The following is a 257,228-nucleotide window of genomic DNA, read 5'->3' as shown; positions in this document are numbered from 1 at the left end:
TATCTGGTTTGTACAATTATTAGTCTCATATATTAACTCTCTATCAGTTGTGTCGTGCACAACCCTTGTCAATCAGTCACATCCACACATATACATGTGGTTGGAATAAAAAAAGACAAGATGGAATTATTTTTTAAAACTTGTAAAACTGAAGACCTTCTGATATTTCTTTTATACATTGTCATAGCTTCAGTAGTAAAATGTAGAAATGAGACTGTTCTCTGTAGCAGAATTGCAAATTGATTCACAGCTTGCTGGCATTTATGACAGGTAGGACAGCTTGCTCTTTTCTAATTATCCTCAGACATCTCCCTCTTACTGTAATACCCTTTGCAGAAATGTGAGCTGACACTCATCCATCGTGCTGGTCACTCACAGGAATACTGCAGGGAATGGCAGCTGGTGCACTGGCTCCAGCTACAGTACAAAGAGAATGGCACCATTAATATCTCAACTGGAATGAGGATAATGGTGGCTCAGAAATACTGTCTCCAGCACTACAATACAACCCTGTTCCTCTGAAGGTGGTTTGTTTGGGTAAGAGGAGAGAGTCCTGCCCTGTCTGGGGGCTGAGAGGCCATCACTGCTGTAACCCTTGTAATGACACCAAAAGTTGCTCTGAAGGTGCTGTCCTGGACACTACAATCCATCTGTCCTGCACTTTGGCCCCTGCATCGCTCCAGGCTGGGCACAGAGTGGCTGGAGAGCAGCCAGGCAGGAGGGACCTGGGGGGACTGAGGGACAGGAAGCTCAACAGGAGCCACCACTGTGCCCAGGTGGCCAAGAAGGCCAATGGGATCCTGGCCTGGATCCAAATTAGCGTGGCCAGCAGGCCCAGGGCAGTGACCCTTCCCCTGGACTCTGCCTTGGGGAGGCCACACCTTGAGTGTTGTGTTCAGTTCTGGGCCCCTCAGTTCAGGCAAGAGATTGAGGGGCTGGAGCGGGGCCAGAGAAGAGCAACGAGGCTGGAGAAGGGACTGGAGCACAAGTGCTGTGGGGAGAGGCTGAGGGAGCTGGGGGTGTTCAGCCTGGAGAAGAGGAGGCTCAGAGGTGACCTCAGCACTGTCTGGAACTCCCTGAAGGGAAGTTGTGGCCAGGTGGGGGTTGGTCTCTTCTCCCAGGCACTCAGCAATAGGACAAGGGGGCACGATGGGCTCAAGCTCTGCCAGGGGAAATTGAAGTTGGAGAGCAGAAAAAACTTCTTTGCAGAGAGAGTGCTCAGGGATTGGAATGGGCTGCCCAGAGAGGGGGTGGATTCCCCATCCCTGGAGGTTTTTAAGGTGTGATTGGCCGTGGCACTGAGTGCCATGATCTGGTAAAGGGACTGGAGTTGGACCAAGGGTTGGACTCGATGATCTCGGAGGTCTTTTCCAACCCAATCGAGTCTATAGTTCTATGATTCTTTGCAGAATAGATCATGGAAACAGTATGTTCTGCCACCCCAAATACATACTACATACAGGAGCACTGAGCCAGGCATGGTGTGTGGGTGAAAGGATGTCCCTGGCAGCTGCATCCCAGGGCAGCAGGGGCTGAGCTGTCTGGCAGCACCAGTGTGCCTGGCCAGGGCAGGGCCAGCACCAGAGCACTGCACAGAGAAGCCACAGAAAGCTCAGGTGGCACTAAGAACTCGCTCTAGGATCATGGCCACAATGAGCTCCTCTGGCCAAGTGCAAACTGGGAGGGACTAGATGTTCTGACTAAAGAAACTGTCTCTGTTTAATTCCTCCTGTGCCCAAGGACATGGACCTTTGTGTGTTCTTTAGAAAAGAATGGAGCTACATCAAAGTAATACCCTACTTCATTCTCAGTTTGCCTAATGGAAAACAACTGACAAGGTTCCAACACAGACCACTTACTCAGGGAGAGCCCAAAAGCTGCAGTCCTGATGTGTAATTCCACATGAAGTGGTGTCCTGGGGATGTAAGGTGGATGTGGAGGAAATGGAAAAGAGATTAAGTTTGCAGGGAATGGGATTTGAGAGACTCAGTGAAATGGCTTTGTTAAAAACATGCACTATGTCCTGACCCTGCAAAGCCTTTAAACACCTGTTTAATGTTAACCATATGTGCAGGTCTCACAGAAGAGCCCTTCTCCTTTTTTCCTTCTCTCTGTTTGTGTTTCTGCTGCTTGTCTGCAGTCCCCACTGGACCCAGGCAAAGGCAGGGATCAGTGTCACTCCAGCCTGGTGCTGGGGATGGTACACATGCAGCCAGCAGCACGTAGGAGTTCTCAGGGGCTCAACTGTGCTCTACTTATGCACACAGAAACATCAGCAAATTCCAGCTATGAACTGTAGAAAGGCAAGATTGTGTATACGAGAGATAAGATTTTTCAGAGCATTAAAACGGCCACATTTGGGGGAATTCTTAGTAGGACAACAAAAAGCTGAGTCTGTGGCTGCAAGGCATCATCCAAGCCCTGGTGCAGGGCTTGCTGAGAAAGCTGTGAGGATCTTCTTCATGAAGGCAAACTGTTGTTTTCTTCCGTAGCCACATTCTTGGCCACAATTGAAAAAAGTTGGTTGAAACTATGGAAGAAATCTCTGGAATGTGAATTGGGCAGAGTGGCATTCAACCCGAGTGGCTTCAACTTGGCAAAGTGATAAAAGTCAAAAAATAAAGATTTACCATGGGTTGTGCTGTTGCCAGACAACGTTATTTATCAATGTGTCCATGTGTGCCTGTACACCCCTCTTCTCACACACAGACATCCTCAGTGCTACTGCACCACTGAAGATTTCATAAGCAAAAATACCCCCAAATAATTATGTGTACTGACAGTAAAATTGCAAGGAGACAGAGCTGGGCGTTTCAAGGATATTAAAATTGTAGCAAAAAACGCTCAAAGTGGCTGTGAAGTTAAATGGGTATTTGCTATTTACAAATATGATGATTACATGTGGTTACCATGGAAACTTGAGATGGAAAATAAAAAGTGAGTTTAGCTTCATCTTGAAACTGCCCTGACTGAGAGGAGAACAATAGCTGACATTCCTGCAGTAGGAGACTAATCGCCCTCTTAAAGAATGTACACTGTGTTTCTCCATATTTTTAGCTGCTATGCAAAGTTTTAAACCTGCAACCAACTAGAGGTAAGGCTCAGATAATGGATACATGTGTTGTGAAGAATCACAGCACAGTATGATTTATTCTTTTTCCTGCTATTTTCTGAAATGGTAACTACTCACCATTTTCTCTTCTAAGTCTGTTTCAAGTGATTTTGTGTCACATTTAAAGCTCTGGCCTGGTAATTCTCCTCAAGCACATCTTTTCCTTTATCTGTGTTTCTGCTTTGACAAGATAATGAGTGAAGCAGACTCTGAGGATGTGACTCATTTCCATCAAAACAAGCTTCCTGAGAACCATGAAAGAGGCTGGGAGATGACCACTGGCCTTGGAAATTTTTAGGACTATTCTAAATGTGAATTAATTGGCAGCTAATAAAATAATATATACATAATAATAAAAAATGAAGAAGTTACTCCTAAATAAAAGTGTACCCAGTGAGACTGCAGAGAGCACTAAGGCTGGAAACCAGAAGAGTGCACAGATGGTACCATCTGTCAGTCTCCTGAGAGTCACAGTGGTGCTGAGGCAGATGCTCAGAGCCATGGAAGTGTTTGCTGACAGACACACACACTCCTGCCCCTGGCAGTGCTGCCTTGGATCCCAGTGCTGGACAAGTATCTGCACCCAAACGGAGCTGGGAGATCCAACGGGCACAGCTGGAACGTCAGCCAGGGCAAGGTCTTGGTGCCAAGGGTTGGAAGCTCCACTCAAGATGGGATTCAAAGAAGGGGAGCAGGCATGTGGATGTACATTGACACTTCAGGATGAGCCTGTCAATGTCTTTGATGTCACTTTTTCTTCTTTATACACTGTGTTCCTTTGTTTGTCTACACCAGCTTACGAGTCAATAGTTCCTTTTATGTGGACACACAGAGTCCAATTTACTTCAGCTGCAATTCTGACCTATTTCATTGGGAAGGAGTGTTGTTCTTGCTAAATGGCAAATCTGCACAGCTACTAGACATGTAATTTTCTTCTTTTGGGGAACAAACTCTTTTCCAAAAGCTGTGCTATTGACAGATGAATGCCCTTCGACTTTTTCACTTTTCACAGTGTTTTTAAAGTTCTTCCAAATTATTAAAATTAGCAACAGTGAGACACTGCACTGAGACACTTTCAGGTGGGGATGATTCTACACTTTTGCTCTCATGGATACCTGTCTCACTCAAATACACATTTGAAGCACTTTAAAGCAGAAACATCCACTAAGATTAATAAACTCAGCTTGACAGTTTCAAGTCCAAGTGCTTATAATGGCAGAGATGAAAGTCTTGTAGAAAAGCAAATGACAATTACCTGCCAGACATTTCCATGATATTTTAAAGAGAAAGTGAACACTCAGTGCTCTTTGCACATCCTCTTTGGTAATGCTCACCAGTGACTTCCATTTGCCGATCAATATCTTCTGCTTGGAAGTTCAGGTAATCCAGCCAAATGCTGACACTTCTGGGACAATAACAAGGGCCTACAGAGAACTGGTTTCTTCCAAAACTAATATCAGAACTTTGTTAGAATTAAGAGAACTTGAAAGTCACTAAAAATTATTACACTGTTCTCCCCTGTGTTCCCTCTCCGTCAAGTTGTACCTAAAACATTCCTCAGTCCCCAGTGCTGCCAGCCCAGGTGGCACAATAGACAAGGCTCTGTTCTTGTAACACCCTTCCCAAGAGCAGGGATCAGATATTTAATGATTAGATATTGGCCACAGGCTGATGACTGCCATGAAGGTGCAGGTAAGCACAGGGAAACTGAGCTTAGTTATGTCTAGCTTGGATATTATTGCATTTCCCTTTTCAGTGCGAAGCCTGACCCACTAAATTGGTGGCTTCCCTCTCATTTTTAACTACCAATCTCATGCCATCAATGCACCCTTTAAACTTATTCCCCCCACAATATGTTCTGCATTGCTTTTTTTTTACTGTTGAGTAATATCAGGGACATACTAGGCATTGAAACTCCTTTCAGTAGGGACAGTTTCCTTTATTCTGATGCTGCAAATCATGAAATCCTATTGTAGCTACTCCCTCATTAAACAAGTATTTGTTCAGGTCCAAAAAACATTTTGATGATGAAGTTAGACTACATTATTTTAATGAAATAGCTCATGTTTCAAAGCCCTCCTCAACAGGAAAATACAGTTCTCAGTCCATGTCTTTGTTTACCACATGCAAGTATTTTGCATTGTGGCTGTTTAGTGAATAAGCAAAGAGTGACAATTCACTGAGACTGATCCATAAGGCTTTAATTAAATAAAAATACTGTATTGCTTATCTTGACATAAGCAGTGTTTTCAACTGCATTCTCTGATACTTGATGTTAAACTACCACATGAAACTAAGACTATTTCCTATCTTCATGGTGCCTTGGATTTTACACTTCAATTTCTGAATTTGCTACCAGATATGTTAAATATCTCAAGCAGAAATTCTTCCTACAGCTACGGAGCTAAGAAGTGACTAGAATACAATTCATTTTACCAAGTAAAATATGTCACATTTCAAGATAAGAACAGAACATTCCTGCTTTTCCAGAGGCTCCATGTGAATAAGTAATGTGTCAAGCCTGCAACTAGCAACAAGAAGGCTTGTATATCAACCAACACTTTTTATGCTTTTTTAAACCTCTGGAGGCCATAATGCTGATATCAGTCTTTGCTTTCTTTTTCTTTTCAGGCCAGGTACGTGCTGCTGGTTTCAGCAAACTTGTGCAGAAAATGTGACCCTTCACAGCTGTGTGCAAATGCTGAGTGCTCTCACAGCTTCACTCAGTGTGTCTATAGCCAGTGCTGCTTTCTGGGGGGGCCTTGAATTCCTCATCGCTTTCTGATGCTACCATCCTTTTCCGAGGTATCCACACTTTGCAAACTGGTTTTGATATGAAAGTGGTACCTGACTTCCATAAATTGAATTCTGGACTAGGTGATTCTATTTGGCTGTACTGGAATAGCTTTGCTGGTGGGTTTCATGGTAGGTTTTCAACCCTGCCTGTCTCTAATAAAATTTTACATTTCAGCATAGGTAGTTCACAGGATTTAACAGCTGCTCTCTTCCTACAAAGTCAGCTTTCTAAAATGATAAGGTTGGATGCTGAACTTCAGATGAACCTATTTCTCTTGCTTTTCCTACATTCAGTTTAAAAAGGTACCATCTCACAAAAATGTTACAAATATTAACTTCATACTACAACAGTAAGACTTAAATTCCTTATGATAGGCAGAAACATAATGCAAATAAAGACATTTCTATAGCACCACATATTGATGGAATGTGGCCCAAAATCATCATTAAACTTCTGTGAACAGTTTACTGAGAAATTGAAGAGAGTAAATCCAATGAAAATGAGTAATGTATATGAATGAACACAACAAGCTATTCACAGATCTCTGTATTGCCTTGCCCTTCAGAGTCCTGCATCTGGGCAGGGGGACAATGCTTGCTGTGGCATCTGTGTTACTTGATGTTTCTTAATGACTATAGAAAGCTCTTCTAGACTGGATTATGTCTGGTATGCTTTCTAACATCCTTCTTCCCTCGTGTAACCCAGACATTAGAGGGAACATAGGACAGGGCTGTGAAACATCTCTGAGAAACTTCAGTTCTGTTTGAGAAGAAAAACTGAACAAATTAATAACTCTGAGTATCGTGAGCTCACTGCATTTCTGCAAGTAGCCAGAAAATGCCAGAGACACCCTTTCTAAACAGCCCCTTGGAGCATGACCTTGTGGTGCAAGTCTGATCAGCTCCATGGAATTTCCCCTGCGCTTTCCTCCCAGTTCAGCTGGCTGACCTCGGCGCCACAGATTTTCCTCTCTGCCAATGCAGGAGCTTTCAGCAGCAAAGATTAAGAACAAACCAAACCCCTCAGCAGTGAAATCCTCATGACAGGCAGCGGCTACAGCCACACTGCTCCTGGTGTGTGTGTGAATTCAGCCCCTGTTCCGGAGCCACAGGACGGCACCAGCTGCGCTCCCGCGGCCCGTGCCCACATCTGCGTGCCCAGGGACCCAGCTGGCTCTCCAGGCCACGGCAGGGCACAGCGGTGCAGCCACCGAGGGGGGGAGGATGAAGAGGGAATGCAAACTACCACAGCCTGAAGCAGGTACACGTTTTAAAGTGAACCAAAATACAGACCTAAATAGTAAATTATTCCCCTAAATAATAACTTTGAAACAAATGCAAAGCAAATATGGACAAGCTACTGATAAGCACATATTGGTTACCCTGCATATCCTCTGAGGGTTGTATTTCCACAACTTTTCCATTTAGATAGGCAAGCAGACACTTTTGGAGCCTTGCTGGCTCGTAACAACCATATCTCACTAGAATAACAGCTCCCAGAGTGAGAACCTTTCTCTGCACAAGTGAGTTGTGATGGGCTTTGTTCCTCCAGATCTGGTTTTCCCATGAAACTGAGTTTTAAAGGAACCAGTAATGTCTTCACAGCTGCAATAAGCACCTTCCACACACATGCTGTTTTCAGAGCACTTATGCATGTGACGGGTGCTGGAGGATATAAATCAAATGAGTATTCTCCTCAGCTGTCCCCATCCCCCTGAAAGCTCTGTTTATCCCCTGGTAAACTGAGTGCACTCAGTGTATCAGGGAAATGAGAATAATTAGGCTACTGTCCCTGTCCCCTCAGTGTGTACCTCACTCCTTGCCAGTCCTCTCAGCTGAGGCTGGCAGAGATGGTTCCAGCAGTGATGGTTTTTTTCTTCAGCTTCACGGTATAAAGAGTGACACAGGAACCAGATACCCTCTTCTTCCCTAACTGGCAGTCTTTTATCCAAGTATAAAACGGGAGTCCTATTACAACTTGGCATCATTTTTGCTTCCATTTTGTGTGAAACCAAAGAGCTCCCAGGAGGTCAGCGAGGGTTTTGATGAGGACAAGTGCATGGGGGTAAACAGGGAAAAAATCCATTTGCAAAACCTGACATCTGTGTTGTATTTCTGTTATGGTTGCATTAGATGTGGAGATGATGTGTTTTAGTCCCACACATAATGAATGAAGTATAAAAGAAAACTGATAAGTTCCTAAGTAAATTGTTGGGGATGCCTTATACTGTCTCATAAGGAAAGGGCATTGCTGTAGATCATCTAATTACAGCTCTTCCTGTCATCAGCTGCTCTCGAATTCAAACACAAGGGCCAGGGGTGAGAGCATTAATGACACAGAGAGGTGAGAGCATTAGTGACATACAGAGGTTCAACCAAAGCAAACAGAAGGGAAAATGCAAGGCACAAAAGACAGAAGTCTCCAAGAATGATTATTACAGTGCACAAGTGCTATGGGATTAAACTCAGCAAAAGGAAAACATGTGAGACCCACAGAGAAAGAGAACTTGCTGCCATCACCTGCTTATGTGCATTTTAAGGGTAGTATAATTATTAATGCCTTCCAACATTTGTTAATGGGACAAGCACTATTTAGGCATTGGGCAGAGCTCTGTGCTATTGCAAGGCAATGCAATATTAGTAAGAGTACTATATATAGTTCTAAACACTTCTCCCTCCTACAAGGAAAGATCAAGCAGACCTTTATGCAAGCTTTGGAGAAAGGACTACTCCTCTGCAGTGCAACTGCCTCAGATGAGCAGCAGTGAGGGTTAGAGCCACTGTCCAGGTTGAAGCCAAACATATTTTTGAGTCAGAGTGACTGCATGACCCCCAGTGCTTTGTGCTTCTCAAGGAAGAAATCATCTTGGACCACATTTTCAAAACACTCCATGATACAGAGACAAACCCTAGAGCCAGGATTTTTCTGCTTAGTGGTAGGCTCCTCACACACCTAAATTAGGAGAAGGATCACTTTAGGGTTTCTGTTTATTCAGTGGAGGGATAATTGCACCCCTAAAGAGCAACTGAAGTTGAGATGGGTGGAAGCACTCCCTTGGAAAGGCCTTTCTGTCATCTAAAGATTATAGAGGGAATCTAAAACAAGTAGATCCTTGTCCCAGTGCCTACATGGACTGTCTGAAGTTTGATGGGATCAACTGGTACCATACAAGTATTTGAAAAGTGCCTCAGAAAATTAAGAAGCAAGATGATGCAACTTCCTGAATTATTTATAACATTAATTTCTAACTGCTTCTTTAGGCACCTGTAAATTGGTGAGTCTGGACTTCCAGCCACACAAATGGGGACAGCCTGAGGAAGTTTCCAGGAAATCCTATTACACATTATAACTTGGCTGGCTTCAGTTAGGCTCTGTCAGCAGAGGAATTACCACCTGCTCAGTGGCTGGCAAAGAAAAGGGCTCCATGAATGGACTCAGAAATGAAGTGTCTCCAGATTAGTGATTATTGTCATGGACTCATTTAATTTGAAACCAAAAGCACATTCAATTATTCTGACTGCACTCTGAGTACACTACATGCTCACCCATGTATGCAGCATGTGTCCCTTCACCTTTACAGCATTTCTTCCAGAAAGATGACCACTTTGAATTTAAGATTTTACAGAATGGCCAGTGGGCAGAAGCAGTTTCAGGAATTACTGTGCTACTGCATCAAACCCATCAGTTAAAATACCTTCTCTGCAATGCAAGAGTCTCAACACCAATTTAAGGGCTTTCACGTCCTGTCATGCCAAGAATTGTATTTAGAGGTAGCATATATAACTTTAAAGCTTGGTCTGGCTAGATAAAAACACCTTAGAGCTGCAGAAAACTTAGAGCAGATGTATAGATGATATGCTGATGTGTTGTAAATGCTGTGGAAGGAACGTTAAATGGATACTTGGACTTCCTACATGAAGATTCCTTGCTGGCTCCAAGTCTCTGGGGTGTTGTCAAATGCCAGTTGACAGGAGCTGGTCCTTGAGGGCTGGGGATGTTTTTGGTGCACTGGCCTAAAGCTTTGATTCAGCACTGACACTTATCAATCTGAACAGTCCCAGCAAAGTTGATGCCCAAAGCAGATACCTCATATGCTGAGTTAGGACTACTGGATCTCAAACCGCTAATTCTGAGTGAATATAAACTCTCTAAACGTGCCTTACACTTTCTAAGTGTGTGTTCTGCAATATTTTTTTCTCTTACTTTAATTATAGTAGGGCCTGGCTGAGACCAAACCCCGTTGTGCAGGGGACCACACCAAAGAGAGCAGGAAGGATTCATGTCACACAGATCTTACATTTTTCTGAAGCTTTGTAGTGACAAAGTCAAGTGACACTTGAACAAAGGAAGTTTGAAATATGACTTTAACTCTTATGTCTTTGGCTGAAATAATTTCTTTGAAGACATGGGTATTGGCTGAATTTTATTGCAGAGTTGGAAATCAGACAGTGCACCTTGAAATACAGACACAGCTGACAATAAAACCACAGAGAAACCACAATCCCTGAAATCACTCTATCTGCTTTTCTTGCTTGAATGGTTTTGGAAAACAGCTTTCTGCTTTGGAGCCAACTTATCACTCTGTTCAAAGTAAGTAAACAGCAACTTATCTGGTGAGCTGGTCCCAGAGATGGGTTGTATTAACCCTTTTGTCCAGCTCCATGAAATGATAAGTTCCTGGAGGAAGGGCTGCCTCTGTCTGTGTAAGCACAGAGCACAGAGATGCCCAAGCCTCTGGAATTACTATGATACAAACAACAGAACTTTCCATTTCTGGTTGTTGTTAGATCATGAGTCAAGTCATGTAAAGAGCTTTTAGTGTGCACTCAGAGGCCTTTTCTCTACAGATGAGGTTTTCAGCAATTGATCCACACACTGTTAACATCAGTTGCATATTGGCTCCATGCCTGGGGCTTGATTGTTCCCATCACTGTTTTCTGGTGAATGCTTTCTGCAAGGTACATAGAAATTGTCAAGTAATTGTCTCTTAAGCTTTTGGATATGCAAAGAACATATGATATGGAGAGCATTATCCTCTCTGGTTTACAAACTCCTGCAGAAATAGGCATTCTGCAGGATTTTTCACTGAGTTCTAATTAAGGGCCGTCTCTTCCGGTGCTGCCCTGACACATTAACAGAGGGGAAATACCTTCAAGTGCTTCAAATTGAAATCTTCACAGTTTTCATTTTGCTGGAATTTTACAGCAACCTCCAAACACTTCCAGACCTAACAGTCTAAGAGGAAGTTAAAGGAGAGAAAATTTCTGCTCTGATTCAAATCCAACCTTAGCAAAGTTTAGGCTGCCAGACCCTGTTTTGTCACGTAAGTGGTGAGGCAGAGAAGGAATGTTTCTCAGTTCAGTCTATGCATATACATCCATCCTGTGCAGCCTGTCTAGAAGAGGGAAACCAAGGTGCAGGCTGGAAGGGAACATGCCATGGATGCATGAATGCCTGCCAGTCAGATTCACCTCTGGAACAGTTCAGCTTGATATGCAATCTCTACTCGTGCTTGGAGTAGATTCTCCTGCCTGCTTCCTCAGGGACCCACCTCCTTCTCCTAACTGATGCAGGTGATGCAGGTGTTGAATTCTCTGTTCTTCCTCTGTTCCTCTGTTCTTCCTCTTGCAGCCCACAGGCCTAAAACATCTTTGCTTCAGTGTCTCTGTATGTGCAAGATAAATATCCAGTCCCAGAAGTGACAAAGTAGAGGTTTGAAAAGAACCAGAAAGTGAGAATGATCCTTCAGGAGACCTGAATACAAAGGGGTAGATGAAGAGAGACCCTTCAGAGACACTTCCATGCTGGCTTTTTCCTTGATCTGGCAGGAGATAATTTGCTTCTGGCTTCTGGCACTATGCTGAGTAGACACTGTTGTACTGCAACGTGGTCAGAGGACTGTGGTGGGAATAAAGAAATTGGCAGAAATTATGCTAGCAAAGAATTCACTGGGTCTGGGTATGTGGCTTTTAGAAAAGACTGTAAGTCTTACTGTCCCTGTGTTTTAGTTCCTTCAATGAAAATGGAGTGTAACTACTCTTGATCTTTTCCTCTTTACTTGACACATCTTTCTTTTGGCTGTGGCTGTGAATCCTCTGCCTTGTGCATATAGTACTGTCTTTAAATGCTAATGGAACAGTATAGAAAATGTAAAGTAAAGGTGAGAGTCAGAGCCCAGACAATTCAGAGGAAACCCTGTCACTTATGCTGGCTGGCAGGCCCAAGCACAGTTATCAGTGGAAACAGAAATGTGTCATACAAGGCTTTTTTTCCTCTTCCTCTTCAGAAAGGCTGCTATGTGACAGGAACTTCTCTGTGAGTTGCAAAGGACCTAGCTCATCCCTGATAATCCTCTGCTTTTCAAAACTGCCTACAAATAAAAGTGAGATCCAAAACTCTGTTCCTGCCAAACAGGCCACATCACCAACAGTGAAATGGCTTTCTAGTGGCATGACCTGCAGGGGTGTCTGATAAGCATGTGGTCTTTCTCCTGCCAGTTTGTTTTTAATCACATCTGAACAATGGAAGCTGACAATGAAATCCCAGAGTCTCACCCAGAAAGTTCCTCAGCTTTTGGCTGGCCTTTTTGTTTCTCTGTTGTTCTCAGTGTCCCCTGCAATGTGCTGCCTGGAGAGCTGCACTGCCTGGCACCAGGTAGCTGTGGACACATCTTACTTGAATGTATCTCTCACAGAATCATAGAATGGATTGGGTAGGAAAAGACCTCCAAGATCATCAAGTCCAACCCTTGGTCCAACTCCAGTCCCTTTACCAGATCATGGCACTCAGTGCCACGGCCAATCTCAGGTGAAAAACCTCCAGGGATGGGGAATCCACCCCCTCTCTGGGCAGCCCATTCCAATGCCTGAGCACTCTCTCTGCAAAGAATTTTTTTCTGCTCTCCAACTTCAATTTCCCCTGGCAGAGCTTGAGCCCATCGTGCCCCCTTGTCCTATTGCTGAGTGCCTGGGAGAAGAGACCAACCCCCACCTGCCTATAATACACTGTTTCCTCTGGAGGAAGTGTCTGAAGAGATCACTTCATTGCAGAGGGACACTGAGGTGAGTGGAGTGCTCTGCAAGCTGCAGGCCGGGGGGAGGCAAAGGAGAAGAAGCTGGTTTCAGTTGGAGCACACAAAGGAGCATCCTCCACCTCTGCCCCAACCTTCTCATGCACTTGGGCAAGTCTCAGTCCTGCTGTCAGTATGCTTGAGCTAATCCTCCTGAATCCTTAGCCCACAGATTTTCCTAAGAAAAGACAGCTTTCCTACGTTATCCGAGTTCTTCAATTGCTCTGAAACTGCGTCTGTTCTCTCAGCACATCTGTTGCTCACATCACCTTTAGCAAAATCCAGGTCTCCAGGCTAATGACAGCTGGGCAGACAAGTGGCACCACCCTTTCTGCGTGCCTGCAGTCCCCGTGTGCCTCCACCCTCCCCAGGAGCTTGGCTGCCAGCAGGTGCTGCAGTCAGTGCTGCTCCTGGGCTCTGGGCACCGGCTGTGTTCAGTGGAGCACAGTGTTTGTGCACCCTGCAAGCAAACTGCCCGTTCCAGATACCCTATACAGATGTGCTCTGCTTGGCAATTACGTGTTCTCTTTTCCTACATGGATACATTGTGTTTTGCAGCTTTGAGTGTCACAAAACCCAAGGCAATTTAGGAATCTGTGCCCATCTCTTCAGCTCAGTAAGACAATACTCCTGCTAGGAGACCTGTCTGTAGTTGTCTGGAGGGAAGGAAGGCTGTCCCACACTGCCTGCACACTGCATCCCATCCAGGACTCTCTACACTCTCCAGCCAGGAAGGACACTCATCTCATGTCACACTGTGGCAGACACTGATCACACAGAGTCATTTTTGCAGGTAAAATGTGCCAAGGAATCCTAGTCATGGGTGCAGGTGAATTACCCATAGGAATGGTAGGAGCTGAAAGGCAACAGTCTTTTCCACTGGAGACAAGAAAGTGTGTTAAGGCAGTCTGGATAAAGATTTTTGTCCAAGTCTATGATTTATTTACCTTTCCATTTGAGACTATGATACACATGGATAAGACAATATAACCTTCTGGAAAACTAGAAATATGTTCTTTTCCATCTCCCTCTCATCAGGGAAACTTTATAGGCTATGCAAAAAATACTGCAACCTGGGTTATTTTCCCAAACAATCAAGCTGTGTTTATTTTTGGACCTGTCTTCTGCTCTGCTATTCTCACCTAATGCCTAAATACTTTCAAGTTGCCCAGAACCTTCATATTTAAGCTTTGAAACACTAATAAATACAGAAATAACTGTATAACACATTTGGAGTCCTCGTTCTTTGAATTCCTTATTGAGGTGTTCTCCAGCAGCAGTTCTCCTGATCATTTGGTTGCAAGCAGGGTTGTTTGGACCAATTTTTCTTGGTTTTATTGTTTTTCATTTTGTTAGCTTGCAAGAAATGCTAATTCTTAATATGATTTTTTAAGCCTGGTTAAACATTGTATTAGTTGTAGTATTACTGACAGTGTTAATTACAGTACTTAGTAATGCTGGCATGTATTTTGTTTAAAATATTTTGTTTATTCTTAATGTAAATGTGTACTCTGCTTGGTTTAGAGTCTAATTATATTTTATGAACCAAAGTATGGAATTTGAAATTTAAGTTTCAGCTATGAAGACCCTCAAATGACTGTGGGAATTCAAATGCCTATGTCAAAATTTAGCATGTATTGAAGAGATGTGTTATGCCAGCTGCATTATGACAAAGATTTAGAAGTCACCATCTGGCTCAAGTATTCCAAATACATTTTTCCAACTAAAAATTTCTAAGGCATTTATAAATTGAATTTACCAACTGAATTTTAACTGGTATGTTATAACTACAACAGGTAAGTTGAACTTTCAGCATTGGTTCTTTGATTCAGGACTAGAACAGGAATTAAAAAAGGAGCTTGGTAACTGTGAAACATTCCAAACATATTTGTGAGGGAGGGATTAACCTTACACCATGCTTTGGTCGTCACCAAACTGAAGGTGCAGTTATGAATACACTGAAAATTTGAACAAAAGCCTTCACTTCCCCACTTCACCAGCAAACAACTTGAAAAGAAAGGCCCCAGTTTTAACAGTATTCATCTAAATATTCCAGTTCTTTTGCTCAGGGTACTAGGACTCAGGCCTTCAGCTCTGCAAGCACAGCTAATTAGAAACTCCCTGATCAAAGTTTCCTCAGCAAATGCAGAACCCAAGATGTTTAACTGAAAAGATCCCAGAATTTAATGCAATGATAACCCTAAGACATGTTTGTGTGGCTTTCCAGCATATGCTTGAGTTTCTGGCAGGCTGAATCTTTGGTGTTTCCTGATCTGTGCCTCTGTCCTGCACCCTCAGATGGGACCTGTATGGTCAGAACTTCCATGGCAACAGCCCCAAGGCTGGGTGCACAGCCCTAACTGAGAATCCAAGGCTGGAATAGTACAGGGCATGGCCCCAAACAGCTACTACACAAAATCACTTGCTCAAGGAGGGAATTCATTCAGGAAACACCACAGTTTCTTGGAGAATTTTAAAATAGTTTTAAACCTAATCTGAAGACATACCAAAAAGGCATCAATTCCCACTTGCTGCTCACTCAGGATGGGATCTGCTGAGATTCCCAAATCCTCAAGAGGAGTATTTTTCGCTTCAGAGGAAACTGCTCCCTCCCCCGGTGTAAAGGTTGTCTTGCCTTCCACCTCCAACCCAACATCTCCATGTTCCTGAAAACACTTTTTCAGCAATGAAAGGTGACAGTTTTAGCCTTAGAGAAAGGACTCCTCCATAAACAGAACCTGATCTACACAAATCTCATTTACTGCTGGTTTCTGAAACCTGCCGTTCTGTTCACAGAGAGATGATCTCTCTTTAGCCCTCCTGTTCTGCCTTCACTGCTTTTATGGTCCTTCAAAGATGCATCAAAGCAAAGGTTCCCCTACAGCCCTGAAATAGTGTCACAGGCTTTCTATGCAATTTCTAGGCAGAACTGCTGCTGTGCTCGAGAAGAGATAATAGATGGGTAGGAGGAAGTTGAGGAGCTTGTTGACAGATTAAGTGAAACTGTAACAATGATGAATATTGTTTCTGTATTATTATCCAGTCTTTAAACAAAGAGCTGGTTAAAGCAAACAAATTAATGATTTTTTCTTTTTACTTAGTGTCATTATAGGAACACTATTCCCTCCTGTACTACCAGGATGAGGCTGTGGAACGTTCTAATAGGAAGTTCCATCATCCAGGGGAAGTATTACATCTCCGTAAGAAGTTTGTCTCATTTTAGACAGTAATTCTTGTCATATTATATTTTGGGTTAGAAGTGGAAGCACGATTTGAATAGTGAAGGTTTGTAAGTAGTGACACAGCGCATTCCCCGCCGGTGAGGCTGAGCAGGGTGCGGGCAGCGCTGACCCAACAGGATGGATCTGTCCAGCATGGCCCGGCCGCGGTTTGGCTGCTTTATGTAAGAGGTCACCGCGGGCCCTTCCCGGCCTCCGGTACCTGCGCCACTGCCCCAACAGAGCCACTGCCGCTCTCTGTTGCGGCTCCATGGCCTGAGATCACGAGATGTCGCAGAAAACAAAGCCTGAGCGCCTTAGTGCGGCGGGGCCGACACTGTGACCTGGGCAGGAGGAGATGCGTGTGAACCGCCGGGAAACGGGGAAGGGCATTATCGGGAACTGGGTCAGTGTCCCGCGGGACCCGCGCCCTGCCCGGTGGCTCCGCGCGGGTCCGTGTCCATTCGCGCTCCCGTTCCCATTCCCGTGTCCGTTCCCGCTCCCGCTCCCGCTCCTGCCCGGGCGATGCCGCAGGCCCGGGCGCAGCCGGGTCCGAGCGGGCTGTGACGTCAGGAGGGGCTGGCGCTGCCCGGGGCGGAGCGGGGCCGGTGGCGGCGGCAGGTACGGAGGGAGGGGGCGGCGGGGCCGGGCCAGCCCGGGGGGCGCGGGGGGTGGCACTGCCCGGGCACTGCCCCAGGGCTGGGGGGGTCAGCGCGGCCCGAGCCCAGCGGAGGTCAGCGCGGTCGGGAGCGGCGCCGGGCAGCGCGGCCGGGCCCGGCTGTCGGGAGCGGGGAGGGCGAGACGCGGCTCTGGGGGCGGCCCGGGCAGGCCAGTAGGGGACGGAGCGGAGCCGCCGCTGTGCCCTGGCTGGGCAGAGCTGCGAGCAAGCGGCCGCAGCCCCGGCGGGCCCGGGGACTGTCGGTGCGGCTGTTCCCGGTGGGACCGGGCCCCGGGCGCTGTCGGTGCGGCTGTCCCGGGTAGGACCGGGCACTGTCCCCGGTGGGACCGGGCCCCGGGGGCTGTCTGTGCGGCTGTTCCCGGTGGGACCGGGCCCTGCCCCGCTGCCGCACGGGCAGGGCTCAGCGGAGCCGCAGCCCCGGCAGCGGCTCGGGAAGCACAGAGAGCTCCCGGGAAAGGCCTGCGCGCGGCGGGGGCAGAGCCAGGTTGCTCTAAAAATAGAAAACTTGCTCAGTGTAAAGGGGGAGGAAGGGGGCGGGTCACGTTTGAACGTTCCTCTCAGATTCGTGTACTCCACCTGAGGTCTTGGGAATAGAGTCACAGTGACCTGGCTGTGGGCACCGCTGGGCAGCGCGGCCCAGCTCCACAGCCGGGGCTGTGTGGCTGAATCCTTTCCATCTACACGGGTTGCAGGATCGATCCATTGCTAATTCAGTTGCATTAATCAGAACTGCTCTAGTGATTACAAGCTGCAGGAAGAAACAATTTGTTTTCAAGTTTGTTTTTCCTACCAGCCAACTGGGTTTGAGAACAAGAAGGAAACTGGAACAGACTTGGCTATTCTACATTATATTCTGTTCAGAAAACTGCTGTTCAGGGAAAACTGCTGTTCAGGGACCAGGAAGGAATAGTCCCACCCTTTTGCTGCGTTTATTCTTGAGTTCAGTTTACAGTGCTACTACTTTTAGATTTCAGTCACCAAGGCGGTTTTATTGAGGTTGGTGATAAACTGATCTATCTTTGGTTAAATCCCATTTTTCATTTTGGTGGCATTGAGCTAGTTTAGCAAGCATATACTACTCAGATGCATCTGATCTTGTCAGGGTAGCTTTCAGCTCTGCAAATACACTTTTAAACATCCTGTGGGTGGATTGTGAATACTGTATAGGACTTCAAATGAGCCTTTGTGCTTAAAAAGGACCAGAGAAGAATATCTAATTGTTTTTGCACCTCCTACTTTAAGTGCTGACAGATTGTTCTGTGTGATTCTTGCTCTCTATCCAGAGCTGAAGTTTTGGGCACTTAAATTCTATGTTGGGGAAAGGTAGTTGTTGCATCTGAGGTCACACACAGGGTGCTGTACAGCTGCTGAAGCCTCATGTGCTGTTGTAGCCCAGGATAACTCTGAGACATTCTGCAATGTGAGACTTTGGGAGCCGTTCTGTAATCACATACTGGAGTGCTGGGAGAGGGAAACTCAGATCCTTTGTACTGTTTTGTTACCTTAGGAGAGTAAATTGGCCTCTGTTTCTGAAGCTCACTCTCTGTACAGGTGACAAGAGCCTGCTTAGACCCCAGAGCAGGACTGGGTGACCACGATTAAAGCAGGACAGGAGTCTGACACTCCCTTTCAGTGGGCTGTCAGCTAATGTTTGTTTTCCCAGTGAGCTGGTACAAAAGCCAAGAGCAAGGGGTTTATCCTGGAGTTTAAACTTTGCCTACAGGTGGTTCTCACCATCACACCCAAGCCTGTGCTGGATGTGGCATTCCTTAAATATGAAATCCTGATAGCTGTAATCTTGTGTGCTGCAGTATTGCCCAGTACTCTGAAGAGGACATGTCTACAAGTAATATCCAATAGATGGCATATGTACATCTGTTGGAAAATAATCAGATGCTTATTAATTTTATATTTTATTAGAATATTACTAAACTCTCTTCTTATTCTCCTTCCTCCTTTGCTTAAACACATTCCTTGTCTGGGAGGAGCTCTCCTATCTATCAAATCTACTATGCCACCTTCCACCTCTGTCCCCCTTTACTCTGCTACAAGTAGAATGTTATCTGGTAGGTTTAGGTATCTGTCTCATGTTGGCTTACTGGCCCCACAATGATTTCTCAAGGCAGCCTTCTCAAGGGAGGCTTAAAATGCTTCTGTTCATGCTTTTCTAGTTCAGTTGCACCCAGATAGTCAAGTTTTTATTAATCCATTTTAAAACAATAATCAGAATGCCATTAGGCTATAAAATAAAAACTCATTTTCCAAGATATCCAATGCTTGATCTCTTTTTTCAGCATGTTCATAAACCAGAGTGTAGTTGCCAAGTGCTTAATGTCACATGTGGTAACTTGAATTTAATGCATAGTTCTTGCCATCCTATTTTAAGCTTCATTTGAAAGCTGAGGAGAAATGAGAATCTTACTTTATGGGCTTAACTTTTACTTATTTTAATTCTTCTTGGAGGGAGCTAGAGATGATTTGAAAGAAATGCAAGTAATACAAACAGCTTTCTCCTTCCTGTTCAAGATTAAACTGTGTCAGCTTTTGTTTTGGCTGAACTTTGAGCCAGTGAATGAAAAACACAGAAGAGGAAGTACAGAGAAAGAGAGGTGGAGTAGAAGTGAGGGTGCTTAGTAACTTGAGACTACAGGAAGTACACGTATGTGGAGAGAAGCTCTGAAAGGAACTGGTGGTGAGTCAGGAAGCAGTCACTCCAGTCTGTCTCTTCCCCATTTTCTAAGAGCAGTAGCTCTAAGTGCGTTTTGCAGTTAAAGGGGTCTCTGACTGCCCCACTGGATGGCTACACTTGCATGTTTGTTAAGTCCCAGGATACTGGCTGTGCCTCACTGCGTGTCTTCAGCTGAGATCCACCGTGTCTGTCTGCAATGTGAGCTGGGTACATGCAGTAAAATAGATGGTACTGAGATGCCTCTTTCTAATGCATTATTGTGAAATTCTGGAAACTGCATTTCTCCCCCTCACTTTCCTCTTCTGTCTGCCAGATTAAGCAACAATGGCATTTGTGAAGAGCGGATGGCTGCTCCGGCAAAGTAAGTTGTGGGTCTTTCTCCTCCTCTTCTCCCCACTGTGACTTCTTCAGAAAACATCAGAGCAACTTAGTAATTCCCAGGTTTTGCTAAAACAAGCCTCCAGTTCTGTGGGGCTTTTTTTGTTTGTGGTTTGGTTTTGTGTTTTTCCTACTTCTAGGACACGTCCCAGAATGACCTGTCATGATGGCATTCCCATGTGGCCTTTGGGTACACAAGTGGGAAACAGGATATACCATATCTGAGATGTCTGACTGGCATTCAGCTCCAGATGCTGCTCTGTAATTAGTGCTGTATAAGTGGAGACTTGGAAACTTTACCTGAGAGCCTAACTTAATGTCTTCAATTAGATATGCCCTCTGCTTGTTCCTGCAGCATCAGAACTCGAGCATCAGGTTATGCACTTAAAATAAACTCAGTTTTCCTTTAAATCCTAACAAAAAGATGGAAGCCAATTCTGTAATGTTCCCAAGTGGGGATGTTGTAGTACAGAATTTTGCTTGGCACTTTGCAATGTCTGGGGCAACTGTGAAGGATTTCTTGGTTTATTTTTGGTTAACTCTAGGACAAAAATACTTCCCAATATGTGCTCTCCAAAGTGCCTGTCTGATTTTTAAGGTACTATTTTACGGCGCTGGAAGAAGAACTGGTTTGACCTGTGGTCTGATGGCCGTTTAATATTCTACGATGACCAAAATCGCCATGATCTAGAAGATAAAATCCACATGCGAATCCACTGCATCAACCTCAGAGTGGGGAATGAATGTCGAGGTAATAACAAAACCTTCAAGATTTGTGTGTCCAGAGGATCTTTAGAGTTTGGTGCCTGCCCAGCACACCATTCACAGAACTACTGCAGAAATAAACACGTCCAAGAACTGTGGAACTTTGTTGTTCTTGAATCCCCCCACACCCCGCTAAAATCCCACAGCCCCACCAACTGATAAATTCCTTTACAGACACCCAGGGTGTGGTATCACCACCTGGTAGGTTAGGTTAGGGTTTGGTACTGCCTTCTAGAACTCAGTCAGGACAGTGTATTGTGCATGCAGGTGAGAATGGGATGTTCACACCAGACTGTGTGTCTGATTATAGAGTGTTCCTGGCGTAACCATAGTGCTGGTTGGGGTGAGAGGCAGGAGTAGAAATGGGAAGCCTCAGCAGATTTTTCTCTCAAATTCACTTTTAACATTTGTTAGTACTCCCCTTGATGCTGACACAAGGGAAGGCTACAAGGGCTGGAGAGAACTTTTTGCTAAGTATGGATGGGTTGTGCTGTAAGACACTTGCATTTCTTAGGAAATATGCTTGGAGCTGCTCTACTTTCAGGACACTCTAAAGAGCAAGAACAGGTTATTTCCTTCTGTAACTTGTTCTGATGTCATGGAAGGCAGCTACAACTGGCCCTAATTTATTTTGTTGTTGGATAAACTGACTCCCTTCTTGTAAATGTGATCGTGAAATTCTTGTTATAGATACTTCATAACTCATCTCTTTTTTCTGACTCAGATTTCCAGCCTCCAGAGGGGAAGCAGAGAGACTGTTTACTGCAGATTGTTTGCCGTGATGGGAAGACAGTCAACCTCTGTGCAGAGAGTGCAGATGACTGCTTGTAAGTCTGCCAGAGAATAATGTTTCTGCTGCCTCTCCCTCCTTTGTCTCTCTTTATCTCTCTCTCTCTAATTATTTTCCTTCCTTCAAACATGTTTTAAGTTTTCAAGCCAGTAAAAGCAGACTTTCAATGACAAAAACTCCATAGCTCTCCCATAAGGAGTTGCCTGGCTCATGCAAACTAACTGCATGTCACTGAGAACACTGAAGGATGAGGAGGAGCAGAAGAATCTGATTAATATGATTAATACAAGACTTGTTAAACAGATTTTTAAAAATTTTTACCATTCTTCAAGAAGTACATGACCCTGCATAGCTCAAGAACATCTCAATCAGTAGCAAAAGGAAGAATACTCCATTATTGTGAACTCTCAGCTGAGCTTGGCTGTGTGGAGTTAGGTAACTTTATCACCACCTTGTTTGCCAAGTTTGTGAGGTGCACTGAGTCTGCACCCAGCCCTGTGGCACAGGAGGATCTGTGTGAGTGTATGTACCTCCTGTTAGACTGCAGTAACAGCATCAAGACCCACACTCTGGTCAGCACAGATGAACTGTTCAGGCATAGAATACTTCCCTGGTGCCTCTCTTCCTATCACCTTACCCTAAGCAAGACTGCATATTTCCTACCTGTTGTGCTTGCAGTGAGGACCTTCAAAACTGCAGCTGTTGTTTCTCATGTTCCTCCTCATTCTTTTTCTCAGATCTGCAAAGAAAGTAATTATTTCTCAGTCTTGGTGTAACACTTTTAGTGTATCATTAGGCTTTAACATGTGCAGTATCTTAAAGTCTGCAGTACCTTTAGTTGATAACCTTGCTTGTTTCATAGGCCTTAAACAAAAAGGTGGCATTAATTTTTATTACTATTCAACTAACCAATGTTTTGGGGTTTTTTTTGCAGGGCATGGAAAATTGCTCTCCAGGATGCCAGAACAAACACTGTGAGTGTCCTACCTAGACTTTATAGTGATAGAGAAGCAGCACATCCATGTGTGGTCCAGCAGTTTACTTTTGAAATCATGTTCCATCTTTTTCTGCTAGAGAAAAACAGGGGCATGATGGCAAGGCTTGTGGGTGGGGAACAGAATGATCCTTTGGACCACAAGCACACCACTCTTGCAGCTAAGTCCAGGCAAATATGCTGGGTGGAAATGAGTGATTTCAGGGAATGATTTCTCTGGGTGGAAGTGAATGTGTGGGAAGCTGCTCTGTAAGCAAAGTTGGCACCAGGGCTATGGGCAACAAGTAAGTCTTCTGCAGCCAGTAAAAATGCACTTTCCACTCCTGGTGTTAGTTGCCTCCCAGGTGGGTGCAGTGCTAAGGAATGGTCAGTGCACAGTAGCTGTTTGTTAATATGGATCCACCAAACCCTGGGATGCTTCTTGGCAGAGACCAGGGGAGGAGCCAGAGATGCTTGGAGGGGAGTGCAGCTGTGCTGAGGAGGATGTATTACCCCTGCACTGGTGTGCTAGCTGTGGAGAGGATCAGAAATAGTAAAAAACTTTCTGTGAGTCTTCTAGAGAACTGTACCTTTGGGCAACCACATCCATCCACCTGTGGGTATTGCTAATTTGTTTTTTGTCTAGACTGCCTTCCAGAGGACTCTGCAGCACTGCCTTTCCTTGAATGGCTAGACTGAACCAACCCAAGGTGTTTGTGTTTCAGGGGAAACGCTTGGGTTTGTGGAAGCTTGTCTGTTTTTGATGGGTCACATTAGCATTGCCACTGTACTGGGGCATCTGTCAGATGGATGGATGTGGTTGCCCAAAGGTACAGTTCAGAGTTGTGGGTACCGAAAGCAAACACTTGTCATGGCAAAACTGCCCCAGACACAATTGCCTCTGACTGCAGCCATGCTACACTGCCTGTGGCCTTAAATGAGGGGTGAAGGATTTGTCCTCACACAGAGGGCATAACACTCATAGTCTGTCCACTCTAGTTTGAGGGTGTGTGGAACAGTGACTCCTGGCTTCAGGAGTTAGGAGCTGCTGTTTCCATGCCTCTGACACAGCTGCCAGCCCTGCTAGATGGCTGAGAATTGGTAGTTCCAAGGTAGACCTCTGCTACTAAAAGCAGGGCAGGGAGCTCGCTGCACAAGAACTATCATAAATTAGCACTTTTCAAAGCTATTAAAGGTCTCCAGCAAGGACTTGGACTAACCAGGTAACTGGGTTTGAGTCCATCTCTACGTGTCTGACACAGCTTTCAAATATTCCAAGCATCCAGCAGTGCCTCCGAACTTGACTGGAATAGCAGAGTGACCTCAGCTTTGAGAACTGTGTCATTTACAGGTGTTTGCAGTCTTGTGCATACACCTGTGCAGAGCTCCCTGGGGCAGGACTCACTGCTGAGATGTGAGCAGATTTCTCACTGACGGAAATACCACCTCATATAGTATTTTGACAGTGTGTTTCAAGCAATCCTTAAAATCTCCACCAGGAGTTTGACCTGGGATCTAACCATAGTATGCTCTCAAATGCCTTTCATTAGTCCAAGTACAAAACACAAGAGAAAATGACCGCTGAGCTATGGAAGCACTCACTTGTGAATTAAAGAAAGGAAGCTGGGTTTTGTCTTGGGAAAGGGCACTAAGAGCATCACTGTAGATTTCAGATATTAGGGGCAAGAATACAAGGGTACTGTAAGAATCCTAATTATCTTTCAGAGCTCCTAGATAGGTTCAAGTTAAATTATCACCCTTGCTTCAGGTGCCACTTTTGGCTGCTGCATTTGCTTCCTTTATCTGCTCTTGAAGAACTTGGTGATACCACTCTGGGGTGCCAGGAAGCAGCCAGCTTAGTTGTGAAGGCTTATTTATCTGAAAACAGAGGATGAACAAGGGGCAATTTCTAAATCTGAGACTGTGAAATGATGGAGGGAACCAGTGTACTTGCATGTATACATGTGCATATGTGTGTGCACACAGAGGAGAAACGTTATGGCTCTACTTCCTGTGGTTGATCAGGCATTTGTATTCTCCCAGGTCTGTTCTCCAAATACTTTCTTTTTACAGCCTTTTTAAGGAACTCACTGCTTTCTTAACATGCAGGATGGCTAAAGGTTACTTTTTCTTTGGGATCATTAAGTTTTAGTCCTTGCACTACTCCAGCTGGCTGGCTGGCTGTAGGAACAGGTGATAACTGCTGTCTTCCTGTGGTGTTTAGGGCTACGTGGGATCTGATGTGATGTATGATGAGACAGCCATTTCCTCAGCCCCTCCTCCCTACACAGCTTATGCCACACCATCCCCTGAGGTAAGAGTTGCAGTCAGGAACATTGAAATGAGTGAGGCAGCAGAAGCAGCCTCCTCCCAGCACTCAGACTGTACACACAAAGTGCTGCGTTGTAGTGTCATATCCAGCTTTAAAGCTTGTACAGCAGCAGAGAGTGAGGCACTAAATACCTATTGTCACTCTTATTTGAGATGGATTTCCTTTGAAAGGGGCAAGGCAGATTTGTTTGGGAGGTGTATGAAGGGATAGCTGCTCAGTGAACTTGGAAAATAAACCTTCCTGGAGACAGGGTAGAATTTATTTGGCTCATCTTGAAAGATATTGGCCATGCAGCTTCTGACATAAGGAGGTGTGACTACTACACTTCCACTTTATGTAAGCACTGGAAGGATATTAGCTCAGGAGATTTAAAAATAGGATGTAATGACTGGAGCTGGCACTTGTAACACATAAGAATTCTGTTGTATCGAAGATGCCATAGCAACAAAGTAACTCCAGTCCCTGAATACACAGTTCTTTTGCAGTGAAGGAGCAGCCCTGGGGCCAAATCAATATACGTTGGAGTTTTCTGGATGTTCTGACTGATGTGCAGTAATGTGTGAAGGGATTGTCTGGAGTGTTGCTTGTTGCACTGTAGGTGCTTTGCTCCAGCCCCTTGCTGTTAGTTGTTAAGAACTAGATGTGCTGGAAGCCTCTTCTGTGGGTCTCCCCTTTTAGAGAACAAAATTGCTTTCAAAACATATGGCTACAGAGTATTTGTCCTAAACCTGGCATTTACTTGTATTGTGCTAGAGCAAGGTTGATTGGAGTTTCTTGGGATCAGCTGCTGCCTTCCTGGCTCTTCCAAGCAGCTCTCTGGAGCCCTTGTTGGGCAGAGAGGGGAAGCTGTTAAGGCTGCTGTGGCTCTGCCTGATGATCCAGGCCCTGCTTCTGCCATTCCCTATCCAGGAAGAGTGAATGCTGATTAGAAGCACTTGTTTTTTTCAAGCAGCTGTTCTGAATCTTTTTCAGGAAGTAGACAGGCTATATCATACAAACTGGATATTTTAGTGAAACTCTTACCTACGTTAGAAAGGAAGATGAATTGAGCAATGTGCTTAATTGGCCACACAGCAAAGAACACTTGTGTAATGGACATGTTTAATCCCACCAGGTTTATGGCTATGGCTACGACCACTACAATGGTGCATATCCCCCCGCGGGGCCTCAGATCTTCTATGCCTCCAATGGACAAGCCTATGCTGTTCCCTATCAGTATCCATACCAAGGTAATGGCTGTCAGCCACATCCTTCACCTTCCCTTGGAAGCTGTTTGAATCAGTCTTTTTGGCTTTATTAATCACCATCCCTTACCAGCCACCATTCCTGCACAGCAGAGGGATACAGAGGACACATGAACTTGTAACTGGAACCAAGCTCCCTCAACCCCTTTCACAACATAGAGACTGCAGTGAAATTGGTATTAAGGAATTTAACCTTCCCTGTGTGATTGCAACACAGTTAAATTACTTCATAAACTCTTTTTGAAGCCCATAGAACTTTCTAACTGCAGTATGTTTTCTAAGGAAAGGTACAAGAGCTAGAGTGATTCAGTATTCCATACTGAGCATTGATGGAGCTTTTCATTCATTTGTTGCTCTTACACCTAACTTCATTATTTAAATGCAAATTTCAAAGGTAAATCCATTCCCAAAGCAAGGTTGTAGCTGGTTCCTTCCCCACGTGCTGGAATTGCTATAAGGCAGCATTTCAGCCATGTGAAATCTTCTGCTCCTCCATTCAGGTTTGTTGTGTAGCTTTCAATGCCAGTAACAGAGGGAGGAAAGAGAGTAAAATTGTAAGGTGTGCTTTTAATCGTAGTCACCTTAATTTGGGGTTAGTTTTGCATGGAGAGCCCCAGTTCTATAGAATGTGGACTCTAAATAGCATGGGTAATGTAAATGAGCAGATTTAACTTACTATGATTATGATCTGGCTCTGCAAACAAGAATATCTATTGAGACTTTTTTCAGTTTTGAGGCAGATTTTGTTTTCCATTTGATATTTGTCAGGTTATTTCACTTGTGTTTTCCACTTTTTATTATGAGGGAGGTGCTTCAGCATAAAGCTTTTAAAGTTTTCTTATTCTCAGTTAAGTCCTAAGACACAGATCATATATAGGCAAACACAGAGGAAGGTGGGTTCTCTTGGTTCTCTGCAGCTGGAAAGCAGCAGCTTATTGAAAGCCCCAGGAACTGTTTTTAATAACTTCCAGCTGGCCTTGTAAATCAAACCTCAGAAACCTGTATGATAACAATGCAGCATCAAACAGGGCCTCTCCTGAACAGTTTGCAAGTCCACAGTGTTAAAGATACTAGTTATAGTTGGGCATAGTAATTAAGGCTCCATGTTTTCCTTCACTAGGGTCAGTGCAACTCAGTCTTAGGGTTCTGGTTCACCCCAGCAACCAACTTAACCCCTGTACTTTGGGTTCCATTGCTCATTCTCTGAAGTGACAAACTCCTTCTCATGAGGTTCCCAGTCATGCATCATTGAGAGTCTAAAAATCTTTTCCAGTTGTACTACTTGGATTCTTTCACAATTTGTTAAAAAGAAACACTGTGAGATCTTAATGAATATTTAATCTTCCTGAAATGTCTGGAAGGGAAAGCAGAACTGTTACATTTGTTTTGTAGGTAGGAGCTAAGTCAGAAAACATGACAGGTGGAGCTTGTACAAGTCTGTTGCAGATCAAGGGTCAATTGGTGGTTTGTTGAGTCTTAGGTTAATTCCTTACTATCAGGTCAGTCTTCATCTGAAAAGAAATGTAGCAGCTGTCACCACACCACAGATCAGTACAGGATGTGAAGGCTGAATTGAAGCAGTAGGCAGTAAGTAAATAACAGATACACAGTTTCTGACAAACTCCTGGCTGAAGAGCTGTCAAAGATTTCTTTTTCTGGGGCCAGGGAACTACACTATCTGCCTTAACTTCCGGGCTAAATCAATTTTTAGACACATTTCTTCCATTAAATCCACTAAGTGTTTGATAGGATGATACAAGTAATTCATAAGTTCTTTGCAGAACAGTGTTCAGTTTTACATTTGTGTTGCATTTTCCTCACAGATACTAAGCTCTTACAAGGCTAGAAGTGTTGCTGGGCCTCTGGATTTATTTAATTGATGTGAAGGCTGAATCCAAAGCAGAAATGGATTCTACCCTTCTAGTGTCATCTCTTTAGTCTTCAGTCAAAGAAGAGGGTGAAAGAAAGGGCCTGTTTTGAAATTGCAGTGCAAGGTATTTAATGGACACATTTCTTTTGCTCTCCTCCTAACAATCCCTTATTTCCTAGGACCTTATGGCCAACCCCCTGCAAACCACGTCATCATTCGAGAGCGTTACCGTGACAGTGATGGAGATCTTGCTCTGGGAATGCTTGCTGGAGCAGCAACTGGAATGGCTCTGGGATCATTGTTCTGGGTCTTCTAGATTACCCGTTCCTTATCTCTGTAGTTCCAAAAACCTTTATTGTGTGCAATAACATATTGGCAATGTTGTTTACTGTTAAACTTTAAGAAATGCAATAGTTATTTTTCAGTAGTGACATCCTAATAACTGATTCTTAACTGTCTTAATGAGAGTTTAAAGGCACCGTTTAGTTAAGTGGGTGGAGATGGCACGTACTGCTCTTGAATTCTGATCTTTGAAGTTACAAGGATCGATATGAGCACCAATGTCACAAGGTAGCAGTCACCTGCTTTATGAACAGACTGTTACACCATAGAAAAAAGGTTTTTTGGGGGGATCTAAGATCTGGTCCAAATAAGAGTTTTACAGGAGCCCTGCATTAGTATATATGTATTACTGGCTTCTTCGAAACATTCCCTGGACAAACATACAGCTCAGCAGAAACTCCTTGGCATTAGATAGGCTGCTATTCTTGAGAATGTTTTTGTATTCAGACTTGCCTGCAGATGTTAGTGTGTTTTCTTAGGTGGAGTCCTGTACCCGCCTCTCGACCAGCCAGGTGAGGTTGTCTTTGAGAACACATAAGCAAACTGCTAGGAAGTGGCAGCTCTCCTCAGTTCTTTTATTCTCCCAGAAATGTGAATGGCCAGTGGCAAGGAAGACCAGTGCTTGTTGCCTGAATCACTCTTCTCTGGTCAGATGGAAGTAACAGATCTTTACTTTGCAAGTGGTCTTCCTTGGCTGTAGAGCAGTCGCCTCAGCACCAGCAGCATTGCTGAGGAAAAGGCCATTGTCCAGTGTCTCTGCTCGTTACTGCCATCACTCTGCAGAGTCTGCAGGAGGAGAACTAACATGAGCAACCCTTGCCCTGTTGTGGCTGCCAGCCCCTCTGCAGGCAGGAACAGTCAGGAGGGGAGAGACAAGCAGCACAAGTGTACCTTGTACACAGGCACTTTGATATCAGCTGCCTTGCCAGGCCTGGCATGGGGGAGGGTCTGCCTTTGTAGCTGCCAAGGTTTCCTGAACCAGGTTTCTTATTTGCAACTAGTTTTGAGCATAGGTGAGCCCGGGTTTGTTCTATGTACACTGACCCCTCACATTCAGCAGGTCTCCTCTCCCCTTCATGACTTGTTGAGGAAAACACTCCAAGGAGCCTGGCTGGCTTTGTTAGTATGCCTGGTTCCTTCACACAGTGTGCCCCTGCTGTGCTATGGACTTCACCTGGAGTGCAGCTGGTTGTGTGTTGTGTGGCCTGTTACCTGTCCTGTTATAATCCATGCTGAGCTGTGCTTGGCAGGGGAAAGAAAGTGCTGAAGGAATGCACAGGCTTTCTTATTCAGGTGAAAGAGGCAGGGTGCCTAAGTTGAGTTCTTACAGTAAGAGGACTTATTTTTATACTTCCGCTTTCAGCTTTCTGTATTCATGTTGTTTTAATGTTAAGTCTTTCTTATGCTTTGAGTCAGAAGTAGGTTAATTTCCTTATGGTTCACAAGGTTTTAGGTATGTCAGGAAAGATGAAAACAGATGAGAACTTGCACCTTTATAAATTTGGATCAAGTCCCAGCCTTTTCCATTTCATCCTAAAGCTCTCTGGGCCCTGTCCTACCTATGTAAGCAACAGAGGTCTTGGACAGGGGTTTGGGTAGCAGCAAGGGCAAGCACTAAGCTTTCATGACTCTTAGGACCAACTCAACCAACTGGAATCGCTGGAAGTAAACACACAGATGTAATCTTGGCTGCACTACTACGTGAGCCAAATCCAGGGAATGTAAACTGCTTTCAAGAGACTTTGGCTCAACACCAATGTGCATGCATGTCCTTTCACAGGTTAATACAAGCTGCACTTGTTCTTCTGAAAGGACTTGCTGGAGATGCAAAAGAGGACTAAAGTACAAGTTTCCTTTTGCTGGTCTAAACCCAAAGAAATTGGGGTACAATTACTGAAGGTCTCTTAGAGGCCTGGTACCCTTGAGGTCAGAAAGGGATGGTGCCTGTCTGGAATGTCTGTGAACAAATGTCTACCCTTTTTAAGCCTTGAGGTAATGCTGAAGTTGATTATAAGCCTACAGTGCTGTTTGGTTTGCACTTTGCAATATAATGAGCTCTGCAAAATCCCTCTCCATCTCCTTTTCTCCCTGTGTGGTTCTTAGCTTATAAGGAGTAGAGGAGAATAAAACAATTGAACATCATGGGATTTTTTTTTTAATTTCATGATGATTGGGAAGGGGTAACACAAACTTAATAATTTTGGGGGTTTTGGTGTTTTCTCAAGAGCTGATGATCACAGCATGTCTCTTGTGCTTTCAGGAGAATAACTGTCTGTCCCCAGTTTCTTCAAGGGAAGTATATAAAATAAAGACTGTTGATTGCAAAACATTCCTGGTTTGAATTCAAAGCAAAAAATGATCTTTTTGAAAGTTCAAATTGAAGTAATTCTCTACTAAAAAAATCTTACCCCTTCTTAATGGAAAAACACATTACAAATTGAAGCCAAAGAATCTAGTTCCACCTTGGAAAAAAAAGGCTGCTTTTATACAAAAATCGTGAGCTACTTTTCCATCTTGGCATCTTAGGCCTTTAGAAGCTGGAAAGCAAATGTACAAAACTGCACTAGAGCATAAATTTGAGATCACAGTTACCTAAATGCAGGTGCTTGTAGCCTTTCTGATCTCACTGCAGAAACAGAAGTGACAATGTCCTGGTGCACAAAGGAGCAGCACAGGGACTCAGACTCGCTTCCTGAAGACATGGCCATGTCTGCTGTTGCTCAGGAGCAGCGTGGAGGTTTGGTCAGATCTGGAATAATGTCTGGCTGGATACACAGTCGTGACTCCATAGCCTTTCTTAGCCCAGTGTTTTATGTGTCTGCAGTTGGTGTGGATGGTGGTGTGAGCTGAAGGAGCAGGGGCAGAGGGGATTCGGGGCTCGGGGGGACTGCCATACCAGGTTCTGCAGACAGGTGGTACCACAGTAATGGGAAGAGGCAGCAGGGACGGCAAGATTATTTTCAAAGAATATTGAAATGATATTGGTTGTTTCTGAATGGTGCTATTCATGACTTTGTAATTCCAGTTATACCTGCATAGTACCCAAGCACAAGCTTTCCTACCTGGGGCCCAGTACTTGACCCCCCTAAAGCTATGGGAGGTCCACAGCTACTACAGTACCACTGTTCTTGTGCAGTGTACACTGTCTGGTAAGGATAAATCTGTTGTACAGCAGTGACAGCCCATTCAGGGTTCAGTGCCAGTGCTTAACAAAGGTCACAAGTCCACACGTTCATCTGTGACTTGTTAGTTTTGGGCTTTCAGTAATGGCCAGCTGGACAAAGCCAGGCTTCCCAATAGGGGTGTGGGAATGCTCAGCCTTAAAAGTCTGACCACACTAAAGAGGTGAACCAGGCCCCCCTCCCAAATTCTTATTACATGCGGAAACATAGCTATTGGCTTCTGTTGCATGAACTTGGGGGGCTGGAGAGCCAGCCTCTTCCAGTGAGTGGGTAAAGGCTTATGGGAGGGGGGAGTGGGGAGCATTTCTGTAGAGAGCAACTGCACTGACTTCTAGCAAAGACATCTTTCCCAGTGCTGAAGTGCATTCCAAGCTGTGTCTAGGTGAAGTGACCCTGAATGTCATCCAGCACTGGCTTTGTTTTGTTTGTTTTTCAGTGAAGATTCAGTAGGTGATGAAACCAGCTAAAAGCAAGTTGAATAGAGGAGAAAATTCATACCCATGTTCCTGAGATGTGTTTGTGGCTTTTCCTCCTTGACATAAGACTAAGATACTTCTTAGTCATGGAGGGCAGCATGCAACAAATGTTTCCCCCAGATCCTTCATGTTCTTCTGCACTCTATCTTTACTGCTGCTTTTACTGTATGTCCTCATTCTCATTATTAATTTATAGCAAAATAGAAATAAAATTCATATCTAAGTGTAATTGTTTTGTCTTCATGTTTACTAGACTTTATCCAACATTTCTCATTTGGTTAGACTAGACAGGTATGTTTTTCAAACATGCAGTCAGCTTTCAGGAGCTTTTCTTGTCAAGGAAGCAGTGCCATGATGAATTCTTGCCCCTCCAGTCTTTCCTAAGCAATTACAAGGGTGACTTAACTTGGTAGAAAATGAACTAAGACAACGTGGCTGTTGGAATTAGAGCTTGGGCTGATGTACCTCGGTCATCTCAGTTACCATTTAATAAACACGATGTAAAGTCTGTGAAATCAGCAAAGTAACTCTGCACTAGCACCACTATACCAAGATTAGAATTAAGGCCTATTTCTTTTTTAATGGAGTTGAAGGCTTTGACTCAGAAATGCTTAATCTTGGATATATGCAACACTGATCCAGATTTACCATTTGACATTGTGTTATCAGCAGATTTGTATTACTCTAAGCTGCTTGGAGCACAGATGTTGCTCTGGGCAAAATGCTGCTGGTTGCTGTATTAGTATTTCCTGTTAATGAATTGCTTCAGAGCAGTTGGGTACAATCAATAAGTTTGCTTTGACAAACACAATAGATGACCACAACTAGCTCCACCTCCTAAAGGCAGAAAATCTTGCATGTTTGCAGAGAACTATTAGTCAGAAGGACCACAGTACATTTTCTAAACCATTATTCCTGCTTTATGCACATTTTGTTTTTGCTGTTATGGGGTGGTGATTTTTTTAGCCACTAATCTGGGTGAGGAAAGAAAAACTGTTATTTCAACCCATCAACTAATGTAGGAGTATGCACTGCTTTTCTCCCCAGCATGTTGTGTTGACTGTCTGTTTTGTCAGTCCTCAGGTCCATATGATGGATTTAGATTTACTGAGCTAAGCAGCACAGCATGTACACTTAACCCTGCCCACCAGAGCCCACCCATACTGAAACTCTGCACCAGAACAAGTTAGGGAACTAGATCTGCTGTGCAAGGCTTAGGAGCTCCACACTTTCCTGAACTGTCAACAGCTTGAAGAATGGGCTTTGCCTCTGGTTCTGCTTTCCCTTCTCTTGCTGGATTCCCTGTCCTCTTTGTGGTCACTGAATGCAACCACAGTAATTAACTTGGGTTGCATTCCTAGGAGTACCTTTATTTGTCCCTCTTTTCTGTTGCAGTTCTACTACAGTGCATTGCAGTGAGTGTGGAGCACTTGCTGTTCCCTCCATCTCAGCACAGTCCCCCCCACCCCTGTGCTGTGAATCACTAAACACAAACCAGAGCTGGTCACAGCCAGCTGACACCAGTGCACTGGTTTGGAGCCTCTTGAGCCACAGGGCATCTCAGAATCACAGAAACAATTAGGTTGGAAAAGACCTCTGAGATCACTGAATCCAGCCCATGACTGAACAATACCATGGGGTTTGAGACTACAAGACATCTCTAAAAAGCTCCAGGACTCAGAGCAAATAACTCCACTGTATCTGCATTAATAATTTCAAGTTTAAGAGCCACTTGATGATAATTTTTGAGATGCAGGCTGGGAAAGTTTCAGACTGACAATGCTGCACTTAACCTGACTGACAATGGGATGCAGTGATACCACCCAATCTTCCACATACTTGGTACTGAAGTTAGTTATGCATTTTGCAAAGTACGATGGGTGAAGTCAAAAAGAGTGACCTCAGTGACCCCAAATAAGCCCAGACAGCTTTCCAGGGCCAGGTGCAGAGGGGACTGAGCTGAGCTTACCTCGAGCAGCAGCTGCCCTGTGCCCCAGCAGCACATCTCCTGTATTCACCAACCGCGCCTCCGGCTGCTCCCAGCCCAGCACGGCACAGACACCTCCAGCATGATTTCCTGTAACTAATCCAATCTGCCCCTAGTAAAACGATGGATGAGAAGGCCAATGGCACCTGGCCTGCATCAGCAACAGTGTGGGAGCAGGGCCAGGGCCGTGACTGTCCCCCTGTACTGGGCACTGGTGAGGCCACCCCAGAGTGCTGTGTCCAGTTCTGGGCCCCTCAGCTCAGGAAGGACATTGAGGTGCTGGAGCAAGTCCAGAGAGGGGAATGAAGCTGAGGAAGGGCCTGGGGCACAGGTACTATGAGGAGCAGCTGAGGGAGCCGGGGGTGTTCGGTCTGAAGAAGAGAAGGCTCGGGGGGACCTCAGTGCTCTCGACAACTCCCTGATAGGAGGGTGTAGTGAGGGTGGGTCGGGCTCTTCTCCCAGGAGACAGGACGAGAGGACACAGTCTCAAGCTGTGCATGGGGAGGTTAAGGATGGGTCTTAGGCAGAAATTCCTCACAGAAAGGGTGATTAGACTGTGGAATGGGCTGCCCAGGGAGGTGGTGGAGTCACTGTCCCTGGAGGTGTTTAAGGAAAGGGTGGACGTGGCACTCAGTTCCATGGTGTAATTGACACGGTGGTGTTCGGTCACAGGCTGGACTCGATCTCGCAGGTCTTTTCCCACCTGGCTGGTTCGGTGTTTGTGTAAACCCTGTGCCCGAGCCCGGATCCCCTCACGCCCGGCCCAGCGCCACTGCCGCCCGTAGATGGCGCCCCGGCCCCAGCGATGGCGGCGTGAGGCGAGCGCGGCCCTGGCACGGCTCCCGCTGCTGGCCCCGCTTCACTCCCGGCCCGGCTGCTGCTCCGGCTGCCGCTGCTGGTCCCGCTCCGCTCCCGGCCCCGCTCCGCTCTCATCCCCGCTGCTGCTCCTGCTCCCGCTCCCGGCCCCGCTCCGCTCCCAGCCCCACTGCTGCTCCCGGCCCCGGCCCCGCGTCGTGCCCGCCCCAGCGCTTCGGACCGGGGCAATGTCAATGTCAATGGCAAGGGCCGCGTCCCCGGGTTCGCTGCAGCCTCCCTAAGGCCGCGCTTTCCCAGCCTGCTGCTGGTCAAAAGCACTTTTTCATGGGAATGCTCAGAGACATGAGTGTAATGAAAGGCCATTTCCATGCCAAATTTCCATGCTCAAATCCCTAACTGCTTCAGCTGAAGAGCTGTTTATGATAAAGCCACTGGATTTTTCTATTGCTGGAAGCAGAGGGCTATTTTGTTTCTCCTGCCTGTTCCTTCAGGCCAGCAGATGAACCGGCTCTGCAGTGCCCATGGCCGAGCCCTGGGGCAGCCTCCCCGCTGTGACCCACAGCGCAGCCCCCGGGCAGGATCCTTGGGCAGCCTAACCGCTGTGACCCACAGCGCAGCCCCCGGGCAGGATTCTTGGGCATCCTCCCCGCCTGAGCCCGGCGCAGCCCCCGGGCAGGATCCTTGGGCATCTCCCCGCCCTGACCCACAGCGCAGCCTCCGGGCGGGATCCTTGGGCATCCCCCCCGCCTGAGCCCAGCGCAGCTCCCGGGCGGGATCCTTGGGCATCCTCCCCGCCCTGACCCACAGCACAGCCCCCGGGGCAGGAGCCTTGGGCAGCTCTGGGGCAGGATCCCTGGGCATCCTCCCCGCCTGAGCCCAGCGCAGCCCCCAGGCAGGAGCTCCCGCAGCGCAGGACGGGACCGGCGGGACTTGCTCAGTCTGGCGGGGATGAACCAGAGCTGCTGATACTCGGCAGGGCTCTGGGATCTGCCTTTTCCCAACCTGCGCTTGAACACAGAAGGATGGGCTGGGAGCCCTGGTCTGAGATGAGGATATTCTGGGTCAGTTTTCCCAGCTCTGTCACAGGCAGTTTGCATGATGTCGGGAAGAGCCACTTTACATTGTCACATCTCACTTCTCCCATTCCCAAAGGGATGGTGATGTGAAAGGAACAGACAAGTTCATGAAAAGCTGTGAGCTGTTCCACTCTCTGTGTGCACTGAGGACACGAGGATATCAGTCTGGCTTGACATTTCAGAGACCTTCAGTGTGATCATAAACAACAACAATTAACAGTTTTTAAATGAGAAACAGCCCAGAATACAGAGGGCAAGGGCTGGCAATTCAAGAACAGCATCTGTTTCTTTACACACAGAATACAGGACATGAGGGCTGGAAGAGATTTTAACCCTTCCTTATCCAAAGCAGACTCAGCTCCACCACCTTGTAACTCATACAGCAAACCCAGAAGCCCGAGCTCCAGGAGGGCCAATGGTACACAACCTCCACCTGATGCAGGCAGACAGGGCCAACAAAGACTGAGCATTATTCCAAGGCTGGGGGGAAGGAAAAGGAAAGAAACACAATTCTCTTTGGACAGGGACTTTAAAAAGGAAATGTTAAATTTCAATTTCCCTGTTTCAAGCTCATTTGAGCTATACAGACAGGAAGGATTAATTTAGAAACTGCCTACCTTCAATTCAAAGCCACATAAGCATCATCAACATTTCATTTATGTTGTCATCTTTCAAACTGCTGCCTGGCTCAGCAGATGGAGATGGAACTGCATCGTGCACATCAGACCATGCATGATAACAGACGGATTCCCACTACATGAATTGAATGTCTGGAATGTGAGTCTTTACAGACCTTACAGTCTTACAGTACTAAATTTATTTCCTTATGCAATGGCTGGCTGACAAAGAAGGGGAAAAGGGAGGCAATTGTTCTTTAACTTCCCTGAAGAATACTAAAGTCACCATTTCACTGCCTGAAATCTCTCCCGATGTGCAGGTTCACTGTAATGTCATGGGATGGCAGGTGGCATCATCCTGAACCTGCACACACAGGTGGATAAGAAAATGCTCCCAGGAAAAATCCTTACCTGCCAGCATGGGACTGTTTGTCTAGATGTAGAACAAATCCTAGTACTGATTTCTTAATCAGCTGCTCAGCACCACAAACTACATTCAGTTTCTGTGTTCCTCAGTGTGCAAATGTGACTTAGCTATCTCCCAGTCCCAGGAAAGTTTCTATTCCCAGAAGAGCAACGTGCATATGGACTTTGCAGAGAGACTTAACAATGGCCCTTTTTACATCTTCCTCATTGCGTCTCATTCAATTTCAGATTTTGATGGCTGAGAAAAATATCAGGAAAAAAACCCCTGTCTTCCTATACTCCTCCATAATTATTTCAGAAATATATTCAATCACTCTTGCTGCATTCTTTTTTCCTTAAAACTTTCTTTAAAGAATATTCTCAAAGTTCATACCACAGCATCCTGCTGAGTTAAGAAAGCAAAATTGTACACGTACAGGCCATAGTAATCCCCTTCAGTCAATCAATAGCTATATTTCTGACTGTTTTAAAACCAATTGTTTCAGATGTCACTATTCCAAAACAGCTTTTGTCCTGATCAATATCTCTGGCAGCTGTTCAGATAACTTACCAGTGGAACTAATTGCTATTAAAGCTACACACCTAGACTCAGTCAGGCTAGGATGTGCTTTCCTTGTGTAATTGCAATAGAAAACCTTGCATGAATTCAACCCATGCATAGCACAACTACTTTAGGGATGAGTATATGTCAATTCAGCAGGTTTTTGGTGCTTTCTTTGTCCTCACTTTAAAAGAGAAATCCAGAAATATTTCCATTATTCCAGCTCTGTCAGTGTGCTAAACTGCAGGCATGGAAATAACTTCATTGACTTGAATGGTGCATGTTGTGCATCTTCAGGTGCTCATGTGGTTGGATGGGCCAACAGTTTGGTAAAAAACCAAAGCTCCCAAGAATCCATTAGTCACATGAAGGGGAACCCTCCACAATGCTGGATTTGTCAATACATGGTGCAAGAGAGGCCAAACTCTGCACCAGTGTAAATGAGCAGAGCACTAATTAATCCACATGCCAGCCTGCACCCTGGATTTACGGCTAACGAAGGCTCCCAAAGATCCATTTTAAGTAAAGGAAATGCCTGTGCTGTAAACAAACCAGTCTGCGTCTCCCTTCAACAGCAGTATTTCCAAATGCTTCAGAAGTGACCCCAATTTAGTGTTTTGCAGAGGCATCAATACACTCCTTCATGCACAGGATCATCCACAGATGTTGGAGCACGCTGCACTGTGTTTTAGTGGCCATGGGGAAAATGAATAGCTCAAAGCTGTGATGGATCATTTCTGTTCAAGACAGGAAGGCACCATGGGTAGAGAGGGGAGATGACAGTTTTGTTCAAATCCCAGTAAGCCTGAGTTTATGAGACATGGTGAAACAATTCCAGGGAAGGGAAGTGTCCTGTCCCTGCACTGAACCAACTGTGAGGTCCTAAATACCACTGGTATAAACAGCTGTGAGAGCATTTTAGTTGGGATCTCACTGCAGATGAAAGTATACTTTGTTTACCAAAATTCACTGACTTAATATTCAGACCAGAGCTAATCCCTGTTCTTTTCTGTGGAAAGCTTTCAAAGGACAGTTCTCATGAGGACCTTACCTGCATTTCAAAGCAGGAACTTTCACTCTTCTGCTGAGCATTTACAACGAATACAGCAATTTCTTTGCTCTTCCCACACTCCAAAAATGGAAACACCACTCTCCAGCATGAAACAGGCAAAGATGAGACTTTGATAAGTATTTCTTTCTGGAAAATTACTATTTTTCTGACTGGCTCTTCTAAAAGCATTACTAAGACACACAGTTGTTCCAGAGATGATCCTCATTCCCCAGCTAAGCTTACATTCCCACTGTGCAGCACACTTCTGCCTCACAGATTAAGGGGATATCTCTAACACCAAGTGGCAAATCCCCAGCCATCAGTTCTCTCTTCCACTGTCCTGTTTGGTGCCTCCACCACACCTTTAACTCTGCTCCTCTCTATGCAGTAGGAGGCCAGGTGAAAGGCAGGCACATGAAAAAAAAACTAAGTTACACTGGAGTTTGATCAATTCCTAAGGCAAGATTGAATGAAAACTTTAATTTCCATCCTACATTTCCTTTTGTATCACATTCCTCTAATTAAGCAGTGCCCTCAGTGCACCAGTGCAAGCCTGAACACAGCTGCAGAGCCAGTTTATGCTCATCTCATCTACACTGACAATCACCAAGTGAGTGACTGACCGAGGCTGACTCCATGTGATCTGGTGGGCACCTGTGTGAAACTGCAGGGCACTGCAACCTGCCAGGGACTACAGCCAGTGCCTCAGCAGAGGGAGCAGTTTTAATCCTCTAGCACGGTCAGTATTAGTCAGATTGCTCTTTGGGTAAAGCAGTTCCTTTTCCATCTTGTATAAACCAGAGACAGGAACAGCCCCAACGCTTGGGGCAGCACATATCCGAGTCAATTATCACATAGGGGAACATATTCATTGAAACCAGATACTGCCCACAAGCTCTACAACTGCAGCTCAAGTGCTGGCTCAAGCACCTGACATGTGCACCTTACAGCAACTGGGAATTTATCAAACATTATTAAATAGTTTGAAACGTTTCTGCATCCCACTCTCTGCAGAAGTTCTCTTTAGAGCAGAATTTTCTACCTATCCCATATGAAAATTCAGTTGGGTTAATACTGCAGCAATTTCTGCATCTGAAATAAAAACTAGTTCAAGTAGAAAAATATTATTATTAATATATATGTATTTTTAAGCACTATGACTTTCTTTCTCTAGGACTGTCTTAGCATTTGTTCCCTTCATGATACTAAAGCAGTCATTTGCAGCCACAGTTTGGTCCCATTTCTGTGCTATCAGTGTTACACAAACAGCACCAAGTGCTTCACTTTGCACAGAAGTGACTGCATTGATATGCTACCACAATTTGCAAAACTGCAATTACATCAGCCATTAAAACCGAGAAGGGAAATGGAGAACAACGCTTTACATTAAGTGATACCAATTACAGAGTAAGTACCTGATGCTAAGAAAAGTGACTGTTATATTTATGTGCTTACATAACTAACAGATTGAGCGAGCTCTTGCCCTCTGCTTATCTGTTGGGCTCTTATCATTTCAGCAAATGAGAGTCTACCTCTATGGGTGATTTCATAAGCCAGGAAATGCAGATTTCAAAGTTGGATTGCTGATAGGCCTCTTGGAATAAGAGCAGAGTGTTGAGTTCTGGTGTTATGTCAAAGACAGTGCTCCAACTACTGTGCCTGCACTGAGCCCCTTTCCAGGGATCACTGAAGGGCTGAGGCTGGAAGGCACTTCTAGGTATCACCTGATCCAATGCCCTGCTCAAAGCAGGGTCAAATAGAGCAGGTTCCTCAGGACTGTGGCCAGTCAGGTTTTGACTGCCTGAGGATGGATACTCTACAACCTCTCTGGACAACCTGTTCCAGGATTTGATGATCCTCACAGTAAGAGAGCTCTGTCTGTGTTTAGAGAGCTCCTAAAAGTTGGCAAAACCAGCAACTATGCTGCACCACCATGCTGGAGAAGCTCCCTGAGCTGCTGTGTTACACCAGCAACAATGGCACTTGTAAGGGACAATGGCATTTACCAGTGCAGCAGAATTACAGCCCCAGCACAGACTGAGCTGTTTTGTAACCCTGGGCCTATTTTACTTTGTGCAGTGAATGAAAACAAATGGTTTCCAGAGATAAGCAATGCATTCTGGCAGTATTTCAGGCCAGTGGTAATCCAGCATAGCTAGAAAGGCCTCCAGACTATACAGAGTTCTCAGATTTTAAGTATTGGTGGTCTGCTGTCAAACCTCCAGAGCTTCAACCCATCCTTCTTTCCAAAAGATCCTGCAGGGGCTGGATTACTTCCTCACAGCAGGAATTGAAGTAATTGATATTGTAAAAGCTGATTAGGTATAGCCAGAGGGTAGGGACTTTAAAATGCCACTCTGCTTAACCTGTATCAGCTCAGGGCCACTTTCCCAGGTCCTACTGTCATTCCAGGAATATGACAACCAATAGCACCCACTCCCTTCCCTCAGCCATGGTATGAGACAAATCTCATTTGTTCTGCAGTTCTTCATGACCACAGGGTATATGACTTTGATATGGAGGGTTTGAATCCTTTTTTTCTGAAGATTATTTGAAGCAGAAAGGTGGTTCAAAGAAAGAAAGAAACAGAAGCTTATGTGCTGTGTTGGTTGCCTGCCCAGAGTTGGGATATTCCTGTGCCATCGTGTTATAGATGGCAAGCTTTCTGCAAACTGCTGTGCAACTACTCAGAGTTGCAAGGCATCTGTCACACAAGGACCAGCCTGGTGTTGGGGTCTGCAGTCGTGGTTAGGCCAGTTCTTGTAAGATGGAGCAGGTTTCAGAACCAACAGCAGTCCTGCCCTGCAGCCCCTGTCTCAAATGCAGCAGGCAGGGCACATGCAGTACATCTGCAGTCCTGGTGGGGGCTCGGACCAGCCCTTAGGAAGGGACACTGTTTTCATTGTTGCTTTGACTTCTATGGGCAGAGCTTTTCCTTCACTGCACAACAAACATAAGAGTCGTGTCAGGTTGTACAGTGATTTGTGTTGGGATTTCAGTTGCCTGGACTATGACATGCATCAAAGTCATGACCAGGCATCCTGGGGCCATCAGTCAGAGCTCTGAACCACAGACAGTTTAAGATGAGACAAAAGGAGATGGGAAACATCCCTGAAGGACAGTAAAGCCAAAACCAAAGCCCAATAATAAAGAGCCCAGAACACAGAAGAGCAAGAACAAAAGGAGACCAGAAAATGGGACAGAAATCATCAGTGTTCTCGGAAACAAAGGCACCAGGGACAAAGGCAACCACCCTGGTGTTGGTCTGTCAGGAAAAGTGGTCAAGGAAATGATTCAGCCTCACAGCTCTGCATTTCACACAGCTGGGAAAAACTTTCTTTGGCCCTTGTGTGACCTCACCCAGCTTCTTCATGCTGGAAACAATCTAAAGATCTCCCTCTGCTGTGGGTTTGTTTTGGGTTTTTGAGTTTTTTTTGGCTTTCCACACACGTAACTCATTAAAAATAAGGAAATACTAGGGTTGACTGTTGTGGGTGAGGGGAACAGCTGGAGCACATGTGAAATAGCAAGGCTTTTCTGATCCAGAATGCTTCACCACAGGAGAGCAACATAATGGAAGCTACTAATACAGTACTTTAATGAAGAGAACCCCCATGCACCATCTGACTGTGTGACTATCTGTGATTTATATGCTTTGGCAATTCTTGCTTATAATCCCACCTACAGCTGACACTGAGCTGATACTTTGGTTATAGACTGGAAAAAACACAAACATCATTTGAAATTAAAGGAAAAAAAGAACATTTGTTTGCATAACAAAGTCATTCTACACTGGAGGGGAATCTGCTCTACTCTTGGGTCAAAAATGACAGAAAAACTGCTAAACCAGATAGCACTGTGGTAGGTGCTTAAAGGTAAAGTTCCTACCTACTGTCCTACAGTTACCAGATACCCAACTGCTGAGGATCTCAAACCAGCCAGAATGCTCTGTCACTAGAAGTCAAGTCATTAATGCCAGCTGTAAATGTGCTCCCTAGCAAAAGAACACAATCAAGAGATTTTCACAAGACAAATCTATTTATCCTATTAAGCAGAGCTCTCAGAATATGACAGTATCACAGAATAAAGTAACCAATATACTTTTAAACTCACTCCACAAGCCTAGAGGCCCACTTGCAACTGCTCAATGTGGACAGTGCAAGTGCAGTGAGGCAGCAGTGTCCAATGTTCAGGGTGGCAGAATAAAATGGATTTCAGTGCCATATCAAACAGTAAAGACAGAGCAGTGATAAATGCCCTTTTCCCCAGTACTAGCCCATTCCTCATCCTAACAGGATACCAGGAACACCAGTGCTCACACTGTAGTAACTCTATCCAACATGATGTGTGTTAAAGCACTGACATTAAATAGAGCTTACAATAGAAGGCAGTGTTTACTTGTTTCCTTATGCAACATACTCACTTATCCGGAGTCTGGCTGGTGGACTTGGGCACTGTTAGCCTGACAAATTCCATGCTGGCTCTCAGGAGTGCAGATCCTGCACAGGTTAGCTGCAAACAAATTTCTACTTGGGCTACTGTAGAAAATGCAGAACAGCTTTGTACTAGAATCCAGTGGTGTGGGGGAAACAGGGTTCCTCTCAGTGTGTGCAGTGGGAAAGGCCTGATCCAGTGCTTGACTGTGCCATTGCTTTCCTGAGCAGCAGACACTGCCATATGTTTTCCTGAAGTACTGGCCCAGAAAACTGTGCTTCCTGGTGCCTCACTCAAAACACAGATTGGTTGATGCTGACACCCCTGCTGGGACCCAGTGGCTGCCTCTGTAGGACTGATGAGAGAGCAAAGCTGTTTGGCTTACTGCCCTTGGAAGGGATTTTGTTGAACGAATTAACAGCAGGAATTTCAGTAATGACCCCTGTGTAAGTACATACACACATACATACATATGACTTACTTTACCATGAGCTATAGGATGAGCCAGATTATCTAGTTTTTATAGTTTGGGTGAGAAGCAAGATGAAGATTTACACCCTCCATTACATTTTCCACATGAAGTTGAAATCAGCACCCAGGACTGCACGCAGACAAACACTCAGTGAAAATTCAGGCATGTCCAAAACAGCCCTGTATATTTAGCCCAAGCTCAGACACTGCAAGCTCTCCTATGGAATAAGTGAAGTAGAAAATTATTCACAGGATCAGTTCTGCAAAACCGCACAGCAAGAATTCCCTTTTTAGAGCAGCTCTCACTGTGAGGCCAAGATCAGCCTCACATTCCCTGAGAGAAAGGGAAGTTTGAGTTGGTCCAGCCTGGGGTTGGCAAGCTGCAGAGCTGTGCTCCTCAGCAGCTTTCCAACAGTTCACACCATGCTGTTCACAGCCTGACAGAGTCCCACAGTCACTCCCAGGGAAGGGAAGTTAATAAAAGAACACCTTCTTTATGATCACAGTTTTAAAGGGTTTCAGGAAAGATCCCAGTGTCCATTATTCACCTGGATTAGAAGCTGTACTGCTATTGCACACCTGTCAGCAACAGAAAATGCTCCAAAACTGTTTTTAGCAGTTCCAGCATCAGTAACAGTCCAAGGAAGAGTCGGTTCCGGGTTCCTAGCTGTAATTTGCAATACACTGGCTTTTATCAGTGAGTCCTGTCCTCTTAGAGCCCCACACCTGTGCCATCACCTCCATAACACAGTCTGAACTGGCTCCATACCATCTGGTAGAAATTTGTTTGCTACTTCTTGCCAGGAATTTTGGCGAGAGAAGTCATGTCACAATAAAAACTTTTGCATATATAGAGAGTAAACCACTACGAGCCATTTCTTCCTTGATAATTCAATTCTTGCAAGCTCTCTATTAATCAGGTTTTCAGAGCATTTGATGCTGCCATAAAACATTTTGTTGTGAACATTTTCCAAGAGAAAAGAAAAAAACAACCCAACTGTACAATAAAACAACTAATACTTCAGATCACCTTCTCCAGGTTGAGTGTTAGGCCCTGGCATAGCACAGGCTGTAACTAAGCTAACAAAGCTCTTAGGCAATTGCTTAAATGAAGTAAACTCTTCAGTGTCCAGCTTAACCAAGGCTCACGCTCTGTAATTGCTCTCCCAAACACAAGAGTCACCTTCTCAGCACCTATTCCAGCACATACAGTGACTTTCCTAAGAGATCACATGTTCAAGCATACACAGACATTGATTATTCCCCCGCCTCCTCTTCCTCCCTTGAGCTGTGAGGTAAGGACTTAGAGGAGGCTTTATGGACAGGGAAGAAGCAGCTTTGAGGGGGGGTGGGGGGGAAGGAAGGAGAAAAATGGATTTGTGATTAAGTCTCATTGGTTTGAAAGTTTCCCTGTGCACATTCTCTTCAAAACGAAGCATTTCTGAATAGGCCTTGTGTATTCTGGGGGTGAGAGAGAGAAACCAGGTGGAAGAGAAAAATGTTTGAGCTGACAATGACTGAGAGGGAGAGAATTGCACAGTAACGTGCCATCCATCTACTGGGCAAGATTCATTATTCACGGCTCAGTCATCTGGTTCTAAATTTTAAATGTCATCTAAAGTGCTTTTTGAATTCATCAGTTTAAAAGATATTTACTAAGAAGCAAAACATTATTACTCAGAGGCACTGAGGGCTGTGGGACAGCAGGCAATGTGTGGGTGGCAGAGCAAGGAGCGAGCTAACCTGGAAATCTTATTGCCATTCAGAGGCAGCTGGTGCTTGCTGGCCCTTGAAGCTGCCCATGGCTCTACAAGGTGCTCATCCTCTCTGAAAAGCATCTCACAGGTTTCAGTCAGGCACAAGGGAAGAAGGACCACACTTTGTTTGCTGCCTTGCAACAAGCTTTGTACCAGTCACTGCCAGGCCCACCAGTGCAGCACCCCAAGCACCCAGGACAGCCACACACATGCCCTGCCATGCAGGTATAAAATGATGATCAGATCTTTACATGACCCCCTGACACTCTCTTAAGCAACAATACAATCTCAGTCACAGACTGTGATTAGCAATTGGAAATCAGGCCTGAAAGAGGGCACAGTGCTGTTGATATCCCCTACAAATGGCGAGGCTGAGTCTCAGGGTGCTGAGGTTTCCCTGGGACCTCCCTCCCCTTCACACAGCCTGGCACTGTGCCTTTAGCATAATCACTCCTGTACTAATGTCTTCTACTCACACAGTCATTTCTCCACTGGCAAACCCACGCATATCCTCAAGGTATTTAAGCTACACGCTGTGGGATGGTAATAGCTTTGTAATGGTGTTCATCTATCATCCGTTTTAAATATCCTTTCCAGGCCCACTAACCCATCTCCAATCACTCCACTGCTCATCAGAAACAAACACTGCTGAAAAGTTTCAGAGAGGCACATTTGGAATAAAAAAGAGTGCAGGGTAAGAACCAAAATGAAACCTTCCTAACCAGACCTTCATACTGTGGGCCATATGACTGAGGTGAAATGCGACCTGACTCAGACCTGAGATGTGATGCCTCGCTCAGAGAACGGCATCAGTAACTTTGTGGAAGTTACTTATTGCTTTCCTGTGTCCATGGAGATTGTTAAATACAAAAAATTGCAAGAAGCTTTAAAGAGACCTGGGTATAGTGAACACCATAGAGAACTGGAAGTAGTGTCCTGGGGATTCTTTATCCATTTTGGCTGGTTTACCTGTCCCTGCTGCTCCCACTCAAAGCCCACTGGCATACAGAAGGACTCACAGACTTCCTATGACTCAGAAACCCCAAAGTTTTCTGTGGTTGAGCTTAATTTCTTCCACTACCTAGAGATACAAAATTTCAGTTCTGCTTTGGCTCTGGGTCAGCATGAAAGATGCTTCCAATTTTATTTGAATCACTTCATTCATGGAATAATAGAATTATAAGGATTATACAGAGCAATAATCCTCAGCATTCAGTGGGATCAAAGCAGTATTTAAATATTAAGCAACACTCAGACAAGATAGCTCAAGTATTATTGTCCTCATTTTCCAGAGCAAGGATGGGAAGAAATTACTTCAGAGCATGGAACATCTTCCCAGGAGGATTTGTGTTGGGAATCACATGCCCCAGGCCAGCTGCATTCCTTCCTTCCTGGTGCCCTGGACAGGACACTGTGGTTAGAGCCCAGCCCCATGCCTGGCTTGATGCTCCCTGCTCACCTCCACAGCACTGCTCCTTAAAGCTCTTCCCATTGGGCATTTACCAGCCCAACTGCCTTTTAAAATAATGAACAAAATATTAACTATCAACAGCACAAAGCCCGTGGAACCTCCCTCATCCAGTCCCCCCAGCATGAACTTCACAGCCCTGCTGAGCTGAGCATCCCAGTGGCTGATGAGGAGATTTGACCCTGAGATGAGCTCGCCTGGTTAAAACTTGGTTCTAATAATGCCAAGGTCATGGGTTCAATCCCCTGTGTGGGCCATTGACTTAAGAATTGGACTCGATGATCCTTGTGGGTCCCTTCCAACTCAGAATAGTCTGTGATTCTGTGTGTTGTCGCAGGGCCTGCAGCTCCCAATGCAAGTGGGCAAAGGGCGAGAAACCTCCTTTGCCACTGAGGGCACACACCAACCACCAACATGCCCAAGCTCAGGAATTCAGCTGCCACCAGGCCCCACGATTGACCTGTAAGACCAAGCCATGTGTCACTGGTGCCATGACTGGACACTCAGGCATACTTAGGGCTTCCTCTTCAGCACATCCTGTGTGTTTGAGGCACCGCCAGGCACTGCCTGGGGAAGGTGCACGTGGAGCTGCTCAGGAGCTGCAGGTACGGCTGGGGAAGCAAACAAGTGATGATCACAAGGAGGAGGCAGAAAATAGAAGCTGGCCATGGTGCTGCACTGTGTTTACTTAAACAGCACTCTTCAATAAACAAGTTCCAGGAACCAGAAGGCAGGGACTCCAATTTTCCGCACTGAAGTGCACAAGATCATAGACATTAAGGAAGATAAAGAAATATAGCTGAAAGCCAAATACAGGTTACAGTGGCTGGAGATCATCTTCAGGAGATGAAGTATTCCTTAAATGATGAAGACAATAATTCACAAGAATGAGACTCTCCAGTGAATTATGGGAGTCCTCTTCCAGTAAGTTAGAAGAAATACGATTCTAAGATGCAAACGCACTCATCCATCACTGATTGTGCTTAAATAGATTTATGGATATATACATATTTTACCATTTTTTATATTTTTATAAGCCTGACATTTTAGTTCACCTATAGGTGATACTGGGACATGAAATGTACCAAAAGCTTCCCTCTGCCCTTCATGTTTTACAGAAACAGAGAACATTTTTAAGCCTAAGGACCAATAGAGCTGACAAAGACATAAGAAAAGGTGCAAAGGGAATTTGAAGTTATTATGATACTCTGGGGATGGGTGAAGAGAAAGATACCAGTAGATTAACCTTGGAGCCCAATAAAAACTTTCTATGGCCAAATACAAGCAACAGTCATTAAGAGAAGTTGATAAAAAAGGCTCCAATTGAGCAAGGTACCTAAAATCAAGTACCTAATTTTAAAATCAGTATCATTCACTTCAGTGGTGAATATTCATGTATGTAAAGTTACAGGATCTTAGTAAAGTACATTACAGACTAATGCACTTTTGCCTTACAATGGATAAACCCCTAGCCTTTTAACAGTTTGATATAAATACACATCAGGTGACCAAATATTCAGCCTTTTGTCCTAAAGACACTTTTTTGTTCTCTCTAGTATTTTCTCTGATCTGCTTCTTTATCTTACTCAGTGATTATGTGTGACATCTGATTTGCAAGTAAAAGGAAGGAAGGAAATGCACCAACCCTGGATCAAGAGCCTGGCTCCCATCCCAGGGCAGAGCCCGCAGGGTTGGCACCTGCACCGGCACAACCCACTGTGCACCAGCGGCCAAAGATGGTATTTCACAGGTGAGTGAAAGTCTCTGTGCACTGATGTTTCTGTAATCTGAGGCTGTGGAGCTGGCTGGGGCAGAGAGCCCATGTTACTGGAGAAGAGGCTGCCCCGTGACTTCACACTCCATTAGCACAGGAGCACAGGAGTGATATTGCCTTTTAAGACTGGAGTTCATTGCATCCAGCTTAGTTGCGGGTCCTTGCTGACAAAGGTACTCCTGTTCTCCCTTTTGTCCAGCTCTTGCCACGTGCTTTGGCAACCTCCCTTGCCTCAGGTTGTGCTACTGTGCACATGGATCCAGCTCACTGAGCTCACAGAAAAGTAACAGACCAAAATGAAAATGACATTTTCTCCCAGATCAGCAAAAGCTGATCCGTTGTGTGTGGTCCCACAACTGCTGGGCGTGGCAGACACAGAGCCTGGAGTGGCTCAGACCTCTCTCCCCCCTCACCTGCTGCAGCTTCTTCACTTATACTTGGTTCAACATAACAAATGCCCAAAAGCAAGGAGACCTTTGTTCAGAATTCACACTGAGACACACAAAAGTCAAACCTATAGGTCAGTGACAAAGCACTGAGCACATTTCCTAATTTTTGAGTGCTTAAATTCACAACCTTCACATGTACATACATGGTATTTGTAAAATTCTCTGGATTTCATTTCCAATGAAGGTAGTTTACATATGGACTGAAATATATAATGAGCCAACTGTGGATTTTGGGTATATGCTCATACACACTTTTTCACACACACCCCCATTATAAAAAGCTAAGTATGTGACTTTTGATGTAGGCCAGAAATCTCCCTGCCATCTCCATGTATGTCCTTCCTCACCAAAGATCTATCCCTAAACTATGCAAATATACATGCAAGCTCTATCACTGTACAAAAAAACCCTATATCCATCACTGCCTTCCACTGACAACTTTACTGCTGGATGTATCCCCAGCCAGAGCTCACAATCATGAGATGATTTGCTTATCTTTATCAGTATTGATATTTATGAAGTTCGAGGCACATTCTAAACCAGACCAAATGTATGATTTTATTCTTTATTGAATAGTTACTGGTAATGCAAGTTGTCAGGAGAATACATTGCAAAAAAAAAAAAGCTCTCTTAATGTTAAATCAATGATTCATTTACTCTCTTCATGATTAATAGCAAAGTATTTGGAACTCTGATGACTTTTGTGGATGCAATATCGTTTAATCAAAAGGAAAATAGATCCGATCTGCATGGCAATACTGATTTTTCTCCTGTGTCAGTAAAACAAGGAACTATTTACTTCCACTGCTCCAGGTGCTAGGGAAAGCTGTAGGAATCAATGTGGAAGCCTGGATAGCTCAGTATGGGCAATTCAAAGGTGTTCTGCCTTCAGAAAGCTCTGTCTGTCCCTTTGCTGCTGTAACACGTGACCAAAACAAAGGCCTTACTAACACCTATGTGCTGGCCAGGGCTGGCCTCCATCTGAATCACTCCCGGTTCAAAGGGAACTCCAGATGTTCAGCTGGTTAAAAACCAGACCACAGCCCAGCAGGTGCCCACAGTAGTTTGCAGACTGGCATTGAGCTTGGGCACCTTTCCAGCTTAGCCTAAGCAGAGCTGCTGCTGTCCTTCTTGGATCCTCCTTTTGAAGGGCTGGATCAACACTAATCCCAGGCAAAGCACCACCTTGACCAGATGAGGACTTCCAGTGCCAGGGGCCTTCCAGATGCAGAGAAAATTCAGAAGAAAATGCCAGGCCATGGTACACCCTCAGCTATCCATGGGGGCACACTGATCCCTGCTACTGCTCACCCATGTCCGTGTCTGTACAGCTTTGCTTTGCTTCAACCTGTGAAGCCTGAGAAGTGCCCACAGCTGCCCTCCAGGAGCCCCATGGCACTGCCACCCACAGAGTGTGTGATGTGAGACAACATCCCCACTCCAAGATGCACTTGGGATACACTGGGTTGCAGAGGAGCACACCTGACTCCCACAGTGGTATCTCAGTGGTCAGACAGAAAAGTTTCCTTTACAGGATCCTCACAGCTCTGGCTGAACTGGTGAGAGTTGCAAAGGCAGGTCAGGGCAGTGTGCCCGTGTCCTGGCCTGGTCACTGTGGGCAGTGTGCCCAAGCCAGGTGCTGGCAGCTGTGGGCAGTGTGCCCGTGTCCTGGCCTGGCTGCTGTGGGCAGTGTGCCCATGTCCTGGCCTGGCTACTGTGGGCAGTGTGCCCATGTCCTGGCCTGGCTGCTGTGGGCAGTGTGCCCGTGTCCTGGCCTGGCTGCTGTGGGCAGTGTGCCCATGCCAGGCCCTGGCAGCTGCAGGATCCAGCAGCAGCACACGCTCCATCCCTCCTGCTTGGCCCTGTGCCATCAGCAGGGCTGGCAGCTGCACACAGGCTCCTGGCCCCACAGGGGGCAAAGCCCTGGCTAGCCTTCAAGGAGAAAAGGGGAAAGCAGGAACCTTATGGGATGCTTAAAGGGCATTTGAACTGGCTTTTCATGCCAATTTAACCCTTAACATGTAAAGGACTGAAAAGCTAATCCATTAACATACTCTCCTGCCCTTCTGCAGTGTGATCACCCTGCAGTGAATTCAGAGTGGCTTTGCTGGCAGAGGGCTTTAGAAAGGAGGGCACACACAAAAAGCAACCATGATGCTGCTCATCATCTACAATGGTTTTACGTCGTGACGGATCCTCAGGTTCTGCTTGGAGGTGAGCTGGTGGTCAGAGCTGGTGCCCAGGGGCCAGGCCTCTCACAGTGCTCACCAGCAGTGCATGTGGCCAGTGACAAGTGGCTTTACTGCAGGGAGTGCAGTGCTGGAGAGGTCCTTGGAGACTGGGACCCCTGCCCTGCTCTGGCAGCTGAAACGTCTCTGCCCAACCACAAACATTTTTATGTGTCAGAAGGCAGGCAGCAGGTGTGCAAGGACATCTTTGCTAATGTGACATAACATGGAAAAAAACTGCTGGAAAACAAAAGTACTACAGACCAAGAAAGGCTGCTGGAATCAGAAGCAAGGAACCTGACTGGCTCAGTCCTGTGTTGATGGAAAGTGGAGTGAGCGGGAGAGGACCCAAAGCACCTGGTAAACTGGGAAAACCTTGAGAGTGGGACAAGACCTGGAGCCTTGGATAACACTTCTCTCACATTCAGTACTTGGCTTCTGTCCTTGGCTTTCCTCCTTCTGGGGTTTCCCTGCTGTGTTTCCAAAATGTAAAGCTCTGTTGTGACCCTGCCCAGGGAGCCAAGCAGGGAGGAGGCAGCAGATCCAGACTGCAGAGGGTACAGGGAGAGGCTGAGTGGTCTCTGCTGGGCAGAGCACGTACAGCCCACCCTTCCCCTCAGCACTAGTTAGCCCCAAATGAGAAAGAGAAGCTCCAAGTGAGGAACAGAGATCAGACCCATCTCTTGCATGCTGAGCATCTCGCACATGTCAGCCCCATGCCTGCAGGGTGCATTTGTCCACTTCCCTTCAGGCAGGGCTTGCTGGGACCGTTCATTGCCTGCCCAGCCATGGCTCCCACCCTGTGTGCTGCAGCACACCTGGGGAGGCTGCAGAGCCCCCACTGAGGTATCAGACCTTCTGCCTGGGGTGTTTGAGTGCAGGAGACCAGATTCCTTCTCAGCCTTGCAGCCTCCTGATGCTCTGGGGCTCTCCAGGATGTGACTCAGAATGGCTGCCTGCTGTGTTTAAAAAGGAGAATAGTCCCAGCACAGATTGCAGATTGCTCCAGAGAAGAAGGCATGAAGTGAGCAATGTTCTGTTTTGAAATAGCTCTGTCCCATGTTTGCCCACTGCCAGCCCATGCTGGCAGGTGAGAGGAGGAGCAAGTGAGGACTTCAGCTACTGCTGGAGCCTTGAGCTGGAGGAGCTTGGCACTGCAGCCTGTGGCAACGTGGTGCCTGCCACTTGCAAAAAGCAGCTGAAAAAATGCCAGACATCTGTGCCCTCACTATGTGAACCAAAATGGAAAAGAACCAGCTATTTTTCTTCCCACTGAGATTTATAAAAAGGCCTCGTGTGATCTAAACTGACATACAAAATGACAGTCTCCTATTGATTATTTTTAACCTAATTTAGCTGACACTAATTGTACTGGACCTTTGTAATTGTGCACAGCACTTGGATAGAATTATCATCAGCTTCACGGGGCTAATGTTATGCCAATATCATATTTGATCCATGTTTTCAACATAGTCAAACCTTTACCAAATATCAGAATATTGACATGTACCTTTCTGAGAGCTTAATTTTTCTGTTCCTTTCACATTTCCTCCTTCTTTAGATACACCACACACAACTGAAAGTACTGCATGTTCTCTCTGCCCACCTTACAGCTCCTCCCCAGACTGGTGTCCCCAGCAGCTTTGGGCAGCTGTCCCCTAAGCTGAGGTTCTCCTCCAGGCAGCCTTGACCAAGCTCACCCCATCATTTCTTTAGATATTTGCAAAAAAGGAAAAGTATTTCTTATGCTGGGAGGGTCAAGACTCTCAGGTGTTGGTTCGAGAGGAGAATCTCGTACTCCTCATAGCAGACTGACCACAAAGGTCTCAGTAACTTCTGGAACATGGCACTGAGGTCTCATGATGGAGGCACGATGGTACCACAAGGCAGGAAAGTCAAACATGGCCCAACCATTTAGGGCTTAATGGAGCAGATCTAAACTCCATCTGGCAACCAGTGGGAGAGAAGAGACCAGCAAGGCCAAGTGTAAAATCACCTCTTAATAAATGGACAGATACACGTTACAGATGGTGGTCCTAAGTTAGACTTCTTGGTAGGAGCCATGTAATTGTCTAATTACTCTAAAAGCATCAAATATACAGATACTGTGCTGCCCTTCAACATTTTTATACATTTTTAATTAACAAGAGATTAAAGAACTGCCTTAGCTGTACCTGCCATTTCCACAAATTTTAGTCTACTACGTCTCTATACTGTGAAGTGGAATAATAAGCACTAAGTGTGTTGCTCCTACCAACAGACAGATGTAAACTCCCCTGCTGCTACCAGAGGGTTCTCCCAGTTTACTGCTCTCTCTCCTCTCCAGGTCCACTTCAAAGAGAATCTTCTCCTTCCCCCATCAGCCCAGCTTTTCCAATTAAAGCTGAGCTCAACGAGCTGAACTGCAAGGTAGGATTGTATGCTGTGTTTCACAAAACACCCAAACCCTAATTTTTAATCCAATTCCTTGCCCTCAGAGTAGAAGGCTGTGGGGAATGATCTAAAATCTCTCAGTCTTTGCCAGGGCCGCAATGCCTGCAGGGTGAGGCCTCTGGTGCACTGGGGAGGGGCTTCATACCATGTGCTCCCACAAATAGCTTGCTAATGCACAGTTAATTGCTTGCTACATTTAGTGAATTTAAGATTCTGGATTAGAGGAAAAGAACTTATGCAAAAAGCATTAGCATTCAGAAATCTTCAGTTAACAACACATCCATCCACATACCTACTTATCTCACCACTTCTGGACTACCTTAGTACAGTCTGGTAGGAGCTGTGTGTCACCTATTCATCGAATTATGACTGTGAAGGATCATTACAGAAAAATGTGAACCACAGCACTTCTCACTGAACAATGCACATACACGAAAGTGCTGCAGGAAACCTTGTCAGTCCCACTGAAATCCTTTATCACAGGGAAATAGGAAAAGCCCCGACTATGAGAGCCTGTCCAGCTCTGTTTTCCGGAAAGAAAAAAATTACTTATTTTAAATTAATATTTTCTTTTAATTTGATATTAAGGGGTAGATTACAATAGAATTTCCATCCTCTGCAAAGCTGTGAAGAACCATTTCACTGGATATGAAAACCAGACTATGAATGTAAAAGTATTTAATCAAAGTATGACAATCCTTTTGTTAAGGCAACCTCAGCTGATACTCCTGCATTCTGGTTGGTGGGTGCAATACTTGCATTTGACTGCAAGAGTGATATAAAGGAATTTTTAAGAGAGTGAATAAATTAAATGATATTTATGTTAGTATTTACTTAAGTCCTGAAGATGACTTACTCAGAATGTATTCACATAAATTTTTTGAGAAGGTGTAGCAAAGATTAATTGAAATATTAAATCAATTTTATGACTATAGGGGAGAATGCAGTTCATCCCCATTTGTCACTGTATTCAATAAAGCACTACAGCTTAAGACTTTGATTTACAAATAGTGGAGCAAAGAACCTGAACACCAGAGTACTGCTGGGTGTCTCTAAATTAAAGGATCTGTGTAAAAAAGGAAATAATTCTTATCTACTGCTATTAGGCTGGCACTATGTGATATATGTAAAAGATGTAAATAATGAAAAGGACACACATAGTGAGATTTTCGGGAACTTTCAGCCATGACCTGACTCTGTTCCTACTGGACTTCCAACACAAGCAGAGCTACGTCATGCTCAGTGCATTTCTAAAACTCACTCTTTTATTTTAGAGGTGCAGCTCTCATTTTTCATCCCTCTCATCTGTTTTATCCCTCTGAAATAACCTGCAAGGCTGGAGACTGTGGCTGCAGGGGCTTGTCCTCCACCACATTCAGTTTTATCCTCTTCGGTGAGGTGAGGAATAATCTCCGGGATAGCAAGAGAAGACTCACACTGAACTCAGTCTGCACACGGATGGCAAACATGGTTTAACAAACATACATTGAGGGCCCAGTTGTGTTTTACTGCACTGTGATCTCCTGCATGTTGGTGCTGTCTCACCAGACTGTGTCAGTGCCATCCTGCAAAGCAGTGTCTGGATATAAGAGTTTTGCATTTCTCCACAAGCTTGTCTGAAACCATTTGAAAAACTTCTACTAACCTTCAGCGACTTTGAGGTCAACCCCTGTGGCTCCAGTTAAAATGTACTTCCCCTTGACCTTTCCCTCACCTTTACTCACGTTTCTAAACAATGGAACTTGTGCAATCAGCTACTGCACCAGAGCCTTGGTGCAATCCGTGAGTTTTCCTGACACGTAACAGATGGGGTTCTATGTATCCTATCACCAAAATTAGGTATTCAGCACCAATGGCAAAAGCACATCAATTAAGGTCAGAGATAACATCTATCTGATATTAAAAATGACTGTTAACTTTTATTAATTTGGATTATAAAACACAGCTGTTCAGTGTGTCACTCACTGCTGTCACATCCACAGCAGTGTTTAAAATACATTGGACAAATTGAAAGACAGTCAGAGAAAACAGGGATGAAATTTGTGATAAACCAACAGAATTACCCAAGTCCAGCATTGCATGAATGCCTTGGCAGAGAACACTGAGCCAGAATCCAGGTATTTTGCAGGTTTTCAGTTAAAACAGAAGTGCCCTGACACAGAAATGGATCTCAGGTATCAAACACATGCTACCCTGCTCTTGCCACATTTTCCTAATAAATGTTTCTAATTCTGGCCCTGGTGGGTAATGTTTCTGTTGAAAGATCAGGGTTCAGAGCAGAGAAATGGGGGCAGTTTTTCACACTCCTCTGCTTAGTTTGAAGCTCCCTGGTTTACCCTGAGCCTTGCACCAGTGGGACAGTCTGTGCCTGGAGAGTATCGATACAGCTCTATTGATTCCAGACAGATTCCACTCCAGTTTGTGTCAGGCATGGCCCCAGTCCCTGATTCTATCCATGAGTCAGGCAGTAAGTGCCTGGGTGAGCTTTCCTGACAGCACCAAGAGAGTCCGGGGCAAAATCTTTGATGAAGGAAGATTGCTTTACATCAGTGAAAACCACTAGACCTGGAAATATAGCTGAAACAAATTATTCCTGTCTCTGTATTTTATCTCCCATGTCATGGTGTTATCTTGGTGCATGTGTGAACTAAGCTGGTAGAGCTGTGTGCCCTCAGGAGAAGGTGCTATTATGGACTGAGCAACCACTGTGGCAGTGGGCTCAGAGCTCCCAGTCCTATCTGTTAGGCAGGCTCTGCAGGTGTTACAGATCAGAAACCCTGTGCTATGTCAGGAGATATCTAGATGGCCATGCCCCAGTGAATTTTGCTGAAATATGGGCTAGAGGGAGGGCTGCCCACCTGAGCAGGCAGTGTGTGGGTTTGTGCCTTCTTGCCAAGCCAGAAATAGCTTTGGCCACATGTTGATGACCAGCTCAGCCTACAAGTCACTATCAGAAAGAACAGGTTCCCAAGGTTCTTACTTGGTAATTTCAATATCTGAATAGTTGCAGAGCTGATAATATAGGAGAATATATTTATTTTTGAAGAACAGATGTAATCTTCAGCCTCATATCTTACAAATGTCTTTCCTTCAGTCAGACACAGATCAGCTTTGAATGGGGGGATGACATCAGGCCAACAATCCTGTGCCCCTGAAAAATATCTCCTACTTAATTTCTAATGACCTGACTGCAAAATGCCTCTGACTGTCTTTAACTTGTCACCAGAACTTTGTCAGCAAACAGGTTTTCTCTCTGCTGTTTTCTCATATCCCAGTATATGAGTAGCTCTGAGGGGACAGAGAGGTCCCAGCACTTGTTTTGATCTTAGCTGGCTAAGCAGATTCTCAGTCATGTTTCTACACAAATATACAGAATTGCAACATTTCATATTCAATATTCTTCAGTATTACCCAAAGATATTCTTTGAGTGATTACAAAGCTAGTGCAAAAATAGTGTAAACAAAGCTATTGTAAACCTTTGCTTATTTGCACAGCTCATGTGCTTATCTATTAATGGTGATAATGCAGCTCGAACACACATATTACTTTCATAAGCTGTTCTACAAATAAAAGGCAATCAGCTTCAGTTTCTGAATGAGCTCTTTGTATATGCCACTGCATTAAGTTCTTATCACCACTCATAGTATATATTTATTTCAAGAAGATTGTCTCTTGCATGAGATGCTAATTACAGAGTACTGAATTACTTTCTGGTCAAGCAACTGCTGTTGCATTGCCTTGAAGTTCTCAGAGAAAGACAAGAGCTTTTATTGCAGGGGATTATTCAGAAAGTCTGAACTCATCAATGGGCTTGTTAAAAGCTTAAATTTTGATATGGCTGAATGATTAACTCATGAGATAAAAGTGTTTTCTAGGTATTTTATGGAGAAAAAAAGTTGCTCAGGGCACCTAAAACTCCCTTAACTGCTTTTAGAAACAGAGCCCCACTAGTTCCTGTTTTATGGAATCCAGGTTTCCCTCCTCTCTCCCAGACACTGCTGAGTGATCAGAGTGCACTGTCAGCAGGCTCAGAAGCAACAGCCACAGGGGAACAGGCACTTCACTGAGACATTCAGCGGGTCCACAGGAGGAAAAAGGAAAAAGTCAACTCCAAATCTCTGCAATAAATACAAACAGTTGGCACTTTTCCTCCTAGTGCTCTGAGAAGACTCCCATGTCTGACTCCAGGGAAGGATGAGAGCCCAGCCCAGACCTCTTGGCAGCTGAAAGCATGTCTGGAGTGCCCAGGGCTCCCCAGCTCAGCAAAGCCAGACAGAGCAGGGCTGAACTGCCCAGGGAGCCCACCCACAGACAGCAGCTGTAGCTCCCTGGGGCACTGCCAGGCAGCCCAAGATGCAGATGGGGTGGGCAAGACAAATGAGATGCTGTGTGGAGTTCGGTGGCCAATGCTCAGGGATTGTTCTGGATTGCAGTGCTGATGCTTAACCATTACAGACATCCTGCTTTAAGTGGCTTCTTTGCTCCTGTGCCTTGGATTCAGTGTATTCAACCCCTGTGCACGTCTAATCTACATCTAAAATATTTCATATTCTTACTGATTTTTCCCTCTTGAAATTGGGCAACACTGAAGTACATTTCAAAGTGCCCATGCACACACAGGCTTTGGTATTAGCCCAGCAATAATCCCACTGTAGCATCCCTGTAAAGCACATGAGCACTGGGGACTGGCCCTGCTCCTTCTCCTGCACAAATCACTGCTCCCCCAGTCCCCCACCCCTGGGCACTCCAGCACCAGCACACAGTCCCTGGCATTCCTCCACCCTGGGAGGTGGGGTGCTGGAAAAAGCCTGAATAACCTGAGCTGCTGCTTTATTTATGACACAGAGGAGAAATCTGACTGTCTGGGGCTTGCCCTGGCTTCTAAAAAATCATTTTCCCATCCAGGAAGAGCCAGCCTTGTGTTTAAATCATTTTCCAATCCAGGAGGAGCCAGCCTTGTGTTTAACAGAGCAGGAAAATGAGGAGATGGAAAGGAGGAACTAGCCTGCAGCACTAGTGCTTCCTTCCTCAGTTTGAGACCTAATTCCTGAACCGAGCCAGTCCAAAGGTGAACAAATGGCATCATAAAAAGCCCTGCCAGTGATATGTCCCTGGTGCCATTTCCTCTGCAGAGCTTGCTCTGGTGTGAGCCTCTATCCCCTTGCTCCTGTGCAGCCATCCCACCAGCCAGTGCCAACTCCCCACCTCTGCCAGCCAGTGCCATGGCTACTGGAAATTGCTGGGAAAGTACTCTGATGGGGAAAATCCATATTTAAATGTCACAAAACTCTAGGACAAGTTTATAAGTATAAAATATTATGTGAAATAATCTGAGCCCTTTTCTGCTGGAGTATGTTGAATTTTTAGTGTGTCCATTGATTTTTGGCCTCGGTATCACCTGCACTGGCACCAGCCTGTCCTGAGCTGTGTGACAGCTTTGGCTGACTGTGGAACTCTCAGATTAATGCTCTTCCTCTGCTCTTCATCACAATGCTGGACAGTCACAAAGTCTAAAACACTCCTTCTCTATCCCAAATGGAATTTCCACTCACAGCAGCTGAGAATTCTGTTCAGGATGGTACAAATGTTTAGGACAGTAAGAGAGCCCTGTGGGGACAGAGCCCACCTGTAAACATACAGAAGCTTTTGGTCTTCACACATTTACTGAAAGCACTACTCTATGTTAACAATATTTCAGTTAAAAATGGAGTTGAAATTTTCATGGTCCAGCATAGCTAGAAAGAAAAATTAAAATCTCTGCTCTGTCTTCAGCTTAAAGCAGCTCCAACTACATTTTAAAAGAATAGGTTGAGATGTACTGCATAGAGTGTGAGAAATGTTCCACAGTGAGGTGATCTATCAGAGGGAAACCTTGAAGCCTAAAAAGGTGGGAAAACAATAAATCCCCAGAATAAATATTGAAAGGAGAGAAAGAAGGAGAGAAATTTCATTTTATTCCATCATTTGATGTCATGAGCATGAATAGGGGAAGAGATTTATTTATTTATGTTTCCCAAAGGGGCTGGTTCTGTAAACAGATGGAAGAAGGGCTGGAAAATCCAAACTCCAAACAGAAAAGGTCAAGGCACAATGGAGCAGTATTTCAGATGCAGTGATATAGTGGCCATAGCTGACACTGGCCTCGATTCCTTATGAGATTTGCAGTGGTTTATGGATGGGTTATGCAAATTCCCAATCTGCTGGAAATATGCATGGCATAACCTCAGGTTTGCTGCAAAGCACTCCCCTGGCACAGTGGCATGGCTGTAAATACACTGCAGGTCTGGCACCTGCCTTGGAAAACCCTGAGCTCAGTCACCTACAGGTTTCTCCAGAGAGCAACTCCCCTGCTTGCTCTCAGACCACAACCTGGACATTCAGATTTAAAGAAAATATACCTTTAATCTAATTGTTATATGATATACCTGTTTCCTTACAAATTGGGTGCTAAAATGGATCTATCCATGTTTTTTTAACTGCATTATGATAGCTCTTCAAACACTTCAGCAAACTGAGGTGTTGAAATTCAGACTTTACAAGGAATGCTCAATTAAAAGACGAGGCTCCTTCCCAGGACATGGAGCTTTTACTGCTTCTGTATTCCTTGCAGCAGCACCTGGAGATGCCACCAAATTCCAGTGCCCTGGGCAAAGGAATTATCTCTGCAATAGGACTCACACAGCAGAGATGCCACCAAACCCCAGTGCCCTGGGCAAAGGAATTATCTCTGCAATAGGACTCACACAGCAGAGATGCCACCAAACCCCAGTGCCCTGGGCAAAGGAATTACCTCTGCAATAGGACTCACAGAGCAGAGATGCCACCAAACCCCAGTGCCCTGGGCAAAGGAGTTGTCTCTGCAACACCACTCACACAGCAGAGGATTTCCCATTCTCCCAGTTTCACTTTGTTTCTTGTTCCTACTTCTAACCCTGGTTACCCATATCTTCTGCATTTAAATAATGAATTACTTTCAGGAATCTCTCAGTCAAGTAAAACGCTGATGGACCAGGGCTGTGGTCTCAGCCAGCAGGTAGCCACGATGAGTGAGCATTCCCACTGCTGTTGTATAGGCTGAATTCATGGAAAACTGCATCATCTCATCAGTTTTGAGGGAAGGATGCAGAGCAGATACAGTTACACACATATTTTGCATGTTGTATGATCAGAGTATAAGTCTATGTGTTCATTAGTTCAGTCTGTTTTGCTCTGGACACATCTTAAGTTTCACAATTCAAACCAAAGAGGACCAACCCAGAGTGAAAATGTTTATTAGCAATTTATTATTATTTTATGTGATCCTCTATAGTGCTATTGTAAAAAGATTTCATTAAGAAATTACTAATATAGGTAATAAATAACATATACCATTATATAAGAATATAGAAATGAGCCTATAAATAACACTTCCATTAATATTTTGTTCAACTTTTAGTCATCACGGTGTCTCTCACCAGAGGATATATCAGGTCTCTTGGTGAGTTATTACTGAAGCTCATCAGGCAGAATATGCTGGAGTTTTTAACAACCTCTGCTCACAGAGCTGCCTAACTGTTATGGTTCTGCTATTATTTTTGTACAGAATGATATGTTGGGGTCCCTCATTTTAATTAAATAGCTAATAAAAGCCAGCAGTTTGCCTTGGGTTAGCCCAGTGGTAAACTAATGCTATGGAAAAACTCCAAGACAATCCATCACACTCTGCCGTGCCCAGTAAGGAGCTAAATGGGCTGTAAATGACTTGGGGAGAAGGAAAGAGCTGAGCAGCTGTGGAGAGAGAAAAGAGCAAAGAACCTGGGAGTGGAAACTCAGGTGGCTCCCAGTGCCCATCTCCCTGCTCCCTGCCTGCTCTCACCTGTGCACAGGTGTTGTCAATCTGAGGCTGAACTGCTGGGGGTTCAGGAGTTTCAAACCCTGCAGACTTGGAGGGCTGTCATTTATCAGTAGAAAAGCATCCAAGAGCTTGATCCAAAGCCTCCTGTATTCAATAGAAGGCTCTGAATGGGGCTTTGAGCAACTGTGGGCTATCTATACTAAAAGTGAATAATAATAAAAAAGGAAATGGCTTTTTCTATTACTATACCAGTCACATAGAAGCAGATCATCTCTCACGGTGCTGTCAGGTGAAGTCAAACTGCTTCTCTGGGAGATTAGGGATTGATTAAAGTCCTTGCACTCAGGGATATATATCTGTATTAATCTTGGAATTATTTGTCAAACATCCAAGATCTCTGCTCTGATTTGTGGGATATATTCTGAAAGTCAACACTTCAAATGAGTCAAGATTTTTAAAATTACTTTTATGTTTTTAAAGTAAATGCACAAGCTGCTTCCTTGCCCCCAAACCAAGCACTGCTATTTTTAACACAGCACTATTTTTGCTTTGAAATGTGCTTAATGTGCTGCTGATTGTGGAGAATGCAGCTGGGAAACTAGAAAAGGGAGTTAATACACTGTCAGACAAGTCCATAAAGCACAGTCACTGCTTCAAACCACGAGCCAAGGCCAGGTTAGCACTGACAGCTCCTGCTGTCCAGTCAAGGAAGGCAGGGGGTGCCAGGGAAACCAGCTCTAAAGCCACTTCTGAACATTTTCCAGCTGACCCTGTGGAGAGACACTTTTAAAAGGCAACCTGGGGTTGTATCAGAAGCAGCAAAATCTGACTTGCCACACCTGGAGTCTGGTGTTCAGAAGATGCTCCACACACCATTCCCCAGCATCCTGTAAGTGTGCCCTGGGCTCTGGAGCTGGGACTGTCTGTGCCTCTGGCACCACCCGAGGCTGGAAAGGGCACACAGGAACAGCTGGGCATCTCTGTGCCAATCGCTGCTGCCACTCGGTGTAACAACTACCTCGTTGTGCTGTGGCAATTAAGCAGAACTGGAAAGGTGTGGAATCACAGGGGGCAGGATGGTACAGGCTGCTCTGGGCTCTCGTTAGTAATGAAGGTCAGATTTAATTTGGCCTTAACTTCTATCGGAGATGAGATAAAGAAACACGCTGTGATTATTTTTCCCAGCTTGCCAGGCCTGAAGGCAGTGGTTCTCACTCACATATAACAGAAAAACGTTCTGGATAAGCTGGCTGCAGTTCAGTAAATAAGTTGTGATACACACTTTTCATTTGAGGGATCAAAATTTTCTGGTTTAGCAACCCCTGGCAGAATAATCAATAACTTACACTCTGAGAGTGATGGCGAGAGGGAAACAATGAAGATAACAGACTGTAGCAGGGCATCAGGACCTGCAGGAGGTTGGCTAACTTGCTGGGATAAGGATGTTCTGGTCTTTTGCTGTCAGAAAATGAGGGCTTATTGGCAAGGCAGGAAACATTTGGGGAGAGTTTGCTGAGGCAGAGAAAATCACCAGTGCACAGCTCAGCACAGCTTTCAGTCCAGTCAGAAAAACCCAGATCTGAAGCATTAAGTGGTGATTAGGATTCACCCAGGCTCAAATCCAGTCCTGTGCAGGAGTGAAGACAGTGTGAATGCTTTGTAAAGGACAAATTACATCCCAGATGAGAACCACAGCCTGGGAAGCCCCAGCACAGGGGAAGCCAGCTGGGAAAAAAGGGCGAATTCACACAGCCCTGTCACCAGCCACAACTGTCCCAATTTCACAGGGGTTCCACCTTGCTGGATAAATTAGCACATCCCTGTTTAATAAGCAAGTGGAGAAAGCTGCCATACCCCAATTCCTGCCTGCTGGATGTTCATGTGTCTGCTGAGGACTGAGGCTGGGAGGATGCAGGCTCAGGCTGGGTTTGGAGGCAATACTGAACACTGTTAATGAGGACAGCAGGGGAAAGTTGGGCTGGTTTGTTTTCCATTTTGTCTCCTACACCATAATTCAGAGTAAGTTGGAAAGCAATTACTTTTCATATCTTGTCTACTATTCCAGACTGACTAATAGCCTGTATAACCTCCCAGCCAGATTCTGTGAGCTGCTGAGACCCTGCAACTCAGGCAGAAGTGATTTGGGGGCACAGACAGAGAAGAATTGGTATTTATGATCTTGCCTTAAGGTTCACAGCAGGGCTGAACCTGGTCTGCTAACTAGGACTGTCCAACTGTAAACTAAATGAGAGCCTGAGGAACAATGTGGAAAAAGCCAATTCGTTGATAGAGTAGATAATGGATTCCCTAGGAATATCTGTTGGAAACAATTTTCCTTAAAAGAGAAAAGGAAAACACCCCTAATTTCATCAGGTGCTCAGTTCAAATAATACATATGCAGGGTCTGTAAGACATGAATGTGATCAGCAGCCCTGATGCAAACAGAGAAGGGTGAAGCTGTGCAGTTGTGAGGAGCTGTGAGCCCAGCTGGGGTTTGAGAGAAGCCAATGCAGCCCCAGCCTCTGCCTGTCCCTGGTCCATCAGTGCCTGCCCCCAGGAGCTCTGAGCCTGGAGACCTTTCTGTCTTGCTGAGAGAAATCAAAGTCATTACAGCACTTTGCTCTTGTGCATGAGCCACATTTAACCAGGCTGATTTCCCCAAAATTACAGAACCCTGCCAGAGTACACTGTTTCACTTTACTGAATTCTTATTCTTTACTCAGTTTAGATACCCAGTTTGGTTATGCATCTCGTGCTTTCTAGAAGGACTGATGGCTGCTACAGAAAACAAGGAATTTTCACAAGATAATCAATAAATTAACAAAACACCAGCAAGTACACTTGCCCTCAGGTTTAGAAGGCTTGAAAAATATTTCCTTCTTGATCAGTTTAAACTGCAGCAGTTGTTTTTAATGAAGTGGTACAACCAGAAGGCCAGGGTTTTACTGAGGTGAAGGGGAAGCATTCCAGCCCCTCTGTGCCTGGTGAAAAGCTGCTCTCTCAAGATAAAGGCTTCTTGGCATAAAACCTTGGTGCCAGCAATTGAGGAACATCAAAGATTCTGCAGTGAGGTGCCACAGTGGCCCGAACATGAAGCCCTGAGTATGAACCTGAGCCCTGCTCCAAGGGCACAGCGACCAATGTGAGTGGCACTCGGGTTGTGTCCCAGCACTGAGGGTGCTCAGACCACAGAGGCTGAACCAGCAGCTGCTTACAGAGCACCTGGGGACACAGCATCATCCACTTCCTGCCCAAGGCATTACCTGCAGCTTCTCCTTTCCTCTGTGCAGAGGGAATTCAACTCCTCTCCAACATTTATCTGAACAGCACAGAAAAACAGACTCAAACGCTCCTTCTCTACCCACCTCACAGTGCAAATTTGAAACAGAAAACTGCCATTAATTCTGCTATTTTCCTACAATTTTCAATAGCATCTTAAAACAGCTGGTGTCTTGAAAATGGGCTGGATTCCTTTGGCCAGCAGAAGGCATCCAAGGCAAGCTGGACTGCAGCACACAGACAGAGGAGCTTTCTGCAGCACACAAGTCTGCCTTGAGTCACTTAGGGTAATGAGCTTAACTAATAATGCAGGAACTAGACTGCTGGCAAAACATAAATAGTCCTACAATACAATAATTCCTAACAAAAATAATGTCCAAAAGCAGTCTGAAAAATTATACTCCTTAAAAATATTCATGAATTTTTGCAAGCAATTAACAGAAAAGTATTACAATTTTTTTATCATAAATCTTTTCAATTAAGGAATCATCCATAATTTGTGGCCTGAATTCCCCCCAAGCAAATAGATACTAAGGCAAGTCTATTGGATTCTTATTATCTATTGATGATAAATAACTTGTTCTTTTTCTACTAAACCGACTTTGACTTTGGATATTTCCTGGGATTTACAGGAAATAAATGCAGCAGCATCAATTCAGAGAACTGCTGCTGTGGTGTTACACTGGGTTTACATCACTTGTAGCAGAAGAGCAGCAGCAGGCAAAGCCCTGCAGAGAGGATGCCTCTGAAAATTTGTCCTCTTGGCTAGAGGCATTATTGCCTCTTAAACAGGCAGTGTGAGCCCTCTGGGAGTGGGTCACTGATGATTTGCAGGGCTGAATCTCATTTATAGATTTCATCAAATCATCAGGGACAGGTTGTGTTTGTGTGTTTGACACGGGGTGATCTCAGATGGGTTTTAGGAGAAGCTCCAGGATGGGAAGGTGGTCCTGCCCCATCCTCCTTCCTCTTCAAGTGCACAGGTCTAGAACAGTGATTGTCTATGCAAGCATGGATCTGGGCAGGGAATGAGCTTAGGATACTCCACCCCACAGCAGAAATCACAGGAATCCTTACTCTGTCTCAGTGGTCAGTGAGTGTGCATCGAGCCCCTGGAGTGGTCAGGGAGAGCCCTTATCCTGGACTGTATGAAAAGGCTGAGGAGCACTTGACCCACAGACACTCGGGCTGGGCACCAGGGGGGCTCCATGCGGAGCCATCCACTGTTCCCCAGACTGGCTCTGGCCATTCAGGGCGAGCCCTTTCCCTACACAGAGCTGTGATTCTGGGAGCTGCTGCACTGCAGGACTCTGCTTGGCACAGCCCTCCAGGCTCCACATGCTGCGAGCACCTTCACCTCTACAGGTACCAGCAGCCTTACAGCCATTAAACCTTTCCACCTCACTGCCCATATTCTCTTATCCAGCATCTTTACACACTGTTACAAACTAAAGAAGCTACAGGGAGTTTACAAGAGTTTTACTGTGCAATGGTAACTAACAAATTGGATAAACATGGAAAGCCTTGCCTGAAGAAAATGTCACAAACTATACTGACTGGGAACACACTCTCAGATGATGAGTGTTGTTGAGATATAAGAAGGGGGAGTTGATTGTGCTGGGTGCCATACAAGTGTATGGACATGTGGAACTTGAAGGCATTATCCTGGGGGTTTAGTCCTATGAGAAGTTATTAAAATCTTTGATATTCATCATGCAGCTACATTCCTGCACAAAATTGATACAGTGAGGTGCCCCCTCCCCTGTGGTAACTACTGTATGCCTTAAAGTGAACTCAAAATGCCCCTTGCTCTCTCCCTGACTGTAGCTCTGCACATGGTCAGTGAGTCACACAGCACAGCCAGCAGGGAGCAAGAGCTTTGTGGCACATCTGGCAGCACCATCATCCCAAGATATCCAGCCCTGGGGAGCTGCCTGAGCCCACCTGAGTGGGGTGAATCCCAGCTCACCATGCAGCTGGTACTGGTCTGCCTCAGTTGGCACTTGCAAGGGCAGAAAACCAGCACTGCCTTTGCAGACTGGCCAGAAGGTACTTTATGTCAGTGGCTTTATTGGGGTGTACATATCTTGAATTAATTTCATCATCATTCCCTCCCTGGAAAGGGGGTGCAGAGTTGGTGAAAAAATGTTACACTTCAAAAGAGAGAGCCCTCTGCAATGGCAAATGGCTCTGAGTGTCAGTCCTGGTCCAGCTGTGCTGCCAGGAGTGTGTCAGGGACAGAGGGACAGCATGACCAGTTCCTTCCTCCAGCCTTGCTGACTCCCTTCCCACCTCCTACTGTTAAGAAAGTGGGTGTGAAATCTGGGTCACCTGTTTGCAGCTGCAAGAACTGCTCCATGTATGGAGGAATCAGTGTCACTAGTGAGGAAGGAGACACTATCTAGACAGCTCTGCAAGGCACAGGAAACCTAATTCTATGCAGCCTCCTTGCAAACGTCTCACTTATAATTGATATTTTATTGTTTACTTTGGAGACTTGCGTTTATCAATGACACTTTGCTGCATGAAACAGCTGGAATGCTTCTACCTCCTTTTCCAAATCCTGGGGCGAACTGTGATGATAAATGAGTCCTGGGAAGGCATGATTTATAGCTCTGGTGCCTGAAGGTGCACTGCAGATCCTTCTGTACAAATTAAATCCTGCTTAAGGCTCCTTACATTTTTCAGGGTGACCTCTCTTCTTCCCTGTCACAATTCTCATTACAAATCACTGAGACTCTCTCTTCCTTTTTAAAGTGTTATTTTAACTAAGGGTCTCATCCTTCCATTTATTTTCCCATCCAAGTTGCATTGGGCCTCAACCATGATCAGCTCAAAGGGAATGGCCAATGTCTGGTCAAGAACTCTCCCTGTAAAGGGGAGCAGGCTGGTTTCATGGCCAGTGCATCACCAGAGATCTGCACACACGTGGTGATGGGCTGTGTCTCGCTGCTCCCTTGTTGTAGAAGCTGCCAGTTAAAATCACAGCTGGACAGATATTGAACCCAACTTTGTGTTTGCCAGAAGGCAGTACCTCTGATACCTGTGTTGAGGAGAGCTAACAATGATCCTGCAGAGATCACCCACCCAGCCTGTGCTTTTTATCTGCTGTTAGCAGGCATTTACCAGCTGGAGCTCTAAATGCAGGCAGGGCAGCAGCTGGCCCTGGAGTCTGCTTTAGTGATCAATGTCACAGCACAGGAAAAAGGAGGATATCAAGAAACTGTTCTCATGGTGAGATCAGTAGCCACCTGGTCAGCAGGACTTGTACACACAGCAAGGATGAACCTGAAGGATGCTTTAATGTCTGTTTTAAAGGAAGATACAAACACTTGTCTCTTGCAGACCTAAAGGATGCTCAGTAATGTCAGGATTTGGCCTATGGCAAAAAGTGATGTTTCTAGAAAAAAAAAAAATCAAAGATTGCAGAGACTCTCAGCTACTGAGAACTAGACATTCCATAGTGAGATACAAAACTGGGACACTCCTAACTAGAACAAACATATACAACACACACCACGGGAACTACAGACTTTAGAAGGAACTCACTAGAGGTCTCAAACATCTGAGATACACATGTACTACTCTGAAAACAGATTCTGAGGTACAACAGCAAATTGTTGAAGAGTCACTGAGCTTGATGTCCTTATAAAGTTGTCCTAGCACCACATGCTTTGTTTTTCTCGCCTAAGATGTATTTGGTTTCTTTCCCATAAACACAGGTATTACTGATGAGTAGCAGGAGTAAATGACCTGCTCCAGATTTAAATCCGAAGCATTCTCCTTGGCAGGACACTGGTGAGTCATGGGCAGCAGTAGTTCATAACTATGCTGTGAAACTTTCTGGCACTCTTTGTTAAAGAGAAGGTGTGGAACTGCAATATACCCCTCATATTAGAACAATAACATTATCAGAAAAGATGGATGGAAAACACTTGGATTCAGTGGCCAAATTCTCATTGAATTTTCAGGGGGTACCCATGATGCAAGTCATGAGAGATGGTGCAGGCCTACACTTAGCAAGGAAAGATTCTGGCTCAGCTCTGCAGACACAGCTCAGGCCAGTGAATCCTCTAAGAGGAAGGAAGGGCATCCTTCTTTACATAGTTCCATTTCCATGTCCTTCTCAGACTAGAAAGTAAAGAGACAAAGTGATGAAGCCTGTCAGTGGATAACAGGTGAAATAAATCATGCAGTGTTCTAAGCCATAAATATACAACCAGGGAATTTTGAATATTTAGAATTTTTGCCAGCAGTCCATGACACATTATTATAATAGCATAAAATCCTTACAGAAAGGGAGGAATTGGGCATTTACAGGGATGAGAATAACATTCAATTGCATTAATTTAGTTAATTACCTAATTTTTTGTTTCAGTAACTATACCAGGGGCCATGCCTAAGGTTCAAACCAACATTTAATGACTAGGAATTAGGGTGATTTTAATTCTGGCAACTGCTCCCAGTATCCTCATTGCTGGGTCCACAATGACAAGCATCTTCAGCCACTTTGGGACCCAGGAAAAATGTCCCACGTCTAACCAGTCTCTGTTCTTTGGAGAGAGCTGAACACAAGTGGGATCTTGACTTTTCCCATACCGTTGTGTTCTTTGTGCTTTTTGTTGAGCCAGCACTTGGGCCATCAGTCCCTGTCTGAGTTTGCTGTGTGAACACAGTGCCAGAGCTGCTCTGCACAGAAACCTGCACGTGTGCCCAGCAGAGCCAGGGGCAGCAGCCTGGGCAGAAGGGGTGCCACCATCCTGCTCTGAGACACCAGTGCCTGTTCCTGGTGTGCTGTGGTCTGGTTTACAAGGAAACACGTGAAGTCTGGAGGATGTTCCAGGGAAGCTGCAGCACCCTCTGCACTGAACAGGCCAATGTGATTATGTTCTGAGATGCCACATTTCCATCTTGGCTAAACAAACCCCTTGCACATACAAGAACAAACCTAACTCATGTCCAAGCCAGTTTACATCTCTGACACAAATTTCCAGATCTCCCCAGAATGTTACACAGTCCTTTTTCTATTTAATTCTGCCTTTAAGAGAATATAGAGTGTGTGTAGAAAATGTAGAGCTGTCCCACAAAGCCAGCCCTTCCCAGACACGGGGCTGCTCAGCCTCTGTGCCCTCCACCTTGTGCCACTGCCTGCAGATCCCAAGTGCCACCAGGGTTCAGTCTGATGCTCTGTGGTGAACGTGTGACTGCAGGGTGAGTCGTGCCTGCCTCACTCACCATGAGCTCAGCTCTGCTCTCCTGGAATAATGCTCTGCTGTGAAACCTTTCCTGGCACTAATGCCTGGGCACACACCTCGGGAGAGCAAGACTCAGCATACAAAGCAGGGAGAGCTCCAAGGTCTCCTTTTGTCTTAGGGTATTTCTGCAAGAAAGGAACTGTCAGAATGGATTTCTTAGGTAGTTACATGCACATCACACGGACTTGCACTCGAGCCCACTGCAATTTGGCATTAGTTAAATGTACCATTAAAGTAAAGTGTTAGCTAAAAAGCTCCTCAGTAACTCTCCACCCTTGAAAAGCATTTACCAAACCCATATTAGGTTCTTGATTGCCTCCACTGTATTTTTGGTGGTGTTTTTTCTTTCAGCTGATTGGAATTCTGAGATACAGCAAAACCTTCTTTGGAGTGTGACCTTGAGAGTCGAGCTGTTGTATGTAATAAATAATGAAAAATTAGATATATATTGGCTAAAACAGTGAGGAAAGTATTTTGTAAGATTTTCAAGGGCTGAAAGCCCAAGAAGAGCTGATGTCTATCTGAGTGTTATATAAATAGTCTTGTAATGAGGAAGAGCATATAAGATCCAAGATAGATTTCTGCTTTTTAATGAGATGGGAGAATATATTACTTCAGAATTTAAAGGCTATTTTTCTTTTTGAAATTCAGATCTGGCTTTATGAATATTTTATTTAAAACATCCAGATGATGGTAATAAGTTTTATAATACAAAGACGTTTCTTTTTAACATGTAAGTATATTGTTGACAAACCTAATTTTTTCAGAAAAATCACTTCAAAGTTACTAATACACATTTTAAAACTACATTCAGTCTCAGCCCATCCACTAATTTTCCCAGTACTGAAGCTTTTTGCCATTGTGAGAGTTACAGCAGGAAATACTGATAGCTCAGAAAGAATAATTGCTCCTACAGTCCCTGCTGGAAACGTGTCACGAGGATAACCTTGCACCAAAACTGTGTTTTTTGAACCAGCTTGACTCTGAACTTGGCACTGGAGCCTCTGCAAAGAGGAAACACTGCCTCATTTAACAAGTACCCTCAAATCTGCTCTGTGATTGAGATAATATTTTATTGCATTATCAAGTAAGTTTTGCACTGTAAACTTATTAAAGCAGTAAGTTTTATTGCTTTATTGGAAATTCATTTCAAAAGGATTTCTCTGGGTAGAGCCAGATCAATAGCTGCATTTTGCAGAATATGAAGATTTTCTTTTCATTTGGAAAAAGGAGAGATTGCCTTAAGATTAATTTCAGCTGCAGAAGGAGGAGGATGTTGGAAAGTGCAGGCACAGGATGCAGCACTGGCCATTATTTTGCCAAATGTAAAAAGAAGGAACATATTTCCCCACTCCACTGATGTACTGTAGTTGGGTCAGTCAAAATTTTCTCAAAGGAGAGATACACAGTTCCAAAGTGACTGAGGAAGGCTCATGGACAGGGGGTACACACATAATCAGCCATTTCCCAAGCTGTTCTTCCCTAGGAAGCCAGACTCAAAACCCTCTGACTAAAAGCTGGAACATATTTTCAAAGCAAATTAGAAGTTCCAGTTCTCATTTCAATATGCTGTTTCAGTAAGTGCCCACACAAAGTAAACCTGATGTTTTGTTTCAGGTTAAATATTTAATAATGAATATTTTGCTTAGTCCTCTTTAGAAATGTCAATGTCATAAGGATAAAGAATAATGAAAAATTAATCTGAAAATAATTAGCCCCTTCCCTAAACAAATAAGAAAAAATAAATCGGGTGTTCTAATTGCTAAACTGCTAATTTCCAACCCTGCTTCTGGCCAGAGGCCTCCCAGAATGAAGACCCACATTTTATCCCCTGTTCATCCACTGATTCATTATTTGGACTGGGAAAATTGCTTTTTTGTAAGCCTCTGCTTCATCACCTAAGAAAGAGAGATGATGTGATAAATCCTGATGCAGAGCCCCGTAAGTGCTGTTGATGAGCCTCACAAGAAGGCTTTTATTTATTATTATTTTCTTATTGCCTTTTCTGCTTTTTCACTAAAATAGTTCCCATTCTAGGCCATTTTTCCACATTCAAGAAAAGTTGTAAAGATCCTCTCTCCAAAACCACAGAGATTCAAAACTCCTTCAGAATTGTTGGATTTATATGATATACCAACGATGCTGAGCACCATCAACAGTGGGGCAGGGAAGATGGAAACAACCCACAACACCTTTAACTAGACAAAAGGCAGGTCCAAAGCCTTTCTGTCCCACCTCAGTTGGCTTCTCTTGCCTTAAGTCAACACACTAATGTTTCTCTTCATGAAAAAGTACCTAATAACACCTGCCCAAGTCTGGTGTTCTTCAATTTCCACTTGTGCTCCTGGTCCTATCATCTGGTAGACATAATCTACAGCAAATTAAGAATTTATACACCTCAGGAAGACCCTGACTGGAAGCTCAGTGCAGGAGGCTGAATGGGGGGTTTTCATTAAACTTTTTCATTTAGCTTGAAGATTGAAAAATGTATGAAACAGCTTCTCTAGGGAAGGAGAAATTTCTAACTCCTTAATAAGCACTATTTATCAAAGACATACAATGGGAGCTGCCTGCCAGATGGAGAGTGCATGGTCTGAAACTTGTATATGAGCTGCCTGAAGGCTGGAATCTGCCTTTGTGTGTTGGGTCTGCCACGTGCACCTCCTACTGCCAACCATCAGATCCTGGGGAAGCTCCTCACTCACACCCTGACAAGGCCTTCTACTTCCAGCTGCTTCCATTGGCATCTTCCCCTCCACAGCTGAGGCACAGCCTCTCCCTGTGGCAAGAGCCACAGACACCCGTGAGCTCCTGGAGGGCAGGGCAGACCCAGGTTCACTCCCTGCACACCTCAGGCCAACAGGGACACAGAAGCATAGAATGGATTGGGTTGGAAAAGACCTCCAAGATCATCGAGTCCAACCCTTGGTCCAGCTATCCAGTCCCTTTACCAGATCATGGCACTCAGTGCCACGGCCAAGCTCAGCTGAAAAACCTCCAGGGATGGGGAATCCACCCCCTCTCTGGGCAGCCCATTCCAATGCCTGAGCACTCTCTCTGCAAAGAATTTCTTTCTGCTCTCCAACTTCAGTTTCCCCTGGCAGAGCTTGAGCCCATCGTGCCCCCTTGTCCTATTGCTGAGTGAAAGACACCACACTGAAGGTGGCCATGACTGAAAATCACAAAAATAAGCTGTGTGAGTCTGAGCTGGCAAAGTGCCAACTGCCCAGCACAGAGAGAAAGGGTCCCCATCCCCCACCCCAGCCAAGAGGAAAGGGGGGATGAAAAAAAACCCAAAACCTGAAGTAGCAAGATTCTTATATAAAAGAAAGACAATTAGAAACAGAATATGATATAATACATACATATACAAATGTGAGAAAAGAAAACCAAACTAACAACAATAACTACAGAGTCACCCAACCAAATAATACAGATTCCAACCACCCAAAGCCCACAGAACTTCCCAAAAACTCTTCCAGAGAAAAATTCCAGCAAGAGAGGAGAAAATTAACAAGCAAATGTTCCCCTCCCTGGATAACACAGCGGGGATGGCGGCAAGGCCTGATCTCAGCAGGGCAGGGCAGGGCGGCCTCAGGGGCTGAGGCAAAGACCAAAAGAGGCAGAAGCTCCACCTCCCTCTCTTTTTATACCTCTTGATGATGTCAGATGATATGAAATACCTCTTTGGTTGCTTAGGCCAGGTGATGTTTGTCCCTTTTAATCTGTGTCACATCCTCTGGGCCTGTTGAGTTGAGGCCCAGCTGAGGCCTGACTGAAACTAAGGCCAAAACAACCACATAAGTGCAGTGGTTTGAGTCACTGCAAGTTTGAAACAGCTTTTTTTAAAATTTTCCTTTCTGCTGCCTTTATAAATCTTTATATATTTTTACAGAGGTTATATTCATGGAACTGACTTACAGTAGAGGAATGTAACTTTTCAATATCTAGCCATGGTAAATATTTATATAGCTCAAATATAATTAAATTGACCCGTAAAAGCTTCATTATATTTTGAGAGTCAAGGTGTCAGTGTAATGGAAATCTCCTTCTATCACTGTTGCATTCTAATCAGATTACTTATCTAATCCTACTCATTTATCAAGTGCATCAGAATTGATCTGCAATGTACAGGAGCTCTTAGTCATTTCTGAATTTTTGGGGGGTGTATTTCTGCCTCTTCTTCCCCAGTTCTTCACTTACTGCAGAAATAGAAAGAGCAATCTGCAGAGCACTGGCTCTGTACAATTCTCTAATACCCAGTGAAAGGGACTGTTAGGCAGATTCACTCTTAAACATCAGTGTCTTTCTTGACATTAAAGCTGGAAAATGGAACAATTATTTTTGCATTAGCAAGTCACACTGACAAATTCCCTCTGCACCCTCTTCCTGTCATGCCAAAATGAATCATCAGCATCTTATTAAGGTGCCCAGGCTATCCCATAACAGTAATAAAGTGTAAATGTATCCCAATTATTCATTTAATGACTTCATGAATATTCAGTATTAAGAAGCAATAGCTGAGCTCACTGCAGTAGGTTACTAAGGACACAGGCTGCATATCTCTTATTATTTCTGAGATGACTTCAGGTTTATTCAGATCTTTCCAGTGTCCATAAATGATAATTCACTGGGACAACACCTATTCTGTGACAGGTACAAATCCATACACTTTTAGTCCTCTCATTTACATGTTTCTTGGGAAAGGACCCCATTGGGTAATAAGGACAGACTGCAGGGGACAATTCGACTTCTCTGTCAAAGAAACAGGTCTTGGACCATAATAACAAAAAGTTGGATGTTTACAATATTCTTTATCTGAACTTATAAAGCAACTGATACCATATGGTTTCTTACACCTGCTCAGCCAAAGTTCTTTACATTTTGCTTTTTGGTAGCAAGTGAGATCATTTGTTGTTGTATATGTTGCACACTCCCTTGGCCATTCTCCCCCACACCATCTCTCCAGCCCAGGCTGGAGATGCTGTGTGAGCTCACAGGAGCTGCCCCAGCCCACCCAATGGGATGGTGCAGGGTTGTGTTGAAGGCTAAACTGACACAGAAATGCTTGGCAATGTTATCACAGAAAGTTGCTGCTATGAAACAGATGCTCTTTTTTAAGAAATGATGGAAGTGTGAACAGTGACTGCACATTTATCCACATGTATGCATTGTGCTCCATCTCCTGCACTGCTTGGGCTGCCCTGTGCCTGGCCATCCATGAGAGCAACATCTGCTCCACATCTCCATCAGAACCTTTGGAGACCTGTTTGGCCAGAGATAGAATCATAGAATCAGTTGGGTTGGAAGAGACCTCTGAGATCATCAAGTCCAACCCTTAATCCAATCCCACTGTGATCACCAGATCATGGCACTCAGTGCCACGTACAGTCTCACCTTAAAAACCCCCAAGGTTGGAGAATCCACCCCCCTTCTTGGCAGGCCATTTCAATGCCTAACCATTCTCTCTGTAAAGATTTTTTTCCTGATATCCAACCTAAACCTCCTCTGGCAGAGCTTGAGTCTGTGCCCCCTTGTCCTAGTGTAGGTTGCCTGAGAGAAGAGACCAATCCCTACCTGGCTACAACATCCCTTCAGGTAGTTGTAGAGAATGATAAGGTCTCCCTTGAGCCTCCTCTTCTCCAGGCTAAACAATCCTGGGTCCCTCAACCCCTCCCCATAGGACTTGTGCTCAAGTCCTTTCACCAGCCTCATTACTCTTCTCTGTGAGAGCCAGGAGAGACCCCCCTCCTTCCCCCAGGGCTCACAGGGAAGGGCTGTACAGCCTTGATAAGCTTGTAGTCAGAAGGAAACATTTGTGTTCAAAGAGCTGGCTTATACCCAGAGCAAATCTCAGGTGGGCAAGAGAGCAGCTAATCTCCTGACAGAAAATGTCATTGCCAGTCTGAGAGGGAAAAGCGAGAGCAAGTTTTGGCAGAAGGGACACGCTGCCGTCATAAAAGGGTCTGCTCCTATTGTGGAAACGTGAACCCAAACTCCAAACTGCACAGGAAAGGAAGGGAGCAGGGAGGACACGTCCCAGTGTGCTTAGAGGATAAGGATCAGCTCTGGATGCCTCTGAATAAGGAGGAAACAGAGACAAGGATTCACTTATAGCACCTGCATTGTTTAAAATACAGAGGGAACAGCTTCCAGTAATTTCTGCTCAGCCTGTGGGCTGTTTTCTTCAGAACAATGCATTTGTGAACACCTTGAGTAGGGTAATACCCAAGGAGGGAAAGGACACAGTTTCTGAAAGGCTTTGCAAGAGAGACTGTTTGAACCCAAGAATTAAACCTGAAGACCTCCAGGACAAGAGTGCCTGCAGAATGGCCAGTCCCTGCAGAGCTGAAAAGCCCAGGGTCTCACAGTTGCATCAAAGCTCAGTTGTTTGCCATCAAGCCAACCACAGTTACAGAGAATGCAAAGATGAAAAACCATTTGTAAGCTGATTTATGGTTATTTATTAGCTTGACTTTGTCAGTCCTACAGGCACATAAAAAGCAATGCCTTCCAAACTCAGAAGTTGTCATCCTGTGAAATTGATGCTGGTTTTGGAAGGGTTGTCCTTGGTTTTCTATTTTCTGGTTAACTGGAGAAAATGTTGCTTTTACTAGGGCATGCTCCCACGAGGATGCCTGAGAGCCTTTGAAAGCAAGGAGCAGCAGGCTCTGGATGCGCAGTCTGACTGCATTAGCTTTTGTAAAATAATCTTGTAACTTGAGACATGCCAAGCCACACTTCAAAGAAAATATTTATTTTTTAACTCAATTAAATCACTGAAAGACTGTCTCTCTCTACCCCAGCCACATATTCAAAGCACAAAGTTCAATTTCTACTTTCCTTTTCTTCATGAAAAACGATTTGCATTGCTTTGGGCCTGTATGTTGCAGATTGACCCTAAGAGCCTCTAATATGTGTTTGTGGCTCCCTAATTCCAGCAACTGTGTTAACTGTTTAAACTGGGATTTAAACTAAACTTTAGGGCCATGTCTTTGCAACATGCTTTGTATCCACAAATGGAGTTTGATTTCCTAGAATTCATGTTGCACAGAGATCAGTGACAGCTTTGGGATGTAAGGAAGCCGGGAAATCTGCTCGAGGCATTTAGGTGCTTAACTGCCATTGTCTTGTTATGCAAATCCGGCTCTTAGAAGCGAATCATCCTACCTAAATTTAGGCATGTAAAAGCAAGCACTTAGTCTAAGTAGTTCTCCAGGTTTATGACACTGTCAGGTAAAGATGATTCAAGAACCTGATGGCTTTTCCTGTTGAGGGCATTGGAGTTGCAGTGGAAAACACATTTTTGTGTTAATTCCTTTCTATAAATGCATGAATAAATGTATGTGTGCACATATACATTGATACATTTTAACCATGCAGTCTATGTTTTACTCTCCAGTTTTAATTAGGAACTCCTGAAAAGACAGGATTAAGTCTGAGAAAATCGCTTGGATGCCATGATACACTCTCATTCAGGAGGCTGCTCATTTCTAACCATCCCATCTGTGGGATCTTCCTCTTTTTAAATGATTATGAAGACTGAAAGATTCTGTTCTCTGAGGATGTGCTCTAGTTTTTAGATAGTTGGGATGTTTGTCATGAGCAAGCTTAAAAGTCAAAGGGTTTAGGTTTTACTGAAATACTTTATGCTCCTCTAAGCTTTCCCTGTAATTTATGTGCAAATGGCTCCAAACACACAGCTGAGGATGCCGACTGGGAATAGACTGCAATGTTATTTCTGGGATATTGCAGCAATGACTTAAGTCTTAACCTACAGGAAAAGGGATGAAGAAAGAGCATGATAAAAGCTACCACTGTGATCAGTTTTGAGACTCTCTTCCTATCAAAAAGAGATATTTCTTCCCTTTGTCACTGCACTCCAATTGTGTTTACTCCCCGATATATTTGTGCACAACACCAAGGAATGGTGTAAGAAGCATAATTCAAATGCAACATTTCCTAATTATTGTTCTATCTCAGTAATAAATATGTATGGCTGGTTTCTGTGCACCAAGACAAAGAGATGCCCTGGGAAAAGGCTGGGATGCAGGAGTCAGAGGTATTTATTACTGAGCTGTGAACAAGGGGAAGGCACATTGCAGCATAACAACCTCTGCTTGGTGCAGATTCACTTAAGAGAGAGGGCACCTCACTGCCCCAGGGTGTGCCAAGGACAAGAGAAGTCGCTGGTGTGAGCCTCACTGAGTGACAAAGTCCTCTGGAATTAACAACAAAGGAAACTTCTTCATGAAAAGAAATCTAGTGCACATTAGTCAGCCCCCCAAAAATACACAGAAGTACTCATATGTTTGAGGTTAAACCAAAAGTGTTCTTAGTCACTTTGCTGCTTTCAAGACGTTTCTGGAACCACAATTCAGAGAAGCATCTAACCTTTCTTAAAACCTCTTAGTCATAAAATAGAAGACCAGCTGCTATTTGGATTTTCCATTTTCCCTGCATCCTTTACATCTCACAGCCATTCTGTCACTCCTTGGAGACCTGAGCCCTCTGCTGCTGCTGCCTTCATTCTGAGAGCACTGCAGGGATTGACCAGCCACCCTCACTGAGACTTGCTGGTGAAAGAATATGCTGCTTCCAAGTAGGACTGTTCAGTCACTTTTGCCATCTTCTGTCTGTTGGCTCCAGGGAAAGTGTAACACAGGGCAGTGGAAAAATATTATAAATGAAAGAAGGAGATCTTTATCCCCACTGACATCCTGCAATGTCCATAACCCATCCAGAGCTCAGCCAGAAGTTTTCAAGGTTTCTGGCATCAAAATTCCCACCACCAAACCTCAACATTTCCCACTGGCACTGCAGACAAATATCACCAAATTTAAAACTGGAAATGCTGCAAATATGATATACTTCTTGTATCAGCTTTAGGGCATGTACTGTGGCCTCATGGGGGTGGCAAGTTTTGGAAGTCGAGTCATAGAAAATGAATCAAAATCTATTTATTGGAAAGGGCTGGGAGGACTGTGCTGCACATGGAACTAAACACAGCTCTGTCTGAGACTCGTGGCACCCAGACAGGAGTTCATTCAGGTATTACAGCAAGTTTGAAAAAAATCCATCATCAGAAACACTTCTAATTATTTCCAGCCAAATGCCTGTAACCTCGGCAAAAGCAATTATTGAGCAGGTTATTGATCTAGTCAGTAAATAAATACACTTATGTCATCAGTAAGCTAGAACCCTCCTGGGTATAAAACCAAAATCTTAAGGACTACTAGTTATCTGACATATGATTTTAATTAGGATTTATTGATTAAGGGTTTTTAAAGACAAATGGACTTTCTTGATAAAAGGCCTAGCACAGGATTTCTGCAAAGTTAAATAATGTCTGACTTGCTATATAACAACCTGTGACCCACATCCTAATTACTTCACTAAGGAACTTTGTTTTTTAGTTCAACAGAAGAATGCAGGCAGGATTTATTCTAAACACTGTGAAAGTTTAACGTGGAAGGAGAAGGCCACAGGGAGGTGGTTCTCAATGTCTGGTCTTAGCCAGCTCACCATGGGTGTTACAATCAAATTCAAAAGAAGGAAAGGAAAGAGAGAAAAGCACAAGAACTCCTTAAATGTAGTTCTTCTAACGAGCTGGACATAAGATGAACTGTAACATCTTGGAGCTTGCTATAGCTCAGTGCCTGCCTACAAGCTTAAACTTTCTACAAAGTCCCACCATTTCCATTATTTTCCATAAAATGATTGCCCAAATCAGAGTCTAACTCAAGGTGAACGAAATGCAGCCACTTTTCTCTTGCTGTAACTGTAACCACACACATTTATGTGGCCAAGAATCCAGCCCAGCTGAGGTGATTTTCCACGCCATAGGTCAAAGCCACAGCATCCACCCCCTGCTGCCCCTCCCCAGTTCCCTGAGCAGCAGATAACATGATATACACACAGATCTCCCAGTCTAAGAAACAGGTTGTTAATCTCTTAGTATTACATTACAACTAAAAAAATTATCCTCTGAAGAGGAGATAGTTCCTTTAAAAGTGACCATTTGTGTCATAATCTTTTATCCACCCAAGTCAGGAAGAATCAGCATTTCCTGAGATGCCTGTGGGGAGCTTCATGGCTCTGCCTTCCAGGTAAAACTAATCCTCTTTGTGTCAGACAAAAAGTGTATGACCACCCAAATCTGTGCAGCTCTGTTAGAACCATTTACTGCAGAAAATGTTACTGACTTTTTTTTTTAAGTATTTAAGGAAAGGAAAAAAAATATGAAACTCCAAAGCCCTCCAGAGGTCTCCTGATGTTTGAGTGACATAAATATTCACTAGACCATGGGAGACTCTAGTCTAGTTTGTTTAAATTCAATTATATCATTGTCTGGAGCAGAATGACAGGGAACTAATAAAACTACCTGTATGGGGGAGAAGAGGGGCTGGTGGCCCAGGGGCAGTGCCCTGCAGCTCCAAATGGGGCTGATTGCTTTGCCTTTATCCAGTGTGACCACACGTCTAAATGTCACCAGGAGAGAGTGAAAACTTAAATGCTGTCATTTTAATTTCCTTCCCACTGCGCAATTCTAAGTGAGACTGGGGGTTGCTTCATTGTCTTTTTCTCAGTTCAGACAAAGCTGTGTCAACATTCATGACAGTCTCTCACAAGGGTAGCTCTGTCCCTCTGTACTGGGGAGCAGAGGGCTCACCTGAAAATCCCAGCAGTGATAACAAGATCCCCAAAATAAGCAATCCCAGCATGGCAGTGGGCAATTCCCAGCCCTGCCCTGGCAGGGAGTGCTGGGCATCAGCTGCCTTGCCAGGACAGCACTGTAATCACTGGCAGCTGCAGGGCTAACAACGACAATAATCCTGTCCATGTCAATAATATCTCCTTAATTGCTAGAAGCTGCTGTTTGGTGCCTGGATGCTTTTCTGCTGAACAGGTTTGCCCTTTTAAACAATTTATATCTGTTTGCTTCAGAGAGAAAACAAACAGCAAATTATAATGCTGGGTAATGTTTGCTAATTATCTGCACCAATGAAATACACCTTTGAATGGTGTGGGTTTCCAACCTGGGACACAAAGCAGCAGCTAACCTATTTATTAGCTCTGAAAAGGAGCTGAGGAGCAAAACACAATGATTATTCTCTTCAGCCTCCAGGGCTGAGTGCTGTGCAGGTGCTCAAAGATAATAAACACAGTCTGGAACTAGAAATGGGAACGGGATTGGGAAGGAGTGGCCTCAAACCTACCCCTAATAGACCAAACTTAGCTCCAAGAATTTGCACAAATTGCTTTTCAACCTCCTTGCAAACCACAGCAGCTGCCACTGCCTTCCTGAAGTGTATCCTGTAGGAAATGATGGGGCAGGATTATTTCAGCACAGTCTCCTGGACCTGGTGCCAATGGCATGAGCAGAGACCCAGAGTCCATTCTCCTATCTGGCTTTTGTTTGCACAGAAAGTCACAAATAATTCAGATTATCCTGCAAGGAAAACCTAAAAGGAAAACCTAAAAATCATTAAGCAGCGTGATCTGGGGTGTGAGGAGCAAAGTCAGGCAGAAAGAATGGGCTGAGAAACTTGAGTCATGACAGAGTGGCCTTGGTAGGCTGAGGGCAACAACCCTGCCAAGCCCAGCAGAGCAATCCTGAGATATTCCCACAGGGATTCTGCTGTCGGGAAAGGAAGATAAAACTGCTGCTGGTTTAAACTGGCTGTGAGGGTCCTGTCCTGGTGAGCATCCCCTGAGTGCAGAAGGGCAAACTGCTGCCCCCCCTGCAATCAACCACCTCCATCATCATCTACCCCAAGAGGAACCAGAAGGGAAGAGGTGGCCATAATGAACTACTTTAAGAGCAGGGAACAGGGAAAAAAAGAACAATGATTTTTTGCTTGATTCCAAAATAAGAACAGAATAGTTCTTTGATTATTACTAGTGCTAGGATCTCTATTGGAATGATTTCCCACAGCTCTGTTACGGGCAAGAGGCAGGAGAGAGAAGAAAAAGGATAATAATAAAAAAAGCTAGCACAGGCTGATCTAGTAATCTTAAAGCACAAAGTAATCAGATGGCCATCTTTCTGTACAGGTGTGATCAGTGAGAGGAAATCATGTCTTATCTTTTTAAATTGTAGAACTTTTTTCCTTTTTTGTGTACAGGTGCTCTGTCACCCCTGCTTTAAATCACAAATTTATGTTTTTTTCTCCAAATAGCTAAAAGATTTAGCCTTAAAATAACAACTTGGATACTCAGAGTGATTAATAGCACAAGGTTCCACAGGCTTTGGTACAGAACATTTGGCTTACAAAAAGCTATAAAAAAATATTTAGTTTTCTCTGAAGTACCAGAGCACCTATAACAAATTTTTTTCAGCAGTCTTTCTGCACATTACACATCATCTTTACTATTGTCTCCCTGTGCTGGTCTCTGGGTTGAACCAGAGGCAGGGAGCTCAGACAGAGTTTGGTAGGAGTGAACGGGCAGGAGGACAACTGTGTAAAATCAAGGGGAAGTCTGATGCTGTGTGTAGAAAATGAGCTTTCTTCTCTTTTAAGCTGATGGGAAGAACAGAATTTCTGTTCCCCTTTAGAATGGGTAGATGTGAGGACTGTGGGCTCACACCCACCCCTGGGTAGGGCAGACACACACACAGCCTGTGCCCACGTGAGCCCAAGTGTGGGGTGGGTGACATTCAAACCACACAGAAGCCACAAACAACCCTCTGTGAGCTGCAATTCTGTTCAAGCTTGGAGTTTTAAATTTTCAGTGATATTTCCAATAATATGCTATAATTAGGCAGGGGGATTGGCAGCAGTCCTTATGTTGCCTTCTGAGGGAAATAGGCTGGGTATGAGAGCCATAGGTACATGTCCCCACCTCCCTGAATGACAGGATTTCACAGAAAAGGTGGGACCAGGCTAGAGAACTGATGTCTGAAGAGACAGATGTCACTGTAAATCTACCCACACAACTGAGGGGTCAAACACAGCCTTGCTCTCTGTAGCCCAGTGCTCCAGGCAGGTCTGATGGAGGCTGCACAAGACCTGCAAAAATATTTCGGCCCTGCTTCCCCCCCAACCCCCCCTTTTTTTCAAAAGTACAAATTAAACACCAAACTGTACTTTGATGTTGAGTGAACTTTCTGTTTGTTTAATGATTTGCAAGTTTGTTCAGTACCCCCCTTTGCTGCTTGTTAACCAAGAGCAGCTACTATTTACTTTTACAGCTGCCAACCAAAGTGGCTTCAATCACTACCTGACGTGGGCCTGTCTCCCTCCCTCCCTCCCACCAGAGGCTGTTCCTTATCAACAACACTTTCATCAAGTTGGCTAAAAATAACAAACTTCACAACCTGTTTTCTATAAAACAGACATCTTTTTTCAATATATGAAAATCCCATCAGTCCACTTTAAGTGGCATCTTTTTTCCTTTCCCCTTCTTACTCTGTATCCTTGACACCCTTTGGTGGCTGAGGAATTCATGTGTTGTGCCATGAATGGGAAGGACAAAGTTCAGTTTATTCCTTAAATGACACAGTCTGGTCAGAACTGCTGACACACCCACTGCCCAAACCCAGGCTGAGAGATCAGACTGAGGTACCCCCACACATTCAGCTGGACCATGGATGAAGGGTAATTAAATTCCACCACTACAAAATTAGGTGTATTAAGGCACAATTTCATCACCTGCTTACTTTGCTACATTAACCTTAATATGAATGTGCTTCATTGTAAGAAAAAGTGAAAAAATACTTGGAATTTGAGCCCTGGCTTTCAATGTTTCCAACCTTTTAGTGTTATCAGAATGATTTGAAGAAGCCTAAGTATGGTCAGCCAGACCCAAAAGGTCCCAGCTGTGCCAACAGGTGATATAAACACTCCCCAAAAGACATTTTTTAAGAGCTATGGGGAATTTTGCCATGTTTTAATCAAATTGCTACTTTATTCCTTTAGAAAACCTCAGCTCCCCCCAGCCTCCAATTACAAAATTGCTGCAGCAATGTGCAGAGACTTTTAAGGAAAAATTTTACCTTGGATGGTGAAGGAGGAGATGAAGAAGGAAACCATTGCCATGAGATAGCTTGGCCTTAAAAACTTATTGGATTGTAGTTAGGTTGGGACATTGTTCTTTTGGTACAAAAAGCAAGGATGAAATCCTGGTTTTGCCAGGGTCAGTGAGTGGTTTGCCATTAGGATTCAGAGAGACCTGGACTATCAATCTTTTAAGAGAAATTACTACATGAAGTTTGATTTCAAAAAGAGGAACAAAAGGACAGAGTTTGGGTGCCTGCCCCCATCTGGAGGCTTTCAAACATTCCCCAGCAGTGGAAGGGACTGTATGATCCCAACAGCAGCAAGAGGACAGATTTCAGAGCCCTGTTCCATCCAGAAGGACGGGTTTCAGAGCCCTGTTCCAAGCAGGACAGGTTTCAGAGCCCTGTTCCATGCAGAAGGATGGGTTTCAGAGCCCTGTTCCATGCAGAAGGATGGGTTTCAGAGCCCTGTTCCATCCAGAAGGACGGGTTTCAGAGCCCTGTTCCATGCAGAAGGATGGGTTTCAGAGCCCTGTTCCATCCAGAAGGACGGGTTTCAGAGCCCTGTTCCATCCAGAAGGACGGGTTTCAGAGCCCTGTTCCATCCAGAAGGACGGGTTTCAGAGCCCTGTTCCATCCAGAAGGATGGGTTTCAGAGCCCTGTTCCATCCACATTGCCTTTACTGGCCCCCCATGCTTGAAATGATGCCCCTAAATGCCTTGGGCCTTCCCAAGCTGCTTGGTTTGGTAGGTTTATCTGGAAGGTACGGGCCTCCTGGGAACCCTTTCACACCATCCCTATCCATGCCCATCAGTTTTTGCTGGAGAGAACTGCAGCACTCTTCAACACCACTACTGTAAGTCAAACTCCTTTATTCTTTTGCCTTCTCCCACCCTTGAAAGTCTTCGGATCAGTGCTTGATATTCTGCCACATGATCCAAAGGGGCCTCCTGGAAATCCCAGCCATTGCAGAGTCACAGAATGGGTAAAGCTGGACGGGACCACAGTGGATCCTCTGGTCCAACCTCCATGCTCAAGCAGTGTCAGTTATTTCAACGCCTTCTCCAAGGACCTGCCCTCCACCTGCTCACAGCCAGAATCCCCTCACTGCATATTTTAATAACACATTGGCCACCACAGCTCTCTGAGCCCACAGCTGCAGGAATGGCAGCTCCATCCTGGATTAAACTTAATAAGATGTAACCCTCTGAGTGTTTAAGACTACAAGGGACTATCTCATGTCCAGTCAGTATCTGTTTATTTTCAGGCTGTAACACTTGCACTCTCGCTGTTCTGAGCTCAGGACATTTTGTCTTTCACAAAGGCACCACGAGTCAGAGGTGCAGAATCCACTGTATCCCTCAGTAGATTGTCCAATCACTCCATCAAAAACCCATTTCTAATGGATTTTATCTGACTTTAACTTCCAGCCATTAGGTTTGCTTTGCCCTTCTTTGCAAGACCAGAGGTATCACCAGCTCATGGTCTTCTCACACTTAGGTGGTGTAGTAAAGTCTGTTCTTAATCTTCTCTTAGACAAGCTGGTTAATTTCTTCATTTAATCACATCACATTTCAGTCTCACATACCAATAACTCTTTTCATAATTTATTGGCACCCTTATATGGTTATAACTTCATCCACATAAGAGACAGCCCTGGAAAAATTACCCCAGGGAAGATCAACAGCCCTCCTTCCCTGCTGTTCCATACTAGACCAAAATTGAAAATAAAGTGATTCCACATATGGCTCAAGTGTAGACTTCACTCTGAATTTCACTTTAATTTGTTAAGCATCCAGGTATTTTGTACTTCTTTTGTCTAAAAAAGTGCAGGGTGCCTTTTCACCTAGATGAGCCTTCCCTTCATAGATTACCTGAGTTCAAAATGAGGTTTAAAATGGCTCTCAGCTGTATAACCCATATAAAATTCTCCCATCTTATGCACACGGAAGGGAAATATCCTGCTGGAGCAGTTTTACAATTTTATTCAAAGGACTCTGAAATACATTTTTCAGCTTTCCAGAAGTAGTTTCTGCTGCTAATGCTTTCCAAGACTCAATGCAATTACTTGTTAATAAAAACATGGTTTAATATGCTGGCAAAAAAATTGATACCATTTCCATTCTCTGCCTTAAAACAAATGAAACGTAGGAAGGAATTGAGCTGTCTCATTTCTGAAATGGGAAGCAGATATTTTTTAAAGTTCAGATCATTACCAAGTGTAATATTCATATAACAAGTTTAACTGACCTTGTGCTATTACTTCTCTGGTGCTAACTTTGTGGGGAAGGTATTACTCACAAAACCTAAAAAAAGGAATAGTGGTTCAAGATCTTCCGTCTTGCTCACCAGTCAAAGTGAACATCCCTAGCTGGTCATCATGGAGTCAGTTTGTGAGGAAACAGTAAGTTGTGCCTCCTGCACTAAGGCTGTGGAATAAGGAGCCATGAGCCAGAGGAGCTGACTGCATCTCTTTGTGCCTGCCCAGCTGAAAGCCCTCAGCAAACAGCTGCACTGTCCCTGTCCCGCTCTGTGGATGCTGAAGGTGTGTCACAGCTTAGTTCATGCTCATTTTTCTGTACTTAATGGGGTCAATCAGCCTGCAAATGAGCAAAAAGTCACTCTTTGTGGCTGTTAGGGGGACAAACTTCCAGGGAAGCAGTGCTGGTCACTCTTCTTTTCCCACCGTTTTTTGGCCCCAGTGCATCAGCCTAAGGGATGGCAAACAAAAGCCAGTCCAGGCTGATCTGAAGCTGCTCATTTCAGCCATTCAACTGCAGTGATTCTGGATGTCATAAAACCTAGAAAAAGCTGTTTACTTTGATGCAGCATCTGTCTTTTCCTTGGAACAGGGAGAACCAAGGTCAGCTCCTGCTTCTGCTTCAGGAAAAAGGAGGACATATCCATTGGGAAGCTCCCAGATAGGGCATAATTTACATCTTGCAGGGAGGACAAGGGAGGCTCCCCTCACTTATGGTAGTACTGACACAGGGAAGGAGAGGGAATGACTTTCTAGATCAATGCTCAGCACCCTGGGCAGTGCTATGGGTTAGTGCTGCTCCATTTTAACACTTAACTTCTAGTGAATGAAACAGTATCTACAACTGACTGAAAATATAACCAGGTCAGAACACCTTGTGGTTTGGTCATTTAGTTTATGCAAAGCAACTGTTCAAATTCCAAAGGAAGCTAACCTTGGATCTCTTGCTGCTGAAGGGAGTGCCTGGGTAAGAAGCCACCCAAACCACCATTTCTGGGCCTGGGGAAAGACCTATTCCATGTGCAGCAGATGTGGAGAAGGGATCTTAGCACTACATGGGCTGACAGGAGAGTGTGTAAATAAGGCTCATGTAACCCTGCAAAGCTACGACTGAACCTGCTGCAAGGAAATTCAACACAGGGACTGGGAAAGAAGGAGGGCAAATGTAAGGAAAGGAGAATAATCCATGCTAAAGGACAACACTGACAAAGAATAAATAAATATGAATAAACCACAAGCTCATTCAAACTTGAAACTGGATTTTTCTTTGACCCCCTCCTCTGACATAACAGAGAGAAGAGAAAATGGTGACAGCTTTGCCACTAGGGGCCTACTTAGTTTTAAGATGAGGCCTGATAAGCTTGTAGATGAGATTGGAGAGAACTGATGGCAGCAACAGAGAGCAGACACAATGACCCAGAAGCTGCACTGTAGGTGCCCATTTCTGGGTTGCTGCAGCTCCACTGGAGAGACTTGAGAGGTGTAAGCTCTGGGATGGGAGTTTGCTTGTTTGCTTCCCTCCAGAGCCTGGCTGACAGAATGTATTGGCCTGGATTTAAAGAAAACCCTCAACTCTAGTACCTGCACCACAATCCCCATGCCCAGAATTTTAAAAGAAAGAACCAATTTGAAATTGGGATTCCTTTTCAAGTCCTATAAAGATCTCTAGCATGTAGAAAATGGAATCCTTATGTTTGTTTTGCATCCATTTCCCTAAAATAGGGACAGAAATCATTGTTTTGTCTGTCCTCACAGAGTTGTCAGCCCTCTAGGACTGTAACTACTTTGCACTCAATTGAGAGTCTACATCTGGTGGGACTTTGACCTCTTATGGGTCTATCAGCTCCTACTGTTATTTCAATATAAAACACAGGGATGCAGATGCATTTAACTATATATACCAGTAACTATTTCCCTTTCATAGGTACTCTTCTCATTGGGACAGAATACTTCCAAAACAATTAAAAAGAAAATTCAAATAAATTGCCATAGATCAAATTGAAATATTTGTCTTAAGTGGAGAATACACGATGAGTCCCCTTGGTCAGGTCCATCTGTGTGTGCAGTGGAAGGGCTGCAGTAAAGCCAACATACAGCCCTGCATAAATACCAGCTGCTGCACAGGCCTCCAGCCTGCCCTCCTGACACATCAGCCTCCAGCTAATGTCAGGAAATGGTTTTATGGTGGTCAAGAGAATTCTGGCCACTGCAGTTAAAATGTTCTTGTCTCAGCGATATTTTTTTTCCTCAGGTTTGATCTGTCTTTTTCTTTTTTCTTCTTTTTTTTTTCCTTTACCTTGTAAGATCTCAATTCTGAATGTACAGAGCTTAAATTAGGATTCAGGAAAAGCTCTTAATATTAAGCATTTCCAGGAAAGATTTTATAAAAAACTTCAATGCTCTACATGGATGGTTCAGAAGAGACGTAATCAACCAACTCCAGAAATGTCAAGGGCAAGATTAGCCTTTACTTGTGATGAACCCAATCCAGCAGCCACATTCAAAGGTGCCTTTGCATGTGGAACTAAAAGGACTATTCCCTGCTTTAACAAAGTCTTTACTTTCCTGTAGCTGCAAGTTTATCTTATTTGCAAAACCAAACCCACCTTGATCTAAGAAGTTGAAACACCTTTGAAGACTATTTAAACCCTTGCTGAAGTGTTTGGGCTGAGTATTTCAGATAAGCAATTACAGAAGGAGGATTTTTACTTTGATTTCTCTTTGGATTACAAGATTAGTCCATCAGCTTTGAAAAGCAATCCAGAAGGAGCCTAACTCTGAAAGGCACCTCAGTGTGGAAATTTCTTGCTGTTCAGTAATGTGAAGGACTAAAGCAAAGCTTGGTTACAGTGGATGCCCCACACAAGTACAACCAATAAACCAACACAGACAATAACACAATACCTTCCTTGACATATTTCATCAAAACTCTCCCTAATACATCCACACTAACCTGTCTGGTAAGGGTTTGAGAAGCAGAAGTCAACCAAAGACTCCACTGGAGCAGGAGGCACTGAAACACTGCCTTGGGTCAAGAGCACAACGTGGTACTGCAGCATGTGGGGTCTGTGGGGCTGCACACACCCAATTCACAGCCCAGGGTTGGGGAGGGCTCACTGTGCTTCCCAAAAACAGCAGCCTGCACTTGTGGCTTTGTGGCCGTGCAGGAAACTGCCTAGGCAGAACCCAGCAAGGAGCTGTACAGCCCAAAGCTGCTGCCCTTGCATGCACTGACTCGTGCACTGCAGAAAACAGAAAATGAAATACTTCATTTACCACTCCATACAGGTGAGGATTTAATGCACAGAGCAAAATTCTCCAAACACTAGAAAAAAAATGAGTCTATTTGAGTATAATAACACGATCTTACCTTGTGTCGGTGGGCTGATCTGCAAAGAAGAGCTGGCAGCCACAGGCACCAACAGAGCAGCAGGCAGTGCCCTCCCCAGCCTGGGGCAGTCCTGCTGTGCCCAAGCAAGGAGAGCAGAGTGGGCTGGAGCTGCTAACAAGGGTCAGCCACGAGCATTGATAAGTCCACAGTGATGAGGTAGGTTCAAGGCCACCTGCAGCACATCAGGGCTGGCCTTGCAGACAAGGAGCCCAAGCCAGGGCAGGGGAAGGGCATGTAGAGCCTGGTCACTATTGCAGTGTGACTGCAGGGCAGTAAAGACCTTCAGATGCTTTCTATCAAGATGGTATGTAAGTGCTTTCCTTATTCCAGCCTTCTGGTGGCATCCCTGGTGGAAATTATCTGAACTGAAGCAGAAAGGCTTGGGCATCCTCAGAAAAGAACCCCATCAACTGAATAAGATTAAAATGGTTCAATCTCCTTTAAAAAAATAAATTATATTTAAAACCACAAGTAAGTTACAGCATTTTTGTCAGTCAGGATCACACAGTATCTCTGGCATGTACAGGAAGCAGAGACACCAAAACAAGCTCCTGTTTCCTGTTCACATGTAAAACCAAAGGCAAGGAAAAATGCAATTATGACATGTATAAACTAGTTGAGAGATTTCCATGGTAAGCTCTTGAAAATCTTTTGTATCTCAGGTACTTCAACACACCCAAACAGTAGTGAGCTTTTTATTTGCCCCATAAACAGTGAGACACAGTAACTTCACAGTCTGTCAAATGCAGGAGCAAACAAAACCCAACTGATGAACCAACAGAGAAATGGACTGTGAACATCACTGATTTTTGGCCTCTATTGTGCCCTCAAGTGATCCAGAACTGCCAGGCATTAATATAAGATCACTTATTGCCAAGCTATTGAAGCAAAGCATAAGGAAATCAGAGCCCTTGTTCTCATATCCATGGCATAGCAGAAACCTGTGGAAGACTCTTGGGAAAACTAAAACTGCCGTTTGTGAAGTTAATGGGAACATTAACTGGGCTCCACAAAGCCAGGACACTTACAGACATCTCTAATTCCAGGAACAGGGAAGCATGTACCAGAAATAAGCCTGGAAGCACATTCATGTGCATCTACACCAACACACACTATTTTGAACTGTTCCAGTCTTTGGTTTGGTAAACACTTCTCCCTCCAAATCCTCCACCAGTCTTGATCACTGGGTAGGAAGATTGTTCTTTAAACAAATTAAACATGGTGTGGGTTAAGGCACCCTCAGTTTTCCCAACAACTGATCAGCCTTTTTATTTATAGCCATTACTTCCTTTTGGGCCACGGGTGTAAGCCCTGAAGAGTGAGGACAGCTTTTTCCTGGCACCATGGCTCCCATGAAAAGCTTCATTCCTTCCCTAGCACTAAGTACCATTAACTCACAAGGTGGGAGCTTAGCAAAGAAGGGGTTAATTTTCCAGAACTATTTCTGTTTAAAGCAAGTTACTCAAATGTAGAACTAACCTCTGACAGACTCTGAGTAGATTCACAATGCATGAAATTTAAATAGAGAAATTTCTCTTAAAAAAAATTCCCTTGAGTCAAGAGAGGTCGTTGTCAGAAACCATAACTAATGTAGCAAAATGGGAGAGCGTCACAGGGAGGGAATGGTCCTTGGCAGCTGTTTAATGGTGCTCCTCACTGCAGCACTCAAGGCTGACCAGCACTGCTTTTGCTCCTGATGTATCACTCCCTTTGGTCCGTGGTGACTCAGCCCTGAGCCCTCTCAGCCTGCAGCACAGCTAATTGAGATTCACTCACTGGCTCCCAGAGAACAGGCCAGAAAGTCAAACTTTTGCTAAAATATTCAGCCTTAGCACGGAAGATCCTTTGAGGTGAAGTTCCTCCTTCGCTGTCCCTTTCTGTCCTTCCTCCTTTCAAAATGACAGCCATGGAGAAACAGAAGGCTAAGTGTCCTCCAGGACACCCAGACCTAAATATGGCTGAATTAGCTCTGGGGGCAGCTGGCAGTGACACAAAGCCCCCACAGGCCTAAGCAGGGATTCACAGCCTGGTGGGAAACACCCTGTCTGTGTCCTGCACACCCTCCTCAGCCCCATCCCATGACAGTGTCCGTGTGGCTTCAGAGACCAGGCAGCACAGTGAATGGGAAAAGCTTAATTTTTCTGGGCACTGACGTGTAATGTGCATCTTTATAACCCATTTCTAATGTTTCTAGCCCCAGTGGCTTCTCAGCCCAAACACTGTGAGCAGGAGCTGATGTTTTATCCTACATGTACCAAGCAACCTGCAAGCCCAGAATATGTGGGCATTTTTCTGTTCAAGACTTGCTTCCTTGGACTAGTTTCCTCCCTGGGTTGTAGCCACCTTCCCTGGATTTTTGTTTTTTTGGTTTTTTGTTTTAATTCATCAGGATGTTGGCTGAATCATGAGTCCTCTGACCCCTCCCTGCTCTTGGCCATCAGGTCACACACCTCTCCTTCCCATCTTGCAACAAACAGGTCCCTGTCCCTGAGGAAAAAGGTCTTTCCCATCACTTTTGTCCTACTACAAATCTCAGAACCAACAAACGAGTCAGCTCCTTGGTTGTAATAATGCCAAGGTCACGGGTTCAATCCCCTGAATGAGCCATTGACTTAAGAGTTGGACTCTATGATCCTTGTGGGTCCCTTCCAACTCAGAATAGTCTGGAATTTGAAAATTCTAAAGGCGAAGGAACTGTGATGCTACCAGAGGTCTGGCTGGTTCTCAACAGCAGGTGCCTGTTCAGGTGAATCCACAGCAGGGACCCACCTCTGCTGGCCATTCTTGTATCTCCACCACTGCTCTGCTGGAGGGAGGAAGGTTTCGGCAATGTCAATCTCTGTTTGAACTTCTCCATACATATCCTGGGCTCAAGCCCACCAATAATCCATTCAACACCTTCCTCTTGCCTCTGGATCTCTCCCTATCTCTTGTAACCTTTCCCAGAGTTGCCTTGCCAACCTTCATGCCACAGGAAGGCTTCACACACGCCAGTGAGTGAATGGAGCTCACTGCAGCCAGAGGGACTCGGAGCCAGCAGCAGCTCACGGAGCATGTTGGGCTGCCTCCCTTCACCCCTTCCCCTGATCCTGCTTGCACAGGAATACTGGAATACTGGCAAAACCAGAGGTGTTTGGGAGAGCAAGGTGACCTGCTTAGTCAAAAACACTGCTGAAACACACAATGCCAGCTATAAAGTGCCATTTTCTACCCCCATCTAGTTTTTAAGGAGGAATCACCATTTCTAGCAAAGTTTCTTTTTATCACACAGAACCTGAGAAAAAGGGCTGCTTCTGGGTAGCATCTGGCATAAAAAAAATGAAGTCAGGAAAAGCAGGCACTGAGGCTGCCAGCGTGGGCAGGATGGAGGGAATGTAACAGAGCCAGACAATAAAAAGAGAAAACAGAAATGCAGGTGGGAAATTTAAGTTTGATGCAATGGAAAAGTATGAGAGAAAGGCATGGAAAGGAGAGGTGGGACAATGTGATGGGTTTGGTAGCTGCTGGAAGATGCAAGGAGAGGAGACAGAGTTGGGTCAAGGAGGAACTATAACTTTCACCAACTGCTACAATGGAAGAAAAAACATCAGTGGAGAAAAAGGAGATGAGGCTGCACTGGCATCATATTTCCTTCTCACTTGGGAAGTGCAACCTTCACATTTACTGAGCAAACATATTAATAAAAACATCGTAAGCCTTTCTATTTTTATTTTGTCAGTTATATTTTCAACTCATGAGATCAAAGATTTTTTTCAAAGGCAACGAAGAAAGTTATTAAAGAAATATTTAAAGACAATGAAGTAAAAGTCATTTAAAAAAAACTGGCTATGGGAAGTAGTCAAATTGGAATCAGAGCAGCTTTCAGCTGAGTTTAGATCACAGCAAGCAATTTATTATAGCTGCTTTTTGTTCAATAAATTCAAAGACTGTGCATGAATCAGGCATTTGCCAGCACAGATCTGGGCCTTGCTTTGCAAAAGAGAGCACACCTTGCCAGCACCCCTTGGGTAAGGGCTTTGGCAGTCAGCCACATTACAGAACACTGAGAACGAAATCACTCATTGCATCCTGATATATTTTAGCTTTTATCACCACTACAGAAGCTTCTAAGTTTAACTACTTCTGAGTTTATCAGCAAACACCAGTCTTTGTGACCAACACACTTTGTCACTTTTATTTGTTGGTACCTTCACACAACAGGATCCCATTGAATCCCACATTGGACATGGCCCCAAGTTCTTTCACTTGATGTAATTATCAGCACCTGGTCTGAAATCAAGCAACATAAAAATTCCAACTGTCTCTATTCTGTCAGCTGCCTTTATGTATTTTCATAAACTGTGCTCTAAAAGGTACACACCATGAGTTATCCCCATGTTTCCATTGCTTTACTGAAAACTGGGGTTCTTACTCGAGCATTAGCTCTGTTCTTCACCTTATCTGCACAACCTCAAAATGACCACATGTCAGTCTACTTTGTGGAATATTTCTCTGCTTGTCAACTCTCTAGTCTTTATGCCTGTTTGTGAAGCTCAGTATAGCTCATGAAACTCAGTGGCACTTCAAACACAGGGAAATCTTCTGGTGCAACACAGTTTGTTCAGATGTCTGCAGGACCCGGATTAAGGAGCACACCTGAGGTGACAGCAGGTTTTTTGTGGCTAACCCTATCCTGATTCAAGTCACAGTGGCAATGCTGGTCACCATCCATCCATCCATCCATCCATCCATCCATCCATCCATCCATCCATCCATCAGCAGATTAAGCCACAGGGGAGAGTGGAAACCAAACCTGGTGCATGCCTTGACTCAACTCTGGGAATTCAAAGTGCTTAAAGGAAAGCCAAGCTTTGTTACCTACAAATCCTCGTTGTTTTGATAGCTATGAAACTTTCCTGAAAAAAATGCATGTTTAATTTTTGGCCTAACATGATGGTGCCACTAAGACAGAGAGGACATGCACAGGTGAGACAGGACAGCAGAGTGAGCTCTTTGTCCCTCACCCTGCACTCCTGTGTGTCACAGACCCAAGCCTCCTTTCTCTTGCATTAGCACATGAATATTTCTATCCAGTGAGGATCTGAGATGAATTTCAGTTTGCTCATGCACTTAGGGCTGCCTGGAAGGCAGAGCAGCTGTAGCCTCAGAGCCAAGGCTGCCACCTGAGGCACACTCTGTTCAGCAAGTATTGGCTGCCTGCCTTCATCTCCCACTTCCCAAAAGGAGCACAAAGTCTTTGTTTTTTCTTCAAGGAGGTGAAATTGCAATAAACACAACATGAAGACAAGGGACATGCCAACAGAGCCTTTGGGGCTGAAGGTGGACATTGAACAATTAGATGCATTAGAAGTTTATAAAGGAATGTTAATGGAGCCAGTAGGGAGAAAAAGGGTGCTCAATGTCTCTGGCTTGCTGACCCAGTCCTCCCCAGCAGTGGTTTCTGTACCAGGGAGGTGTTTGACACCAGAGCACTGAGAATACCAGGAGAATTCACTGCTGTGTAACAGAAGGAAGGTGTGTCAGGGCTTTTCTGCTCACCACGTAAAGCAGCACAAGAGGCTGCACAGGTTCCGTAGCCTCTTTAAAGAGCTGTTTTCAAACTGGCTTCTTGGGAGTGACAGATCCAAGATGTAAAAAAGGAAAGATTTAACATGCCCCAAAAGTTCTGACAGAGTATAGTTGAACATCTTTAAGTATCTGAATACACTAAAAATCTGCTATAAAAGCCTTGTAACTCAGAGACAATGTACCATGAACACAGTGGTTTTCCATGCAAATCCTTAAAATGTTACTTCTCAGTTTATGCATCATTACAGGCAGCTTAAAAAGGTTTTACAGAAATATATTTCAGTCTTGAAGTGCTAGTAGTCAACTATTCAAAGAATGATGAGATAGGAGAATTCTTGGCTGCTTTAGTATCATTTAGAGATGACATAAATGACACTGAACCTTAGAGGGTTTTTGGAGTTAAATAGCTGGCATTGGTAAGGCAGGGCAGAAATAATCTCTGTGGCAAGCACAGGCTTTACCAACATTTACTTTGTTTCATACAGAAAGGCAGTTGTTGCTATTTCAGATTAGACAAATCTTTTTGCATTAAATGCAACAAGCTAGATTTTTGGGTGGGAAAAACTCACATAGAAAATGGGGGTCCTATTTTTTTAAAGTACCAATAGCATACAAATGAAAGGTGTAATTCTAGCTCTTAAGAGCCCACAGAATAAGGCTGTCATTACTGAATGAGACTAAAAGTGTCCCATCCCAGTACCCTGGACAGGTGATAAGGCAAGTGGCAGCAGATGGGGACACTGCCCATGGCATTTCCTCAGTCCTCCCAGTCCAAGTGAGAACACCATTTGCCAACAGCCCACTCTGCCTTCCCACTGGTGTCATTCTGTGTGAATGGCAGTGTAGGAGCATCTGGAGGTACAAGGGCAGTGAATTGTCTCAGAAAGCAAGGACAGGAGCACTGCACTGATGATGGATGAAGTGATTCCTCCCTGCAGTGGTATTTCAGCACCACCTGCCAACTGATCTGGAGGTACAGGCAATTCAGGTACCAAACAGCAGTCTTTTGACACCATCATATATCTCTTCAAAGCTTATACAGCTTTCTAAGAACTATCTGACTTCAGAGCAGAAGAGGGGAGTCTTTGGGAGTTTGTTATATCTCCTCCCTGTGCTATTCCATGACCCCCACCTACTTTACCCACTCCAGACAGAAGTGCCATTGGTTCTACTTTCCCTTCCCAGCAAGGAAAACACTTTTTCTTCCTATAATCAACCAGTGCCCCAAGTACTAATGAAGATCTCCTGCCTTGATTATGACTTGGGGGTGGAGGTTCATGGTATTTCATTTTCCCCTCACTATCACGACAACACTCGTCCACTGTTACTGATCTTCTGGAATACAACTGGTCCACCACCAGTGTTTTATTCATGGCTTCTCGAAAAAACCTGATGCAGAAGTTCTGTCAACAGAGTTCAGAATAAACAAAAGTAGATGGCAAGACTGAAAGCCAGTCTGAATTTATTAAACTGGAAGGTGAAACAAAAATATTTTCCAGAAAAATACCACTGACATTTATATTAAAGGGGGGAACAAAGCCTAGATCTGACATTTAAATATAATGCCACTGTGTAAAACCGAAACCTCATTTTTTACAGGCAGTGGGAAAGCTTCAAGGCAACTCTCCTTGTCCCTTTGTTAATCATGAAGCCTTTCATCATAAAGGATTTACTTTTGCCTTTTCACATTCTTTAAAACTGATATTGAGTAGTGACTATGCAAAAGGTAAGGCAGCAAGAATTAAGTGAGTTGAAGAGATCTCAGCACAGGTAGCAGAGCATCACATTTAATTCCTTTGGTGCTTATTTTAATAACATCTATCATGATGAACTCTTAAGTCATTACAGAGCATGAAATACTCAGTGCTGTGCTTTGCCATTTAACATGTAATTTATCTCCTCATTGCTGTGACGAAGACATTATTACTCCTTTTTAATGACTTCTTATCAGGCAGGTTCAGCCACATACCGTTGGTTTTATTTCAAAACTCTGCACAACAGTCACATTCAGGAACTGATGCCTAACTTTTTTCTTCATTTCTAAGAAGAAACCCCAGGCCACACGTCAGAGTCACTAACCAACAAAGTTCCCTGGAGGTGACAGGTAGGGAAAGGTGATCTCACTTATCACAGACCTTGTTCCCAGGCTTTTTGTCTCTCCTTGTCTGTTTGAATGCTTCACTGATCCACAGGGTAAAGGAGAAGGAACATTTCTTTAGGTTAGAAGGGGCACTGAGACTATAGACAAGACAAAGAACTTGCCCATGCCATCTCTGTATCAGACCTATCCATCTGTGATCACACTGCAGAGTGCTGTTCAGCTGAACATCTCACTCTGGTCAGAAGTGACTGGAGTACTCACATTATTAAATAAATCACTGATTTTTCTGATTGTGCAAGTACATTCTCTCACCTCACTTTAATTTCCAGCTACTGGAGGGGAAACAAAGAGCCCTGGGTTAGAAGTCTCCTAATGTGTAGGTACTTGCAGGTCCCTGCCTCCAAGCCCACCCTGGCAAGGGACAGACTGGTGTCTTCTAATGTCTCACTGAACAGTTTGTTTGGAAGTTCTCTCCAGAGGAGAGTGGAGGGTACTGCTTAATGCTTCTCAAAACACTGTAATCCCCAAATCACTGTTTCTTAGTATTGCTTTTAGTGTGACTCACCCAGGGTGAGAGCACCAAACGTGCTAGAAAAAGCTCTGTACCTCAGCAGGCTTTCTGTGCACTTCTACAGGGGAAGAAGTGGTGGCAGCAAGAAACAATCAGACCAGAAAATGAAAGATGAGCAGGAGTCAGAGCTCATCAGCTGGTTTGACTTCAACCTCTTTGTAGGCGTTGTGGGAGAGGCAAGACTTGAGAAGCAAAACAAATACAAACACGAGTTCAGAGTGCTGTTATTATTAGCATGTTTTAACCACAGCTTACCTCTTTCCTAATTTTGATGATCACCTTTGCAACAAAGTACCAGGTGAACAATGGGAGCTACACAGGCACACTGACATGGCTTAATACCACTGGTAATGACCCAAGAAAACAAGCCAAGTGCCCAGTTCAGCACTGGGCTCAGACAGAAGAGGCATTTGTAAAAATGTACTGTGCACATAAAATATCATCAGGAAACCACAGTCAGAACGATCACTGTGCACTTCAAGAAATTTAGCTGCCTAGCTGCAACTCTGGATGTCTCTTCACATGACGGAAAGGTTGGAAGTGCCTTGAGGACAAGGAGCCAGAGTCTGACTGCAAAGCAGAGCAGATTAGGGTAACTAGGGCTAGACTAGACTAGACAGAATGGGGTTCCTCTCTACATCCTCATGAAGTTTAAGCTTTCAAAAATAATAAGAAAGCATTTCTTGATTTCAGCTGCCCTGATTTTAGCCCCAAGTGGTGTAAAAGCATATAGATTTTGATAACTCAAAGTAGACAATTTGTTAGATAAACCAAAAGACATTACTTTGTTGTTCTCTACAGATAATTTGGTGAGACACAACAGAAAGAGCTCACTGTATACATCAGTTTTGAATTTGCATCAGAGCTGAATTACAAGCCCAGAGAACTTAATTAGTCTATTGGCTTATTTACCCATTTATGAACTGAGTTATTAATGATCAGTTCACAGATTAATTTGCAGAGACAGTTAACGTGACACAATTAATCATTATGAATACAGGGCAACTATTACTCTGCCTTTCTTCTGAGGAACCCCCGGAACCCAAAATGCACAACTGGCCTTGCACTGTCACTGCCCAAGGCAGGGACCCCATCAGTGGGGCTCAGCCTCCCTGCAGGTGTGCAGTGGGGACTGCCCAAGGCAGGGACCCCATCAGTGGGGCTCAGCCTCCCTGCAGGTGTGCAGTGGGGACTGCCCAAGGCAGGGACCCCATCAGTGAGACTCAGCCTCCCTGCAGGTGTGCAGTGGGGACTGCCCAAGGCAGGGACCCCATCAGTGGGGCTCAGCCTCCCTGCAGGTGTGCAGGGGGGAGATCCCTTTGTGCCCTGCCCCTGTGCACACACATTGTTTCATGTGGTCTGTGTGCTCTGGGGAAGGAGGAGAGGCAGGGATGGCACAAAGCCAGCTTTTTGCTTCTACTGCCTTTAGGTAGAGCCTTCCATCTAAACGCTTCTTATTCAGAACAAGGAAGAACGGCAATCCTTCCGCCCCTGCAGCCCCTCGGCAGGTGCCGCCGCTGCCCATCCCAGGCGTGGGAGGACGAGCCCAGCCCCGACTGGTGTGACCCTGCCAAGGGTCGGGTGCTTGCCACAGGGAGAAAGAGCCGATGAACACAAAGTTCACCCGGCAGACGAGTGCCAGCAGTGCCAGCCGCGGTGTCCCGGGTGCCCGGCAGTGGCACAGTGCCAGGTCCTGCGGGGCTCAGGGCTCCGCACAGCCCAGACAGGCAGCGGCAGAGACCGCGCTTAGGAAACATCCAGTGTGTGGAAAGCGCATTTATTCCTCCTCCTACTTCAGACACAATAGGCTCTAAGCACTCCCTGCTCCACCAGCTTTTAACCCCACCACCTGACAGGTATTTAAGACAGGAGCTTCATTTGTATCTCCTTCTATTGCCATCTAAGTGGTTGGGAAAAAATCTCCAGTATTAGCTTCCTTTTTGCACGCTGGCTCTCAATCAAGGGTACTTCAGAAACTGTTCTATTTGTCACAGTACAGTAACCCAGCACTTTGGGAATCATAATGTATCATTTCATAGCTTTGGTGGATAAATAGCTATAATTTTCATTAGGCCTTATTGAATAAGCTTTCCAAGAGTGTGAGGTTTTCACTAAAACTATGGCTTTGTACTGCTAACTGGTAAGACATGATGAAATGGCAGAAATGGTACTGAAGCCAATCGATACGTTGCCCTGTATGCACACATTATACACAGCAGAGGAAGGGTTTCATTAAACCAGGTGGTCATGGGGACTCTGCAGCCTATTCATGCAGCTGCTGTTTGTGCACATCTTAAAAAGCCAAGGCCCCACCTTGTGCCAGTGTGGACAGCACAGTGGGTTCCCTCCTGGAGGGACAGCCTGGCTGTCACCAATTTACTGTGGAAGGGATTGCCCCTCCTTCCTGTGGGTGTCAGTGATGGCCATGTGTCAGAGGTGCAGTTATGCAAGAAACCAAGAATCCAATATCAGCTGCAGGAAGAAGCAAAATGCTATTAAGCCTGTGGGCTGGGAGTATAGGCAAATACCTCCCTGTCAAAGGCAGAGGCTCTTTTCTCTGAAACAGTAATAACAGCAAAAAAAATTCCAGGAAAAATTGAGAATGTCTTCATGTGCAGTTTTCGTCAGTTAAAAAGAGCATTCAAGTACACAGAAGTGACATGGAAATTAAACATTGAGTACAAATGTGAGGAGCTTATAAGTTACTTTCTAATATGGCTGTTTACTGTCTTAATATGATTATGCCCTGCTCTCAGGGACAGCTGGACCCAAGTTATTCCATCCCTGTCCAAACCAGTGCTCAAGGTTTACCTGTAAGCCTTTTCCTTGGCATCCTGTACTGATGCAGAAAACACCAATTTATGTCTACACCATGCTGGGAGCACCTATCACCCATCTGCTGGCCCCACACAAACCCACAAGGATGCTAAATGTAACCCAGACACTATAACAGAGCAAACATGAAAAAAATATTGTTAAGTAAGGGCATTTTCTTTCCAGGCACGTCTGAAAGCACAGAAAATGGATCCTTCCCCCAGCTGGAGCAGATTTCATCTTGAGCATTTGCTATCTGATAGAGCACTGTAATTGACAAATTATCATGGAATAATTTTTGCCACTAAATATAACTTTATAGATTTCTCAAGTCTCACTGTGTTTCTAAGGGCATTAATGCAATCTCTTAATATCTCAGCTATCTCTAAACAGAAGGCAGAAGCCCTTGATTAAGTAATTAGTTATGTCAGTAGGAGAAATCAGCAGCAAAATCATACCTTCCTTTGGTACAAGAGAAACAAAAAACCCCAGAGAACAGATTTGTAGTACAAATTTAAAAATCCATTTATCATTCATCAATAATTCACCTTGGCACTTTGCATCCCTCTTGCGCAGAGGGTAAGTGATTCTCAGTCTCCCAGCACAGAAATACTCCCAAACTGGGGGAAAGGCCCATAAGCAGATGGCCCCTCCACACACAGACACGCTGTCACTTCCATTGGTTATCCTGTGGGACAGGGGACAATATGTCCTGTCTCCCTGCAGAGAGTGACAATCCAGAAACTTTGCAATACTGTGTGGCTGGGTTTACCTAATTAACTTATCCTTGGCCAGAAGGGAAGATGTGGTCTGGCCTCAGAATCTGTTATCAATTCTCAGCAGGGTACCAAAGCTCTGAAAATGCATTGATCTGTCAGCCCACACTCACAGACGGGGATCATTGAATGCTTCCTTCTGCTGAGGAATTCTCAGAGAAGAAATATAGCTAACCTTGGTGGTTTTTTCCATTCACTTACAAAAAGCCCAATAACCACATCTTAAAAGCTGAATCTCTGCAAGAGCAATCTTGAGAACTAATAACATGAAAGCCAGTATTGATGAGACTGGGCTATGCAGCTGCTTTTCCCATGAAGAGGGAAGGAAACCTGCTCTTCCCCTTGTGGGAAAAAAAAGATGCTCAGGGGATGTAATTTCCACCAATTTCAAACCAGAACCAGTTCACATGGGTTTAGAATCCCTTCTTCTGCTTTCAGAGTGATTACTGTAGCAGTATTATACCACTTTCTATGTAATGTCAGTTTTATTTCCAACCACTTTACATAATAACACTTGATAATTCATTACACATTATTTTGACTCAGTGCATACTCTCCTGCACTGGGAATACAGCACATACTTGCAGAAGAAGATCTCCACCTTCCCCTGTGCTTTGTGCTTTTCTTACTTGGCATTATATAGGCTGTGAGTAGGTTGCTCTAAACACACATCCTTCAGCTCCTGCCCCTACACATGGGTGATGGGTTTGTGCTTTAACATGGCTGCTCCACATAAAGCTTTGGCTTGTCTGACATCAGCTGTATCTGGCAGGTAGATCATCTGTGCTTTGCCTATGCTATTTTGTAGTCAAAGAAAAAGCCTGCTTACTATCAGTGTTACATACAGCTGAACAGAGAATGGTTTTATAAATCTGATGGTGTTCCTCACAGCATCAACAAGGAAAAAGTAATATAATAATATAGGCAAACATGCTGATCCAAACCTCACCGGTATCCCTGAAGTGGGCGGCCTATTTAGTGGCTTTCAAAGTTGTCTTTACTCTTATCACCTGGTAAGAGAGCACAGACCTCTCTCCTGCTCATCAGTGAACCAGCCTGCCCTGCCCCACAGCCAGCTGAGACCTCAGAGCCACTGCCCAGCCTTGCTGCTCACCCTGCCAAAGGAATCCTCAGAGGAGCAGGATGGGCTGTGCCATAGTTGAAAGTAAATGACTCCATCTGGCCTTAAAACTTTACATTGGGGGAGTTTCCTTTTCTTTTTTCCTGGACTAACACTGCCCAGATGAATGGGACTCCTTCAAGCAGCCTTTCACAGAGGCCATGGTGAGATGGTCAAGAGTATCTTGAATTCTGCAAAGACCCTTTTTCTAATACAGCAGGGAAAAGAACAAAACAAGAGACAGGACTGAAATAAATGTTTGTCTAAATTCTGTACACAAGATATTTTCGGTATGGTTGTGAAATGGCTTTAGAATTGGTTTCAAAGGAACATAAAATGGCTTTATAATTACAAAATAGATTTGGAATGATTGAAGTCAAGTACATGTTCTGAAAAGCATCCTAAAAACGTCTTGGCATTACAGAGTCTTAGATGTTTGTTTTATGTTCTATCCTGGGAGCAGATAAAATCTACATTTTTTCCTAGACATTAATGTTTGCTATAAAGTGTAATGAGAAAGTCAGCAGGATGTAGCAGAGGAAGTATCCTCATGCTCTTTTACAAAAGAGTGTTCTGAGCAGCAGGCTACTTTAAAGTGCTACTGGGCAGGTAGTGCCACAGCAGCTGAGGGGAAGCAAGAGCATGGGAATACAGCCTCGGGATTCAGAGAGGCAAAGAGAATCCCCTGGGATGCGATTCCAGCCTGTGGTGCTGCTCACCAGTGCCAGGGCCCCACGGGGGCAAACACAGAGCAAGTGAGTAGTGAGGGGACACTTTCCAGGAGCAAACATGGGCTATGGTGCCAGAGTGCTGCCTCTGCCTGCTCCCAGGGCCTGGGAAAGCTGCCTCAGGCACAGGAGCTGCAACTGCAAAGTGAGCCTGAAGAAAGGTGTAGGTGGGAACTGTGTGAATGAAGAACCATGAAAGAAAACTAAGAAGGTACTTGTGTGACCCAAACGGCTCTCAGGTAGCTCTCCCCTCCATGGACTGCAGTGGGCACACCCTCTGCTAACCATGTCTGCACCAAACTGCACTTCAGTCAGACATTGGCTAATGGTAAAACACTTTCCATCTCACTCCTACCCTGACTGGCCCATTATGCTGCTGCAGCAGATAACAAGGCAGTTGCAATGCAATCACTTCAACACTCCCCACAATTCTGCAGGTCTATGCCTTTGTCCCTCACTAATTAATTCTTGCCCTCATTTGGCCAATGAGTTCTTATTTCAGCTCAGGAAGAATTTGCCTTGGTCATCTGAACTGCATTATTTTGAACAGCTAAGAGGACAACTGGGGAAGTGCAAGCTCCACGCCATGAAATGTTTCCATCTGTTTTAGCAGAGAGCCCTTTCATTGGATCTTGGGCTCAGTGATTTTATTAGTCAGACTCTGGGGGGCACTAGGATCTCATGATGGAAGGCATGGGATAGAATCACTGCTGTTTCCCACGCTCATATTTGCAGCTATTTGGATTTTGAATGTAAAATCAGGGCCAATGGTGATTAAGTTTCATATGAGTCTCATCATGCTTCAGAATTCTCCTACTTCCACTTCTACAAACTCTCTCTGGACCTCTTCAGCTGGGAAACCAGCACTGAGATCTCCAGAGAAAATGCTTATCTTCAGTTCTGAAACTGAATATGCAGCATGAACCTGCAACGTGTTAAATACTTCAAAAGTCCTGCATGTTCAGCTGGCACAGCAGGAGCATGGACATGGGCTGATGTACTGAATCCCAGAGCTGCTCCCTCTGGTGCTTCCCACTTCCCCCTGCCCTTCACAGTATGTTAGGTTAGCTCTTGATCCCAAACAAACCTGGAGGACACAGGAAAATGAGCAGGTTGCTGGGTTTTTTCCCCATGGCTTCTGCTCAGCAGTGACTTTTCTTTCCTTAGAAACACAGGGTGGGATTCATGTTCTCTTACATTCTTTGTCTTGCTGTTTTTCATCTCAGCTCACAGGGACAAAACAATGTCCTAACCCCTTATTAACTGCACTGAGAAAACTGCTGCTAAAGGCAAATTAAGGTGATAATGGAGAAAAATTATGATTTGAGGCAGGTACCAGGAAGCCTTCCAGGATTCCAGTTGCTTGGGACATCCACACAGTCATTTGTCCTGTTCACAACACTAACAGGGGAACCACTACCATAAACCCAGCAATAATAAATAGATCCAATTGCAAAATCCACATTTCACTTGTATGGATTATGTGATATCATCTCCTCTCCCTGACCGTCTGATGTCGTTACAGCTGAAATGGCAAGAATGGCAAACATTATCATCAAAAATGTGACTTGCAGTTTAAGCAATAAAACCACTTCATGTTACTCCCTACTATGAATGGCAAAAATATCACAGAATTTATGGAATTTTTCTATATATGAAGTATTTCAACTGACAGTTTCCTGCCAGCAGTCTCAAGACCAAACAATTACACTGAAATATGTTTAAATAAACCATACTTCTGCTTAAATGTACAGATTTTCAAAGAACACTGAAAACCTTGAAAATCTCATCAAATTAATCACTGAAAATTATTCAGTCAGTTGCAATTCTAGTCATCTGTGCTTGGGAGAATAAAAAGCATGTAATTTATTTGTCTGACTCTCACACAAAGTGTCCACCCATTCCTTTAAGCTCTCTTTTCACCATGCTTTATGGGGACTGTTAGACAGCTCTACAAAAGCACTTTCACAGCAAACTGAGCTTCCCAAAGTACACTGGGCAGAGACTAGAACTTCTAGGTGAAACCCCCAAGAGGGAATATTATGTGGCATCTTTGATAATTGCAGTCCCTATTGTCTTTAATTTCTAGATTAAAAGCAGAAGGAGGTGGTGAAAGAAAATCCTTTTTCACAGACTGATATTGTCATCTGAGGATATTATCTAACTATAATTTATGCTTTAAAGCACTTCAAAAGGAACTGATATTTTTATAGATGCCTGAACTCTCATAATCTGTACAGCTGCCAGCTGTTAATACTCAGGAGAAATAGAAATTCAGTTATTTAACACCACAAAGAAACAAAACAAAACCCCAACCTACAAAGGATACAAAGAGAATTCTAATTTGACCTTTTTCTTTAATCCAAAGTCAGAAACTGTTTGGCTGAAAATGTGGTAATTGCAAGACTCGATTCAAACTCACAGTGTGGCTGAGAAAGCTGATGCGTATCTGAACCTCAGCGAAGCACAGACAGACCCAGTGCACAACCAGCGACCTCCACAAGCCTCAGAACGACCTTTATCTTGGAAAAAGGATGAACAGCCTGTGCTTCCATCACAGCAGTGCAAAAGAACCAGCCAGAGCACATGTATGCTCGTGTACATCTAATACTGTCCCTGTCACCACTAAAGGCTTCAATGCACGTTATTCAATCTCTGCTTTTGATACACAAGGAGGTGTCACTGTCACCTTGGCATGGCACTCCCTAGAGCTCTTTAGGGTGTTGAACTAAACAGTCTAAATTATCCAGAACTGGATTTTGTTGCCCTTCAATTCCCTGGATGGCACAGCTCACCTCAAATCCTCATGCAGACAAAAGGGTTTCTCAGCAGGTACTGAGTCAGTATGGGAAAGAATGACAGTGCTTTGTCTGCTGTGGGGATCCCACCCTGCCCTCTGGGCTGTGGCTGCAAGGACAGAGAGGACTTTGTCCATTGTCCCACTGTGCTTTGGCAGTGCTGGGACGTTCAGACATACCTGATTTTGTCCATTGTCCCACTGTGCTTTGGCAGTGCTGGGACGTTCAGACATACCTGATTTTGTCCATTGTCCCACTGTGCTTTGGCAGTGCTGGGACGTTCGGATATACCTGATTTTGTCCATTGTCCCACTGTGCTTTGGCAGTGCTGGGACGTTCAGACATACCTGATTTTGTCCATTGTCCCACTGTGCTTTGGCAGTGCTGGGACGTTCGGATATACCTGATTTTGTCCATTGTCCCACTGTGCTTTGGCAGTGCTGGGATGTTCAGATATATCTGATTTTTCCAAGGGTTTGTCTGAAGATTTATCCATCACTGCAGTCCTTTTTGTGGGAGGAACTGAAACTTAACCAGTCTTGAAGGAATTACCCACTAAAGGAACCAAAGCAAGCAGCTCCTCCACACACAGGCCACTACACACCTACCCCTTACCTGGTCCATGTTTGTCTGACCCTTCCTGTTCCTACCCACAAGGATGACTGAAAAGCCAACTACCACACCTTTCTTTAACCTCCTCATCTTGATACCTCTCCTTTCTCTCTCAAGGGTACTAGAAAACCCGCCCCCCCCTTTTCTTACACCCACAGTGAGTCCAAGCAGTAACTTCCAAGAGGAACAACATCCTCCCCACAGCTCCTGTTCTCCAGGCAGCACCCCCACTTCAGGCATCCAGTACCGGTGAATTCACCAAGAGCCCAGACTGGAATTCAGCACTGTTGCTTTCCCTGCTGCAGCACCTGCCATCCAAAGGCACCTCACCTGAGGGGCCATTCCACCCAGCTCACCTTTCCCCCTCAGCAAAGAAGGAAAACAGTGAGTCCAGAAACCTTGGCTTGGTTTCCCAGGTTGCTTCCCACCACAAGACATTTTTAGGTAACCTCTGCCCAAGCAAACACCAGGCAGGCCCTGGGCACGGAGCATCAGAGCACCCCAGCCACTGACTTCTCCCCACCTTGCCCTGCTCCAGCTGCCAAGAAACTGCAGCCACAGAATTCCAGTTCTAATCATAGTTTTGTTCACTCTCCACAGAGCAGTAATAAAAAGTTCAGCTGGGAGGGGGGGAAGAAATACCACAACTAGTCATTCCCACCAGCCATACATCTGGCCCTTAATTACCCTGTGGTATTTATATAATCAACAAAATATTCAACTTGTATGACTGATCATGCTGGAGTAGTGGAACACATTAGCAAATAAATAGCAAAACACACAAATTTGTCAACAGATGGATTACAACCCAATGTAATTAAATGCAAAATAGTTCTGCTTTTAAAGCAATTGCTCATAAATTAGCCTGTCAGCAAATGTATGCAACTAATTGCATGAAAAAAATTAGGCCATAAGACAATGTTATCTGCACAAAGTCTTTCCAAACAATGTAGAAATGATTGGGTACATTATTAATTGAAAAGAAGTCAAACTGCATTAGTTTAATTGCTCTTTTTTGTGCAAACCTATTAGAATAATTTACATCATATTTACTCCTCTTTACATCTGATGATAGGTATTTAACTCTTGTTTGTAGACTAACAATGACAATTTCACCTTTTTCTCTACTTAATAAATGCAATAAGAATTCCATTTTTGTCCATGGCAATAGTGAACTAAGACTTTGTCCCAAGAGGGTTTAAGAACAGCAGCTGAAGCTGTTCTCAGAAATACAGTCTTTTTTAAGTGAACCAGAGACTGTTATGAAAATCCAAGGTGGCAAGAAAAGCTTGTTTGCAGAGAGGAAAGACTAAAGAAATGTAAAATATGTTCTGAAAAAAGTGTATCCATAATGACACTGACAGCCCTGAGCAAAGCCAAGTCAGAGCTGTGAGATTCCACAGCCTGGCTCTGGGACACCTAATTAAAGGTTTCATCCCATGATTTTCTTTTTTGCCAAGGGTCTGCCAGTGCTAGCCCAGGATCTAGGGGGGCTACTGAGCAAGAACCTGTGAAAGGTCATGCAGGAAACCAAACCTGTTCTCTTACACTTGGTGTGCAGGATTTGGCATCTTGGGTTTGTGAATCCCCACTACTTTCTCCAAAACCTCTGCAAAGCACTCCTGGCCCAAGGCTGCCAGTCTTGAACACAAAGATCACATCGATTTTGGGAAGCTTTGTTTAAGTTTTGTAATCAGGAGAGATCTATATAGAGCTTTATTCAGGTTCAGTGCTGGTACAGATGGGGGGAGCTTCTGCTGACATCAGAGAAACTACCCCGAAAGGAAGACCACAAGTGTGATGCATTCCATGTACCTGATCAAAACATCTGCAACCTGAGCACAGGTAATGAACTGCTCACAGGCAACTGGGGAACTAAGAATCATCCATTTAAATTATTCAGCAACTAATTAATACATTTGAGAAAAAACAAAAGCTATTTACTTTACATCTCTCAAGCATTTCCTTTCTCTACATGAATTAAAGCTGGCAGAGAAGAAGAAACAGAAGTGCATGGAGAAACTCCCAGTTTGGTGGCAGAAACACACCTCGCTCCAAAAGGCTCACAAATGAGCAAACTTGTCAGCTGAACCAAAGAGAAAACTCTAAAATCTCTTCTCATTTATCACAAAAGAGAGGAGAGTTCTCTCAAAATCAGCTTTGGACTTGCTAGGAGGAAGAAAACAGGGTTAAGATTTCCTCCTTCTGCTCTGCAAATTTGGAAGATACAGCTGGATAATGATGGATCCAGAGAATGTTAATAAATAGACCAGTAAGTTTAACAAGTCTTAGTATTGCAAAGAATGTTTCTGCTTTTCTTACGTTATGTTTCCTAAATAGTTTTGGAAAGATACAAAGGCTATTAAGAACAATTCCTTGAATCAGACAATGCAGATGACATGGAGAAACTGAACTAAAAGAAACGTGAAACTAAAAGTAGCAAATTTAAACTGTTTGCTCCTGGGCTTGTTATTTTAGAGCATTATTCCCAGCACAGGATTCACCTTCAAATTTGTTATTTCACACCTTGCAGTTATTGGTTGCAATTTTTTCAAAGTGAGTGCTTGCTCCTGAGAAATTTGCATTACATGAATTTTGGGAACACGGTCAGAAATTTAATTTAGTAACTCAGCTGCTCTGTTAAGGTCCTCCAGGCCTGCAGGGTTAGGAGGAGCAGGCCAGGTGGTCCTGGAGCAGTGTCCAGCACCTCTGCCCTCTCAGGGAAAAGTTCAGGTTACAGGGTGGTGGGGACAGGGCCATTTGCACTCTGTGCCCTGCTGGAATCCCCCAGAACTGCTCTGGCTTTAGCACTAATGGCACTGCTAAGAAGAGGGGAAAATAAAAACATACTGCAGAGAAGTTTCTGTGACCACTTTCAGCACATGTTATGTTTGCAAAGATTTTTGCTTAGGTCATATCTTGTTGTGAAGTATTAAGGATTCCTGATGTCCTGAAGGAAGCACTGGGGATCTTGCCAGAAATCTCCCAATACCCTTCCAGGGGCCACTGGGCAAAGGAGCCTCATTGATCCTGAGCCTTCAGAAAGCCTTTGCAAAGCCAAAACAGGATTTTTATTTGTTTTTTTCCCATTAGATCCAGCCAAATGGTTGGACAGAAGCACAGACTCACTCCACAGCTGGCAACTCCTCAATAACTCTCAAACACCTTAGGATGCCTGTTGATTAGGGAAAGTGAGGAGCAGAACTGCAGAGCCAGCAACAGCCCTGGTAAACACCTGCTTCTGAGACAGAGGAACTTCACAGCATGTAAGGTAGCAGCTGAGGCAAAGTTAGGCCCTGCTTAAAGAATTCTAATGTATTCAGCAAGTGAAAGATAAATGAACACTCTCTGTAGGACAGTGTTGAATTATTCCTGGATTGATAATCAGCTGTGCTTTCTTCCCCAATTGCAAGATTTGCTTCACAAGGCTTGCTAAACTTTTACAAGAAATGCCACAATGCTGACAAGCATTTCCAGATGATGGGGAAAGAACTGCTGTTCATTATTTGCATTCCTGTAGGAGCTGTGGTGGCAGGCCAGGAACACACAGAGCTATGCACTGCACAGACAGCAGAGACAATCTCTTGCCCCACGTGCTTACAGACCAACAGAACATCAGTGCCTGAAGGTGCCCAAATTATGAACCCAAGAGGGAGGGACTTTCCATCTTAACTGACATCTTGCCAGGAGAAATAGCAGAGTGCTTGCATTACTCTTAATATGACACTTCCTTTCTTTGCTGTAAGACCTTTAATCTGGGTGCATGCACTCAGGGAAAAGAAAAAAAACCCCAAGATTTGCAAGTGTGGGTGGATAAACCTGTCATTATTAAAATGAATCCATTAACTAAGATGCTTTATAAACTCCAGATGATCTCTCTCCTATTATCCCGTAAGGAGATTAAAATTTTTCATTGTTGCTTTTATGCAATTTTTTGTAAAGGGAAATTGCTCAAGGTTAAATTGAAAAGCCTTTTCCATCCAATAAAGAGGCCATATTAATTTTCCCCTCATCTTAGAGAAAATATATGGCCTTGTGAGACATGAGGCTGTAAGTGTGCTTCTGTTGAGGCTCCTCACTGATCTGCTCAGCAATGGCACAGTGCCTGGGCCAACCATCTGCCTTACTGCACTGCTCTGGTGGGGAACAACACTGCTCATGTCACCTCCAATCAGTTAAGTTCAATCCCAACAGAAAAAAGTTTGCAAAATACATTTTAAGTCCCAGCAACAAGCACTTAAGCCCTCTCCTGCAAATTAGGCTTTCAGTGACTGATCTCCCTTTGAATTTACTGTCTCCAAGAAAGGAAATAGGAAATGGGAACAGTGTTTCATTTCTGACAGCAGTTTAGAGTATGAATATGGGGATTACACCAAAAAGTACAATCACAATTAGCAACCATGCCAGAAAGTTACATTTTGGCCTGTTGTGCATAAACTCTATGTTGGATTTAAGCAAATACACACATACTCACACACACAACGTCCCACCTGATTTTACAGCTCCAATAGAAATCCCAAAGAGATCAAGACCAGGTCCTGGTGTAGTTCTACCCTTAGCCAGACAGATAAGCTTCAGGGCTTCACAGATTCTTTAATTATCATTTCCCAAGAGCCAGTGTAAGGCAGTGTTTCTCGTGGCACACACTGCTGTACTCCCACGGTGTCCTTTATGCATCTCTCCACGTTCTCTGCTGCCCAGTCACTCAGCACATGCCCAGGCCTCCTCTGCTCATGCCCTGCCTTCACAGGGCATGGCCTTCTTCACCACCCTGGCTACCACTGGGTGCTACAAAGACTGCCACAAGTGAACTGTTCTGTACAGAGTAAGCTCTATGGTCAGAGTATTGGTTTTCATACCACAAACACTGGCCAGACACCAGCCGTGAGTACATGCAGCAGGTTTTGGAGAGAAGCAGCCGTGGTGTTGGCACACACTGTCTGGACAGCACACACACATTCAAAGAGTGCCAACCCAGAGGTACCACATCTCCCATCTTTCCATGGAAAGAGGAAGTCTTGGAAAATCTGGATGGGTGGCAGCCCTCAGCAGCAATGAGCTCAGCAGCTGAGGAGTTACCTGGCAGCCAGCCCTTGGTGCTGAACTCTTACCAGCACATTTCCAGATGTTTTGGGGTATAAAAGTGAGCCCCCCGGGGCAAGTGCAGCCTCCAGGGCAGTTTGCCTGCTCTGAGTTGAAGGTGGGCTTGCCCCTCTCCATGAGTGTGATAACAACAAGGTACAAGAGGAGCTAATGATGGCTTTGCTGATGCACCTTGCCCTGCTACGTTGGAAAGAGATAATAAGCCTAGTATTTGTTGTGCCTGTTTTGATAGAAATACATTGTAGAAACACTAGTTAATAACTTGTTCTGTTTTAGCTACATGGACCAAAGTCTTCTCATTACAGAAAGTACTATGGAGTATACAAGAGACCACTGGGCTATGAATCACAACTTAGATGTTTAAAATATAGGGGGCTTAGAGCCAGGACTTTGTACGCTTGAAGCGAACACAGGAAAGTAAAGAGTTCGCCAGCCTGTGTAATTCAGTGTTGTAACCACGCCTCTAGAATGTGTCAAATGGCTTGCTTTAAGTCGGGCTAGTGTGTCCAGTGAGAGCGGGAGGCTCCCGGCGCCGCAATAAATACCTTTGGTGCTTAAACTGTCTCTAAGCAGTTCCCTTGCTCTGAGGTTTCTCGGCTCCAGGAGAGAGCAGAGCCCCCTAATTCAGCCCGCTGTGCCCTTGGGGATGGTGAGCCCTGTCCTGCTCAGGCAGGGCTGGAACTCACAACAGGACGGAGACACATCCACTGTGTGTAAGGCACCAATGGCTCGTGGTTGTCACCAGGGACAAACCCTCCCTCCTGCTGCTTTCAGGGGGATGATTAGAGTTTATGCTGCAATGCAAGTTTCCATTGACAGCCAAGGTAAGTGAGCATCAGGAAATTACACAAAGCATCAGCTCTTTATGAGCAAAGATTTGTTACTTCCACCCACGCAACTAAAAGCATTATATTAAAAAAATGTTTAAAGTCTTCTTAAACCTTATTCTTGATACATCAAAAGAAACAATCAACTAGAATCCTCCCGTTTCCCCCAATTCTAATATGAACCTCCCTGGGTGTTTTTAGAGGTTTTTGATTAAGAGCTTAACTCCTAATTGTCTGTTCAAAGCCTCTGCTGGTTCTAAAGTCCACTTGATTATCAGAGTTGCAGCCAGGTGTGCTGGCACGCCTAAGAAGGCAGGATACCACATTTCCAGGCCAGGCAGACAGAAAAGGGCCACCAACCCGGACCAGACACTTCTCACCCAGCCACCACCACTGCTGGGACCTCTGCTCCACTGCTGGGACCTCTGCTCCACTGCTGCCTCACCCTCCACCTGAGGGGAGCAGAAACACTCCAACAGAGTTGCTTGTGTATTACAGGGAATGCTCACTTCTGATAGGGGTGGAGGAATGTTCCAGGCACAATATATGAGGGCAGAAAGGAAGAGAAACACAACCTTTCCCAGTTTTCCTCTCCATCCTTCCTCCTCTCTCCATGGCCCTTCCCAGTTTTCCTCTCCATCCTTCCTCCTCTCTCCATGGCCCTTCCCAGTTTTCCTCTCCATCCTTCCTCCTCTCTCCATGGCCCTTCCCAGTTTTCCTCTCCATCCTTCCTCCTCTCTCCATGGCCCTTCCCAGTTTTCCTCTCCATCCTTCCTCCTCTCTCCATGGCCCTTCCCAGTTTTCCTCTCCATCCTTCCTCCTCTCTCCATGGCCCTTCCCAGTTTTCCTCTCCATCCTTCCTCCTCTCTCCATGGCCCTTCCCAGTTTTCCTCTCCATCCTTCCTCCTCTCTCCATGGCCCTTCCCAGTTTTCCTCTCCATCCTTCCTCCTCTCTCCATGGCCCTTCCCAGTTTTCCTCTCCATCCTTCCTCCTCTCTCCATGGCCCTTCCCAGTTTTCCTCTCCATCCTTCCTCCTCTCTCCATGGCCCTTCCCAGTTTTCCTCTCCATCCTTCCTCCTCTCTCCATGGCCCTTCCCAGTTTTCCTCTCCATCCTTCCTCCTCTCCCCGTGACAGTGTACATTGGTTTAAATCAGACCTGCTATTTATCCACAACACCACAAATAACCCACACTTGTTCTGCTCAGTTACAAAAAAGTATTTTCATTTAAGAAACACAAAATCCCAAAGCAAAACTGCTAAAGTCATCAAGTGAAATAACATAGTTCTGTATCAAATGGTTTATAAACATCAGACTCTGAGAAACAAAACTGGTTAGAACAAAGATTCTGACCCTTACCACAAGTCTCTGCAGAAGGCTGGGGTGGTTTTACTGAACTAGTCATTTGTAAGTATTTGATCTGAAGACATACAAGTGGAAAACATGAAACAGTAACCTGCCATCTGAACTAGCTGGAAAAAAATCAATAGGAAAAAATTAAGTTAAAAGCCTTTGCATGAATTTCCAAATGTCATGAAAATATTCTTTCTCACCTACAGATCAAATAAATATGGGAATCTTGTGCCTACAGGTATCTGTCAAGACTCCTATCTCTTCAACACAGGAGCTGCCTACCCAGAAGAATTCAGAGTCCAGCTCCTCCTGTCGATGAATCAAACAATTTCTCTGAAAGCAGCAGGAATTATTTGCCACTTGGTTCGGCTTCTTGGCAGGAATCACTGACATGCTTCTCATTCCACGTGCACTGGTCTCATACATGTGCTGTCTACCAGAAATTGGTCCAGGAGGATCTAGTCTGACTTCTCTGGGGAGGCACTTACTGGGGTTGGGTTTGCACACAGTGTCCCCTGGGTGCTGCTGCTCCTAAGACAGTCAGTAGCACTCTCAGAGGGCTCTATTTCAAAATGCTGTAAAGGTCTGAACAAAATGTCCTTTGACTTAAATCCTATATTCATTCCAAGGTGCTCATATAAACTGATCAACTCTTCACACAAGTAAAAGTAAGTTGCTTGATTAAATCATTCCTAACCAATGTCTAATTGATTTAGAAGCTCTTTCTCCATGATTGTACAGATCTGTGGAGCAAATCTTCATAAAGAAGTAAAGAACATCCTGCAGTTAGTCTAAGAATTAAAACTTCACCCCAAAGCAGGGTTTTGAAAGAGCTTGGCTAGTCCCCTTCTCCTCCTGTATCTCACCTGTGTGCATTGTTGGGGCCCAGGGCTTCAAAACACAAACCCAGCAAAACCCTGGTGTGTGTGAAAGGAAAAAGCAACTTGGTCAATGTAGAAAAAGAACCTAATTCTGCAACACAGACAACATATCCTTTCCTCTCAGGAACTCTTCAGAAGCGTTCAAATGCCTGGTGCTTTTCCAAATCCAGGTTTTCATGAGAGGCTCCTGCAGTTTGTTCTCCTGGAGTGCAAAGCAGGGGACTGAGGCTGTGCCTGGCCCAGCACCTGTCTGAGCACACACAGGCACAGGAGCAGCACTTGATGCTTGCCTGCCACAAGTAAAATTAAGTCTTAAATCTTTTTTTCACAACTTGAAGCTGAAAACCCCAATCAATAATACTCAGAGTCTCCTTTGAGCTACGACCAAAGAACACAGACCAAAATCTCTGTTACTTATTTTTTATCTCTTCCTCATAGCAATTCTTCTGAAAATTCAATCTTGCAGTTCAAGCTTAATTGCTCACTTTGAGACAATCCAAACCTCTTGGAGCCCTGTCTGACTGAAGGATTTGTAGTCACTTTGATGCTTTTGTAGCATCAATGCTCAGAGGCATTTTTTCAAAAATTTATACAGACTCTCTCTCTTCAAATGCAAACAACTGGACATTAATAATCCAGCAGTAAAATTTAAGACATTTGCATAGTTTGGAAAATAATGAGGCCTCTATTTAAGATATCTGTCCCTATGTAAGTTATTAGAGTAAAAGGATCCATCCATACATAAAAATCAATCTTAACTGTCCAGAACCAGCTATCAGCTGGATTTAAGGATACATCATTGTGATTCATTGCAAGTAACAGACACACAGCAAGTGACAAGTACCTCAACCAAAAGCACATACCATGTTCTGCTCCTAAGCTGTTATTTTCCTGGGATCAGACACATTCTTTTAATGAGATGCTCTGTGCATGGGATGTAAGAATCTCTGTCTGACCCTAACTCAGCAAAGGACTTGCTCCCAACCCAATTAATGTCTGTGCTTAAGAGCAACCTTGAACTTGGAGGGGATTCAGGATTCCCACCGACTTCAACAGACAGGAAAGCTGTAGCAATGTGAATCCACAGCATGCAGAAGCATCCCAGGGCCAACAGAGCCTTGTAAGAGAAGCACAGCTCTGCATTAATCTATCTCAGGTGCTTCTAGCAGGGGTCCATTTGCACTCTGCTTTGTTCAGTGATCCTGCAATGGTCCTTCTTTCCCCAGGACAGCAATGCCTCAACTTCCCTCCTGGCTGTCTACTTTGGAGCTCACAATTCCCTCTCCAAGAGGGAATTCTGCAGTGAATTTTTGATCCCACTTCTCAACACCACAGCCCTGTTCAGGCTTACAGTGCTTGTTGGTGGGAACTGCAGAAGAGCAAAGGTGACCAAAACTCATATGCTGGCAGATGCTCAAGACAGAACAACAGCCTTCAAAAAATGCCACCAAGCTGCAGCTGACACCTGGGCCAGCAACATCTTTATCTCATAAAAATCACAGTGCAGACACATCTCTGGATGCTGCTGCAAGGCAATCCAGAGTGCCCCACAGGCACTCCTTTATTTCAGCTCATGTGTTCAGACCACTAGTCTGGGATGGAGTGGAAATTCCTGAGCTATCACAAGTCGCAAATGACAGTCAGCTCTGATTTATTTTTTTCACCACTCTAGTTTGACAAGTAAGGGCACAAGCAATTAATTCCAGGAAAAGGCATGGGTCTTCTTCAGCAAAAGGAGCTGACCCAGCTCATGGAAAAAAAGTGGCAATTACTCAACATTTCCTACAACTGGCTTTATCCAGTTCTTTGTTTCTGTGGTACCAGCAACTTCAGTGTCTAGAGAGCCTGAAGTCTAAGGATAGGACTGGGAATCCCTCTGTGATAGCAAGGGTCCTTAAGACAGATGATGCAATACTAATTGTCAGGCTTATATCTTCTGTATATTTAGCCAACATGTTTTGACAAGGAGAGAAGGGTCTTAAATATATGCTTAAAGGCAAGTACAAGCTCCAGTGCACCACAAATAGAGCTGTTTAAGTTTGAAATAACACATTTTGTAAAGCTCTGATCCAGAAAACACACTGCAAGGTTCTGCACGTAAATACTGCACAGATCACCAGTAGCTCTAATATTTCCCATATGCTCCTGTGCACATTTCATTCATTTTTTCTCTGCTATTGGCCATTTATGTGCAGGCACTTCTATCCCACAACATCATGTGCAGAGGTGTTGATTTTCATCATACCCTGTGGCTTTAGCCAGTGTGTGTGTGTGTGTGTCTGAGATCAGAGAGTTGAATTGGTGGATAATAAAAGGCTTAATATTATTATTATTTTTAATGGTTGAAGATTGTAAGTTCCAAAATTTATGAATATGAAAGACACAAGCATGGATGGTTACTTTTACCCTGGCACATCAACACCTTGTGGAGGTTTCTTGTTATAAATGATACAATCTCAAATAATTTATACTTCTACTTTCTCCTGAAAAGATCTTTTGTATCTGTCTGAATACTATTTCCTAGAAATATCTGCCACCTCACAAAGTGCTTTGATGCTGAGATTAATTGTATCAGCTTTCTTAGGAGAGTGATCAGGTTGGTTTTTAAACATAATTTTTTTCCTCTGTTCTCCTAGTAGTTCATTAATTTCTATATATATTTATATTAAGTCTGATCCAAGACTTTGCTGAAATGAGCAGGAGCAATAGTAATTGAGATTGCTGGTTAAAGCCAGCACCAGCTTATGCTTAACTTCTTTTCATTTTTAACAGTCCTTGCCCTGCAGGTATCAAAAGGGAATTAAAGCCATCAGGCACTGCTTCAGATTTGTTCTCTTAATTAGCTCCTGCCATGGTGGATTAATTCCATCTGCAATGTGTTGCCATCTCTGCAGAAGTTTATTGTGGTGGAATGGGGGATTAATGAGGAGAGTGGATGCCTTGACATCCCAGCTGCCCATAAACTGGCTGTAATGGGATCAGTGCAGATGGTACCAATGCTCTCTCTAAGTATCACTGAAGGTGAGGAATTCCTTTGCTGTAAACCTGCCACAAGCAGTTACTCATCCACTGCAGAACAGAAAGTCAGAGCTGCACATCTCACTTAAAAGAAGTGGGCAGTGGATCTGATCAAATCAAAAGACCCTTTCTGAAGAAATGGGAGCTTTATTAGCTTTTGCAATTTAAGATGAATAAAACAAACTAACTGCATTTTTTCCTCTTGCCCTTTGGCAACAGTAACCAAGTGTAAATATGTTTAAAAAACAGAGGATTCTTTGAAGGCTGGGAAAGCTGCTGGTGGGACCCAGGCAACTCAGCAGTGAACTCTGCACTGAGGTCTCATCCCTAATGAATGAGTCTCTGGGATGGACTGTTGGGGCAATATGGGCTTTTCCCTCAGTGTAATTTAAAACCAAAGTAACTCCAATAAAGCCAGGAAACATCAGACACACAAAAGTGGTGAAAGAACAATTGAGGATCTTTCTATTTTAGTTTTATGTTGCACTTTTTCACCTGTTTAAAATGAAAGTGTCTTGCTTTGCTTCTTAATGGTCTGTTCCTGTGGAACATCCCTATCAAGTAGAATCTGAACACATTACCCTTCTGCATCAATACCCACGTTACTTCACTTTACATCTTGATTATTAACAGAGTTAAATTGTTTCCAAGACAGTGGCAGTTATTCTGTTTAAAAAACACTGGTGTGCAACTCTAGAAGTAGAGATTCAATGACTGTGACTATTATAGACTGTGTATAACCATGGGAGTCTTCATTTATTCTGTGGCCCTACCTATAATTGAAGATAATAGGCCTTTCAGTGCCCATTTTGTCTGTTTTAGACATTCAGCTGCTTGGGGCAGGTGCTGCCATTCTCCATGTTCATTTAGTGTCCCCCATAATAGAGTTCCCATCTCTGTTGATGCCTCTGTGTGTTATTAAAATACAAAGGATGTCAAACAGAAAAAGACATGCAAGTGCTCAAGTGCCATGGGAACAATACAGGTGTGCAGGCATTTTTCTTCATCCTTATAAACCTTCTGCTAAATACAAAAAGCTGTTCTAGGACTGATAGATAAACCAGAGGCACATCAGACACAGTCACAATGCTGGGTAATTCATGCTGGGTGCCTTCCAGAAGCACTACCATGAAATGGCAGCAGTAACTCTGACTCCTAGTCACTAAAGGATAATAGTCATTTGAAACAATATTATTTTTATTTTCTTATAGAGCATCTTGTATGTTTTTGGATGCACAATTCAGTTCCGTTCCAGTCCTATGACTTCACTTCTTATTCTTTACCAATGTCTCTTATTTGAGCCCCAGAACCTACAGCATTATGTAAAACTCTCCTTTGGTACAACCACTGAAAGGAGGGGGGGAGGAATGCAGGTATATGGAATGTTGGGATGGAAACTCTTGAAAAGAAAACTCTGAGGTTCTATTGCTCCACTTGCTTTGTGAACAAGAGCAGGAGAGACAAAGTGGAAGTGACAGCTAATCATTTCAAGGAGAATGCCCAGGGGATGTAGGATGAGCACAAGGAGAAATAGCACTGGGTCAGAATGAGGACATCAAAGATAATGGGAGGAAGGTCTTCAAGCAAAGGAGATGTGTCTGTGGATAAATCCCTTTTGCCTCCCAATCCCCTGCAGGAGGGGAGGGCAGAAGAGGGAACCCAGAAGGGGTTCATGGCAGGCAGCAGGTGAAGACTGTTCTGGCTCTTTGAAGGGCTGCCAGCTCTCCCCAGTTATATGTGGGGCTGGAGTAACAACTCCAGCATCTCATGCACTGTCACTCCACTGGCCCAGGCTCTGCCCTGCTCCAGGAGCCAGGGGCTCCCAGCAGAGTGACCTGGGACACGGCTGGGGCTTTACACTCAGCCTGTGTTTTAAGGACCTGAACAGCAAAGGGCATCAGTTGCAACCTCCCAGCACTCATCACCCTGTGTCTCAACAATCCAAGGTGGCACAAAACAGGTTAAATAAAATACATGGCACTCTGCCTGTCTGCACTCAAACCAGAGCAGGTAGGAACACTGGATGCAGGGCTTTGGAACACTGTTCTGGGATCTGCACAGGGACACAATGACAGTAGATGATCACATTTTCTCTGAAATAGAAGACCTAAAGGCCTCTCTGGGCTATGGTTATGTCTTGTTTGGTCAGATCCCTGTAACTGCACAGTGTGCCATCACTGCTGTGGGCATGACTGAAGGACTGCCACAGCTGGGGGCTGTGCCTGCCCTGTGTCTGTGGGGCCAGGCAGGGACACGACATATTCCAGCATATCCAGCTGTTCCTTCACGCCTGGGAACAGCCCAGAAGGAGGGAGGCAGGAGGGCAGTGCTGAGCTGCTGTCACGTGGCATTCTCTTCAGTGTTTAGTCTGTGCCAGAGGAGCCGAACTCCTGCCCAGGGGGATGTGAGTCAGGCTGGGGCTGCTGTGCCCAGGGGTGGCATGGGCTTGGCAGCTGGGGTGGCACAGTCCCTCCCCAGCCCCTGCTGTGTCCCTGCCATGCCTGTGCTGGGCATCAGTGGGAGCAGGGAAGGCACCACTGGATTTTTCCCATGGTACAGAGAATCTATTAAAATACTTCCTGCAACTTCCTTTTAAGTTAAACATGCTCTTTGGCTTTCTGAATTTTTTCTCTTTTCCCACATAAAAGGGGACAGTTAAACATGACAGTGGTATTCAGCAAGTCCAAGAAAAGGAAGGTTTTCAGCAAGGGTTGTTGCTAGACATAGCAACAAAGACCAATTCTGTCAGACTTCTGCTTCGTACTGCCACTTACTTGGCAAACATTCTCCTCTCTTCGTTGACTAAAGGCAGTAAAATCTGGCCCTTGAGAACCTGCTCCTTGGGGGTTTGGGCCCAAAGGGGGAGGCAGAGCTGAGCTCCCACAGGAGGACCCCACACTTGAAAGAGGACACCAGCCCAAGGCTCACGGGGGCCAGAGAGGACAGGTTAGATCATCTTATATCAAGATAAGCAGATCCAAGGGACAATGACCCAGCACAGAATTCTTCCTGCCTGTGAGGCAGCTACCAGATTTTATTCTGAATGCTGGGCTGTATGTCTTACACAGCACACTGTTTTTTAATTATAAGGATAATGTTCACAGCAGAGGAGTGTGCATGGCAATAAACATTTTCTCTGGGTGATTAAGTGCCAAAGCAAAGTTGAGGTGTTTGAGAACCACCAAGCTGTTTATTGTGCATGTGTCTTCCAATGCCATGAACATTATTCCTGCTTTATAACAGAGGAGAAACAACAAAGCATAATACAAACAAAAGATTATATTCATTGCCTCATGAACTCTTCCTGATATTGCATCATGTCCCAGTAAAGGCAGGGCTTTACAGAATAAATATTTTGAAGAGAGCTCTGAATGTCCAAAATTTGAGATTTCAATAGCAGTACTCAAGCCAACAACTGCTGCTTTGCTGCTGGTGGCCTCTACTTTTCAAAGGCAAATATCTCAGGGCAATTTTAAATTTTCCCTGAAAAATTTCAGTTGAGTGAAATAAATGTGCCAGAACTCAAACTTCCCATGCCAGTGTCAGCTTGACTTCTCCCCAGGGACATCCAGAATCAGAGAACTGGAGGAAACACAAACAGCATTGGGATGATGTGAGATGTTCTTCAGCCAGCCATACCTTGAGAATATGAGTAATTTAATTTTAATGAAATTAAGATTTCCATTATAGTACAGTGAGGCATTGGTATGGCTTCTTTTTAACATTTAATACTTGCTGTAATAACGCAGTGAATGAAAAGGAATAGTTTAAATCAAGTTCTGTCATTAAGGTGAAGAATAACAGTTCTCAAGTTGAGAGAGGTGAAATTCAATTTGGTTATTAAGAAAACTGACAGAAAAGTTCGATCAAGAATAGTCTCCCTAATGAGGAGGTTGTAGCTAATTCATTAGAGAAAATGAAGTTGGCAGAAAGGATTCTGCACTTTCCTGTTTCTTGTGAGAAGTTCTGTAGCTGACCTTCTTCCACAAGACTGAGAACCCAAGACCAGAATAAAGGTACATGTTCTCATACTATTTTACTCCTGAAACACTCCCTTAATAAACAAGCTATTTTAGACCAATCATTTATCCACTTCTATTCTACATCTATAACAATACATGATTGTGGCTTGAGCAAATCCCAGCCTTCTGCCTTGATCAATAGATTTCAGAGCTTTCATTCTGAGGTCTGTGTGAGGATCCCACTCCCCTGGGGAAATTCCAAGAGTTGCTTCAATACTATATTTAATTTATTTACTTTTACTTTATGGAACAAAAGCCACAACACAACAACAAGAACCAAAAGAAAAACCCCAAGCTACAGAACAATAAATTTGTTTGAATGTAATAATCTCTTTTTCACTCAGTTCTACAAATTACATGACAAGAAGCTCTGCAATAATAAATTGTTTTTCTTGCTATTGTACATTAATCTTTGCCAGAATTCATAAACAAACTTTAAGTCAACAAGCGTAAGTTTAATTAAAAAATTTCCAACTCAGTAGTATTTTACCACCCTTCCCTAGATTAGGCAATAAACCATGGAGCTTATACAATTTTACAAGGAGCAATTTTATTTTTTGCCCTTAAATGGCTCCTGTGAAGGGAAACTTCCTCGAAGCAATTGTGCTTTCCAATTGTCATCCATTTGTCAGTGCACTGCTTAAGCTGCTTTCTACCCATTAAGGTAAAACAGAAAAGGCTGGATTTGAGTAAACTTGGGAGAAGAAGCAAGTAAGAGTATCTATTAGTGCTTTAGAAATTATTTGAGTTGTGTTTAGTTCAGTGGTTCCTCACTCGTGGTTTTCAGGTCCATGGGGAGCTGTTTCTAAGGGTCTGGAGTGGACTCACAAACAGCTGTGCCAGATGTCAGAGGGCTTAAAATAACTTTGAGAGGTTCTACCAGAATAAGGGAATCCTCCAGCCTGAACTGAGGTGTACAAATCAAAACCCACTGAAGAGATCTGAGAGACTAACAGGCTTTGGATCAAGCTTTGCAATAAATGATGTTCAATGTCAAAGTGCTCAGTGTCATAAAGAAGGCTGAGGGCAGTGAAGAAGAGACCTGACTCACAGCTTCCTAAACACAGCCCTGAAGTTCTGCAGAACAAAACCAGCCAAGCACCTCATACCAGAACTGGTTTCCAAATATTTATCAGCTTCTCAAGCTGAGAAAGAAACTGTCTCTAGCAAAACCATGTGAAAACATTTATGCTTTTTAACCTGGCCTAGTCACCACTAATCAGCACAGCTAGTTTTGGTTCAGCTTCCACCTTAACTCAAGCTGTGCCTTCAGCACCCTGACCCAGTGAATTTAGTTTATTCAGAGCAGGCTCTGCACTGCATTTTCTTTTGAAAGCCTGCAACGCCAACTGCTCCATGACTAATCAGCAAACAGGGCAGTTTAAACTGTGCCCAGCACAGTGTTCACACCCAGAGCTGTGTTCTTGCCCCTTTTCCAGGTGCACTCCCCAGCCATGGAAGCAGGGCTGCCATCCAGCCTCCCACAAGCTTTCCCACAGGACTCCCTCAGTCCCTTCCTCTACAGTCCTGCCCTGGTTTTGCATGTCTTCTGCAACAGCCAGGTAAAAACTCCCTGTTTTTTGAAGTTTCCAGGCAAACACACACACACAGGACACAGGTTTTTACCAGAGCCTTGCAGCAGTTCAGGCTTTCCCTGCCACGAAGTGTGGAAGCACAGCAGGGCAGGGACAGGAGTGGGACAGCAGAAAGGGACAACCTTTCTGTGATAACCTTCTGGGGGTTGTATTTTATGGACCTTCTTGAGATAGGTCCTCTGTTCCTGAAGGACTGTTTTTCCTTTTAGAGGCAATGCAACCAAAACAGCCACTGTGATAACTGCTTAAAAAGGGTTTTTCTGGAACTGGGGAAATAGTTTTACTTGGCCAATATGTTAAAACACAATAGTTTGGTGTTTGGTTTTATTGATTTACAGGACATAATAGTACTCAAATAACAAATTTTACCCGGAGAGAAAGAAATCCCCATCCTTCAGATCTGGTGTGCCAAAAGGTTTCCTTTCACTTGCCCCCTTCTTTCTCCTGCTTTCTGGGGGAGAAATGACTGTAACCCAGTGGGATGGCTGCATTTACATTTAAATAATATTCTCAGGTGATTCTTAAGAGACAAACTGTAGATACTCATGGGCTCCAAGGAGAGTGTTAATTTAAATAGTTTCTGATGTGTAGCCCTGATAAGGAACATCCTTGAAATCACTTGTGAATGCAAGTTCTCAAGGCAATCTTCTGGGACCACTCTAGAAGGGAAGCAACTCTTCCCAAGAGAATCACTCAGGGCTGAGTGGCATTTCCTTGGGCCACTGCCAGGAATGGTTTTCTTTATTCTTTACCTTCCCAGAATAGCAAACATCACTCTTCTCATTTATTGTCTTCCCTTTGTCGTGCTCCTCCCTGCTTTTTCCTTTGTCCTCCTCCCTCCCATAAAACTAAGAGCTAAAAAATGGAAGACAAAGGCAACAAGGTTTATGGCATTTTTTCAAACACAAACAAAAATGTCATCTCCAGAGACATTTGGGTTATAGTCACACCTGCAGTCTAATAAGTGCCATCCTCAAGAGGCTCGTGCTGTAATTGAGCAGCATTAAAATGTCAGTGCTACTTCATTATTTCTAATATATGCCTCCCTTCTATAAAACCAACATATCAAAATCATAAGCATTACAAGCAATACTTAATTTCCAAATTTTCTGTCAGCTAAGAGTGCATAGCTGTGTCTTTCAGGTTTTTTTTGAAATACCACTAGGCTCAAACCAAATGGAAAACTCCAGCTGGGAAGAGCCATCCTATTTTTTTTTTCTTTATTTTTCAGCTGTTACTGCACTATGACTTCAGCCTCTATTGCCTGCCTGCTCCCTCTAAAAGGCAGCAGCAATTCACTCAGTTGCCTAACTGTGCTCCCAGGAAACCAGCAGGTGGCACGTACCTGGTGATGAGCTCTGCAGAAGAGGTTCCCTCACCTCCCAGACTCACCCCAGAGTACAACAGAAGCTTCTCCCACTTGTCTGGGCATTGACAGTTTCCCTTTTTCTGTACTTCAGCCTTGCTCACTTCCATGTAATGCAATGTGCATTTAACGTGTGCTGCCAACACTCCCTGCAACTCAGGCACAAGATTTCTTCAGGCCCTCCAAGACTTTGTTGCAGTCAAAGCTGTCTTACAGAAGCTGCTGCACTACTTTGGGCTCTCCCTTTGGTAAGCACTGGTGTCAGATATGATAAAATAAATGCACTGCAGTAATCCACACCACCATAAGTGTGTGGGTCACACTTCAGTGTATTCCCTTTTTCTCTTCCTCCCTGCAGCAAAGCATCTACCTGGACTGTAGGGGTGAGTGGGGGGAGTTAATGATGGTCAGAAGAGGATCAGGCACAGCAAGATCAGAAGGTTTGGAACTTAGAACTTTATTTTTAGTTACAGCTTCACCTTTTATCTACTCTTGTATACAACATACCGTCACACTATTGTTTACTCAGTTCACCAGGCATACATGGAAACGTTTTACTGGCTACAACGTATCCCACATTCCACAGGTGGCTCTCCCCTCCTTAAGGGTGCACTTCAAACTGCTTTCCTTCAAGGATACACTCTGAACTGCTCCATACCAATCTCTTCATCAATTACCTCAGACATTAGGGGTTCCACAAACACACATCACCCCCACACTGGACCTTCCCTGCCCTCCATTCCTGTGTGCATTTCCTTATCCTGAACTGCTGAATTAAACTCGGTAAATGTGTACTAGTAACACAACAACAAAGAGAGCAATTTCTAAATTGCTGGCGGTTTCAAATCCCTCCAGCCTCAGACTGTCCCTGTAAAGCAGCAGAATGGAGCACTGTGGTTCTCACAAGCCAGAAAAGCCAAAGAGGCTGAAGGGTGCCGGCAGAAGTCAGGGTGGCACAGGCGATGCTGCAGCACAGCACAGTCACGGGCCCTGTTCTGTGCAGTGTTCCCTTCTGTCTGTGCAGGGATCCTCTGCACATCAAACCACCTCAGTCCCATCAGCACAGTGCCCTGGACACAGCAGCACTTCCCTGCTGTCACTGGCAGGGACAGCAGCTCCTCAGCTCCTGCACAGCTGCCTGTCCTGCAGCATTTCCCCCCCTCTATCTTGCCAGCCTTACTAAAGCCATCATTTCTAAATGCTGTGGACCTGACAGAACTGGGCCTTCTGACCTCAAGGCTTCACCTGCCCTATGGCTGAGTACACAAACCATGGGGTAATTACAGCCTCCCGTGTGTTATGCTGTACAGCAGATGTTTGGTTTGCAGCAAGGCAGCTCACACAGAAGGCAGTGGCAGCTCTAAGCCCATTTAATATAACTGCACTTGCAAATGGGCTTTTAACTCACACCAGCAAATGGTGTAAATCCAGAATATTGAAAGCACAAATGTGCTGCTGAAGAGAGTAAGAGGCAAATTAAAGTCAGAGCAACACGGAGTTCTGGGAAGACAGCCAGGAAGAAGAGAAAAAGAAGTAAAACATTGCATCCTTCAGGTTCATTTGTCACAAGAAGGGATGGGGGTTTAGGCCTATAGGAGAGTCACGGATCAAAACTGTGATGAGATTTTCCTTGAGGAAGATACCTGCAACAAAGCTCCTCTTCCACCACAGCTTTCCCTCCACCCAGCACAAAACTTTAACAGCCTAAATCTAAATGCTTTAAAGAATGTTTTAGCAAATACAGGCTGGGCAGAGAATGAATCCTGGGCAGCCCTGAGGTGAAAGGCTTGAGGGTGTTGTTGATGAGAAGCTCAACATGACCTGGCAATGTGGGCTCACAGCCTAGAAAACTAACCATGTCCTGGGCTGCATCCAGAGCAGTGACCAGCAGGACAAGGGAGGAGATTCTGACCCTCTGCTCTGCCCTCGTGAGAGCCCACCTGCAGTGCTGCATCCACCTCTGGGGCTCCCCAACACAAGAAGATAATGGATCTATTGGATGGAGTGAGTCCAGAGGAGACCACAAAGATGACCAGAGCAACTGGAGCACCTCTGCTATGGAGACAGGCTAAGGAGGAGGAGTGTTCACACTGGAGAAGAGAAGGCTTCAGGGAGACCTTAGAACACCTTCCACTACCTAAAGGGACTACAAAACAGCAGGGTAGAGACTTTTTACAAGATATAAATAGAACAAGGGAAAATGGCTTTAAATTGACAGAGGACAAGTTTTGATTACTTAAATGGAAGAAATTATTTCCTGTGGGGGTGGTGAGGCCCTGGCACAGGTTGCCCACAGAAGCTGTGGCTGCCCCATTCCTGGAAGTGTTCCAGGCCAAGATGGATGGGGCTTGGAGCAGCCTGGTGTAGTGGAAGGTATCCCTGCCCATGGCAGGGGGGTAGAACAAAATGATCTTTAAGGTCCCTTCTCACCCAAACCATTTTATGATTCTGTGAATGCCAGTCTATAAAGCTGTTTTTGCAAAAAGAATTTTCCTGCAAAAGAAAAGACAACCTCTGCTGTACAATCAGTTAGTGATCTCCATTTTGCACTGGCACTGTGGACAAAGCAAAAAGGCCCAGCTACCTTCAGCTGCAGGTGTTGTCCTCATGGGGACAACAGGGCTGCCCAGTCTCCCTGGCCCACCTTGACCTTCTGTGTCGTCAGCAGTGTGACAGCTAAGGCAGACCATGGCAGGATGTATGGTCAGAACTGGCAGGAATGTACCAAAGGGGAAAGTTTCCCCATCAGAAAATAGAGTTTAGATAGAAACTGGCTGTTTTGCAGGAACATGGCCATGCTGGCCATGTTCTCACCAGGGAATTCTCAAAGTGTATAGCTTGACTCTCTTACTGTTTTCATAAATCAAATGAAGTCTTTCTATATTTGTGAATGGAATTTTGGCAGAAGTTTTGCTTTACAGAAGTTTTCTATTCTGCTTTGTTTTAGAAGGCCATTGCTAATGGACTCTTTCCCATGCCACCACTTAATTACAATTACTGTGGTTACAAGGTTAATCAATGAACTCTCATAGGGTCTTTCAGCAGCAGCAATTCTGAGAACTCCGAATTCCTCCCACATGCTGACTATTATAGCAAGAAATCTCCTTGGGTTTCTCTGAAATCATGCAGCTGATACCAGAGACCTAAATACTTTCCTGTCTACTACTTATGTTCAATATTTCATTCACATAATAACGTGAGGTATTTTTACATCTGCCTTTACTAAAAGAAGTAGTTAATGAGTTTTGCAACTGCACCAAAGTTAAATATGATGGTGCTTCCCTCAAATCCTTTCTTTTGGTAACTGCCACGAACTTACCAACCTCTGAACAAACCTCTCCATCCCATCTCTGTGGTGCAACAAGGTGGGGCAGTGCCAACTCTCTGGTATTCCTGGCTCCTGTTAGAAATGAGTGACTCTTGGTCACAGGGACTGCATCAAATATCTCACCATCTGGTTTGTTACCCCAGCATTGTTTGTCACACTGAAGCTGAACCCCCTTCAGAATCTGAAGCTGGTTTAGAGAATTACCTGCTGCTTTGCATTATTATGTTAAAATTACTGTGAAATGTCAGTTTGCTTGTAAAACCACAAAATGTAATTTTACTTTCGGTTCCTTTGAGAAAATATTTGATTCCCAGTCACGGGATGTGTCGCAGCCACTGCTGTCCACAGACTCTTCAAGAAACAATCCTGACAAGCTCAAGGCTGTTTGACCTGGTAGCACAGTGTGCTGGTTTAAAGGTAAAGTGGCAGGAGGAATGAACCCAACACAAAAAGAGATTACAAAAAACAAAAAGCCCAGCTCTGTGAATGAGACTCTGAAAAGAATTTGGGTTTGGTTACTGTTCCTCAATTTTTTTCTTGTACCAGAGAAAGCAGAGTTCTAGGACTTGGATGAGAAGTGGGGTTTTTTTTTTGTTTTCTTGTTTGTTTGGGGTATTTTACATAAAAACTTCCAGTGAAAGGTTGGCTTGGTAGAATAGTGCTCATATCTGCATAACTTTTTTTGCCATTTTTGCTATCAAGAAGTAGGCAGAAAGGGACAGAAAGGAGAACTCCAGTTTCACAGTTTAGGTTTTCAGTGAAAAACCTAGAAAACCCCAACTTCAAAGGACAGAGGCCAGAAGGCACTGTTACAAGTTATTAATGGTCAGTTTTGTCAGTGGATGCTTAATTACAGACAGAAAACCACACCAAATAATCTAACAGGCTGGGTCTGTATCAGCAGCAATCCTGCATTAACCCTGAAGAAGGAAGAAAGGAAACGTGCAGCCCCAAAGGACTGACTGCAGATCCAGCTCCTTCCAACTCTACTGATCAACCTTTAAGACCAAAGAGAGACTTAGTAAAACCAGGGATAAGTCTAATTGGTTTTTAAGCACATGAGCTGGCTAGGCTTTGCCCAGAGGTTGTTAATGAATAATTTGACCTGCTGAAAGCCAAATGAGAGTTTATTGCTTAACCCTGTAACCACAGTAATTGTAATTAAGTGGTAGCCTGGGAAAGTGTTAGCAGCATCCTGCTAAAGCAAAGCAGAAACTTAATGTTTAAAGAGATGATTAACCTTGTCATAACTTTCATCTTGCACTCAGAGTAGCAATTTTAACCAGTACTCAAGACATTTTGCCACCTTCTGTTGGTTATTGGCACGGCACAATCACTCTGCAGAGCTGTGCATATTGTATTGCACTATTGTGTCCCTTATGCTATGGAAGCACCTGGAGACTCTGGCCAAGGTAAGACACTGCACAAATCCATGGGTCTGAAAAATGTCCAGTGTAAAACCCCCAGAGCAGGGGGTAGGGCTGACTCCCCACACCACACAGAACATCTTGAGCAAGTGTCCTACTAACTCCATCACACAGCTGCCTATTCCAAACATCACATCCTGCCCTGCCACGGTGAGTCATGGACAGGCAGGCGTATTCCCATCTTCTGGCTGCTGTTATTGCTTCCTTATAAACAACTCTCTGTTTAGAGCACCGTAGCCAAGACAGGCAGAGCTAACAAACAGCCCTGTACTGCACCTTTGCTCACACACATTCCTGAAACATTTCGTTTGGTTGCTATGACTATCCAGAACTTGCCACAGAGCATTTCTCAGCTTTATGATGCTCCTGCTCAGGACAGGTAGTGGCTTCCACTTGACTAACACAGCTCCTGGCCTGGCCAGGAATTACCAACCCCACTGCCTGTTGGTGACTGGGGACATGAAAGAAGAACTGCTTGGTGTAATTTAAGGTTAGTGCAGCTCACTCACTTTTAGGGGTCAGCACATACCAGATAAGCACTCTCAACATCAGAAGCAAATCCCAGCATGGCAGGGGCTGGTGAATTTGGAGGAGAAATATGTCCAGATAATTCATTGGTTGTTTTAGAAGCTGCAAGCTGCAGATTTACAAATGGCATTTTGTGTCCTAGTCCTAAAGGGAAAGAACATAAATTACATAGGGCTTTGGCCACACAGACCAAATTCAAGTATGATTTAGATCCTGCTTTACTCTGGATGACACATCAAAAATGATGCAGTTAATAAATTTGTGTCTTCAATCACGCAAAACACACACACATACATCCCAAAACACAGATTATTTATCACGGGGACAATTCCCCAAGCTACCAAAGCTGCACCAATGCAAGAGAACAAAGGGTTTGGCACAGAAACAATCTCTGTGATCGTCCCCATTAATTAGTATCAGTATAAATGGGCTCAGGCTCCCAGTCCCACATATGACAGAGATGCACTTTCACACTAACCCACAACCCTGGGCCCTGGAACTGTCTATTAGCACGTTTCATAAAAGCTGAACATAAGATAATAAGAAATCAATTCACTCTGCAACATTTCTGTTTTTTAAAAAAGACAGCTAGTAGATCAGCTGGGGTACAAAAAAGTTAATTCAAAAAGAGAAGAACATAAAAGGATAATCCTTTAAGATTATAAAGGTTTTGTGTAATGCTTAATTTTAATCAATATATGGGACTAGACAAGGATCATCCTCACAAAGGACGACATAAAAGGATTAGTGACTTCCATCCAGCAGAAAACTGCACAGAGACATGGTTATTACAGTTTGGATTGTTTCTTTTCCAAATAAGATTTTCAAATTCAAAAGAGATGATAAAGAGGAGTACAGATAGAAAACGGGGTGGATTTCATTTTTTCCACTATTTTTAAGGTGCAAAGTTAAAAAGCAATCAAGAGATTTGATTTAATAACATTATTCCAGAGCCATAGAAAGGGGAATAACCCACAAAAGTTAAAAGACTGTTTCTTTGTCAGTTGTTCAACATAATTATATTATTATACATATAATTAACTGTGTGTAATCCTTGATTAAAACAATTTCAAATATGGGTTTTTTCTCCTTTCAGGTTTTAGTTCTTAGGGTCTACTTCTCAAGTTGCCAACAAGGTTATTCCAACTAGATTCTTTAAAATGAAAGCTGAGGTTCATGTGATCAAAGAGTTCTGTAAATGAGACTTGAAGAAAAAAGGGAGCCACAGTATTGTCCAAGGAAAAAGGGAGCCATGGTATTATCCAACATACAGGCTGTATAGCAGTGAAGAAGCAACTCAGAAGGTGGTAAGAGACAGACAGTATCAAACCAGAAACAAACTGTGCTAGCTCCTTTTTCATCACCTCTTTTGCTCTGTGGAAAGTAAAATACATTTCTTATTTATTTCTTCCTTATTTTATCATTATGCACAGCCACTTCCCCAGACTTTTCTGTGTGCTGCAATCACTTCTCTTGTTCCAATGTCTCATCTCCACATCTCCTTGCCTCTTTTCAGTACTTTGATCCTCTCCCCTTCATTCTCATTCTGTTTCCTACTGTCCCTGTTCTCAAGTTCCACCCCCAGATTCCAGCTGAAGGGTATAATTTCTCAGTTTCCTGTTCTTCTATCAGTAATTCCACTGGTGAATCATCCTAATTGCAAAGAAAAACATACTCCCCCATCATTTGTGAATTTGGTTTACAAATCTGATTGAGTGATAGGAATAAATATTACCTAAAATGAATATGTAGAAATTAGCCAGCCACTCTGCACAACACTAAGGCTGCTCAGACAGGCAGACTATCCAGCAGGAAATCACAGGGTGGATATCCCTGGATTCTGTTTCTCAGTGTCAGTCACAGTTTACAGCCAAATCTAATCTGCTTCTGCAGACAGTTATTAAAATTGTCTGCTTTTCTTTAAGTGCAGATACAAAAAACTTAACAGATTTCTTGGGTATTTACCAGAACAGCAAACACAAGTGAGAGAACTGCTGTGTGCAAGTGAGGTGCTTGGCTAAAAAGAACAGCTTTCTCCTACCCTAACTCAGTAAATAAGTATCAAAAAAGTGACAGAGTAAATGATAAATACAGGTGTATGTTAGGCAGAAACTTGCCAAAGTCCCAATAAGTTGGAGTTGTTGGCACAGGTGGTTCAGATTTCAACATCAGAGCCAAAAGTCCCACATCCCACTGGGCAACCTCCACTCACTCACTGGTAAACTGGAGAAAATCTCATTTGCTGTTTCTTCCAGGGATATTGTTAATTAATTAATTCTTAATTAAGTTTGCAAAATACAAATATCCTCAATTGAAAGACACTGTAAAAGGGAAATTATTGTTAGGAGGATCAGAACTCTTGCCTGGGGAAAACCTTTGGGTGTAGTTTCTCATTAATGCTAATGGAAATTAACAGTTTAACGCAAGCCAAGCTGAAAATAAGATAAGTTACATTTGCATCTTAACTGCATTCAGTTCATTACTTATTTAGGATCTCTGATACATGTGGGAAGGTGAGTCTCAGCACTTGGTTTTTGAGAGCTCCTATTTGCACAAATACATCCCAGTGAAATCTATGCAGTTGTTAGGACAGTGCTCTCCTTATGGCAACACAGAGAGCAGCTCACAGAACGTGCCCTTCCAAATGGACACACCAACCCAGCAGGGAAAAAAGGAGGAAATCAGGAAGGGCCAAAGACTACAGCCAGAAAAAAGACTTGGAGCCTGCTAAGAAAGCAAAATGGAAGAGAGGCTTATCTGGTGCCCATATTTAACTGCAGCCCCAAATAGAAGTGCTGAGAGATTTCCTGCATCCTGGATATGTCTGGGTATGTTTGAGATCCTGCCCTTCCCCAGACACCAACAGGGTTTTGCTTTGCTCACACCCAACTGCCTGTTCAGTCCTCCCAGACACAGAGTGGGCCCCTCCTGTGGCACCAGCCCTGGGGGAGGGTCTCACCCACACCCAGGGGCACTGAAAGCAGTTGTACCAACCCCATCTGGACGACCAGATTTTGCAATTTCAGATGGAAGGAACTATGTTACCTGATGGGAGCTGCTCCTGAGAGATGTGGAACCCACTCCTCTCAGGGGATCAGCCTCCTCACCCCACAGACATCAGCCTTTCATTTCCCACACCACGCAGAGGAGATGGGACACAGGGAACCTTCTCACCCCAGATCTCAAGGGAGCATCCCAATACTAAACTATGGTGGTGTTTCTGTCTTGGCCATTCCTAAAGCCCAAAGAACATACAATGGCTTCAAGAGAGAGGAGTGAAATAGCCCATGCCAGGACACCATACAGCCCTTTGAGTCATTCAGCTCATACCCATGCCATGAGACCATGATATGCAGATGCCTTTACTAGACAGGCAGGTGGGTGACCACACCAGCAGCTCTGACTCTGAATTCCTTGTGCCAGTCTGAGCTCTGTATTTCACTCACCAGGTTACTCCTACCTTTGCTATCCAAATTCCTTTGCCCCCTGCTCAAGGGCACTCCCTGGTTCTCCTACCCAGCAATCAAACACAACTACACCTGGTAAAGTGGAGAAACCACCTTTAAACATAAAGGTACTTGTTTCCTCTACACTAAGATGTTGCTTGTGTATGATAAGACCAGGAGCACTAAGAAAACTATGACATTTACAAGAACATTGTGCTGAAGAATAAACCAAGAATCTCAAAAGAAGCCTCCAGAGCTGCCCTTCCACAAATCACACACTTTTAGAGTTACTTAGTGAAAACATAAGAGCAGGATTAGACCTTCAGCCACTGACAGGGGCCTTTAATTTTCCTTCTACAATGCAGTTATTCATAACACATTTTTGGTTATCTGCACAATAAGAATCATGAGAACTTAAAATAATGTGTGCCCTCTTAGCTTAATAACTTCTGGGAGTATTCAAGGGTTAATGTCTTCTGCATTTTCAATTATTGTAGTAACAAAAGCTGCATAAATCAGAGCAGGATATATATTTTACTAAGGTATAATTCCAGGAAAGTCACATTTTTGCAAGAGTGATTTACCACACCAATTTATGCCTTCCCCTTAATTAATCTGTCTGAAAAAGATGTCATCTGCTTTGATGAATATGATAATCACCAGATTTTGCAGGCTAAGATAGACTGATAATTGCAGAAAGAATTACTTGGTGCTGCCTCACCCAAACACAATCACCTGTTCTTCACTAAGAAATACACGTCAGGCAAGCTGTGCATCAAACTGGCAACAGAGACACTGTCAAGAACAAACTTCCTCCCTGAACAGTCCTCCAAGAGCCCTGCCCTCCACACTGGGTGATGGCAGAGCCCAGGTGTGTGGGCTGGCTGGTGCCATGGCCACAAGGGAACTGTGGTCTCTGTTCTTTTGAAAGCACAGAAGTTTTGGAGAAAGATTCCCCAGGAGACCTTGATGGGACACAGAGCAGCCTGAAGGGCAGTGTCTTCCCCCCTCTCCATAAATCCACTCTGCAGCCCCTGCAGTTGGGGGAGCACAGAGCCATGGGCTCCCCAGGGCTGCAGCCAGCAGGAGCATTCCTGCAAACATCACTAGTGCCAGGTGAACACCTCCATGAGCAAACACTTCCACATGACAGGGCCTCTTCATATCCCACTGCTGGGATTTGGCCTCCCCCCATCACCCTCCTGCAGCAGCCAACAGCTGCACAGCACTAAGCCCAGTGAAATATCACCTGTCATCACACTGACCTTTCAGTGCCTGCCCTCTTCCTTGCATTAAATCATGCTCTGTAATTTTGTCCAGATCCTTTTGGGAAATATTTCTGTTTCTAAGCCAGTTCACAAGTTCACTTCTCACACTGGGACAGAGGCTCATATCCTGTGATGACATTGCAGTGAAACAGAACAAACTTTCAAGCCCTGTTGTCCTTTTCTGTGCCCTAACAGGTGGAAAACAGCTGGATGGTGCAAACCAACTTTTATGAAGCCATGTTGGCTTCTGCCCCTGTAAACTTTGTCTCCTCCTCCCTTTCTGAGGAGCACACAAGTTTCCTCCCTCTTGGTTAAATAATCCAAAGCTCTGTTCAGATAACTATCACTGCTTTCCTGTTCACACCATTCTTCATCAGAAATGTGGTTTTATGAACTGCTGTGATTTGGGTAGGAAAATGTACATTCCAACAAATATTACCCACTATCCTAAGTCTGCAGAAGATGCAGGCTATTCACTATATTCACTATTATGATTTTTAAAGTCTTAAAGTCTGGCATATTCTGCCTAGAATTGGTCTCAAAGAAATATTTGGAGACAAGAAGAAATTTACCATTTGAGATTATGGGTGTTAAAAGAGTGTTATTTGTATGAAGCCACTCAGTTTGCACTTCATATCATAAACAATGATGAACAAAGAAACACTCAAAGGAAAGGCTATGTAAATAAAAGGTTAGTTTTGTATACAGATTTACTTTGCCAAGCTACAGTTCATTCTACATGTTAAATCAACTGTTCTGCTCTACATTACAGAAAAAGACCAGTCCAAAACTTTTTTCTCTTTTGGGAAAATAGGAAAAAATTCAGAACAACTAGACAGACCAAGTCTGCAACCAGCATACTTTTTAGGAGGAGAATCAATGAAAACACAAACATGAAAAAGTCACCCCACGAAAGCACCTCAAAGTACAATCCAGATGTTCTTATCACAAACCAAAGAAAGTGCTTGAAAATGTGGACGCAAATAAAGATGAAATATCAGAAAGGTTTTTCCTACCTGGATCTCCAAAAGCATCAGAAGTGGCTGCCCAGGAAGAGGAGGTGAGCCAAGGATGGCAACAGCAAGGCAGGACCCTCTCACAGCACCCAGGGCACAGAGCAGGCCCTAAAGGGAGGAGGCAGGTCCAAGGTCACACCAGGAAGTCAATTTAACAAGACAAAGCCAGAATTAGCAAGTGTGAGGCTGAGGGCCTGAGCTTACCTGCAGCTCCTGAGCCTCCAGGGACACCTGCCCCAGCTGCTGCCACTCGGCTGCCAGGTTACAGCTGCACCTCAGCACACCTGGTCCTGATCAGGGGCAGCCAGAGCCCTGCAGCTGGGCAGGGGTTGTGGCTTTGGCCAAACAGTGAGACAGCAATGAAGAGAACATGGGGCCTGGTGTAGAACCTGCTGAGGAAGACAAAAGAGAACAAACATTGGTGGAAGTCAGAGAAACCATCATGAAATGTTTTGATCCTGAAAAGGAAGAGAAGCAACCTCCTTCTCTCTTCCTACTCCTTTGGGAGCCAGGCTTCTGAGGAGAGATAATTAGAAAGTCAGTTTTAGTAAACCCTTTTGCCTCTCTTCTCTGTCTGACAGAAAACTGCCAGCAGGAACAGGGGTGGAGGAGCTGCAGTGAGCCCAGATAAGCACAGTATTTTAGCACAGTATTTTAGCTAGTGAATCTAGTTTGCTCCTGTCCCTCTTTGCCCTGCCAGCACTCCAAAGCCCCACATTGCTACAGCAAAGCAAAACCCCACCCCAATCCTCAGTCTGCCTCCAAGGACAGGGCAGATGCAATGTGATAGAACCAGCAGTGAGTGACACACCTGGACCTCACTCAGTATTCTGTCTTATCTCATGTGAAGGTTCTGCATGGGGTTTGTAAAGGATTCAGAAAAAGAACAGATGCGTAAAAAGTTATCAGCTCTTAAGAATCACACAGCCTGATGGTAACCTCAGCATTTATAATACTTCTTTCTGATCATCTTAGCACAGTCTATAATTACACCCTGGTCATGTTATAAAAATATTAGATTTCTTTCTCATTTACTATCTTACTATAAGTGGAAATCCTACATAAAAAGGAACTTGGTACTTACTCAACTCTGCAAGCTTGATTTCTACTTTGCTTTTTTAACCCCCACTTATTTTAGTAAAAGGGACATTAAGTATTTTGCTTCATTTCTTTTGCTCATTGAGCAGTGTGCAGCTACATCCTTCTTCCCTCCTGCACAGCAGGATATAGCACAGCACATTAGGGATGGCACTTACTGAGGGAATTGTTCTTTCTCTGAGAAAACAGCTGGTCCCAGAGGCTGTGCTGGCAGACAGCTGGAAAAGTTGGGCAGAGAGCTCCAGGAAAGGGCAAGAATCTGCTGAAAAGGTACTAAAGTCCAAGGCTGTGCCTTGCAGACTACAGAATCTCCACTCAGTGGGGATGTGGGAGCAGGTGGTGGCAGTTGAAGCCCTCCAAGTGAGTAGGGGCACAGGAACAGCAGATTAGTACTAGTGGTCCTGGGGGCTTGTAGTGCCTCCAGAATTTCGGTATTTGCTGGAGGATTCATCTTGGCTGAAATCACTGCTATTCCATGAAAATGGGCAAGGACAACTTGCAGCATTCCTGATGATATTCTATGGTGAAATACCCTCCCTGATCCTCTTCATTTAATTTCCACCCTGCTAATCTGGTACCTGATTAAACACTAATTTTCCTGCTCAGCGAAGGGTGGGATGTCACACCAAGGTGGCTTCCTTTGTCACCACTAACAGTAAAAGGAGCTCTATAATGAAGAGATTCCTCTTCACAGGCCCCAGATCTGACTGCTCCTGAGTGGAATTTCTGAACAATAGTTCTTTCAATCACTTTCATCTCGGCCTTTTCACATCACCTCCCATGTACCTTTTAAAAATCCAGTATTTCTGTGTTGTTGCCTTTGAACATTTTGTCCTAAGTACCTCAAACAAATCCAGGGCTATAATGACCATTTTCTCTCAGATTAAGACTATCTTTTGTCACTTAGTGTTCATTTCCAGCCACTACAGCTTCTGATCTTATTGATTGCTTGAGAAAAAGCAGCACAAAACCAGTCCTGAAATAACCACCAGAAAAGTTCATCCTTCCCCAGTCATTCTGTAATTCTTAATCTTCATCAATAGCAGGGTCATTAAGACCCTCCCATGATGACTGTGCTTGGCTCTTTATGAACCTGCAGGAACACTGGGTGCTCTGCCCTCACTTGCCAACCTGCAGGTGTGTTTTAAGCTCCCCTTATCTCTTCCCATCATTTTTATTTTTCTCTTCCACTTCTCTCTATTAGAGCAGCAGATCTGCCTAATCTGCTCTCACTGCAGACACTCCCAGGCTCACAGGTTGCTGTTACCCCTCCTTTCCTATGACTCTTCCCTTTTCCACAGGCTCTGGTTTGTGGCAGGAACACCTGCAGTGGGGAATGTGACCTCTGCACGTGTGAGTGTGCATGCAGTGGGTTTGCTGGGTTGTTTGTCCTTCAGTTCCAAACACTAAATGGCTGCTGTGATCATAACAAAGCCTTTCTCACTGTAAGAAGGAACTATTTGCAATGCTTTAGGAAGCAGTGTACACCACACAGAAACCTAATCATGCTCAGAAAGAAGGCAGGTACCTGCACAGAATGTTTACTCATACACAGCATCTGAGGAATGTGCTTGGACCTCTTCTCATATTGCAAAGGGAGCTCACCACATGATGCAAACTTTTTTCAGGTGTATCAAGTCAGTAATATCTGACTGCTGGGACCTTTATACATATCAAGGGGTATCCCCCAAGGAAAAGAATCTCTCTGCTCAAAGAGTAAATTGCTACCTCAGGTCAGTAGGCCCATCAACTTTTGGCTCACTGACCAATATCTGAAAAGCTTTCACTGTTTTTTCTTGTGTTTTAAATACAACATAAGGAGAATATAAAAGCCTAAGTATTTTTGCTCTTTGTGAGAATGATGTATATAAACCTGTAATTTTAGGTTAATGATTACAATTCCTAATTATTTTCTAGTCTAAAAAATCAGACTTTATTTTCTTATCTTCAGAGATTAAGTTGAAATTGCTTTAATAATGAAATCCACTTTTCATTTGTATTCTGTTTCTTCTGCACTCTCATTAACGATTCATAATTTAAGAACCAGGAGTGATTAATGGCTGGGTGCACCACATAATGCTGTTAAGGAACAATGATGTAATTCAGAAGGCTTAGAGGCTCCCCTCATTCCACATTCCACGTGTTAACCTGCACTGAAACTAATCCCCTTCATCCAAATTCAAGAGGCAGCAGGATGTGGTCCAAAAACCCCACTGGAAATCATGTGAACTTACTGGAGCAAACACCACAAAACAAAAATGAAAAAGAAAAGCAGACACCATGTTAGGATTTAATAGCAAGCTGAACAGGCAGCACCTCAAGCTTTCATCTCATCAGCCTCAGATCTAGTTGGGCTCGTGCCTCTTTGCATGGTGTCTCACAGATATAAACTGGGAGAGAGCAGGGAGTGCTGTGGAGTACTGAGCACACAGCTGGGGAGCTCCTTATCAGTGCCACACTCAGCTCAGCACCCTGCAGAGAGAAGCCTCTCCCGGCAGCCTGAGGTGCCCCAGGAGCAGCTTTGCACAGGATGAGCTTTGCTGGTTCTTCAAGGTTAGTTTGATGAAGCCTTATCATTTGACCTTGGGATCAAATTATAACACCTTGCAATGCAATGTACAGATGGAGGCCCTGAAATGGAGCATCAGCACAGTCAAGCCTGTGCTGCTCAGGGCTCTCAACAGTTGTACCGCTCACAGCTGTGTCTACACACTTGGAGATTCCACAGCACTTATTTTGCTTACCATATTCTTTATTTTTACTGACTGCTATCCCAAGACAACTACAGATGATTTCTTATTGCATTACTTTCCTACACCAGCAGAAGCACTCTCCTCTCTCCCTAATACTTAGACTATAAATAAACTTGCCATGAGCAAAGTCCACCTTCAAGAGATTTCCAGACACCTCTCCTGTTAAGAGCCTGCCCATGTGGAGGGTGGAAGAAGGCAGGCCAGAACTGGATCCAGAGCTTCTGTGAAACATGCACTGAAGAAGCTAACCTTGATTTGCAAAACAGTGGTGGTGATAGCTGGTCAAAATTGGGAGTGGGACAGTTTCCTTGCTGAGGATTGACAGTGCCAAGACACACAGGCAGATTGGTAATGGTCGAGAACACTGATCACAGAGGGAGTACTGCCTCACTCTTTTGGCTCCTTAGGCAATAAGAAATTACTAAATCCTTTGCTCAGGAGACATTTGATTTGGTTTTTGTTAATTTAATTTTCTGAAAATTAAGAAAAGGATTAATTTCTTATTTAGTTTTCAATTAGCTCCCAAAAGAGTTGGCATTCCTCTATTACTTTTACTGGAGGAGGGAAGACAACAGTCTTCAAGATCTGCTGTTGTGTATTAACTAGTGACTTAAAGTATCCCCCATCACCTCCCCAAAAAATGAAGAGAAATGACATGTTGAAGGATTGCCTTGGTGCCTCCTTAAAAGTGCTGCTCAGTAGATGATAACTTGATTAGCATCCCCTGAGACTGTGAATAGGCACACAGTTCCTCAGACACACTGATGAGGGGGAACCAAGTTTGAGTGTCATCACAGTGAGCAGCATCCTATCCTCATAATTCAAGTGGGTGAAGGGGATTCATTCAGCTGATCAGCTCATTTACAGCATCTGGCTCCACACTCCCCTTCTCAGCACTGATTGTTCAGCCAGGAAGGGCTGCTGCAATCACAGAGGTGTTCTCCTGCACAACACAGGCCTTGGTGATTGCTCAGGTCTGGTCTGGAGCAGTTCATACCCTGGACTGCAACAGTCACCTTCAGTTTTCAAACTGCAAGCAGGGAAGAGTCCAAGCACATTACTAGAAAGATTTTTTTCTGGGTGTTAGTTATTCCTGCTGCTAAATATATGTTAGTCATTTTGAACTTCAAAATATTTTAACATGTCCAGCTACACTTACTAATTTGAGGTCCTCTCACACATTTAGTGCTTGAAATTGAGTCTGGATCCTCACACAGCCACTCACACAGGAACACCATCTTCCTATTCCTCATTTTAGTTAAAAACTCCATTTTTCCAGAGTCCAAATATAGTGGCACAATTTCCCTCCTTTCTGTGGTGTTTCAGTGCTGTGTTCCACACCCCACCCTTCCCTGCCAGACCACAGCCCTGCTCCTTGCAGCTGCCCCCAGGGAAAAGGGGATGCAAATGCCAGGATGGTGAGCAGGAGGTGGCATTGGCCTGAGAGGCATCCAGAGGGGAGGGAGGGATCCAGTGCACCCAAAAGTATCCCTGTGATTCTGACCTGCTTGGCACAGGGTCCATGTCTGGTGTTCCTTCCCTAGAGCTACATCAACCCAGTATTTCTGATTCATCCCCAGCTCAGACTCCTCCTGGTGCAAGTCCTAAGGGCTGTTACAGCACATCCTGCCTGCACAGGCCATAGCCCAGAGAGGGTTGTGCCTGCCTGCTCCAGCCAGCCAAGGAACTCCTGGGACTTGAACAGGAAAGAAAACATTTTCCTAGGAGTGGAATTCCCAAATATCAAGCAATTCTATTTAACTTTTAAATTTGAGGGAGTGGGAACCAAACAGAAAGCCTCAGTTCATATTCACATTGGTTGCTGCCTGCTTTGTTCCTAAGCAGAGACATTTATGGTTTATCTCTTACACCTGCAACAGAGATCTGGTCTTTTAATTATTTATAACTCTTGAGCTGAGGTGACATCTGCAAACTTTGTTCAGTAACTTCAGGCTGTCTCTCAGGTCACTGAAAAAATATCTCAGTATCTTCCTACAAGCACACCAGCATGGTAATGACTTAGTTGCTCTCAGAGTTCAGCACCTATCAGCCAGAAATAAAACTTAATAGGAATGAAGGTCATCTTGTCTTCTTTCTTAGTCAAAATATGCCAAGGTAAGATGAAAAAGCACTTTAGATAACCAGTATTAATTTAATTAATTAAGTTTACAATACTATCCAAAGTTAGTCTAACAGGATCAATTTCCCACACACCAATGCCACACAGCATTAATTAAAGAACTTAAATGTTTTAACCATTTATTGCAAGATTCCTGTATTTGTCCTCCTTTTGTTTTGTCTGAGCCTGATATCAATTTTTCATTTACCTCAATTTTATTTACATGGATCAATCCATTCCTGCTTCAAATTCTTAAGCAATAATTCCCCTTTAATGCCTTGAAACTCTCCCAGGGTTCTAGGAGTTCAGAAAAACAGAACAACAACAACAAAGACAAAACAAAAACCTCTGTAACATCAGTTTTTGGTCAGCTCTTTTACAGCTACAGGGTGTAAATTAATCTACATTTGCCAAAGTGAAGAAGTGTAAGTTCTGTACCTGAGGTTTAACACACTCCTCATTGTGAGAGATGAAACCGTCACATTCTCATATGAAAAGGATACATCATCTTGCCTTTCCTCAACTAGAAGATAGAAATATCTACTGAAAATTGCCTCTTCCATGCTCTCACTGGCAGTGTGCCCATTTCCTAGGAATGGACTGTTACAACTGCTACATATTTCTTGTGGTTTAATATACCTTCAGGACCCCCCCACCAGGTCTTCCAATTTTCTTGCTGATAACTTAAATTTCAACTTCTCTTACACCTTCTCTCCGTGAATTTCTTGTTACTGATTTACAACCCACCGCCTTCTCCTTTCTCCCATTTGTTTTGCATCAGACACTTTAAAACCCTTTTTCCTTTCTCGTTGCCTTACATGCCCTAAATCAGGCTCCATATTTCTCAGCGACAGTGGCCTCTTTTTGACTGTGATGTTTTTGGGAGCTTCTAAGTAGAGCTAAACCAGTTCCAGAGCACCCTTACGTGCTCTGCATTTTTACTTCAGCTCCTTAACATGGTACCTCAAAATTATGTGTAATGCCATGAAACAGGCAATGGTAAAGCACCCAGGGAATATCCTCTGGCTTTGGACTTGCAAATAAGAAGCATGATCCAATCACTGTTGCTTACCCCAAAAATACCAGTCTTACTAACGCTGGATGATTTACCACCAAATGTTGGTGAAAGATTCCTCTCTGAGGGGCTCAGTTCTGTGATTAATCAGCTCTCAGCGCATCAGCCCCTCAAAGCCAGGGAAGGGTCCCGCCGCACCGATCCCCCGCCGCACCTGAAGGGAGGTCGGGACACCACGAGACTCAGTGGCAACAGAAGAAACTTTGTTGGAGTTGCCCCCTTTTATGGGCTCAGGCAGGGAAGGTTCTGGAACAAGGGGCGGAGCTAAGCTTCCCATTGGTCGGAAGGCATGCAAATGAAGGATTGAAAATGGACCAATGGGAAATAGGGGTGTGATGTTACAACAACCAATGGTAGAACAAGGATGACAACCAATCAGAGAACAGGGATAAGAACCAAAGAGGGTACAGGACTTTAACCAATGAGGAGAAATGGCGGGAAAGAGACCCAAGGGGAATATGGGAAGAAGAAACCCGGATAGGGGATGACTAAGGGGAAATGCAGTAGGGAAGACATATTTGTGATGCACTTTTATTGTACAGTCAAAGAGTCCATAGAAGGGGCATTTGAGTCCGAGCCACTGTGGATCTTGTGCAGAATATTATATTAGGAGATTGGGGACTTGTAAAGTCCACATCCTTGTCGACCCAATGCTTGTAATATTCCTGCCACTTTATAAAACCTGGGTCTTCTCCCACATTTTACAATCCCGACAGTTTTACAAGTGCCTCCCTGTTGGATGCCAGACCTTCTCACTGTCAGTGGGAACAGTCACAAGAGGCAAAAGTGTCTCAGCAGCAGCAGCACAAGCACCACTCAGACTGAATTCTGCTGGGAGTACAGAGCCTTTTTCACCCCCCAAATGACAGATGGCTGCTCCAGCACTCAGCCAACTTGTTTTCTGATGCCACAGGGTGGGCTGCAGCAGCCATTAACTAGTACTCCATCTTCTGCTCCCCCTGTTAGGACATTGATTTTCAGCATTCATGAGAATTTCTTTTAAATATCTTGATGACTGACTAACAGGGAGGGTAATATCCATACTGAGCACTGCTCCTCCTTCTCTTTTGCCCATTAAGTCCTTTCTAAAAAGAAAAAGCATGGGAGGCTCAGCAGCCAAACCACCTGGGGGCAATGTGCCCTGTGTACAGTATTACTGCCTGCCTGCTGCTCTACAGCTGGGAATTCAAGTGTAGATCAGCTCTTAAATAGAGATCTGAGCAACGGGGAATTTTCAAGAAGCCCAAAGGAACCCAAGTCAGTTATGTATCAAAGTCTCTCAGGCTCTCTTAAGTCTCCAGCCTATTGCACAGAGAAGGAGCACAGCATCTGCCCCCAGAGGGGAATGTCAGAGAAGGCAAATCCCACTCCAGCAGCAGAGCTGGCACAAACCCTGCACTGGTACACTGGTTTCTCTCTCAGTGCCAGTGACTCTCCTGGTCCCACCGCACTGCCGTGTTCTTTAGGGTACAGATCAACTCTCCCCTCTGGGAACCTGATTCATTTTGCCATCTGGTTGAAGGTGGGAGACCTGGATCTGTCTTGGCAGTTCTGTCTCCATTCTGATGGTTGGTGTTTCCATGCCCTGAATGGGCTGAGCAGATTCCCAGAGGGACAGGGGTGTGCTGTGGCCAGGGTTCCCACAGCTCTGCATCTTACAGCATGGTTTGCTCATTCTGTTCACAGGAACAGGAATGTCTTCTCAGATCTCAGGCAAAGACAAGGCTGATGGACAAGGGCTGGGGGTTTTGGGCTGTTAACATAGTTCCTAGCAGAGAAAATCCACATCCAGTATCTTAACCTCCATTTTGTTGCCTTTGCACTTCCTTTCCTGGTTATCTCTGGTTTCATATCCTAGAGTCAAATCTTTACAACTGTGACCTGAATGACCATTGTACAACAGAACAGAAACATTTTTGTGCAACAGAGACCTCCGGCCCAACCCCTCCTAATGGTCCCTGCAGCCTCTGGGGCAGAGAAAGACTTAGAGTGATACAGTAATAAAGGCTGGAAGGACCTTCTGCTTCAAAGCAGGGCCCACAGTGAGGTCAGATGAAGTTGCTCAGTGCTTTACCTGAACTGGGCTTGGGAACATCCAGAAATGGAGGTGGAACACCCTCCCTGGAACACAGGCCCCCAGGCCTGACTGCTCTTGTAGAGGAAAAGCTTCTCCCTATATCCAGTCAGAGCCTCTCTTGTCTCAGTTATGTCTGCTGGTTTTTACCTGCCATGAACAACTGTAAATTGATTTGTGTTTTCATGTGGCTCTAAGATGCAAAGTGAGAGGAGAAATGGAGAAGGCATGGCAGGAACAGGACAGAAGTCTCACAGGGAATTGTGCAAAGTCTCCATAGTGGCAAACCCTCCCTACTGCACAATGTGCTTGCACTCAGGGTCTGTAGGGCTGTTCTGCACTGCTCTTGTGCCAGGGAAAAAAAGTCATGCACACAGGCACAGCTTTGACAAAGACTATCTCAGAGGGGCATCACAGCCTCATCCTGCAAGCAACACATTAAATGTATCTGCTTCTTCATTGACTTTGTGCATATTGACAAACACATTTCCACAATTCCCTCTGAAGAGACATGAATCTTGTTCTCCACACAAACACTAAGCACCATTTTTAGAGCCTCTCCCACTGAGCATGGTGTTCCTATAATGCATCAGCACTGGGGACTGCAACGGAGCAGCAGAAGCCACGACTACGAAGGAGCAATAGTGGAAGGATCCAAATGGTGCTGCTCTCTGCAAAGGTGTCCCAGCGTTAGATTTGCCACTTTGACATTGCACTTCATAATCTTGTTCAAAGATTAGTATACACACGTACACACTTCCTTGTAACTGCAGCCATTAATCAGTGCTAACTGCAGCACGGAGCTCCCATGCCCAGCACACACAGCTCTGCCTGTGCCTCCCCAGCGGCCGTGAAGCAGCAGGACACAGCCTTCCAGTTAAATAAGCAATGGCTGTAATGTGTAGCATGACAAAGTGGTGGGAGACAGGCCATTTAAAGCCACATTTAACATTTTAGTTAGCCTGGCAAACGCTCATTTACATTATTCATAGCAATGGTGAAGTTGAAAGAGGAAGGAGAAAACTAGGAAGAAAAATAGGCTTTGTTCTCTAATGCAAAGAAAGCTAAAACTATTTTCTTTTCAATGTGTGCATGTTCTCCCCTCCTATAACTGACAGCCTGGGGACAGCTCCAGTGTGAGGTAACACAGCAGGCCCTTGGGAAGGGAGCCACTGCCTCTCACCAACATGCCTTTGGCAAAATTTTAATCATACAGACAGTCTGAAATTATGGTTTTATAAGACAGGAGCTCAAGGAATTTAAGAAACCTTAGAAAACCAGCACATAGCCTGGTACTTCTCTTGCTGCCACTAGAATGTGGAATCTTCCCTTTCTGTCAGCAGAAAAATGATTTAAAACCTGACGTTCAGCCTATTCTTCCAAAGTCCATTGACTGAAGGTTTGACTTGATTCCCTGGGCAGGAGGGTTGGACTGGGTGATCTCCAGAGGTCCCTTCCAACCCTAAGGATGCTGTGATTCTGTGTGATTGCTTTCCTGTGCAATCTATTTCAGCACACCCCTCCCCTGCTCCAAGAATAGGACATTGTATTCCTGGCACAGTCAATGAGCAGGGCAGTTTATTTACCTTCTGTATTCAGAGTCTCAATAGATATGAACATTAGCAGCTTCCTTCAGTTTCAGCTCTCCCGGATTTTCGAATCCCAAATCTGCCCTCATCAGTTTACAGCATCTTTGCATTGTTGGTTCTAACCAAAATTATTTTCATGGCCATAGACTGATCTGCAACATAGAGAAATGTTCCCTCCCAAACCATCACGTCATTGAGTTCAGCAGAGGCAAACAGCATTTTGCCACTTCCCCCTGCTGAGCTGCACAATTATCAGAGTATTGGAAGAGGCTGACACATGTAGGTAATGGGGAACTACCCAAAAAATTCAGTCACTGCTGTGTGCCACAGCACTTTCTAGACCTGCTAACCACATACCTTACCAGCAGTGAGGATGAAATCGGTTTGATGACATGATCCATTGACTGGGTGTTGGATCCAGAAACGTATTCATCAAATGTCAGTTGATAAGGACAATATTCCTAAGCCCAGGCCATCTTCATGATGACTTCCCCTCTCATAATTAGGTCCTTCTGTTTTACTGCAGAGACACTGAGTGGAGCCTTCTGTAATTAGTAAGAAGCACAGCACATGTCTGGGGTTTACTCTCCTAAATGTTACCTAAGCTGCACCATAAATTGTATTACAATGGAACAGCAAACATCAGACATTGCAGTGTTTGAAAAAAAAGAGTAAAAGAAGAACAAACAAGATCTAAGAGAACAACATTTTGTAGATTATGAAAATGTGTTTCAACAAACCCAGCTGAAAGCTATCAACCACTGCCAACATACCCAAACCAATTACTGATAAAGCCACTATGAAGTATGGATTAGTAAGAACTTGGAGAAACCTTCTTGGCATGAATGCTCTCCTCATGCTTTCTCTTTCAAAGGTTGCCAAGGAAATGAGCCCATGGAGATGTAATTAAATGCAACATTAAAAAATATTGTAGGAGAAAACCCAAACATCCAATCAAACAAGACACCATATTTAAATCTGTTTTGTTAAACTTTTTACAGAGTCATTTTTCCTCCTCTCTCCTTCAGGCTGGTCTCACAGATAAACAACTGAAATTAATGTAGTAATATCAGCAGTTTTTCAGACTTTTATTTCATATCAGGTTCAAAAGACAAAGAGTTCACAAGAGTTTCTGCACCAAAAGATACTCATTTGCCAATTTGCATCCTTGGTAAAAGGCCTCTCTGTAACAATTTCCATACATTTAAAAGCATTAGCAGGTGACAATAGAGAGGATCTTAAAAGCTCAGGAGATTAGAAATCCCAATGTTCCTCTGGTCAGATGTAAGTATAGTGGTTGTTCTCCTGGTATCTGCTAAGGATAGACACCAGTATTTTGGAATATCTGGAGTGAAAGCCTGTCAGTTGAGCAATATAGGATTTATTAACTGATAAATTCTTAAGCAAATCATAGTAGGGCAAAAGGAGAAGAGTAATCATGTCGTTCTGATGATCAGATTTGCTCTCTTTTTTACCTACAAATACAGAGAACTGTAGAAATATCAGTGTATATGTGACTCATTCTGTGTGACCCAATCTCTTGACTAGTAGGACCAAGTTATGTCCAGTTCAAGTTGTCCATAACTGAGGCTTTTCCATTTACTGAGAGGGAGAAACTCAACATATATTGTCATACCACACGGAATATGCCTTGAAATGAGGGAAGCGAATTATCTCTTTAAGGAGGCACAGGAAAAATAGAGTTTCTGGGTGGCTGGGGTTACAAGAAGTCAGTCTATCTGCAATACTTACCTGGACCATTGTACTACACTGCTAGGAGATGATTTATAAGGGCAGGAGGGAAAGGAAAGATAGACAACAAAAGTCAAAATGTGGTTTCCATGCCAATAGGACAAGCTGAGAGTAAAAAAGGATAAGGTCAATCCAGAAGAAGAACAAATTTGGGACCTGTGATTTTAACTCTGATGTTAGAGTGTAAAGGGCTGATTGCCTAAACTCTCACATCCCTGTATATCACAAACGTATTAAAAGACACACTGCAAAATACCACAAATGACTGAACATGCTGCCAGCAATCAGATCAATATTCCCTCTTGTCACTTGGACTCAGCTTCACAGCCATCCCCAGCAAGAGAAAAGCTCTGCTGCAGTGCCCAGACGCACAGCCAGGAGTGCTCCTCTCCAGAAGGACAAGCACATCACCCTGCTCAGCACAGCTCAGGCACTCCCAGTGTCTGTGCCCAAGAGAACTTTGCCATCCAGGCTCAGTCAGGTCCAACTTCTGTAACAGCCACTGCATGCAGTGACACCAGCAATGACAAGGGAGGCTGATTCCCAGGACCAGCTCAGCACCAGGGACAGGCTGGTTCTGTGCAATCACAGGACAATCTTCCAGGACATTGCTGGCAGTGAACTCCCAGCGGCAGGACACTGTCCTTGTGCCTGGGAACAGCCTCAGTTCCCCCAGCAGGGCCTTCAGAGCCAGCTGGAGGCTGCAGAACAGCAGCACTGGCTGCCTCCCTGCCTGAAGGAGAGCAGTCAAACCCTGCTAATTGTCCCACACATCTGGCTGCTGAACACTTTCCACACAGCCTGGTGCCTCTGGAGCAGAGGCAGGCTCTGTCTAGAGCAGGCAAATGCAAATACAGTTCTGGAGAGGATACCTACAGTGAACAAATGTGCTGCTGCTCGGCTGCCTTCTCCTCCAGCAGAACAGCACGAATGCCTTGGTGACCCTGAGGACAGTCAGCTCTGCTGGGGGACAGCGGCGGCACCACCAGGGGCAGCACACGTGGCTGGGACTGCAGGTCCTGTGGGGAGGGGTGAGAGGTAGAAGGCAGGTGAGTTTTTCTTCTTTAACAAGTTCATATTCACCTACAGGGTTTTTTCTCCTGTTTGTTCACTAAGTAAACACAAAGGTGAAACTGCACAGCTCATACCAACCTGCAGGCTGGTGGCTGAGTCCCTCTAATTACTGCAGTGGGAGTGATGGGCTGGGAGATCACATGTGCTTGGGATGGGGCTGGAGCTGCTCACTAACCTTAGTTCAAATTCCACCACCGATTCTTGGGGATCTCCTCAGGCTTAAACTGTCATTCTTTTCTCTTTTAAAGTCACAGAATCATTTCCAAAGCTCTAAATGAATATCGATACTTTAAAGAAGCAAAATATCCTGGAGATTTGCTCAGTTGGTTAAAACTTGGTTGTAACAATGCCAAGGTCATGGGTTCAATCCCCTGTGTGGGCCACTGATTCAGAGCTGGACTCGATGATCCTTGTGGGTCCCTTCCAACTCAGAATAGTCTGTGATTCTGTGAAAAGGGAAAAATAATTATATTTGCCTTCTTTCTGTAAATGTTTCTTAAATAGAAATGTTTAAAAGCTCTACAAAGTGAATGCCCAAATGTCACAGGCAAAACTAAATGCAATCGTTTTGTTCTAGTTTTAATACAGTGAATCAGAATAACATTAATTGCCTGCTCTCATTTCAGAACAGATTTGTGATGTATCAGCATTAGAGTTAAGCAGACATTTCCCAGTAAAGAACTTCTCCAACTGAAAAAGGTTTCAATGAGTATAATATTTCCAAAGAAATAAATATATTTTGACTATATGTTGTAATTTGGATTTACTTTTCAATCAAATTTATAGTTCTGATAAAATAAACTTTCTAAATTCAGTTTCAAATTTACTGATAATTTTCTAATAACAAAAATCGTTAGAAATCAAATTAAAAATTAAGAGATTTGATGAAAATGTATTAGCTGTTGTGCCCCCTGCTATTTTACATTGTTACTGCATTAGAAGCCCCGTGAAGTCTGAACATAAAAAATGTTATTTTGGCATTTTGCACAAAAAAGAGTCACATGTGGATGCAATTGAGGAGACAGCATTAGGCAGATAACATTAACTAAAAGTGATAGTGCTTTGGTCTTTCTTCAGCAAATACTTCAGACAGCTAATCAAATACTCAAATTTAAGCAAGTGCTTACGTGCTTTGTTGAGAAGAATGATTTGAGCACGTTCTGAAGGTTAATCATGTACTTCACAGGCTTTGCTGAATTTATTCATGTGGGTCTGATCCAAACCTCTTAAAGTCAATGGGGTTTTTTGCTGAGTGAATTTCTGTATCAGACTTTAGAAGCAGCAGATAATTTTTTATCTCTTCAACAATCTTTTTCTCTGTAAATAGTATTTCAAAACAGTCTAGTATGACCTATTAGAACAGTACAAAATATTAGCATAGAAATTATTGTGTTTAAAAAGGAATACAGTATCATTCCTTCATATTTTTCATCTTAGGCATCTCTTGGTTTTCTTTTAATTAAAATTATCTGCACTTAAAATGTCCGTAGAGGATAGGGAGCAATAGAGTCAAAACGATAAGTTCAGGAATGCAAATTTTAATTAAAAAAAAAATCACTCTGTTGTCAAAACCCGCAAAGTAATTATGTAACAAAATCTATTTGCTATTTAACCAGCCTGTAGGTGTTGGTTCCCTACAGGCCTCACACAGGAATCATCACATGGCCCTTCCTCAAAAGGCTGTTTTGGAGGGAGCAGTGGCTGCTTCTGGATGTCGATGGTGCTGCTGTCAGTGCCAATGCTCAGGAAATACAGAGGAGTCAAAGGCAGTTAAATGTCTCCCTGACATCCGATCCCGTCAGATCTCGAAGCTCAGCAGGGTCAGCCCCGGATTAGTACTTGGATGGGAGAGCTCCTGGGCAATGCCGGGTGCTGTAGGTTCTAGTCCTGAGGACTTCACTGGCACTGTCCAAGCTCGCTCGGCCGTGGCAGATGAACCTCAGCACTTAAACGGTGGGGCCAGTTCTGCACACGCTGAGCCTCACCTGAAATCCACTGCGCAGGCTGGAAGGGCACCCACGTGGGGACAGCCCTGCCCAAATCTTCGTTCGCGAAGCCGAGCCACACACACAGAGGAGTCAGGAGTCAGTTTAGGGACCAGAAGGGTTTGGGTGCCCTGTTAATGTGTGACAGGGAGCTGATGGCACCAAAGGCAGCAGTGCCACTAGGGGAAGAGTGAAAGTCACCTTCAGTCCGAAAAGCAGCACCTTGTGATCCTTGTTCTTGCTACCACATGGCTACACCTGGCAGACCTACCAACTCCTCCTGGTTGTCAGGCGAGTCCAGGCAGTTAACTGTGAGTACCGGTCACTGACACAGACAACATACCTTCGTATCCCAGAGCCATCCCCAGAGCCATGAGTCATTCCCGGTAACTACTACTGTGGAAAGAACTTGGGAACCTGAGCAGCAGTGAGTGTTTCACACACCTCAAGCTGCCACAGGAATAGCCATTTGAATGCAATTCTGCTCCCCTGCCTCCCAGTCCAGCCCATTCCCTCGCAGCTGAGGAATGTGAGGACATGCTCCCAGCTGCCTCTGGAATATCCAACACAGACCAGTCTGAGATGCTCTAAGAGAAAGCAGAACAGACCACAGGTTGTATTATGTGTGCCTATCTGATTCTGCCTCGCAGGCAGATAAGCTGCAGTCACAGTTACATTTCAGTGAACTTGTTGTGAGGGGAAGGAAAAATTATTTCAGCATCAGAAAATCTGGAACTGCTCCACAGATACTAATTCAAAACTGTCTCCTGCCCAGATGAATGCTTAGGAGAAATAAAAGCAAGCTCTGAGCTTGCAGGTAATCACATTACACATCACCAGAAAGCTGTTGCTTGCTTAGATTTCATTCAAACACACCAGCTTCATTCTCATGATTTATGGAACTGCAGAAATCTCCACAGATTTCTTCCCCCATCTTAGCCCTCTGTTTTAAATATAACACAGTAAGTTAAGCTGAGAAACTTGGAAGGTAATTTATTTTGCTAATATTAAACCAAAGGGAAAAAAAAATCAATTTTTTGTACCCTAGAAGGAAAAAGAAAATCAAACTCTTCTTCTGTCTTAAATACTAACTGAAACCATCCCTTCCAGATAGAAACTATCAGTAAGATAAGCTTAAGTTTCTCATCTGCCTTTGGCAAAACAGAATTACTGTCATTTCGAGGGATCCTGGCAGAAATCACAAAATGCAGAAGCACAAAGACATTATAGGAAAAGTTCAACATGTCAGACTGTTTTATTGAACAAGTAAAGCCCATAAAAAGAAACTCTGCAAGGAAAAAAGTAGCCAGTTATGGGGAAGAAAACTTAATTAACTTCTTCGGGAAGTTTCTGCTGACTCCCCCAAAAGGGGTTGGCCTCACAAGGCACCCTAACCCCCTACAAGTGAAGCAAAGGGATACCAGAGCAAATCCAAGTATTTTATCAGGGTTTACTGTAAACCTCAGAGGAGCACAGGGCATCTTGGCATCAGGATACTTCTGGAGTCACTACACATCCACAGCTTGGAAATGTCACTCATTTATCAAAGAATCAAAAGCTGGGACCATAAATTACCTCTTGCTTTTTATCTGCTAAGTGAAATGTAGTTGTGACTAGACACAACATTACTTAACCATCAGATATGCCAAAGTGCCCTAAAGGCCTTGGGTACATTATACACTTGCTGTTGCCATGGAAATAATGATTCCCATTTAAGAAGTGATAGGCAGCAACCTGTCATGGTGTCATTCTGCAGCATCCCAGGGGAACTGTGGCAATGAGTGCTGGGCCTCATTGCCATTCCTGTGAATTCTCTATTTCCAGGAAGACTTTGCTGATGCAGTTGTGACTCCACTGTTATGTTTTCTGATGCCTTTTGTACTATCATTGTATGCAGTTTACTGTAGGATTTACTACCACTGATGATTGGAAACCCAGACTTAGATTATACACTTTATAAAACCTGTAGCTATTGGCCTGGCTGATGCAGGCCCAGAATAGACCTCATTAGAGCAGAAATGGCTGATTCCTGCTTTGAAGTCTACAACACTGCTCAGCAATGCCCATATAGCCAAGACAAGACTCCACAGTTCAACCAAATTGGAAACACTGTGACAGTACTGGGATTCTTCAGTTTGTCGTGTTTTCAGATGCTCATTTTTGCATAGGCCACACTCTTACCCTGCTGCATTCCAGTGTGAAATTGTGAGCATATGGGCTCTGCCACAGCAAAAAACTGCAACTTCACCAAAGGTTTCCTTACTCTAAAGGCAGTACAAGTTGTAGGGAAGCCCTATTTGTGAATACAGTTGCCACTTTTAATAATAATAATAATTATTATTATTATTATTATTATTTGACTATTGCCACGTTCTGGATCCTTGCCAAAATCACAAATTGCTCCCCAGTTATTTCTGCCATAAAACATTTCACCCTGTGCAAGGCTCACTGCAGGAACTGCTGATCACACTGTGCAGAGGCAAACACCCCCCCTTCAGTCACTGACAGCCCAGAGTCTGTGCTACGGGGGCTGTTCTTCCTTCCCAAGCACATACCTTGCTACAAGCAAAACTTCCAGGCCTCATCAGCTGGAGATCTAAGTTCCTATTACATGCCTAATAACAGCCTCATTTCTAACTCATTGCAAAATCACAAACCACTATGAATGTTCAGGTTTCACTGGACTCTACCCATCAGTCCTGCTGATGCTACTGTAGCTGAAATCACATCAACACTTTCCAGGAATTCATTATATAACACCAGGCCAGATTCTCGGCTAGTGAAAAAATCTGCCTTCATATTTCTGCTTCATTCTGTTTTACAAAAGATTGCTTTAATGATAGAGGAAAGGCCAGACAGGCAGGGAGCCTTTTTCCAGGCTCAGAACGCTGATATGAGAATTATGCTATCTGACACTTGCAGCTTTCACTGCCTTGCCCCAAAGGTACCCAGCGACTCCCGGGATGTGCCTTTCATTCTGAGCTGCTGGTTGCCTTTGTAGCAGCAGCTTTGCCTGGCTTTCCCTCAGCCAGCATCCTCTCTCTGATGGGAGGCCATATCCCATCACCTAAGCAAAATTTTCCTTCCAACCTTCAGGGTATTTCAAAAACAGGTTTGATGTTCAGGTTTCCAATTCAGTGTTAAGACAACTGGCTAGTTCCTCTACCTTTATTCACTGGATGTTTTTTGATAGAAATCCTCAGCTGCTGTAAACTGCAGAACACCCTGGGCTTCAATGGAACTTTGCCATTTTGTACCATTGAAGATTTGCCCTGTCTGGAAAGGATAAATTTCAAATCATCTTAAGGGAAAAATACCTGAGGAAGTGACTGTTGAAGTATTTCTCCTTTTCTGCAACCTCATGCACTCTGGAGGAAAAACTTAAATATAGAATTATAACACTCTGAAAATATCTACCTGTCCAGCAATTCAATAGCCTATAAAATTACCAGGGCTTGTTCAAAAAGCAAACAGAAGAAAACTGCACAATTCCAATCAGGTTTCCCCACTACTCCAGTACTTTCCAGTTAGCATCCAATCTGCTGTTTACATGCACAGAAGACAGAAGTTCATTTCATGTGCTTGAATCAAATAAGAGCCTCAATGGCAGAGTACAATGGTATTTGATTCCAGGGCTTTCATCTTCAGTAGTTTATTGTCCCCTCTGCCAAGAACATGATTTGGCTCAACTCACATACTTAGGGAAAAGAAAAAGCCCACCTGCTGGTGTGTTCCAAAGCAAACACCATTTCCTGTAGATGCCAAGGATGTCTGAACTCATGTTTACTTTTAAAATTTTTAATCATAATAAAAATTGCCTTAATTTTTCAGTCAAATTTTCTGTGGTGTATGCACAAAATTTTGATTCACCTTCTTTGCACTCTTGTGGCTTCTTTCCAAAACACACAAGATTTAAGGGCTTGCACTCAGATATTTATTTGCAGCAGAACTGCAGGGAAAGAGCAATACAATATTGTTCCAGCCTGGGAGCACACTGGGAACTTAAACAGCAAAGTAAAACATCACTATTTGCTTTCTAATCCACTGCTCTTCCCACCCTGGCAAGGGAAGATGCTGCCCCCACAGAGGGGTCTGTGCTGGAAGGAACCTTAAGGATCATCTGGTCAAACTCCTGGCAGTGGGCAGGGACATCTTCCACCAGACCAAACTGCTCCAAGCCCCACCAGCCTGGCCCAGCTCCTTCAGGACAGAGCTGTTCTCCTCAGGAGACTGTTCCACTGCCCTGGCCTGTGTGTTCAAGAGGAAGAACCACAGATGTCTCCAGGGGATGCAGAACAGCCATTACACAGAGAAAGAAAGAAGACAAGATTACCATTTTTCCCTTCTACTACAAACAGGCCCACTAAAATCAACGAGGGTAGCCACAAACTGAGCTACCAGTTGCACAACATACAGAATCCAACTTCAGTAATTTTGTTTCATGTTTTCTAATCCAAGTGTCATTTTGATGATTGCTGCAAGCCATTTATTTCTGTAGAGCACATTCTCTTTGCAAATGGCATGCTGCTCCTTTTCCTGTGACTTGGTACTTTCCTCTTTCTACCCTGTGCCTTTTTCTGAATGGGGACAGGTAGTTCAGACTGAAGGGGCTGTGGGACACTTGCCCAGGTGGTGGTTTCATGCACTGTGGTCTGCACTGCTCTTCCTACACCAGCATTACATTCCCTCCCCACAGTGTCAGGCATCTCTTCCCTTCTCCAAAAAGGATGTGCCATGCCCTGACCAAGGACTGTGAACCATCACATTCATAAGGGCAGTAAAGGAGTCAAACATGCCTTAGAGGTGCAGGTATTTGATCACGTGAGCTGCCACAGCACCATGAGAATCTGAACTGCCAGATTCCTCAGACCTGGTCATTCCTTCATAAGTAGAACAGGCTCCCTTTTCTTATTACAGCAACCTTTGGACTTAATGAAAACCCTCAATTATCAACTTTTAAGAAATCCATAATAGAAGCTTTGAAATGAATTTAAATGCTAAACTAAAACAAGCACAGGAGGTTTGCAACCTTACATGCTCCAATCACTAACTAATGTCCCAAACCAGTACAATCTCTGCCATGCACTGAAGACTTCAAAGAAGGCTTTCAAAATCCCTTAACTCTATGTTCAAAAAGATGACAGCACACTGATCTAACCCTTCAAAGGGTCAGTGCCCTAAGCTGCTGCTCCCCCAGCACAGCACATGATCAGGGTGAGTTCTCTGCACAGGCAGACGGGGCAGTGCCTGCAGTAACCTGCTCCTTAACTGCTCCTTTCCTGAGGTTACCCAGCACTGCAAAGACCAAGCCACATAAAAAACATTCAGCATCCCACCTGTACAGTATCACACAATCTCACACGGAAGCAAAAATTCCTAAAGAACTTGAGGGAAAAAGAAAGCACTACCTGGAAAAGCTGGGGGCTCTGCTGCAGTACCGTGGGCTTCTCTGCCTTTAAACACATCACTGGACAACTATAAACCTGAATTTTGCTGATTACATAGGATATAAATGCTAAAACAAGAGAGTTTAAAACAGTATTTAAGACTGGTGTTAGAAGGGGAATGAAATGTACTGCCTAAAAGTATAATAGAATGAAGCACTTATTTTCTGACTGGGTAATTTATAACACTTAAGACCATTTTTATCTCTTTGTCAGGGTGAAAATATTACATGATGGAGAATATTTTGAAAAGAAGAAGGTTTGTGAGCTCCATCATAAATAAATGAAAGGTAAACATTTGATTCTATTTTTATTACTTGGTAGTTATTTAATAACAAAGTGTAATGCAAATATTTTGCTTAAATCATTGACTCAGATACTCTAGGTTATAAGAGAAAGGCCAAACAAAAACCTCAGCACTGATAATACAGTCACTGGATTCTTTCTTGAAAGAAAAACATTTGTACAGTATCTGAGCATTTCAATTTGTCATGCAAGTTCAAGGACTGTTACCTGTGAGACACTGTGCTTTTGAGTCTCTGCTGTGCATACTGACAAGGCAGTTTAGGAGTTGATATAAACCGTGTTTTAATTCTAAGAACTCTGTCGGCCTATTGAATTATTTATATCATGTCATTTACCTACTACAATCGAGTTTGACAGTTCCAGACTTAGTATCACACATAAACCATCCTTTCTGATACAATATTAACACCGTGGCTCTGCAACACTTCTAAAAACTCCAGATGCAATAAATAAGCTTCACATTTGGATCTGCAAAGCACAGGGAGTTGCTACAGCCCCATGGGACTGCACTTGTGGTTAGTTTACTGAAAAACATGCACACATTTAAAAAAATAAACCATCTCAGTTGATAAAAGCCTGGCAGAGATTGCAACTTGCACCATTCCCTGATCTCCAAGAGTATTTCTTTGTTCTGATTTTTCACACAATTAGTGCTTGTGAGGATCTCATTTGTGCTGCTCTGGGTTGGAGTTGTTCAGCCACTGTATTCAGGTCATTTGGACAAAGCTCCAGCCCTGGCCTTTGTTGGGTCAAATTAACAAAAAATCACACAATCTCAAGAATTTCTTTAGTGAGGACAATGTGAGGAAATGGAACTGATATTCCTCTGACACACAGCAGGTGAGAAAAAGGCCAGTGAAAGCCCTGACTTCCAACTCTGATTGCAGTCTCAAACGTAGCATGCACCTGGGAAAAAGAACACTCAGCAGTCATCACATTTAATGCTCAGTCTAACATAGAATTGAAAAGAATGTGTTAACAGAATGTCAAGCTTGCTGCTGACTCAAAAAAAAAAAGTTTCTGCTGCTTCTGTGCTAAAAATGGTTTCACTGCTATGGGTGAAGCAGCTCAGTATTTCCAGCACTGTTGCAGATTTAAAAAACCCTCAGACATTCTTTGTCTAGGAGGGATTAACTGATACCAGCAAACAGACCATTTGTAAATTTGAACTCCAAATACAGCAAACATAGACATGCCAAATTTATTTTTAAAGTGCAGTTCTGAAGTGCTTTCACTCTCATAAATAGTAGGAATAAGGAAGGCCATTCCACCAGCCTTGGCTCTAAATGACTCTATTAAATGTAAGCACACATCATCACCAGGATCATCAAATTGTTTGGGTTAGAAGGAACCTCAAAGTCCATCCCATCCCACCCCCTGCCATGGGCAGGGACACCTTCCACCAGCCCAGGTTGCTCCAAGCCCTGTCCAACCTGCCACGGACACTCCCAGGGATGGAGCAGCCACAGCTTCTCTGGGCACCTGTGCCAGGGCCTGCCCACCCCCACAGGGAAAATTTCCTTCTCCATATCTGATCTAAACCTACTGTCTTCCAGTCTAAAGCCATTAAAGCCCCTTATCCTGTCACTGGATCCTCTTGAAGTCCCTCTCCAGCTCTCTTGTAGGCACCTGCTGCCTTGTCAGGTGTCTTGGACTTAAAGATAAACATCATTTAAGAAAGAATTTCAGAATTTCTGTACAGACAGGAGGTACAACTGCTAGAAATCCTAAATTAATTTAGCAGAGAGAACACACAGTTCATAAATACCTCAGCTTAAAAGCTGTGTCACGTGTAGCCACATATGTTGGGTAATAATTAGAACCCAATTAAGTAGGACACCAAAGGAATCTCTGTAATTTTATTTATGATATTAACTTGGAGGATTTTTTTCCCCAGCTGGGTAAGAGACATTAAGGCTATTTATCATCCTGGTAGCAACATGATAGTTTTCTACAGGGACATATGGAACTAAACTGAGCTTGTATTTTCTAGGTATGAGTTTTTAAAACCAATCTATTCAGATTTGTTTTCATTTCTATCAAAATTTTTCAGTCATCAAATCCATCACTGCTTTCCTGAATGAGCTAAACACCTACATTCACCCAGAGCAGGAAGTACTATTTAATTCAGAAGCAGCACAGGCAGTAACAGTACCACGATCCAGAAAGAGCATAAGTACAAGAATGTTTCCCTAACCACAGTCACAGGTTTGAGGCCTGAATTTCTACTAGTTTTTCTTTCTTCTTTGGTTTTATTTTTGGAAATCAGGCTCTGAATTAGGTCTTATATTTATCTTTTCTGTTCAAAACAGATCGAATTTGACATTGAGTTTTTTTGAAGACACTTTTCTGGTCTCATGTTTAGCACATATAGCTCAGTGTATTCACTGGAGTGACACAAATGAGACTTAATATATCCATGAAGCTTCTACTTTCAAACCCAAACCTTTGGAGGGATCTGCAACAAAACTGTTTTAAATTAATAGAAATATTTTCTCAGCAACGGTGGTCTGGCCTAAAGAACAGAAATAAATAAATCAAGTTAAATTTGGAAATGGGGAACAAGAGGATAATATGCAGGACTTTGGTGAATCAGAAACTGAACTTATGTATTGTCACTGCTCTTAATAGATGTTTAAATTACTTTTCATTATCTTCTCTGTTACTACATCAAAATCAAGAATATATCAAGAATATGGCATAATATATCTCAAAAATCTTAGAACTCAATTAAAACTCTTAGAAGTCAAATCAGTTCAGACCTGCAGGTAACAGTGAAGGTCAGTGCAATAAGTGATACCCAGATCAGCTCTAACTCTGCTGCTCAGCTGATGTGAAGAAAAGCTTTGCCCATTTTCTCACACTACAGGGGTTGAAAGAGCAGCATTGTTTCACATTTAAGTGTGTAGGACATGACAACCAGTCCAAAGTAAAGTTCACACTTCAAAAATTCCCTCACAGAGCTCTCACTACATTTCTTATATGACAGTCACTGCTTTCCCAGTAACATGCAGCTTAAAGACAAAAGGTTTTCAAGTCTGAAAGGCTGCAGCCTTGTTGCTGCTTCTTTAAGCAGATGCATCAAGATCTTCCCTTCCAAGCAGCCCACACTTAGGAGAACACTGAAGTTTCTACAAGATTTAAATGCACAGTTTTATTAAAATACATGCCATGCATATGACACTGAACAAAAGGATGTTATTATACTGTATTACTTTCTGTGATGATTTAATCCTTTGTGGCCATCAATTTTTATTTGATGTGCCAAGGATTGCACTGAAAACAAGCAGAATGAAGCTGAAAGATACGTCTAAGGAAGGGAAACCTTGTAAGCAAGGAACAAACGTGGATGTGCCTTTGGGGACAGAGGTCTCTGTGTCCTGCTTACAGCTGGGAAGGGAGGGCTGGACTAAAGACAGAAATGGAAACAAGATTGTGCTTTTCAGCATCTGCATCAGATGTTTGAGTACATGAGTCTTTAGCACAAACACTTCCAAAAGTTTAGAGTTATTTGGAACAATAAATACAAAAGGCATATGAAAAGTTGACATGTTTTCATCTCACAGACTTGCAAAACCCACAGCTGATTTTAGAAACTGAAGCACATACATACATTTCTTCCAAATGACTATTTTAAAGTCAAACCTTTTCAGGACAGGATATAAATCCTTGATACCAGAAGTTTATAATGAAACACCATCAGGCTCTTAACTAAAGTAGTGTGATTGGTGCAGCTACAAGGAAAAGAATTTATCTACTCTGTATCTCTCTCAGAACAAAACAGCCATCTCTCAGCACATCCATGCAGAAAGGGTCATAAAAACAAATTCTGGGAAAAATATTCCAAAGGATGGAATCAAGAATTAGAGATAAAATGGATTGCTGTAGGGATGAAGGGCTGACCTCTACTTGTGCAATAGGGGTAGGGCTTGTGCTTCCTGCTCTTGAATCCCACAGCAGCACCACAGTGGGCAGCTTTGCTCTGCACCACCTGAGAAGGAATCAGAGCAAAGTCACAAGGTGCTGCACAGGTTCTACAGAGCAGTGGCACAAGGGACATGGGCTGAGCCCCAGCTTTCCCTGCCTTCCCTCCCAAGGCTCTCTGAGCCTTGTGCTTTGTGTTTATAGAGGTGCAGGTGGACAGGGCAGGATGAGATTCCTGCTCTGATGTGGATGACACACTCACACCCTTTGGCTGCCTCTGAAGAACAGCCCCCTCCTCTCCCTCATCCTGCCATCCACATTCCACATGCACAGCCATGTCTCAGAGGGGCCTTGGGTTTGCTGTCATTGCTGGTGCCCAGGAGCTTCCCTGAGCCTGGTTTCCAGTGGCAAACTGGCAAATGCCAAAGTTGTTTTGCAAACTATTTACTACTTCCAATATTAACATATCATTGGCCTACTGCGAGGTCTGTGGCCCTTTCTCCAGGCTGTGGGTGCTGTAGCTTGTTTCTTTATTAAAGCAGCTGTGAGAACTGTTTGGAGACGTACACGAGGTGCCCTGCACAGTTTGTTTCCTCTCCTCTGTGCTGGTATTTATTTCTGAAGCCTTGTTCAGCTCACCACTAGATTTTGCAATCTAAACCTGAGACAGCTGAAAAGGTCAATTAGAAGAACATATCCTACAATCAAATTCCATCCCACAAAATCACTCATCACAACCAGATGAAAGAGGATGATCATTATTGTAAATTGTGCATTCAACCAGGGTTGAGGCTTTGCCGAAAGATTTCAGCAGGAAGAGCTGCAGAGGTACAAAAGTCAATGTGCTGCCTGGAGCACAAATTCCTCCTTGCCCTTCCTGTTTGGTGAAAAAGGGCTTGTTTGCCACAGCCCACAGCTCAAAACACCCTGTCAGAGGAAATCTCTGCTCTGCTGGAGCACATAGTCCTGCAGCACCCACCTCTGACTGGTGAGATTATCCACATCAGCAGAGTCATTGCAATCACCAGTTTGAGGACATCTGATCCCCTTGCAGTTTTGAGACAGGACAGAATCATAGAATGGATTGGGTTGGAAAAGACCTCCAAGATCATCAAGTCCAACCCTTGGTCCAACTCCAGTCCCTTTACCAGATCATGGCACTCAGTGCCACAGCCAAGCTCAGTTGAAAAACCTCCAGGGATGGGGAATCCACCCCCTCTCTGGGCATCCCATTCCAATCCCTGAGCACTCTCTCTGCAAAGAATTTCTTTCTGCTCTCCAACTTCAATTTCCCCTGGCAGAGCTTGAGCCCATCGTGCCCCCTTGTCCTATTGCTGAGTGCCTGGGAGAAGAGACCAACCCCCACCTGGCCAGAACTTCCCTTCAGGCAGTTCCAGACAGTGCTGAGGTCACCTCTGAGCCTCCTCTTCTCCAGGCTGAACACCCCCAGCTCCCTCAGCCTCTCCCCATATGTTCTTTCAAGCAGTGTAACTACCTACTTGTAGCTTCCACTGCAGACATTTTCTTTTTTAAGGCCCAGCACTCACAACTCTTTCAGAGACTTGTGCATGGCAACTAAAATCAGACCTGACAGTTGTTCAGACTTTTGTACCTGGTACTTCCTGATAACCAGCCTGAGTTCAGTTGTATTTATATTCATAAAATAAAACAACATGAGAAAGACTGAGTGTGACACAACTCAAAAAGGCCTGGAGAAAGAGGAAAGAGGGTGATGAGAAAGAAATGAAAACTTCAGAGCAGTGTGAGACACTGCCCAAGCCAACTGTGGGGCTCAGTACACGGTGTAAGTCCCAGCCCCTCCACTCAGGAAAGCAGCTCCAGTTATGTCAGAGCATCAACAAGCAGAAGCAATTTTTTTTTCAAGACTGACACTTAATTACTGCAACCCAGGAGAATAAATACATAGCACAGATGCACACCTTGAAGGGGCTGTGACCATGAAAGGTGAGGGATCAGGCCCCAAGGGAAGCCCTGCCCTCTGAAATGGCCTTTGTGGAAGTAGCTCTGACCTCTGGTAGATCCACAGGGAAACATCTCTGGAAGATCCATACTCATCAGACAGAAGTTGGAATAGATTGTCTACATTAAAAATGGTCTCAAAGATACACTGGCATTCATTGAGTTGTGCTGTGGGTGTTTGGGATTTTTTTAAAGAAAAAATTAATGGACTGTATTTCTTCCCAAGATAAATTGTATGTGATATGAATTTCATCAATTAAGTTAATTAAAAGCTCATATAATCAGGGAATAAGGTGATTCTGGCTGCATTTGCAGTCACAAATAGTTGGCAATTTGCTAAACTATGAGTACTGTTTTCTTACGTTTCCTTACCTTTTTATTCACCAAGAAATCAGTTATGTATTGAAATTATAAAAATAATGATACAGTTAAAATAAGATTTATTATACTGTCCAATGAAATATGTCCAAGGAGTTTTCAGAAGCCACTAAAGCAAACAGAAACCAATCCTGCACATATCTGAACAAATGCTTTGGTCTTACAGCTCCAGTCCAAGTCAACAGATGAACTTCCATTAAAGAGAAACTTGTGGGCAAGTGCTCATAAGAAATGGAGCAAAAGTTTCCTGGGCAAAAAGCCTTTAATAAGCTACAGCTGAATGTATAAAATACATCCTTACTCCAGGGCAAACCTAAATCCAACTAATGCTCACACTTCCTGATCTCAGAGGTCCTTCCCAACCTAAACAATTCTATGATTCTACAATTGTAAATACTGTCACTGTCCTGAACTTGAGCTGAAGGAAGACAGCAAGCCCCACTTACATACTTATTTCTATTCCTTATTGCCTGCATCTTCCATCTCCATATTCCAGCAGATCAGCCAAATATTCCTTTTCTAACCCAAGAATTCCAGACAAAAGGCTTCCTCTGTGCTCCCCCAGCCCAGGGAGGAGGGAACAATGAGGCAGGTTGATGATCACACACCAGGTTGTGTTTGTCTGTCCAGCATTTTATTCCTCAGAAATGACTCTGCTCCCTCTGAGATGGGTTTCAGTCTTGCCTTTGCCCAAGCAAGTGAGGGGGTTCTCTTCTTCCTCTCTGTGCCTGCTCTGTCTCCTTTAGCAGGATGCTGAAGAACTGTGACACTCAGCCTTTGCTTTTTGGGCCACCTGTTGCTTCTTTTATGGCCCAAACCCCAGCACTGAAGAGGTAATATTGTCTCCCCTTTACCTGTCCAAGTGCTGAAATAAAGGGGGCCAGAAAAATCATTTCCATTCAAGAAAAATCTCAGAAAAATTAGAAATCTGTTTTTATCCCATGTTTTCTCTGGAATCCCTATAGAGGTTAAAGCTTAAAAATCTAAGAAACCTTTGTCTTTATCAGGATTTTCACAGAACCATAAAGATTTTTTATTGGTTTGAAGGATTTAGGGTCTATTTGACAGTTATTCAACTTAGTTGATGTTATTAGATTATGCAGAAAAAAACATAAATACTGCTAATTTTTATTTATTGTGATTGTGATTCATCATTTACAGAGTTTAGAGGAAAATAAAGGATAATCTTCATTCAGACAATATCAAGAGTTAATGACTGAAGCTGCTGAATTACTAACAGGAACTGAATCAGAGTCAGCAGGAACAATTTTTCTTCCCCAAAGGCTTCCTCACAGTGCAATTGAACAGCCACTCAGGTGTGAATTTCAGTTTCTGGCTATTAACCTGCTTTCCTCCATACATGCACACTTCAAGGAGCAGAAGAGAAAGAAATATTGCTGCAGCAAACATCAGGGGTGAAAAGAAATGACACCACCTTTAAAGAGGAAATGGATGAGAGAATGCACCTGTATACAAGCAAGGGGAAGGGAAGGAGGCCTGATCATTTCAGTTCATCACTGCAAAGCTACAGGTTTTTGTTTGTTTGTTTTCCTACAGAAGGGTTATAGTACAAAATACATGTGGAGGAGTATTCAAGTGCACCACTTCTTTCAGGAGGAAGAGGGGCTCCTGTTCACTTGGAACAAACAAAATTAATCTCTAGCTTTGCATAACACTTGTAGTAGTAAACATTTCTCACCTTGTTGGTACAGACCTCCAGCTTCTGATCTACTGGAGGCAGCTGCCTCCATCTCTCTGTCTCAAGATAAGGATATTTTTATAGACCACCTCCCAAAACAGCCCTCAAGAAGCAAAACACTTCATAGATAGGGTTTGATCTTTAGCATTGATGAGCAAATAAAACATAACATCAAACAGAGTAATAAATATATTGACGCAGTATAGAAAAACATCATTGCCCTTTATGGCCTTACAACATCAATACAGATGCAAACCAGGAGTTCTCTTTCAGGCACAGGTGGGAGGCTGGATGATCTGACTCCTGCTCTCTTTCATTTGCACCCACCTGCTTGCAGCTCACTTGCTTGATGCTCCCAGAGCAGTGCACCCCATGTGTTTGCACAGGCACAGAGGAGCTTTGCTGTGTGCACATTCTCTGCATGCAGAGAGCTCTTGGCATGCTCATCTGCTGAATGCATGATTTAGATCTCCTTTCTTAGAGCTTTGTGCAGTCAGAAGTCAGATCCTGGAGCAAGGACAGAAAGTGAGCCTGCCCCTGACTGCCACAGGGCACAGGGGACAATGAGTCCTCCACCAGGGCCAGTCTTTACCTTGGGCTTTTAACACATCACTCCCTTCCCTACTCCTGTTATTGAAATAACCATTCAGTGCAGCCCAACAGTTTTTTGTGAGTGACTGGAATAAGTTCCTCACAGGAGGCAACTTCAAACATGTTTATGTGTGTTTAATTAAAAATTAATAGAAAGCAGAGTAAAATAAATGAGAAGCAGGGTGCAGCAGCATCTCCAGTTCACAGAATCACAGAATCACACACTGTTCTGAGTTGGAAGGGACCCACAAGGATCATCGAGTCCAACTCTTAAGTCAATCCCACACAGGGGATTGAACCCATGACCTTGGCATTATTACAACCAAGTTAAGAAGTTATCTTTGACTAAGTGCTTGCCATCAAATGTCCTAGAGTAGAAAAACTGCTTTAACAACATGTTTTCCCCTGCTTTTCCTACCTGCTGTCCTTAAATATTTGTGACTAGAAATTCTCCATCTCTTCAGAGGATGTATCCATTCAGCTTCCCTCCTCTTTCCTCTCCCTTTGTGTGCCAGAAAAGTAAAGCTGTTCATGACTTTCCAATAGGAAGTCACGCATACCAGGGAACAAGAGAAAATTTGGTCAAAAGAGCATCATTCCTGCCTCTTGTGCTCCAGCAGAAGTTCAGCTCTCTCACACCACCCCTAAACAGTGTCTCACCTGTCCCCAGTAACACCTGGTGATTTTGAGACCACATGATGTATCACTGCTTAAACATATTTACCATTAACAACTGCTTTAACTTCCAACTCTTTTAATTTCTTTCCATACCCAATGAGCACTGAAAACTCCTTAGTTTTTAAACAAGTGAAGTTCATTTATTCTGTTCTCACAGATCCTATTTTCTCATTTAATTTCTAAATTACACTCATTCACAAATCCTATTAACCTTCTACCAAGTACCTTTAAAAGCAGCCAGTAGTTCAGAAGAGCAAAAAATTCGAGAGTTCAGATAATTACATTTAGTTCCAAAGCCCAAGGGGTACATGACAGCAATATGTACATTATGCACAGATTAGAGGACATTGGGACATCCAGACCCCAAGCTGCTAAGGAAAACTTCCCTGTGTTATCCTCCCTCAGCTTGGGGAATGAAAATGTTTGTATTTCCATACCAGACCTCTGTTGCTATGCAGGATTCAGGCCTGTTCCCATCATTGATCCCATCATTCTGCATCCCATCAGTCTACAGAAAACAGGCTCAGGCTATTCAGTGCTCTGCTGTGCTATTGAAGTAGAAACCCTGCAGATCAGTTTACTCTTCTATTCCCAGTAAATGGTAACCTGGAAGTGACCAGCCAATTCAAGAAAACAGCTTCAGCAGGAAAATTGCTCAGTTCACTCAGTCACACTGAATTTGAAAGCAGCTGCCCTGCTGGGGCCTGTTTGCTGTCTGGGAGGCTCCACTGCCTGCACTTGGCCTTCCTTCCTGTTCCTATTTCTGCTCCTTCTGAGTCCATCCCAAGAAAATCCACTGAGGTTTGCTAAGAGAGCAGATGATTGTACAGCCACTGCTTTAACAAACACAGATCACCTCCAGAAAAAGGTGAACAGTTGTGTCTATGTCTTAACCCCACACTTCAATTTTTGGAAGTCATGATTCTACCTATACACCTACACCTGGCCCTTCATAAAACTTTGCTCTAAAATATGCTGGAAATCCACTCCCTGGAGGAATAGGAAGTGTCTGCCAGAAAATATTTCATTTAGTTAACAGTAGGAAATTAATTGAAAAACTATAAAAAAAAATTCTTCTCTGGTCACAGCAAGAAAAATCTAATCAAAGTCTACAGTTACCCTGGCTTAGCTATGAAAAAGGTTACTGTTGTCATCCCACATGATGTAGTAGATATAATTATTGTCTTTTCTATAGTGATGACACAAGTTAATGTTTGCACCTTCATTCCCAGCTCAACTTCTGTCGTATCAAACAGACTTGCCTTTTCCTGAACTCAGAGAGAACAGTGCTTGCCTCAAGCAACAGTCACACCTCTGCTTTTGCTGTGACTGCTTCTAATCACAGTTGTTCTGCTGCAGTCTCTGGTGGGGGCAACACTGCAATTGTTACAGAGAACATCAGTCCTGGACCTCTGCAATGACTGGTGCTCAAACACAGCTCAGAGAACTTCCCACAGTGGCCATCAGTGTCTCCAAAGGGAAGGGCACTGAGCAGCAAAGGAAAGGTCCAGAGAGAGCCATCGAGGGCTGCACGGGGGGATTGGAGCTGCCAGAGCTGTCGTGCTGTGCATGATGCATTGAGGACTTTGCATTTTAAGTAAAACATGGACAAAATAGACAAATTTTTAGAAACTTTTGGGGAAATCATGTCCATAACCTCTTCAGACACCTATTTTGGCTACTGAAGACCTGAAGAGAGAGGACTGCCCAGCATTTACAGCATTAATAAATGACATGAATAACATAAAAACCATCAAATGTACCTCAGAGATTTATAGAAAGGGAATACTTGAAACACAGATATTTGGCCAAGCAAATGCAAACCTATTTGGAACAGAGGAATATTCAATTAAAGTTCATTGAATTAGCTATTTCAAATCCATAAACAACATTAGTATCCAGTAAGGACTCCCAGTGAATCTAGAGGACATTGGGCAAGTATTGCACTTCAGAAAGGTCACTCTGACCTGTACCAGAGCAGTCAGGAAAATTTATCCCACCAAAATTAAGAAGAAACACAAGATCTAGAAGAACTGAGCATACAGCTCTTGAAGTCTCCAGAGTATGGAATTGCATAGTTTCCATAGACAATAAAATTTCTGCAGCAATAGTTCAAATAAGGAAATTCAAATTAGGATGAAAACTCTCTGGCATCCATCTCCTCATTTTTCACTCTGAAATACCCCCTACTAAGTCTTCTTCAGTACTTAATGTACAATCCCCATGTCCAGTCAAGCTGGTTTATAAAATGCCAGTGTACCTTTGGCATGGCCTTGGGGGAAGACAGACCCAAGCCTGTTTTCAAAGACCCCCCTCCAAGCCATGCATGTGGCAGGGTTATACTCAGATGGGAGAATTCACAATGGCTATGCCAGGCAGCCATGAAAGAACAGATCCTCAAGGTGGTCTAAAGGCATCAGGGACAGAGAACAAGCTCATATTAAGATATCACAGTTTTGTATCATTCCTGTTTCCTGCTGGTTGAAAGATCCATGTGTGACTTTTAGAAGTCCCTTATATAATCTCACCCATAATTCTCTGGACTGTTCATTACCAGAGTCCTGAGGATACAGCCTGACAGATTGGTACAAAAGAAACTGCACTGAATCTTCCCCAAGCTGACTATCTTAGCCATTAGTGTAAGCAGAGCAAAATTTGAAAACCATTTGCTTTTGTAGATGGGAAAAGTAACAGCTTATTCCTACATTGCTTTTAATGCTGAAAATAGTCATCTGCTCTAGCTGATGAAAGCAGAGAAATTGGCCATTTGAGGGCCTGGCAGGCATTCTCTGACAAATGCTTATAGCAAAACTCAAGTTAGTGTTGGTATATAATCTATATGAATATATATCATTTATACGAATGGCCTTTGTGGCAACAATTAGTGTGCTCCTTTGGAAAGATGGCACTTGGCAAAGTACACTCTAAATATTCCCTGATGAAGGATATAGGTGGCTGGTAGTCCAAAGGCAAACCACACAAGAGAAGGGAATAATGGGGAACTGTTTGGGGTAAATAGAGCAGGGCACAGAAAGAGAAAGAACCACAATGCACCAAGTGTCACATCTGCTACAGCTGTTCCCTGGGACTGAACACTCTGGAGGGTGCTCTGCCCTACCACCAGCTCCATTCCTCAGCTGGGCAGGCTGCTGGCCACATGCCACTTACTGACACCTCACAGATCTCTTCTTTGAGCAGGGACTAGAGCTCCAAGCCCCCTTTAAAATTTCTGTTGCTCACACAAGGGGATTTTTACCCCTCAGAGTCACAGAATCCCACTTGTGTTTTAAGTCCCCCCTTGCACAGTGCACTGGCCCAGGACAGCGCAGAGCTCTGTGCCTGCCCTGCAGGTACTGCTAAAACACCTCACACAAGCTGCTGGAGTGTCAGCTTCCCTTCCTGCCTCTGGAAGTGGTGGGATATTCATCTTCTTGGGGAAGTGTTTTAAGAGCTTAAGAAAAGTGCTGTGTAAGATCTGGGTCTCTCCAACCACTGTGCACCATTAAGAACTAAAACTGGTGAAAGCAGAACCACACAGCACACTTCCCATCAACAGCCTCCCTCCAGCTACACTTTTCATGATATAACAAAGAGAAAAAAGAAAAAACAAACAAAAAGCCCCAACCCAAAGCACCTTCCATGAGCATCAGAGCAGAGGTAACCACTGACATTACAGATGATGTCCCAAAGCAGCACAAACCCAAGTTAGTAAATTCTAATGCCCCATACAATATCAAAACAGGTTTTCCTTTCTGGCATGTTATTCATTAGTGTGTAATCCTCCAGAGGAGCATGATGGATTTTTGGAAGTATAAATAACACCATCTTCCTTAGGATGTTACTGGAGGTGGTACAGTTACTGAGCAGCACTGGGGCTGCCTTGGGATCAATTCCTGAAAGCACACCCATTATCATAACAGCTTCTCAGAGCCTGGCTACTAATGGGCTGGAGGTTCTCCTGGGAAAGCTGGGGAATAATTATCTTAGAAAAGATGATGCAATGGAAATGTCATTTCACTCTCCCCCACCCTCAGACTGCAACAGGGAATAAGAATTTTCTAAAGTGATCTCACAGTCTCATATTCTTGAATCTCCAACCATGCTCCAATTCCATTCATACTTTATCTTTTATTTTTTCTTTTTTTTTAAGATGGCTGGAAATATATTTTTAAGAAAATATGACAAACAGTGAAACTGTCTCCATTGCAGACAGCAGCACAACGTTTCTCATTATTTCAATTTCTAGCTTGTTAGGTTGTTACTGTCTTTCAGGATACATTTCAATATAATGTTCTTAATCTCTCCAAACTGGCTGATTCTCCCTGTGAAGAAAGAAACTCACAACCTGCTGCCCTGAGCAAATAAGAAATAAAAGGAGTGATGGTAGGGAACAATTGATCTCTATTATTTGGCATAATTTTCTCTTCTGAAGTATCTCTTGAAAATCAGCCCAGCTGCCTAAATACTTTGAAATACAGCATATTAGAAAAACAGAACAATTCCATAAAAATATTAACAAATAAATGCAACAATCAAAACTTGGTAGTTGGATCAGCAGAAAACAGCAATTAGAGAGGAAGCTCTGGCTGGCCTGTGTTCCATTGGCACTGAAATCAAGCACCTCAGAGCTGCTGTCCTCTGACAGTTCTGCCACAGCAGAGGCAGAGGAGGTGTCACACATGAGCAAAGCCACTTTCTTGTACCACCTCCTCACCCTCTGAGCTGAACAAAAGAAGCAAACTGAGTCAATTGTGGGGGCTGAAAGAGGCAATTAGAGGAATTTCACCTCTGGTTAAAAAAAATGGGAAAAAAACCCCCCAAAGCATTGTCATCAATAATTTCCCACTGAATAATCCCTCTTGGGCATTAGCTCAGCAGCTTTTCCTGGAAATAAATTTCTTCATCTCACAGAATATCCTGGTTTAACCCTTGTTTTCAAGAGTATCAGCTGCAATAGTCAGTGTTGTGAGTGCCCCACGTTGTGCCAAAGATACAAGTGTGGTCCATTACAAGGTCCTGCTCAGTGAAGTACTGACCTGCTGGGATCTACTGGCACCCTGTCAGTACAGTGTACCCTCTGTCCTGGCAGAAACGGGTAAGGGTTTCTCATGAAAGCCCTCAGACTGCCACTCTTGTGACTGGTCACTGGCATGAGTCTTCTGGTGAGGAGCAAAGAGCTTGTTCTCCCATAGAAGGAAAGGAAAGAAAGACTCCTTTCCTCCTTTTCCCCTGGCAAGGGTTCCCTACCTGCTGGCAAGAATGCTACTCCCAGGAACAACTCATTACTGTGAAACATGACACTTATGCATGATGTTGGCACAGGTTGACTCACACATGCCAAAGCAACGTGACACATGGTGTGGTGGCATCAGGGCTTGGCATCATCACATCCCTGATGAGCTGCACAGAGAATGGGAGGCATCTCTCACAGCTGAGAGTCCCTTCACCACATTAAAAAACCCCAACAGTATGGACCAAGTCTCCTCTTTAAAGGTGTTAGTGAGAAACCTCTAGAGCAGTAGGAAAGGATATTCTGACACCCATCACCCTTCTAGACACCTCCATGTGACAAAACTAAATGCTGAAGTTGTTCTTGAAACCCCAGAAGAGAAAAATACCTTTGTAGTTTGAGGGAGATCTGGTTTTTTTCCCCCATAGCATAAATAAAGGATTGCCTGTTAGTATTGAAGGCATTAACCCACAAGGATATCAATATCTCCCCAAAAGTATCAAGATTTTATTGAATAAATAATTTCTATATCAGCCTGAAAACAGGCCCTGAAATTGAGAACAAATTACTCCCAAATGTAACAGAACTCAGATGCATCATGCAATTAAACCTTACCAAAGTCTAGGCATAGGTGAAAATTAAGACAGTTTGGAATTACTGCTATTTTTGCCCAGTTATTTTAAAGTAGGCATTACTTCATAGCAGGAAATGATAAGAAGATTTACTGTATAGCACTTCCCATCCAACTGATCTTTTATAATGCAATTGCATACAGTTGTTAATGGTGATGTGCTCACGGCCCTCCACTGCACTGATGGGAGAGACAGAGGAAAGGAGGAAGGAAGAAGGAGATAAAAACTACTTTCTAACAGTTGGATAGAAGATCATAAGTACAGAATAGCTGACATTCAAACTTCAGTAGCTGGGGAGTACTGAAATAACAGTCAGGAAATCCAAGTACTCCAACTCTGCATTTAAAAAAAAATAGCATGTGTGTATCTTTGGAATTTACTATTTAGTCTTGTAAATAAAAGTCCTGTACAGGCATGAGAACTTGAGGAAAACTGCATCATATCTCCACAGAAAGATACTTAAATGCTACACTATGCAAAGCTGTCCTAAGATGATGATAAAGTCTTTCATACCTTGGAGACAATGCAGATATTCCCCACAATTAATATGAAGAACTGACAATGTCCTAATACCTCACTGTACACTGAATGTTAGGAAGGTTTAGGGAGTTTGGGGCTGTATTGGCAGAGCATGGATCTAAGCTTATAAAAATCTCCCCCTGCACTGGCAGAACATGGATCTAAGCTTATAAAAATCTCCCCCTGCACTGGCAGAACATGGATCTAAGCTTATAAAAATCTCCCCCTGCACTGGCAGAACATGGATCTAAGCTTATAAAAATCTCCCCCTGCATTGGCAGAACATGGATCTAAGCTTATAAAAATCTCCCCCTGCATTGGCAGAACATGGATCTGAGCTTATAAAAATCTCCCCTTGCACTTGTACAGCAGAGCTATTTGAAAGCAGCTGGTGTTTCCTGGGACCTTGTGCACTCCAGCACAGCTCTCACCAACATCAGTGCCAGAGACAACAGGACAAGCAGACTGAGGGCACAAAGGGGAGGAGTGAGCAGTGCTGGAAACCCATCCCTGCTCTGACAGGATCCCACTCCTGCAGCACAGAACTGGCCATACTCACAACGGGATCTGTTGAACTTGAGCCAGGTGAAATCCCAAGCAACTCTTTTGTGAAATGCACACACAAATTACTGATTGGCTGAGCACTAATAAGGAGTCTTTCATATTTGGATTCTTAACCGGAGGCCTGGGTACAGAACTGGCATTTAAAGATTTGGTTTTATTTCTCATTACCTTACTCTGATTTGATTGGTAAGAAATGAAATTCATTTTCCCAAGACAGGTCTGTTTTCCCTTTGATGGCAATCAGTGAGTGATCTTTCCCTGCCCTTTTACTGACCCACAAGCCTTTTGTTATGTTTTTTGTCCCCTGTCCAGCTGAGGAGGGGAGCAGTAGAGGAGGGTCAGCTTTGGTGGGCACTTGGTGTCCAGGCAGGGTCAAGCCCAGCAGATGGTCCCACCAGTCCTGCCCAAGGAGAACTGCAGGAGGGTAGGGCACTGCTGTACCTCGAGAGAGAAATCTGTGCATCCACATTATGTCAGTCCTATCCTGACACAAGAATGTATGACTCAAATGGACTTGGTGCAGAACACAGCTCCTCATCATTTCTAAATCCTAGCTAAGGAATAACTAATGCAATACAAATCCTGTTGTGGTATCTCATAATGCATTATTTGTATTGTTTGAAATACAGTGAATAGAATTATCTGACTTGTTTCTTTCCTGAGTCTCTCACAAAAATGATGTTTCCCAAGAGGTTCTTTCAAAAGTCACTTTTCCAATAATTCACAAAAGAAGAAGCTACAAGCTTTTCCCCTCAAAAGGATTTCATTGCCACTCCACCACATACGAGTGCAAAGGATGTACAAACAAATTCTGTTTGTGCTGATCCTGCTCCTCACCCCACTGCAATCAGGAAAAAGCAGAGGGAGGGTTACACTTCCATTCTGTTGCAGTCTCATCTCTCTGTCCTTCCCCGTGGCACTGTTGCTCCCTCAGCAGCAACCTCTTTCCTCCAGCTATCCTGCCAGAAAGTTCTAGGTGTTCCCAGTTGAAGGGGAAAAGGCAGGAATCAAGAGCTTTTCAGGAAACCCCTGGAACACTTGGCATTGTTCAGAGTCAGGTGGGAAAGGCAAACGTACAGTGGGATGGGAGACAAACATTAAGAGACTACAAAGGAAAACCGGGAAAAAGGTACTTCAAATGAAATGCCACCTATTGTAGTAGGGCCCCCTGCACACACTCCCTCAGCACAGCCAGGAAACAGGGAAATGACAGTCCAGGGCCAAAAGCTTTTGGCCATATGAGCTGGCAATCCCTGCTTTCCAGCTGAGGCCAACACCATACTCCTTTTTGCTATTTGCCAGCCATTCCTCCAAGCCTCATCTTGCTTACAAACATCTTCATCACCTGGGTGTATGTTTGATTTCACGTATTCCTTCTGTCCTTACTGCAGGAGAGCTGCAGATGGCACATATAAACACCCTGTGATCATCGTGGAGAGTCAAGTAACAATCACTGAACTGTATTTCAATGCCTTGGTAAATGCTTACTAATGAGTAAGGTCACTCTTTTCTCCCCTGCAAGAAATGCACGAACATGATGCAATAAAACACAAAGTGGCAGCCAGGTTTCAGTGGCCACTGACACAACCCAAATTCTCCTGTCAGCTGCACCCTCTGACTGCAGCTGCAGAGCAGACAGACTGACTAGCACTGCTGAAAGATGATTAACATCCATTATTATACATGCATAATTGTAACATAAATGTTCAAATGGCTGAAACACAAGCAAATAAATACAAATGTGGCCATAACAAAGGCACAAGGTATATTTTTGTTTATTTGGATTTGGCAAATTTCTGTAGGACATAATGGTTTTAGAATCATAGGAACATACTGATTTTGCAGGATGTTTGCACAATAGTCCCTGAGGACTCTCCTGCTGATCTCTGAAATTAGTGCCAAGCCACTATTGCTGCATTTAGGAGCAGGAACTTACATTTCTGTGACATATTTTGTCAACCCAGAGAAGAGATGTATTTATAGCTGTGTATTTCAGGCAATTTCAAAATTTAACACAAAACTGACAAAAAAGTGCAGACTAACACTTCATCAATAGAGAACACTTTCAGTTTTGAACAGGGAACATAGAGTCAGATACAAAGAAAACCATCTCTATTTAGGGATCTGTAGGCACACTGTGTTTCAACCTCAAGAAAAGTAGAATCTAAGGATTTGTCCCCAGAACAATTTTTGATGTTTTATTCAGGTCCTAATCCACAAGTAATCTAACCTGATGCAGTTGGGAGACTTCTCAGAAGGCAATGACACACCGTAAGTGAAGGACTGACAGCACAGGACACAGACACTGCTTAGCTATTCCTCTGCAGAAGCTCCCCTGGAAAAAGGGCATGACTTTTTCTCACTTAGAGAGCAAAATCTGATAAAGAAGAGTGTCCTGCCTTTGAAGGTTGGAGGAGAATGTGTTTTGACTTATTCAGTCAAACTGTGTGAAAGGGAATTCAGGGGAAAAAAAAAGCTGCTGTGTATGAGCATTTATCTTCTATCACTAGCATTTAAAGATGAAGATTTCAGGAAGTACACAAACCGTAAAATGCCTGGAATTCAAAGAATCTACTTCTTGTGCATGGTAACAGTTGGTCCATAAGCAGCACTTGTTTTCAAGACTTTTTTCTTCTTCCCAAAATAACCTATTGATACAGTCTGTATTCCAGTTCTGATTGTATCTAATCTGGGAGGGGATTAGAAACAATTCTGGGTTGTGTTTCTGAAGTTTCTATTACTTCTGGTAATAAATCTCATTGTCCTTGTCTTGACTACAATGTCCACACATGAAAAATGAACACAGATTGTTCAGAGAGATTCTCCAGTCCTGAGCTTTCCCACCTGCTCACCTCTCAGTTCCCTGATTTGCTGCACACATTGTAAAGAGCTGTGCTGGATGGGTGGGGATACCGGGGAGAAAGCTGTGAGGCAGCAGCTCTGGATGAAGGAGTGATGACACAGGGACTGGGGATGGTGCTCAGCACCAGCACAGGCCTCTTCCCTCTCCACAGCAGAGGAGCTGCCCCAGCACACCTGGCACCTCTGCAGGAGTGATGGCAAACTCAGGAATGCTGCAGTCTCTAGTCTGGGAACTGTTGTCCTTAAGGGACTTGAGACAAAGGATATACTTGGCATCTCTATCCATGGAATGGCTCAGAGTGATCTCGGATCCCTGCACCTCTTTGCTGGCAGCAAATGCCAAGTACATTAAGAACAATTCCAGAATACAGCTCCATATTTGCAACTATGAAGAAAATTAACTCTACCCAAGCCCAAACCTACACAGAGTTGCAAACACCTACAAGGTCCTACGTCACAGCTACACAGGCTCTATGTTGCTTTTACTACCCTGCTTTGCACCCACCAAGCCCTCCTGGACTGCAATGGCAATTTGGTGTGCATTGCTTTGCATTGCCTTGTTCTTCTCAGGACACAGCGTGCCATCAGTGTGGATCAGAGAATCATGCAGTCAACAATGGTGAAAGCTGGTGAGGATCTAAAGCTATTGGGATATTGCATATAAGGATATTATATGACATATAGATATCCTGTTCCAAAAGGATATTCCCAGACTGAAAAAATATGGGAAAAATTAGGAAATGAAATTGTATATAATGAAATATGAAGTCATACACATGGTAGAAAACAATCCTAACTTTACATACATCATTAGGGACTCAGTCACTACCACCTCTTTGCACTTGTATCAGATTAAATTAGCAAAAGGCAACCTTAAAACCAAACAAACCAGGTTCCCTCTTTTAACACTATCAAGTATGGAATTACCTGCTACAGGACACTGCAAATGCCATAAAGCTTATGGGGTTAAAATTAACTATGTCAACAGAAATGTCATCTAATGTGGATTATTAACACTGGAAATATTATCTCTGCTTCAGGAAGACCAGAAACTGCTGGAGGCTGGGAGACTATTCAGTGAAAAGCTGAATAAGTGTTTCATTGGTGTGTTTTCATGTGTCCTTACAGGCTTCAACCACTGGCCATAGCCAGAGACAGGGATTGGGCACTGCAGACTTTGGCCCCATCTCCTGCAGCCACTTCTCTCCTGCTGAACAAATTAACACTCTCTTCCTTTCTGTTCCCTCCTGTGTCTTTTCCCCTCTGCCTTCCTGCAGTTCAAGCCTAACTGTAAAAGGCAAATGTTCAACAGGTTCTGGACAAGGAAGTTCTCAAATTATTTACAAATCCCAACAATAAAACCATTAGCTGCATTTGTAAACGTGTCTGTAAAGCCACTGTTCCTATTTTGCTCACTTACACAAAGAAGGCTTAGCAATCTCTAATTTTCATTTCCCAATTATCTATTTTGTGAGGCCTGTTAAAAATTACAATAAGACACATTCAGTCAACAACATGTAGTTAATGCATGGATGCAAGACTTAAACAGGCATTGCTCATCCAAGTGGAGGCACACAAAAGGACCAGCCTTACCCTTGCCTTGACAAAGCAGCTGTAGTGTTAAGTAATTTGAACACTTGTAAATAAATGTTATTTTACAAAAGATAACCCTGGGACAGCAAAAAGCAAGTTCTTAAAGGAGTAGGTGGATATTTAGCTGTGTCTTTTCTGCTGTTATTAGCACAAGTCATGTGGGTGAATCCCTGCATAATGCTTTGAAAGTACAGCTGTTAAGGTGCTTTCACAGAAAGCTGCAATGATGGAAGGGGATCTCAAAGACAGCTGGTCCATTCCACAGAGGCTGAAGGAGTCAGGTGATGATCAAGTTCCTCCTGAGCCACAAAAAAGGCAGAAAAGTCTGATCCTCATCATAATAGCTCTAGATCAACTTTTCAGACCAATCTTTAACTCCAGTTTTAACAGCCCAAGCAGAGTTACAGCACTGAGAAGAGTTTGGCAGGTTAATGAAACTGTGCTGACTTGGGCTAAATGGTTTTTCTAAGGAGGGGCACAGAAGAGATGTGTTGACATCTCTTAGAGGAACATGTTCACTGACTCCCTGTTCCACTCTGCACAAAGATCATCCCCCCCAGGGCTCCATGGTCTGAATCATGGGAGTTATCTGCTCCCTGGCAGCCCCGTTTAGCAGGCCAGGGAAGGACAACAGGACCACAATCACTTCTTAGCCCTGTCCTTCTGTGAGGAAGCTCATAAGAAAAGGAGGAAAGAACAAACTTGTGCAAGTAATGAAAAGGTAATATTTTTACAAGCAACTCTGGAATTTCTCTTGTGTTTGCTGCAAGAATAGCCAGCCCTGTGACACAAGAGCCATGTCTGCTATGCTCCAAGCCAGTGCTCTGCATGGAAAGGCACAATAATCTCTTCCAAGGCATATTACCAAGAGTGTGGCAGCCACAGCTGACAGATACTGCTGCCCATTCTCCAGGGGTCAGGGCTTTAAAGTGAAGAGACAACATAAATATCAAACATCATGAAGCACCTTTGAAACTGTTACAACCTACAAAGGTATGCAGTCATTATATTAAGTAACACTACCAGGAATTCAAACCAAAGGAAAATAAATGTAGCTGGTTAAGCACTGTCCTGCTACAAGCCTGCTGCAGGAATACAAAGGATGCAGCAAACACAGGAACAGATACTCAGGATCTGACTGTGGGTTTATCTGACCCTGTAAACTTTACCTTTCAGTGGCTAATAGTGAATTTTTACTTCTCTTTCTTGAAAGAAAGCTCCTTACAGTATGTTTATTTCCTTGCTATACACTCCAGGAATCAGCAGCAGAGGGATTTCTAGAAGCTGTATTCAGACCCTCAGGCTTCTTGTCTCTGATGGAAGCTCCCATCCCTGAACCTGTCAGTTATTTCTCTGAATCCACTTTCAGCCTTCTCTATAGCCCCTGGCAACATTCCACAGCTATTACAGTGCAATGTAGGACAAAATACCTCCTCCTGGCTTGTTTCAGACATGCTCATATTGTTGCATCAGAGGAACTTTCTGATTCCTGTACTGCAAGAAACTGTATAATTTCTCCATTCCCCTTCTCCACAGCACTTGTGACAATGGAGACCTCTGTCCTAACCTCATCCCACACTTCTTCAGCTGTCTCTGGCTGTATAAAGCCCCTCCTCAAACATACCCACATTTCTGATGCACTACTACTGTACCCAAACTTCTAATACTCAACATTGTAGAGGGAACCAAGCACTGCAGTTCTCCAAACCAGTCCCTCAGCTTCATTAATCTCTCAATATCGAACCACTCCTGAGAGCTGAGAGGAGAGAACCTGCTCTCAGGTGAGCTGCAGAGAGCACTGACACTGCATTTGGGCACCCAGTTCACTACACAAAAGGGAGTGGGGGAACTCTGTTCCCTGCTCAGCTCCAAGGGAGAGAGGGGAAGAGCTCCTGGGAAGCTCAAACCACCCTGCTACAGAATGGTGTGATGTCAGAGGAGCTGTGCTTCAATTCTACAGGCTATCAGCAGCATCTCAAGGTCTATACAACCATAAAACACCCAAGGAAGATAATTTCTTTTCCTCAGCAGTTCTCAGATCAATGTTTTACATGTGAGTGAAGAGGCCAGCTGCTCCAGAAGGCACCACTGCTCTTACACATATAAGTTTAGGCTGTATCTGTTTTCCAGCACTAGAAAGGGCTTATTAGACAAGATTGGATAAGGTTATTTTAGCAAACTGGTGAAGATAACTCACCTGAAGGCACCAGTCACTATTCAGATGACAGACAGTGGAAACAATTGAGCTGCCAACCTCCACCAAAGTGAAGTAGCATCACTCCCTTTTATCAGAATAACTGTGCCTTAGGAAATCCTGGATCTGTGCAGCTCTGACTGTCAAAGGGGAACTCACTCTAGGAGCAGGGCCAGGGTCTGGTTATTACCTAGAAAAAGCAAAAAACATGTTATTTAGACAACTTTCCTTCTAAGCTGAACACAAGTCTGTGGCAGCTCTTTCAAAATTACTGTGTAGTTTCTTTAACAGACTGTTTGAAAGGGCTCTACAGTTTGCAGTAATGGAGGTTTTTCAGAGCAGTTCAGAAATGGAGTCTCTGCATTCAAGCAAGGACCTCAGGGCCTCTGTCTCTAATCTCCATATCAGGTAGAGGTTACTCAAACACAGGCATCTTACAGAGGAATGGAGGAAGATTTCCCCAAGCTCCATGATTCTGGAACACATGGAAATCACAGGCAACTAGAACGAGGAGTGACCTCTCTGTATGCTGCATGACAGGTTCTGGCACTGCACTTGAAGAGTATTGTTTGGGTGGGAATATTATTTTTGAATGGTCAGTACACACTGAAAGTGTAAAAAAATTAACACCAATAATATTCAATCTAATCTAGTCTGTAAGGAAAACCCTTGTTATTTGAAGATTGACTGAAAAGCCAGAATTTTTACTGCATCAGTGATTTCTATGAGTTATGCAAAAATAGAGAAATACAAAATGAAGTACATAGTGCAGTAGTACTGAAATGGTAAAGTAGTGCCTCAGCAGTAATGCAAAACCATAAAAATGATTGTTCACATACAATGGCAGAATTTGTAACATCACAATTAATTGCAGGGGGGAAAGAGAAAGAAAAAAAGAAAAATTTCACTTGGCATTTTCCCTGAGCTTGGGTTGCATCAGTGATTTGAACAGAAGGCTGTCGTGGCCAGCTACAGTTTTATGGAAACCTGACCCAGCATTATTCCTTCAAGAGCAGGACCCCCAAAGGAAATTACCAATGGCATCAGACTCAAGTGAGATAAGACATCATTCTCCCCCCAGAAAAGTGCTCAGACAGCAACATCAGCTGCACTGAGTTTCAGATGCATCCATAATAAGAACATGGTATATGAACAGTGTTTACATAAGTATACTAAAGACTGCATGAAATTTGCATTAATGAATATAGTTTTACAAATACAGTCAAATGTTAATATTTACTAGTGCAAATAGCTCCACAAAAATTAGGTGCATCTGCAAAGCAGCTACTTCACTGAAACAATATTTGGAGTTCACAAGTCCTCAAATTAAAATCTGAATTCCTACAGAGTATTATTTCAATGTCCACCCTCACCTGCAGGCAGAGAACCCCCTTGGGTGCCAACTATTCTTGATAGCATGAAAAAAGTACTTAAAATAAAGGTGAAGAAATGCACTGAATTGGGCACACTAAGTTTTATGTTTTTAAAAGATCATTGTATTAAGTCCAGGTTTGTTATTACAGTTACCTGAGTTTGTGATTCTAGGCTCTTTTATTTGCTTTTGTCTCCAAATTTATTGATTGTTATATAGAGCAATAAGCAGTTTTCAGAACATTGATCTGAGTCAAGGCATCCTGAAAGGTTTTAATCAAGGGGATTATAATCCCAGCTCTGGCCAAGACACTCTTGTTAAATGCCAGGACAGAAATGGCTTTGTTGTCTAAACAAGTTTTTCTGAAAACAGCAGCTCTGACCCCTCCTGAGGTCACTCAGCTCCACTGTTCTCTTTATCTTCCCCATTTTGCATAGGGAGAGGTTTTAAAGCAGCAGAGGCAGCAGTTCCAATTTTCTCTGCAGTGCAATGCATCACACACCACAGAGTCAACTGCTGCATTTTTGGCACAAATACTTGGAAAAGCCTGGGAGAGAGTGGTTGCTGCATTAACACCAGCAGATAACGACAGCTCCAAGGAATTCTGTGAATGTGGGGCATATATCAATAAGCTTTGTGTTTGTAAATATGGATTTACTCTGCATTTCATCTTTGCAGTGCTGGGGACATGCACAAGACAGATAACACACTGAGGGAAATATTATGTGTGTGAATTATTGTGCATGTATATATAGATATAAACTGGGGGAAATATTATATGTGTGCTTGCAATAATATAAAAATAAATACAAAAAGCGTGGCTGTGTGCATTGCAGAGCTGACCATCCTCTCCATGCACTCTGAAGAGGTGCCTCCAAACCCATCCTGATCCCTAGATGGTGCTGTTCTCTGCAGGAAGAAGGCACTGCTCCTCACCAGTACTCCCAAATACTTAGGGACAAATATTATTTCTTGGTTCAAAATCACATGAGCTGTAAACAGATATAAATAATGCTGTTTCATATTAAACACGTTTGCCATGAGCCTTGACCCTCTGGCCCACCTCATTTCATAGAATCATGGAATCGATTGGGTTGGAAAAGACCTCTGAGATCATCAAGTCCAATCCTTGGTCCAACTCCAGTCCCTTTACCAGATCATGGCACTCAGTGCCACGGCCAAGCTCAGTTTAAAAACCTCCAGGGATGGGGAATCCACCCCCTCTCTGGGCAGCCCATTCCAATGCCTGAGCACTCTCTCTGTAAAGAAGCTTTTTCTGCTCTCCAACTTCATTTTCCCCTGGCAGAGCTTGAGCCCATCGCGCCCCCTTGTCCTATTGCTGAGTGCCTGGGAGAAGAGACCAACCCCCACCTGGCCAGAACTTCCCTTCCTGTGGGCTGTAAGAAGAGTAATGCCATTAAAGTGGTACAAATGAAACCAGGGTCAGGCAGTGTCAGTCCACCAGGGCAACATGTGCAACATTTCCAACTTCTTGGATTATTCTATTCTTCCTCCATGTGCAGCTACCATTCAATACTCCTCATCCCTAACAGGAATGGGGATTGCACACTGTTTTTGGCCTGGCCTGTGTCCCTCAAGGGGCATCTCCCAGGGATGCAGTACCAGCAAGGCATCCTGGCAGAGCTCAGCAGTTCGTGCCCAACACTGCAATCCTGGAGCTCCCCTGGTGTCTTGGGTTGAGCTGGCAAAATGCCAACTGCCCAGTACAGAGTCAAGGGTGGTCCCATGGTGTAATGGAGAGCACTCTGGACTCTGAATCCCAAGGACCTGAGTTCGAGTCTCAGTGCAGACCGTCCCCTGGCAGTTCAAGCCTCCCTGCCATCCCATCCCGTCACATCTGGGGTGCTCAGCAGGGTCAGCCCCGGTCAGTACCGGGTGCTGTGACAGTCCTGAGGACTTCCCTGTCACTGTCCAAGCTTGCTCGGCCGTGGCAGATGGACCTCAGGACTGAAACAGTGGGACCAGTTCTGCACACGCTGAGCCTCACCTAAACAATCCACTGTGCAGGCTGGGAGGGCACGTGGGGAGAGCCCTGCCCAAATCTGCATTCACAAAGTCTGGCCATACATACATATATACAATACAGAGTCAGTCTCCCTCCCCCTCCCACGGAGAAAAGGAAAAATAAAAAACCAGCCCTAGAAACTCAAAACAGTTTTAACTTAAACTAACTACATATATTTATACAGAAAAGAGAAAATGAAAACTACAATATAACACACATACAAGTTAGATATAACAAAAAATAACTCCCCACTCCCCATTAAACACAAATCCCACCATTTTAACTAAAAATTACTCTGGGGAACTCAATTCCCTAGAAACAGACCCAAGCAGAGAGAAAGACTAAGAACAAACATTTTACTTCCCTAAGATAACATGGTGGTGAGCTGTGCTGGGCCTGGGCCTCCTGGCACGGTCCATCCTCACAGGGCTGAGGCAAAGACCAAGGGAGATAGAAGCTCTGCCTCCTTCTCTTTTTATACTTCTTCACACTTCTGGAAGATGTCAGGTGATATGAAACACCTCTTTGGTTGCTTAAGTCAGGTGATGCTTGTCCCTTCTAATTACATCACATCCTCTGGGCCTGCTGAATTGGGGCCCAGCTGAGGCCTGGCTGAAACTAAAGCCAAAACAACCACAGCTGGTCAGGTGAGACACACACTGTGATCCACCCAAGGGGCTGACCAGCAGCTCTGACACCAGCTGGGGCACCTCACTGCCTGGGCATCAGCTGCACTGCATCCCACATGTGAGGAGAAAAAACATTTTTGGAGTTAAGCAAGGTTTTGGAGCTGTAGGCAGATTCTGGGGCCTACTAGCTGGTAATTAGTTCTGTAAGAAAAACCAGCAAGCTAGCAAAGCCAAAAATGAGATTGGAAGGTTCTGGGAGAAGCAGACATGAGAAAAGAATGTTGAAGAGATAAGTTTTTCATGGCAAAGAGAACATCTGTGCAGAAAGCAACATCCAATTAGAAGCTGTAATAAGGTTTACAGACACTGTGATGCAACCTATAGAACTTGGCTATGGGTGGGATTCTACAATATATATTGTGTAATTTGAAGTTAGAGTGGCCTTTTACCTTTTCCTACTTTTTCCTTTTTCCTTTCTTCATGGAGAGATTTAATAAACTGCCTTGTGTGTGACACCTGCTCACTGTGCCCTCTGGTTTTTGGCCACCACAACCCTACTGCACACTACAACATCCACAAATATTCCCACTGCAATCTGCTCTCCTGTTACACTGCCATGATGCCTGTAGGCACTTCACTCCCTGCACTGAAGTCCCCTTGAGTTATCCTGCACCTCTGCCACCAGATTTAGTCAATACAATTCTGTAAGTGGTTGAGGAAATGGCATGAAACTGAGGCAGAGTAGGAACTGGGTTTCCTTTTGGCTCCTTCCAGACTTAGTACTTGCTTTTGAGCAACCCATGAAATCTCCCAGGATGGGAGTCCAAGTTCAAGGAAGTTGGAAGGAGTTCCTCTATTAGCTTGAAATGAGTTTTATAGGAGACATTTTGGCTTCTGTTCTTTCCCCAGTGTGGGAATATGTCTATGACTGCATAACAAAGGAAAAAAGTCCAGTATTTTAAAGTTCTCATGCTTGTAATAATGAATAAATAGATACATCTAAATTTTAAAAAAAAAGAGAAACATTTATTGTGCTTCTGATTCTGTGCCTTTATGAAAAGACAACTGTATCTGGCTAATCACTTAGGCATTTGGCTGCCATAAATGTAGTATTTGACCATCAACATTTCTTAAACTACATTGTTGGGGTTTTCTTGGGCTTCTGAAAGTGATTAGATTGACAGCATGGACTAGTAACTGTCCTAGCACAGACAGATGCACTGCACCCTTCTCTTCCAATACACTTCACATCAGATGCTCCAGGCATGAATTTCTTAAAGAGAAAACAACTCTGATGATGTGCTGACAACACCTGAGGTGATGTTGTGATCAACAACTGCCCTCCACAGCACAACTGCCAAGCTGGCAATCTCAGCTGGAACTACAGTCATATATAAACTCTTTAACCCACTGAACTTTATAAAGAGCTTTCACAGATCTCTGCTTTGGCCTTTGCTTAGGCATGTAATGTGTCTTCACATATTGGTGTTTCCTAAAAATCTACCCTGACATTTTGAAAACCTCCTGAAGGTTTGTCATTGAAAATGAGAACCCCCACATTCCTTAAGCATGTTTGAAAACTTCAGGTTAAGTTATGAACTGGTAATGAAATACAAAACTCTTGATGAGATCTGTTTGAAAGTTTCTAAAATAAAGGGTGCCAAATGTTAAATGCATAAGGATGCCAAAGAACTGAATTAGATGAGAAAGAGAAGGATTATCTTTGCAAGGGAGCAGGAGGGAGTCCTTCATGGGAATGACACAAATTTAGCATGGAGCAAAGTTCAGAGGGAAGACAGATGGTCATGGTCTCTGCACCTCCCTGTTTGTGCAGAGATTTTGGGTGGAAGGTTATAGAGGCTGGAGAAAAAAAGCCATCATCCAGCTGGCAAATCATGGGCTGCAATGATGAAAAAAATATCCCCAAAAGGACAGGCTTCATTTCAATTTCAGGAGGAAATCAAAAGGCACATCCCTGACTCTGTGGTTAATCCCTACCAGATTTCAATTTCCTGACTTAAAGAGTCAGGGCATTAGGCCCCTTCAAAGGAAACATCACCAGAATTTTAGCAGAGATGAATGAGTTATGGCCCAGCTTCATTCTTGGCAGTGGTGAATCTTCTCTGACTCTCTGCTACAAACGTGTCCCTGCAGGTCCTTCCCCTTCCCAAACCCCCCAACCAACCAACCAACCCAAATCAAAAAACCCAAACCCTCAAACAGTCAAGAAACTGGTCATTATAAAATACCTCACACTGAAGATTCCAGTGGCTTGATGTTCAGAGTTACAGGCCATGGGCAATAAGACCTTATCTAAGGAAGTGTCTGGCCCCATCATTAGACAAAGCTGTCAGATGTCCTACAGTAAGACCCAGCCTGAAGTTTCAGGATGCATTTTACATCCAGACACACACATGTAACTTACAGCAACTCTAAACCATTCAAATAATAATGCTAAGTTCTTTGCATGTTGAAAACACTTATTAATTAATATGGCAGTAATTAATAGACACCAATGAGAGAGTATTTAAAAATACCCAAGTCACCAAGGAGCCTAAATTTTAAATAGAATAAGACTGTTTGAAAGTCCACTCCTACATCAATCAGCCTTTTAGTAAGTGACGTTGGCAAAGAAGCTGAAACCAAAAACCTCTATATTAAAAAAACAACTGAAATACTTTTCAGTTTTCTGATTTGAGAACTAGTTCAGATGCCATTCTCCCAGGCTTTTGGTGAAATCCTAGACTTTAAAGGAATAGTAGGACAATTTATTGCTAAATGACAATGGAATTCCTCCACAATTGCACTTTACATGCGTGCACATTAATACAAGATAATTTCATTAGGTCTGTTACTATAATGAATACCAAACACAAAATGTGGGTCCAGAGATCGTTTTCCTAATCAGAAGTATCAGACCCCAGGAACTTTCAGAGAATAGAGCTATTAAAATGTAAATAGTTTCTTTGAAATTTAAATTGCCATTTTCAAAACCAGATGTTCTTCTTGATCATTCCTTGCATAGATTTCCAAAATCTGTACTCATGGGGGCTAACTGAAAATCAACTGGATATTAGACTCAGAAACTCTTCCTAATTTACAGGAACAGTTTCATTAGAATACACTTGCTACATTTTATCAGTGCTTTTGACGAGGTGGTTTAAAAATAAAACGTCATAAATTTGATTACAATGCATGCACATTTCTCTAAACCAGCCTAAAACTTCATGCTGTGATAGGACAGGAAAACATCCCTTGTGACCTAAAAGTACAGGACAAACTGGACAGAAAACTCTGTGTGCCTGATAGTTTAACACAACACTTTAAAACCACAGGGCTGAAAGTTGCACAATATCAACATTATTCTGCATCTCTTCATTGCGATGTGAGAAGTCAAGAGGAAAACCTCCTATTCAGGTTTCTGGGGTTAGTGCTAACAGCAAACACGGCATCGACATAGGGAGGGCACGTTGGTGACTCCCACAGGCAGGTGTTGTGCAGCTGAAGAGGAGAGGAGATGGGCAGACTGTGCCATGTGCTGTGTACAAACAGCTGATGCACCCAAAATCCAGTCCAAGGAGCTTTCTTTTATGATGTGCCCCAAGACTCAAATCTGGCACAATAACTCTGCAGGTCACACAAAGACATGATTCTGGCTCCCTGTTGCTTTTAGTCCATTATGTGTGTTATTTAATATCATCTGCAGAGCAATAGTTCTTTGAAGTTTTGCTTTTGGTAAGCACTGCTTTTCCTCAGACATCAGTAATTACAGCCTTCTAAGGCACTTCATCAAGAGGGACTTTTTATTGCTTAACTTGCCCATCAGTGGAAGATCTGAGCTCCCTGTGACCTTTGGTCTGATCCTTAACAGTCCTGCTTCTTACAGCATGAGCACTTCTGCAAATTAGTCTTTAACAGTGCCTAGACCATAATAGTGGCTTTCTTTAAAGGAGAATAGTTTGATATGGGTCCACAATCACCAGTTTTCTGTGCCTTAAAAATAACTTGAACCCCAGTCTCCATGGTAACAGATACCACCAGTGAGCCTTAGCAATTCTGGGTTCTTTTTATGGACAAGATGAACAGGAAAACTGTAAGGCTCCTATGAAATCTCTCATTACTGCCAGAGTCTTGCATCATCTTTAATTCTCTGTTAATGGTGTGCACTAAAGAGTGCTATGCCTACACACAGCCCCATTTAAAGACCATTATCCTTCCTGTACTTTCCTGTTACAATGCTAGAAATGTTAAGAACAATTGCCTCAAATCTTTCATGCCATTAAAACCTGACCAAGGCACATGTCTGACTGTACTCTGTACATACAGACCGACTTCATGGTGTAGAATAAAAGTCTGAGACTTGTTAGGCTTGATGGCAATTGGCTGATCCAAGTGCTCTCACGCCATGGGAGTCATTCAGGAAGCACATTTGGCAGTGTGACAAGACTTCAGCCCTCTCACCTGCACAACTCACCCCAAGGTCTGCCCAGGAAAATGCACTTTGGATTATCTTTTTTTTTGAAACTGGTATTGGCTCTCCCATGGCTGAATCACTGAAGCAACTACAAACATGCTTCCCAAACTTTACTGGGGAGCCTTTCTACCACTGCAGCTTTCCAGCTGGGAGAACCAGCATCAAGACACCAGTGTAGCCTTAGGTTAAGATGAAGCAGGTTTCTCAGCTGCACTCCAAACCCCTTACTTAGCCAGACAAAACTCTGTAGCAGAATGCACTACTGTTTCTTTTGTTTTCTGGATGAAGTCTTGAGAGCCTTTAAAAATGCAGATACTGCTTTCAGTGCTTTGGAAAACCCAGACTGTAAATGTAAGTTTTCCTTAGAAGAACATATGTTCTCATTTGGTTTTAAGTGTACACACAGTCAGTAACTGCAGGGTAAAATTTAATCAAAAATTATATTGCTATGTCTAAAATCTTATGATTCACCTTAGTCTCATTCAAACAGACTAATGTTAAGCAGCCCTTACATGCCTTGAAGTGTTGCCCAGCCAAGTGGCACCTCAGCAATTCCTCCAGGGTCAGTAGACAGAGGGTACAGCTCTTTGCTTGCAACTGCACTATTTCTGCTGGGTTTAAAATCCTTGTTTCTCAGAAAGTAGCATGAGTGGCCTCAGCCATTCAGGTCCATGTGTCCCAGACAGGGATCTTTGCAATACTGGGCTTTGGAGACATCTCCACACACAACAGCCTATGGTTACATTGCCAAAGGCAGGAGAAGACATGGGATGGATCTACCCACACCATATTTGTCCTCAGGAAGAAATACAATGATGCAAACTCTAAAAAGCCATTAATTCCCAATTTGAGATCTCCAGCTCGAGTTTAATAAAGGCTCTAAGAATATGCTACATAATTTATATGGCATTCACAGGCAGAATCCTCTGCATAAAGTTCTTCTTGGTTTGAAAAGTACAGGAACAAATCCTGAGGAAATAAACTTTAAATTGAGAGACACCAGGACTAACTATTAAAAGGGCCTTTCCAGAATTTATGAGGTATTAAGAACTCAAAGATCTTTGAACAGTTATTTAAGGAAGAAAGAAAAACATAATGGAAAGAAGAAAGAAAACCAGTGATTTGCTTTACTCACTTTAGCCTGGAAAGGGTAGCAAAGCAAACAGGAACTCACAAACAACTGAAAGGACCTACAAGATTGAAGCAGCCTCTCCAGTAATTTGTTGCATTCATTCCGACTGTAAGTTCCAAAAACTAAAACCCTTTTCTTACAATGCATCTGTTCAGCACTCAGCATTTATGGGCTCCACCTCACCAGGCTTGGGGGTAACAAACTGAAGAATGGCAGAGCCTCCAGCCTGGACTAACTGAAGGAAGCACAAGAAAGAAAAATTATCTTAACATTCACTTTGACAAAAAACACAGTTCCTGGAATCACTTTCATGAAATTTCTTGCATGTTAACACTATTCATCTTTATGGCTGGACAATTTTATCTAAAAAACCCAACATACCTGAATACCAAAACAAATCAAACAAACAATCCAGACCATTTACTGCTTTCTTTTGCTTCCATGTCAACAAGTAGGTTCTAGTATTTCTTACTTTCTGTGAAAAAGCTTAAAACTCACTCAAGGATATGAAAGAAAGATGCATCTATCAGTGTCTTTCAGATTGGCAGGCAGATGAGAAGAGATACAACATATATTGCTTAAATAAACACTTATTAAAAAGCCTTCTGTTGGTAAATGGAAACATTTGAAAAGGGCTGTCATTGCTTATCATAGAAATGGATTTAGGGCAGACATGCTAGTCTTTCTGATTTGAATTCAGTTAATGATAATGCACAAAGTTTTTAATCTAAGTGCCTCATTCATCATTTCCAGGCTACCTGAAGGTGCAGTCAAAAGCAGAGAAGAGATGTCATTAAAGCAGATATGTTCTATATTGTCCTTCTAATATACACTCAGCTCATTAACTTTGATTGGTGTCCTAGTGTGGGTCAGCTTCAAGCCCATTAACATTGCAATCCTTTTCCTGAAGTGCACCAGACCCATCACTCCTGTTATGCTACTTTTTATAAAATAAAGATTTATGTCTTGGCACATATTGTTTGTTTTTAAATCCCTTTTTTACTGTGCTCTTTTGTTAAGCACATAGAAGGATCTGCCAAGGTTTGGCAGAGTTAAATGGAGAGTATCCTCCTGTGGTGACCACAGGAAAGAAGAAGCATTTATTGCACCTGGTTTTAACAGGTGGGGTTTTTTGGACTTTCTAGGAAAATCCTGAGAGAGAAACTGCACTGAGAAGTCACCAGCTCTCTCACTTACAGGTTAGACTACACTGATCTGCTTGCAAAGGTCCCACAACTTCTGAGTGTGGAAAGCTCCCCTCAGATATATTTAAGCTACCCAGACTGTCAGTTCTGCTATTATTCTTCTGTGAATAGCTAGCTATGCTAGCTAAGCTATGCCATTCTGCTATTATTCTTCTAATAACATTTTCCAAAACATCCCAATATAGTCTTTTATCTTCACCCAGTTAAACATGATTCAATTTGTGAGTATCTCTGTTAAGTTTCTTTGTGATGGGCATTGAAGTCGTGAAGAATACAAATAGTTAAAGCCTCAATACAAGAGAATCTTATTATTTTCTACTCACTGACTTGGACAAACTTGCTGTTTGCCTCTGCTTTTCCTTTAGTCATTGTGCTTCTGGTTTTTATTTCTATGTATTTATCACCTTCAGTGCACACATTTTCTCACCCTTTGTCTCACTCATTTGCAGGGAAACACCTCAGCAGCATATCTGAAGAGCTCCTATTTGTGCAAGCAACAGCCACACTGCAGAAATGGGAACAAATGTAATCCAGAAGTGATATGGCCCCAATCCCTCTGGATAATTATGGGCCCCCACATACTGTCACCTGCATATGCTGAAAAGTGGTTGCATGGAGAGCAGTTCAAAGCCTGACACACACAGCTCAGGACTGGTGGGCAGCTCCTGGTAGAGGTACTGAGGAACCTTCTGTGAGACCCAGACAGGGGCAGCGAAGAGTAACTAAGCCATGGGACATGCAGAAGTCACCACGTGTGTGTGTATGGAGAGTTCCCTCTGCCTCATTAAGGTAATTATTAAGATGTAGTATGTTCCTACTTCTCTGTGTAATATTTTCTGAAAGGCTGCCATTTCCACTGTCACTCAAAATACCCTATCAATTTTAATAACATCTATTTTCATGTTCTACCCTGTTAAACAATCCCTTCTCATGGCTCAAGCCAAGAATTAGGAACACTAAACCCAAACACACCTAGTGCCCAATTCTCAGCTCATTCTCAAATACCATTTTTTTCAACTTAAGTTTTTAATAAACAGTGGATAATTTCAAGGTAGTACAGGCTCAGTTGCACTCAGCCAAAGAGCCTGGACACCCACAGCCCTTAGCTTATGCCCAGGGGGTCACAGGTTCCAGAAAATTTGCAAGGGTATAAACAGATGGTCTTGTCTCAGCCTCACTCTGGCCACTTCAGTTTTAATCATGTAAAGCTTTATTACACAATTAAAAGCACATCTATGAGGTCTTTTACTTACCAGGTATATATTTAAGCAGGGACAAAGTAAGGTCAATAAGACAAAGAGATTTGGAGAAGAGAGAATGGGGCAGGCTGAATGTTTATTGCAGAATAAAGGGTAACAGAAGCCTGCTGGATCTCTGGGACTGAAAGGACACACAGCAACCATATTCCCTGCCACCTGTCCATAACAGCACACAGAGCAAACAAGGTCAGGAGCCAGCACAGCTTGACAAAACCAGCTTTCAATGTCTCAAAGGAGAAGGTTTTTCTTCAGCTTCCCTTTTACAGTCATTGCTGTGCCAAGGACTGATTTCATAATTATCCTGCATTCATGTTTTTTCTCCTCTCTGACTACACACAGAAAACTGGCTGTTGATTAGAACCCTATTCAAGCATCCCTTGGTATCCAGCTCATCTGAAGCATGAGAAGGTAATTTGATTTTCACTCTTCTAGTCCCACAGGTGACACTCAGGGGAACAACAGAAAAGGAAGCAGGTCTGTGGGTCTCAGCTATGCTCCTTATTAGCTCAGTGACACAAAAAGGGAGATGAGCTATGAATGAATGCTGCCTTTTCTGAGCTGGTTCTCCTGGGCTTATGCTTCCCTCACACCCAGGAGACTGCCACTTCAGCTGCATGGAGTTTCTCACATTGACTGTGTCACCTTGTAAAGCAAAAGTGGCAGTACCACATCAGCACAATGAGTCTCTGAAACACACCAGTCTTTCTTACCCAGCTCTTGGTTGAACTGAAACACCCTGTTTTTAAACCAAAAGAAAAAGCTCATTTGGTGTTGAGATGAAGGGAGACACCACCAAACCCACACCCTATGATTGCTACATCAAATGCATTTTGCAGTGAGAGGATTTGACACAGAAAGTCTCAGATTCACATGGGAAACAGCCAGCAGATATCTCAGTTCACTAAATGACAGGAGCTAATGGTGAAAGAGGGTCCTGTGCCCCAGCAATGAGGCTACAAAACTTCTGCTTTCATGTTTCTGATAGTGAGTGAAGAATATTTTATCTGAGAAGTCATGCAGCAAATCCCCTCCATGTGGACATACAGAAGAGACCTGGCTTTGCTGGCAATGGAATAAAGAAAGGTGTTTGCTAAAAGAGACACTCATGTATGGCTGTGGGTTGTGTGAGCCTTTCCCTTTGTGTTCAACAATCCCAGTGTTGTTTCCTGCTAAAATCAACTGTATTTCACTTCTGTGCTTAAAACTATTTTTTTCCATTCTCAGAAAGTTTGAATCCTGTTTGTTTCAAACCACTGAGTCAAACCTCTGAGACAAACTTGGGGTTTTTTAAGTGTTCTTGTAATTTGCAAAAACTCTCTCAGAAAGGTACATATCAGGTCACTGCTTGATTGATGAAAATTACGTTATTTTGCTCTGTAAAACTGCTGCAGTATCTTCAGAAAGTACATTATTATCTGTGATTGCAGAAACCAAACTCTGTTTTGGTGCCTTCTGGTTTCAAGTACTAACTGAGAAGACCATGCAGGTAAATATTAATCAGCAGAAAGCAACTGCTGTTCAAGCTGAAGAGCTCTTGACTTAAGATGCAGATAACAAGTGAGGTGACAAACCTGATGTTTACTGAAAATTAGAACTGTGCATGTTTATAGAAGTGTCGGAGACAACTTCGTAATGACACTGCCTTGAACTGGAGTTTATATTTGTCTCAGCTTTCAGGTTAATTGTGGAATGTCAGGCAGCACATAAAGGAGAAGTAGGAATAAAGGAATAATCCAACACCTTCTAAAAGTACCTGCAGGAGCACCTCATATAACTGCATTTTATGATTTTTAAGCCAGACCTTCACCTGAAAGTTGCCCATCTAATGGGCACTAATGACATCAATATTATTAAGTTTGGTTCACCTTACCTCAAAATTTGTCCCTGCTTTGCAAAATAAACCATGACAAATTCACTGATCTGCATAGTAATTGAGTAATTAGCTAATTAGCATGAAAGCAGATATCCAGTGATGTGTGCCTGTATGTTCATTAGTGGCAAGCATTTCCTGATGCAAGTGACTGAAAGAAATCCCAATCTGATAAATGAAATAAAAGCAACTTTCCTTTCCCTTTCAGGAAACTGAACAAGAACAGATTTAAAAAAAAAAAGAATCAGCAGTGATTAACCTAAAATAAAATGCCAGTTCAAAAAGGCTCACTTGAACAGGTTATTATGAGGAAGTTAATTTCCTGAAATTTATAGTTTCTTGTAAAACCTATAGATGCACATCATGACTTAGATTAACTTTATCTCAAAGTGATATTGTGCAGAACGAAGGAGCTGGAGCTCTTTAATATCTTTTGGGCTTGCTGCTTAGTATGAAACAGGTTTTATGGGGCAGCAAAACCAGGCCACTAATTTAACATCTACTCACTCACCCTGTCTTTGGTGACTGTTTGATACAAAGTGAATTAAAAATATTATCAAAAACATCAAATGAGAAAAAAGTGGAGCCCCACATGTTTTAATTTCCCCTTCTAGCTGCAAATTATGGCAGCTAAGACTTGGCTGGCTTCTGTTACTCATACATGCTCCCCCAGAAAACACACTGTCTTAATTTGTACTTACAATTTGATCAACTTTCCACAAGGTTAGATATGGTTTGGAAAATACGCAAAGCACAACTTCCAAACAAGACAGTCCCATCTTGCCCCAAAACTCACTCCCTTTTCTGCAGTGACCACTATTGCAAAGTTCTGTGAACTGCACCACAGTTCTTTACAAACGTGTATTTAAGATATATTTTGTTACACTACTTTGCACTGCTGAATCTCACTTGTATCCAGCCTGGATGTACTTACTGAGCATGAGATGCAAACGTGAGCCAGGGAACACCTGTAAAACCTTAATGCCATAACTAAGAACACTGAAACTTGGCAGCTTTTTTGGACTATGTATCACTTCTCCTAACTGGCATTTATTCTGTACAGCCATGACAGGCCATAAAAGCAGCTCAGTTCCCAAGTGCCTGCAATGACAGTTTGACTGCCAGGACTTGGCAATACTTTAGGTGTGAATTTCTGATAAAATCAGCTGCTGATTTCAGTGAGATCAAGATTTCATACAGCACCTGTTGGCTAACAGGATTTAAGATGTGGGAAGGATCATTGCAGTGGTGAGCTGTCAAGTAACCCTGATGTAGGGTCACCACAGAAATTTCTCTACTGCAGCTACATTGGTTAAGATTCTCTTTTCCCCTGGGGCAATTTGGGAGTCCTCAGTGCTGAGGACTTAATTTCCTAACTTCAGGAATTTAAGAAGTATTATCCTTTATATACAAACCCCTGTAAGATAATTCTCCAAGGCTTAAAAAATCCTCTAAGAGTGAAATGTGTAAAGATCTATCATAGCAGAAAGGCTTGTCAGATTAATGAGATACCTCTGTCTGTAATACAGTCAGGGATTTCAGCTGGATCACACTAATTGCCATTAAATGAAATCATCAGCTTGCTCTCTCCTCCAGACTGTGTGGCAAGCCTGACAGTGAATATATTCCCATTGAAGAGCAAATGACAGTGTAAGGACAGAATTTAACAGAGTCATTTCCATTGCAAAAACTCTTTCCTGGCCTCTGAAATCACCAACTCTGTACTAACCAGGGGTGATCACCCAACACACTGTGTGCTCATTTATGCTGGGTGTTCCAGGAGTTTTCACTGTACCCAGATGTGTTATGAGGAGATTTATGCTGTTTGAACATGACAGCAGCACAGAGTGACAACAGCACAGGCTGCAGTCCCTTCAAGCAGCCCTGGAAATACTTGATCCCACTTCCCCCTCATTCTGGCAATTAACCTGATGTGTAACAAGCTTTGGGATACAGCCACAGGGGACTGGGGCTCCTGTTAGTGCAGCTGTAATAGAGACACCAGAGTGGCATCCCTAGCCTGGCATGGGCCAATATACACACAGGGGGCACAGCACCAACACAAAGGTGCTGAGCACCATCTCTTCAGCATTTTTATCTGCCTGCCAGGAGAAAGCAGCAGCTTGTGCCTGCCTTGAGCCACAGCCCCAGCAGCTGCCAGGCATGGGCAGGCAGAGAGCAGGACCCAGCAATCTGTTCAGGCTTTTCCATCCAAGGGTATCCATTAGAGTTGCATCTGATATATACAACCCCCTTGGTAAGCTTTCAATAATGAAGAAAATTTACAAAATTGTCCATAATTACATGGGTTAAGACATGTATTATTTTAGGACTATGTGTAATTTTACATTTACTTAGATATACTAAATATTATGTAGAATTTTATAATGAAAATTTTCAACATTTGGACAGAATATGCAACATTTGACATCATAGTAAACTGTACATTTGAGATACAAGTTTTGCAATAACATTGCTCCCCTTTGCAGTCTACACACTTCATAACATTCTCATTCAGCCCATGGTATGGCATTCATCCTAACTGAGGGTACAGTGAAATTATTAGTAATGACAAGTGAGGATGGGCCTTCAACTAGAAAGCAAACTTGGGTCCAGACTGAGTGCAATTCAAATGAAGACCATGGAGATTCAGTCTTAAGACCTTTCTTAACAGGCTTCAAATCAGATGCAACTTGTCTCAGCTTTGCCCCTGACTGACTTTGGCACCTGGAAGCTGACAGGAACTCAAGTCAGTTCAGAAGACCCTGAGGCAGAGAGTTTTGTGCTCCATTTTTGGCTGCAATTCTCAAAATCACAAATAAAGTCCAGAAAAAAAACAGTAGGAAAATATTTTGTATCCCAAATGCCAAATTGTACTCCTGTATCTCTTTAGAACCATCCAGACCTGACAGGTTCCCACAGGACAGAGGTATCTCCATGCAAGTTCTTAGAGACCCAGTGAACCTCTAACACAAACTAGAGCAGCAGACTCAGCACAAATGTTGCAGTAGCCAATATTTTTTTACTTTAGTAAAATACAAGCAAAGAAAATATGTCTCAAACCTTTTTATCCAGACAAAATACAAGTGATCACAGACACTTTCTATGTTTCCAAAGAGCCAGATAACCACCAATAAAAGGTTAACATGAATTGGGGACAACTGTGTTAGAAACTGTTCCACTTGGATTAAAATAGAGATTCTCTGGACAAAATGTACACCTGACTTTCCATCCCTACTGGACACTAAAACTTTCTCACTGGAGCAACCAGCAGTCTCCAGAGACAGGGAATGGACTGAGGCCTGGAGCAGTTGAACTGATTAACGGAGACATCAACAATTTTTCTTTGATTATTTGTGCATATTTTTATTGGATTCTTCAGATTCAAACAAGCTGCATGGCAAAGCAGCCTGAAACCCCCAACACATCATTTGGGCTAACAAAGATCATGAATGCAGCCTGAGTTCCACCCAGCACTGCTCTGGGGCCACCACCAGATCCGAGCAGAAGCAGCTTACCTGGAGCAGTTCAGCAAACAAGCAGGCTGCCTTTACAGGCAATTTTATGATCATTTATGTAGTAGTCCTTTCATTCCATGAAAAGCATACCCAGACAAAACAGAGCACTGCAGTAATACTAAGTCATTGGTCTTTGGTATGGTAAAAGCTTTAATGGCAGGCAGTGCTGAAAGATTTGAAGAAATAACAAGGGTTTTTGTTTGCACAGTTTACTATTCCATATTTCAATCTGACAGTCTGGAGAGAAAAGAAAACAGAAAGGAAGGTAATAGTGAACAGAAATCTCAGAGAAAACCTACCTCCATCTTTCTTTCAACGAGACTAACACCCAGCAGGAAGGAAAGTTAAATACCCTTTCCCAAAAGAAGGATCTGTAACTTGCTGCAAGCAGAGTCAACATCAATGGAAAGGGGATCATTTACAAGATTAGGGATTGTTTGGCTTTAAAGATTTCTGTGCCTCGTTAGTTTCCTCCTGTGTGGGTTTGCTGTGGGCACAAAACTCCTTCTGAGCCCTTGTGACACAGCAGTTTGGTTTTTATAACCTCTTTTCTGCCCATTGTTCACCAGCAGTCTCACTCAGGAGCAGACACAAGCAATGCTACGGACCCGCCATTCCCTTTGAAGCACATGAGCTGGAAGATTTTATATCCTCAGTAACTGGGGACATTCAGAGAGCAGGTCATATGTAAACAAAAAGAAACAATCCAAATACAATCAGAAAGTACATTGTTAATGCAAAACAAATGTAAACATCTTTAAGGGCAATTTGCTATTCATAATGCTGGGGGCATCTGAACAGTGGGAATAATCAAGTCACAAAAGCTGCAGTAAAAATCATAACCTTTTATTTTGGTCCAACTATTTGGACTGTGAAAGTCCTGACTTTAAATGAACAATACCATGCTATCATGTTTCCAAAAAATTTAAAAATCAATGATGTGGATCAAATGTTTTTAACCAAAAGAAAAAATAAAACTGCTTCTGATATTTGGTAACTCATCAGAAAAGATCAAGTGTTCCATGTAAATAAAAAAAAAATAATTACAAAGAAACGTTCAGCCAGTCCCTAAGCTATTAAAATTTAAAGATAAAGCAGGGCAGGTTCAATTTTGTTAAAACCTTTGTGTTGTCCTGGTTACTGCAGCTTTGGACTTCAATCTGGTTTCTCACAGCTGTCCCCATTAAAATACATATAAAAAACCCCTGCCTGCTTTGATTTATAGCTTGTTCTGAGCTCAGTGAACTAAACACATCATCTCTTGTATCAGCTGACAAATTCTAGAGGTCTCATTTTATACAATCTTTAAGCCCAAGGTATGAGCCTGGTTTTGCTTCAGTAGCTGGATTCTCAACCTCCTTTGCAGGCAGAACAGCTCAGCCTATTCATCTTTGCCATCCAGAGCCTCCTCACTGCACTCACATAGAAACCAACAGTGCTACCCCACCACTGCACCTGACATGAGCTTAGTGAGGATCAGGGGAACTTCAAGGCATGAGCAGAACCAGTGAGTCCCAAGGCAAAGACACACTCCCAAGGCACTCTGACAGCTGAACCACCACAAACTGAGCATAGAGCAAGTACCTCTGTCTGTGCTGCCAAGCCCAGCACCAGCCTCAGCTAAAAAATCACCAGCTGTACATGTTCTGTTTCCCACGTGCTCTTCCAGTCACAGAACCACAGAATCATGTGGGTTGGAAAAGACCTCCAAGATCATCCAGTCCAGCCTTTGGACAAGCACCACTTCGTCAACTAGACCAGAGCACTGAGTGCCATGTCCAGTTGTTTCTTGAACACCTCCAGGGACGGTGACTGCACCACCTCCCTGGGCAGCCCCTTCCAATGTCTCTAAACCCTTCCATCAAGAAATTCCTATCCCATAGTGTGGCAACCCCATAATAAAAATTCTGCTATATATTATTTTCTTCAGGATTCTCTAGGAAGAAGAGAAGGCTGATTTGTCTGTCAAATGCTGCCAGAGCTGTCTTAGCAAACCGCTGTGGGATGGACCTGAGACCAGTGAGCACCACAGGCAGAGGTGTCTCCCAGACCGGTGGGACACCTGCCTTGTCTCTCCTGCTGTTCTGAGCTCATCCAACACAAACACCAAGCAAGACCTGTATCCAAATCACTTGTCAAGAGCAGGTTTGTTATCAAATCCAGGCCCTGGCACGCACTGCAGCTGAGGGACACCAACAGCAAGGAGTCAAGGATGTCACTCTCCAGCCTCCACAACCCAGGAAAGGGACCTGAGGAGGTACAACTGGCTGTGGCTCTGGGGAGGGGCAGCCTGGAGACTCATGCAAGAAGCTTTGGGTTGGATGTGCAGCAGAAAAGAGGGATTTGGTCAGTCTGAACTGAGTCCATTGTACTGACAGTTCCATGTGCCATATGTCCAAAACCAGCTATAAAATACATGTCAGTGACATTTGCAGTGTTCTGAAATTTAAGTCACCAATTATTCCCTCACTCCCTTGTTTATTGCCTCAATAACCCAAGAAGGAAAGGTGAAAGGCCAACCAATGACAACACTGAATATTAAAAAGGTTAAAGTGTGTAAGTGCATTAAAAGTTTATAGTTTTGGTACTGACTACACTGGGGATATAAATGATGTTGTCTTGTTCTCATGACAACTGTGAGAAAGTGGGACAGAAAACTTGTTTCTTGTGGTAAAAACTCTAATGGAAATTACGAGTTGCAAATTCAACTCTTTCTGTTTGTAATCTGCAGGGTTTCACTCCTACAGATATACCAAATGCACAGTCAGGGTGAGAGGATTAAATAGCCTCTAGTGGCAATTCAGATGACTGATCTCCATATTGATTGCACTTCTCATAGATGTAATTTTAATTTTGAATATGTTATTGGATATCTGAATGCCAGACTATCTATCCACTGTGGTTAAACAGATACAGTGAATAATGCATTCCAATTGGACTCCCTTTGATCATTTTGGTTCTGTTTCAAAGCTGGCACAGAACAGCTGCTTAAGGTACAGAGCTCAAAAGACATTCTAAATCTAAATGACTGACACTTGATGAGGCAGAAAGTCTGGACAACATGCTCCCTACAAGGACACACAATGCTCAGAACTGCAGGTTTTTTATTATTATTAATCACTCACCTAAGAAAGTACATTGAAATTAATTATCTCAACGACTGCTTTAAAAATAAACCTTAGAGATTTTATCTACTGAGGACAGAAAAATCAGTTAATTAATGTAAGAGTCCTGTGGAACCTTGAAGTGAATGAAACAAACATGGTGAAGTTTTTCAAGAATTCTGATTAAACTCAGTAGTACTTTTCAGAGAAATCACAAACAAAATAAGTCCTAATAGGAGCATAACATATTTACTTATAGTTTTACCATCTCCATTTAATTGCATATTTAGGATGAGATATTTAATAACTGTTTTATTCACATTTCAAGTGTAACATGATATGCTCCTACCAACTTAGCTGAAAATGGTAAAAACCTGTAATCTCAGTCTTTGGCAATGTACTTGAGTGGCACTTAACAGTCTGACTGCCCTACCCTACATAAAACTGATGTTAAACAGATTAATTTTCAGTTAGAAATCATATTGGAATGTGAGAGCTGTAATGACCAAGTGATGCTAATCAAAGTATTTTATTCCATCTTATACCATGAAAATTAAAGGTCAGCAGGTAAGAGATGAATTAAAAGATGTGAGTAAAATTCTGTGTAATTTTTCAGAGCGCTTTCATTTTGTATTATGATTGGTCCAGTTAAAGTTACTAATTTAAAACACCAAATATTTTAGCCCTAAACTGTATTTTAAACCAACTTTGTTTTTAACAACAGAGGATACAGAAGGAAATCCATGCACTAGACAGCTGCAAGTTGATTCTAAAAGTAATACAGTGCTAAGAGTGGTAGCAGTTGAATGTTATTGCCCCCAAGTGCTGCTGGAGGACTAGTCAGATCACAGGAATACACAACAGCAGCACAGAGGAACTGGCAGGTAGTTTTAGGCTGCCACACAGCAGTGATGGAAGAGTTACCAAAATACTGTGTCCACTCCTCATGCCCACATTTCCAAAATAAATTTTTAAATACATGCAAAGACTTCATAGAAGAAAACTGCAGTCAAAGGCTTGGTTAAAGTCTGGGAGAGAAAAGTAATTTTAAAAAAATAGGACATAGATCAGCTTCAGGGAGAAAAATATCTGCTACTGAAGAACTCTTTAATTTGGTCAAAGGTGGCATAACAAGAAACTGCAGGAGGAAGTTATGCCTGACAAATGCAAACTCTTCTTTAATAGTAAGGGTAATTAACTAGTGGGGGAAAAAGAGAAAAAAGAACAAAAATATGGAACCCCTGGCTTGATTCATGTCTTCTTATCAAGAGTCTGGAAGCAGGGCAGAGGAGAGGCACATCTTACAGTCTCATCATGACTAGAAAATTTATTATACCGAAAAACCTCTTCTGATGTTCAACTCCATAGAAGAGAAAATTCATTTAGTAAAGACAGGGGTTATATAAAGAATCTTGTCATTTTAAACCTCAGTATTTTGAGGAGCAAGTGTGGATTCCACACAACTGCATCATTCTTCCAGAGCGTGATGAGAAAAGGTAAGCCTATTAATTTTCCTGTCAAACTGGTTTTGACTGAATTAATACACTTGATGAAAAGAACTGTTTTCTCTCCTCTGAAAACAACCCCCACAACAACCTGAAATTGCTCAAGCAGAGAAAAACAAAGGATTTGGAAGTGCAGCTGATGTAACTCACATCCCCAAAGCAAGCCAGGCAGCCTCAGCTTCCTGAGGAGCACCTGAGGAGTGTCAGTGCACCTGTCTGAGGCAGCAGCCAAGGATGCAGGTGGAGAGGATTAAGCATTTACCTCACCTTTTCTCCAGAGAAGTGGGACAGTGGGCTGCTCAGTCAGGAGCTGGGAGAGACAACCACCTTCAGCTTCTTACCCCTGCACTGCAAAACCAACTACACGGGCTCTGCTACTGCAGGGCTCCTTTCACAGCTGATAGCAGAAGATGGAAAGTCACTGCCTTGAAAAGACAAAGAGGAAATTGAGTTGTTTGGAAGGTGAATTCAGTCAAACACTAGACAAATGTCTAAAAACCTGGGATGTGTAAGCAAAATGAGAGGTTCGTGCTGCTAAGGGAAGGGGCTGTGTGGTCCCTGAGAGGAGCCGAGGGCACGGCATGGAACTGTCCCCAAGGGAGAGGATTCTCCTCGGCACAGATCCGGCTGTGAGCAGGGTCAGAGACAAACCAGCACTGCACACACAGCTCTGTGTGACAAACCAGCACTGCACACACAGCTCTGTGAGCAGCTCACAGACACAAACCAGCACTGCACACACAGCTCTGTGTGACAAACCAGCACTGCACACACAGCTCTGTGAGCAGCTCACAGACACAAACCAGCACTGCACACACAGCTCTGTGTGACAAACCAGCACTGCACACACAGCTCTGTGAGCAGCTCACAGACACAAACCAGCACTGCACACACAGCTCTGTGTGACAAACCAGCACTGCACACACAGCTCTGTGAGCAGCTCACAGACACAACCCAGCACTGCACACACAGCTCTGTGAGCAGCTCACAGACACAACCCAGCACTGCACACACAGCTCTGTGAGCAGCTCACAGACACAACCCAGCACTGCACACACAGCTCTGTGTGACAAACCAGCACTGCACACACAGCTCTGTGAGCAGCCCACAGACACAAACCAGCACTGCACACACAGCTCTGTGAGCAGCTCACAGACACAACCCAGCACTGCACACACAGCTCTGTGAGCAGCTCACAGACACAAACCAGCACTGCACACACAGCTCTGTGTGACAAACCAGCACTGCACACACAGCTCTGTGAGCAGCCCACAGACACAAACCAGCACTGCACACACAGGTCACAGACACAACCCAGCACTGCACACACAGCTCACAGACACAAACCAGCACTGCACACACAGCTCTGTGTGACAAACCAGCACTGCACACACAGCTCTGTGAGCAGCCCACAGACACAAACCAGCACTGCACACACAGGTCACAGACACAACCCAGCACTGCACACACAGCTCTGTGAGCAGCTCACAGACACAACCCAGCACTGCACACACAGCTCACAGACACAACCCAGCACTGCACACACAGCTCACAGACACAACCCAGCACTGCACACACAGCTCACAGACACAAACCAGCACTGCACACACAGCTCACAGACACAAACCAGCACTGCACACACAGCTCTGTGAGCAGCTCACAGACACAACCCAGCACTGCACACACAGCTCACAGACACAACCCAGCACTGCACACACAGCTCACAGACACAACCCAGCACTGCACACACAGCTCACAGACACAAACCAGCACTGCACACACAGCTCACAGACACAAACCAGCACTGCACACACAGCTCTGTGAGCAGCTCACAGACACAACCCAGCACTGCACACACAGCTCACAGACACAACCCAGCACTGCACACACAGCTCACAGACACAAACCAGCACTGCACACACAGCTCACAGACACAAACCAGCACTGCACACACAGCTCACACACACAAACCAACACTGCACCACTGCACATGCAGCTCACACAGACAAACCAGCACTGCACAGCACAGCTCTCCAACACTGTCACATAACTTTTCATGATGCTTCAAAACACCTCCAAGAGCTCAGTGGCAGCCTCTTACAGCTCTGCCCCTGTCAGCTGCACGGAGTGTCGCTGTCCTCCACAAACTGGCCACTGCCACACAGAGCCACCACAGGAGACTCTACGAGTTCACGTCCTTGAAAGACTCGTTTGTACCAGATTAGACTAAAGTTACCCCTCCAAACAGGCATGTTTTATCTTTATAACATACAGGACCTTCCTGCTTACTGCAGTGTTCTACTCAGCACTGAAATTCCCAATTAATTAGACCCTTGGAAACAGACTTAGATTCCCAAACACCTTGAAAACCTGACATAGGCTCTAAAATCAGTTAAATGTGACTATGTTGAATGCAGCAGTATCTTTAAATATTGAGTATACCATTAGTTATGCCAAGCTAAGCTGAGTGCTTAACTGCAATTTAAGGCACATCTACAGAGAGCTGAGAATTTAGGAATATTCCACATAGCCCTCTTCACAAGTCCATGAGAGGTCCTACAGCTGCCTCTTGTGCTCTCCTTTAAAACAAAAATTAACATATCATGTAATACACCCACTCATTACTGGCTGTGACCGACAGAAAGTCCCTGAGGAGTCCAAAGCAGCTGGTGGACTGTGAGCTGTGTGTGACACAGGGAGGATCCATATATGGATTCCCAGGGCAGCAGCAGGCCTGTTCTCACCAGAAGCATGTACCTGCCTAACAGGCATTAAATGCTCATGCCTGAACTAGAAGAGAAAAACACAGTAATGATGCAGCTTTACAGTGTCTGAGAAGAAAGATTTCAAGGGTAAAATCACAAGATCACAGGTTTTCTGCAGTTGTGTCACCAGCACTGCACCTGCTGCTAAACAAGCGCTTGGTTTTGTCCCCAGCGGTTCGGGGTGTGGCAGCAGTGACAGAGGAGCACTTAGATCAGCGTGCTGAGCTCTTCACTATGGGAAGCTGTCCTGCTCCATGCTGCACTGCAGCATTTTAATCAGTGTCCTGCTGCTTTGCCAAGCACATTAAAGCACTAGCTATAAGCTTTCCCATTCTCTCTTCAGCTCCAGTTATACAGTGCACATAACACAGGGAATGGATCTCCAGATATAACCTACAGCTTGTGGGGTGGGTGGGAAGATAACATAGAGTGGATAGTTCATCTCCGAAGTATGAAGTCATTCACAAGTGAGGAAAAGAGGCCAAGTTTTCCTTACCAATGAAGAAATACAAACAAGTTAATATGGGTCAGCTCTCGGTATATTTAAGTGAATGCTTTCTTTCAATTTTTAATTTCCTGATAATGCTGATTTAAAAGTGCAAAGGCTCTGCCCTAGAGGGCTAGAAGGACTGTTTGAAAACAGTGATTATTGTTAAGCACATGCAAACAATTTCAGATTGCATATCAAGAATACCTCCTGCTCATTTTGGAATTATGGTTCTATAAATCAGTCAACAGACCATCTGAGAAAATATTAGTAACTATGGGGCAGGGGAAGAATCTCCCAAAGCCCAAGATGTAAGCTGTGCTTCTATAAATCTTGCTCTTTCTTGCTCAAACTTTACCATCTTGTCCCCTATTTCCAGTGGCTGGCTCATATCAAACCAAAAGCACCTTCTGGCTTTTCTCAGTAAACAGTATAGCCTTAGAATATATATGTGTTAGCACGTGATACTGAAAGTTGTCCTTTCCCAACATCCTTTTGCAGTGAAATCAAGAAGCGTTTGCAAGCCTGAAACACAGTGTGGCATTTGCTATTCTGACAAATGGTTTCTCTCAATGATGTTCTGAACTAGATGTCTGAGAGACCACTATTACAAAACACTTTGCAAGTGTTATCACTGTCAGACTAGAGGAAAAAGTGAACTGGAAGGCAATCCCTAAGAGGTATTTTACACAGTGCTGTCACTATTAATCTGCAGTTAAATTTCTGAACACAAAAGACTTGGAACCTGGTTGCTTTGCCATTGTCTTATTAAAAAGCTAAGAATCTAAACCATGTGTCTTCTTTACAGGCTTGCATCCTTCACAGCACAATCAAATGATCCACAGCCAACCCTGCAAGAAACTGAGCACCTGTAGTCACTCCAGGTGTCATTCTGGACAGCAGCCACCTGCCAGGACCATCCCCCACAGACAGCAGGAGCTGCTGCTCTTTTGGAAGTTCACCTTTAAACTTGCAGGCTGCAGAACCACTCAGGACTGCCCAGCTGGGAAGTCAGTGAGGACCAGACCCAGCCTTGGGAGCTGCTTCTCCACCTCTGCACGGCACAGGACACCCATGTTGCCCCTGAGTGGAGAGCAGATTCCAGGCTCATGTGCTGTTTCTTGGCAAAACAGTTCACACCAAGCCCTGGGCTGCTGTGGTTCAGCTGCTTTCCCTGCCAATGCCAGATCATTGAATTAGCTGTAAAAACCAGCAGCTTGAAGTGTTGAGACACTAACAGATCTCTTGCTGTGCTTGCAGAACAGAATAATCTCCCTAGCACAGTCACTCTGGGGCCAGTCCATGTACAGAGTTAGAATGGAATGAATTCATGTGCTGGCTCACAAATTGGGTGCTTGCAAACAGCCATGAGACATGATCAGGCTTTGGATTTACCAACTACTTTGTACAGAAAGTCAAAGGCAGAGCCAATCATCAAATCTGGTGCATAACACAGGGTTTTATTTATCCTGACCCATAACTGTGCTTAGCACCTTGTAACCCCACTGCTGTGGGTTATATTTCCCATCATGTGGTTTTACAGCTTCTGTGCTATCAAGCACAGAGGAAAAGGTTAAATACTGAAAACTGAGCTTTTCACATAGATGATATTTAAAAAGAACTCATCTGTGTTATCCCATTCAATGCACAGATCTGTTGGAACAGTGAGGTATATCCCCAAAATATTTTCCTCCTGTGTGTAGTGTATGTGAAAATGTCAGCAGAAAAAAAAATTCAAATACCAGTGAAGCACCCAGAGCTGTGCATGCAGTTTTGTTTCAGGCAGGGAGACCCCCAGGGTAACTCCAGCAGTCCATACATGCAAACCTCAGCTGCAAAAGCAAGTTCCATCACTATCTCTGAAATCAGACAGCTGCAGCCACTAGAACTCCACTGTGCAAGTGTCCAGGGCAAATTTGGCAGAAATGTGACTCTACAGGAAATGAAAACTTAAAATAAAAGATACAACAGATGACACCATTAATTGAAAAATATTCTGGTGATATTGGTAAAGCTCTGGGCTAGGCATCAGTCTGGGTTTAATTTCCAGTTGTAAAGTTTGTTTGTTTGTGTCCCTTAAAGAAAGGCACCTTAACATGAAGCTGCTGAAGTTCCACACACAAATCCTGCTGAGTGTGCAGGAACCTATAAACGGAGTTAATCTGACCTGATGGATTTGTAGCAAACATTAACACCATAACACATCACACCGAGCATGAGGACCACAGTACAGGTCATCTAAGGAATCATCAGTTATCAGAAGCTTTTTCCTGCACAACATCCAAAAATTTGGACCCCACAGGGCTAAATCTGATTCTCAGAGTGTTTCCCTCTCATGCCTCTGTCTGCTCAAGCTGTTTGCTCACGTGGGGCCCAAGAACAGCCTTCCAGAGCACTGGCCCCATTCTTCCTGCAAGCAGCAGCCAGAAGAAAGCTCTTTAGGCTCTGTCCCTACCCATTTCTCTTACTTGCCTTGTCCATTCAGGCCAGAGGCTTTTAAGGAAAGGACTGTGCTCTAACATTTTGTACTCCCCAACTGCAGCCTTAGATAAACATGCTCTTTAAATATAACTTATGAACATACTCTATTAACTTATTACTTTATACCTTGATTTAACAGCAAAGCATAAGGTTTCTCTGTGTATATTCTGCTAACTTCAATTCTGGTTCCCCAGGCAAACTTTCTACTTACTATTTTCTACTTGTACAGCCCAGTTAAAGACAGACATGTTTTAGTGATGGGTAAATTGATGAAAGACACAAACTGAAGAAGCTGCTCTCCAGCAGGCCCAGTGAAAATGTCACCTCTCAGTGAACTTAAAATCAAAACAAATTAATGTATAGTTGCAAAAAGTACACAGTTACTGCACTTGGAAACCATTTTTGACAGCTCCTAGAAAGTTGATGTGTACACACCAAGGGATTTGACAAGAATGTCATGAACTGAAATGCTACCCACACATGGGCCACAGTGTCACTGTGGATTGTCCCCTTGCTCTTTTGGAGTAAGAGAAGAGTGGAGGCTGAAAAGAAAACAAGCAAACAAAGCAATTCCATTTGTGTTCTACACCTGACACGTTGGAAGTTCTTCTTTGTGACACTCTGGACTGCAAACTGGAGTTGTAAGGCAAAAACACAGTTTATGGTGACCTGTACTGTGAATTTTGCAATAGATAGATGGAACCAGTTTGACTTCCCACTAAGGGACTGCTCCACAATCCATGAAAAGCAGTGATTTGGGAAGACAGCTCATTTTCTAAGTACAGTATTCTGGAACTGCAAGATCTGTGTTTAAATTTGGGAAGTTGAGTACATGGCTCGGGTATGAACTTTCTCCATTTGTATTGCAACTGGATTTCTTACATATTCCCTGCTTTGTTGGAAAGTTGATAAAAGCAACTGAGGGTAATGAATTCTCACAGCCATTGTTACCATTATTATCTATGATATAAAAGAGATTTTAAGTTAGTTTAATTAAAAAGCAGATTCAACATGATAGAGGAGAATTTCCAACAACATTCAAAGCCACTGTAGCTTTGGGGAAAGGTCATGGAGACTACACCAAGCAATGACTTCAATAGAACTGGTGCTTTTACAGGTCTGGCTTTCACTTTGAAAAGGGTATTTTTCCCACTGAAATGACCCATGGAGTTTCAGGTTTGGTATTTCCTTCCCAGCAAGTATTTGAGTCCTACAATGAACGTAAGGGACTTCAAAAGAGATGGATTTTTTTTAATTATTTTTAAAAAATTCTTCTTTACCTGGAAGCAATGAATACCCAGCTGGCTTCTGAAGACTCTGGACTGTTCTCTAAGTCCTCAGCAAATAAAATCAGTGCCAGGTTCTCCAGGTTGACTGTGCAAATTACTAACACCAGGTTTGCTTGTACAGAGTAAGAGCACACAACAAAATCAGAAGCCTTCATACAGCCAGGAAGGTGAGATTAAGAATCTGAGATATATTATTCCACTGGAAATAAGGAAGAAGAAAGATTAGTGTATGAAAACACTAAATTTTAATGGCACATTTATTTAATAATTTGTGCACCTGCAATAAGAAAAGAAAGGAAGTGAAATAACAGTGTATATACCCAGTGTCCACAGTCCCCCTGTCCCCCAGGGCACTCCAGCAAGGCTACCACAGATAACGAGGCGTATTCTGATCAATAAGATGCTTTCAGCCTGCTCATTTTTGCATTAATGAAATGTGTGCAGCAGTTCACTCAGCTGATAAAGGTTCCCAGAGGGGACTGTGTCCAGGGGAAAACAAATTACCAAAATGAACGAAAGTGATTAGAGGAAGAAAAGAGATGATGAAGTGCAGCTTGGGGAGAAGTCAGAGCCAACAGTCTGACTGTCCCTTTCATCACCATGTGCCACCTTTCCTCTCCACTTGCTCACAGTGGCAAGGAAATATCTCAGTCAACACACAGACTTCTGTATACAGAAAACCAACGTGGATTACACCCAGTCTAACCCCTTGGTTTTAACAGTGCCCTGCACATGGGTGCTCCTCTTTAATCCAACTGAAACATTCCTTTGAGCACTTATAGAAACAATGGCAAGCCTGGCTCTGGCTTTAGAGCCCACACATCCCTCCAGAGCACACCTGGGAAGGAGTCAGGTTTGGGCTGGTGGCTCCCATCGTTATCCATTATGCCAAACCCCTGATTCCAGAGGGTTGCTGTGCAGAGCCCCACACTCAGCCCAGCAGCAAGCACAGGGTTCCCAGAGCTCAGGGAGTGCAAAGCTGCACAGCCTCAGTTTGTGTTCTGTCCTCACCTCCTCAAAAATAACCACAACAAAGCCCGTTACTTGCCTCCTCCAGCCTCTGGAGAGAAAACCAGCCTTCTGATCCTTCAGAGGAGCAGATGATGGTTCCATGGAAGTGTATCCCAAATTCCCTATGGCACAAATACCTTTGGCAGCACATGAGGGAATCATGTTGCTGCATATGTAGGGTGTTTTCTTAAAAAAAGAATTACTTGGTACTGAGTGAAGAAAATACAGTTTGCAAATAGAGCTCTCATGGCTTTTCACAAATGAGGTCAAAGTCAGTAGTTCTGATTACTATCTACATCCCAGGTAGGTTTCTGCTTGTTTCAGTGAATCCTTCAGCTGTCTGTGACAAGTGGGAAACTGTGCTGTGAAATAATATCATTTTACCAAAAAACAACTGCTCCAGCACTCACTGCACTAATGATACATCAAAATTGTTTCTAAAAAGTACATGGCAATGGCAATAAATCACTCATTAGAAGCAGAGGACCTAATTATAATAGACCTTGATTCTAAATACCAAGTTGTCCTGAGGCTGAGCCCTAGACAGCAGAGCAAGGTATATATAAAACCTGTGCAACACAGACTCAGTCTCAGCAGAGCTCAGAGATAACAAATCTGCATGTGCAGGCTGTCCAAGTAGTACAATTCATTTCACAGTAAGGAGAGCAGAGCGATGTTCCCTGTCTCTTCCTGATGAAGCATTTGACACTGTAGGTGTATATATTATGCATGGAATTGTGTGGCTTGTTTTCCCTTTTAGAGAGCTGTGCTTAGAAATAAATAAAATGTATCAGAAGTAGGGAGATAGAGCTCATTTCTGAGCTGCATCATGAATGAGTTTGCGTGGCTTCCCAAAAGAGAGACACGGATCTGAGGACAGTGGAAAGCAGAATGGCTAAAGTTACAAAGGCAGCACTATTGGGACCAGCAAAAGGGGAATTTGTCTGCAGTTTCCCATCACTGAGTCTTTCCCAATTGACTGAAAGCTAAAGCAGCAGCTCCATTAGTGTTTTATAGAGTTCACAAATCAATGTGAAATTCCATATGCTTTGCTGAGACACCAGCACAGACGTGTTTAGGAGTATTTATTCACATCTATAGAGGGTATGTGAGTATACAGAGAGATAAGGGCCCTCCTCTGCATCCAGATTTGCATGAAGTCAAACAAAATTGATGCAGTATTTGGCAGGGGACGTAGGAGGATTCACAGAGCCATGCCACTGAACTTGTCAGCTAAAATATTTCATTCTGTTATTGGAAATCATTATTCTCACTCTCTAGAAATCTTTCCGTATTCTGAGTGGTTTGTGAAGCAAATGGAAGTGCACCAGTAGAGCCATTCAGAATATAAAGTGTCATGGCAAAATGGAATGTATCTTGAGAATTAAACATTGGTATTGAGCTCCTTGCCAGGTTAATCACTCTTCTGTCAGTAGCTGTATTTCCCCTTTCCAAACCCTCTCAACACAGGGTTTTGTTAACACATTCCTTCAATAACCCAAGGTGAAGAACACATTCTGTTTCAGTTGAGGGCAACTCATGACTTCCAGTATTTAGAAGTGATCTCTGAAAGGGAGATTGGTTTTGCCTCATTCTCTCTGCTGGTCCCAACAGTGCCTGCCCAGTAACTTCAGCCACTCTGGCTTCCACTCTCTGCTAGAAGTGCACACCTCTATGCATAATTTTGCCTTACAAAAAAATGAACTAACCAACCAAATGAAAAAAAACCCCACCTGCATCAGAATCAGGGAGATACATAAAATCAGCACGGATGGATAGTGAAATTCAGCCCAACTCAAAAAATAGTTGTGTACCTTTATGTACTAGAGGGAAACACCAGAAGACAACAATCTTTTTGCTTTAATGAAAGGTCTTCACTGTTGCAAACCTGCAAGTTCCTAAGGGATGCCTACTCAGATTCTTCCCCAAATCTTTGCAGTCAGTTCCCATATGAACTTAAAAGACGATTTCACCTCCTGTAACACTTCTGAGGTAGCATCTCCATAAGCAACAGAGGGATCTGTGGTGCTGTGCTGCTCCTTGAGGGGGCTGGAGACCAACAGCAGAGCATTCCTTTCATCCCAGGCCGCATCCTGGGCCAAGCTGGTGGCTTGGGAGCTTTCTCCATCTTCCTGTGGTGAAAGGCACCTTCATTAATTTAATCATTACTGCAAGCAGCATCAGCACATCTAAAAATAAGTCACTTGAACAAGGAGAAATTTTCCAAATTCTGTGTTTCTATTTCTTTTTAATAAAGCTAAGGCTTGCTAACAATATGCTGCAACACAATGAGAAATTCTCATCTATAAAGTAATGTAAAATCTATCTGGTGTGTGGGAAGAAGATAAGGGTTGCTTATCAATAGGAATAAAATGATTGAACTTGGAAATAAGATGGTGGATATCCTTCATTTGCTGGCTGCACAGATGCAATTAGCAACACAAAGAAGGTATTCACCATTTCAAAAATCTTAGTGCACTGATGCATCTTTCTAAAACTATCTGCAGTGAAAGGTTCTGTCTCAGAATACTATTAATTTTAAACACAGAAAATTTAAAATTCATCTGAAGTGTTTGTATTCTAAATAAAATGCATCTGTTTAAATGATGGATATCTTCTCGCTACTTGCACACAAATATATATGCTTGTACTTCCCTGTGATAAGACTTCAGTCATTTTTATTTTCTATTAAATATCTATATAATTGACACCAACATTTTTTATCTCATTTCGTTCAGCATGCGTGGTCATTTATAGATCTAGACACGAACACCATCTGAAGTGAGAATACAAAATAAAGCTTTTTCCCTTAATGTGCAAATTTAAAATCTCTTTCTGTAATTTATTTTCTCATTTCTTTTCCTACCAGATTGTACTTGCTTTTAGTATCACTTCAGTTGAAATACAACATAAATTCCTCACCCAAAGACTCCATCTTCAGGAGAAACGTCTGTGTTTCCAGGCTTTGTATCGCCTATTTAACATTTTTCAAATTAAATCTCTCCTAGATGAATCCAGTATATTGCTCAGCAGTTATTGAAATTTATGAACATGTTTAAGCTTTTTCATACTGCTGTTAACCATTATGATTGCCTCCTTTAAATCTTTCAGTTTATAGCTATCCCTTCAGCAGGCTGTGCTGGTGACATTCATGAATTTCTCAGATCACAGCCCTGCCCGTACTTAACATCTCAGGGTGGGATTCTGCTTCCAAAGCCATTCCTGGGCTTTAACCTCCTGCTCCACTGAATGCCCCAAATGTTCTGCCCTCAAACTGGCAGAAGGCTCCTGTTCTGGGGAAGTGGCATCACGCTCTGTGGGTTGGGTGGTCACCCCTGCCCTCACTGTACAGAAGCCCAGCAGCAGCTGCACTCAGCTCTTCAGACCCACTGACAAACAGCCCCAGCTCAGAGCCAAAGGAGAGGTGTGTTCTGTGCAGGAGAAATGACACTGGGGAGAAGCCCATGGGCAGAGGAGGTGTAAGGGTGAAGCAGAAGCTTCAGTCAAGGGGCACCAGCATCTTTCCCAAGGGAATGTGCTGCTGGGCCTGGCTCCTGGCTCACACCGGCCAGCACTCATGGGCCAGCCCAGCTCACATCACTTTCCTATTCCTTCCCCTTTTCTGCTGTCCTCCCTCTTTCCTTGTTCACTGCCTAATGCCCAGAGTGAAACAGTGAGACCGAAGGTGCTGTGCTTTGGGGGAAGCCTGTCCCCAAGTGTCCCCTGTAGCCCTGACCACAGGGACAAGCACTCTCAGGTCTGAGTGACCAGGAGCACGAGAGCTCCCACCCGGGGTCCTGCTCCCCAGATGCCCCCCAGGCAGCCCCTTCACTGGCTGTGCCACAGCAGTGCCCAGTGTCCCCCCCAGGCAGGAGAGGAGCTGTGGGGCTGTGTGGGGACACTGCTGGGACCAAAGCCCACACTCATGGACAGGAACACACCACCCTGTTAGGATTCATACATTTTCAGGCTAGCAAACCAAAGACAAATGTGCAGGTGCCAGCTGCTAAGGTAAGAATGGTATTTGTCCAGAGACCTTGAGCTGGTGCAGAAGCAAGAAATGAAACCTGCAGAAGCTCCACGGAAGAACATTAATAGAGCTCTTTTATAAAGTTAAATTAAGTTGCATTAAGATGGTTTAGATCTAGCAATTTTGGGGAAATATGTACTACTTAATAATTAGCTATAGCTGTGTGGTGTTAGATAGTTTGCCAGGGGTGTTTAGGTTTTAAGATTGTGTGTAACTGTGTGAAACAATAGTTCTGAATATAGTCCCTCCTGAAACTTGAATATTCTTGCACAAGATTAGCTTAAATACTGTTAATGCAAACATAGTTGCATCCCTTGCCCCTTTCCCTCTTCCCTTTTCTGCTCCTCTTCCCTTCTCTCAACTACTGTAACTCATGATGAAGAGGACCAAGAAATAAACTACCAGAAACCCACATGAAATAAGATGCAGTCAAGAGATTTATTTAATGATAGGGGTTGAAGCCCCTGAAAAGCCCCTTAGAGGCTCAGTTGAGAACTGTCAGTGGAGATCAGGTGTCGTGACACCACCCCTCACCAATAATGTGCTTTACTGGTACACTTAACAGCAACACTCATCCAGCCCAAAGCCACGCACTGAAGCCCAGGGCCTGCTGAGAACAGCACTGCATCCAGCCTCAAATGGCTCTAAAGGCTGAGCCCCTTCACAATAGACATGTCTACCCCTGATTCTATTCTGCCTAATATTTACAGATTGGTATTTCTTGTTCAAAATGAGAAATTCTCATTGATGGGGTTCACCATACCAGTGGTTTTTAAACTCTGGTCTAAAATCCTAAAGTGCTGCAAAAGGTATGTGAGGGAAGGCATGTCTGCCATTGGGACACTCATGCTCACTTCCCCAACACCTGCAGTACTTTCCTGGCAAAATTCTGATTTCTTCACACTCACACAGACAGACACACAAGCCCACACAGAAACAGATATTGTGGGAAAAATCAGAGGGGACTTGCCTGCTAGGTGAAAACCTTTCCCTTTCTCTCATCATTGTGAGTATTTTGCAGCTGGAGCAACTTTCTTCAAACTCCAACAGAAAGAGAAACTCAGCTGGAAATAATTCTGCAAACCAGTATGCAAGATCAGGCTTACCCAAATACCAGGGCTGGAAGAGGAAGGCTGATCTTTCCAAAACACACAAACTTGTAGTTCTGTTCTCACTCATGCAACAAAATCCAAAGATGATGAAGATACAAACTATGCAAAGAATATCAATGCTTTTCTCCTCCCCACCCCCTGATGAAGACACAAACTATGCAATGAACATCAAAGCTTTTCTCCTCCTCCTCAATCTTTTAAGCTACAGGTCCTCAGTGCAGGGACTACTCCAGCACACAAACATATTCTTGCAGCTAATCCTGAGGAGCAAACCCCTAGTCAGCATCTCTCCCTCTTTACAGTACAGACACACCCTTAGCTCCCAGCAAGAAAACACAAAAATTCCATGCTAAAACTATAGTGAATCCAATAGTTACTCTTAGTAAATTTTATTTGTTCTGAATACTCAGGCTCTGTTACACCAGGGATATAAGACATTGATTCCTGCCCAGCTAAGCCAGGTGATGGTGCAGTCTGTGGCTGACTGTGCCCTGTCTTTGAGAGCTGTGACTCAAAGCTAAAAACTTTTGGACTTGTCAACACCTGTATGCAGTACCCATTGTACCTACCTACAGTCAGAGATTCATGCAAACTCTGAGATGATGCCTCTAAACTGGTAATCACATGTTTCAGCAGGAACCAGCCAGACACAGAGCTCATTCCTGTGTCATATATTTGCTTACAGCACAAACAACTGGGAGCCAAACAGGTGAAAGCCAAGCAAAGCTTTGTGGAGAGGGTAACAGCGTTTTCAGCTGCAGTCCCTGCCTCTGCTGCCTCTGCTTAATTGAAAAATTAAGTCTCAAATTTATTTCTAAAAGGTAAATTACATACTAACAGACCTGTCCCATTAATAGATAATGATATTAAAACTGCATCATTTTTCAAAAGAACATTTTCTATTTCTCATTGTTATGTCACAGGTACCTGGTAAAAATATTTGGTAGGACCTGATGTTTAATTAAAACAAGTTTTAATAAGGGTTTTTTTTCCACCAGATTCCAAGGGTGAGTATAATTTGCTCCAGCTCATTTAACCACAGCTAAGTGGAAAGAAGGAGCAAAGACCCTGCAGTGAAAGGACAGAATGAAGCTGCCCCTGTTCTGCCCAGACTCAGAGGGATGCTCATTCCATCACTCTTTGAAAGCTTGAAGGGGCAGATAAACTGGCAGAAGTATTTGCTGAATTAGAAGGTGCCAACATTTTTAGCAGTTTACTGTTTTTCCAGGTGTGGTCATTTTCTGAGTGTCCTTTTCACAGCAGTAAATCATGTAGGGGTTTAATGCCAGACCCATGTGAGGTTTGGCTGCAGTCCCCTCTGTCCCCAGAGGGTCACACAGGTGTGTCATTATTCATTTGCCTGTGCCAGGCACATGATTCCTGTGAGCAAGGCTCAGCTCCCTAGCTCACCAATGTGTCCACTCAGGGAAACATTCCCTACAGTTCTGAGCAACTTTGCCTCAGTCATCACCTTCCTCACAAGGCAGTGACCAGTCACCAACACCCAGAGTGGCCCAGGAGATGCTGCAGCCCCCACAAATCCCCGTGTGCTGTGACTATTGTTATACAAGTGCTAATTCCCACAGTCAGGTCCTGTCCCAAAGGTAACCAAAGTGACTGGGGAAGTCTAGAGCAGGAAAACTAAGAGAGAGGCTTCCATAATTTTGACAGAAAGTTTGTTTTGTTGACAACCACAGATCTCAGGGTGGTCCTACTGTTCATGGGTTACCCAGCACTGTTTCTGCAATCCAAACATCCTCCTGTACTGATACCACAGGGTATTTCACTGCCTTCTGATGCTTAGACAGCACTACAATCCTCACACGTAGGCAGAGCTGAGCTTCTGATTCACTGTTGCTGCAGCACTCCTACATCTGCCAGGGGGATTTGAGCAGCTTCTGTTGGCACTCACAGATGTCCTGCATCAAAGCCTCTGACACTGGTGTGACAGAAGGAGGACAGTGGCAGGGATGACAGACATGTACAGTCGTGGAGCTGTGAGTGTTATGGACACCAAACATCTCTGGAGGGCACAGGTGCCAGGCCAACACATCAGTAATGCCATGGCCATCCCCCTGCCCATGTTCTCTTGTTCAAGACAGCACCATGGGAAACAGGTTCAAACTAACCAAACAGACATGTCTTACTTACCAAAGGACAGTGGTGATTCCTCAGCCATGTAATGGATCGAGTGACTGTAGCAGAATTCTCACGTGGCAAAAAATTAAAATGGGGTTTTATTTGTAATACTAACAGCAGCACAAAATCTTTTGAGTCTTTCCAGTTTAAAATAGTTGTTTTACTCAACATCAGGAAAAGAAAGAGACTTACTTTACCATGTCAATCACAAATCATAATTTATTACACGCCTGTTTGATTTTCCAAGTTAGTATAATTACATGCTGTTGCTTCTAAATACAATTTAAGGAAAGGCAGGTACCAAAAAATACCCACACATTCTGATTCATTGGTATGCCATGCAGCCAAAGACTTGTGGAAGCTGTTAATGATACATGAATTATGTATGCTACAGCTCAATATAACATTTGGTGTGATTTAAACAGCATGAACTTTTAGTGAAAGTCATTTTGATTCTGTGATGTATTACACTTCCAAAACCCTTAGCAGGAGGTGGGAATTGAATGATGTTCTCTGAAAGCTTTTATTTGCTAAGGATACACAATGCAGCTGCAACTAGATCCTAAATAATGGCAAGGAGCAAAATGGAAGATCTGATTTAAAATTAAGTTGCTGCCCAACTTGATTCTGAGGGTGTCAGTGAGGGAATGGGAAGCAGGAAAGGGGAAGAAAATGGGCAGGAATCACCATTTCCCTTCCCTTCTGCAGAAGCTGAACTTCAAGCTACCCTGGTAATATTTTTCATTTGAAACATCCCTGATTACCTGAAGACTTGACTGTGCCAAACCAGCCAGCTGGCTCAGCCCTGTGGCCAGGCTGCCACCTCAGTAATCAGCCAGGAAGCACCAGGTGAAAAGAGCCAGCCAGTTGCTTACAAAGGGTGGAAAACAAATTTGCCCAAGTACATCCCTAATTTTTTAAAAAACTGAATGCAAGAAGGAAAAAATATTAAAACACGTATGATCCTCAATTTATTTTCTCTTTGAGATGCTCAAATTCTCTGGAAATACACCTGAACATGACAGCACCCATTTCTGATGCCCAAGGAGAGCTTTAAGCAATGACTCATTTCCTACATAAGTATCCAAAGCAATCCTTCAGAGAAAACTGCTATTAGGATTTACAAATGTGCCCATGGACAAAGATGTTTCTTTACCAGCTCAGCTACTGCAAAGTGTGGGTTTATTGCTGTGGTTTTATAAAAAAAGCCTTTGCAGGACATGTCCCAAAGCAGAGGCCCTTTATTAAACACTAAATATTTCAGTAAAGTACGTGTGTTTCTCTGCTTGCTAAAATATTTTGTAATATTTTATAATTCTTTTTCTGAAGCATTTATCATTGTATCTCCTCTATCCTGGGTTAAAGAGAGTCTCCCACTGACATGGGGGTAGGTACAGCAGCAGAACAAACCATCCTTTTGAAAACTTTGTCTTAAAACCAGCAGGCAAGGACAGCACCCAAGTGTCACCCCTGTTTATGAGTGGAAATAGAGGCAGATTCCTTCAATGTAGTTTTATAAACTTGAAGTCAGACTAGAAGGGAAACTGAGATCTCTGACATGCCAGTCAGTAGCTTTGACAAATAACCCACCTCACTGTACAAAAGCTTAAATTTACTCAGAAAACAGGATCATCCCTTTAGGGTTGTGTTTGAACATACGGAGGGTTTTTGCTCCTGAAGTTTGAGACAGAAGCATAAATGTTATGATTTTCTTGGCAGATTATTTATAAACAGCCACAAAGCGATGCCAGACTCTGTTATCCTTCACACCAGCCCCTACAAGGGCAGACTCTTTTAATCCTCAAGACATGCTATAGCCAGGCAGCCCCTGCAGTTTCTGTGTGAGGGGTAATGTTGCTTCAGCACAACCTCCTGGGAGTTGGACACAAAGCACAGTCTGGTATAAATAACACCCACAATTATCTGTCCACTAGAAATATGGTTATAGTCCCAAAAGACAGAGTGGCACAGAAACTGTACTCAATAACATGAAGTGAAAAAATAATTCAGGCCTAAGCTCCCCAGAACTAGAAATGTTTTTGATGCTCTCTGGAAAGGACACGTCTCTAATGCCTTAGATACACAATTCAGAAAATCTTGCAAGATTTCTGCCAGAGCATCCACTAAAGGATTAAAATGTGCACACAGAAAGAATTCCTAATTATAGGGAAGACCTACAAAATCAAATCAATATGAGCACAAGCAGATGTCAAAAGGAATCAGAGTAGCTGCTTATATTGTTTAAAGAAAACAGAAATTCCTCTAAGTGTGCTTATTCTTGCCACACTCAGGAGAGGTTCCAGGCTTTGTTTCATGCAGATGCTTGAGGAATATTTGCAGGGAGGGGTGAGTTCAGCAAAGGCATAAAGACACACGGTCCAGAGGCAGATCATCAACACAATTATTTCCTAAGCAGAGTTTCTGCTTTGCCACAGTCTCATCACAAAACAGACACAAAGCTCTTACTGCTCTTTCCTGCTTACGGAACACAAGAAAAACAACAACTTGCAGAAGAATTTGCAAGATTTCAGAAACATTCTTGTGCTGTGTGCCCTGTGACACCATTTATGGACTGCACTGAGGAAGCTCCTCTGGTTTCAGTGATGAGCCACGTTCTAAACAGAACTCACCCAAAGAGAATCAAAATTGTCTTTGCTGATATTTTTGTCCTCTTTAGAGGAGAAACAATTGAACAGTAATTCTCAGTCCATTACTAGTACACTCTACCTGCTATCCTGAGAGAACATGCTATTTAGGCTCTTGGTTTGATAAATAAATCCATTTTTATTCTGACCATGGAGAAATATGAAGCAATAAAAAATTCAGAGAACACAGAGATGACAGTAATACAATTGATTAGCAATGGCATTACCCTCCTTTCCAAGGTGATTCACGTGGTAGATGCATCACACACAATTAGGAACTTGGAGTCTTCTCTTATGGCAACAGAATCTTGCTCACATTGGCCAAAATTTTTCAAAAGATTCACTCAATTTTGTATTAAACCCCCTGAACTTAGACAGATATGTGTCTCTAGATGTACGTAATGACTTCAAGTTGTTCAGTCCATTAAAGTTAGAAAATTGAATTAAAGTCTCATTACCCTGAAAAACATTGACTTTATACTTAATTTTCTAGATCCTGCAGTTTACCATTGTTGTCTTCCATCAAAACTATATGGCAAATACAACCATAACAGTAGCCCTTATGTTTCAGCTACTGATTTAATACACTCTTTTCTTTGAAAAATGGAGAATTAGGAATGCCTTTTGCTCAAGGGTTGATGCTGTTAGTTTGCTCCAGACCAGGACGGTGCCTGTCAAGGTGTCCAACACAAAGGAAAAACTCACAGGAGAAATTAATAATCTTGAGCATGGCAATATTCCCCACAGGGCCCTATGAAAGGATGGATTTCTTCTTTGTTTTGCCTTGTCATTGTGTTCTGAACACAACCTGCTCAGTAACACGACTTGAGTGCAATAGAGGAAGGTGCCAAAATCATTAAGATACAGACATCTCATTTGCAGCAGCACACAAATGGAACTGCTGCCCTGACAGGGTTTTAATGGGACAGCAGTCACAACTAGGTAAAAAAAGAGAAAATTATTTTATTGATTTTTTCCCTCCTATTATGAACATTTTTGCAAAACCACTCCAGAAAAAGAAAAGACATTTTCACTTGTTAAAAAAAAAAGGAATTGAAGTTTTGACATTTTTCCTCCTCCATTTTCTTCTTTGTTTCAGTGCAATAAAAATTCTGCAGGAACTATTTCCTTCATATCCTCCTTCCCAGTCTCCTCCTCCTGCCTCAGCTTTTCCATTTTCAAAGCTTTGGTGGCTTTGATAAGTTAGCAGCAGAAGGTGACATTTCATTTCTCTTTTGTCCCAAACTTTCCCAAAACTGGAGAAGTTTTGCGAAGCCTGTCAAAGAACAGGGGGGGAAACTTGTCTAAATCCTTTGGTTTGTGTTTTGAAATTCTCTGTTTGCTTCTTATTTATCTGAAACTGAAGTTGAAAAGGACCTGTTAACTTGGAAATGTGTGTGTTGAGCTTTGGTTGGAGCAGAAATGTGATGGAACCAGCAGCAAAAAAAGCCAGGGAGAAACCTCACCCAAAGATCAGGAAAAGGTATTTCACAGAATCACAGACTGGATTGGGTTGGAAAAGCCCTCCGGGATCATCAAGTCCAACCCTTGGTCCAACTCCAGTCCCTTTACCAGATCATGGCACTCGGTGCCACGGCCAATCTCAGGTTAAAAACCTCCAGGGATGGGGAATCCACCCCCTCTCTGGGCAGCCCATTCCAATGCCTGAGCACTCTCTCTGCAAAGAATTTCTTTCTGATCTCCAACTTCAATTTCCCCTGGCAGAGCTTGAGCCCATCGTGCCCCCTTGTCCTATTGCTGAGTGCCTGGGAGAAGAGACCAACCCCCAGCTGGCCAGAACTTCCCTTCAGGCAGTTCCAGACAGTGCTGAGGTCACCTTTTGCTCTCAGCCTGTAACCAGAGTTAAAGAGTATCACCAGTGTTGTTTCAGAGAGATTCTTGGTGCATTGACAACAACCTGGAAGGGATACTAAATGTGAGACAAGTACCCCAATTTAGGGAAAATATACATTTTGGGAAGACAGCCAAGGCTATTCCTTCTGTTTCTCTACAGTCAGTGGGGAAAGACAAGTGTTTTCTAAAGGTGATTTCAACTCATCCAGACATCTGTTTATCTATTTCAGAAGAGGATAAATCAGCTTTGAAACACGCCCTTCTCCTTGCTGGGAACCAAAGCTAAAAATCTAAGTTTAGACTGCTAAATTGACACAGGGTAAATCCTACCCTGAGTGGCAAAATGAAGAGAACACAGTGTGGCAGCAATCCTGCCACTGACAGCTCAGTATTGCCTCCTGGGAAAAGGAGTCCAGGGAATTGAGTTTGCCCACAGCCCTGCTCTGCATCTCACTGCTGGCTGTTAATGGAAAGGCAGTGCTTTCAGATCTGAGGGATCATCTCAGGAAAGGATGGGGGGCGTTTTCTTTCCTAGGCTTTGGGAAAAATGACCTCTAAAAAAAAGAAATTTATTTGATGTATTGGAAATACAAAGACTAGAGGGAGAAAAGCTTTGCTCTTCCTCTTCCTTCTTAACATTCCTTCTGTGTTCTCCTTCTCCAGTTTGTCCTCAGAGCAGGACAGAAACTGAAATAAACCCTGTAAGCCTTTAAATACATTTTGTTTTCTGTTCTGTTCTTTGCTTTCTTTCTTTCAAAAAAAACCAAAACAAAACAAAAACAAAAAAAAGAAAAGAAAAGAAAGAAGAGTTACCAGACTCAAATCTCTGATTTTTAATACTGTGGAAAAGGACATTTTACTCTGTCACTCTGTTCTCACCCAAAGCTCAGGCACAACCTGCATCTCACACCTGGGGGGTGCTCTGGGCTGGCAGCAGCTCACCAGCCTGGGAGCAACAGGCAAACACACTCAAACAGGCACTCTCAAGCCCTTGTACAGTCCAGGTGACTGGAACTGCCTTTAGAACATTGACCCAAAGCTGCCAAACACAACAGCAGGTCACAGGAAAAAAAGAAAGGACTGACAGCTGGAGACAAAAAGCTCCCAAGTCTACAGGAGCAAACTGCTCTCATGCTGTGCCTGGGGCTGAAGCACGTGGGCAAAAAAAGGCTGCAAAGTGCCCAGAAAGCAAGAAAAAGCTCCTCATCCAATTCTAAAATGCTGTGTCTGTGTAAAGACACCTCAAAGCTTCTTTCACAAACTGTCCTCAAGAACAAACAGAAGAGTCTCCAAAGCTCCCCATGCTGTAATGCTGCAGTTGGTGTGATGGAACCTTAAAGCACTGCAGCAAATAAAAATGACGGTATGAATGCACAGAGTATCAGGGGGCCCAGGCAGGTGTGTGACCCAGGCAGGCTGAGCACAGCCCGTGTCTGGCAGGCACGGCCACAAAGCTCACTGAGGGCTCAGAGCTCACACTGACCTCCTGCTGAACTTCCCCTTGGGCCTGCAAGGGAACAGCACTTCCTACAGCGTTTTAAACTCTCCTCTAGTAACCCATCTGGAAAATCCCAGCCTTTTCCCACCCCCTTTCTTGGTATTTACACGGAAGGGCAGACAACATTGTGGGAAAACTAAACACAAACCAGAGTGTGATGCTGTGGGAAAGCATTGGGGTTCTTCAATCTGTCAAGGAATTTGATACATCCCAAATGCTCTAAGAAATCAAGTTTTACCCAGTGAAATAGTACAAAGAACTCCTGTCAGGTACCAGCAACTGGATGCAGAATTGTGCAATCATAGCAAGGAAACACTTCTCTGCCCCTAAAACTCACATCTGAATAATATCAGCTCTGTGCTGACACCAGACTGGGTCCCACCCAGCACCACTGACACTGGTGAGGACAAGGTTTCAATGGGGAGTGTGTTTGGAAGAAGGTTACAGCTGTCTCAGAATGCAGGGATTGCATCAGTTACAGGGACAGCACTCAGCACTGCCCCAGAAGGGTGAGCAGAACCCATACACTGTCTGGAGACAAAGATATTTGCTTCCCACTGAGTTCTTGAGAAAAGCCAAATTAAAACTAGATCATGATTCCATAAAATGCCACAGCTGAGCAGCCTGGCAGCACTGCACCCACCCACCCCCTCCATCCCTCGGGGCACACTCTCCAGGAAGAGACCCCAGAGCTGTCCCAGGGACCCTACAGGCCCCCCTGAGCCTCCTGCAGGTCGAGCTGCCCAAAAGGAACAGAATTCTGTTTCCATGAATATAAGTGTGCAACTGTGGCCCCTGTCTTTTAGCAGAGGGCCAGTCTATAGTTCTCCCAAATAAAGAAGCAGATATCCTTGTCCCAGAAGTTACAGGCTGCACAAAGAGTCTCTCTTTTTTTTTTTTCTTTACTAAATATGCACTTTTCTGCCCACAATTTTGCACAGTTGAAAAAAAAGCACAAGCAAGGAGGGCAAAGGAGTGTTATAGCAATTAAAAACTACCAGTAGAGTTGATGTCTTTCCTCCTGTGTCACACATCCAAAGCATGGTCAGGATTTTGGAAAGCAGGAAATCAGCCTCCATTAGTAGCAGTTACCCATTGTTTAAGTCAGAAATTCTGTAAACTGCAGTTGCTAAAGAAAGGCCTCTTTATTTATTCTTTATTCATATCAAAAGATGCTGACCTAGGGCTTGCTAGTTATGAGGGAAAGAAAACAACTCTAAAAAGCCCCAAAATCTTTGTTTTGTTTTCATCTAAACAGGCATAAGAAATCTAAACCTCAGATGATGCATCTCAATTAATCTTGAAGGAAATGCTTGAGATCTACAGGAATAAACAGCCTTTAGCAAGAGCTCGTTAGAAGAAGCAAGGGAAGCAGTGAGAGCCTTCATGGTGCCCTCCTGCCCCTCAGTCCTGCTCTGCCCCATCCCCTGCCAGCACAGCAGCTTCAGGATGAGCACAAATGGCTCATGGGGATGGGACCAGCACATCTGCTCCAGTGCCCCAGTTAGATAGGTGGGAGGGATGATATTTTTAAGCAAAGACATGTGGCACTTTCCTGTGCTGCTCAACAGCATCTCTGAAACCACCACAAGGGGTGAATGCAGCACCTGCCTTGAGAAATAGCTGTTCTGAATAAAATTTGTTTGCTTGTAAGTGCTGCACTGACTTCCTTCTTACAGGGAATACCTTATTTATAGCCTCATTTTTATTTCTTATTTAAAATATGAACATAATACTTTAGTAGGCTATGCAAATACTGCTCATCAGAAGAAAAGGAAAAAGCACATTGAAAATAACTACCTTGCTCCTGAACTCAGGTATTTTGTATGGATTTGCAGCATATTTCAGCAGTAGTTGATGGTAGATTAGTTTGGCATTGCAGTAATCCTGGGACACAGTAAGAATAGACACAATGTGGACAGCACTGAACTTGGATTCAGGAAACAAGATTTGTATTCCCATACCCACCCAAGGCCCAGTACGTGGCTTTGCATTTTAGTCTTTAATATTGTTCACTAAAAGTAGAGACAAAAAGCATCACTTTGTAGAAACCTGGCAACGAGTTCTAAGTATAAGGACAACTGCTCTGAGTTCAAGTTAATTACGGTGACTGGGAAATTTCAGAAAGAACCATGGCTGCTCCCAGAGGGAGAGGGAAAGTTGTCAGGATCTGTGGTCCACAACACATAGCAGGAGACTTGGCTGTGGGACACAAGGGGTTAACTGAAGCTGCAAAGGCTGGGGAGCAAGGAGAGAAAGGACTTTCTCATGGCTGGGGCAGAGTCCCAGAGCACACAAATCATAATCGCCACTCTGAGTTCCTCCAGATCAAGTGCAGAGCTTTAACCAGATTTCCCCCAGGAGCCACTCATCACACTGCTCATTGCTGGGCACTCTGAGAGCCTGGGGGCTGGAAGGCAGGAGCCCCGAGTGCTCCCAGCTGCAGTGGGGTCACAGCTCTGCAGCCTGGCAGCAGCTCAACTGCTATTCTTGCTGCCTGCTCCGAGGAGCCAGGGCACTGTCACATCAAACTAGGCAGACAGAAATGAGCTGCTTTTTTTTTTTGACTTAATCTGAATCTCAGCTCTTCATCTGGAGAGGAAGAATGCCTACCATGCTGTCACCTAATGGACACGCTGAGGATCAATTAGCATTTGTGAAACACTCATCTCAAAATGATGTGTACCACAGAAAAGCCCATAAGGAAATCAATACTTCTCTAATCAGAACAAGGTGTGAATAGCATGCAATAAATAAAGCAGAGTAGGAGCCATCACACTGAGAGGCTTAAATGAAGGAAGACAGGCCATCCTGTGGATGGGTGTAGCATTTATAGGCAGAAGAGGTAACCAGATGCAGGCAGAAAACACACTTCAGCTCTTGCAAGTATTGCTCTTTGCGCCCCTGATCATGTTCAGTTGTGGATTTGATATTTGCTACAAAGCCTGTTAGGCAGATGGCTGAACTGACCCCAGTCCTGTCTCATCCTATCAGGACCTCAGAGAATGGCACCACCATGGTGTGTTTGTGCCAGGGTCTCACTGACAGATACCAAAGACCACAGAGAACATATTCCAGCTGCTAAGGGCGTCTGGCAAAGTCTTGGTTTCAAAGCCAGAAAAGGATGTGGTCAGTGAGAGCAGGGCCCACAGCTCCTGAAGTGACCACAGCAGCTCTCAGGGACACCTGCTCTGCAATCAGGAGTCACTCTGCAGGCAGAGGAAAGGGAGGAATGACAAACTGGGGAGCTGCACAAGGCTGGTGCTGTGGATGCAGGGGCTGTGACAGAGCAAAGCCACCACAGCACCAGCGTGTCACTGACATTCTCCCTGCCGGAGGCAGAGCAGAGCCACATGGCAGTTGGAAGTTCAAGCCTGATCGAAGTTATTTCCATAGGGAATTTATTTTCAGCCCACGAGCACACAGATGCAGCTTCATCTCCTCGTGCTGTGCTGGCAATAGCTGCATTCTGATAAGATTTATATGCTCATAGCACTGGTTTCATTGGAGAGCAGCAGCCAAAAATTGCAGCTCCATGTCCAGGCTCCCACAATACAGTGGTTTTGCCAGGGTCAGAACATGGCTCCAAGCCCACAGCTATGAACAGACATGGTTCAGCCAGAGAGGATCGTGGTACTGCACTTCTGCAGGAGAGATGCTGAGGGCATTATATGTGATAATCTTAGGGGGAAAAGGGACATGTAGGAATGGAGCAACACAGACACTCCCAGTTATCTCACTGCACAAGAATTCTCATGTTACTGTTGCTGGTTTCCATTCAGGCTCAAAAACTGCATTTCATGTTTCCTCAAGACCAGAATAGTTGGCTAAAGGCAGGTCACATGGTAATCATTTTAAACAAGCCTTGATTTGTTGTACCTTTGGGCTTAGTCCCTCCTGCAACTCAAGGCTAAAAATTCACTCTCCTCAAGTCCATGTGTCTTGTGTTAGCTTGAGTGTATGTAAAAATCCATATGGATTCCACTAATTAAAAGCATATGCTCTGTGGGCATGCACAGAGCTAATTATGACACAACACATTCAAAGCATGAAGCTTGAGAACAACCATCATGGAGTCTGCTGTAAGAGTCTGCTGCCTTAAAAAAATCAAACAGGTTTTGCATCTTTGTGGTTTGGAACAGGATTGATGTGTGTGCATCCCAGGCAAACCCTACTGCAACTGGAAAGCACATTCACACCCAGAGCTCAACCCCTACACAGAGGATGTGGAATATGAGAATAGAAACCTCAAAGTATTGTAGTTTTCTACTTCTCAGGTTCCCAGTGCAGTGTCTGGGCTTTTCACAGGAACACTCTCACAGCACAAACAGAAAACAGCTTTCCATGTTTTGCAGGTGAAGGGGGAAGACCATTATATCTGTAGAGAGATGAAGTACTTAATCTATTACAATCAGCTGTTTGGCACTTCAGAGGTCTGTGCAACTACATTAAAAGAAGACATTGCTCTGCACAAAACCAGTGGTCTCCAGGTCCAAGGAGTCCCCAACTTCTCATCCAACCCTTAGGAACACTGTGGCTCTCAGGAGATGAATGGCTGCACAGCCATCGGGCTGGTGTTATCTTCAGGGATGGTGATTTATGAGGAACAATATAATTACATTTTGATTTAAACCCTGGAGTACTTCAGGTATTGCAATTCAAGCCCAGCATTTGGGGATGTCTCAGAGGTTGCACCACAGTATAGATCTGTGTGTGTTTGAGAATCAATTATCATTAATATAACAACAGATGCCAAGTGCTGTTCAAGCGTATTAAACTTGGAAGTTCTGTTGGAGATGTTATAAAGGAACAAAACTAACCTTGTAACTCCTGAATTATTTTACAGTATTTCCAGTTTAGTGGGGTTTTGTTGCTGTGGACTTTTCTGTGGCTTTCTGTTTGTCCTGTTTTATAAAGTAAGCTGCACTTAACATTTGAAAGTCAAGCCAGATTCATTTTGGTGCTGGATAAATGATTCCAACCAAGTCACACTGTGATCAAAGCAGATCCATCTCCACGCTGTTGAACTGCTACACAGACCAGTTGATATCAGAACAATAGTTTTTCTGATGAAATTCAATTACTTTGTGCTGCTTTGGTAATTTAAATTAGTCCAAAATAAAGCAAATGTGGCCAAACTTAAAAGGAGACCCTAATTCCAACTTGACTCTGTTAGTCAAACTCTGATTTATTTAGAAATAACCCGGTGTCACCAGTGAGAGGCCCACAGATTCAGTAATGGATACAAAAGCCAGTCTTGTGGCTCAGTGAAAGGTGCAATGCCAACAAACACCACAAAAGTGGGTCTTACTAAAGTGGTATTTCTTACTTCAGAACAGGGACCAAACTCTTCCTCCATTCAGGACAACACAAACCCAAGGAGTGCTGTGTCTGGGGTTGGTTTGTATTGCCCTGCTCGGGGTATCTGGGGCAGTTTGATTCTCTGAATTTCTCATCTACAATTAGCACATGTTTATACACCCTGACAATGACAGCATCTGATGAGGGGGCCAGGTCCTGCCAGCTGCTCTTCAACCCAATTTCATCATCATTTTAGGACATGGCATCAGGAAGCCAGAGTTAATCAGCTGACTTCATCCTACTCTTCTTTAAACTGAAAATATTTCCTTCCACATCCTACATCTTTGTTTTAACTAAAATTCTGTATTCCTCTGTTGGTTCTAACCTGTCCTGGTTTTGGCTGGGATAGAGTTAATTTTCATCTTAGTGGTGGGTACCTTGCTGTGTTTTGGATTTAGTATGAGAATAATGTTGATAACACACTGATGTTTTGGTTGTTGCTAAGTAGAGATTTCCTTGAGTAAAGGACTTTTCATTTTCTCATGCTCAGACAGTGAGGGGTTGCACAAGGAGATGGTTGGGAGCACAGCTGGGACTGCTGACCTGACCTGGCCAAGGAATCTTCCCTCCCACATGCCCAGTATACAAACTGGGAGGAGCTGGCCAGGAGCCACTGGTCACTGCTCTATTGTGCATCACTTGTCTTACTTAAGTTCTATTCATCTCTCCCTTTTGGTTGTCATCCTTTTCATTACTATTATTATTATATTATTTCAATTATTAAACTGTTCTTATCTCAACCCGTGGGGGTTTCTTTTTTTAGATTCTCCTCCCCATCCCAGCACAAACCACATCATAACCTTTATTTGGTTCATGCCAGCCCTGCAGGAGAGAGGAAGCAATGAACATCTGTGTATGTGCTCCTTGCTGCTGCTACAGTTGGTGCCAGTTCCTCCCTTCCTACCCCTCCACCAAGTGCCCAGCTGGCTCTCCTCCTCACAGAGCAGTTCACAAGCTGTTTCACACAGAGGTCATAATGTGCAAGTCTAAATTTATGCAGTTTCTGTCCTGAAGGAAATTAAGTATTCCAGAGTGAGAGGAGTCCTGCTTATCTCAAGGTGCTGTTCTGACAGCACAGAAAACATGCCCTAGGTGATACCCACTGCTTCAAATTGCCTCTAAAAGTTACAGGCACCTAAAAATAGCCAACCACCTAACCCTTGTGATGTTAAAAACCCCCATCAGAAAACAGTTCCCGAGCAATAGCTGTGCTTTAATGGGTTTTTCCTTCCTCCCACCTCCAGAATGCCTGACACGGAGTCAGCCAGCTCTCCCCTTTCATCTTGCCATGAATACAAGTGTTGAAATTAATGCTCAGCTGTCCTATGGGCTTACAGGAAATGCTGGGTTACAAGCCAGGCTACCAGAGCCCTAATTCTCTTTATCACTGCTGCAAATGAGAACACAATCACTCTCTGAGCTTCTTAAGTGCCATGTGTCCTCAATGTCAAAACACAACTGTCCTAAAGAGAACAACCATGTAGATGGAACTAAGAACACCTTTCACATTCAGGAACAGGGCAGTTCCTATCCCACAGTCCAACCAGAGCTCCACAGAAGCAGCTGTTAAACATGCCATAGGATCCCTTTACTCTTCCAGTGTCTTGGTGCAGAAGAAGAGACACTCAAGAGAGATAATTTAGAATTTCTGAGTTCCTGCAAGGTTAAGTGAGCCTTCCCCTGAAAGGACCTACTGTAGGACATGGGATTACAGAATGTGGGACAACAAGTTTATGGCACCCCAGCATAAACTATTCTACCATTTAATGCCCAGATAGCAGTTTGACTGGAGCAACATTCAGGTCTGTTCTCTGCCTGAAATCCCCTGCAAGAATCCATTACAAGTGCAGGGAATATCTTCTGCTGGGTTGCACCTGAAGCTGTAAGATGAAGTGCTCTATTCTGCTTGTATTGTACCTTCTCTTTGCTGCGCTGTAACTCATTGCAAATTCCCTGAAAATCTATTCCAGAGTGATATTCTTAGGGCCCTTTATGGCACTACAATGTTAGCTGCAAATGAAGCCATTCTTTTCTTCTCCTCCCCATCCCCAGGCAGTCCAATCCCAAGAGGACCAGTCTTCATACCACTTGTCTGTAAGTCTCAGCAAAAAATAATTCACTGTATGAACTATAATTCCTTGAAACCTGGAGTGAATCCTAAGGGCAAAGTCTATCACCAACAAATGGCATGCCAGAAAACCTGTCCCAAAAGGATTAAAAACTATTCTACAGTTTTAATCACACCTATGTATAAAAGTTATTTTTTAATTTCCTTTTTCTACATAACTGATCTTTGCATTTTTACATTCATTGCTAAGGAAGCTTCCAGTGTTTCATTTGCAAAGCTGACATCCACTGCATATCAAAGTGAGTGCTGGCTGCTGCTTAGAATGCACATGATTATCCTTGTATTCCAGGAGTTTCTTTCTCTTCTATTGGCCCCCTCTAATAATCTCTCCATACCCATCCTAGCACTTACCATACCAACAAAGTGTGGTCCCTGAATTATTCATGAACCACTTTCTATTATGAACCCATGTGAAACAATTGTCTAGAAATCATCAGAAAACTGTATATTACTATTTTTATACCAAATAGCAAAGATACCTTGACAGCAAAGTTACTGCATTAGTCAATTAACACAAAAATCCACAAAGTTCAACCTACCACTGTAACACACTTGCACTTAATTTCCTTACTATGATAGCTAGAGTTTGTTGAGAAGCTTTCAGTCAGGTTTAGAAGGCAGCTTCAGCTTTCTCCTTCTTCCCACTACCATAAAAAATAGGTTCCAAAGACAGAGATTAGTTTAATATTTCAGACAAAATAGGGGTCATATTCAGTTCCTGCAGAATCCGCACTCTAATGGTGAGAATAAGACACCAGAAGAAGCAACATCATCTCTCACCAATGTGGATTAATGTTTGCTATTATGCTTCCTTTGCTCTTCTGGGCATTGAGATAAATGTGCATATTTCTCTGCTCTATAAAATTGCTGATAGACTAATTGAGCAAGTTTAATCTAAAAACAAAGGGCCACCTACAATACATTTGAAAGCAGCACCTCACTCTTACAGTGTCTACTCCTATTTAAGAGTAAAAATGCACAGGCACAACAGATCACTGACAAGAAGAAATTTCATCATCACTAATGAGCCCTTGAACTATTTTTAAAAAATGTATTTAGCCAAAATTGTTCTATATGTGGAGTTCCTTTTCAGGTTTCTTTCACAGGTGAAATCCAGTTCACCAGATACCCTTTTCTGAAAGGTAAACTCCCAGAGAAAGAAAACATGACCACTCCATCCTTTTCACCAAAAAACTCTCCACTCACAACAATTAAACAAATAGAGAGCTACCAAAGGTATATACAGAGGGGAACAACTGAGTCTGAAGGTAAAGACTGATAGCACTGAGGCAAATATTGCCTGTGTAAAGGGTATTTCACACATCTGGGAGTCTCCCCAGAGTCAGCCACAGGCTGAGAGCAGCAGCAAAGCACAAGCTGTTGGTCTGACTATTCCATTCACAAGAACTTCCTTGAAACAAAGCACTTCAGTTGAAATGAAACAAGCAACAACAGTACAACAGTCAAAAGTGCTTCTAACAGAATAACAAACTGCTACTGGCACCTTAGGATGAGTTTTCATAGACTTGATTGTGTGGCTCTCAGGACCAAGATGTGAATAGAGGAGACACCTGAACCAGAGCAGTAAAAGAAAACCCATTTCAACAGCTATCTTGACCCATTTGCTTCTGCAGACAGGATAGAAGAAACGCTCTTTTAGTGTCCTGTGGCAATAATTGTGGTATTTGTTTGCACCTCTATTAAGCTCTAAAAGAAAGCCAAGCAATGTCAGACTAGACAAGACAGCTGATAGATCCAAAGGGAGCCCAGTTTGCAGAGAGGGTTATCAGTGCTGCAGTTTGGTTGGAACGTGCAGTTCACACTGTCCCACTGAGGGAAGTGACAAAGGGGCTTTCACACTCACAAAAACTTTAGTGCAATTACAGCTCAGGCTGAAAATGAGCAGGTGAAGGTGCTTTTCTCTTTTAAGATGCCAAAAATGAACAGACTTCACAAATCTGAATACTAATCAATACTTCAATCAATTTTTATCTGATGCATTTTTAAAAGTGCAAGGAGAAACCCAGTGATTTTCTACCAAGTTTCTACAGCAGCTGAGAAAAGGAAAAGAAACCCAAGCCATTGAATTGCTTTGCAAAGGTGCAGCAGGAGTTCTGAACAAGCCCCTGGCAGCACTCAGGGCACTGCTCCACCTCTGAAACAGGGGAACAGGGCTGGGGGTGAGATCAGCCTGACACACACAGAGAATCAGAGACCAAATTTGCAATTTGTACCTTCCAAATAACACTTACATCCACGTGATTTGTATGGATGAGGGCAGATTGGCCACACACAGCTGCATCTAAACATTTTGCTTTTAGTCTGAGTGCTTTTCAGAAGTAAGGATGAGTAATGCCTAAGATGAGATGCTGGTATTTCAACGAAATATTGATTACCTATCACAGTGTTATTTCCAGCTAATGAGAAGGTCAATTCCATTGCAGGAAAGAGGATTTGGAAGCCTGTTTTGCCTCCGAATGATACATGGTGCATGATGACACAGTTGTGGTGTTAGTAATCACAGAAGGGCAAATGTCAAAGTTAAAAATGAGTATAGTTGGTCTGGATTTTGAATACAGGAATGTTAGAAAATCTAAACTCTGCCCTAGAGTCTTGTGAAATGACCACTATCCCTAATACTTGCCTTATGGCATTCAAAATGAGTGTTTACTTCTCACCATCCTGCTTACATTAACCTCTCAAGTCCTTGAGGAGTCTCAAGGATATCCATTCTTCTCTAATAAAAAATCAGCACTATTTTTTTCTTAGAATAAGAAATGCACTGTTCACACAGCATTCATTCAAGGCAGACATCCTCCATACATGTGCATTAAAGAAATCAGGTTCATCCAAACCACTTAGTGCTACAGTTAATGGGGGAGGAGGGGGATACCTGCAATTATCCACCAACACACTTTGTCTCAACAGACTTCTGGACAAACATGAACAAGAACAGGCTCTTATCCAGCTGGAAACCACCAATACTGAAGTTAAGCTACAACCTTTTAATTAGCTCAGACTCATCTTTGATTCACCAGACACAGACCCGAATTTGAGGTTCATTTCCTGATGATTCACAGGACAAGCAGTTTGTCATCGAGCTGGAAAAAAAAAGTTCGTAGCATTTATTGCTTTAATAATTCCAATTTAAGTGTTTCTGATTCTTGGGATGGAAAACTATACGGGACCTGTGTGGTTCAAAGAAGCTCAGTAACTGAGAAGTCAGGGGGCACTTCAAGCCAGAAGTCTGATGTGCCAAGTACCCACCCACAGAGCTCTCACTCTGCTTAGTTCTCACTGCAGGAGGAGAAACAGAGACTCACTGGACCAGCTTTGCCACAGGGTCCAACACACACTCTGTGAGCTGGCACTATTGGAGAACAGGAGGAAAACTCACTCCCAGAGAGCTGCCCACATCTCCCAGGCATGTGGCCAAAGGTGTGAGCACTGAGGTCAATAGATAAAACAGGGGAACCCTTCCCCGGCCAAATCCAACCCCACACTGGCTGGGCCCAACCTCTGGCTGTCCTGTATGTGCTGGGGGAGGGTACTCAGCCACTTTTCCCTACAAAATCTGGGCAACTTCAGGACCTGGAGGCTGATCACAGGTCCAAAGCAGCACTGAGAACACAGAGGGCACCAGCAGGCAGGTCAATGCATGTTACACTCTGGATCTGGATCCTGGACAGCTTTTATCTTTCATAACCCACTTCTGGCCACAGCCTGGAAAGTTGGATGTGAACAGCCAAAAATCCCCACCATGGACAGCACTGGAGGAGACGAGACATTCAAGATATGTTCCAGATCCTCTGTTTCATCACCACTTATGAACAGAACAAAGCAAGAGGAATTAATTTAATTTTTAAGGGAGCAATTATCAGGAGAATTTTGATAGAAACAGTATCTTTAAACTGCTCTGTGGATATGTACTTGCATGCACATGCACACATCCCTGCTGCTCTCCAGAGACACCCAAACTGGTTTTCCATAATGACCAAGAATTTCAGCTAATTGCAGAACAGTTTGGCAATACTAAGTACTATCTCTATGTTTCTTCTAGGCTAAACTTTTTTCCTATCCTATCCCATTGGTACAGGCACATGGATAATGCAGCCATCCCAAGTGCCAGGGTAGAGGTGGTTACATGTGTGTGCCTCACGACACCCACACAGGGGATCTGTAGTACTGTACCCAACTCTGTCTTCTCAACCAGTGCACTTACAACAGGCATAAAAACTGTAGGAGCGAGTTGAGATGCTGAGAAATTGGAAAAAAGCCAGTAAGAGACAGCAGCTCCCCAGCCTGCAGTGGCTCTGGGGCCAAACAGGAGTTGGACTGTAAGGCCGAGCCTTTGCCAGCTCTTACAAATCACACTTTTACATCTGGGGGGTCTGGACTGACATTCACAAAAATTCTTCTTTGCTCTTCAGCTAATGGGCAGCCAGGGAACAATAGGAAGGGTTTTGTCTGGCCAAACCCTAAGGCACAGTATTGTCCTAATGTGTGAAGAGCACAAGTTACTCCAGTGGGAAGCAGTTTTACTGCCTGAAATACTTCAAGAGTCAATCTCTATCAGAGGGTTGAAAAGCTGACAATTACCAGAGAATAACTGAGTACGTGAATCACCTGCACTTGAGGCTGTCCCTTCCCATTTCATCCTAAAAAGTGCAAACTGAACATAATATTCTTACAATATCCTATTAAACCTGTGAGACCTTTGTGCCAAGTGGGATCATCATACAGACAGTGTAAGATAAATCTCTACGAGCATTTGGGGGTAATTGGATACAGAGAACGGGACTAAACACAAGCACAGAGGTGACAACAGGAATTCCATCCACGTCTGGTGGATTTTCAGAGGCAGTGCTGGACAGAGGTGTAATGTAGGTGTCCATATTCACCAGGTTTTCATCACCTGGACTCCAGCACTGCAGAACTGAAGGGACACAGAGTCTGCCTCCCACCACAGCCTTCCCTCTGCTGAATGTCACAGAGAAATAATTCTGTGCACACTACTTTGATTGGATGACTGTCTTTTTCACATAGTGCTTCCTCTGCATATTTTTATGCCAGATTAGGTTTGTTTTTATTTGCATTCTGCACTACTATTTAATGGATTTAATCCCCTGTTCTGTTGCTGTTACAGAAAACATCCTGAATATTTTATTTTTTTTAAAAGTCTCCAGACCACCAAAGCATCTTCAAGACACTGAATGAATTTATTCTGCTTGGAAAGCAAAGGTTAAGAGACTTCCCATTGATCAGAAAGTTCCTTATATTAATCACTGAAGGATCACCTGATTCAACACAGCCCTGTTAGTGGCAACAGTCTGAACAAAAAGCTTTCCAAAGACAAGGAGGGCAGACAATCTTGGAAAGTCAGCCAAGGCTGATAAGCAGAGGGCTCTTAAAGAAAAGAATCCTTATTAATAGCTGCTACACAGCTGTGGCACCTCTACTTGAGAACAGTTATGTGGGGAACCACTGCCTTTCTACTGACTCTTCATGACAATCCAATGTATTGGCTGATTTTGAGCCCACTTGAAAATACCTACAGGGTTTCAAGTGGGTAAATGGTTCAACACAGAACATTGAATTTTCTGATAATAAAACATCACTCATCATTTAGGAATAATCTTGATAAATTATTTTCTTTTGTTGAACTCAAAACTCAAGTCCTAATTCTAGAAAATCTAAGGATACACGAAGTAATTAATACAGGATGATGACTTTATGAAATAAACCTTTTGGTAACTCTTAGAAATAAATTTTCACCAGGAAGATTCATTTTGCCTCAAGGTTTTTTATTTGTTTGTGCTTTGTTTTATTTTGGGTTTTTTCTGTTGGTTGGGTTGGTTTTTCTTAGCAGGTTGGTTAAAAATAATGACCACTACGTGTCTTGGAAAATGATAAATGAACAGCTCTGAAGGGAGGACAGACTGACAGCCAAAACAAGCTGCTCTTCAGGGAAACCACTTCACTGGGTAATAGTTTTGATTAGCCAAATCAATAAGGCCCCTGAATACCTTCAAACACCCCTGAAAAAGCATCTAAAATCTGAATTTCTTATGAAAGACAGCAGCACTGGAACTGTAAGTGACAGACCTGTTCTCCATCTGGAATTGCAGAACATCCTCTTGGGCATCCAAAGAGAACACAAAGCCTACACCCACCATCAGATTTTGGAGTTACCTCGGTATAGGAACATCAAATAACCTCTCTTATGAAATTAGAAGGGAGTAGTTTTCAATTTTTTGATAGAAAATTCTTTTCTTTTGAAGGCATTCTGGAAAATGACTGTGACATGACAGGAGACACCTTCCTGTGGAGCTGGATGCTCCTTCCTGTGGATGGCAAAACTCTACTGCTCCTCATAGAATTTTATCTCAGAAACAATGGTGTGCTCCTTCCATGAAAATGAGTATTTGAAGTTATTCCACTGAAGCCTTTCCAGAGGTAGACACAAGTTGCATTTGTCTAATTCTGGACCCTAAAATGTCAGACATCTTCACCAGTCAAAATCTGGTCTACATTTCAAAACCTGAGAGGTGTTGGCTCATTTTAATTTACCTTCTAAGCTAAAACTGAGGATGGAATACAAAATATCCTACATGGTATTAATCTTCAAACTGTCAGAGATTTAAAATTAATTTATCCTACCTTCCCAAATTATAATTAAACTACAATATTGTACTTCTAAACACTACTCAAACCTAGAACAATTCTTTCTAAACAGTCTTTGGTATGCACAGGGACCTCCAGAGGCTCAGCTAAGCTGGGCACCTTTGCTGCAGAAGAACTACCAGGTTTTTGGGTTTTATTTCCCTCCCTGTTTTCCTCAGTTCAGAACAGCCAGCACTTGGCTCCACCTACACAAAATTGCTGGTTAATATTTAAGAATACAATGGCAAATATTTAAACATAAACATATTTAACTGACTCAGTATGCAGTGGGTTGGGATTTTCAAAGCACCTGGAAGACTAAACTGTATTTCTGAGAAGTTTAGAAAAAATTCATCCCCCTTTTAGTACCACATTCACAGCAAGCTCCCTATATTTCAAAATTAATAATTTTTCAAAGCTCCTTGAGGACCAGTGTATTAGTTATGAGCTTTAGTACATTAACTGTGAGATCCTGGGATGAAAATCACACAAAGCAAGTTCATTGTAAGTGGCCTGTCATGTGCTTGAAGTATATTCAGGCCACGGTTTCTAGCACTCGAAAAATAAAATTATTAAAATATAGATAATTTTAATAGTTGTTCAAGCTTATTTTAAAACCAGTTAATGAATATTTAATTGGCATGAATAATTGTAATTAAGCACAGAGAACTGAAAAACAGGGATCAATGTTTTTTATCAAAACTGCTTTCTATGACATCATTTGGGTTGCTTGACCTTAAAGAAAAAGCATCAATTTATCCCCACAATCAGTTCTTTGCCATTCCTACACAGTTGCAGACAAAGCTTTGTCTTTATCTTTTAGCTCAAATCAAAGCAGGTCTTGATTATTTTGGAGGACACATGATGACTCATACTGTATTTGAGATAAAAAACAGGATTCCTGACTGTCTCACCCATTTCCAGCACCTCCAATGAACAGCAGTGATCACGGTAAGGAGGAACATCTCCAAGTGCTCAGCACTGGCCTCCTGTCATCCCATTCACATCCACAACCACAGTCCCTCCCTGCTGTGGTCCAGCCCACAGTCAACCACTGCATGAGGGCACCTAAAATTCTCATTCCAAAGAATTGTAATTCATATTAGGGAACTGCAAACTGTTCTCTTCAACATCTTCATAAATGACCTGAATGCAGGACTGGAGGGGACACTGAGTAAGTTTTCAGGTGACACAAAACTGGGAGGAGCTGTTGACTCCCTCGTAGGCAGGGAGGCCCTCCAGGGAGACATGGACAGGTCACAGGGCTGGAATCATCAACCAGATGAGGTTCCACAAGGGGATGTGACGATTCTGCACCTGGGATGGGGCAACCCCAGATGTACAGACAGACAGGGGAATGAGATGCTGGAAAGCAGTGCCATGGAAAGGCTCCTGGGGGACCTGGTTGGTGGCCAGTTGGCCCCAAGTCAGCAGTGCCCTGGAGACAGGAGGGTCAGCCCTGTCCTGGAGGCACCAGGCACGGCATCATCTGCCAGGCAAGGGAGGGGATTGTCCCGCTCTGTTCTGCACTTGGGCGACCTCACCTGGAATACTGGGGCAGTTTGGGTATCACAATATAAGGAAGACATTGAGCCATTAGAGAGTGTGCAAAGGAGGGCAACAAAGGTGGTGAAGGGCCTGGAGGGGAAGCGTGTGAGGAGCAGCTGAGGGCACTTGGTGTGTTCCGCTGGAGGAGACTGAGGGGAGACCTCACTGCAGGCACAGTTTCCTTGGGAAGGGCAGAGGAGGGGCAGGCACTGATCTCTGCTCTGTGGGGAGCAGGGACAGGACCCAGGGAATGGGCTGAAGGTGTGTCAGGGCAGGGTTAGGTTGGATATCAGGAAGAGGTTCTTCCCCCAGAGGATGGTGGGCACTGAACAGGCTCCCAAGGGCAGTGGGCACAGCCCCAAGGCTGACAGAGCTCAAGGAGCGTTTGGACAACAATCTCAGGCACAGGGTGTGACTCTTGAGGATGGTCCTGTGCAGAGCTGAGGGTTGTGGGTCCCTTCCAATCATATTCTGTGATTCTGTAAACCTACAGGCAGGGTTTGTACAGAAGTCTGAGAGCAATGGACACAACTGAGCTAGAAGTTTAGTTATTTTAGCATAAAATTGGTTTTGCCTGTAACTGGGCTAAAGGAAACAAGGAAGAGCACACACAGGAAAGGTGTGTCTGCTGCTGGGAGCCTCTGAAACCTGAATCAAGTGAGATGAAAGCTGCATTTCATTGTGTAAGTAGTGCAAAAACTTTTACCTGGATTTCTAATAGTAACTTTATGTGAAGAATGGCCAGTCATTCAACAGTCACTACTCCCCATTACCCCATGACAAAAATACAAACCACATCTTTGCTGGCAGGAGGGGAGACAGGGCACAGCAAACTGAGGAATATCTATTTTGAACAGCTTTTTATGACAGATCAGCAAGGCAGCTTGCCAAGAGGTGTGCATGCCACACAGTGCTAGTCTCTAATGAGTACATTTAAAATACCATCTGCCTCCAAATAAACTGGATTGAAGTAAAGCTGTGCAGCACAGGATGTCTGATCCAGGAAAAACTTCATTTAAAGCCAGTAGTGGCCACACCAGACAAGATGAAAGGTCAGCTGTGCTTCTCCATGATCTAGAACCAAAGGCAACCTATAAAAGACAGGGACTGGGGAGGAGTCAGCCAAGCAGTGCAGCAGGGTATCCAGACAGATGTCTGGGATTTGATTTTCTTTCTCCCTCGTAACTGAAGTAACAGTCAGTGGGTTTAATTCAAGGATGCTTGGGATTCTCATGTTCACGTGTTCAGCTTATCTGAGAGGATAGATATAACTAGAGCTTTATCAACTGACAGCAAGCAAAAGATACATCTTCCTCTAACAAGCCCAGGAAAATGTATCTACAACCATTTGGATTGCCAGAAAAAACTCCTTGGGACTCCTCATTCCTGGAAATTATTGGTTTTGCTACATTACTAAGGACTTCCATTGCAATTCAGCCTTCTGCAGCACTGCACTTCGTCCTGTACTCGGGAAGGGTATAATGGCTGGAAGATTAAACAGCAAAGTCACAAGCATATAAACAGCTTAAGTGTGTGACTCCAAACTGTGCTGCTCTGCTCCCTCCTATGAGAAGCCCTCTGTAAGGTCACAATTTGCTATCCTTAAATCATTCCCCTCATGATTGTTTAGTCAGTTCTTCTTCACATCTGTAAGTGTTCCCCACCATTCCTTGCAAATGAAGAATAGACACTTCCACATAATTAAGATCCAATCACTTAAAGACATAAACCAGGAATTAATTTCACTGGCACATGCATTGCTGCAGCAACAAGAGGCTCTGAGGAACCTTTGGGATCCTCTGCATTCTTTTGTGTGCAAACACAGTCACAAAAGCTTGCCACCTAGAAGAGCAGAACAGATGGGAAACACATCCAGATTAAGTGATTTCAAGGAATACTGGCACTGACCTAACAACTGAGCATGGATCTTCAAGTCCCAAGTGCACATCTTTTCCACAAGACCATTTATTATCTGTCAACAGAAACCTTTGTGTGAGCCAAACCCCAAAAAACAGAAGACAAATTAGGTTTCAGCCTAACAGGTCTTGCACAACAAATACAAGGTGTGATTTTATTTCTTAAAATAAAACAGTGATTTTACTGAAGGATTCCCATCCTCCCTCTTTTCATTTTATTTAAAGCTAAACCAAACTCTTAAAAGAACTAGTAAAACAATTACTGAATTATAGAAATAGCTGACTAAGTAACTGTACTAACTGTGGTTGAATCACACCTGTACAATTTCTCCCTGGAACATTTTCTACCCCAAGCTGATGTTTCACCAAAATTTCCTGGGTTTGGAGAGCTTAGTTTCTCAGCTGATAATCAAGGCTCCACAGTATCCTTCTTGTAAAATCTGCATCTCTCTGTGTTTGCATCCAGATTAACTCTCTAGGTAGTCTTAGGAAGCTCAGGCTGTCTGGATGTTCCACCTGACTCTGCATTGAAAAACATCGAGGTCCTACAAGTCAAGCCATTGTTGGTCTCCTCTCCCAGTCATCCCCCACAAAAGGTGTGATGGGTAGACACATGCTGATGAACAAATTTGATCTTGAGACCATTTAACGGGGATTTTTCATTTCTAACAGCTTGTTCATCTACCTCAGAGTCTGCCAGCCTGGTTCTGTTACTCTCACTCCCACTGATTTTCTTCTGTAAAACAGTCCCATTAATTTCAGTGAGAGTATTTGCAGAGTAAAGTGTTACTCAGTGAGAAGAAACTCTAGAAATATCTGAACACATAACAGTTCTTATATCTGTCAATACATTTTCCAACAATTCCTTCCTGCAGAGCATAAGCTTTGGGAGTTGTGTTCACCACAGGCACGTTGACCACCAGCTCACAAATCATTCCTAGATCAGTCTATGCCAGCAACGGAAACAACGGCACAGGACACTGGGCCACTGGAGAATGAGGCCAACTCTTCAAACATTTCAAATTCAACTAATTTTTCCACTGAGTCTTTCCTAGACACATCTTTTTATTAATACATTTCAACTATAAAAAACTAATGTAGGGGAAAATCTGTAGATTAATGTTAAGCCCTTTTTTTCCTGCTACTATGATTAAATCTGCCTTTTCTTCTATAATTTTGCAGGCAGTCTTGCAATTTTTTGCCCCTGCAGTCCTGTTACAGAGCTCCCTTAGTTCTTGTGGTTCTTAACAACACACACAGAGCACACACCCCCAGGGCAGTAACAGCACCCTGGGGGGAAACAAACAGTGTCCTTCATCTACATACTGATGGATGTTTGTACACATTTTATCTGTGCCTTCAGCGTTCTGTGCACTTCATCACTGTCCTGATTCCGTATGCAAAGGTGGAATAGGGGAAGCAGCAGGGCACATGCAGTTTGAGAGATGGATTAGACACATGCACCAGCTCAAGTACTCCCTTCCCTTAAGATACTCCCTTTCAGGCTGGAGTGTAAGAATATGTTGAACAATTGGTTTGATTTCATAGCACAACTCAAGTGATTTTACACTGTGCACCTACGGCCCCATAAAGTCTTCCTGAAGTTTTTACAGTGTTTATTTGAATATTTAACATTCAGCAATGGAACACTGTTTTACAACTTTCCTGCTTGACTTAGTGCTTGCTGTTTTTTATTTTGGCTACTATATTGCTGGGAGGTTTTATTTGCACAGAGTTACTTCACTAAAGAAATAAAGATGTATTTCAACTGCAACAACCGGGAGGAAGAATAATTTTTCCCTTTTCCTACCTTGTTCCCTTTAAAAGATAATCTTGAATTGCTTGAAAACATGAGCAAATAAAGACAGATTCCTGCCTTGCGGGAAGCATTCAAATAAATGAACTTCAGACTTACTTTTCGTGTTGAAGGTTAAACTAATCACCAAGTCATGAATACATATAATGTAATGCATTATTTGGTACTGAAAACTTTTTTAAACTTCAGTGACAATCTTCTGCAACTAGTTTGCTGATAATTATCAGTGTGACACCATCTATTGCATCCTCATACCTCTTTACTTGCCTCAAGACTAAGGCAGCTGTCAGGTTTACATCTTCCTGAAGGGGCAGAGTGTGTACAAAACTGATTTACTGAGTTCCAGCACTTATGACTTCAAATGAAAAGAGCCCTCTGTTATTAATACAAATTAAATCCTTTGTAAGTTTACGTACTCTAAGTGTTTGTAGCTTGAGTTTTTAACACTTCTCCATAGTTATCTGTTTTACTGCACACAGCTTGACCTGATATTTCAAACAGCAGAGAAGCCAAACTTAAACTCACACTGGCACTTGCTGCATAATCCCAACATGGAATATTTTAAACCTCAAGTTAAAAAAGAAATCCCCAAATCTTCTGGCCATCATCCACAATCAGGTCTGGTACCACCTGCATGCAAGGGCAAAGGTGCTCTGGCAAGAGGGGGATGAACTATTATCCTTCTAGGACTGTTGCAACAAGATAACATTGAACAATCCCGAATCATCTCTAAATGGCACCCATGGCTTGGTCCCACCAGCAGGTTAAGGAAATAGGCAGCCACCTCCATCTTCCTCTTCTCCCCTGCTCTCAGTACAACAGTTATCACTGAGGACTGAAAGCCTCTACATAGGTAGATAAATAGGTAGGTAGATAGGTGGATGGATGGATGGAAATTTACTTTAATACTCTTCTTGTAGAGGATTTTCCTGAGTTTGAGAATGTTCATTCAAACACCGACTGGCAAGAGCAACCCTTCGTGTTTCATCAATGTATTTCAATGCAACCTTTGGACCACAGTCCTGCCCCTGTCTCTGCTGCTGGGTGAGCAGCACCCCTGTGTCATGATCTCCCTAACCCTAACCCCTCACACTCCTGTGTCATGATCTGCCTTTCAAAGGCTGCTTTCTTGTTTTGAATTTCTTTTCCAGCATCGCTGCTGGTTTTGCAGAGGGGCTGTGAGATGAGAAATACCATCCCCTCTGTGCTACCTTTGCTTACCAATAGTTTGAACCATCTGATGCTTCCCAACATCAAATATGCACCCCAGAGGGAAGTATGAGACAGAAATATGGGAAATGCAAAGCTACTCTGCAGTAATATCAACAAGAATGTATTTAAACACATAACTACATTTTGTTGGTATAACACAAGCTCACTTTTTCTCGTGTTATTTCATCATTTACCTCAGATAGGACAGGTGCTTTCTGAGAGGAGCAGTGAGGCTCCCCCAGAGTGCAGCTCTCCAGCCACCTTCAACTTCTTTCAGAGTCAAGAGGTACAAAAATGCCCAAGTTGAATTCGTAGAGAAGATGGAAAGGGAGAATTCAGCTTAGCTGCACTACTCTTTTGTACTTTGGAAATGATTAATGGATTTGCTGGAGCTGTTTACAGAAATGCTTAACTGTGTTAAAGTCTCTTAAGAAAGTGCTAAATTCAAATTGATCAGAAATCCAAATATTAATCCTGTGGTAAGGACAAAAACAATGTTAGGGAATTCAATGGGCTTAATTTGAACACTGTGAGTCTGAAACCATAAAAGACACTGCCAGCCAAGACAATCTACAGCTTCACTGGCCTGAAATGGGGACACTTTTAATTAGCTACAGCCAGGGACTGGGGGGAAAAATCAACTTGACCAAGTACCAGGGGATGGAGTGCCCTCCCTCCAGGAGTGGTCAGAGTGTCACATCCTGAACAGTCCCAAGTAGCAGCTAAAGTCAGTCCAGAGCTTTTTGGAGACAAACTCCAAGGAAAACACAGGCTGTGTCATTGCTCCTTGTATTAGGCCATTGGGTAGCTGAGACTACTGACAAAGAAACCTTCCCCCTCCTGATCATAAGCAACAACAGAACCTTAGACTTAGGAGAGCTGACAGTCTTGCTATTATCAATTACACATGAAAAATACATTTTTGCAGCAGCTTCTCCTTATGTAATTCATTATTAACACTGCTGCCATGTTCATAGAATTGTTTAAGTTGGAAAAGACCTTCCCCAGCACTGAGGTCAGACATATAGGCCAGTAGTTCCCTGGATTCTCCCTCTGGCACTGCTTGGAGATGTTCCCTCCAGGAGGAGTCTCCTGTGACGATGATCCATCTTTTTTTCTCTGTGGAAGCAATTTGGTTCTGCTGTGTATGACTATGAGGACAGTCAGCTCTTTGGGGCTGGGAGTATCAAAGTGGTGAGATTAAAGGGAGCTTCAGTGACAGTCCCACGGGCAGTGGGTTCAGTACAGCTGACCACAGGCAAGAGGATTTCCAGTCCTGAGGGCTCTCTGAGCACCAGGTTATCTGTGAATGTCAGTGCCTTTAACACTTACAGATTTGTAATGTAGGGAGAAGTAAATATAGTCCAATCAAGGCTTATTTCTGATTCTTAATAATAATTTTCTGCCTAAATAGAAAATAGATTTCTCTGGGATGAATGACCTGAATAAACTCCTGTCAGAAGGCTCATCTACTCTGTGAAGTGAGCTGGCAGTCCAGTTATATTTTTCTAGCAGAGATGGATTATGTTTGGATTTCATACTATGAAATTCAGCTGGGGGTGAAAGAGGCATGGGAAAGGTTGTACCTTCCACACTCCCTGGGTGCTGCAGACCTCAGCTGAAGGAGATGGGGATCAGCAGGGCTACAGGACAGTGCCATTAACATGGATTTTTTCCAAGGTGGGGAAAAGTTTATAACTTGGTGCTTTTGAAGAACTCTGAAGTTCGTAAGTCATGTTATTTATTGCAACAAATGTGTACTTATTCCACTTTCTGCATGTAACACCTATCTGTGTACATTTGAAGTTGGTAGAGGAGGGCTGTGTGAAGTTATAAATGCTCACAGCTATGAGCATAGTTGTTAGAAAACTCTGGCTTTGTCTGCTTTTTCACTTAAGCCTTGTATACAGTGGCAGAAAACTCAACAGAGTTCTTAAGAAAATGCTCATTGAGGTTTCAGTCTCCTGGCCAGAAGTAACTTAAACATACTTTCAGTTCTCTGTAATAATTGAAATGTGCTGCTAACACCTTGCCCCCTCTGTCATTACATTTCTCTGCAAAACACGTAACTTGTCCTTGGTTTAGTTTGCTAACAAATGTACACAGTCTTTGAAAAGTCAGATAGTTGTGGTTCTGTCTTGACATTGCTTTCCTCAGCTTTTACAGAGAAAATGTGTCACTCATTTATTTGTGCAACAAAGTTGTATCTTTTGAAGTGCCTTCTGAACTGACTCTGAAACGCTGGCAGTGGATGTTGCTGTGTACATGTCTGTCAATCCTCCCCTACCAGTCTCGGTGCTTTTCTGGCAAACTGTAAAGGAAATAATGAGCTGCAAAAGCAGCAATTGAGGTGTGCTGGTAAACTGTAGAAATAGGATCATGCTTTGTGCTTATGCAAGTTGCTTTAAAGATGGGTGGCCATGTTCATTGTAGCACAACAGAGAAATAATTTAATTAGATTGATTGAGGTTTGGAAAACTAAAATGTCAATCCTACAAGCAGAAGTTAAAAGTTGCCACTCTGTTGCTCAAAGTGTTTGAGAAGACACCAAATGAATTCTTGGTTTTGATGAGTGTTAGTGCTCTGAGAACTCAGTGCACAAGACATTGGTTGATACCAATTTAGCATCAGGCATGTACTTAAGGATACAGTATTCAAGATTGTGGCCATCATTAATGCAAAATTCCTCTTAATAACTGTTGTGCAACTTTCCCTATTAAGCCAGAGTTGGTCATAGTATTTTCTTCTTTTCAGAAGTGTGTAATTGAAAGAAACTGTGATATCCTCTCATACCTCATGTCATCCAACCATCCCTAAATCAATGTAGACAAAACCTTTCCTAGACTCCTTTCAATTTCCTGTGAGATTGGAGAAATTTTCTTAGAAAGGAGGATGAATATATTCAGATTTGTCAAATGGCAGGATGGGAAAATATCAGCAAGGCATATAAACAACAGCAAAGAAACTCAGGCTAACCAAGGGTACAACCAGAATGAAGAAATGAGGATGGAGAGCAAACAAAGCTTTTGGACAAAGGAAAGGCATTTGGAGCTCCCAAGAAAACTGCTGTGATCTCTGTTCCTTGAGAGTTTTGAAACTGGGTGCAATAAAATGCAAGAGAAGCATCTTGCATTGGCAAGGAAACAAATGATATGGTCTATCCTCTCTATTCCTATTTCTTTGAATCATTGCATCAAACACTGAACTGATATCCTGTGTGTTCACTGAATGCTGGAAATGTTCTGCTTTTCTGCAGCACTACTTGAACATAAATTCTACCTCTGCTGTACTCATGGGTGGGAGAACTGGGACCTGCTCCACATCAGCATTAGAAAACACTGAGACATTCTGGTCCTTAAACTGCTGTGCTGGTCACACTTCAACAGTCAAGAGCTGTAAATTTACAACTCCAGTTTAGGCTTCCAAACATTTGCTGTGGTTTGCCTGTGTAAAACCCAAGCTGTTTGCTACAGAATCAGAGTGCCAGGAGGACTCTCATGCCCAGTAGACATGGCAGCAACTGTTCCACTGAACAAAAGTCCCAGGAAAAATTTTGTTGAGCTTCTACAAGTGGTATGTACAAATAAATTAACTATTTTTAATTATACAGCAGCTATAGCAGTTCTTGAGACAGGAAACAGTAATTTTACATTTCTCTACAAAAATCTTATCTCAAGAACCATATGTTGGCATGGAAGTCCATCATTAAGCAACCAAAAGAGAAGGTCCAAACTAAAATTCAATCATGAACTACATTCTCTGCTTAAATGATCATTAACTAAGTTACCATCTGATAATTCACCCAGCTAATTCAGACCTCACAGCTAAACATGTAAAAGAGCCTCTTTGGTGAGGAAGACAAAAGAAAAAGATAAAGCATGGCAAAGAACTTCAGAATTGGAAACAATCCAAAACTGTTGAGAGAACCTCAAATGTAGTTTTTTTCTCGTAATAGCTATAGGATCAGATTTTGTTTAAGAGCTAAACCAAGTCTTCCTTGATGACATTTGAGGTGGCAGCTGAGATACATCAGGCACCGAATTTAATGACCCAAAGCAAGTAAAGACTTTTTTCATTTGTGTTTAACAAAATTCTATTTCTTTATAATGAGCATAATTTAAATCTTGATAGGCTTGAAAAAATAAATCAAGAAATCTTGTAAAAATTGTGGCAGACGTATCAACCCAAAAGGTCATCATTAATGAATCTATTGAAAAAGCAGTTTAACACCACTTATTGCCACCATGACAAATAGGAGAGGTTTGCAAATGAACACATTGGATATATAATGTTAACATCCATGTTCTGTCAGGCCCTTCTGTGACTAATCAAAATGCAGCTTCGACTGCTGTGACTAACAAATAATCCTGGCTAATAAAATTTCTGTATCTTGTAATTATGGCAGTGTGAACACTGTCTTAATTACAGAGCCTCACCCATCAGTCAGTGATGAGCAACACTTCTAAAGGTTCACCAGCAGAAGCAAAAAGACTCAGTTGCCACTCAGAGAGACAATCAACAAAGCTCAGGAACTTCACTTCATAGAATGTATAACCATGGTCATAAATCAGTATCAAATTCTGGAGTGCAAAGTGTGCTCAGACCTGGCTCCCAGTGGTCCATGGTGGGAACCACCACGCTGCCTTTCTTGGGATGGACACAGCAACACCCCACAGTATTTGGGAAGAGAGAAAACAGTTACTGGGATACACAACTAGTGTTCCAGTTTGAGACTTTTAGCATTGGGAGTGCCCCTGCAAGGCCAGGTATTATCTGCCATGTATGTCTCTGCTTGCAGAGATATTGCACCCTGGGATGGAAGTGATCCAGACACAGGCAGGAAAACTATGGCATTCAGGCTTGGAAGGTTTATCTGACACAGAATGAACGGTACCAACAAGCTCTTCCTCAAGGGCCATCCAAATTCAATTTGTTCATGACAGCATGCTGGAGTTTCTCAGTTTGAGCTAATACTGGAAAAGTCTCACAACATATTGAAAAGTTAATTGTGAGCTGGAGGGAGAGTTTTACACACAATTGTTCTGAAATCTCAAACTTATCCACATTCTTTTCCACCAATTCTAATACTGTTGAAATTTAGTGAACCTTTGATGCTTGTGGAATGGGACTGGGAAATAAATTGTTACTTTTCAGTGTGGGATATAATGACTAACCAGCAGCTTTTTTATTTCTGTGGCAAACATGTTTCTTAAATCACACTTCCTAATAATGCAAAGGCAACAGCCAGCAGAGTTCAGGCACTGTTTGCTTCCCCTAACTAGGAACTGGAAAAGAGGAGAGAAGGTGCCTCTCCCCCATTCCCTGGCCCTTCACAGCAGACCAGGCATTGATCAGACCAGGGCTACCATCACACTTGTTAGTTTGAAAAGTGCTGCCATTCCAGTGCTAATATTAAGTATTCCTCCAGAGGACAGAACACGTTTTTTAATAACAAAGGTGATGAAAAGGGAGTCTCTATTTCTGCAGAAATCACAGACTGCAGGACCTGTTCCAAAAACCAGGGTAGCATTACCATGCAGACCAATACACAGCCCAAGCTCCTGAGCGTGAGGGCAATACTAAAACCAAACCCACTTCATTACCTGCTTGTCAAAGCCAGAAAACAAGATGAAAAACCTGGAGATTTGAAGGCAGGGACAGTGACCTCAGCAGGAGCATGAATGGCAGGAGGGCACCAAGACTGCAGAGAACTAAGGCTGGACATGCAAACTGCTTCACTTTTATTATCATCCAAGGGGGAAAAGCAGAATGAAAGCAGATAAAAATTGTAGTGTATTCCATCAGGGTAGTGAAGGTCAAACTCAGCAAGAGACAATGCATTCTAATGAACATTTCCTTCAACTCTTGGTAGATCAGATTCAGTACAGCTCTAAATCCCACCAATTTATTAAAATGCTCCAAAGAAAGTATTTATTGGGCATACAAAGTGTAGAAATATCTTACTTTGTCCTGGCAGAGATTCTCAAGTGAAAAAATATAAAAATAGGCCTTAGGACAGGGGTCTGTAACCAGAAAAAAACCCCAGTTATCCTATGGAACAGGAACCATCACTGCAAGGAAACAAAGTTAACTGTCAGCACTATTCCCATAAGAAATAAAAACTCTTCAAATTTGTGTTGACACACAAGTAAAAAGTCTTCTGCTAAAGATCAGACCTGCTCATTGAAAGTTAATGTAGGACGGAACAGCTCCCTGTGCCAGTGGATTAGAAAGCCCACTGAACAGCAAATGAAAGAGGGTTTATATGCATGTATTCAGTACACACATGTGTTTACACCAGCACAGCTCACACTGTTGGTCCAAGGTCAGTGCTCAGCTCCTTGCAAGACCAGACCCAAAGAGGTAGATACATATAAAATGAACAGTTAAGAGCTTAAAACAGTCTTAAAACAGTGTCAAACAAGCATGCAATACAAAAACAAAAAAATAAAAGCCAAACCAAACAGCAAAAAGCCCCCCATAGCCCCAGAGGCATCAAAATTAATTCCCATGTCCTCATGTTTTCACTGCTCCTGCCTTTGCTCCATTGGATGTGGGGCAGTGACGTGGAGGGCAGGGATTTATATTTAGGGAAGAGCTCTAATTAGGTGTCCAGCTTTGCACTGCAATGTGTATGCACAACAGTATTGTGTGTAACACACCTCCTACTGCAAACCCACTGCAGTGGGCCCAACACCCTTGTTGTGATGGGAAGGCAAAGAACAGTCTCAATTCAACAGGACCTTGTCCATTTTTCAAGTGCTTGTGAGTACCATCTATGGGCTCAAAGTTTCCAGGCCTTTCTGCCATACAGACCTGCTGTCAGCTTAGGACACTGCAGAAGGCAACAGGCTGGAACTCACATTTGTGAGTTATATTACTAAGCCAATTAACATTTAAATAGCTCATTTTTATGATGCTAGAGCAGACAGGAATCTGGTGCAGGAAAATTCTCCTGGTTTTTCAGCTGCCAGTGTTTCCCTCTTTAAGGCAGTCAGGCATATTTCACCTTCAGCTATCACAGATCCAACATAACATAACTAAAAAAGAGTTTAAAGAGCTTGTGAAACCAATATTTCTAATCCTTAAAAAAAATCTCAGAAAGTTTTCCAGATTGTGTTCCAGTAAAACTGATGCCTTGCAAGGACCAGTCTGCAGAAGAGGACATAAGAATGATTAATGGATGAGAACACACTGTGAGCATAATAGCTGATAATGCCTGTTCACAACAGAAACCCCAAAGAATTTAAGTTGCATGCAGGACACACAGTATTTCCTGCTCTTAGTATTGCTATAAAATATGCTGTAGGTCTTTCAAGTCACAGATTGTGAAGATGGACAGACAGAAGGAAGGAAAGTGTGAGGTAAGTGCAATGACCACACTGTATATCAGTTATCTGTGATCATGCCCCAACAAATTGAACCTACAGTGACTTGCACAGAGGAAAAGTCACCCAGAAATTCACAGGCAGACATCTGTCTGTTACCCACACACTGAGCATATTCTGCCATTTCAGCATTTAGTTATTTTAATCTTCCCTTCACACTTTCAGCCTTTACCACAATCTGCCTTTAGGGTGGGACCATAATCAGAGCAGCCATGAAATAAACATTTTTTTTCATATTGAACTGTTTTAATCTCGTTTAATTTTTCCTTCTTCACTACAGCACAGACCTTCAGCACTTAGTCCTTGGTTTAAAAGCAGGCAGCCATGTCAGACAATTAGCAAAAGGTCTACCTGAGGGCTTTCCTGGCTAATTTACAGCTTGACTGACCTATAAAAAATTATAGGGAAATAAGTCTATGGTACCTCAAAGTAATGGTTGTTTGTTCAGTTCAGCACTACTTAATTACTTTTCCCTTAGTTCAAAGTGAAAAGGAAATAATTTATCCTTCAAAAGAAACTATGGGGACAAAAAATGTGAAATTCTTAGTATGTTAAAAAAGTGATATCTGCAAAAAAACCTCATCTCTCTCTCATTTTATAGACATAGGATAGTTTCCTTTCTAAGTAGGGCTCAGGACTCGAACGTGCCTAATTACACAAAAATAAATGGCATTATGGCTTAAAAGATCACAGAATCATAGAATGGATTGGGTTGGAAAAGCCCTCCGAGATCATCAAGTCCAACCCTTGGTCCAACTCCAGTCCCTTTACCAGATCATGGCACTCAGTGCCACGGCCAAGCTCAGCTCAAAAACCTCCAGGGACGGGGAATCCACCCCCTCTCTGGGCAGCCCATTCCAATCCCTGAGCACTCTCTCTGTAAAGAATTTCTTTCTGCTCTCCAACTTCAATTTCCCCTGGCAGAGCTTGAGCCCATCGTGCCCCCTTGTCCTATTGCTGAGTGCCTGGGAGAAGAGACCAACCCCCACCTGGCCAGAACTTCCCTTCAGGGAGTTCCAGACAGTGCTGAGGTCACCTCTGAGCCTCCTCTTCTCCAGGCTAGATGAATAGCTTTGTCCTTAACATGTAGCTGTTTGGGACAGCAATCCTCACTGGATTCCATTATGTGGTTACTGAGAGCCAGAAAGGAGGCCTGAAACCAATTCAGGACATCACAAACAGGTATTTGAACAAGTTTCAAACCTAGAAGACTATAGAAACCTAAAATCATTTTAAATCTAAAAAGCCTCTTTTTCCATTTCTATCACAATTAGCAAATAAAATAAGCACATAGTGACATTTGGCCTGAGTGCATTAAAAATCCATCTTTTGTCTTGGGGTTCCAGAACCCCAAGAGACCTTATGGGGCTCAGGGCTTACAGTGGGCTACTGAGCACTGCCTGCTTCTTGGGGTTATTTTCCTCTTTTAGTGTTGGTTTGCAGACCACAGAATAAACCTGCAGCTGCACTGGAACCATGCACATGTGTGTATATACATATCTATATGCACATTAGCCAGGGAGGTGAGCTGGAAATGTAAATTTTAAATGTGAATTTGTGCAACAGGAGACTGGAATAAAGGACTCTCTAGCTCATACAGTGATATCTTTATTGCAAAAAATATTTTGCATAAAGGCTTTGGAGATAATTCCAGAGGGTTGTAAATCCTGCATCCAACCCCCTAATGACCACCATACAGAGCAACAGGGCAAGAGGTGGAGCAATCCAATCTTTAGTAAATCCAGGAGAAACAGATGTTACCAGGGACAAGATCGAGTCTCCAATTTGCAAGCTGTACTAACTTTGCCATCTCTCCAGTTCCCAAACATACTTTCTGTCCCCAAAAGCAAAGCATTCCTGGTGCACATCAGGGAAACAAAACCACTCTGTTAGTGAAGCTGAATGATTAAGCTGAGATACCATCTGGACAGAGATGTTCTGTCCAGACTTCATTTCCTAACAAATTGACTTTGCCCATTTAGTAAACACACTTCTCCCTTTTTCTGCAGTTGGAATGACCTGGTTTACCCCAGAAACAGTTTTTCCAAGTGAATTTTCAAGTGAAACCAATCTGTGCCATGAATATTTGTGCACTTTTCCAATACAGGCAGAGGGAAACACCAGTGCACAACCTCTGGTTTCCCCAGGACAGCACTGGATGCAGAGTTTGCCAGCAGCCCACAGAATGGTGTTTACTGAATTCATTGAAGAGAAGGCAAAGGGGATTACAAAACTCATTGATATTCCTAAAGCAGAAAGAGGATTAATTTATTTATAGATTGCTGACTTACCAACTTACACCTGATGCATAAGTGCTTCCTCTTTCCTTCACCAGCTCCTGTTAACTGGAACATTCCTGCTTCTATGCCTTATTTGAGCTGCAATTACTGGCTTTTATTTGGTTGTGCTGGTGGGGGTTTTTGCAACTCTTTTTTTAGAAGTTGCTTTTGCCCTGTCGGTGCAAATTCTGCAGTTATGGAGAACTAACGGGCTGAGAAAGGGCATTTGGAGAGGGGCCAACAGCCACCTTCAGACCATGGTAACACCTTTACAGCTATTACTGAGCTTTGGTTTCCTGTTTAAACAAATATACTCAAAGGACCCTTTCCCTCCTCAGTCTACCCTCTGGTTTTCAAGACTTACTCAAATAGCACCAGAGGAATATAAGATAACTTGGTTCCTGAGAGTTTTATCAGGACTGATGGGCAGAGAAAGTAAGTCTGTAAGTGCTTAGACTGGAAAAAAACTCCCAATGCAGACTTCCATGAAATGCCCAGAATGAAATCTTGAGCTTTTGAGGAAGCATCATAAAAGGGATCAGAACCAGTTGCTGTCAACCTCATGAGACATCTTTAAGAAAAATAGTCTTCAGGTATTGCTGCAGGCACAAGAACATATTTTTTCCTCTCTTATTTTAGTTCCTCCCAACTGTGCATCACTTCAAAAGGGTCTGTAACACTTACTTTCACAGCTTAGCTGTTTCCATTGAAATGGTACCTAAAAGATGCTGAGCTGATGATTTCACAAACAGAAATCCTGAACACAGGAACAATGTGTGAGCACAGTCAGTGCCACAAGCACCCTGCAGATGCTCCTTAACCTTCTGCTCAAAACAACTTTAATTAGATTTGTGAAAACAAGGGTACAAAACTTGAAAAGGTTGAAGCCCCCTCTACACTGGTGAAGAGCAAAGTTCTCAGCACACGTGGAAGATAAAACTGTTCAAATACCAGGCAGCAGGACCAATATTTAAAAATAAATCAGTTCTGTCAAACCCACATGCTAATTTCAGGTTCCATCTCCAGACAAGCCTGAGGAACAGCAGCAGGCTGTGGTAGCAGATCATATCTCCTTTGGAACAGGTGTGGCAATGTTCCCTCACCTGCCTATTGCACCAAGGACAAGAAAGCTGCCAGTTTAATGGTTATTGCTGGGAAGCTCAGTCTGCCCCTGATCCTGATCTCCTGCCACTCCACAGCCATCAAGGCAGTCTCAACCTCTGGGAAATTAATCTGCTAGTTTGCAGGACTTGATAGACTGAAAACCTGACAAGTACAGAGCTCAGGGAAGCAAATTTATCTTCCTCCCCAACTCAGCAAACATGTTACTGCTGATCAGAAAGGCAGTAATAAGAGCTTACATATAGCATTAGTTCTGAAATGCTCTGAGGCATTCTCAAGGATTATCAAGTTCCTGGATGTAAAACTATGGGTACATTTAGTCTGGTATTTGAGCAATGAAGAATTCCTCTCACTACTGCTCTGATTCAATGACCTTACACACACAATCAATGGCTAAACTGATAAATAGGAGGACTTCTTAAAAACCTATTTCTTGAGTGCTGGAACTAAATGTTTTATTCTAGACAGCTGTAATTTATAATTTAGTGAAAAGAACATTTGTTCCAGCTGTTCAGACCCATTTCACCCAGCAGAGAAGGGAGCATACTGTATTTCCAAAGCCAGACACTACATTTGGATTGGGAACTGCCTGATTTATTTAGCATATCAAGTTATTAGCTAACTCAAAACAATCAGAAGACATTCTTAATGTTCTTAATTAGAACACTCATGGGAGTTATGAGGCTGGACTTCTTTAGAGCTTCAGAAATAATAAAGTGCCAGAAAAAAAAAGTAAAACAAACTAGTAGATTTTAATGTCAGGGCATAATTTTTTCATGTGGCTAAGTAATATCCTCCATTTAATTGGGATGATTCATGCCATGTATGCTCTATGCCAGGGTTTTAGCATTCAGTGCATATGTTACTGTATCTGATCTTTCTGGGTCTAATAATCAACATTTGTAGAGTTTCTCATTTTCATTTCTCCTTAGAGCTTGCCAAGAGTACTTTTCTAGGTGATCCAGACACACAGCAGCACACTAATCCTTGGAGTTCAGTAATCCCAACACAGGCAAACAATGAGAATATTCTTTACCTATATGACACCAGGGTGAGGGACTGGGCAGAGACATTTGGCCTTAAACCTGCAGTTTGTGTTGAAATATTCTGTAAATCAATAGCAAGGTTGTTCATCTACTTTTAGGGAACTTACTGTCCTGCTCTGAAGAATTTGCAGATACTGCAATGCCTATTGGGGCTTCTCTCCTTCACATTCATTGTCTTCCTTCCAGCTGTGCATGTGGAAAGAGGGTAAACTCTTCTTCCCTGAGCACCTTTGCTCCCCATGGCTGTGCCATGTTCCATGTCCTGTCCTGGGAAATCAGTTTGCTGCATGTGGCTGATATTTCAGATGCCTGGGGGCCCTGGGAACCAAATATGAAACCACTAAATATTGATTTAAGCACTTGATAAAGCTGAAGGGGTTTATGCCTAGTCAATGGTGCAGCAGGTGTTACAGGTTTGACCTGAATGGTCAAGTGTCCCTCTCCTGGTGGCAGACAATTCAACTGGTTTCATATTGACATGGCAACACATGCAACTGCTTGGTACTGCCACTGCACTTGTGGAAACCTTAACTCTGCCTGACTATTGCATTTCTCAGGTGCACCTTTGCAAGAAGTAAGATCAGTCTTGTGTCCCAACCAGAGACCAGGCAATCCACCCTACCTGAGCATCCTTAAGTACAGGGAAGACCAGCAAAGTATTGAAGGGTATCAAGGTGGAAGTGCAATTAGTGCACCCACATCTCCTAAATACCAACCTACTCATTTGTGTATAAATAGGCTGTGAGAGTCAGGTGGTCAGAAATTAAAACTCGTGGGTTTTCAGTATAAATGAAACTTACTGATTCCACACAACATTCTCCCCTAAATCATTCTTTATAAGGAACATCACTCCCTTCAGATAAACACACCATTCCCAGCAACTTCCATGTGTGGACACTCACTCTCAACTACTCCCTTAACCTCCCTGATCTCTATCTGTACCACACTCTTACCTTTCACATCTGAACATAACATGAAAAGAGTCTTAAAAAAAAAATTTCAATACTTTCTGAGATTTCCCTTCCTCTCTACAGTTGCACATAAAGGGTCAGCATGTTCTTTATAATTTAGTCCTTTGTTGCTTGGAATGCAAAAGTACAGCCTTATCAAAAGGCTGGCAGTGACCCAGCTTTAGTTTTAATATTTTAGAAGCATATGGGACACCCTCACTTTTATCTTTTGGTTTCTGTAGTCCTTTAGAATTGCACACAACATTTGGATTTTCACAATACTGCTGAAACCAAAACACAATCACTGCAAACCCAAACACAACATTCCCGTTTCATTGCCTGGAGCTACAATTTCCTGCCTCGCATCCCTGAGCCCCAGTGAAGGAGGTGGCAGCAGCAGCCTGGATCCCTGCTTGGGGCCTGGGGTCTGCCTGCTCACATGTGGCTGTGGAGATGCTGCTCAGACCTTCCCCACTGTCCCCCACACATGGAGTGGCTTTGAACTAATGACAAACAAATTTACTGTGGGAATCTTAACACAAGTTGCT

At 43.5% G+C, this 257,228-nt stretch overlaps 1 protein-coding gene and 1 long non-coding RNA gene across 3 annotated transcripts; one reads left to right on the top strand and one right to left on the bottom strand.

The window, feature by feature from the left end:
* Positions 1-16,760: 16,760 nt before the first annotated feature.
* PLEKHB2 (pleckstrin homology domain containing B2) lies at positions 16,761-32,145 on the top strand. Of its 2 annotated transcripts, none has more exons than XM_071566098.1 (8): positions 16,761-16,817; positions 19,878-19,925; positions 20,541-20,693; positions 21,432-21,534; positions 22,432-22,471; positions 24,695-24,784; positions 25,917-26,031; positions 28,096-32,145. In XM_071566098.1, the coding sequence occupies exons 2-8, from the start codon at positions 19,889-19,891 to the stop codon at positions 28,230-28,232; spliced, it is 675 nt and encodes a 224-aa protein (XP_071422199.1). In that variant the 5' UTR covers positions 16,761-16,817; positions 19,878-19,888; the 3' UTR covers positions 28,233-32,145. The 2 variants fall into 2 exon arrangements, with proteins under 2 accessions (XP_071422199.1, XP_071422200.1); XM_071566099.1 differs by lacking the exon at positions 16,761-16,817 and adding an exon at positions 19,585-19,792.
* On the bottom strand, positions 22,158-253,728 carry LOC139676786 (uncharacterized). The gene is made up of 7 exons (XR_011698732.1): positions 253,575-253,728; positions 179,850-180,036; positions 149,443-149,713; positions 149,070-149,212; positions 135,938-136,125; positions 135,734-135,841; positions 22,158-22,236 (listed from the first exon to the last, which is right to left on the bottom strand). It is a non-coding gene; the product is annotated as an uncharacterized lncRNA (long non-coding RNA).
* Between the last annotated feature and the right edge of the window lie 3,500 nt (positions 253,729-257,228).

The sequence above is a fragment of the Pithys albifrons genome, chromosome 11 (assembly GCF_047495875.1).
Source record: "Pithys albifrons albifrons isolate INPA30051 chromosome 11, PitAlb_v1, whole genome shotgun sequence".
In the NCBI taxonomy this organism is placed as follows: Eukaryota; Metazoa; Chordata; class Aves; order Passeriformes; family Thamnophilidae; genus Pithys; species Pithys albifrons.
This window is presented reverse-complemented; position numbering and strand designations above follow the sequence as displayed.

Coding starts and splice junctions, on each gene's coding strand:
- PLEKHB2 (XM_071566098.1), top strand. CDS start 19,889: ATGGCATTTGTGAAGAGCGGATGGCTGCTCCGGCAAA. Junction 21,535..22,431: donor GAGAGTGCAGATGACTGCTT/GTAAGTCTGCCA, acceptor TTTTTTTTGCAG/GGCATGGAAAATTGCTCTCC. Junction 22,472..24,694: donor AGGATGCCAGAACAAACACT/GTGAGTGTCCTA, acceptor TGTGGTGTTTAG/GGCTACGTGGGATCTGATGT.